Source organism: Gopherus evgoodei, chromosome 15 (assembly GCF_007399415.2).
Source record: "Gopherus evgoodei ecotype Sinaloan lineage chromosome 15, rGopEvg1_v1.p, whole genome shotgun sequence".
NCBI lineage: Eukaryota > Metazoa > Chordata > Testudines > Testudinidae > Gopherus > Gopherus evgoodei.
In genome coordinates, this window is record NC_044336.1 from 10520800 (window position 1) to 10809157 (window position 288358).

The following is a 288358-nucleotide window of genomic DNA, read 5'->3' on the forward strand; positions in this document are numbered from 1 at the left end:
TTTCAGGCTTTTAAATAACCTTTAAAAAAAAATCAAAGAAACAATGCGCAAATCCTGCTTGCTCTCCAGTTTGGGGCACACTTTTAACACCTGCAGCATACTTTAACAACAAAACCATAAAACTGAAAGGACATAGTCTGTGTCACAGATTTTTAAAAAGCTGCTGACTTGTTAATAATAGGATTCCCTTCAAAGCTTCAAAAGGAAATCTGTTTCCTTACAGAAAGTTTGCCCTTTAGTGCACACTTACACTCTATTGCAGAACTGGGCTGCTGGCAATGACTTAAAAAACTATGAATATCCCTGCAATGGGACAACCTTCCACTGATGCACTTGCCTAAATACTTATAAATACCTGCACAACATTCTGTATATCACCAAAGGCCTCCCATCTATTTACCTGTCAATGTATTTCTATAAAGCTGTAAAATATTATCTGTACCACTGTACCTAGTATAATGTATTCCCAAATAATGTAAACAATCTAAAATAAATTTAGGGCCCACCAATACTGATAGTGTTCCTTTCAGATAATTATTTCCCTTATTAATGGGGGGAAAACAGATCAGTTACACACACTTATAACATTTGTTCTGTGGAAAACTATGACATAGTTCTTGGAGGAGGAAAAGCTTCTTCTTTTCCCTATTATTTAGGTAGGAAAAACTATAGGAAAGAGGACGTTTTAGCAGAATGGTACACGTATAGGAAGTGTTAGGAGACATCAAAAAAGTATAGTTTTAATATCAAATAAAGAGACTGATCACTGCTTGCAGAAGATTGTTGAAACAGTAGTGAACAGAAACAAGGAAGCAGAACTTCTAAGACTATCATCAGTGCTCAAACTCTCAAACGATTGGTCTGATAGCATGAGGGTAAAATTCCCCTCAATAAAAGGTATATGGGGAATTCTGGCTTCACTGAGCTCAATGACAAAACTTCTGTTGACCTCAATATGGCCAGGATTTCCCCCCTGGACTGGAAATTAGACTGACAGTCACTGGTGTTATTTCTAATAATCTTTTCCATAACTAAAACGTCCCAATTTCTTTCAGAACAGTTACTCACAGTTGGTGGTTCCTTCTGCTTCCACTTGGCAAAATTTCACATGTTGCAGTGCTTGACAGCCAGGTCAATAGCTTTCCTTTCCTTACCTCACAGTGGCCCTTTAATGGCACTCACCACCCCCTAGAGGGCTGCAAGATGGTTCAGAACTGGCTGCTTTCTCAAACAGTTTGTAACATTTCTTTCCAAAATTACTTTGTCTTCAGACAGTTACAGCAAATAAAGAGTTAGGTCCCTGTATTTTCACAGCACCCATTTTTGCTCCTGCTACATATATTTTTCAGTTTAAGTCACATGGGGCAAAAAGAACTCTGAAAAAGTACTTTGTAAGAGCTCTCTTTGATAGTGATGAAGATAGACTAGGATGCAGCCGTTCTCCAAATCAATCACTCCTGCATAGAATAACCACCTGTCCCGAACTGGGGTTGGGGAGCCGAGGCAGTTCTGAAATGCAAAATTCAAGTCCTAGTCCTGGATTGAATGACTCTGAGACAGCATCTGTCTCGAATTTGTGGTGCTGCTCCATGCCTGCCTGAGACTCAGGAGAAGCACTAGCCGTTTCTCGGTGCGGGGCCTGAGATGGATCTTAGGTCCCCTTGCCACAAGGCCCCATCACCTGCTCATCCTCTCCCCACCAAGACCCTACTCCCTGGCCAGCTGGAAGCTGGAGTCAGGCCATAGTTCCAGGGAGCTCAGGCCATTGTGGGGAGCCCCAGACCATCCACCTGCCCTTGGTGGCGTGCCCCAGGGGGCAGGGACATTTGCCGGGGACTGCTCTTGGGCACCCTGGCCCCCTGATTTTGCCTTGTGAAAAGGTGGTCACCCTACTCCTGCATATTTGCAATTTCCTGCCCCAGTGGGACTGCCTACGTATAACTATAGCTCTCTTCTAAAATGAGGGTTATCAGCCACCTCTAACAGGAAAGAAATAAACCCACTGTCCTCTAGCTAGCTCGGATACCCATAGCAGTGAAGCTATTGCAGCATGGGTTTCAGTGCGGGCTATATAAGCTCACTCAGGACCCTGGGTACTTACTCAGACAGCTGCCCTACATCAAAGTGAATATTGCTGCAACTTCAATGTTATCAGTACCCAAATTAGCTAGATTAAAGCTAGCTCAGGGATGTCTACACATGTTGCAGTCACATCTCTGGTTGTAGTGAGACATACTTTCAGTTTCAATGTCAATAGTCCTGACATTGGTCACAGAACTACAAACATGTGCATGTCTGAAGGAGGAAAAACAATTTGTTAAAGAAACAGATTTCAGTGTGAAGCTTCTGAAGAGTCATTAGAAACAAAAGTGACTTAAAGAAGTCTATGGAAGATACCTCAATATGTCCTTAAATTCTCTTCCCAACCCCTACTGCACTACCTCAAGAACATTTCTGGGATGGGCACTGTTATGTCACAACAAATAACTTAGAATATACCCTTTCAAAACAGTCTCTTATGACTGGGCAGTGCTGCAAAATTCTGCCAGGGAAGAAAGAAACCCAAGATAACCCTGCTGTATTCTCCCAGTGTAATAATGAATCAGAACTTACCAAGACTTTTGAGGAAACCACAGAGTCTCTTGGCTGCATCGTTTACACAGAGATTGAATTTAGCAGCAAAATAAGGCAATGACTGAGTGCATATAGACACTGCCAACACTTTGTGTTTTGAGGTATCACATTTCTGGAAAATAAACAAAGCATGCAGGTGGATTATTACAGCAGCATAAGATCCCTCTCCATCTCATTCCCTCCCCATCCCCAAGAGTCGCTCCTCTAATTTCCTCAGCTTTAAACAAACATACCATGAAAGCCCCAATGAAGCAACTACCATCCTTCTTACAGAGAGTGGAATAGAATTTCCTTCTGGTTCTGTCAATGTTGAGAGTCAATCAGCTGGAGAAGTTGCTGTTGTAGGACTCAAGGAATTCCATCCCTCCCAGGACAACCCTATCCTTGGCTTGTTAAGCAGGCAAGGAGAGTTAGAGAATCAACACTTACAGGATTTTGATAACTAAGGGAAGCATAACACTCCCAAAATATGGGAAGAGCTTAGAAACAAACATAGGTGTTTAGATTAAGGTTTACAGGAGCACAGAGATTTGAAATTTTAAATGTGATCCTTCAAACTAAGGATGTGATCCTGAGAGATGCTCAGTGGCCTTAATTTCAACAGGAATTGAGGGCATTCAGCAGGACTGGACCCTAAGGAAACCAACCCAGCAATGCTATATATGCACAATCAAGTGTGTGTGGTTGAAGAAAAAGATTGATGTGGAAAGGTAACATTCTGGTGAGGATGACATCATCTATGTGAAAATGCACACTGTGTGTTTTAGTTAGGACATGTTACCTGTCATGTATGTTCATCACCAATGGTAGTGGAAGACTTATAAAGACACAAGAGATAAAACAGGAATAGAGAAATCCTGCACCAGATGATTTAATAGAAATTAGAACTGGAAGAAAGCAATGATTCTGCTACATTTAAATCTTTGTCTGTCTCACACTTACACAACCACATCATGCTATAGAATCAAACCAGTCCTAAAAACTGGCTAGAATATTCTGGGAGGAATCCTTACACTGATAATACTTAGATACACCTCTACCCCAATATAACGTGACTCGATACAACATGAATTCGGATAATACGCGGTAAAGCAGCACTCCGGGGTGGGGTGGAGGGACGGCGGTGCGCTCCAGCGGATCAAAGCAAGTTCGATATAACACGGTTTCACCTATAACGCGGTAAGATTTTTTGGCTCCCGAGGACAGCGTTATATCGGGGTAGAGATGTATATCAAAATAGGTGGAGAGAACAATATCAATTTCAATTAAAAATAAAATTTTAAAAGTAGCTGCTACCTCCTGGGTGAGAGTACAATAGTCTGGAGTGGTAGATCATTAAGTCAATGTCAATATCAGCAGACTCAAGTATTGTGTGTATTAGGAAGGCTACCAAAGAACCACCCTCAGCAATAACATGTCACTGTCTTTGTGTCTGACAGAAGCTATGATTTTATTTATTCTGCAAATGGAAAAAGAACCCAAGATACAGCAAAAAGATACTCTTCTGAATACACACCTTTCAAATGTGTCTGGTATCATTCATACCTCAACGCACGTACTAGAAGCTAATGGGACAATTCTAATTTTTGCAGTCAGGTTTTTGATAATTTCATACCTTGCGCATACTGTTATCTTATACTTTCACCATGATCATAAAAACCAGAATGCCTCCAACACTCGAGAAGTGTGTATTTAACAACACTATAACTGCACACCCTACAGTTTATTACTGAAGTTATGAGATAATCATCATGCTTTGCCCTACAGCGTCTTACTTATGCCTTACAGAATACATCTCATAAAATTTAGATTACAGCCATGATCTTACTTTCACTGATGAAGTACTTTAACTGCTATACTATTCAAGGGTTTTTAGTTATCATTGAAACTGCTTAGTCACTATCTCACATCCTTCCTCTCACACAAATTCCTGCATGCTTTGTCGTTACTTTACCTTGTTAAGGTTGAGAATGCGAAAGAATTCCTTCTGATTCTGCTGGAAAATCCTGACACCTTCTTCTGATGTCACACAGTTGTCACAAGCTAGGCAGTCACTAAGGAATATTTTAGCACCAGCCAATTTATGAAATTCATTTTTCTGGAAATGAAAGGAGATTGGATAAGCTAACTTTCAGGGCCTTTGCACTGACTTATTTAAGCTCCAACTGTAGTTCTGTTATTTTGTTAAAAACACAAGATATACGCACACGAGGAGGACAAACATTTAAAATTAGAAAATGGTCTGTTCAGTACCTCTTGATTTCTCTGCCCTGTCATTATTAAACTGTATTATTATATGTCAAAGCATTTTGAGATATTGTGTAGTATCGTTAAGAAGACAGTAGTCGCAAAAAAATTCAAACTCAGAATTTTAAAGTTAAGCATCTAACCAATATCCATATTTAGGCACTTGAAGTGTCTTCATTTGCAGAAGCATCGAGCATAGCATCCATCAACTTCACAGACAGTTGCGAGTACTTACCTTCTCAGGCTTCTTCAATGCCTAATATGGACTTACATAATTAACATCTGACATCCAAGCCTGAAAATATTGGTGACAGTTTTTATTAAGGGCACAAAAGAAAGGAAAGGTCATGTCGTGATCACCTGAGTCAGGCAAACTGTCTCAGTGGCCTAAACAAGATGAAGTCTCATGTCCATGGCAAGCAGGATTTGGCCCTAAAGTTGCATTGTCTCTGTGTTACATTATATGAATGACAGTTCTGTAAGGGATCTGGGGGTCATAGTGGACCACAAGCTAAATATGAGTCAACAGTGTAACACTGTTGCAAAAAAGGCAAACATAATTCTGGGATGTATTAGCAGGAGTATTGTAAGCAAGACACGAGAAATAATTCTTCCGCTCTACTCCACACTGATTAGGCCTCAACTGGAGAATTGTGTCCAGTTCTGGACACCACATTTCAGGAAAGATGTGGACAAATTGGAGAAAATCCAGAGAAGAGCAACAAAAATGATTAAAGGTCTAGAAAACATGACCTATGAGGGAAGAGTGAAAAAATTGGGTTTATTTAGTTTGGAGAAGAGAAGATTGAGAGGGGACATGATAACAGTTTTCAAGTATATAAAAGGTTAGTACAAGGAGGAGAGATAAAAATTATTCTTCTTAACCTCTGAGGATAGGACAAGAAGCAATGGGCTTAAACTGCAGCAAGGGCGGTTTAGGTTGGACAGTAGGGAAAACTTTCTGTCAGAGTGGTTAAGCACTGGAATAAATTGCCTAGGGAGGTTGTGGGAGCTCCCTTGTTGGGAATTTTTAAGAGCAGGTTGGACAAACACTTGTCAGGCATGGTCTAGATAATACTTGGTCCTGCTCTGAGTGCAGGAGACTGGACTAGATGATCTCTCAAGGTCCCTTCCAGTTCTATGATTCTGTGATTTATGGATGGAACATTGTTTGTTTGTTTGTTAGTTTGAGAGAGGAGGAATTTCTGCAAAGGAGAGAGAGAGAGACTTCCAGACCCCTTGCAAACTCTCAAACGAAAAGTGTTATTCAGTGTAATTTAGCAAAGCAAGTATGAGACCTATATCATCATTACCTCTTTTACCTATGGTTAGAACATACTTTGTGTGGTTTGAAGTGCCAAGCACCCTCCTCCTTCTCTTTCAAAAGAAACTCACACAGTTAAGAAATTTGTAGGATCAATTTTTGCATGGAAACTGTTGTCCTGTCTATTGCATTTGCCTTGAGTTGATCCTACAAACTCTGACTTGTGAGTAACTTTTACTCAAGTATTCCATTCTCTTCATTTGGACCACTCATGGGAGTAACGATTTCATGGGTTGGACCTGATCAGGTCAGATGCAGCCTAAACTTCTACAGATTTCACTCAGAGATAATGGCGTTCAGCCCCTTGAATGATCAGGCCCTTAAAATGCAAGATGCTTTTTTCGGAGGGGAAGGGAGATACCAACACTTAAAATGACACAGTAAGTATTAGCTGCATGTCATTCTGTAATTATGAACCACGTTTATTTGAAGGAGTAAAAATGCAAAAAAAGCTTGATTGAGATACAATAAAAACAGGCACAAGCCCCCTCACCCCCCTCTTTTTTTCTTTTTTAAGATTTGAGGAAGCATTTTCAGCCTTTTTGACTCTTTCTACAAAGCCACTGAAATAAATTATCTTGTGGGTGCTCTGCACTGAGTGCTATATTTTCAATTTCATCCTTCTTAAGATATCATCAATATAATTAACTTGCTTTTCATAGCTGTTGAATACTCATGTATCCCATTGACTTTAATTGGAGTTCTAGGTGCTCAGCACTTTTGGAAAAAACAAACTATGTTTGTACCCCTATCTCTAGAGCCCTACGTGGATACAAAATCTGTATCCGCATCTGATCCACAAAAATGATCTGCAGATATCTGTATCCGTGGATATCTGCAGATTTGCAAAACTTTAGATATAAAATTTGGATCGGGTTTGATCTGCGATCGGCAAAAATGGCTATAAACTGGATATCCATGGATTTTCAGGGCTCTCCCTATTCCAGCTCCCTTCTGGAGTATTTTCTGTGAATAGTTCTTACATGTATGCACTGTACTTATAAACCCAAGTCCTACATTTATTTACATATAGCTTATCCCAACATTTATTTGTTCTTTTCCAGGGCACAGAACAGAGAAGGATAAAAGTCAAAGCAACAATATACCTTAGATTAATAAAATCATTTAAAAAAAGGAACATTACCTCCTCGTTTTCGTCATTTGTGCTCAGTGGGTCAACCAATGTATTTGACTTGTCATCATTTTTCTGTTTTTTACTACATTCCTGAATGAGATAATAGAAATGTGTGTTATAAACCAAAAAAACATGGCTCCAAAATTTTTTTTTTACAGGTCTGTGACTTCAGATTGTGTGTTACATTTTTCCAACATGTTATTACAATGAAAACATTGATGCGAAGTTCACCAGCTTGGCTTTTACATCTTTGAGTGTATTTTTAACAATGGGGCCAGGGATAAGGAAAGAGAACAGGGAGTAATGTACTGCACTATATACGGCAACCAGTATAGCAGGGGTGGCCAACCTGTGGCTTCGGAGCCACATGCGGCTCTTCAGAAGTTAATATGCGGCTCCTTGTATAGCACCAACTCCAGGGCTGGTGCTACAGGTGCCAACTTTCCAATGTGCCAGGGGTGCTCACTGCTCAACCCCTGGCTCTGCCACAGGCCCTGCCCCCACTCCACCCTTCCCGCACCCTCCCCTCAGCCTGCCGTGCCTTTGCTCCCCCCCACCAGCCTCCTCCATCCCAGGAATCAGCTGATCAGGAGGTGCGGGGAGGGGAGGTGTGATCCTCCTCAGGGTGGGCAAGAGGAGGTGTTGGAGGCAGGGGGGCTGATGGGGGACTACTGACGTATTACTGTGGCTCTTTGGCAATGTATATTAGTAAATTTTGGCTCCTTCTTAGGCTCAGGTTGGCCAAACCCCTGCACTACAGTATGCCCTAAAATAGTCACATAAAGCCATTTGTAATGTAATCAGAATATAATTAAAATTGCATAAAAAATCATGTCACACCCAAAAAATCAGCTTCAGTAGGTTACATTAAATGTCATTCCCATCACAACTTGCCCAGAGAAATAAATATAATTAAACCTTTCCTGGAAAAAAACTATAGGTTATAAATTATTATAGTAATTGAATCCGTAAGGTCAACTACAAGAGGCAAGTCCATTTGGAAGTATGCACTGTGTAGTGGCTTTCTGTGACCTTGTAATCTATCACCAAATTCTACTACCGCACCACCGTCTCAAAGACAATGTATAAAAAAGTTCAAGTCACTTAACCGTGCACTGGCTGCAACTTAGCTCCGCCCTGCGGTATAAAGTTAAGCCCCTCCAGCTGCCCTGCAGTATAAAGTTAAGCCCTTCCAGCGGCCCAGACTTGCTCTACTTATTCAAAAATGGAAACCCCTTGAAACACAAAGGCTCCTCACATTATGTAACAGATCAAGCAAGTGAGTGACCAGAGGGTGGAGTCAAACTACTTACTGTTTCCCATGCATAAAGTCGTAAGAAAATAGCACTCACCTTTTTGGTGCAGTTTTCACACTTCATCTGTGAAGGTCTTTGTATTACTTTTTGGTATGTATGTCTATTCTATGTTTAAAGGTGATTTTCTTACTACAGAAGAGTGTGGATTCTCTTTATTCTACAGGAAGAAGAAGAACGGAGGAAGCAGACGGAGGAGTTCAATGACTCTGCTTGTCAGCTCTCTGCAATGATAAAGGCACAAAGAGCAAGAAATTAGCCCAGCTCTCCCTTCCAATTCCTGTTGCCTTTTGTTGTTATTAGTATTGCCCTACTGCCCTCTTATGGCACTCCTCCTGATTGGCACTTTCAAAAGCCATCGAGATGCCCTGGAGTGGGAGGGTCTGACTGCACAGCAGCCAATTCGGTTTTCCTGTGGGAGGGAAGGACCTTTAGCTTCTTCAGACTCTATAATGAGACGGTATAAAAATATATATATAATCATCGCACCACACATTAGAGAATTTGCTTACATTGTAATGAGCAACAAACACTGCAGAAGAAAAGCTTTTAGGAAGATCAGTGGGCTGGATGCAGGGCCTGCAACCATCATGATTAATGGCTTTAATGTACCGTACAGAAACATTCCCCTCCCCCACCCCCTTGACATGCTCAGAATACACATCTGTAACCTATGATTCTGATTCATGTTCATTCTGTAGATTCTGGCAGCGAATACATGTTGCTCTGGGGGTCGGTAACTTTGGTCATCCCTGTATTTTGCACAGTTGGCAGCAAGCGTTGACACTACATGCAATTGATGCGACATGAACATGCAAAACAAGGGTGGTAAAAGGGGTCACCCCTGCACAAGCAGAAGAGACTGTATCTTGCTTTAAGACACGAGGAGACTTGGGACACTGCTTCTCGAGGGAAAGCACAGCTCTCTTTTTAATAATGGTGGGAGTGTTACATAGACAGAGCCGGTATAGACTGTCTTGCTCTAACATCAAAAGCAGGGGAACAACAGGTTCACACCGCCACAATGGAGAAAAAACTGCTTAAGATTTGAGTCTCGTGAATGTGGTGGCGCCTCATTCTCTGCTTAAGTGTTTAATAGCCCCCCTTTTAATCACACACTCAAAACTCCCTTCTCTTATCCCAGTGATTACACAAATCGCTCCGTGTGGGGCACCTTAAGCCTTGAATTCTGATCATTTGCAATTAAACGATTCATGATTCTCACTACCATCATCAATTTCTTTTTCGCAAAGTCAGCACAAGGCTAACAATTTCCCACTGTCACAACCGCAGTACATTGCTTGGCACCCAGATGCAGAACAAAGGGGGGGGGGAAGAAATCTAACATTTTTTATGTCTATACAAACACAGAGACGTGCTATCACAAGCTGTAACAAAATAACCACCGTGCAGCTAAAGGAATGAAAGAGAAGACTGAAAAAGGAAGGGAAAAGAATCAGATACTGTACCTTGCTGCTTGCTTCATTTAACCTACAGTAAATTATGTCCTGGCTGGTAGAAATTAAATAGCATGAGGTAAAGTCTGGAGCATGTTGCAGCTATTAAAGAGATCCATGTATATATTAGGGGGGAAAAACTACACAACAAGGGTAGGGAGGCAAGCACAGGCTCCAGAAAAAGAAGCGAAGTGCTCTTCTTTTTCACCTATTATTTAATATAAAGTCTTTCTGTCCTGATTGTGCCCTGAGCGGCTCCTCTGGCAGCCTCCACTCCCTCCCTCCCTCCCACTCAGTTAGAAGTGTTCATTGTAGACCTGAGCGCTGTCACGTAGTCCCAGGCACTTATCTGGAACTGCAAGGGACAGCGCCTCTCTGCTGCAGAGGTGGTAAAAGTAACGCCTCATTCTCACAGCTCGGCTAGGACAGAGTAGAGGCAACAGCAGCAAAGAAGCTTCAAGACTGACATTCACACATTGCTAAAGGGCACTGCTTTGTTTGTACACACTTCCCCACTCCGTACAGGATGTGCTTGTCTAGCACCTCAAAAGCAGAAACTAACCTGAAGTTCCACAGATCTCCTTGAGATTTTGTGTGTTGACATTCCTATATTAATGGAGCTTTTTGTGTTGCCTTTTTTCACCATGACTATTAAAAAGAAACAGTTTGATATAAGCTCTCTTATCTAAATTGTTGACTGACTTGTCCTGATCCCGAAGGCTGTGCCTACTGTGCATATATTGATTTCAATAAACAATAAATGAACACAACTGCACTATTTGCTTGTGTCTTCCTTGAGAGAGAAATAGAAATTGCTTCTATATTTTGTTCACTTGCAATAACAAAAATTGCAGGAAAGCAGCTTTGCCCACACCCTGCAGTGAGAAGGGAAGCTGTTTGTAGGCTGTATTTGGCCCTTTTGGTGTTCCAAGCATAATTTAAAGTGCTGTTATAGATCAGAAAATAGCATACAGTGGAAACATGTAAACTCTGTAATTATGCACAGTATTATGGAGCCTCATATATCCTCTGCATGACAAATGTACTCACGTGCCCCTTAAGGAGACAGTTAACATTAATGGCAAGTCATTGACATACAGAGAGATTGGAACAGATTTTCCTGCTGTTCTTGAGTTTGTTTGTATGTAATCTTCAACAATTACACAAGGGCAAAACTGCATTCTTTTTTCCTTTTATTTTTAAATCATATTACTACAGCTAACTACAATGCAAATGATAATTTCCTGTTTCTATACCCCTGGTTTTTGTGATTTAGTAAGCACAGTACATGTGATTTTACGTTTCACTTCTCTTTTGTGACCTTTTACATTTTAAAGGCTAAAAAGTGACAATGACCTTGAATCTGTTTTCATGCAGATCCCAGCTGGAAGCCTCAGCTATAATGGTATTATTTACCACAAAAGTTTTCCTTCCCAAAACAGCAGAAACACCCAACTCCATGAAAAAGACTTCTACAATTTCAACTGCAGATCCTTATGCATCTGGATCACAGGTTCAGTATTTTCAGACATTAACACAAAGGTCATATTCAATATTGGGATCTCTTCTCCATTTTATCCTTTTTCAAACAAACAAAACAAACAAACGTGCAGCTATGCACATCTGTACAGGAACATAAGAACGGTCATACTGGATCAGACCAATGGTCCATCTAGTCCAGTATCCTGTCAACGCCAGGTACTTCAGAAGGAATGAACAGAACAGGTAATCATCAAGTGATCCATCCCCTGTAGCCCATTCCCAGTTTCTGGCAAACACTTCAGAGTCTGTGCATTGTGTGAAGTAGTACTTCCTTTTGTTTGTTTAAAACCTGTTACTCTTAATTTCATTGGGTGACCCTTGGTTCCCGTAAAAACCTAAGGTACAAATTTAAAGACTAATTTTGGGTCTCTCTGTTTTTGGGTGTCCAACCTGAGATATCTGTGACCTCAGATATTTATGGCCAGAGGTGCTAGTATTTGCATTTCCCATTGCCTTTATTAGGAGTCATAAATTTTTGGCACTTCTGAAAATCAAGCCAGGACATCTCACATTGGGGTTCCTGAAACTGAGGCATCCAAAATCAGTGGCCACTTTTGAAAATGTTAAGTGAATGTTACTGTACTCATAACGCAGGACTGGCACACAGCTCAGTTTGAGGTGTTATTTTCACAGCTGTGACAGTCAGCATTTCCTATATTTCTGCCATCTCTATCCCAGAGGCTGTCACATTCTATTTTACTCTCTTAATGTCATTTTTTCCCCTACGGATATCACACTCAGTCTGCAGCTGTGAACAGTGGTTGAAGTTAGAAGTAAGTCTCTAAACATCTCAAGATGGAATTTTTAGAGCATGTCACTCCTCACGGTATTTTCAGTTTGTGAAAGGGTTTCCTGACCCTTAGATGATAGTCTCCAAAGTTGGCACAATGATTCTTCCACAGTCAAACTAAATTATATATTTTTAAATTAAATATTTATTAACTTTTGCAGAGGAAATATTAAAGAATACCATACTCCCATTTTTTAAATGTTCCTGTTTCACTCATATGTCTTTGGATTCCTATAGTAAAACAGCCACAATCCACATAAAAACTGCAAGCTTCACACAAACACATTCTGATAACATCTTGGACACACGCTACTTTTGACATTTTATAATTACGCAGTTATTTCTCTACTCCAGGAACATATACATAGATTTCCACAAGATCAGCTGATTCAACTGCTAAGAACCATCAGCTATTTTTGCTTTTGACTCTTCACGTGCACCTCGTGAACTGGATGGGGGAGGGGGCACAATCAGGCTGAGAAGAGACTATAGGAGGAGGGTGTAGCGTATGAGGGAGAGAGCGGACTCCAGGAAAGCCAGCAGAGATGTTGGGGACAGGCAGAGTGAATGGACCTTAAAGGCTGAGTCAGGCTTTAGAAGGGGCAGGAGGGTCAGCAGGGATGTGCGAGGCAGGGGTGCCTGATGGAGAAATCCTGTGTCTCTGTGCTAAGGCATTAGCACTTGAAGGGATCCCCTGGCACTGCTACCTCTACTCCCTGGCATGCTTAGACTGCAGAACCGTGGAGAAGCTTCATGCATCAATACCTTGACCCATAAGTTTGGCACTCCTGATCACAACTGCCTCAGCTCTCTGGAGCACCAGTCAGTAGCACCATGAAGGCAAAGGGCATTTGTACTAAGTCATCATCACATCAAGGGGCAAGTGCTCCTTTCAGTGCTGAGACCTTGCTGTGGAAGAAGGAGAAGCAGCAGTACTGAGTGCACCCTTTAAGTGCCAGTGCCTTCATGCAGAGGCACTGGGCTATCCCACACTGCTTGTATAGCTTTGCCCACCCCACCCCATCCACAATCTCCCAACTCCTCCATTTCTAATTTCCTCTCTTGCTCCCCACTTACCCAGTCACCCCAGGGCTCTACCAGCTTCCCATTCACTCATGTCCAACTGGAATCACATGTGAGAAAGCTTGTTAAAAGCAGCTCATACCAAACCAGCCTCTGAGTTGTCAGTAGCAGCTTTCCCCCCAGGCAATACTTTGAAAATTGTAGAAGGGGCAAATGTATGTTTTCACCCCTCACAACTGTCAGTTGTTTCAAGAACTGAAGAAAAGAACCTATCACGGAGTATGATATTGACCCAATGAGAAATCTTCAAGGTGCTCTAGCCCTTGACAGTATATCTGTTATATGAAACTGTAGAACAAACATTGCAGGATGCTCTATGCAGGCAGGAAGTCAGAACACTAAGTTGTGGACATGGAAGAGAATTTTACTCGGTCCAATCCTCAACGATCCCAATCCTGCACTTTTTAATGGGAATTTTGCCTGAGTAAGGAGTGCAGGAACAGGACTTACGCATGTGCATTTTCTTGATTACAAATGAATGGGGATAACGAGTTTTACAGTGTGGCATCAGTTTTATTAGTAGAATTAATTCTAACACAGTCTCATTAAACCTAGAAGAGTAGGCAGAGGGAGACTTTTTTCCTTATTTCATAGTAGGATCATTATTCAGTTCACTTTATAGACAGTCAATTAATTATTTTCTATTTAGGCTATTTCTCTTCCACGAGTGAATATTATTGTACTATGAATATTAATAGATTCCAAGGCCAGAAGAGACTACAGTATTGTGATTATTTAGTCTAACCTCCTGTATAACATGGGCCATAGAACTTTCCCAAAATAATTTGTAGAGCAGGTCTCTTAGAAAAACATCCAATCTTAATTTTAAAATGTCAGTGATGGAGAATCCACCAAACACCTTGGTAAGTTGTTCCAATAGTTAATTATTCTCAATGTCAAAATTTACACCATTTTTCCAGACTGAATTAGTCTAGCTTCAACTTCTAGTCATTGGATCATATTATACCTTTCTCTGTTAGACTGAAGAGTCCATTATCAAATTTTTGTTGCTTACGTAGGTATCGATAGATTATAACCAAGTCACCCTTAACCTTCTCTTTGTTAAATAGATGAAGCTCCTCAAGTTTATCACTATAAAGCATGTTTTCCAATCCTTTAATCATTCTTGTGGCTTTTTACCCTTTGCAATTTATCAACATCCTTCTTGAACCACCAAATCTTTTTCAGTCAGTGCTTCTCAGTATAGAGTTTCCCACCCTAGAAGTCTGGTCTACATTCTTTGTTCCTAGATGTACATACATATACATTTAGCCATATTAAAAAGCATATTCTTTGCTTACACCCAGTTTACCAAACAATCCAGATCACTCTCTATCAGTGACCTATCATCTTAATTTACCACTCCCCAAACTTGCGTGTCACCTGCAAACTTTGTCAGTGATGATTTTGTTTTCTCTTCCAGGTAATTAATAAAAATGTTAAATAGTATAAAACCAAGAACCAGTCCATGCGGGATCCCACTGAACACACACCTGTTTGATGATGATTCTCTGTTTAGAATTATATTTTGAGACCAATCAGCTAATCAGCATTTAATCTGTTTAATGTGTGCCATGTTAATTTTGTATTGTTCCAATTTCTTTAATCAAAATATCATATGATTCCCAGTCAAACACCTTACAGAAGCCTACATATATTATATCAATACTATTACCTTTATTAACCAAACTTATACATTTCATTAAAGTTATCAAGTTAGTTTAACAGGATCTATTTTCTATAAACTCATGCTGATATCAGAGTGACAGGCCTATAATTACCAAGGTCATTCTGTTTACCCATTTTAAAAATTAGCACAATATTAGCATTCTTCCAATATTCTAGAATTTCCCTAATGTTCCAAGACTTATTGAAAATCAACATTAATGGCCTCAGTTAGCTCTTTTAAAACTCTGCTGATTTAAAAAATGTCTAGCTTTAGTAGCTGCTATTTAAGATCTGTTTGCATTAATTTATGATTTTATCCTAAAATTATAAAGGTGTAATATTTTTTTCCTAAACAAAAATTTTACAACAAACAAAAATTTAGGTCAGAGTTTAAGCAAAGACAGGAAGAGTAAAGAGAGATAATGGATTAAGAAATGTCTGAGGAATCAGTGTTTGTCAAAGCACATTTTATTATTAATAGTTATACTGATTTTAAAAATACTAGAGAATTATCAACCCCTAGCATTAAAAAATCATGAGTCATTCCCCTCAAAAGCCATGAGATTGGCTTTAAAATCATGAGATGTACAAAAATAATAATTTGGGGATTCTTATTTGCCTTCTGGTTTTGGAGCTTTACGGTTTGCATTTTTAAGGTTTTCTACATAACCATGAGGACTAGAAACATTCTTATAAAAATATATAAGATGAGATCATCATATAATATCATGACCCCAGGAGCTGGGGGGTTAAGAAAAACATGAAATATTGCAAGACATTTGATAAAAGGACAAGAAGTGACAACACTGATACAATTTAGTACTAGCTTAAAAGTGCAGAACAAAATGTACTGTTTCTATTAAAAATTCACAAGGTATAGCAGCCTAATTTATTTTACTGGACTAACAGAAAGTATGTGTGTGTGAATACAAACCTTTGAACAAAAGAAGTGCTGTTATCTAGCTCCAAATTCATGCACAAGTAGCTGTTCATATATAGACACATATATATTAACAGCAAACATAGAAAAACAGTGTTTTTTTAGTGGTTAGAATAAGTAACTAGGAGTCAGGATTCATGGGTTCTATTCCCAGCTCTGTGACCTCCCGGGGCTTTGTTTTCCTCATCTCTTAAATAGAAATAACAATACCCACCTCCACAGGGTTGTGAAGCTCAGTCAATGCACATAAGGTTCTTTGGGATGGCAGGTGCTATAAGTGTAAGCTATTATGTGGTCACCTTAGTCTCCTTGGTAGCTGTATAATGGATGCACCAGTGCCAGCATGTGGCCAGGTGCTATGCTACAGTGACAGCTGTGGTATGCATACTCTGGCTGAACAGGGCTGCCCAGAGCACAAACAATAAGCCCCAGCTTCCTATGCAAGCTCTGAAATTCTTGCTCTGTTACCTCCTAGGAGTGGAGGATTCACTCATCAGCACGTTTCTTGGTATCTCCAACCACAGCAGGTTTCAGAGTGGTAGCTGTGTTAGTCTGTATCAGCAAAAGCAACGAGGAGTCCTTGTGGCACCTTAGAGATTAACGAATTTATTTGGGCATAAGCTTTCGTGGGCTAGAGCCTACTTCATCAGATGCATGAAGTGAAAAATACAGGAGCAGGTAAATACATGAAAGGATGGGGATTGCTTTACCAAGTGTCAGAGCAGTGTAACAAAATAAACCAATTAACAGCAGGATACTAGGAGAGGAAAAATAGGGCATGGTCCACTGCCTGAACTTCACCAGTTCTGGGTCCTGCAGACTGACCTCCATCAACAAAACCGTCCTTCTCCCTCCAGGAGTCTCCCTGGCTCTACAGTGTTTACCTAAGGCCTTCACTGCAAGATTACCTCAGCCACCATCTTGGAGTTGGCTAGTAGCTGGAAGACCTTCACTTAACAGGCCATCTTGAATGTTGTCGGGAAGGAGTTAATATAAGACGCCATCTTGGATTTGGGCAGCTGTAAGACCTTCATGTAACACGCCATTTTGGATATGGGCGGTAAGGATTTAAAGTTGGTCGCCATCTTGGATTTAGGCACCAAACCCATACACAGAAGTTAGTGGGTATTTTCGCTGGGGGAAAAAAAAAAATTACTTTGCCCGAAGCAAAAATGGCCGCCGAAATTCCGGCGCTATTTGCGTATCGACACTCTAGCGCTGTGTTTTATCTCTGTTGTGATCGCGGAGGGCGCTCGGGTCTAACGACTCTATGGTGTGGCGCCTCCTGGCCGGATTCGGGAAGTAAAGTTCACGGCTAGTCCGAGTTCGCGGTCCGTGTGGGGCTGGGCTGCTGCGGGAAGGAACCGGTCAGTGGCGGTGCTGCTTCCTCTCCCAGCGTGCGGGGGATGGAAGTGAATCGGCCTGTGTGGGGTGCAGGGCTAGGATTTGGGGGGATTGTGCAGTGTGGGGGGCTGGGATTTTGGGGGGGCGGGGGAGCAGGCTGCGTGCTGTTAGGGTGCCAAGATTTCGGGCGGGTTGCTGGGATTTTGGGGGGATGTGGCTACATGGGAGGTGAGGTGGTGGGGAAACTATTGTCTTATTAATGCATCGGGGGGCTCAGTCCAAGCACATCTTTCCTTTTCGTGTTGGGGCAGCTGAGGCTGGGGCGAGGAGCAGGAATTAATCACCAACGGAATGTTGGTAAAACAAGAGGAGCTGCAGTATGCCAGGAAGAATAGGATGGGGAAGGAATAATGTGGCACCCCCCGCTATTTTCTAGTGAATTATAGAGCAAACACAAAACAGTGAATCCCTTGCAGTTCTAGACCAAAATATTTGTCACCTAGTATCCGCAGGGAAAGACGAAGAGCTTGCCTTGGGCTATGTTGAGTTTCAGTTGACAGCTGGACATTTGCTAGGAAATGTTAGAAAGATTGGGCTAAGATTTGATGGGAAGGCGACGGATTCAGAGCAGAGAGGCAAAAAGGGCGGAATGATTCTGTATTAGCAGAAATTAATGCAGGATCCTGACTCAGCTTTGGCTGTTTCACTGTCAGGTTCCTATGCCCCTGCCACTAGGAAGTATTTGAATCATGTCCATGGAATGTTTTCATTTAAATTTAAAAAAATCATTAATATATTTCTGTTTAGGTTTTATAATTGTTTTAAACTAAACGTTGTGTCTAAAGGGCCCCACACTAAAAGTATGCTTCATGCAGTATCCCAGATCAACAGGATGTGTAAGGAAGCAAGATTTGGCCATTTCTGTCTTCTCAGAACCTGGATGTGCATGAGGCTGTCTGGCTCTGTTTGCTTCATAATGTCAATTTAAAGCACTGCTGAGTGTGTTGTAAGGAATGTAGCGGTGGCCAGCACATCCCTCGGCCCACTCTGCTTCCCACGGCCCCCATTGTCCTGGAATGGCAAACTGCAGCCAGTGGGAACTGCGATCGGCTGAACCTGTAGATGCGGCAGGTAAATAAACCGGCCTGCCGTGCCCTGCCAGGGGGCTTACCCTGGCGGGCTGCGTGCCAAAGGTTGCCAATTCCTGATCTAGATTGACATGACTGAAGGTTGTTAACAAATATTGGGGCATAGAAAGGAAGGACAAAGGGTACAGCAATAACTTGCAAATTCTTACACCTTTTCATTGTCCAGCTAGGTTTCATGAGTGTTACTAGGCTATAGGGAATTTCTCCTGAAGATGTACATGTTGCTTGAAAACCGCACAAGTTCCATTCTTCATTTGAAGAGATCACCTGGCATCAGATCTTGGTCTCTCTTTGTTGGTAAGACACTGATGATTCTTCCCCGTATGTGAAGAGATGAATGAGTAACATAGACCTGCTTTTCCCAGGCTTGTATTTTTATGCCAGCCACAAATAGTGTATATAGGACTAAATCCATTTAAATGCATGTTTTAAGGGAAGCGGGTTATAAATGTTGCCTTAGAGAAACCTCATGAAGATGACTTGTACGATTTCTGAGAAGTATCATTTGGGAAGGTGAAATCACTTCAACTTTAGTCTCCACTGACCCTTATGGATAGCATGAAGACACAGCTGACTATCTATAAACCCTTGGGGAAAAATCCTGGGTGCGCTGAAGTCAGCAGCAAAACTCCCATTTACTTAAATGGGCCCAGGATTTCACCTCTGGCATTTAGATAGCATTTCTTGTCTTAAGGGAACTGTGTAGACATAAAGTATGAAGCCTCACAGCACCTCCTGCAAATTAGGTATGGTGTTTCTATCCCTCTTTTACATATGGGGAAACAGAATGAAAGAGTAGGGAAGTTGTTTGCCCAAGACTACTCTGAGAGTTGGTGGTAGAACTCAGGAGATCCTAGTTCCCAATCCTATTTCCCAGTCAACTAGACCATACTGCCTTTTAATACTGTAAACACATTTTATTAAAAGGACAGCCCGGGTCCACGTTATAATTGAAGTAAGGTATTCCAATGCATGAGCTATCATCCAACGATTTTCTTGGGTATATGATAGCACTTGGCAACCCTTATGACACAGTTGTACCCCAATAGTGCATGCACAGGTTTCTGTTGGTCCCACAGAGCACGGTAGGCTGTCTTGCAGCTAAGAATAGCCTTTTTAATATGCATGTCCTCAGTACTCAAAGTAGTGCTGTCTTTGGGTGGAAGCAAGGTTTAGTATTTAGACTTGCTGAGAGTTGGAGTGCCTGATTCTGTTCCTGATTTGGTCACTGTCTTGCTGCCTGACCTTAGGCAAGCCACTTTTTCCTATCTGTGCCTCAGTTTCCCCATTTTTAACATAGGGTATAATTATATGAAAGAGAGAGAATTATATTTTATTTAATAAGAAATGCTTTATTTGCTCTCTACATTGAGTGATGGTAACAATCAAAAGGGACAGCAAAGCTGCAATCAAAGCTAGCTCTTCTTTCAGTGAGAATTAATGGACATAACTTGAGTGTTTGTATTAGATAAAGGAATTTTTAGATATCTTCAGTTGCATGTTTAAATCATACCTGTCCCCTCTCTTTCCAGGAATATCTTCCATAGGTCTGGCTGCTGCTTACTATAGTGAAGGTAATTGTCAGTTACACTATGGAGAGTTTTATTCTTTCCTGTTTTTTAATTTTCTTTCACCTGATGATTTTCTGCCCTGGCTTCCATCTGATCCTCCTTAATATCTTGTACTTTTTTTTAACTAATAAAGTGCCTACTGTAAACTCCAGGAGCTGGTACAAATCTTAAAACTTAGCAGCATCCCATTGCCTTCACCAGACTTTACCCCATGCTCTCCTATTTTTCTCCCTCTTTAGTTATTTCCGCAGCTCCTTTCCAGCCTTGCTTTCCCACATCCCCTGAGTATTTATAACAGTGATACTTATCACTCTGTAGTGCTTTATGTTTCAATGCATTTTACAAAGCTTAGCTAGTAGATTCTTTTAACTCCACTGGGAGGGTAGGTATTGTTAAAATTCTGCCAGCAAACTGAAGAGTGTCCCATGCCTCTGATGAAAGTACTCCTCTCTGGATGCTACTAAGTCACTCCTGCCAGAGAGAACTAATCCTAGGGGCTCATCAAAAAATTGTTCTTTAGATGAAGTATTTTCATCTGTTCTTTTGGGAATGGATCAGATTGCACCAAATGCCCCCCTTCTCTCATCATAAATAAATAAAAAGCTGCAGAGCATCCTGTAAGCATCCCTCTTTGTTTCAAATGATACAATTGGACTAGTGCATTTTATTACCAATATAATCAGTATGTTTTTCCAGGACAAAATACAGTGAAACCTATATGAGGCACCACCTGTAAAAGACAATATCTTTTCTTAAGAGACTGCCCTGGAGTCTCCCCAAACACACTGAACCCAGTTCTGCTCCATCTTTAGTAAAATACCTTTGTTAAGCAATTGATTGTTTGTCCCTGGAGCAGTCACTTAAGACAGATTGAACTGTGTAAACACTTCCAGCATGTGACATTTTATATATGCGTTTGGCAAGATGTGCTGACTGCTTCCATTGATGGTCTGAAGAAAACATGTTTGTTTCAATAAAATAATATCCTCAGTCTCTTACCCTTGTTCTCTGGCTTATCGCAGGCTAAGGAGGAACGTGTTTATAGGAGCCCCTGGTTAAAGTATTTCAGTATCTCAAGTTCTCAGGAAAAAAATCATATCCACAACAGAACTACGCACAATCCTGCCTGCAACAAATATGTTGTTAATTTTGTATAGCACTGATTCCAGTGTTTTAAAAACAACAACGAAGAACTTTCTACAATGGAATAACTTCTGCTTTTTTTGATCCTGGAAAAACACTATTAAAATACCATATATTACTGTTGAAAAAGAAAAATCTGTTATGAAATGCACATTTCTTTCTTATTTTGCTCCCAGAGGGGGTGAGCTTTTTTACTATCTTTTGCTTGCTATTCAAACAGTGTATTTAATACTGTGTATCTTGTATTGATCAGACAGCTTGGGATGGAAACTCTTCTATATAGCTGGGTGTCTCTTTGTGGCTGCACAAAATCTGGAGGAGTGGGAGGTAAGATGCTTGCTGTGAACTCAGAAGACAGGAAGTGGGTTGTGCTGGCTTAAGGTATTTGTTGGCTGTCGATTTCAGCAGCCAGATGATCATTAATATTGTGTAATCCAAGTAAACAAGTTGCACTGTCAGACACCGTTGAGAAATGTAGCTACATTGGTAACTTATAGTAAATGTTAACTGGGAGGGTAATTTTTATACTGATAGTACAGGAAAAATTGTTAAAGATGAATTGGTGTTTAAAGACAAGACTTGGCCAAACATATCTGTTGTATTATTAATGTTTTGTGTAGAATATTTTTACAATTATAAGCTGAAATATTTGCAACATGTGATTTTTCAGCTAAGAGAGCAGGAGTAGCACATGAAGTTACTATTGTAAGCTTTCCACACATGCTGTCCCTACTAGTGACATGGGGAGCCTACCAACTGTAGGACAGATCTACCTCCAGTCCCACTCAACATTTCCCCACTCTCAGGAAAGTGCTATTTGTGATGTTTTTAAATTATGTTGACAACTATCCATCAGAAATTGGACTGAGGTTACCGACACATTTCACAAGCAGTTGAAAGACTGTCATTATACTAACCCATGCTGTACTTAAATAAATGACCCAGATGCAAAAGATGCCCTGTTCTGTTACCAGTCCCTGGAGCCATCTAATCCTGGGGATGTTTTCTTTTTAATGTAAACGTCACCATATCGTGTAAGTCAAAAACTTTGCCCAGTTGGTAGCTGTCACTGTTATTAATGAAAGGTGTAGGTAGATTTTATGTTCACTGTAGCCTGGGAGTTGTGGGACAACCACACACACACACTTAAAGAGCACGTTTCAGTTTCTGCAAGGTGTGACATCTTGTCTTAAGGCCAGGAATAGCTTACAGTTAAAGGAAAATAAAACCATTTAAATCCTGTCCTGGAAAGAGTGTGTGAGTTTCAGACAAGTCTGGGTTTGAGGGGAAACCAAGAACAAAATTTTGACTTCATAATCCAGTAATGGGACAGGAGTGAGTATAAGGGTATGTCTATACTACCTGCAGGATCGGCGGGTAGTGTTCAGTGTATCAGAGATCGATTTATCGTGTCTCGTCTGGATGCGATAAATCGATCCGCTAATCGACGCCCATACTCCACCTCGGCAGGTGGAGTAAGTGGGGTCGACGGGGGAGCCGCGGCAGTTGACTTGCCGCTGTGAAGATGGCCAGGTAAGTCGAACTAAAATATCTTAGTTCGAACCTTCCTGCTAGCCCAGGCCTAAGTAAAACTATTAAGTTCCTATTACTATGATAACAGAAACTAACTGCTACAGGTGTGTTGGGCTATTTATTTTTTGGAGGTTGTAAATGCCACCTTCCTACTTAAAAGAAAAGGATACAATTGAGGCTGTGTTGCAATTTTACAGGAAGCTGTATTTGACAAGGACAAAGGAAAAGTCTTCCTTAAAACATTCAACCTTTACAAAAAAATACTGACCCTCTCAAGAGCAGGCCATGAAAAAGGTAAGAAAGTAGGTGTTTCTGTAGGTACTGAGTGTTACTCCTGGGGGAATTCTGCACTAACACATTAAAAATTCTGTGCACAATATTCTAAAATTCTGCATATTTTATTTGTCAAAATAATATAATGTGAACTTATCCAGGAAGGCTCAGTTTAAATGCTGCATCTGGTTTCCACTGAGCTTCCTGTATCTGATTCAATTGCATAGCTGCAGTGACAATAGTCAAACCCAGGTTAAGTATCTTGCTTGAGGTCACAGTGAGCCTTGGCTAAATTGGAACTAAGACTCAGGATGTTCTTGACTTCCAAACATCTGCTCTCCTTGGTTGACTAAATCAAACTGCTTCCTAATATGTTTAAATAGTTGGGAGCTTTTAGTGGCTTGAAAGCATTTAGAACCTCCTTAAATATTATGATGAAATTTCAAACAGATTTTGGGGGTAGGGGAAGGAAGGAGTGAGTGTTAATGTTCATGAACTTCCCCTTTTTTTGTGTCCTGAACAATAGGCAAATGTTTTCTTGAGAGTAGGCATTTGTACCAGAAACAGAGAGCAAATGCTCATTAACATGGGGACCCAGAAGCCAGGAGATGCTCTGAAAGTGACTGATCTGAATGGTGAATTTTTCAACACCTGCTCAGTCTCAATACATTTAACAGCTGTTAACTACCTGATAGAGAAAACAGTTCAAACTGTCTTTAAGAAAAGAGGGAAAAACAGCAGGAAAGCATAAGTAATAAATGGATGATTACAGGGGGGAAGGAGAGCTCAGTGGTTTGAGCATTGGCCTGCTAAATCCAGGATTGTGAGTTCAGCCCTTGAGGGGGCCACTTAGGGACCTGGGGCAAAAATCTGTCTGGGGATTGGTCCTGCTTTGAGCAGGGGGTTGGACTAGATGACCTCCTGAGGTCCTTTCCAACCCTGATATTCTATGATTTTCAATCTTTGGGCAGCTGTACCAGTTCATTAGAGCAAGCTATACTAGCTAGTGCATTCTGCTTTGCATCCAGATCCGGGTTTGTTTGCCCTCACCACAGTTTGTGGTGGTTGGGAGCTCAGAACTGATGCACAGAGCACACCCAGCTGAGTGAGAGGAGGGCAGCAGTACTGAAGCCCTGCAAAGAGGCTCATATTATTAAAGCAGAGAGAGAGAGCTTAGAGTCCCAGTTATATAAGTCAGAAATGTCAATGTTGGGAATGGCTGTAACTGATGTTCTTCCCCTGCTTTTGCTAACAGTAGCGGCTTCGCTGAATGAGATTAGAGATGTGAACGTGGAAGAGGAGAAAGTGCGTTACTTTGGGAAGGGTTACCTGGTAGTGCTACGATTTGTCACTGGATTTTCCCACCCTCTGACCCAGAGCGCAGTGCTGGGCTGTAGAAGGTATGAGCTATTCTTTTCGATTATGAGTGTGAGTATAAGAGGAGTAGGTGTTAACTATAGGGCCAATGGCCGGATTATAGGAGGCTGTTGGGAGAATTGTCCAAGCTCTGTTGGGAGTCTTATTTAATCTATTTTTAGGATTATTCAAGTTGTGATTGTCAAACCCTTACTGAGGGCTTGTCTACATCAGAAAGTTGCAGCGCTGGTGAGGGAGTTACAGCGCTGCAACTTTGAAGGTGTACACATCTGCAGGGCATCACCAGTGCTGCAACTCCCTGTTTGCAGCGCTGGCCGTACTCCCGTTTTGTCTCGGGTGTAGAGGATCCAGCGCTGGTGATCCAGCGCTGGTAATCCAATGTAAACACTTACCAGCGCTTTTCTTGACCTCCGTGGAAGGAGGAAGCCTCTGGTAATCAAGCTGGTCTCCTTTCCCGGTTTGCTCTCTCGTTCCCGGAACCCCGAGCAAGCAGGTCTCCTTCCCTGCGGTTTGCAGGGTGGCTCCGGGAACGCGAGAGCAAACCGCGGCGAAGCTGGTCTCCTTTCCCGGTTTGCTCTCTCGTTCCCGGAGCCACCCTGCAAACCGCAGGGAAGGAGACCTGCTTGCTCGGGGTTCCGGGAACGAGAGAGCAAACCGCGGCGAAGCTGGTCTCCTTCCCCGGCTTGCTCTCTCGTTCCCGGAACCCCGAGCAAGCAGGTCTCCTTCCCTGCGGTTTGCAGGGTGGCTCCGGGAACGCGAGAGCAAACCGCGGCGAAGCTGGTCTCCTTTCCTGGTTTGCTCTCTCGTTCCCGGAACCCCGAGCAAGCAGGTCTCCTTCCCTGCGGTTTGCAGGGTGGCTCCGGGAACGCGAGAGCAAACTGCTGCGAAGCTGGTCTCCTTCCCCGGTTTGCTCTCGCGTTCCCGGAACCCCCCTTGAAGCCGCCCAACAGCGCTGCAGTGTGGCCACATCTAACACCACTTGCAGCGCTGGTTGCTGTAAGTGTGGCCACTCTGCAGCGCTGGCCCTATACAGCTGTACTAATACAGCTGTAACAACCAGCGCTGCAAAATTTTAGATGTAGACATGACCTGATTTGAGTTACAGGCATTTGAGAATAAGAGCAACTGTGTAATGAGATCTACAATATTAGACATTCTAGGCCTCTAATAGTTGTTTTTATTACTTATAGTTCAATCAAAAGGAAAAAAGGCCCTTTGATTATTGCTGTTATTTATACTGATGACCCATTGTGATGGGCACTGTACAGACACATCATGAAAAGACAGTCCCTGTTTCAAATTGCTCACAATCTTAGTATAATCAAGATACAACAAAAAGACAAGAACACAATTGGCAATGATATTTCTAAGTGTAACAAGCAGCTGTCACAGCCATTGTTGAGTGTTTCGTAGGCCTCACAGCAGCCGTGAATTTTAAGGAGAGAATAGATGGCTTCCATCTTGCTGTTTCTATGACATTATTTTTATAGCTGTTCTTTCCTCTCTCCAGAAGGAAATGTGTAGAGGTCACACTACAGCTTTGCTTGTCAGAAGCATGTGGTGTCTTGAGATAGGTTGAGAGTGATAATGAAGGTTACAAAATGTTTAAGGGCTTTAGATAAACCATTTAAGAGTAATGGACTTAATGGGGGACATTAAAATCTTGCATCCTATCTCAGTAACAATAGCATTACCTGTATCAGATACTTGTGTGTGGCAGGAAGTGTGTTGAAAGCTAAATAGACCATCCAATTTCAAGTGCATTTATACTCCCTAAAAGTGCTGCTCCCTGTGTGTCTTCAAGTTAGAACTGTGTTTTTGCTTAGCTCATTCTTTCTCCTTCTGTTAGCACTGCTGAAATAGTGCAGCTATGAGTGAGGCAGATTATCTTCTGCCTTGTGCATAATAAGTACAATTATTAACTAACTGAGGAATCTTTAGTACTAGTGATAAGAAGCAGAGAGAGTTCTACAGGTTCTTTAGCTTGCAAGGGACTGTAAAGCAGGGGCTGTTAGAAAATATTCTGACTTGTGAATGGAAACCTCCTCTTGTCTGAAAGTCATTGGGAGAATGGCTCTTATGAAGTTCCACTTTAGTCACTTTTCTGATTATAATGACAGCTTGGAAAAGTCACATACAGCTTACGAATCTGGACAGGCCCTATGCGAGTTGCTAATCATAGTCTTATTCCATATATTGACTGGGCCTTCAGATAGATATGTATTCAGCATTGAGTGCTTTTGCTCTGGCTCATCAGCCCCACACCTCCGTTAATTTGGACATTGTTCATTTCTTTCCACAGTGACGTGGAAGCAGTTGCCAAGCTCATTACTGGGTTTCTGGAACTGAACAAAGTAGAGAACCATCAAGATCTGTCGCAGAGCAGTGAAACGGAGGCCAGTGATGCAGACGAACCCGAGGACGAGTATTAACAGTAATAATGAAATTAAAAAAGCTGAGCCCTCTGAATGCTTGGAAGCTGTATTGGCTGCATTGCATCTAAGAAGTCCCCTCACGATTTGGTGTCGTCCCTATGTGTGTGAATTCCTCTACCGCGACAGCTGCAAAAGTCTGAGTTGGAGTGCCTGCTGATGCCAAATTGCTTTAAATTCCTGCACCCCCATACATTGTTCTTCAGCTGGAAGCTTCAGTATGGATTTGTTCATATGTGGCTTGCATAGAATCCAAAGGAAATACTATTTTACTTTGCCTTAAATTTGTAGGTATTGATAATTCTGGCTTTGGAACTTTGTCAGCACCTCATAATTATCTAGGAAAAATGATGTGCTAATGAATTGGTTTGAACTAGTGGATTGCATTCCACAGTTATCAAGGTGATAGTTGCACATTTAAACTTTTGGTTACTGTAAATATCCATTGCAGGTACAGTGTATGTGGACTTAGAAGACTGAATTATTGACTTTATATTATAATGTCAGATTCTGTTACTCTTATTTAAAGGAAAACTCCAATGTGGTACATATATTTAAATCCTGTCATTAAATTCAAAGAGTTAATCATGAAAAAAAATTGGTTTTAAGCATCTAAAAATAGTAAATAATCAAAAAGCCACTATCTTGCCAGTTTTGATGATGCCAAGTACAGTAGGACTGAAAAAGTTACTTACAATTAGAAACCAATAGAAATAAAAAAAAGTTTGAAAGTGGCGGTCCAGAATTTCAGATGTAAAATTGGTCCATTTCATATGTGGCTTAATTCCTCCTAGATTAGCCAAAGGGGAGTGATTCTTTTTAAATAAAATATAATAGCACTTGCCTTGCAATAGCTTTGAAATGTTTCAATTTCCTGTGCTGCTGTTTTAGGGGTGGGAATTGTCTTCTCCAAATAAAACAGTAGTAGACGTGGGAGCCTCGAGTCAGGCTGTTCTACGTATTTATTTTAAAAAAATCTGCTGCTGCAGGGCAAGTCCACCAGGTGTTTTTTTTGTTTTTTCCTTCAAGTGCCAACTGCTAAAATGAATCTTCAGCCTAGCTCTATCAATGTTCCCTATTTGAAAAGTCTTTGGCATATTAGATAAGATCTTTGTAGCATTGGATACTCTGTTAAGAAGGATGGGACAGCTAGGTATGTCAGTGCTTTGTGACCAAACCTTACCTTCAGATATGTTGTGATTGTTGTCCTCTTTTCTAAGATCTGTTTCCCATGTGGTAAAATATATATTTTTTGATACATGGTTCTTGCTTTTTATTTTTTATTTTTAAGAGTAGCTTTTAGACAAGCTACATCTGCCTTGATCAGATGTTAAATCTAGAGCTCCAACTCCATTAATTGTGTCTATACCAAGCTGTCATTAGTGAGAAGGAAACAAAGTTGAATATATTGGGCCAAAGTAACTTCAACATGATAAAATTGCTTGTTTCATAATCTGCCCCTTTTTGTTTAGGAGATGCACAAAAGCATTAAGCCCTGAATATCCCAGCACTCAAACCGGGAGGTGCACTAAACAGGGAGGAGGAGGAATAAGATGAAAAGTGTTAGTTTTAAACCAGATTGACATGATATGTTCAGTATAAAGGATAAGCACTAATAAGTTAAAATCAAATAGTTAACCCAAGGTAAAAAGGGAACGTATTCAAGTGGTATTACTTGGTATAGGAAACATGTCTTTAGCAGTTAGATATTATAGTTACTGGAGTTTAACTTTTTAATTAGGATTACAGTCCACTGCTTGACACATGTTACCTGTTAGTATTTCATAGACTGGTATTAGGGTTGATGGTGGTTTGAGTCAGCAGGAGGAGATCTGAAAGGCACACTAGGAATAAAGCCAGACTAGATGCTGACTTTTTTAGCAGTCAGTGTTACGGCAGCAATCTCTGAGGGAGTTGCATATCTGTGGCTGCATTTCTGTTTTGAGGTTTCTTCCCAATTTTAGGGACTAGAGGCAGGCGGGGTGGGTGGGCTGGTGGGGCAAGCCAAGGAGAGGTTATTTATCTTACAGGAACTTGAGTTCTTTGAGATATTTTGTCCCTATGGGTGATCCACTATAGGATCCATGTGCACCTGAGCATTCTTGACCACAGAATGAAAAGCAGTTTCCACAGGCCCATGCCTGTGCTGAGCAGCACCTTGTGCTCCAAACAAGGGCTTATAAAGGGTGTGGACCCTTCTTAATCGCAAAGCAGAGCCTCCACAACTGAGGGGAAGGAGGGTGGGAGGTCGGGCACCCCTAGGGACAAAACATCTTGAAGAACTCAAGTTACTGTAAGGTAAATAACCTCTCCTTTGAGTACATGTTCCTATGAGTGCTCTGCCATAGGAGATTCCCAAATAGTGCCTCAATGAGGAGGTGGGTGCTGAGGAAGCAAGTCCAAGATGGTTTGAGGGGACTGTGTCACCACAGGTGGTATCATCCCAAGCAGGTAGGATGGCACAATGCTTGGCAGAGGTGTGAATGGAAAACCAAGGCACAGTCCTACAGATTTCTGTAATGGGAATGACTTTCAGTGGAACTAGAAATTTGGATTGAGCTGTGGTGGAGAATGCTGTAACTCTGAGGGGCCTGTATCCCAGCAGGTTCATAACAGGTTAAAATGCAACCTGAAACACACTTCAGCAGTCTTTGAGTGGAAGTAGGTTGTCCTTTCATCCTTTCGGCAAATGATACAAACAATCTGGGAAGAGGCCTGGAAGGTCTTAGTCCCTGTCAAGGTAGAAGGCAAGAGCTCTTCTGACATCTAGTGTGTATAGGCTGCGTTCCTCTCTGGAGGCATGAGGCTTTGGGTAGAATACTGGTAGATTGACCCTTTAATTAATATGGTATTCCGAAAAAACTTTAGGGAGGAATTGAGGATTGGAATGCAGTGTAACCTCTCTATAGAAGGTAGTAAATAATTAGCCTGCCAGGAGAAGACTGAGCTCTCCCATTCATCTAACTGAAGTGATGGCTATCAGGAAAGAGGTTTCGAGGGAGAGGTTGGAGGAGAGAACAGCTAGCCCTCGGTTCAAAGGGTGGTTTCTTCAGGGCTTTGAGAACCAAATTAAGGTCCCATGGTGGGTTAGGGCAGCTGGGTTCCATATGGAGGGAAACAAGTTGTATAAGCCCTTAAGGAACCTGACTGTAGTAGGGTGGGCAAAGACTGAGAACTAAGAATGTCACAAACAGGACTTATCCAGAGCCATAGATTGACTGAAGTTTTGTCATGTGCTGCAGTAGGATGTATACTGGAATACTGCCTCTGAGCAAGAATCAGATGGCCATAAGGGAAAGCTGCCGTGATGGGTTGGACCCCTTGGGAAGTCACCTGATGTGCTAGTATGCCACTGAGGCAGACTGTTCTGCCAGCCTAGGCTCCCTTTTACCTGGTCTTGCTGGGCTAGGCTCCCCAGCTTTTCCAGGCACACAGGCAGGGCCACACCCAGCTGCACAGAGACTCAGATCCGCTCTGAGAAGGCTCAGCTCAAGGGGCTTTCCACAACACCCAGATGTCCACCCTCCCCCCCCTTGGAGTACAAACCCAAAATTATGTGAAATTCACTTCTCCCCTCAATGTGGAGGAGGGTACGTAAAACTTCTGCCTGCCCCCCGCCCCCTGGTTAGAAATTACACACACTGGGTTATATTGTAAACCAGATTGGTACCAAGGTAGACAGCTCCCTGTACTGTCTCTTAGAAGCCTTCTCTGCATGCTGCTGCTTGTGTGGTACTGGTGGGTCGGTGCAGGAATCTGATAGACCCTCAGCTGTACCCGTTAAGGAATGAGAGGTCTCTCTTCCTTGTTTCCCTGATAGGGGAAAGAGGCTTCTTTTTCTCAGCTGTCCTAGCCTCTGAAGGTGCTGCCGCAGCTGCAGTAGCCACTGGAGCAGCCTGGAATGCTGAGGGCAATGTACAGGGAGGTAAGCAGACCCCACTAGCGCTAGTGAGTGCCATTAGAAGGAACTTCAGTCTAACCTCTGTCTCTTTCTAGGACTTGCCTTTAAATCCCACACAGACCTTACACTTTGACAAGACGTGCTGTCTCTGACACAGGTTGAATGCCCATCACTATGGGGAAAAGACCTATAATGGGTCTGAACTCTGGGGTCTGTGGCATAACCTGGAGGGCTAAAGGACCCAAACCAGCAGTTTTAAAGGGAAAAGGCTGGGGGGGGGGAGGGAGTAGCTGCCCCATCCAAACATAACTGTGCTAAAATTAAAGTAAAAAGATAAAATAACTAAACAAGGAGAAAAAAGAAAACCACTAAGAGTAAATCGCTATGTTAAGAAAAGGCAGGAAGAAAGTCCACCTGGAGTTGCAGGCAATTGAGAAGGAACTGAATGGCAGTGGGTCTGTGCCATCTTATATGCCCTCTTGGGAAGCATGAGTGGCTGCTCTGTGCAGGCATGGGCCCACAGACACTGCTTTGCATAATCTGGTCAAGAGCGCATGGGCATGTGGCACGTCCTAGGGTACCGCACCAATAGAGGGACATACTCAAAGAAGAACAAGTGGTTTCAGTGGGAGATTGACTAAGAGTTTGATTCTGCAAAATTTTGAGCATGCTGGCTCCAGTCCAGCAAAGCATGCAGGAACATGTTTATCTTTGACTCCAAGGGACAGATAGGATTAAGATCGAACCTCTGCCTTTCATTCCCAACCCTATGGGTCCAGTGGGGGAGCAGGCATGAGATGGGGAAGTCATGGTCTTACTGCTGCCTTAAAGGGTGAATTAAACCAGTGATTCTCAACCAGGGGTACATGTATCCCTGGAGGTACACAGAGGTCTTCCAGGGGATACATCAATTCATCTAGACATTTAACAACAGGCTACATAAAAAGCACAAGTGAAGTCAGTACAAACTAAAATTTCATACAGGCAAATGACTTGTTTATACTGCTCTGTATATATACATTGACAAATGCAATATTTATATTTTAATTGATTTGTTTTATAATTATATGGTAAAAAGGAGAAAGAAAGCAATTTTTCAGTAATAGTGTGCTGGGACACTTTTTGTATTTTTATGTTTGAGTTTGTAAGCAAGTCATTTAAGAGAGGTGAAACTTTGGGAGTATGCAGAACAAATCAGACTCCTGAAAGGGGTACAGTAGTCTGGAAAGGTTGAGAGCCACTGAATGAAACCAAAATGGCATATGTACATGCTGCTGGTCAGATAACAGAGAATGGAGCAGCTGTCTGCAGGACAGAAAGAAGAGGCCTACCAATGTAAACAGGAAGGGACTGTGTGGCTACAAGTTTTGAGAATTAAGGCAGGCATATGCCAGTGTAGGTGCTAGTGAAGCTCCTTCAGCCAGTAAGGTGACTCCTAGTCCAGGGGTGCTGGAACAATTTTTACAGTGGGGGTGTTAATGGTGGAAACCACATATTTGGTGTTTGTTATTACTACTTCAAGCCAGGGGGTGTGGCAGCACTGTCCCAGACAGCTGGGGTTGGGAAGCTGCATGGACCAATGAAGATAAATGAATTTGAAGTGTTAAAGTCTAATTTGGGCTTTATTTCTAAGGCACATCTGTAAAGGTATGGGGGAACTAGCATTCTGTAGTGGGATGGTAACATTTTAAACAATCAGGCCTTTATTTAAATCCCTTCCACTTCTCACCATGAATAACATTGCTTCTGATTAGAGCACTGGATGGGGACTCAGGAACCCTGATTTCTATTCCCAGCTAGCTACTGGCCTGCTGAGTGACCTTGGGCAACCCACTTCACCTTTCTGTGGTTCAGTTTCCCCACCTGTAAAATGGAGATAATAATACTGACCTCCTTTGTAAAATGCTTTGATATCTACTGATGAAAAGAACTAAGAAAGGGCTTATCTGAACTGAGCCAAATGTCCTGAGGCTAACCCATCTGTGTTTATTCCTCAGAAGTCCAGAGCAAGGCACATCATATACAGTGAACCAAAGGCCCATCTCTTTGAGGCAAGTACATTTAGGGTACGTCCAGACTACCCGCCAGATTGACAGGTAGCAATCGATCTATCGGCCATCGATATCGTGTCTCGTCTAGACGCGATATCGATCCCTGAACACGCTCCCGTCGACTCCGGAACTCCATCAGAGATAGCGGCGGAAGCGGAGTTGACAGGGGAGCCATGGCCGTTGATCCTGTGCCATGAGGACGGGAGGTAAGTCGAAATAAGATATGTCGACTTCAGCTACACTATTCCCGTAGCTGAAGTTGCATATCTTACACTGACCCCCCTCCCCCGCCCCAGTGTAGACCAGGCCTTAGAGTAGTGTAGAAAGTAGCAGTATTTATCCACAGTGGACAGCTTGCACAGGAGATATTGAAATAAACATCAGAATAGCTCACTGGTTAGAGCACTCACCTGAGGTGGCAGAGGGGACTTGAAGCAGGGCTCTCCTGCATCCCAGGTGAGTACCTTAACTACTGGACTAAAAGCTGAAGGAAGGCCTCCCTCTTGCCCAGCTTCTTGCAAAAATAGCTTAGGTGCCTATGTAGAGGGTTCACAGCTGAGAATCCCAAGTAGAGGGATGCATGTCCCTGCAGCCAGCACTTATCTCCAAAAGGGATGGGCTTAGCATACCCCCCTCAGGTTGGCATCTCCCATTGGCTACCTTAGGCAAGGAGCTGCCTAGTGAGATAGCTTTTGTGAATCCCACTCTACACTGCCTCTCCTCATTTATTGTATCTCTCTATATTTCTCAGGGTATGTCTACATCTACAATTTTGTAGCGCTGGTTGTTACAGCTGTATTAGTACAGCTGTATAGGGCCAGCGCTGCAGAGTGGCCACACTTATAGCAACCAGCGCTGCAAGTGGTGTTAGATGTGGCCACACTGCAGCGCTGTTGGGCGGCTTCAAGGGGGGTTCGGGGAACGCGAGAGCAAACCGCGGGAAAGCAGGTCTCCTTCACCGGTTTTGCTCCAGTGTTCCCCGAACCCCCGAGCAAGCAGGTCTCCTTCCCAGCGGTTTGCTCTCGCATTCCCCGAACCCCCCTGCAAACGGCGGGGAAGGAGACCTGCTTGCTCGGGGGTGCGGGGAAGGAGACCTGCTTGCACGGGGGTTCGGGGAACGCGAGAGCAAACCGGGGAAGGAGACCTGCTTCCCCGCGGTTTGCTCTCGCGTTCCCCGAACCCCCGTGCAAGCAGGTCTCCTTCCCAGCGGTTTGCTCTCGCATTCCCCGATCCCCCCTGCAAACGGCGGGGAAGGAGACCTGCTTGCACGGGGGTTCGGGGAATGCGAGAGCAAACCGGGGAAGGAGACCTGCTTCCCCGCGGTTTGCTCTCGCGTTCCCCGAACCCCCGAGCAAGCAGATCTCCTTCCCCGCGGTTTGCTCTCGCGTTCCCTGAACCCCCGAGCAAGCAGATCTCCTTCCCCGCGGTTTGCTCTCGCGTTCCCCGAACCCCCGAGCAAGCAGATCTCCTTCCCCGCGGTTTGCTCTCGTGTTCCCCGAACCCCCCTGCAAACGGCGGGGAAGGAGACCTACTTGCACGGGGGTTCGGGGAACGCGAGAGCAAACCGCGGGGAAGGAGATCTGCTTGCACGGGGGTTCGGGGAACGCGAGAGCAAAACAGGGAAGGAGACCTGCTTCCCCGCGGTTTGCTCTCGCGTTCCCCGAACCCCCTTGCAAACCGCTGGGAAGGAGACCCGCTTGGGGGGGGATTCGGAGAACACCGGAGCAAACCGCGGGGAAGGATACCTGCTTGATTACCAGAGAGGCTTCCTCAGGTATGCTGGGATACCTGCTTATTCCACGGAGGTCAAGAAAAGCGCTGGTAAGTGTCTACACTTGATTACCAGCGCTGGATCACCATCGCTGGATCCTCTACACCCGAGACAAAACGGGAGTACGGCCAGCGCTGCAAACAGGGAGTTGCAGCGCTGGTGATGCCCTGCAGATGTGTATACCTCCTAAGTTGCAGCGCTGTAACCCTCTCACCAGCGCTGCAACTTTGTGATGTAGACAAGCCCTCAGTAGTTTAGATATATGCTAATTTCAAAGTAAACGTTAGAACTTGGCCCCACACTCATTCTTTAAACTCTGTATTTAGATGTTTCAAGAAAGCAATGAACGAAGGAAACATTTTAAAAGGTATTTTGAATGTTTATTGTAAATTCACACTTGGAGTATCTGGTTTTCACTGATTTATTTTGTGCCCAGTAGTTACAATATGCTTGTTAACCAGTTTACAAGAGCCATGAAACATGAACTTGTCTATAAACCATTAAGAGCCGTCACCTCAAGCACCAAAAGCCTGTGGGTGTCTTTCTATTGACTTCAGACTAATTTCTAAGTTTGCAAGTAGATGCAACAAAAGTCAGATTTATAGTTATGATGCTAACAACTGAAGGGTATCTGAAGTGATTTGGGTACTTTTCAGTTATGTTGAGAGGCTTTAAGAAACTTCCTCAAATAACCAGACTGCAGTGTTCAGCATGTTACCAAAACTTCATTTCCCACCTCTCATTTCAAGTCCTGTAAGTCCACTGAAGTCAGCTGACTCCTGCTTTGCTGCCCCGTCATACACCATGCTGTGATGTCACAGCCCTCAAGGAATCTTTCTCCTGTTCTCCTAAAAAGCCAGTTAAGACCTGTATTTTAATAACTTTTTTTTTAAAAGGTCAAGTTGTGACCTTCAGTTCCAGATCTGAACCTGCTCAAAGCTGGATGTAGGCTTTTTGTTTTTTAAAATTCCTTTCTATACTTTAGAATGTCACAAACAGAACGTATCCAGAGCCATGGATTGACTGAAGTTTTGTCATGATGCTGCAGTAGGATGCGTACTGGAACACTGCCTCTGAGCAAGAATCAGATGGCCATAATGGAAGGAGATAAAGACCTACAACAAGGCAGAAGTATGCAGAATCTTGGGGGGCATTCAGCTCATACTGGTGAGCAACTGGAATTTGCCACATTACTTTTTCAGGTCACTTTTACCTAAAAGAGAAAGATTTTCGAAATTCAAGATCTGTCTTGATGCACTTTCTCCTTTCCCTATGCTCTCACTACTAAGGACACAGCCAAGCTTGGCCTCATTCTTGCTTTCATTGTTATAGACAGGAGTAAGTCTGGTCAAGTATGCACATTGCTGTAGCTGATTTCAGAGGCTGAGTTTTGGCATTGGTTGGAGCTAAAGATAGAACCCCACATCTTCATACTTCGTCATTCTAGCTTCAAATTCCTTGCTGTGGATATGGTCCAACTCAACTTCAGTGAAGTTGCATCTACTTTATTCCATGGGTGGTTTAAGCTCTGACTATACAGTTACTCTTGAATTTGTACCAGCCAGAGTCTCAGATAAGACGTTTGGCAGTTTGAGGGCAGCTAGGATTGTGCTTGTATTGCTTTGTCTAGGTCATCCACTACTTCCTGCAGTTTGTGAAAGCTGGGATGGACATTCTCTTCCATCCACTCTTCTAGGGTACACATGTAGAAAACTCTCTCAAGGGCTGCTTGAAGCTCTTGCATCACAGCATTCCACTTGGCTAGAAGACTAAAGAGAAATCAAAGGAAGAAGTGAACAGAGCGTGCTACAGTCCATGTTCTTCACCAGGATTATTAGCCAACTGCACCAACTACATCTGCAATTAAGTCATGACAAAAGAGATGAGATGAGATCACCAGGTGACACTTTGCAGAGAGAAGAAATGGAATTCTAGCATACTGTGCTGGAGCTTTAAGTTTCACTTCTCCTGCAGGGAAGGACGTTATCTTTTACAGGACTGCAATGGATTTAAAGCTGCAGGACTGTACCTTGCATTTTGAGGGCAGTTAACTTCTACATCTCACTCATTCGGTGGTTTTAAAAAATGGTGCAAAGGTGTATAAGTTAATGAGGAACTGTGCCTTTTTTTTTTGTACTTGAAACCTGACCTTGAATTAGTAGAGATTTAAGTCACTAAAGCAGTTTTTGAAACTTAAATTCCCCTTGCCATAGTAACTCTTAAAAAATCAGCATAACATATGAATTGACAAAATAGGCTTTAATTTTGGAAGGATTAGATTTTTATTGGTAAATGTTGATTTCACCATACATACACACACAAACCAACCAAAAAGAATTTCCATTGATGATAGGAATTCTGGTTGAGAATCTTACTTTGTGTGAGCCCCACCTTAATGAGTATAAAATGTGTTGTAATGAATGCTGCCTAAAAGCATGTATTTACAGCTCTGCTAAAACAGCTGGCTTATAAAGCTTTAATTATTTGAATCTCAACGTCTGTCAAATAATTGTTGTCTGACCTCCTCCACCCCCGTGATTTCCCACAACTGTGAAAATTTAAATGGATAAAAATATACAGATATACTAAACAAGACCATGAATTGCATTGGCAGTGGACTGGGAGTCAGAGGATCGGCTTCTATTCCAGATCCTGCCACTGCATAGTCATTTCCTTTCTGAGTAGCTGTCTTCCCAAAACCTATATGCTTCATGTTCGACTGTTTTACAACAACTAGGTTGCTTAATGTTGATTTATTCCAAACAGGGGTGCTCAAGCTTGAAATCACAGAATGATGTTTTAAACACAAGCTTTATTTCCAGTATCTTGCAAAGTGGAGCGTTGAGTTACCTTAGTGCATCCGGCTGAAAATGATGCATCATTATAGGATGCACGATCCTCCTCTTTCTGTGGTAGGGGCTGAACCAGCCTGTGACAAACCTGAAAATACATCTCAGCCTGAATATTCCTTGAAACAGCAGTGACTGATGGGGACAGACGGCTGCAGGCCAGACTGAGGTGATTTAAGAAGTGGTTTAAGTTGGAATCTCCCTCACACTGATGTAGACACAGTTGTAGAATGGATCTAATGCGGTCTAAATTAATGTAAGGTAGTCTAATTTATGCCATTTTACACATCACCTTTGAATTTGTTGAGAGTGATAGTTTGTGTCCTAAGGCACAATATTTTGCCTTTATAACTTAAACATTAATAATTTTCCCACTAGAACTTTCAGAAATTACGTTTTGTCTTCAATGGCAGTAAAACTCTGATTCAGCAAAGAATTTAAGCATGTGCTGTGATAAAAAGGGATGGACTTAAGCAAGTGTTTGGGCAATTTGCTGAATCCAGGTCTATATGTGTTATCCTCTGCTGGTATCACTCTATTTCAGAGCAGAGGGTCATGTAACACCTTAGCCACCCACTAAGCTTCATAACTAAGAACATTATAGCCACCTTAGAGAAGTCAATTTAAGTTTTCTTGCACCATTTATGTACACTATGGGCCAATCACTTATGAGGAGACAGCAAAAATACCAAGTTGATTTTTTTTTTCTTACCTGTTTCTTTCAAGAAATTCATCTACTGAGGGCTTCAGATAGCAGCAGACCTGAGTCACAAGTGTGAAGATGTCACTCCCTGGAAAGGTCCCTGAACTTTCACTGTCCAAAGAGAATGTGTCAGTCTCCAGAATTACATCACAACACAACAGGAAGCATCTGAATCCTGCAAGTGGGGCTTTACCTCATGAAAGTGTCGATTTCCAGACTTGCGAGCCCCAGCTGTTTCTCCACATTTTCTTTAACCTTTTCAGAATAGCCACCTGGGCAAAGGATAGTCAAAGTAAGAGGGGAGCAGAGGAAAAGTGAACCCTCTAATGGTAAAATGGGGACACAAATAGCTATAGTACAAGTAAGGAGGGATTTTAACTCTGCTTCCACTGAAGTCAATGGCAAAACTCCCATTCACTTAAACAGACGCAGGGTTAGGCCAAAACTGAGTACTTATGAAAATCCTCCCTACAGACTTCAGTATAGTGTGTTAATTCTCCATTGAGAAATTACTACTGCCACCCCAGGCCTATCTGCCTAGTTTTCTTTACATTGCATTTCCCTCTTAATATTTTTAGATTGTCTTAGTTTTTTAAAAAAACTTCCAGGAGGCTTTCCCAGTCCCCAAAATAAGAAATGCAAAAGACATAACTGACCCTTGCAGAATTCTACAGGTTAAGGCCTAGTCTACCAGTACAACTATTTAGGTTAAGGGTCTTTTTTTTCTGAAATGGTTATACCGATTCAATTGCTACTGTGGATGCAGTTATACAGGTATAAATACTTTCTACTGGTATAGCTTATGCCCCTTCCCATCTGGGAATAAGCTATACTGCTATAAGCACCTTTATGCTGGTATAGCTGCATCCATTTTAGGGGGGCTGTCCTCCTTTATCCACATTGGTATAGTTTAAGCAGAACAACTTGTGGGTGTAGACAAGACCTTAGACTGAAATGTGGTCTATGTGTAACTAGTTTCATTTCTGTATGAGCAATGAATAAAAAATCAGTTTGACCAGATTTGTTTCAAAAGCAATTCATAGCTTCTAATGCTAAAAGAGATTACACTTGAGAAAGGAAATCAATGTCAATTTATGCGCTACTCAAAAACACAAGGGAATTAGTATAATAAGGTTCTTTATTAAATTAATGGAACCACACAATGGGTGGAAACCACAGCAGCTGCTATTACCATAGTCATGCCTGTGTGCCTATAAAGGGTATGAAATTAGATCAGAAACACACTGTTTATAATCTAACAATGTTCATGATTACGGACATGCCTGTTACATTTAAGAGGTGGTTTGATCTTGCAGAACTTTAGTCACAGTTAACTTTCCTTTGGAATAGGCATTAGCTCTGATAGAGGATATAGGCAGTGTGTACCATTCTGTAGTGCCTGCAGACACACAGCTAGTGATGGGATTCCCACTGGAAGAAGCTCACATAAGACAGAGAAGTGGTCATACCTGAAATAAATAAATGTCCATTCAGTCAATGTTTTGCTGGAAATAGGTGTTATAACTGTGCTAAATGTTAGCATTTCATCCAACAGTCTTGAAGTGTTTTATAAACATTAGTCCATCTCTCAGGATAAAGCACGTCCTAACTCCCCCTCCAAGGTACAAAGGGATAATTGTACCTCTGTTACTGATGAGGAAACTGAGAAACAGATTAAGTAATTTGCCCACGGAAAATCAGGGCCAAAGCCGGAATTAGAACTCGGGATTTCTGGCCTTATCTTAAATCAGGGGTCAGCAACCTTTCAGAAGTGCTGTGCTGAGTCTTCATTTATTCACTCTAATTTAAGGTTTCACGTGCCAGTAATACATTTTAACCTTTTTAGAAGGTCTCTTTCTATAAGTCTATAATATACAACTAAACTATTGTTGTATGTAAAGTAAATAAGGTTTTTAAAATGTTCAAGAAGCTTCATTTAAAATTAAATTAAAATGCAGAGCACCCTGGACTGGTGGCCAGGACCCAGGCAATGTGAGTGCCACTTCAAATCAGCTTGCATGCCACCTTCGGCACGCGTGCCATAGGTTGCCTACCCCTGTCTTAGATTATACCTCTGTCTCATGAAATGCTTTTCTCCTTCTAATACTTACAATTATTTCCTCACGCAGCTTTGTTGTATTTGAAACCATCATTACAATAGTTTATTCTTTTAACTACTCCATCTCTGGACTTGGGTATTAACTAGAGCGGCACTGGAAGGAGAAACTAAGTGTCTGGCCACATTTCATGGGATAGCCCCCATTTTCAAGGGTTTAACGGGACTGGGAGATCAAGCTACATTCATATTTTCATCCCATGAAGGATAAAAATAACTCGTGCTATCTGAGTTTAAAGTGCAAACAATTTTGAGGGCATCCTGTGGTATGGTTTGTTTAAATAATCATTGTCTGCAGGCCAGTTAGTTGGTATGTGTATTAGTCCTATCAATGTTAAATATTAGCATAGGATGAGTAAAGTGGTCTCCATGCACCTGCAGAAAATAATCTGTAATAAATGTGTATTCAGTACGTCCCCTCCACCCCCTCCCGCCCAAAAGAAGAGTGAAATAAAACCCAATTCAAGGTGGCACAAAGCAGCATTTAAAAAGGCTGAAATTCCAATCTTAATTTTGCCTTAAGACTAAACTATTGAATGTGTCTCCAACAAGAGTCATTTCCACTGATTAACCCAGTGTGCTACAAAACATAAGCTCCCTCATTAAGAATGTAGTTGAATTAACTGAGTTTTTTTACTCCCAGGTAGAGCAAATATTAATCGTTGTCGGATTTAGACCTGAAGAGCCTTCAGTTTTCCCCTCCACGCTCCATGGACTTAATGCTCCTGGGCCAGAGCACTGGAAGGAACCTTTTGAGACCCATCAATAACACGCAGTTACTTGGGGAGGGGCTATAAGTGAGCAACAGGAGGCAGTGCAGTATTCCCGAGTTCCCTGCAGCACTCTCTGGTCCCTGTGGATCCTGGGCCCCTTTATGCCTATCTTGATATTGTTTGGTGGGAATTTGTTTGCATACATTCCATGGAACTGCTTAAAGAACAGCCCTTACCTTTGCCAGCCAGTCAGGGCGATGCCTTGGAGCATATCAGCAGGGGTGCTGTTTGCCACTTTCAGCCACTGGAGATTGTTTTTTAGGTGGTGTCCAATCAGGGTTAGAGACTGATTTGCCCCAGTGGCTCCTTTAAAGGCACTGGCAAACCACAGCTTGGGGAAGCCACACTTGCGGTACTTTTCTATGAGAAGCACTGAAATATAAGACCAAAGGGACACGTACAGCACAAGGTGCTCAGTTTTAGCTGCATTACTCCTGTTCAGAGAAACTCTGGATCCTGAACTCTTCTGCAAAAGATACACAGCTCAGGGTTTGAGCTAGAAGGGGCCATAAGCATGTCACACTTTCAGTCATTGAGAGAGACAGTCCATTTGTTCACCAAAGGCTATTCAGGATGCAGGCTCTGAAGCCAAACTCCATTTGCAGGCAAATGTCCCCTACCAGCTTTTAGTGAGAGTCTTGCTGTCTACAAGATCAGGCCCATATTCTCAAGATACTTCATTCAGGATCTGATTCTGAAAACCTCACTCATGTGAGGACTCCTTGCATGGCCAAGTGTTACTCACTTGAGTAAGGACTGCAGAATTGGGCATCTGAAATACCCTGCTGTTATAGCAGAGTCCACACAGGGCCAATTCCTTCTTTCACGCTGGTGTAAATCAGAACTTACTGCCCCCAAAGATTTACACTGGTGCAGATCAGAAGAAAATCAGACCCAATGAATTCAAACACTTGGGAGATTTAAGTTTCATCTCTAGAGTGCTAAGAAAGCTAGGTGTATACCTGACTCTATGGAACACCAAACAACTGTTAGTTACTGTTGCACCTAAGTCCTAGTCTACATCTAAAACACAGATCGATCAAGCTACATTTCTCTGGGCTGTAAAAACATAGACGCAGCCAGGCCAATGGAAGAATTCTTCCATCAACCTAGCTACCACCTTTTGAGGTGGTGGATTTACTACAGCAATGGAAACATTTCTTCCATCACTGTAGAAAGTGTCTATATTACAATGGCATAGCTGCAGGTGTGCCACTATAGCTCTTGCAGTATAGACATACCCTAAGCATTTGAATACAAAACCTTTTAAGGCTTGATCCAACTCCCATGGGAATCAAATACGAGCCTTTTCTCTGACTTCCAGGGAACTTGTATGAGGCCTTTAGGGTGGGATTTTCAGAAGTGCTCACTATTGGCCTAACTGGACTCACTGAAGAACACTCATTAACCTTCAACAGAAGCAGAGTTAAGCCAACGCTAAGGACTTTTTCAAATGACACCCCTTATTGACTATGCTGAATGCCCAGGCCAATAAAAACAAGATGACAGGTAGGTGTGAAAATCCTGATTTTAACGGATGAAAATCCTTCACAACAGGTGTGGAGAGAGAAAAATAAAGTTAGATGGAACAGGTACAATGCCATGATGTCAGAGCAAAGGGGTTTGCTTACAATTTCATTTTGACAGTGTAAAATGGTGAGAGATTCTTGATGACAAATATAAGGTGCTTTTTAAAGAAGTGACATGCCTGAAGTCTATATTCAGTTTAACAGAAGAGGAGGGTAGGATCATCTTTCCATATATTCTGCCAGAAAGAAAGGGGCCATACTCCCCTTGAAAACCTCTCCAGGCGCAATAAATCAGCGTGCACAGATTCTAGCAAGATTCTGCATAGTTGTCTCCATCACTTACAGAGATTGTTATAATTAATATAAGTTAATATTAATGTAAGTTAGTAGGAGAAGGTTTATTTAATACAGCAAAAGCTTCTGGTGTCTGGGGACCATGTGACGTAAGAATTAGAAACTGGCCATTTTTAAGTTAACTGAGCACTTTGCAGCTCCAAGTAGTTCAGAACCAACAGTACAAACCTTTGTCATCCTCATCAAGATCCGCTGCATAGTCCCAAATCATTGGCTCCATCAGCTGAGCTACCCCGGACTCTAGAAGGAGCAGAATTTGTTTTAAGTGATGCAAAACGGTCAGTGAAAGCCACTTGTGTGTTAATGCTGCAGTAATCAGCCCTGCATCAAACCCCACAGGATGGGTTTGTCAGCCTTGGACGCAGATGTTCTCTAGGTACAGAACAGACAAGAACACAGGCAGCTCCAGAGCGCAAGTCCCTCCTGGCCTCTCCCTGCAAACTCTGGTTTAGAGAGGACTCTTCCAAGGTGAGAGGCAGTTCAGGCTCCATTCAATCCTTAGATTCTTTCCTGAGACTGTCAACAAAGAGATCAATTAGTGACCATCCATAGGATGGACACCTGTCTATTGGCCAGACTAAGGCCATATCAATTGAAGTATTGGTACAGCTGCACCGCTGCAGCACGTCTGGTGAAGACGCTCTATGCCGACAGGAGAGCACCAACTCCACAAGTGGCATAAGCTTTGTCGGCAGGAAAAGCTCTCCCATCGACAAATGCTTCTGTTGGTGTAATTTATGTCGCTCAGGGGGGTGGAATATTCACATCCCAGAGTGACGTAAGTTTTGCTGAGATAGGTGGTAGAGTAGACATAGCCTAACAGTCTTTCATCTCTAGCCAGTCTCATTATCAGTTTTCTGGGCTTACCAGTGCATGTGGTTGCAGGAACAAAGGATCCTGCAAAGGGTTGATCCTGTATTCTTTGCACATGTCAAACTTCCTCCAACTTCAGTGCAAATTCTGTATGTACAAAGGTGCAGGTTTGGTCCCAAGTTACTCTGTAATTCACTTGGATTTAAACACTGAAGACTACCTGGCCATGCAGAAGCTGCTGCCAAGCATCAGTAAACATTGCAAAAATTCAGTGTTTAACCCAAACCCCATTTTAAACTGTTCAGAGCAGGTCTTCACGCTAGTGTGGTGACAATGCTGCTGGCTGGCTCTCTATTTATACCAGGGCTGCACCAAGTTTAGCAATAGTTGGAAAAAGGCTAATGTGAACGAGATCACTGAGCAATCCCACAATTCAGTTCTGGACATCGCTGTCATATCCACAGCGATAAACAGCAATGTCAGAGACACCCAGTCATGGCTTCTCTCCGTTAGTCTGCATCATGGGCATGCAGGCACTTCTGTGGAGAGCAACTACTAACTGGTGCACAAAACACTGCCCAGGCATGTGTGGAAGTTGAGGCTAAGGACACCGATTCAAACCTCTGTCTTTACATAAAGCTCCATGAGATTTTTTTAAATGGTCAGAAAGAGAAGACAAAGACCCACACATGGCATCTTGATCTATGTTAGGTACTTATATGGCCCTTGTTACCAGAGTATCTGAGCACCTCACTATTTGTAATGTATTTATCCTCAGGACTGGCCTGTGAGGTAGCGCAGTGCTATTATCCCCATTTTATAGAGGGGAAACTGAGTCATAGGCTATGTGACTTGCCCAAAGTCACTTAGGAAATCTGCAGCAAAGCAAGGAATTGACACCAAGCCTCCTGAGTCCTAGGCTAGGGCTCTAACTACTGGGCAATCCCTCTCCTCTCCTTAGCTCTTTGTGAAATCACTTCTTACCTCTTCCTAATTGTCACAACTGAAGGACGAGTTGCCCAATACAGTCTGATTCAAAAGTGAGTATATAGAGTTTGTTATGCGATAAGGTTATGAGAGGTGTTCTGCCTAGCTCACATACCTGTCAGTGTTTCCTCACTCACTCCCCTGAGCATATCATCCCACACAATGGGCTTCACCTCAGGATAAGAGGAGACCATGCAACTTGCAACAGCTTTCATGTGGGACAGACACAGCTTCTCTATGCTGTTCTCTTCTTTCTGCAGCCATTGCTTTGACTCCTCCCCTTCACCAAGATAGTAGACCTGGGGACACCAACCAAAAGAGACTGCTTTATCATAGAGGCTCTTTTAAAATGTCTCCTCCTTCATCCCTGTCTCTTCTTATTCTCCCTTTGGCTGATCAAAGAGAAGAGAAAAGGGTAGGGAAGGATGGATTCCCCATCTATTCAAAAGGAAGACATGAGCTCAGAGTTTCCCAAGAAATCTCCCTGTCGAAGCCTCCCTGAGCCTGTAGCAGGCAGCAAGCACAGAGCATCCACATGTTGGTAAGATATTGACCTATAATTCTGTTTAAATCCCATCCCACAGCTTGTGAGCACTCCAGTCTCAGTAGCTTTCGTGTGGGTCTCCAACAGCCCAGGGAGGCCTCTACAGGCTTCTGAAGACCTGTGAGCTGTGGTGGCTGAAAGTCTGCACAGAAATGAAGGGGTTAAATATCCTAATGAATTCAACTACTTAAAGAAAACATTTTCAATGACTCTGGAAGTTAGAATAACCACCTCCTGGAAAGAGTGGGCAGAACCCGGAAGTACAACTCCTCCAGGAGCCTGAATAATCCTGTCAGCTTACCTAAGAGCCATCACACCTGTTTTCAAATCACACAGTGACATGCATGTTGGAATATGGCTCTGTACCCTAGGGTAAGAGTTCCTATGGTAAGGGTACTTGGAGCTAGGGTTAGAGTTTTATGGATAAGACTTCTAACTCTAGGGTTAGAGTTCCTCTGGGTGGGGTACTTGCGGCAAGGGTTAAGGTTCCCATGGGTTGGGCTCCCTGCCTTAGGGTGACACTGTACATCTGCCATCCAATTGCCTGTAGAATTACCTGGGTGCTCTCCATCAAACTTATCACAGCTAGAAACAAGGTTAAGGCACTGAAAATCACGTGTAGATATCAATGGGCTTGGAGAGGGGTGAGGGAGAGATTATGATCCTGGAAAACTAAGTCGGCGTTTCCAAGATGGTTAATGAACAAAAGTGCCTCAGCCTAACGCTCTTTATATATCCATTCATGTGACTGTGGATGTTCTCATTATGCAAATCCCTAATCCTAACCAATGTAACTGGCACTACTTCTATGAAGTGGTGTAGTGATTCTTTGGGACTTTAATATGACCTTATCGTACCAAACCACTTTGCAGACAGAAATCACTCAGCATACCAGTGAAGTGCAGCTACCTCTGGGATAGCTCGTGGCAGTTGCGTAACAGCACATATCAGCAGGAAGAGAGGACTATGTCACCCAATAGAAACTGCAGGAGCATTTTTGTCAGCAGAATGTATGTTGCATTATCTATTTGTATTGCAGAAGCAGATAGGAGTCATGGCCCAGGACCCCATAGTGCTAGGTGCTGTAAAAACACAGAAAAAAGACGGTCCCTGCCCCGGAGAGCCTAACTAAGAAGAAGGAATTTGGCCAGGACAATGGGGCTAATATATAGTTGAACATAACCAGTCAGGACCACAGGTTTGAAATCTGATCCCAAGTGAAGCCCTTTAAGGCAAGGTTACTCAAGCCAAGTGCTGAGTTAGAAGCACTTTTCTGGAGCTAGTACTTTACTTTTGATCAACCTATTAAAGAAAATAAACTGCTTCTGTTGCAATCAGAGATATTAAGAATTAAAAATGACTTTTAGATTTAGCTTCTGGTTCCCTTGCCTGAAAAGGGAATTCCACTCAGATATATCCTTAGCATCCATCACTAAATTCACGGGGTCCCTGGTCCACCCAGGCACAAAAAGATTTCTGCATGAACCCTTGCTTTTTCCCTCAGCACTTGAGAGAAACTGTATCATCAGGGAGAATCATACCTCATCAGAGCCTATGTGAAACCATCGTAAGCCATCGTGCAGCGCCACTACCTGATCAATCATTGCACTGACCAGCATCAGGGATTCCTCTTTGTGTGGATTGAGGGCATTTGGAAACATCTCCACCTCCCGGAGGTGAGAAAACTCTTGGTGTTTTAGGACAAACTACAAAAGAGATGAGATGTACGGATGAACCACAAAATGACTGCAAGATCGACACATCTATGGTGCTGTCTCATGTCACTTTGGGGTCCAATGGATGCCACTATTACAATTTTGGAAACTTTGCTGTGCTCAGGAAAATGACAGAGGCAGAGGACATGCCAGAGCCAGGCACAGTAGAGGCAGGACACATTCTGCTGCTCCCACCCTTCCATAGAGCATCTTAGCCCAGACACCGCTGAGCAGTGGCTGCTCCCCCAGATCAGAGGGAGCTGCGCACCCCATCACACTGCTATAACCAACATATGTATACGGGGGTAACATGGATAACTCAGGAGGTTACAACTGCATTGTCTGTGATGCCTAAAACCTACAGCAGGGAGGGAAGTGCTGACTGGGGCGGCAAGGCAGGTGGTGTGGAGGGCTGATTGGGCTGGGGGGTGGAATTCTACAACAGAAAAATTCTGTCAGTTTATCTACTGGGGAGGAAAAAAATCATCTTGTTGTTAAAGCCTGGGAATGGGAGATCTGGGTTCTATTCTTGATGCTGCCACTTATGTCTGCTGTGAAGTCACATCCCCCCTCTGTGCCTCAGTTTTCCACATAAAAACTGGGATAAGAGAACTCCCTGTCTCACTGGAGAGGTTGAAAGGATGAAATCACTAGTGTCATTGGGGTGCTCTGGATTGCTGGATGGAAGGTGCTGTTAAAAGTGCAGAGTAATATTATCCCCCAAATGCTAAACACTAGAAATGTCAATGACCCATGGCCTTCTCCCTGCTTTCCAGAACTCTCTGACCTACACAACATCCCCCAAATCCAGACATGCACTTACTTCCATGTGTCCAAAGGTCTGCACCAGAGGGATCACTTCTAACTCATGCAATTCTGCCAAATTTAAAATCTCTTTAATCTCTGAGGCACTAGGAAAAGAGAGAGAAAGAAAGCGAGAGAGAGTGAGAGTACACACGCTTGGGTTATTTACACCAGGATCCTGGGACAGTGGTTTTAGAGTTAACCAAAGCCAGGACCATGTCAATTTCAGAAGGATGATGCTCTAATATGTATAAGGCACCTTTTATGCAAAGCTCTCCACAGGCTTCACTGACTGTACAGACTGCAATTCACTGTATAGACAGAAATCACAGGTAAAGGCTTCATAGAGTTAACATTGGACAGCAACACTAACACAACTGGAGGGGAAGCATTTACCTTATGCAACTGGAATGCAGGGGTATTTATGGAGCAGAACAGAAACACCTCCGTTGGCATTTGGCCTGGATACAAGGGTTAATATTACCTTTACCTGTGAAAATTATCCTGGGATCCTTAGTGACCATGTGAGGTCAGGATCCTGCTTTTATTTCTAGTCTAAAAGCTGGCATCTTTGGCAGCTGCTTCATAACATGCTGTGCTGTCAGTCCAGTACAAGTACTTGGCACTCAGATATAGCTCTGTATGCTTTTCACAGTGTTGTACAGCCATTACAATAACTAATCTCACAACACCCCAGAAGACAGATAGGTAAGTATCATTATTCCCTTGGGGACACTCAACACAGAGGTTAAGTGATTTTCCCAGGGCCACAGAGGGAGATAATGGTAAAGGTAGGATTGAACCTCAGGAGTTCCTGACTCCCAGCCCCGTGTTCAGGACATTAGACCACACCTCAGCTTAGCACTGTATTGGACAGAACTGTCTCATCTACTGAATCACCTGCACTACTTCTTTGAGTTCTCCCGACAGCAGTCCCAGCCAAATCCTGACTTGGCCCAACAGAGAAGATCCCAAGACTGTGGACCAGATTTAGAGTGAAGGGCTGATTTTACATGCAGAAAAATTTAACAAGGAAAATGCCAAAGCTGTATTCCTGACAGATACAAATGGGAAACAGCAAATACACCTCTACCCCAATATAATGCGATCTGATATAACACGGGTTCGCATATAGCATAGTAACCCCAGGGCTCCGGCAGCGGGGCTCGGGCAGCACTTTAAAGGGCCCGGGGCTCCGTCTGCTGTGGGGAGCCCCGGGCCCTTTAAATCACCCCTGGAGCCCTGACGCTGCTATCCCAGGGTTGCAGCAGCAGGGCTTGGCCTGCGATTTAAAGGGCCCAGGGTTCTGGCTGCTGCAGGGAGCCCCGGGCCCTTTAAATCACCGCTGGGGCTCGGCCGGCGATTTAAAGGGCCTGGGCTCCCCCCAGCTGCCGGAGCCCGGGGCTCTTTAAATTACCACTGAAGTACTGCCGCCACTACCCTAATATAACAGGGTTTCATCTATAACGCGGTACGGATTTTTGGCTCCTGAGGACGGCGTTATATTGGGGTAGAGGTGTACACAGTCACCAGTAGCACATGTTCTGCTCCATTCCCCCTGACCCCAGGACTGAGGGGAGGCTTGCTATTGCATCTTCATCCCATTCATAATGCACTTTCACTTTCCTTATGCCCCCTATTGCAGCTACCATCCTTCCATGCATGGACTGTATGACACTCCCTTTGGAAACTATCAGCAGCAGGTTCACCAATGAGTCTTCTGGACTCTTAAGAATGGCATGTGATACTCCTCTCCCACCCCCAGGAGCTTCTACAGCTGCTCCAGATGGTCAGTCCAAGAGTCAGAGACCAGGACTCAACCTGTAGCCTCCTCCCTAGCAGTATGAAGGCCACTTGACAACCCTTGCAAGATTCATTTGACTGCAATACCTGTAAGCATGCTCTGCTCTGAGTGGCTTCAGCTCTCCCTCATAAGGAAACATGTCCTCATACTCAATGAGAAGGCCATTGGCACCAAGGGTATGAAATAAAGGAAAGATCTGCAAGAGAAAGAAACCACTGCAGAGCTGTGTCTGGCTTGTAATAACAATACCATGTTCACAACGAACAAGCTTAACAAGCTCATGTCTTACAGGTCCCAGCCTGCATAATGCCCAAGGTAACAAAGGCATCAGGATGTGAGGAAGAATCTTAACTTTTCTTTAGCAGTCTCTCTGGCACCAATGTGGAGTATTTCATTCACAGTGAAATCAGGATCCAAGATATCAAGAAGCTCAGAGTTGGATGGCTTAAATGTGAACAGATACAACCACAATCAGATGCTTCACTTAGACAGAGAACTCTGCTTAAGGTTTTCCTTAACTAGAATCTGAATTCCTTATGCAGCTGCAAAGCATTACAGTTACTGTGTGTGGTGGATTGAGTGCTGGTGAAGGAGGCTGGAATGAAAGCTTAATCTGTAACAAGTGGAAATCCTAAACCATTATTTCCTTTTAGGAAAGGACTGAGGTTACTGCAGTTTACAGTAAGCATCCTAAATAATTTCTACTGAGACATTCTGGCCTCCGGATAAACCAATTTTTTTGCTCTCCCCAATCAAAGCCATATGGATCACTACATGCTCTCTTGCATTACACCCCCAGTGTGACCTCCAGCTGAGGACTGGAATCATTTTGGAGATGATTCAACAATCCCACTTGCATGCACTCAACGTGTTACCTCAGCCAGGTAGGAGACCTTTGGTGGAGCACCTTTGAGATCCAAGTGCACTAAGTGCAGCCCAAATGGTGAGGAGACGCTCATTTTGTTTTCTTCCATCTTCTTAGCATGGCAACAGTCTTCAGCAAAAGCAAATATTTTACCTTGAGGAGAGCAGCAAACTTATTACTCGGAGCATTTCCCCCCACAATTAAATATCAGTCTTAAATACAGAAGTCTCATGTAAGCATGATTTAGCCCAATTTTCTTAACTGGGGGAAGAGCTGCGTTTATAAGAAGGTACTGTACTAAAAACACAAGCTAAACCATTGGTGCTGAAACACAGATCGCAGGCCTAGTTCTATTCCCAGCTACATCATATCCACGAGACTGGCACATGAGAGGGCAGAACCGGACAAGGGATTCCTGGCTTGTAATTCCACAATGGAGAGAGTTGTGAATTTTACACATCTGTGGCACCTTTTACCCAAAGATCCAAATGTGATTTACAGGCAGCCACCTAACCTCTCTACCCTTTTGTGAGGAAGCAGAAAAGGGTTATTCTTATCCCTGTGCTACAGATGGAGAAATTTGGAAAAGGTGACACTGAGAGTTAAAAGTCAGAGAAGACGTCTGTGGGAGAGGGCTGATTCCATGCTGTAAGTGAACAGAAGATGCAGCTAAAATACTTGGTGTTCCAGGCTACCCATCTATCTCAAGTGAGAGTCTGGACATTGGTATGAGGTCACAGGGTATTAGATTAACGATATCAAACACTACCTTCTTATGCCACACATGGGCTCCCAGGGCCTGTTCACAGTCACATCTGCTGATTTAGTGACAGAACAGTTTGACAACTCTTTGTTCCTCAGAGAAAGCCCAGTGCTGGGAAAGTGAAAGACTTCCCCCATCTCCTGCAGCACTGACAGATTTGTGATTAGACTCCTAGAATTATCAGGGTTGGAAGGGACCTCAGGAGGTCATCTAGTCCAACCCCCTGCCCAAAGCAGGACCAATCCCCAGACAGATTTTTGCCCCAGATCCCTAAATGGCCCCCTCAAGGATTGAACTCACAATGCTGTGTTTAGCAGGCCAATGCTCAAACCACTTAGCTATCCCTTCCCCCAAAGGGCACACCTGTGTCCCTGACACAGAGAGCAGTGAGCTGAGTGAGGGTAATGAAGCGGGGCCCTGAGGCTGTGCGAGCCCTGCTGAGGGCAATTGAGGAAAAACTTGTCCTACAAAGCCACCATCCCTGGCAATGATGCACTGGCCAGGTGGTGCCTGCTAGAATCTCAGACCCAGTACTGCCAGCTCTGGGGAGCCAGGGAGTGCGTCTGACCTGGCTACAACCTCTAGCCCTCTTGTAAATTTCAGTCCTGCTTATGTGGGGGCAGGGCAATCCCTCTCTGATTGGTAGCCTGTCCCACTCACCCACCTCCTCAAGAAGAGCAGCCAATCAGAGTGTCTGTAGGAAGTCGCAGGCACTGAAACTGTTTCTTATATGAGGAGAGGAGCAGGAAGAGCTGAGCAGATCAGGGCTCTGCTCCTCCATCCCTCCTGTGAGCAGCAGGGATGGAACAACACCTTTGCTCCCCCTGGATGCAGCACCCAACCTTGGAAGGGGAGGGGAAGAACCCTTAGAGCTGAGGGGAGAATGGATTGTGCTGTCTCCCGCCTTGGCCTGGTGGGGTGGTGAAGATCCCAAGAGCTGCAGGAGGAGCAGAGATGGGGCGGGGGGAGACGTGATGGGGAGTGGGGGGAAAGAACTGGTTGCAGGGCAAGGGATGGGCAGATGTAGGTGGTCCCACCCATGGAGCTGGGTATGGGTGTTGCAGCCTCCCTCCACCACACACTGGGGGTGGCCAGGGCAGTCGGAGCCCCTTCCTCACCCCATACACACATTGGCGGTGGCTGGGGCAGTTGCAATTCCTTCCCCACCTCCAGGGCAGCCCAGAGGATTCAGGGGCCTGGGGCAAAGCAATATCGGGGGCCCCTTCCATAAAAAAAGTTGCAATACTATAGAATGCTATATTCTCGTGGGGGCCCCTGCAGGGCCTGGGGCAAATTGCCCCACTTGCCCCCCCTCGGGGGGCCCTGCCCACCTCATACACACTGGGGTGGCCAGGGCAGTTGCAGCTCCTCCACCCGCCCACGCACTAAGGTGGCCATGGCAATTGAAGGCTCCTCCCCCACTGCGGTGGCTGGGGCAGTAGCAGCCCCCCACCACACACACACACACACACTGGGGGTGGTCGGGACAGTTGCAGACTCACCCCCCCCAGTGGGGTTGCCGGAGCGGTTGCAACCCCCAGCACACACACACTGGGGGTGGTCGGGGCAGTTGCAGACTCACCCCCCCCAGTGGGGTTGCCGGAGCGGTTGCAACCCCCAGCACACACACACGGGGGGTGGTCGTGGCAGTTGCAGACCCCGCCCCCCCCACTGGGGTGCCCAGGGCAGTTGCAGCTCCTCCACCCCCCACGCACTAAGGTGGCCATGGCAATTGCAGGCTCCCCGCCACACTGGGGTGGTTGGGGCAGTTGCAGCCCCCCACCACACACATACACACAGTAGGGGTGGCTGGGGCAGTTGCAGCCCCCCACCACACACATACACACACTGGGGGTGGCCGGGGCAGGTGCAGACCCACTGGGGTGGTTGGGGCAGGTGCAGACCCACACACACACTGGGGGTGGCTGGGGCAGTTGCAGACCCACACACACACTGGAGGTGGCCGGGGCAGGTGCAGACCCACACACACACTGGGGGTGGCCGGGGCAGGTGCAGACCCACTGGGGTGGTTGGGGCAGGTGCAGACCCACACACACACTGGGGGTGGATGGGGCAGTTGCAGACCCACACACACACTGGGGGTGGCCGGGACAGGTGCAGACCCACACACACACTGGGGGTGGCGGGGGCAGGTGCAGACCCACACACACACTGGGGGTGGCGGGGGCAGGTGCAGACCCACACACACACTGGGGGTGGCCGGGGCAGGTGCAGACCCACACACACACTGGGGGTGGCCGGGGCAGGTGCAGACCCACACACACACTGGGGGTGGCGGGGGCAGGTGCAGACCCACACACACACTGGGGATGGCCGGGGCAGCCCCACTCCCCTCCGCCAGAGTATGTCTGGCAGGTTTGGATCCAACTCACGATTCGTGGGCGCCCCAAGTCCAGAGCCCGCCCGGCCAGCGGCACCCCCCTCCCCCGGCACCGCGAGGGTTAACGCCCTTCCGGACCCCACTCATACCCAGCAGCAGGAAGACAGTTCCAGGGCTCCGTTCTCTGGCATGGATTGCTCTTGTCTGTCCTGCCACACATTTCCCTGCCGGCCTTCATTCATTTGGCCTTTGTCCTGGCTGCTTTCCAAGTGTCTCTGACATGGATTACTCTGGCCTGCCCCTTCACAGGCTTTTGTTCTGGGATGGCCTCCTTCTAACCATGTCTATGCTCCATTACTCTGATATAGATTGCATTGGCCTGTCTTAATCAATCAGTTTTCATACCTCCTGCTCTGTCATTCTGGTATAGATCGCTTAGGCCTGTTTCGCTCATCGCTCTGACAAGCACCGCTCCTACCCACTTGCCTTTTCCTGCCTGCCCGATCACTCCGGCGTGGATTGCTCTAGCCTGAACTGCTTCCTGTCTCTGGTATGGATTGCTCTGCCCTGTCCTCCAGCCTCAGCAGTGGCTGCGTGAGCGCATCGTTCCGGTCTCCCCGTGCCGGTCGTGAGTGCGGGGCTCCGGGTAGCGACAGCGTCCGCAGCGCGATGGCTCCGCAGAGGCGGGCGGGGCCCAAGGCTGCCGAGAGCAGCGGGGGCAGCGCGGGGACCTGGGCGGACAGGGGGGAGAGGAGGCGCCTCAGCAGGTACCTGCCGGCGAGGGGTCCCGGCTGCTTCCCGGCAGAGGGGGCGGGTCCCGCTGGGCCGGGCCGGGCGCCGTCCCCTCAGCCCGGGGATGCGCCCCTGGTGCCCGTTAGCGCCGCTCGCTGTGTGGCTGGGGCTCCGCGCCCTGCCCCCACCTGCCTCGGGCGGGGTGCGGGAGCCCCATCATGGGGAGGGCCCGGGCAGGAGGGAGCCGCGAGGGACGAAGGTTTCTGGGACTCGCCGCCTGGCTATGCCGCGAGCAGGGCCCAGGCCCCGCGCTGCCCGGCGGCTCTGCAGGGGGCTGCTGTGCGTGGCCGGCTACCGCAGGGCGCGCGGCCCCGGCGGCAGAGATGTGGCATTAGAACAGCCGCTTGTCCCCGTGGGCCCCGCAGGGGGCTGGTGCCATTGCGAAGGGAGCTGCCCATCCTGGGTCGTTGGGGCTCCCATCACCAGAGTGCCCGAGCGGCACGCAGACTGCCAGTGCCTTGCTCCTCAGCACACCCTGGGGAGTTGGGGGGCTGGGGCTGCTGTCCCCATTGTAGGGATGGGGATTTGAGGCACAGAGACCAAGTGACTTTCCACGATTACACAGGTAGAGCGGGGATTTGAAGCTGCCTCTTAGGCTTGCATCCTGCAGACCTGATCACTCTACCTCGTGGGTGAAAGTCCACGAGGCAGATTTTCTTTTAAGAGCCTCATCTGGGGAAAGATTGAGCAGCTCAGATCTAAGCCCTGCTGTATACATAAAGGCTGTACAGGTTTCATAATAGCGATAATACTACCCCCAAGTCTTGGTGATAGCTGAAGTTTATTCCTGTATCCAAAATTCTTAGCAAAACCAAAATTTGATTGTATGAAACTTTACCTTTGTGAAGGGTTTGGATGGTTCCTTGATACTTTACCTAATGTTTGTTACCTGTAGTAAGTTTAGCAAGAGAAGCACTGTTCCCCAAATAACAGGTCAGGAAGGAGCTGCACCCCATCCATTGGTTAGCGGTACCTGTTTTTATTAGGGTTGGCTTTCAGTGTTATGTATAGACAATGATGTTAGGCACATGCTATTCCATTCACACTGTTGCATAGTTAAAAGTGCAAATCAGCAAATGCCAAGAAAGGCCCCAGTCCTGCAAAGACTTATGTTATGATAGAGGGGCCTTGGGTCAGACCTGAGTGGTGCTGTGACCCTGTTCAAGTGCAGGTCTTGCAGTGCCACTCACTCACATTTATAGGGGGTGAGTATAGGGCTTCATAGGCCAGGAGGGTCAGGCTGCTGGTGGTGAAGGGAGAGGATGCCTGAGAGGGGAAGAGAAGGTTCAAATGTGCGGGGATATCAATGCCCCCTACTTTAAATGGCACTCTGCAGTTCCTCCTTGGTTAGTAATAAAAACTCAGTTTCTAGGTAAAATGGGGGTGGGGCAGATGCGAAGGAAGGGAGCTGCTCCATTTTTTTTCCTCCATCTTAAATATGTATGTATGGGGAAAAATACATTAAACGGACTTATGTTCTTCTGGGTTTTTTGTCTTCCTTTCCCTGTTGGGAAGCCAAGTTCTGCCTGTTAAGAGTAAGGTAAATTAGTTGCCATTTTTAGAACTTCATTGTGATTTAGAGTGGAGCCAAATGTTTCTGAAAACGCACTGTAGAATGGTTTGGAATCCTAAACCACTGGAATGCAGAGAGGATTAAAAAACAATCAGAACGGTACAGGGTCTTACAGCTGAGCTCCATTATTCTGGCTCTGCATTTCAGCAGGGCTGCCTGTTGCCCTTGATGGCAAAGCCTGGGGCATGCTTGGGCAGTTTTGCAGGGGAAAGAGAACAAGTAATGCACCTGTTCTTTGGAAGCCAGAAAAAGGAATAAGAAGGAGACTTTTATCTGATTGTGGTGAGTTTCTTCCTTTAGCAAGGCTGAATCATGCAGCCCTTAGGTGTGAGTAACTCCTATCAAAGCAAGTGGGAATTTTGCCTTTGTGAGGACTGCAGAATTGGGCCCTAAACCTGGCTAGTGGGGGCATGCAACACTGCTGCTGGAATAAATGACATTTATATTATATTTGCAGGCCACTTTTAAGTCCTTCCCATCTCTAAAGCTAACATACAACAGACTTCAGGGGAGTGTTAGATCCTAAAGTCTTAAGGATCAGGGATGGCAAAGCTCCATGTGCAACTCTGAGCATCTACAATTTACAAGAGTTCTGCTAACTCCTACTGGTTCCTCTGGAAACAGACCCTGATGGATGGAAATGGGGCAGGGGGCAGCTTTAAACTGATAATTTAAAAAAAACAGGATTGATTTAAGACAAATAGGAAAAATTAATAATCCTTCCAAATCTGGCATGAGCCTAGATACTCACATGCACTTCTGTTAAGCATCTGCAGCCTTATCACTATGGCCCTACCAAATTCACAGTTCATTTTGGTCAATTTAACAGTCATAGGCTTTGAAAAACCATAAATTTCCTAATTTCAGCTATTTAAATCTGAAATGTCACAGAGTTGCAATTGTAGGGGTCCTGACCCAAAAAGGAGTCGGGGGGTGTGTGCGTCACAGGGTTGCTCTGTGTGTTTGGGGTGGGGGTTGCGGTACTGCTACCCATACTTGTGTGCTGCTGCAGGCAGTGGCAGTGCTGCCTTCAGAGCTGGGCAGCTGGAGAGCGGCAGCTGCTGGCTGGGAGCACAGAAGTAAGGATGGCATGGTATGATATTGCCACCCTTACATCTGCGCTGCTGCTGCTGTGGGAGGCACTGCCTTCAGAGCTGGGTGCCTGGCCATCAGCTGCTGCTCTCTGGCTGCCTAGCTCTGAAGGCAGCACAGAAGTGAGAGTGGCAATACTGTGAACACTCTGCAACTCCCTTTTGGGTCAAGACCCTCAATTTGAGAAACACTGTGAAATCTGTATAGTATAGAGTAAAAGCACACAAACGACCAGATTTCACGGTCCATGTTGTGTTTTCCGTTGGTGTGAATTTGGTAGGGCCCTACTTATCACAGCTTGTTGATACAGGGCTGAGAATGTTCATCCAGCTGATGAGCTAGCTCCCAAGGTGATTCCTAATCACTGCAATGCAGAACAGTAAATAAGATTGTTACTTGTTTACACAGTGATTTATCTGTGTTCTGTTCTTAGTGTGAGGAAAAGCAGAGCCTACCAAGAATCGCGGAGGAAGTGGCTGAAAGTCGCATTCCTAGTCTCCTCTGCTGTCCTCGTTAGCCTCTTGAGCTGGAGCTACTTGGTCAGCGAAGATGGGGTCGCCGAGGTTCTAGCTCATTACAGCGAAAGTCTGCAGGACAGATTCATTGAGGTGCCCTGCTCCGAGGACTATGACAGCCATAAAAGATTTGAAGGTATTTGTACAGAAGTGTCATGGGTTAGGACAGCCCTCTCGTGCTACAGCAGGCTTGTCTCATTTCCACTGGAGTCCCTAATACTCACCTCTTCTTTCTATAGCATGTACCTCATCATAACTCACACATTCCTTGACTTCCAAAATGCTCAGGTCTCTTATATCACTCCAGGATATGCTGGTTCCAAAAGCTCTTTGCTGTCTTTCCATGTATCTTCCCCACCTCAAACTGCTTCATTAGGGCAGTGTGAAATTAAACTCCCTGCTAAATCAATCTCATTCCTTTTCATGCTATGCTGACTCCTCTAGTGGGAGTTTGTAAATACAATTCAGGATGTATAGTGGAACTAATTCTGGGTACCATCTGCACTGTGAGCACACAGTAATCACATAGGCGCTAGCTTCTGATACAAGTTGTTTCCAGAATCATGTGTTTAAGTACCGTAGTTAAGAGCCAGTTTCCCCTGCAAGGTTGTGACTGAAAATTAAAACATAGCTTCGCTATTGTCACTCCCAAATGCAGTAGGCATGTGGCTTCTGTCTCTGGTTACACATCCCCTTCCAAGTAATAGGTCCAGCTCCGGAGACTGCTTTCTCTCAACTAGCTACCTATCTTCCCATCCACTTATGATTACTTTGGGTTCCTGGTAATAGAGCATCTAGAGATAGTGAGATTTCCCTCTCCTCTGGGGTATGTGGTATAGCACAATAATTTATGAGTTCTGGGATTCCTTGGGAAATGGGGAAAGTTCATGCTGGAATCTCCCAGAGGGTGGGCTGTCTTCTGCTCAGGTTCTGAGTGGCACTCCTAGGGCTGTGTGAATAAGCTTTTTATCTCCCCTTGGTGTTAAATACCTAGGTGCCAACCTGGGCACTGTTGGTCTGAAACGTAATCACTGTGGTTAGATGATTCCTGTGACTCTCAGACTAAACATGACGCACACTCAGTGGCCATGTAGTTCCCACATCTGTTGCAGTGGAGTTTGGGCATAGTTGGTGTGTTCTGTGACACCTGCAGGTGCTGCTCTTTTGGGATTTATTCCATCTCCCTGGGCTCAAAGAAAACATTATATTGTAGATCCCCGCTGGAGAGCTTGCTGGGTTGAGAAACTTCTTGGGTCTCGATATGTGAAAATACTTGCCTAATTCATAGATCTCATCACCAAAAGGGACCATTGTGATCATTTAGTCTGGCCTCTTGCATAATGCAGGGTAGAGAATTTCATGAAGTCATTTTTGCCTCAAGCCCAATAACTGTGAGTGACCTGGAATTGGACTCAAATTATTTTTATTCATCTGATTATTTTTTGCTGGCCAGCCAGAGGCGCTTCTCAGCCTGGGGGCTTAATCTGCCCTTGAGTTTGTATTTGATTTTGGTATCTAGGTAATCTAGTTGGCTATTACATTTAACCGTGGGGTAGAACCCTACAGAGCATGAGGAAAGAAAAATTGCCAGAGTTCTGCTTCCCCTCACAGCACTGACCAGGCCACTCCCTAGATACTCCTGCACTATGGACTAGTTCTGTACACCTTTAGCTTTGTATTATGATTGAATTATTTAGCCCAGATGATGTCTTTATAGGTGCAGAGCCAATCACATAAAGGAAGAGTAGCTTTGGAGCTACATTAGAGCCATTCTAAAACTGGGTAGAGGAAACCTTTCACTTTGTCTCTGAGCTATTAGATGCTATATCTCTCTTCACTTATGATACTTTATTTTTTTTACCCGTAAGTGGTTACTTTTTAAAAACCTGGCTCTGTGTGCTGTGTTTCAAGAATTCACCGGAGGTATTTGATGCTTTTCCAAAGCTGCTTTATTAACAAGATAATTCAGTTTACATTATCATGTGTATTGAATTTTGTGGTTGGTCAGCTCTTGTCTTTTGCTTGGTCTCCACAAGGGGGTGATGTTGAGATGATTAAAGAAATATATTCCATGCTATAGGGTGAAAAGATCAGAAAGCTGTTGTCGCTCCAAAGGTAGTTTGCAGGTGGCTTAGTGATTCAGACATTTAGCCTGGTGTGCTGCCAAATTGGATTCAGCTCCAGAGCTTTGAGTAGTCTGCTGGAAACTGTACTTTATACCTTAACTGCTTCATTCTCCTTCAGCCTAACATCTGCTCCTTTTGGCCGTTTGCCAGAAGTTAGCTCCTCCCTGCATCACTAAACAGAAGTGTTTACAATGTTCCAATAGCTTTTATCTTTACGCTCCTGTCCCCCAGTCTCAGCAGTCACCATCCTTCCAGCTCAGGAAAACTGGATGAGTTCCCTCTTGCAGCTCATCAGCATCATTTGTCTTAAGAGTTTAAGTGATGCAAGGGATTTCCATCCATGTCCCTCCCTGTCTTCTATAGGTTGAGATTCTTGTTTCCAAGATGCTCCAAGCCCTTGCTATTAAAAAGGACACAGACTTGATCAGGGCTATCTTCTGGGTCCTGAGTTTTTAAAATAATTTATTATTTTTAATAGGGTAATTAGGTAGCAAAATAGAACTACAAGTACGTCCAGAGCCAGCAGTAGCAGCATGCAAAATCTGTTCCCTTTATGCAGCTGAGCACAGAGCTGTGAATTGTCATTGTTTTTGAAGTGCGGATTCAGGGAAGAGTTAAGAAGATGAAGATTATTGCCCTCTGGTGTTGAGTCCAGTTGCAGCCCTCTTGGGATTCTCAGCCTGGCAGCATCCTGTGGAGCCTTGGCATAGTTTCTTGGAGAAGAACCCGAAGGTTCTTTTAATCCAATGTTGTGATGTAGCAGAAGAACCATCAATAACATTCCTGATTTGTTAAAGTGATAATTTTTGATACAGTCTGAACTCTGATCATAGCCTAGCAGCAATTGCAAACACTCACCCTCCACCCAGAAGCCCGGACATGGAGAAAACCACTATTGCTGGCTCTTTATTTACATTAAAACTAGCCTTTTCCACCCTTGTTTTGTTTCATTGTGGAACAAAATCTGACAGGTTCTGTTGTTCATTACTTGTATCAGGGCTTGTCTACATCAGAAAGTTGCAGCGCTGGTGAGGGAGTTACAGCGCTGCAACTTTGAGAGTGTCCACATCTGCAGGGCATCACCAGCGCTGCAACTCCCTGTTTGCAGCGCTGGCCGTACTCCCGTTTTGTCTCGGGTGTAGAGGATCCAGCGCTGGTGATCCAGCGCTGGTAATGCAATGTAGACACTCACCAGCGCTTTTCTTGACCTCCGTGGAAGGAGGAAGCCTCTGGTAATCAAGCTGGTTTCCTTTCCCGGTTTGCTCTCTCGGTCCCGGAGCCAGCCAGCAAACCGCAGGGAAGGAGACCTGCTTGCTCGGGGTTCCGGGACCGAGAGAGCAAACCGGGAACGCCGCGGTTTGCTCTCTCGGTCCCGGAGCCAGCCAGCAAACCGCGGGGAAGGAGACCTGCTTGCTCGGGGTTCCGGGACCGAGAGAGCAAACCGGGAAAGGAAACCAGCTTCGCCGCGGTTTGCTCTCTCGGTCCCGGAACCCCGAGCAAGCAGGTCTCCTTCCCCGCGGTTTGCTGGCTGGCTCCGGGACCGAGAGAGCAAACCGCGGCGTTCCCGGTTTGCTCTCTCGGTCCCGGAACCCCGAGCAAGCAGGTCTCCTTCCCTGCGGTTTGCTGGCTGGCTCCGGGACCGAGAGAGCAAACCGCGGCGTTCCCGGTTTGCTCTCTCGGTCCCGGAACCCCGAGCAAGCAGGTCTCCTTCCCCGCGGTTTGCTGGCTGGCTCCGGGACCGAGAGAGCAAACCGCGGCGAAGCTGGTTTCCTTTCCCGGTTTGCTCTCTCGGTCCCGGAACCCCCCTTGAAGCCGCCCAACAGCGCTGCAGTGTGGCCACATCTAACACCACTTGCAGCGCTGGTTGCTGTAAGTGTGGCCACTCTGCAGCGCTGGCCCTATACAGCTGTACTAATACAGCTGTAACAACCAGCGCTGCAAAATTTTAGATGTAGACATGGCCTCAGGGATTCACTTATTTGCCATTGCTTATTCAAAGCGCTCAGACAAACATCCAATGACCATTAAAAGTATATGGATAGCGACCAGCAAGCCACTAGATGTTTTCTTAGATTTATTTAGAGCTAGCGTTTCTTATGGACTTAGCCAGTTAGGAGTTCCTTTGCATCAGATCCAAAATGCATAATAGTGAATTTGTCTTTGACATGAGTTAACTTTTCCAGAGTTGTAGTCTCCCAAATTGTTTCAAATCAGTTAGTTACAGATAGGGACAGCACTTCCTCTTTCTGGCCATAATGAGTGGAGAACACAAAGATATGATCAGCTATATTTGAGAGAGTAACCTATATAGGTAACTACATCCTGGCTGGTTTTGAACTCCACTGTCCACAAGGGTTGCTTGAAGCATAGTCCAGAAGAGTGGATATTTTCCCTATGGGCTGTATACAGTGCCTCTGCATTGCTCCTTGGCTATTTGAAAGAGAGACAGTAAAGTAAGTGCTGGTCTTGATGGGATTTTGGAGAAAGGGCACAGGGAAAGCTGGAGGTATTTGGAAGTAAACATGGAGAGTCTGGAGTTGCTGTCCATAAATCAGAAGTGCTGGTTTTGAAAAATGAGGCTACTGTGTTTTTTCACTCTGGCTTAAAATGCAAAAGCAGAGTGGTGGCTATAAGTTCACTCCTTAGCTTTTGCTTTAAATTATGTTTTGTTTTATTATTGGGGCCGAAGCTTAAGAAACTGTTACTATTAAATATTTGAGGCTGTATTTCATGAAGTATATACAAATAATGTAATGGTCTATCATTTGCTGTCATCAGTAGCTACAAATGTGCTGAATATCCCTGCCTTTAAATGTTTTAGGCCGACTTTCCAAAGTTCACCTAAAATCCATGTAAAGATTCAAATACAGTTGAACACTCAGATGCTGGCCTAGGTTTCTGTTAATGTGGTTTCTGCATCCAGACTAGTACACCATAGCCTGGAGATTTCAGCACTTGAAGTGGTAATTCCTGCATCCAATGTGACATCAATAAGAGACTTAAAGAAGGCCTCTGGGACTGGATTTTGAGCCATTATAATTGGTTTTGAAGCACTGTGCTTCCAGCCTGCTTCAATTGATATTGTAATTGGTGTCACACAGCTGAAAGTTTATTCCTGACCATTGCATGGTAGTGAACATCCCTCATATGGAAATTCAGAGCATTGTTTGTCAGAGGCTGAGCTCCTGGCTTTCTGTATTTAGGGAATAAGATGTGGTGCGTCATGATCATCAGAATTGTGGTCTGCATTCTAAATCATGCATGCAAACCTCTCTTATGCTGTCTCCTCAAAGTGTGCTTTTCACTCTAAAGTTATGGTGGTGGTCATGGTTCTACTGATAAACCTTCTTTGTGGATTGCTTTCTGTGCTGTAATGGTACTTCTCCCTGTCAGTGATGAAGCAGATCCAGGTAGTAACATCAATGTGACATCATCCAGAGGTTAGAGGAGTGGATACAGAAAGGCAGATGGGAAGTGTGTGACAAGTAGGATCAGAAGATCCAGCAACTGGGCTGCAGGTATTGTTACAAGAATGTCATCCGAGCCATCTTTCCCTCTTGCTATGTTGCTTTGAGATGGGTTGCATCAGTTGAACTTTGTGACTAACGAACTTCTTGCTCCTGGGAGCATTCCCCAGTTACCACAGCCTCTTCATTGTATGGTGCCTAGGCATGTAGCTTTTCAGATAAAAAATAAGGTGTAGGAGGTCTGGCCAGCAGTATGGTGTTGGGTACATTCTTTCTTCCTCCAACATACCGAATAGGTTGTGTGATTGCCGTGTGTCTCTGACTTGTTGAGTATCTTGATACGTTCTTCTTGATCCTTGTCAGAGAAGACATGCAGCTTGCTGTTTTAAAGCTGTGATGCTGATAGTATATCACTGAGTGTCTTTGTATCAACTGGACGCAGTATCCCTACTGACACTTGAAACCCTGTGAAACTACCCCCCCATTTCTAATTTCATTGTGAAGGTGAAACCAGCCTAGGTTTCTATGAAAAATTTCTCTAGGAAAACTAACAGAAGTAAAGGAATTTGGTTAGAATAAAGAACAGAGTCTGGAGTTGGGGAGGGTGAGGTAGAAGCTAAAAATGTCAGTATATTTTTAAATCTGTCTTTAAGTGTTACCATTTAAAGTACATCTTTATCTGAAAGTGGGACCTTTCTAATTGATAAATTGATAATTGATAAAATAATCTTCAAACAAACCAGCTCCACCTTCTGCTTCTGCCTAGACTCGCATCTTGTGTTCATCTCTTACTGTCAGGGCCTAGCTGATTTGACTAACTCCTGAAATATCTTTATATTGCTTATATCTAGGCTTGTAAATCTTTGTTACCTTCAGAATGCCTTTGTCAAAGCTCTTATTCATGTCATCATCTCCTATTCTGTGCTTTTGCTTAATCCTGATTCACCAGCTTCAGTCCTTTTGTTTCTTGAATCTCAGCTCCTCTTACCTACAGATTGTTTTCATTGGTCCTCCAGTAGGAGACTCATTCTCTCCATGATAGGTCAAAGGTCTCCCCGCCTCTCCCTGCCCTCAGGCTGTCTTTGCCATCTGGAAAAGCGTCCCAGCTTTTCTGTGCTCAGTTGTCCTCCAGGCTCTCTTTAAAATCTCATCTCAAGATCCATCTTTTCCCTTTGGCCTGTGGCTTTCAATCCTGTTCTCTAGTGAGACAATCAAGTTCTATTCCCTGAATTTTCAGGCTTAATGCTCAGTCATTCTTCCTGTGGCTTCTGTTTTCTTCACCACTGGTGTATTGGAGTTACAGATACCACTGGGAGAATATATTATACAAGGTATTATTGGTGGTAATTGTTGCAAAAAGATTCAGTGATGGTTGTGTGGTTCAGGCTGTTAAAAATAAAGTGCCTGGTAGTTTACACCAACCAAAATTCAGTCCCTCTTTAGCTGCCTCTTAAAAACACAGCAACATGGAATTCTTGTGTCTTTTGGTGCTGGGCAGGCAAAAATCTTGTCAAAAGGGTTTTGGTTTACAGGTTTGTTACAAATTGAGGCTGCGGGGCATCCACTCAGACCTGGTATGATAAAATCATGAGAGTTGGAAATTCAACAAGTCTCTCAATATTTGGTGTTCTGACAGTCCTCAGCTCCTGGAGTCAAGTGATTGTGTGAAAATTTCAGCATTCATTTAAGAAAAAAGGTGAGTTTGTAGCCTTCCTGATTGCAGGGAAAATCTTAAAAACTTGCCTCAGTGTATTTCTTTTAAAAAACAGACACAAAACCTTGTGATTATTTGGGGCCTGAGTTATGATTTTTAAATACTTGTGATTGGCATTACTACTGAGTGCTCTCTATGGCCTGCTTGGTCCTAGTCGTTCATATTGAACTTTCTCTTCTGATGCAAAACACTGTAATTTCCGCTTAGTGATGGTCCTGGATCCTGTTTTTCTCCCTATTAACCTAGGGGGGGCAATGAGGGAAAACTGATGCAGACAGTTTCTTTGGTGTAGTAGCTAAATACAGTCTTTGCTATGTTCCTGCTGCAGTGCAAGGTTCTTTGCTGGCATTGCATTATATAGTCTAATTCCCCTGATGCTTCCCAAATAATTGATTATTTGCTTCTTGGAGTATGAATCTTTCAGCACACTTTGGTGATTTATTGTTGAATACTCATGGAGCACACCATTAATCATTCTGGTCTCTGATTTGGTTAGATGGTCTTTCCCAGGGATTTGTTACTGGCCCTATCTACTTAATTTTTACCCTTTTTGATTTAGAGGAAAAAAATCTTGTTTTGGACAATGCAGAGAGAGATGATTGACAGGGGTAAGCAGGAAGTACTGAGCCATGAGGATCATGTTTGTTCGGGAAAAACAGATCTGTGATTGATAATTGGAGAGAGCAGACGAAGTGTGTGTGTGTGAGAGAGAGAGAGAGGGGGGAAGAAACTGTGTATACATGTAATCTACTGTTCAGGGCTCTAAGTGCCTCTGACAGATATTTGAAACAAATCATAAAACTATCAGCTTCCTCTTCTACCCAAACAAGAAAATAGTGATAAAAAATTAACAATTGAAGGAAAACAGTAGCTCACCCTACCCACCAATTGCATTCCTCCTTGCTTCTTTCCCTCCCCTAAGCCTTGGAGAAATGGCTGGACTTTGGAACAGGCCCAGAAGGCTGACAGAGTTAGCTATTTCTCACCAAGGTGGGGAGAGGAGTTTTGTAATGCCTTTCGCCTATGCCAATTGCTTCTCATTCCCATTGCCCTGTTCTTACTCTTGTTCACAGTTTGCCTGATGATGCTGGATTGCGTAGATGCGTTCACTGATTTTTTTAGAAGTGCTTTCCTTCCCCCCCGGCACCTTTTTGTCTGAGAAACCTCAGTTCACAAGCAGTAAGCGTACTGGCAGATGTCAGCAAATATGTGGATCTAGGCTTTTCTATTGCTTTATAATTACCCCCCCCTTCCTCTGCAAAAAATAAAAATAAAAAATCTATAAAATGCCAAGTCTCAAGGACTCTGTGGTTTACAGTACATTTTAGTTGTTATTCCTGCCCTGAAGCTTCTCTGGATTGGACATCTGTGATTCCTCAAGGACTACTAGATAAAGAGTGTTTATATTATTGCTGTGTTCTGCAGAAGTGGATTTTAAAGGTTATTTGCCATGTAATTTGAAGCTGTATCCCCATGGTCTCCTCTCTTCTCTGTCTCACCTTGTAGCTATTTGCTCTCACATAGCAGCAAAGGGAAATTACTTGAATAATTGGTTTACACACACACACACTACAAAATTGCAGAGCTGATGGATGTGACAGTCTTCAATGTCCAAGTTATACCCTTTCTGGTGCTTTGTCAGGCAACAGAGATGCCCTTTTGGACAGTTACTCTTATAAATGCAATCAGGTCACCTCAGGCCTGGGAATTATGGGTCTTGCCTCTTCTCCGTAGTTATATTCTTGAGTCTATCTTTCTCTTCCTACCCTTCATTGCTTGCCTGCTGATGTCATGGCACACTTCCATGCAGTTGAGAGGGAAGGGATGATTACTATCATCTCAGGTCATCATTTTCTGTGGCCTGAGAAGCCAGCTCATGAGAGTATTTAGAACTCTTTACCACCAAGATCTTAGCATGGGGCTGATTGCAGAGATGCTTAAGGTCTGTCCTGAAGCTGGATCTCTTAAATGGTGTTGCAAGATTCAGCTGATCTGCACTCCTGTGCTCCTAGTATATTTCACTTCCATAGCCCTGTGCAGCAGTCGTCATTCTTCCAGTAGAGTTGGACTGTTGGGCCTTCCCTTTACTTGCACGGAGCTCTTTTGCTCCCCATGGCAATCCAATCCCTGGCCTTTCTGCTGAGACTGCAAACTACTTAGATTATAAGCTCCTTGGGGCAGGGACCATCTTTTTGTTCTGTGTTTGTACAGTGGGGTCCTGGACCATCCTCATAAGCGTAGGATAATACAAATAATAATTTCTAGGGCGCTAATTGTGGTGGTACACCTCTACCCCATTATAATGCCACCTGATATAACACTATTTCGGATGTAACGCAGTAAAGCAGCGCTCCGGAGGGGCAGGGCTGTGCGCTCCGGCAGATCAAATCAAGTTCGATATAACGTGTTTTCACCTATAACGTGTTAAGATTTTTTTGGCTCCCAAGGGCAGCGTTATATTGAGGTAGAGGTGTTTGTAGTGATTTGGGATGGTCATCCACTAGAAAATGCACAGAAATGACAAACCCATCGCACATAGGTCATTGGATAGTAAATCGTTTCAGACCAAGGCTGGGTTTGAACTGTTGACATGAGCTGAAAAGCTTTTATGTAGAACTGCCAGACCTTGAACCATCTCGTATTCTTTGCCCCTGCTTGCCCGTGGGCTGAAATGCTGCACGTAGGGCCGGGCCAGCCAATATCTGTCTGCATTCCAAGGACCGATATGCAAGCAGGAATCTTTGCCGCCTTTAATTCTGCCCTTGGGAAGAAGTGAGAGGTCATTATGTTTCCCACTTCCTATTTCATACGTACAGGAATGAAGTACGGTGTTTCTGATATAGTCATACCTGACACATGATACCATTCTAAACAAAGGCTAACTCCTCTGGCACTAAATCTTACTCTCAGGATGCACTGAGTCTGTTTATTTTGATAGAGTATCAAAGGGACATAGGTTAATGTGTAAGCCTTTATTTTTTTATTTTATTTTTAACAAGCTTATTTTTACAGAAACCTAGGAGCAAAATAAATGTTTCCAGGAATTGTTTTCATGTTAATTGTAATAGTTTATTTTTAAGGGCATAGCATTCCTTTGCATTGTGTTTAACCCAAACATCTTGCTCATGTATAAGAACTGGGACTCGAAATGTAAATTTGGATTGGTTTTAGTTTTAACGATCTAAGGCAGGTGGTAGTAATCAGGTCAAGAAATCGGTTTTCAAAATATCATTTTTTAACCTGTCAATTTTCCTTTCAAGGAGAACAAAATTTGGGAAACTGGGAGGTGGGATATTGAGGTTCAGTGTGTGGTTCTTCGTAATGTAGTCTTTGCTTTTTATCGTCCATCTCCAGGATGCACTCCTAGAAAGTGCGGAAGAGGCATAACAGACGCAGTAATCACCAGGGAGGAAGCTGAAAGAATCCGTAGGTAATTTTTCTTTTAGCCTTAAAAATATCACCTTAGTAGCATTGGACTAGAGGCAAGTAGGATTACATTTAAAGTGTTTACACCATGTCATTGGTGCAAAGGTCATTAGCTGAGGACTAAGGCTAACAGTTCAGGGTGTTAAAATCTTTTCCAAAGTCTTTTTCTATTTTGCAACTAGCTGCTCTAGTCATCTGGGACACTGTCTTATTCACTGGAGGTTGGGGAGGAAGACTTATGTCCCAGTGGAAGGAAATATAGTATTGTCCTGGATTGAATTAGGGATTTTCATTTGCTCCATTGTTCCCAGTCAGACCTTCCCCCATTTTTTGTAACCCTATCTCCTTTCTGTGCATAGTACAGCAGTAGCTATGAGCTGCTGTGAGCTAGAGCTAACAAAACGCAATAAGGCAGATGGCTTCCTCTGTGACTCCAATGTGTGGTGCAGTAGTCAAGTTCTAAGAGATGCTTGAACTTAACACAGCTGGGCAGGTGAACAGCCTAATTGAATACCAGTTGTTTTCAGTAACCAAACACTAGGTGCTGCCTGAGTGATGTCTGTATTGTAAACTGTGGGTTGACTGAGAACAGTGTTTCTAAGGCTATGTCTACACTAGCACTTTTATCAGTAAAACTTTTGTTGCTCAGGGATGTGAAAAAAACACCCTCGCATCTGACGTAAGTTTTACCGACAGAAGTGCTGGTGTGGACAGTGCTATATCGGTGGGAGACGCTGTCCTGCTGACATAGCTGTTGCTGCTCGTTGGGGGTGGTTTAACAATACTGGCAAAGAGATCTCTCTCTCGCAAGCATAGAGCGGCTACGTGGGAGACTTTACAGCGGCACAGCTGTAGCAGTACAGCTGTACCACTGTAAGGTCTGTACTGTAGACATAGCCTTAAGTCTCCCAGCCCCCTGCTGATGCATGATTGGTATAGATCCCAGTCCTCACATATTGTAATGGCTTGTTAACCAGCTAACCCAAGGGTCCATCCCTTCCAAATTCTGGTCTCTTTTTTTTGATGCTCCAGTATAATGTAGAGATTTTCTATTATTGCCCTTAGAATCGAAATGTAGGCCTCTTCACATTAGTCCTGTTTGGCAGGACATCTTTGGAAGCCAGGGATTTTTATTTTTTAAAGCATCTTTGGGATTCCCGCAAGAGGACTGAGAATGTCCCACATTGCAGCCACCTTCTTGCAAGCAAATGCTCTATCCTTCTTGGTATCATGGGTTTATTTGTCTGCTTGTGACTTGTAACGGCAAGATCATAAGGATTTCAAGCCAATGACAACTCTCTTCACCAATGCATATTACGTGTGTTGTGTTGGCTAATATTTACCCGATAGCTGTACATTGTAAATTGTATTGTTAAGGACAAAGAGGTATGGCTGTAGTTCTGATTTGAGACTGTTATTTCACCTGCAGAATAGCGGAGAGGGGACTGTCCTTGGGAGGATCTGATGGAGGGGTGAGCAGCGTCCTGTTACCTTTTACATTATTCTGTTGTCAAGGCAAGATTTTCAGGTTTTAAATGCATTTTTGGGAGGGGGTAAGGGAGGAAGTAGGATAGATAATTCCTCTGGCCACCCTGATTTGGCAAGATCTCCTTATGGAGATGTTGATCTTCCTCAGTAGCAGAGATCATGGCATTTGCATTATAACTTACTCATTCCCTGTTGCTCAGTTTGTAAATATAACACCCATGCTGTACTCTGCAGTCTGGTGCATGATATTGTGCTATGGATATGGATGCTATTAACTACAGCACTGGTGCATTGACCTCTGACTCCTGGTTCTTCAAAACTGTGCCTCTAAAATAAACTGTGGAAACCCCTTAGAGATCAGTTTTGGGGTAACATGAAACATATTTGGCCTCAAGAAGACCTTTGAAAAACATTCTGTTTAAAAACAATTCTCTTCCTTTGATGTACATTCCCTTTCATTTCTCTTCCCTCACTCTTTATTCCTCAGCATATTTGTGTGAGGAATAGAATCTTTAGTTCTGAAGAGTTGGCTGCTTATTCCCCACCTGTATTGGTAATCTGTGACATCCCAGTTTGTGGTAGAAGATGACGTGATTGTTAAATCCTGGTATGACTACTTGCATGCTTAAAGTTAAGCACCTGCTTTAGTCTTCTGCTGAATTAGGACTAGAAAGAAAATGAACAAGGAGTTGATAGAAATTTGAGAAATTCTTTTCTCATTTTCTTGCAGATATCCTTGTCAGTAAGGAATGAGGGAAATGAGACACAGAAACAAAAATTGTTTATAAATCAAGGGTTCAAGTCTCTTCCTAGGAGGCCTCAGTATAGCAGCTCTTTAATGAGCACTGCCCCAAAACCCCATGGAGAACAACCGCTCATCTGGGAAGAGTTCTCTGTGCCCCAGGTTTGGAGAAAGTAGATTGTGACTTGCTTCTGCAGAAATGGACGAAGGCTGGTGTTTTTTGGCAATAAACATTGGAAGGGTAGAAGAGAAGTTAGGAGGGGAAGGAGTTAAATGTTAAATTTTAAATAAAGCCTTCATTTACTCAGACTAATAATACCATTTGCTTTTTCCTGCAGTTGATGCTACTTTTTGCTGTTGTAGCCTTCATTTTTACTGACTTTTTTTCAGCTGTTTTGTAATCCCAGTTTACGTTTCCTTTATTTTCTCTCACTAACCAAGTGCCACAACTCTCCAGCTGCAGTCCTTGCACAGGTGAAGTGACATATAAAACCTGTGGAAATGCAGGACATGTTTACCATAGTTGTATTCCTTTATTTTCAGGCAAACTTTAAGTGTAACGCCGACAGACTCTGATTGTCGTCAGGGAGGATTGAACTGGGGACCTCTGGAGTTTAGTGCATGAGCCTCTACCGCAGGAGCAAAAAACTAACTGACTCTTAGTTAAAGCTGTAGAGCAGACTTGTTTAACTCTTTCTCTCTAAGTGATCTCAGTGCCACTAGGTGGGGCAGAACACCACACCCAAGGAGGTGTGTGGGTGCATTACATACGCATTCAGATCATCACGTTGGTCTCAAATCTATGGATTTGTCTTTGTCCATTGCAGTGCAGAAATGTAGTTGCAGCTACAAAATTAATAGTTTGATTAACTACTGAATAAGTGACTTCATTTTGTCTTGTTTTAGTCAAAGCAAGAAAAAGTTTGGTGTAATATTGGTTTTCCTCCTGAATCCACCCGCTTTATGAATAGGTGTGCCGTTGGACGTCTGTTTCTATGTAATATGATTCAGTCATACAGTTCCAATCTACTAATCTGGAACCTAACCTTTGCCACACAAATTTTATTTTTCTCTAATGGCAAAAACCCAGTAGTCCTTACTTTAGCAAAGTTCCCATTGAAATTATTGGGAGTTTTGCTTGAGTAAAGATGGAATGATTTGGTCCAGAGAGACCAGGTTCTTGCTTTAAAGCCAATTTCCCCAAATGTCAGTGTAACCCTGTGGGTGGAGTGCAAAGAACTGTCCAAGGGAATGTGAACAGGCCTCTTGTCCTCTAAAATCTCCGCTTTCATTTTTAAGCCTCCCCCATAAATTTCCAGTTTATGGTTGCGAAGAAAACCTTGAAAACACAAGCTGAGTGTAACCAATGCAGAGATGCCTTCCCAACTTTTCAGAGACCCTGGAAAAAAAACTCTTAGGTGTGAACTGCTCTATTTTAATGGGTTCTAACTCAGATAGCAGCAATGCTAATTTAAAAGGCAACATTCTTAATTATTTCACTGCTTACCAAAGCATGTAACAAAGGATAAGAAACATCTTATTCAGGGTCATGTGTATCCCACAATTTAGCAGTTGCGGAATTCACCCCATTGCTGCAGATTTGTGCTCTAGAATCTCAGCTTTCATTAAAATATGAAATCATTTCTAGATCTTATGGTTGCAGAAAGAACCTCAAATATGAACCAAAACATATGTTATAGCTGTCTCCCTGCCCTCCTGGGAACTGTCTCTTGTTCTGCAGATTTTAATTGGATTTACAGTGCATGTCTCTGATGCTGTTTTGTGAAGCCAGGTAGCAAGGTGTTGGGGGTGGGGGAGAGAGATGGAATCCAGCTTGTTGCCAGGGAATGGGATAGACAGAAATGTGGGCTGATGAGCTAGGCAGCCTAGAAAAGAGTGCAGTAGCTGAGGCCTGGGGAAATAAGATGGCTACAAACTTCCTTATTCCATGATGCACTTGGGAGGGGAAGAGGTTCTGTGCTGGGAGCCAAAGCCTGGGGATTGGAGCTGGGCCATTTGGAGCGTGTAATGAAAAACCTATTGTCCAAATCAAGATAGAAAATAATGATCAACAAATATTTCCCAATGAGTATTTTCAACTTTGATCCATAGCTGGGTGTTTCGGGGGTGGAGGGCATGGAAAGGAAGATGGGTTTTGTGGCAGTAGAATAAATTAATGCAACTGTGGAATTGAATGTAATGTCCAGGGGGGTTTCTCAGTTCCAATCTATTCCAACTTCTCCATCACATCTTGGAACATACACTAACCTTGTTCTGTATTTAAATACAGTATGTACACAAGTTTATGGCAGAGGATGTAAAAGTATCTGGCATCACCTACAGTAACTCATTGATGTCTCATAGAATGTGTCTGAACATTAAATAAAGATGCTAAAACAAGGAAGTCAGGGACTCCTTGTAGGTATGAGCTATCACCCTGAATTTTTCCAGATTATATTTGAACCAGATTGAGATATATTGTGGAGTCAGTAGCTCCTTTGTTTTGTCATCATCCCATGAAATATATTGCTTTCCTTGGTACTAAGTTTAGGTAGAAATAGAAATGGTATTTGGATTGTCTTTCGGAAGAAGGCAGCCTTCATGTCAACTGTAGATCTAGTTTTATATTGTGCCCAGGATCCCACACCTGGAATTATTTCCTAGTTCCTACTTTGTCCCTTTTTGTTAAATTAATTAGATGAAAGGAAGGTTCTGAGGGCTTTGAAAATAATTCACAGAACAGTAGATGATGGGGCATCCCACTGAACCTCTTGCATTTTACATAAATATTCCCACTTATGCTATAGTAACAACACTTAGCATTTATATAGCATGTTACATGTTCAAAGCACTGTACAATCATCCTCACAGCACTACATTTTGAGGCAGTATTTTATTATTGATTCTGCAGGGAACAGAACATTGAGTTCATTATCAATGAATGCCAGCTCTGCTCGTGTAAAGCTAGTCATTCTTTCATTACTGTATCCGCTATCATTGTGTTGTGGATCTGTGTTTTGTGTTGATGTAACTGTTGAATTGGGCACAGTTTTGAATAGCGTTAGGTACATATATTCCCTTTGAATTGGCAAGGGAGCATTAATTGGATTACTGATTTATCTGAGGACAAGGGGCTCTTCTCAGCATAAAGGATAATTGCAGTATGTGGAATCAAATCTTGATTGGCAGCTATGAGAGAAACTGTTTGGCTGTGGACTGCTTCAGACATTGAATGCTGGGGGCGGCTCTTGCTTTTCAGCAGATTGGTAACAGATTGCTTCACTTGAAAAAAGCAAGTGTAAATGTCCCTTATCCAAGTGCTGCTAGCTTCAGTGAATGGTTTGAAAAAAATTTCATTAAGCTGGTGCCCTCATTGTCCTGCCATAGAGTGATTTTATTCCTAACCTCTGGGGTTCTCAGAGTCCTCAGCCCCCATCTTCCATTGGGCTTTGGGTTTGGGTTTTCTGGTCTCCTGACTGCGGGCCTGATCCTAGGACATATGATCCTCACGCTGGTCCCTTAACCCAGAGAGCTCCACTGAAATGCGGTCTTGTTTATTTTCACCACAGACTTATTTTTTTTCCCAGTGGATTGAGATTTTGGGTCATCTGCCTTCATGATGCTTGCTGAAGCTTTACTCCATCCTCTTTCATGTCAGTAGAGGGGAGGCCTTTGGACACAAGTTCTTTAACTTTCACTTTCTCTTACGTATTTTTTCCTCTACTGTTGCCCTGTCTTTTTTTGCTCCATCTCACACAATGCTTGTGCTTGCATTTCCCACACCATTAGTCAAAAAGCTCTCAGCTGTTAGGCCAGGTTATGATATGTTGTGTCTGATGTTGGTGATGTCCAGACAAAAGTGTCTTATCTCATTAGAGCCTTTCATCCTCCCCTCTTTTCCTGATGGTTTAGAGACTGCTTTACATTTTATTTCATCTAGCTGTTCTTTCCGCCTACCAAAAAAACTGCACGCATGTTGGACTGGATTTGAATTAGCCTGCTTCTTAAATTTTCTTAGGGCTTATAAAGTGTGTTGGATGACTCTCTGTCCAGTTGCACATATTTTTCTTTGGATAGTTGTTAACTTTTAAATCTTTCAAATCTTTCATATAAACCCTTTTCCTCCCTTTTAATTTTTTAGATCTCTCTTTAGCCAAACTGATCTCTCCACAGTTTGCAATTGTCCTCCTGATTTGAGTTGCTTCATATTAAGATGTAGACTCTATTCCATCTCTCTTAACTTTCTGTACCCTTTCATTGTTTTTTCACAGCTAGACAAACCGGATATTGCCTACCATGCCTTTTAGTTTAGGAGTTACTGAGGTTCAGGGTATTTTTTTGGCTGGACATGGTATCATGACTAAATATACTAAACTCAAAGGATTGGTGTTCTCTGGCCTGTTAGTTTCTCCTCCCTTTATGTCTGTTGTTATTTTCCCCTCTGTTGACTAATTTTAAGCGTAAGACACTATTTTCTCCTTGACTTTTCCACCCTCACATATTAGGAAATGCCCAGCAAACTTCTGAATTGCTGAAGTCACCAAGTTATGGTGCTAAGCTTTTTCTCTTATCTCCCTCAGTAATGATTCATGGATAAATATTCATAGATTTTAAGGCTGGCAGAGACAATTACGATCATTTTGCCTGACCTCCTGCACAACACAGACCAGAGAACCTCACCCACTTATGTGCTGCTTCTGAACCATGATTAATCTCTCTACAGACTGATTCTCAAATAGCTATACTCATCATTGTTTTATTTTATTGTCATTCTCATTGGCATGATTGCCACTTGCCTTCATTTAGTTTTTAGTTGCTTCTCTACAAAGACAGTGACCTTTGCTTTTCTATGCTTCCCTTACACTGTGTTCCTACTTGTGTTTAATGTTCCAGTTGTGATTCATTCCTTCATGGCTCAGTAATTACTGTTCTCATGACTTCTCTCCAATGTAAATTGAACTCATCCCGTTGATTACTGGTGCTATTGGCATTTGTGTAGAGACACCAGAGAGCAGTCTCTTTTTTCCTCCTCCCATAGTCGCCTCTCTGTTACTCCTTGTTTAGCACAAAACCCACAGGGTCAGCCGTTCAGATCCCCTTTTTGCAGGGAAAACTGTACCTCTTGGTCACAGAAAGAGATAACAAGCGCACACACATTTCTCAGCTCAGGGTTTCTTGCCTGGGTGAATAACAGCTTTCTCGCATGCAGTATCTCCCATCCTGTTCCTGGTTCATGGCCCTGGATATCTGTATAGCCCCTGAGTTGCTGTTAGCTCTTTATTTCCTAGGGATGAGGCAGGTCTTCTGTGCCCTATAACACTTCTTTTCCCCATTTCTTGTCCCTGCAGGTCACAAATTGGTTCTTCCCGTATATTAAGCATCTTACTACCCCTTTGTAAGTAGCTGCTACATCTTTCGGCAATGTGCATCCTCCACTTCACTTGATGTCCTGCCCAGCTATTTCCTGCTGTTGCCTGGAGTATTCCTTCCCCTTGTCGATTTAGAGGGAATTGAATTCTTTCAGTGCTGGCTCACTGTTGTGTCCCTGGCTTGTCTGCTCAAGCAGATTCTACCAGCCCTTTTTCTAGCTCTGAAAGCTGAACTGATCACCTGTGAGGTGCTTCTTAATTCTCTGCCTTGCATGGTGACAGATTTCAGAGTGGTAGCTGTGCTAGTCTGTATCAGCAAAAACAACGAGGAGTCCTTGTGGCACCTTAGAGATTAACAGATTTATTCGGGCATAAGCTTTCGTGGGCTAAAACCCACTTCATCAGATGCTTTTCACTTAATGGATCTGATGAAGTGGGTTTTAGCCCACAAAAGCTTATGCCCAAATAAATTGGTTAGTCTCTAAGATGCCACAAGGACTCCTCATTTTTCCTTAATTCTCTGTCAGCGCTAAAATTGACTCTTCTTGATACCTGTCTGCCTACACCTTTCACAACCCATCTTGGCCTTTCTGCTTACTTGCGTCCCTGGCCAAAGGTCTCACACAACAAAGTGCTGTTAGAACCGTTTGAACCTTATTTCTTTCCTTTGGCAGGAATTAAAGCCCAGCCATAGCAGTTAGGATATGAGTCATCTTATAAAGCTTGCAGAATTGTAGCAGGATTAAAGGAACAAAGCAAGGTTTTCATAACATGAAGATTTGACTCTGTCTAATCAGCAAGAAGCATTCAATCTGTATCCGATGCAAAGGTGCATCGATACCATGGCGAAATATTGATTTAACTATGGTAACCTGTGTTCTCTGGAATCTGACTGGGAACTTCCACATGAGTTAGACTTCATGTGTATTGTACCTGATTAACCTAATCTGCAAAAGGCCTAGGCAGCACAGTGGATGAACACTTCATCTCTTGCACCTCTTCTTTCAAGATTCAAATTGAGGTGGAAGTTGAAATGTGGAATTTGTTTTGAGAACTGAGCACAACTACATACAGTTGGGCCTGGTAGTGTCTGGTTCTGCTGAGAAAGAGTTGGCGATTGTAGAACTGACATTACTTTTCACACACAAGCATAAGAGTGTTGATGTGGAAGAGATACGGAAAATCAGACAGGTTCTGAGCAATACCAATCTCTCCCCCTAAAATCAGGAGTCTGTTTTGTTTTATTTTTCCTCTTGAGCAGCTTGTGTCCATGCAGCTTCCCTTCAGATAACCACTTTTAAATAACCATTTGTCAAAGCAGGGGATGGGGAGGTTTGTGTGTGTGGGGAGAAAACTGAGTTGCTGAGGCAGAGGGCAAGTATTTATTTGTTGACATCTGTTTAGCAGACAGTGTTCAAAGCAAGGGTCAGATGTCCCTTTTGTCACCGCTTTAAAGCGAGCAGTGAGCTTCTTTTGTCATCAGTGTTGCTGAGCACCTGCAAATCCCAGTTCAGTGTTGTCTCCCCAATATGAGGATGATAGACAAAGAAACCACTAACAAGGCTTGGGGATGTGACGATGTCTAAATTTGTGCTTCATTCTTTTAAGAGAAGTCCAGAATCTTCCTAGCAGGAATTCTGTGCAGTGTCACAAGGGAAATTGTTCTATTATAATCACTCTTAAAAGGTGGGTGGAAAGTGTTAGCAATCGTCCTGCCATCTCTGTACAAGCTTTATCAAGGCTTTCATGCTGGTGTGTTGAGCTGAAGTGAGGTGTGACATATCTGGATCAGAGCGCTGAGATTTGTTTGGGTGTAGTTTTGCCATAGTCTTCCTCCAAGCTAACTTCCCAAGTGTAGAAAATGGTACTGAAAGACCAATAAGCGCCTCATGTTCTCAGATGGCTTTATGCGAAAATAGCTGTGATTCAGCTTCTTTTCAGGACTGCAATTGAACAAATAGAAGCTCTGTGTATATGTATAATCGAGCCCTTATATACCTCTGGCATTCAGTCTCCTTTCCCTCTCTAAGGCAGTGCTGAGGACTATTCATTCCCTTCCCTGCTTCTTTTCAGTCTCCTCCATCTGCCTTTCCAGGCTTCATATTGCAGCCATTATCTTCCCAGCTATGGATATCTTTCATTTTTTGGGAACCCATCCACTGCCTTTTCATTAGCAGGACTGATCGTTTTGGATCCCCTGCATTGCTGCAAGCCCATGCTGCTTCAGGAAGCAAGAGGAAAATTGATATTTTGGATGAATGCTTAAGGTAAATTGAAGTTGGGAAGCAAAGGAGTTTTTTAAATTAAACCTACTTATTCAGCTATGTGTCCTGCCATTCCTGGTTATAAAATTTTCTGGTCTTGTCTATAAAAATGCTTACAACCATTACAGAGCTTCTGTAGCAAGTCCACAGTTATGGCTGTACCTTAGATTGTTGCACAAAAGTTGAGGTCTTAAATAAGAGTAGTACACTGAAATTTGAATAAAGCTTATTGCAGGAGCTCTCCTTGGCTGACTTTTGATGTAGGATGACTTGTCTACATTAGTCCTCTAAATGCTTTTATGGGGGCTACAAGGCTGGAGGGATCTGCGCACTCCATGCCGCGTCCATTTTAACAACTTGATAATGTATGCACTTTAAGAGACTGATGAAAACACATGGATGGATGGGGGAAGAGGGATATTTCCTCCTTGTGGGGGCTGAAGCAGAATCCATTGTGATTGCTGTATTTCAACCCCAAGCATTAAAAGATTCCTGGTTGCAGCAGCGCTTTCTGGCTAAGAGGCTGCATGTGGCTACTAGCGATGTCCTTGCCAAGCATGGTCCCAGAGGAATGGTGAGTGAGTGATGCAAAACCTTGCCATGAGGCTGGAGGTGAGCCTGCAGTTGCATTGTTAGCTTAGACTGGTCAGCAGTCTTGTGTATCCATATCCTGTGCTGCCACTAGATAGCTTGGTCATCTATGTATGTCATCTTTGTCCTTCAAATAACATGTAAAGATAAAAATGTGGATTCTTGCCTAATGAAGAAGGGCCATCAGAGCACTAGAACACATCCTGCTGGAAAGATGGAGTTTGCATTGTGTATGGACAGATCACCTAGTGGTATGATCATAGAATATTAGGATTGGAAGGGACCTCAGGAGGTCATCTAGTTCAATTCCCTGCTCAAAGCAGGACCAATCCTCAGACAGATCTTTACCCCAGTTGCCTATATGGTCCCCTCAAGGATTGAACTCACAACCCTGGGTTTAGCAGGCCAATGCCCAAACCACTGAGCTATCCCTCCCCGAAAAACTATTATTGCCTGTGACCTATCCAAACAACTTGAGTGGTCACAGGTCCTGTCAAACAGGTAGCAGAGAGACCATTATGTATCACTTTGAGAAGGGCAGCATTCCATGGTGAGAATATTTAAGAATGTACACCTCGAAGGATGTCATCTCATTTAGCTATCTCTTGCCAGTTGGACCCCTGCCTACACTGAAAATTACATTAGTTGAGTCAGTTTTTAAATCAGGTTCAGCTAAATGTATTCTGATTTAGAAGTAAATCTTGATTTTAAAATTGCCCATGGAGAATCCACAAAGATCCTTGATAAGTTCCAATGGTTAATTATCCTCACTGTTAAAAATTTAAATCTTATTTCTGGTTCGATTTTTGTCTAGCTTTAGCTGCCAGCCATTGGATAGTGTAATATCTTTCTCTGCTAGACCGAAGAGTCCATTATCAAATATTTTATTCCCCATATACATATAGACCGTTCAAGTCATCCTTTAAACTTCTCTTTAAGCTTAAATAGATCAAGCTCTTTGAGCCTAGCATTATAAGGCATCTTTTTTAATCCTTTAATCATTCTCATGGCTCTTTGCTGAACCCTTTGCAATTTATTAACATCCTTCTTGAATTGTGGGCACCAGACTTGGACACACTATTCCAGCACTGTTACACCAGTGTCAAATATAGAGGTAAAATAACCTCTCTACTGCTATTCGAGATTTCCTGGTTTATGAATCCTAGGATTACATTAGCCCTCTTGGCCGCAGCATCACACTGGTAACTTGTGTTCCGCTGATTATCCACCATGACTTGCAAATCTTTTTCAGTCGCTGCTTCCCAGGATAGAGTCCTTCATCAAGTAAGTGTGTCCTACATTCTTCGTTCTTAGACATGTACGTTTATATTTAGCCATATTAAAACAAACATTGTTTTTGCGCCTGTTTTACCAAGCGACCTAGATTACGCTGCATCAGTGACCTGTCCTCTTCAGTATTTACCACTCCCCCAATTTTTATGTCATCTGCAACTGTTATCAGTGATGAATTTGTTTTCTTCCAGGTCCTTGATAAAAATACTAAATAGTGTAGGGCCAAGAACCGATCCCTGCCAGGACCCCACTAGAATCATAGCCATTAAATGGTGATTCATTGTTTATAATTACATTTTCAGACTTATCAGTTAGTCATCTTTAAAGCCTTTTAATGTGTGCCATGTTAATTGTATATCATTCTGTTTTTTAATCAAAATGTCATGTTGTTCCAAGTCAGGTACCTTTCAGAAGTCTGAATAACATCACATTAATATTTATCAACCAAGTTTGTAGTCTCAAACAAAAAAATAGATCCTGTCAAACTAACGTGATACTATTTTCTATAAAACCATGTTGAATGGCATTTATTATGTTACTCTTTAATTCTTTATTAATCGAGTGCCATGTCAGCTGCCCCATTGCCTTGTCTGGGATTGATGTCAGACTTGACAGGCCTGTAATTATCTGGGTCATTCCATTTACCCTTTTAAAATATTGGCACAACATTGGCTTCTTTCAGTCGTCTAGAACTTCCCTGGTGCTCCAGAACTACTTGAAAATCAACATTAATGATCCGTGAGCACCTCAGCTACCTCTTTTAAAACTCTTGGATGCAAGTTACCTGGACCTGCTGATTTAAAAATGTCTAATTTTAGCAGCTGTTTAACATTTTCCTGAGATACTAGTGGAATGGCAACAGTTGATGAGACTGCATCATCTGTTTTGAGTTTCTGATGGCTTGACTCAGACTGAGGAAATAGATTGAATTTTCAGGATTGGGGAGAAAAATTGTAGTTACCTTCTAGGTCAGGGGTATGGCATGCGTGCTGAAGGCGGCACATGAGCTGATTTTTCAGTGGCACTCCCGCTGTCCGGGTCCTGGCCACTGGTCCGGGGGGCTCTGCATTTTAATTTAATTTTAAATGAAGTTTCTTAAATGTTTTCAAAACCTTATTTATTTTACATACAACAATAATTTAGTTATATATTATAGACTTATAGAAAGAGATCTTCTAAAAACGTTAAAATGTATTACTGGCACGCGAAACCTTACATTAGAGTGAATAAATGAAGACTTGGCACACCACTTCTGAAAGGTTGTTGACCCCTGTTCTAGGTCTTTATTTTTAATAACTAAAATGTTAGAAATGCAATAGTTACCACTGGCTCTAGGAGGATTAGCTTTTTGGCTTCACGTCAATAACTGCTGTCTTAAACAGACTTTCTCTGTTTAATTTTACAATATTATCAATGTGAGTAAGGCACAGGATAGGCTCCTGGGAAATAAAATTTGCTGCTGTTTTGCGGGGAGGGAAAAGAAAAGGTTTAACTGAAGAAAAGGTATGGAGAGAATAGATACCAATGCTTCTCTATCTAGGTACTTATGGCCCATATCACTGATGTCTGAGTGCCTCACAAACATTAATGAATTCATATTCTCAATGCCACTGTGAGTACGAGGAAGTATCTCCATTTTTCAAATGAGGGTTTGAGGCACAGAGAGACTGATTTGCCCAAGATCGTGCAAGAAGTCTGTGGCAAGACCAGGTTTGAACTCGAATTTCTAGAGTCCCAATCCAGTGCCACCTTTTTCATTTAGATACCAAAATGATAGGAGCCTTAGAAAGACCTACAAGAGAATAGCTGTTACCGTTGTATATCTGACTGTTGAGGAACAAATAATTCTGTTTTGAAGAATGAGGGAAACAGTATTCAATTAGGGTAGTTTGTTAGAAAGATGATTTAAAATAATGACAAGCTTTTCCATGCTTATCAGTTGGTTTTTTTCCACCCTTTTACTTCTGTCTCCTTTCCCAGGCTTCAATCTTGGATTTGCATTCTGGAGCTCTTTCAGTGGGGAAGCATTTTGTTAATCTGTACAGGTAAAGTGGGACAATGATTTACTCTCTCTCCTTTAGCCTCCTACAGCTTGGGTGTTTTACCTTCTCACAGGCCTTGGCTACACTCACACTTTACAGCGCTGCAACTGGGGTGTGAAAAAACACCCCCCTGAGCGCTGCAAGAAACAGCGCTGTAAAGCGTCAGTGTAATCAGGGCAGCAGCGCTGGGAGCGTGGCTCCCAGGGCTGCACGCTACACTCGTAAGGGATGTGGTTTACGTGCAGCGCTGGGAGAGCTCTCTCCCAGCGCTGCTGCTCTGACTACACTCACACTTCAAAGCGCTGCCGCAGCGCTCCCGCAGCGCTGCCGGGGCAGCGCTTTGAAATTCCAAATGTAGCCATACCCACAGTGCATAAGGACTCATGTATTAGGGATTTGATAGATTTTCAGTAGTTTCTTGGACCCCGTGAAAGCTTGTGTGGCACCAAATCTGATATAATTGTTTTTGAACTGGGCTCTTAGGAAGCTATTAGTAATTTCAGTTATAAGATTTACCTTTGTGTAATACTGGATAACAAATGACTTTTGTGCAGTTCAAAGTCCACAGCTGTATCAATAGTAGAAGAAACACAGGGTTTTGCACCAACCTTTTAAAAGGGGGAAATCCACATTCTTATTTTAAGGGACATTTTCTTTGCCTGGTAAATCCTATCAATATTTATTGAGTTTAGGTTCCTTTCTATTTTAGTAACATTTTTGAACAACACTTTGGGAGCTGTGCATCTCTCTAATCATCACATTCAAACAGTGGGAAGGTTTGGGGGGCTTTTATATCAAGTTTAATTTATTGATTATTTGTGGAAAAGATGAAGCACAGACTGCTAATGTCAAATAATTGGTTCATAATCCTTCTTCTTAGACTCTCTCTTGTTTTTATAGATACTTTGGGGATAAAATTCAAGAGATCTTTACAGAAGAGGATTTCCAGTTATACCGGTAAAGTCATTCAGTAATTGGAGAATGAACCAAAAATATAACTTCATTTTTTAATTTTTGAGTTGCCCCTTTGAGATGCCATATTAACAGAATGTTCTCAATTCCAAAAGATTTCCTACCTCTCCCATGCTAACACTGTCCCAGATAGGCCCATCCAGCTGATCTACTAATGCAACCAGAAAGGAAGGTGCTTTACCTGAATCCAGAGGCTGGAGACACAGCACTAAGGCACACTGATGGAGGTCTAATGCATTTTTGCTCTAGGCCTTGTTTCATGAGTATTTTAGGATATATATTGTAATAAAAATTGAAGGGAGTCCTGTCCTGTTGCATTGTTTGGGACAGCGCTTCAAATAATGGTGACGGAGTAGGTCAAGACACTGAAATAGTTAAGGGGCAAAAGACTCTTCTTGAATGCTCTGGTTGTCTGGCTAGAAAAGTAACACTCTTTTTTTACAGGGTCAGAATATGGAATATTGCTGTAAAGGAACATGCCTTGTGGTGGTGGTATTTAATCTTTTATACAGATTGACTCACTGACATGACGTGCACAGCATGTTTTAATAAGTTTCCTATCTCTGAAGACATGTATAGCCAACGTTTAAGAACAAGCCTTATTACTTCTTTGCTGAATGGGCATAGTAGATAAATTCTGATTTTCATGGAATTTTGTGTAACTGTAGATCTTGACATGAACTGCAGAGCAGACTTGGTTTGAAAATTTTGTATTCCAAGTTTATTTAATTTTGTCTTATAACTCTCAGTATATTTCTGTTGCCCTAATGGAGGAATATGAGCTCCCTCTAGTGGCTAAAGTATTATTGTCAAGTGGAACTGGATTAATTTTTTTTTTCAGGTGAAACTTTTTTGCAGAAAAATGCAGTTTTGGGTCGACTGTAGCACTTTGCAAATTTGTTGTGGATTCACCAAATTGTTACATCGAATAAATGAAAAATTGCCCAAAACGTTTAAACATTTAGTTTTTGAAATTTTTGAAATGAAACATTTTCAGTTTTTGAATTTGCAATGGCTTTGTTTAAAAATTTCATTTAAAAAAAATTCGCCTAAAAATACTTGAAATGGAAACGAAATGTTTTATTTCGGGTTGAACAAAACATTGTGTTTGACTCAAGACAAACTTTAAAAAATATATATATTTCACTGTCTATATGGGAAAAAAATCAATTCTTTGTACAGCTCTGTCATTAAGTTCCTATGGATGCTGATCAAAGTTTTTTTTGCCTTGTGAATGAACTGTCTGTTGGAGTTGGATTGGAGTTATATTACTCTGGTAGTTTTATCTGATTTAACTTGACCACTTTAAATGGCTAATCTTTGTTTAACTTGGCCTTTGTAGATACCATCATCTCATAGATGAGCTATGATGTTTTTATACATGAAAACTATTTTAGATTTTATCTAATCCTATCTATGTATATACCTCCCAACTCCTGTCACCATATTAGTAGAATTTAGAAATAACCATAATTCTCTCTTTTTCCTTCCCAGCTTATAGAAATAACCTGATTAATTTATGAGGTTTCTTTTTATGTATTTCCCTATTTGAAACAAACCGGAATTTAGAAGAATTGTATAAGTACTTCACATTTCTGCTCTTCCCACTTGGGGATTAAAGCAGCAGCTAGTGATTATGGACTCCTTAGTCAGTATAGAGAATGTTTCAACCTCCTAGAGACAAGTCACAAACAAAATTTATTATTAAATGCTTTTGTTCCTCTTTAACCATGACTCCAGTAGCATATATCTTTAATGGATTGTTGTATGCTATCTTGAGGAGCATTTAACTTTATTACTTCCACTTACCTGTCCAGGCCTGTTTAAAAATACACTCTGAAGAGCACTAACTAAATAAAATGCCCATTTGAGTGTCCCTGATGACAACAATAACAAATAAGAGCAGACATTGTGAGCCAGAAAGCTGGTTTCTAAACTGGCTGTGTCAAAATAGCTGCTGCTTCAGAATGAATTATAATTTCTGTGCCCTCATGCTTTATCCTCTAGCTCCTAAGATAGTAATTTTTCTTCTTCGACCCTTTCTGTCTGTATCTTTTATCCAGAATGGAGACCTTGGAATATGCATCCTTGGTTTAAAAGCTGCTCCCCGTCCGTGGCATTAGAAGAAAATTACACCATCAGGGCTTGTGTGTTTGAAAAACTTATCAGAGTGTAGATGTGCAAAGAATTGAGTGAAAGCCAAAGAGTATTTATTACCTTGCCCATTGTCATGCTGTCGGGAGTGGCTCACGACGGAGAGTGCCAACCTCAGGGCAGACTGTCAAAAGCAGGACAGACACCCCCAACTGGTGGTATGTTCTATAATTGGTTTTCACCAACTCATAACAAATGTGAACTTCTAGATCATTGTAACAGTCTTACCATGAAGTGAGAGACCGTGCCCTTGGGCTCTCTAGTTTATTTTGCCACCCAGGCAAGCTGGACTTAGTGATAAATGGTCACATATACCAGAAATCAGAGAATATTCAGGTGCCTTCCAGTCCCAAGAGACCAGCCACTTATCCCAGATCAATTTGTACCTTATATCTTACACCAAAGACTATGCTTGTAGCCAATTCTGTAATAAATTAACTAAAGTTTTTTTTAATTAGGAGATAGAAATGAGTTATTTTACAGATTCAAGGAAGCAAGCATACATGCACACATGACTTTCAATCTGTGATTCAGAATGTGACAGAGATGTGGTAATCTGAGAGCACTGAAAGTCTTTTTAGAGCATAACCCAGGTCGACCCTGGGTAATCTCTGCTTTTCATTTCTTAGCTCCAGCCCTTGTGAGAGTCCAAACAACAAAGAGATGAAAAATCTTCATGTCAACTATTTTTATTTCCCTCTTCCAGCATTCAATTCAATGGGAAGAGGCCTTATGCACATACTTTTCCATGATGCCAGTGCTGTAGGCTCCAAACTTATGAAGGGGGTTAATTTGAAGTCTTTTTTTTTTTCTTAGACTCTAGCCTTGCTATTGGTTTTTCCCATCTTTTCTGACAAAGTATTATGCCCCATTGTTCCTCTAATTTAGTACAGAGTAGATTTCACTACTCCCTTTCCTGTAACTGTGCCACAATGCTTTTCTTCCGTAAAATTGTCCTGTTCTTCCCTAAATTTAGCATATGTATTTCCGCATCATCCATGACTCATTATGTGAAAATACACAGGGTTGCTGTCAACAGAAATTATGGGGAGCTTTCTACTTTTCTTTCTACTATTGACTTGGGCTCACGTTCGTCAGATGTCATCTGTGCTAGCAGAGCTATTTCCCTTGTGTCCGATCAAAGTGGGAATACATCCTGAGCAATTGCAATGATGAAGTAGGGGCAAGATACAATGATTTTCATTTTGGAAAATTCAGGGATTTGTTTGCATGGACAAGAGTTTTTTAAATAGAGCTGCAATATAGTATGGTTGTAGATAGAAAAGGCTCTCTAGGGTCTTAAAGGATTTTATAGATAAAATGAATAGAAACAAGGGGAACAGGAGCAAAAGATTTTAGTATGGGTTTGATACATGTTGCAAACTCTGAAGGCCAGGTTTGAGGCCTGGGAAGTTGTTTGTAATGGGAAGATTGTAGGCTAAGTAGAATGATTTTAAAACCAGTGCACAAAGTAGATTGATTAAAGGGATGTGCTAGCTTCTGGATAAACTACTTTAATTTCCTTTGTTTGCATAATATATATCCAGAGAATTGGCATTTGTATGACTCTAGAGAACATCTGCACCTGTAAAAGGGGATATCTCAGATTCGTGGCACTTGGGTAGACAATTAATTCCAGCACACACAAAGTTAATTTACTATCACAAAGTGAGAGAGTGAATAGAAGATTGTTTTCATGGGAAGAAGATCAGAATGTTGCTGTCTTGTAACTGCATATTTACCAATCTGCTGTGGATAGATGATGGAGGCTTCCTGAATGTAGTGTATATGTAGGGTAGGAGGGGAGACCTGGTGCTGTTTAAAGCACTCAGCAAAACATGCTGCTTGCTCTGCATAAATGTCCTGTCCTAGGATATCATAGATAAATTCTTTTGTTCACCAGTTTTACATACAAAGTGAGATCTTCATCGTATTTACTTGTTTTTAATATAGTAATGCAGGGCATTCAAATCATATAAAATAAACATGCAGCCTGTTGCCTTTTTCTTTTCTGGGAGCACAAAGTAGGCTTCTTATGTTTCCCAATATGTAGCATAACTTATTCTGGATTGCAGCAGCTTGACAAACTTAGAAATCCTGACCTATTAATTAAATGTTATGAGGATTCACATCTTTGCAGATTTTTGGACTGGTCCCATGTTTATGGGAAGTACATATTAAACACAAACTAAGTTTAAAATTAACTTTTGTGGTCTGACTTAACTCTGAATTTCCTGTTTGTAGGTTTAAGGATACTTTTGTCCTCATCTAGCACATATCATAAATTGCAAAGTACATTCTCAGATCCCCGCAAAGTACACATGGGCAGAAGGAGACATAGGGACTTGCTCTTTGAAATATGTTTCCAGACTCTCTCTACCTTATCAGCTCTCCATCTCATTTTACTTACCACAAGGAAACATATTTTATTCACCTTGGCCTACCTTTTAATTTTCTCCTGGTGCTCCTCTGTAACTAGGTTACTTGTTGCTTTGTATTATATAATTGTTTCTCTGGATGTATGTACTGTATATATAGTTTCTTTTATTCAGTAGCTCTCGGTAGTCTAAAATATATTGGACTACATTATTGAGAAAGAAACTATATCAGATGAAGATTGTTATTGCAATTTTATCGCTCTGGCAACACACACTGTTTAAAAACAACACTAGGGAGTGCAGAGTTACAGAGTTGGCCTGTATCAGAGGGGTAGCCGTGTTAGTCTGGATCTGTAAAAGCAGCAAAGAATCCTGTGGCACCTTATAGACTAACATGTTTTGGAGCATGAGCTTTCGTGGGTGAATATCCACTTCCTCAGTTGGCCTGTCACTCTGCGTGTCGCCATACAATATCCAGGTATTGGGGTGCTCGAACAGTTTTTATTATTGGCTTACTGATGATGGAGATCATGTATTTGGTGTATGTTATTACTACTTCAAGCCAGGGGGTGCGGCAGCAACCCTAGTTCCAGCACCATTGCCAGGTATTTTAGGATTCTTGAAACAGTGCATAATCCACAGTTGTATGTAATCTGTGTGCTGCTGCATAGGCATAACCAAAGGCCCTCTCTCTGAAGAGCTTCTACTGAAGTCCAGGTGAGTGAGGCTTAGTCCCTACTATGTGACCTACAATTCAGCCTTAGCTCTGAACTTTGGGGATAGTGCTTTAAAATTTTTTCATGGTGTGTGTATGAATGTGTGTATTCAGAAGTTTCTTCATTCTCTAATATTTCCTTTCCATTTAGGGCCCATCCCTACCACTCTTTCTAGGGGGATCATCCTGTATCAGTTAGAAGGATTCTCACATGAGCAAGGACTGCTGGATGGGGCCCTGTGTTCGCACTGAACTGTTTGAGAAGTACTTGTTCATTGTCATGTTTGCTTGTGGTTTCAAAGGCGTGATCCAAAGCTCACCAAAGTCAATGGAAAGATCCTTGTTAACTTCAGTGGGTGTTGGATCAGACCCAAAAAAATAACTTGTACTTTCCACTGTCCATACAACTTAATCTGAGAGGGAGGTTAGAACAGACTGGGAGATTCTGTCCTGTTCCCACTATGAGACTTATTTACTACACCTCTACCCCGTTATAACGCCACCCGATATAACACGAATTTGGATATAGCGCGGTAAAGCAGCGCTTTGGCAGGGTGGGGCTGAGCACTCCGGTGGATCAAATCAAGTTCGATGTAATGTGGTTTCACCTATAACGCTCCCGAGGACAGCGTTATATCGAAGTAGAGGTGTATTTTGTTCATGACTTTGCGCCCCCCCATATTTTTCAACTTTTATTATAATAAATGTAACCCTTCTGCTCATTCTGCTATGCCTGTAACTTAAATGATGAGTGTCCTTTACCTGTAATGCTGGTCTTGTGTATGTGTGTGGTGGTGGGGAAATGAGGTGGTGCTTTAGATCCGTTCTCTGATGCACCACTATATCTCTTTGAAGTCAGATGTGTGAAGCAATAATATAAACAAAATAAATGGCAATTTAAGTAGCGACATGTGGTTCATCTTGTGGCAAAGCATGAGTGGGACTTTCCTTTAGGTAGAAATACATTGATTTCCTGTACTAGGAGCTTTAATAGGCTTATTTATTAACTGATAGTTCTATGTAACTCGGTGTTAATAAGCAACAGAACAACTGTGAAATCAGTTAATATAATTCTGGTAATTTAGTTCATTTACTTTGTTAAATTTCATTTTTCTAACCGTATCATGGGAAATCAGCTGCTAGATGCTGTTTATAACCCTCTGCAGATTAAAAAAAAAAAGTTTTTTTTTTCTGACCACATTTTACTTTTCTTCATATAAAGCTTTTTATTATAACACTCCTTCTGAGATCTGTTTAGCAGATTTATATCCCTTAAGCATTTTAAACTAAGTTGTCCAGATTTGAGGATAATTGCTAGACAATTATTAAAACAGAGATCATCTTCTGTTGGACCAGTTTTTTGTCTTTCTCGGAGAAATCTAAGCCCATGTATCCTTGGACCTGATGTCCACTCAACGGGACAGTTAGTGTTTCATGCACATTTAATAAATCTGTATAAAGATTGTCTTCACATATTCAATGAAAATAGTCACTGCAGATGTTCCTGATTTTTTTTAAAAAGAATGAGTTGATTGCTTTATTTTTTTTTTCAGAATAACACAAGCTACTATAGCCAGATGATGGCTCACAAAGACATGAAACTAGTGATGCAAATTCTGCATTAACTTGAACTCCAGAATTTGGCCCTATTTGTTATCTTTGGGAGGGAAGGGGAAGAAGACTTGTTCAAGATGAGCTAAAAATTTGGGATGGTTTTGATAAACAGGAAGCAGATTTCGGTTTCTTGAAGGATGTGCTATTTTTTACTCAGCAGCAAATTAAACTTAGGAAAAGGAAATAAACTTTTATAGTAACCTTTGACAGACCTGAGCCAGTTACTTTTTCTTGCCGTTCTTGTATATGAAGAAGATCTGAGCAGAACTTTATTTCCCCCTTCCCATTTTACAAATCATGCAGTCTTGTCTTGTCCTAAGTTGTCATATTGGGGAGTGAAGCTTTAAAGCAGCTTATAAGGACTAGAGAATGTGCTTCAATAGTAAGGTTTTAAAAAGGAAAAGGCATCAGACTACGAGGGAAATCAGTGTTGCTTTTAAAGTTCTCTGAGGGCATAAATGTTATATACTTTATAAATATTTGGCATTTAGAACAAGATGCCTGGGGACACTAAGAGGAAGGATGGTTCAGTGGTTAGGGCACTGGGTGAGGATGTTGGAGATGTGGGTTCAGTTCTCTGCTCTGCAATGGACTTCTTGTATGACCTTGGGCAAGTCACTTAGCCTCATTGTGCCTCAGTTTCCTATCTGTACAGTGAGGCTAATAATGCTTCCTTGGCTCACAGAGTAGTTGTGAGGATAAATATCTTTAAAAGAGTGTGAAACTCTTTGAGATCTATAGATGAAAAGTACTCTTTGTGAAATAGGCATTATTCTTCATTATCATAGAATATCAGGGTTGGAAGAGACCTCAGGAGATCATCTAGTCCAACCCCCTGCTCAAAGCTGGATCAATCCCTAGACAGATTTTTGCCCCAGATCCCTAAATGGCCCCCCTCAAGGATTGAGCTCACAACCTTGCAGGCCAGTGCTCAAACCACTGAGCTATTATGATAATAAATATTTGAGATTTAAATCAGCGTAAAGAAGGATGGCCTGAAAATGAAGTGATGACGTGTTCTTGGCCTTTAGGGACAAGCACTTCAGCATAGATATATTGTAGCTGTCAGCTGGGTTGGGCCCACCAGCATCAAACCCAGGGGATAGACTGTTTTTTCTTTGCCTTTGTGGCTGCTACCCCTCCCCTTGTTAATCATTCTAGTGATGATTTCTACAAAGCATTAGTGCCCTCAATTCATGGTGAAGCAAAATGCACGTTGACGGTGTTCAATGCCTTGTAGGATTGGGCTCCCACTGAATCTCTGCTTGGTCATGAGAACAGAGGGACAACATGGCCTGTTGGGCCTCAGTTCAACAAAGTACTTACACATCCCTATTCAGCTTATTCATGCTTCATGGTGAGCATGTGCTTAAATGCATTACTGAATTGGGACCATAAAGTGTGATGTGTGAGCAATATGCAGTGGTGTTAGAAACATTCCTTCAGGACAGGAAGATGGTTTCAAAGACCCAATACTGTATATCTCTTTGATTCTCCATTTCTCTGACCTCAGTCTTGTCAGCTCTCATGGTACTTAATGTTTTTCTTGAAGCCCTAGCTCCTGTAGTCATGTGAGATTACATGAGAATCTCATCTTTCATTAAAAAAAAAATATCTGACCCTTATGGTTGTGGAGAGAATCTGGAAAGTGTGACTCCTAAAGGCTCCAAAATCAGATAGCAAATTAAAAGTACCCCAAATGTATTATTTTGTAAAATCTCACGATTTGGCAGGATAAGAGGGCTGATTCGAGAGTTTTGAATGCATGGAGTTGGCAGTCCTGTGATAAGCAGTTGCTCCACAAACCTGACTGAAAGCTGGTAGATCTGACTTTCAGCCTTGCTACTCTTGTGACGATCTCTATTTAAAACCTCTAGAAAAGTATTTGTGAGCATTTCTTGAAATCTCTCTGAAGTCTAGTACTTCATACTGGAGAAACTTTTAATAATGGGTATAAGCTAAAAAAATGATGATGCAGTTCCACTGGGAAACTTTACAAATGTGTTTACTTCAAATGAAACCCTTTTCAATGTACCTTTTTTTTTTTTTTTAATCTGCACTTGAAAAGCAAGAATAGGGAGAATAATTGAAGAGTTTAAAATTTTTTTTAAAACTGAAAGAAAACAAAACAATGTTAAGATTAAAACTTGGTCTTCCCATCTGAACACTTAGTTTCCTTTGTTATGCTTGTCTGTCTCTCTCAAGATGCAAGTTTTTGAAGATACATATTTCTTACCTGGTTGCCTGCAGCAGATTAAAGAGATATCTGTCAAATATTTTCTGTTTTAGTTTTGTATTATTTATTAAGCCTATAGGTGTATGTGGCATTTTACAAAAAGATTGGGGCCACAGAATTTGCCCCAAGGAACTTAAAATCTAGAGCCTTGTTTCTGTCTGTGTGTGTCTCTCTTCCTCTCTTGCAATTTTATTAACTTTTTGGTTTTATTGGGTTGACTTGGGAGTATGGTTCATTGCTGGAAAGATGAGAAAGAAATGGGTTGGGAGGAGGGATGTGGAGAAGGAAAAAGCAGCTGCATGATATAACTAGCTTATCTATATTTTTTCATTCTTCAATTTGTTATGCCCTCTTAGAAACCTGTAAGCAAAATGCCAAACTTTATATATAAAAAGAAAGAAAAGAAAAATATTGCTTTTTAGCTTCCGAGAATAAAAAGAAAGCGATTAGAGATGGTGGATTCTTATAGCTATGATCCAGGTTTAAGATGAAGGGAGGAAAAAAATCCAAACTTCCTGAAATATATTTACAGAAGTAAATCTGATGAAATTTAGGCTAGGAAGAGCAGGGACAGTGGACAATCAATAAACCATAGTGAAAGAAGCAGCAGACTGATGATGTCACTCTGGTTTAGATAGGAACCTGTGCCACGGTGCTGTTTCATACCCTGTGTCTAAGGTGCTGTGTTGTGTTCTTCTTTGCAGTGATGTAAGGCGGAGAATTCAGCAAACAATAGCTCAGGCGTTTGGTATCAGCTCCTCTTCCATGTATCTGACCAAGCCAACCTTCTTCTCAAGAATAAACAGCACAGAGGCCAAGACAACGCATGATGAGTACTGGCACCCGCACATTGACAAGGTAAGTGGCAAGTTCAGAGAGGCAGAATGTGTTTCCTTTGGGATTAAATCACTTTGGAGACTCAGTACCCAAGTGTACCAGACCATAACAACAATTGCAGTTGGGAGATGTTTATAGGCTGGTGATTTAAAAGTTGGTTCAGTTAAAGGAACATGGATGAAGAATACGCCAGCTTGCCTTTGTCATGCTGGGAGGGCAGGACAGGATCACTCCTTTTTTTCAAAAGTGTAGTTTTCCTTTGAAATCTTTGGTATTTTCTGCTAGAATTTTTCAATCATGAGATACTCTGTAAATACAGTAAAAGCTTTGTTATCCAGCATGTTGCAGAAATGGGGGGTGCTGGTTAACTAAGAGTTATCTTACAAATGGAATACCAATTTTCAAAGAATTAGAATACTATAAAATGAATAAAGTATAAAATAGTATACAGGTACTCACCAATCCAGTAGTAGTATTGCACTGCAGAGTGGTTCATTTCTTGAAGCACTTAGGTGTATACAGGTAAAGCTTCTATACAGTAACTTTTCTATACAGTACGTTCTTATGACACTACATATCACTATGGGCGCACATGGCGTACACCCAGATCACTAAAAATACACTTAACACTAAAACTACTGAACATAATTTAATTGTTCTTTGGTGATTCAGAAGGCACTTCAGGATCTTTCAGTGCCTCAGGCTCATCATTGTCAACATCAGTTATCACTGTAGATGTCGAAGGTGTAGGAGATTTGGCTGAATCTGTAATGACCCTATAACGCACCCCGGAAGCTGCTTTTTGAATAAATCCCTGATATCAGCTTGCTTACTTGTATTCTGTCTCTCTTGCATAAAAGTAGAGTGCAGAATGTGCAGTTGCATAGTGTCCTGTGCAATATACTAGTCCCGGTTATTAGATATGAAGATTTGTATTGGGAGATATCAGAAGTGCCAGTTAATAGAGCTTACTGGCTGACAAAGTGCGGGATAACACAGCTTTTACTGTATCAACACCAGTTGAAAGGAGAGATGTCTGTCCTCTCTGTGTGTGTGTGTGTACATGTATATGCACATTTTAAAATAACATAAACACAAAGGCAGTGTTTTGTCTAAAGAAATACCTTGCCATATAATACTGATTCTAATGTGAGCTTTGTTCTTCCAAGCCTAGCAGATCAAAAGGTTTGGGGTCTTGGTGTCAGATAAAAGATGATGCAACTCTTAATTGTGACACATACTTAATAGCATCTTCCATGATGTTCCCATATCCCAATCCTGTGCCAATAAATATGAGTGTATATTCAGGATACCCTTGTGGTGGGACACTTCACTCATACTTAGCAGTAATCTCATAATATGTGATATGTCTGTTAGAGTTTAATATCCTTTGCTCTTGGCTAATTATGGTGGGTAGACTGAGGTTGCTTTAGTTAGTAGATCTCTGTGTATATTACACTTTTTCCTTCTCTTTTGGTGATTTATAACTTTGTGATATGCAGGTGAATAAAAACATTCTGTAATGTACAATGCTTGTCAGTCTAAAATTTTGTAGGAGAAAAGCATATATGTATAAATACATATGGTACTCCTGCCTCCCTTTGTATTTCTGATCATGTTTATTACTATTCAGGCATCAAGAGAAAACAGTCATATCTTCTTTGAGCAAAATACAGTCAGGAATTCCGACGACTGAGCAGTCCTATCAAACATGTTTCTGGTTTGCACATCATGAAAAAGAAAAATGTCTGATTGTTTTGTTCTGAAGAGGGGCTACCCCATCTAAGATACTCAATAACACTCCTGAATGTTAAACAAAACAGAAAAGTTTGTCATCTGCTCATTGCTGAGATCTGTTTTTTAAAATTAGGGGTGGATTTTGACAAGTGCTTTAATAAATTGACTGATTAATCACTTACCCACCTCCCAAGTAGTGTTTTAATTATAACCTTGTAGCACTCATGCACATAAACTGGAAAAGAAAAAAGTTATTTGAGCCAAAAATAGCTTTATTTTGAGGGTGTGAGAGGAGCAGAGAGATGGTATTTCATCTATCCATGGTCTGTCTTGGAAAGCCCAATATGAGGGTGTTGAGTGGCAGAGAGAATTCTTTCAGCTTCTGACATCCCTCCAGGTAAGAGTTTTGATGCAAGTAGTTTTTTCTGTGTCAGTTAGTGTACTTGTGCTATGGGATATGTTGTATGATGGTAAATGTTGGTGCTGTGCAGGAAGCAGAATTTTCGTTCCACCGAATCATTTTCATTTCTGAAAAATTTTCATTCTGGATCCTAATGAAAAGTCAGATGTGTAACATTTTCTGTGAGATGGACATTTTAAAAACAATTTGTTTCAGAAGAACTGAAAAGGGATTTTTTTGAAAATTTCTGGTCCAGCCTCTCCAGCTAAATGTCAGCTTGCCAAGCAAACTGCTGGAGAGTCCCAGTTCTGGGAGAGCTCACTAGATGGGCTGCTGAAGACCCTGGAGCCCAGGGACTCCTGACACCCTGGCAGCTTGTGAAAGAGCCCTGGGCAGTCTGGGCTGGCAGGAAACCAGGCACGGTTGGTTAGCTGGCCTAGCTGCCTGGTCTCTTTTGAAAGTTTAATGGAATCAACGCATTCCTGTGGAACATTTCAGTTTTGTCAAAGTAGCATTTTCCTGATGGAAAACTCTTTTTCAGAAAACTTTCAGACATCTCTCGTAATCACTGTTTCAGATTCTAGGATGGAAAATGATTTTGGCACCCCTTGTGCAGACTGGCTGAGCAAAAGCTTCTCCTTGTCCTCAGCTGTTGATTTGACACCCCAAGAAGTTGGTTGAAGGCCAGCCCTGGTTTCAGAGGTGTGATGAACACTCAGTGTCTTAAAGCACTTATCAATATGCACAGATAATTTAAATACTTAGGCATCAGAGCAGTGGCACTGGAACAGTTTTTGGAGTTAGGGTGATGAGCTGCACCTCTTACCCCTGTTTGCATGGTGGGGGATGCGGACACGGGTAAGGCAGTGAAGGCTGAGGCTACAGCTAGGAGTGGGTGCAGAGCCTGGGGTTTGGGACTGGCAGCCGGCACCCTGGTCCAAGTGGCCAGGACCGTGGGGCTGGCGGCCGGGCAGGACCCTGGGGCTGGCGGCCGGGACCCTGGGGCCAGCAGCGGAGCCCCCGGGCACAGGTCCTGTGGCTGAGCGGGACCCGGGGCTGGGGGCTGAGTGGGACCTGGGGCCGACAGCGGAGCCCCCAGGCAGCAGCAGGGCTGGTGGGAGGGGCCCAGGACAGCAGGGGTGTGGGGCTGGTGGCCAGGATGCTGGGTGCAAAACACTGTAGCAACCCCTGCACTCCTACTTCCCATGCCTATGTATCAGTGATGTGCAAGGTTTATTTTATTGCATGTTCTATGGAGGAGACGTGACTTTTTCATGATCTGATTTTGGTATTATGGAAGGTTTATTGAGTGATTTTGTGAACATAGCAGTGGTCTTTTATCTCTGAGATCATAGCTTATGACCTTTTGTGAAGTTCTCAGTGGATTGAACTGAGTGAGTCTTGGTTTTGAGTTTAGTTACATACATTGCATCCAAGGGGATCTATGTAAATAAGCAGAACTCAAAGTACTGGTGAGAGAGCCAGATAGCTAAATAAATTGGGAGTTCAGCAGAGATTTAAAAACTGGAATTGCTCCAGAATCATGGCCCACCCATGCCAAGAAGAACCAGATCTAAGATATACAGCCATCCAAAAGCTTATCAGTGCCTCACTGTCACTAGGTAAAAGTTATGAGTAGGCTGGCTTCTAAGGGCATGACTTAAACATCCTTGATTAGAAGTCACACAAAGGAATATTTCTTACCAGGAAAAATATTTGATATTAAAAGGACCAAGTTGCATGGAATAATAATTAATAAATACTTAGCTCTTATGTTTTGTCCATGTTTCTGACAGCATCAGTCAAAGCTGTGGTAGTCACCTTTAATTTGCTGAACTTCTACTATTTCCCCATGTTTATTCCCCCCACTGTTCCTCACAGCTTCTTGTCATCTGCTGCAAATGGACCATTTTGATCACCACTACAAAAAGTTTTTCTCTCTCCTGCTGGTAATAGCTCACCTTAACTGATCACTCTCGTTAGAGTGTGTATGGTAACACCCATTGTTTTATATTCTCTGTGTATATATATATATATATATATATATATATACCGCAAGTCCTCCTGTTCTTTCTATGAACTGATGCTCTCTCACAAAGTGCTCATTCTGCTGTGCTGAACTTCAGAAGATGTTGTGACAGGCTGGCAATGCTTGAGGCAGCCTCAGTTTAAATTAGGACAGTAATGCAAGATCAAGTGTAGAGCCATTGATAAAGCAATGATAACCCACACCAGCTTTTTGAAGATTGTTGGTGAAAGGGGTACTGTAAATACAGAGTAACATAGATGGGGAGGATTTATGCAGTGCAGGTTACCCAAACTGATCCTAATAAGTACTGTATCTAGAAAGAAAATAGTGCTGAAGTGGCTTCTGGCAGTTCCATCACATGCTCCAGTCTGTTACAGGGGACACCATCATAGCAAAGATTCCAGTTCCATGAAATGCAATGACGTCATATGTTTTCACTCTGACTCTCCTTGTTAGTCTATTCTCCAAAGAACTGTTGCATCTTCACCATTCCACAGCAGCTTTAGGTTACTACAAATCTGTAATAAACAGAAGAAAAAAGTGTCTGTGTAATGCCAGAAAGAAGGAGAATTACTCAAGAATGGTAACTAGTTTTGAAGATTGCACTATGCGTTTTGTCAGTTTTTGAAGATGTAACTGGAGGTGGTTTGAATGAGAAAATACATCCCGTATTTATGCTGCTGTTCTGCACAGTGAAACTTTGTCAACAAAGAATTTGACAAGCTGTGTAATAAGTGAACATGTAATAGGAATACACTACCCCAGGGCAATGTTTTATTTGGAGATACTATGTCTATTTAACAATGACTTTTGCTTAAAACTAATGAAGGTAATTTGAGCTGCTACAGTCTATTAATGTCTCGGCCAATTCACCAATTTTTGGAGACTATTTTTTAGGCTGTTTTTCAGAACAAGAGTTCAGCTAGAGTTCAGATCTTCTGCAGCTCATCTTTCTCTCTGCCTCCAGGATTATGGCCCTGTTTACAATCTAAATGACCTAAAAAAGCCTCTGCATTTTTTCTGAATCTGAATTATGTCAAGTGAAACTGATCATGTTCACACTTTTTCTTAACTAAGGTGTGCCGGAGAAATACTGTTGAGTTTTCCCCACCTTGTAAAATAAACGCATTCTTTTTATGGTCATCTTCTCTTAAGCAGTTTTTCTTCAGTCCACCCAAGGGCTGGAGAACCCCAGCAACTTCCAATTCAAGTGTTGCATTAGAAGGCAAACCTCTATCATGACTACTATGACTGACTAATACTTTTAAAATACAAATATAATTCCACAGCCAATGAACTTGCAAAATATCTATTGGAAGGGTTTCATAGAACTTGGTAGGAGTGCTCGGAATGGGAGAATAGTAATATGAACAATTGCTTTGTTCAAATGATTATGGGTGAAGTTTACATTTCCTATGGGAGCTGGTGACTTTCCATTTGTTTCCTGGCTGTATGCTCGTCACCAGCAAGAACACATTACCTGGGTGTATCTCACTTAAATAATCACCATGTCATTGGGGGGGTGGTGCCCTCAGCCACTGCTGTGTCTCCGTCCCTCCTGTTCTCTCCTTGTGTCACATAATAGTCTGGTCTTTGTGGACTGTAATACTTTGCTCTAATTTTGGTTGTTGGGTTTAATGTGTGGGTTCTAGGTGGTGTTGGCGGCCTGTAATGTCCAGGCTAGATCAGAGGTGAGCAAATTTTTGGGGTGCAGGAGGGGCTGCACAGTGCGGGAAGGGACTCAGGGCAGTGGTGCAGGGAGGGGTGCAGAGTGTGGAAGGGGGCTCAGGTGCGAGGTGCAGCAAGGGGCTCAGGGCAGGGGGTTGGGGTGTAGGAGGGGGTGGGGGCTCAGGGCAGGGGGTTGAGGTGCAAGCAGGAAGTTGGGGTGCAGGGTAAAGGAGGGATTTGGGGTGTGGAATCCGGCCCAGCACCGCTTACCTGGAGTGGCTCTGGGGTGGCAGCGGCATGCACTGGGGTCAGGGCAGGCTCCCTTTCTGCCTGCCCCTCCCCCAGCTCCACCCTTTGCCGCTCAGGAAAGCGGCCGGCACCATGTCCCTGCGGCCCTTGGGGGAGGAGGAGCAGAGGGATCCATGTGCTGCCCTTGCTTGTGGGTACCTCCTCTGAAGCTCCCATTGGCTGTGGTTCCCTGTTCCTGGCCAATGGGAGCTGTGGGAGAGGTACCCACACGCAAAGGCAGCACGCAGAGTCCTCTGCCCCCCCTCCCTCCAGGGGCTGCAGGGATGTGGTGCCGGCTGCTTCTGGGAGCAGCGCGGGGCCCATGGCGCCACAGAGTTGGCAATCCTGCGGATCAGATCCAAAGCTCTGAGGGGCTGGATCTGGCCCATGGGCTGTAGTTTGCCCACCCCTGGGCTAGATGGTCAGACTAGATGATTTGGTGGTCCCTTCTGGCCTTGCACTCTATGATTGTGTCACGGACATCATCCTAGGAGCCAGAGTGGGCTGAATAAGTTTGAGGAGTATACAATTCCAAGAGTATTTTAATCAAAGTGACAACAGGCTGGGAGAGAATATTTAAAAACTAAAGGAAATTAAACTGTGATATCCATAACAAGGAGCCCCCTGCCACCAACACTTGGGAGCAAAGGCTGTGAGGCCTTTGCTTGATAGCACTGTGTGGTACTCAGAGTGTATCTAGAATTGTTCATCCCTGTGCTGAGGCCAGTACCATATCTTCTGAATTCTAAAATAAGGCTTACGTGGTACATCAGTGATGCACAGTCTTTGTGCTGGGATATCACTTTAGTGAGGTTCCTCCCTGGGAAGGAATTCCATGGCTTTGGTAGGCACGATTTGCATTAAGACTCTTCTGTTCCATAGGCTGGGCCAGAAAGGAGTGTGTTGCGTGAATAGCATGTTGGAATACCATCTGTGAATTCTATCATGAAATGATCCAAAATTCAGTGAAAACTAACTTTAAAAATATACACAACAGACAATGCTGGCAATTCTTATCCCTGTCCTCACTAGTAATCGCACAAGAACCCTCTCTGAGTGCTGTCATTACAATCTGGGGAACTTTCAAGATAGAAATGGGGAATGGGGATTTGTGTGTGTGTGGAAGGAAAACAAGATGAGCTCGTTATTTTAACTCATTTGAATGAGCGACACAGTGGAGGAAAGAGCTGTAACTGAAGTAATTATTGTTTGTTCATTTTTTGTCTCTTTTCATACATTAGGGTGTATTTTTGAATTCTGTAGTTACTAACTATAATTGTCATGTGTTTGCATTATTTGAGCACTATATTTGTTCCTTCTCTCCTGCATTCTTTACTATTTTCCACATTTGTTTTGCATCAGCAAAGTAATAATATGGTCATTTAATCTGGGCAGCAGATGTGTCTGAGGCCACACCTAAAATTTGCAAGTTATCCTGTCATATGGAAACTAATTTATTTTCAACAGGAGAATTTTTCTTTTTGAAAGTTGTCAAAGGCTTCTCTGTATTAGTATCCTGACAATGCACATGCAGAGCAGCCAGCGGGTTGCATTTTTACTGTTCCCATCCAGGTGTCCTTGTGCACACCTCATTTATCATCTTGCAGGTGAACTGTGGGCTGTCAAGGGAGCAGATCTGCTATGCAACTGGTTGAATGGCTTTTGTTTTTCTATTATTTAACAGCAACAAAAGTGTAACTTAGTTTTTAAATGCATCATGTAAAATTTATACACTGATTCTTGTCATGGTAAATAATTTGGTAACATGATTGTGATACTAATGAAGATGTGATTGTGTCCATTTGGGATGACTGAGACAATATGTCAGTCACAAAATACCCTGTTCATGATTATTCATTTTATTGAAGCAGTCAAGCTCAGAAAGTCACCCAGAGTCCATAAGATATGAAAATGTGACCTATATTGAAATAAAAGTTGCTTTCTAAAAGATATATTGGTTCTATGCTTAGACCACACTATAGAAATTATGAGGGGAGCTGGTAGCAACCACTATATTTAGGTTGTCAAACATTTCAATTATAAAAGATAGTTGCAATTGTTTCTTTGGACTTGTCTCCACTTCCTGGGGGATTGACGTGCGGTGATCGATCCACCAGGGGTCGTTTTAGCGGGTCTAGGGAAGACCCACTAAATCGGCTGCCGATTGCTCTCCCATCGACACCCCTACACACCCACGCACACTATACTGGGAACTGCTGGAGCAGCAGTGTGGGTGAGTATATAGGGGACTTGGAGGGGTTCTCCTCACCCACTCAGGGCCCAGTACATAGCTCTAGTGGATCACGCCCTCTTCATGTATTGCTCTCAGAAGACTGGGCCAGAGCTCTCCCAGGGTGGGAAGAAATGGGATAGGGGGAGAGAGACAAACTGGACTCCATATAACCACTCTATAGATTCGGCGTATGACACCAGTAGCCAAGCCCTTCCATTCTAGGGCAGCACATGGAGCAGGAGCTCTCTGAACTCCTGAGTATGGGGAGGAGACAGACAGACACCTTCCAGATGCAGCATCTAGACCCAACCGTCTATCTTCCTTCTGGGACAACAGCCTTGTCCTGCCATCAGCCTGCACCTTAAATGGTAGCTGTCTGTACTGCAGTCCTGAAGGTTCAGGGTTCAAACACTGCTGCTGATGCATGATGTAGGGATTGTTTCAGTTGCACACAAAGAATTGTGGCAACATTTTCAAAAACACGTAAGCCCCATGCTCAGAATTGACTTAGGTATATAGAAACCTAATACCAATTGAACTTTCAATTAGATTTAGACTCTGAAGTGTTTAAGTCACTTTTGAAAAGGTTTAGTTGCTTTGGAAAATTTTTACCATTGATTTAAAAAATAGCCCCAAAACCTAGAAAATTCCATGCAAAAAACCTATATGTTAAATGAATGTTTAGATTGCAAAGTTAAGCACTTTAAGGCTGGGACATGTGAATTTTACGATTGTCCGTGAAGTTCTGTCACCTTGTGTGTATGCATCTCAGTACAGCCTTTTATTACGTAATCACATTTATTTTTTTCCCAAAGAACCCTACCTCTCTTATTTCACAGGACTGATGCAAAAGGGACAGAAACTAGTTATCTGAATCTGAAATGCCATCAAAAGTCACTTAAGTCACAAACAAGGCTCCGCCATCCCTGTCTATCCTGGGCCACTCTTTGCATGCCCTTACTGATGTTAAGTCTCATAAGTTTTCTATCTCTGAGTAATGTTTGATGGAGGGATTCTTTTGCTGAGCGCCTTTTACATGATCCTCCAGCTGCTCAATGACACCCCTAGCATGGCAGATGCTCTGGCTTCTTTCTTAACATGTGACCCAGATGTTTTCATTACCTTTTCCAGATAACTCTGGAGGTGAGGAGCTGAACGCTGATGTATTTCACCGTTTGTTAAAACAGATATTAAATTGAATGAATTTATATTTTCCTCAGGCATTTGTTTATAGAATCATAGAATAGTAGGACTGGAAGGGACCTCGAGAGGTCAGTAATTCAGTCCCCTGTACTCTTGGCACTTAGTCATCTATCTGTACTTTTGATGGATTTCCAGCTTTCAAGTCCAATTGTTTACATGGAAACAGCATGTGAGATGAAGTTTTGTAGTTTGGTCTTTAATGTATAGATTTTTGATGACCAAATCTTGTTTACACTGGTGAATGCAGCTCCTGCCTTGCTATTTCATGACATTATTTCCTTCTGGAAACCCCCCATTTGATTGCAGGTTGCTGCCAACATATGTGGATTGACTCACCTCTTGTATTCCTTTGCTTTCTAATGTAAGACTTGAATAGGGAGTTGCTGGGGATCTCACAGATTTGTTATTTCATAACTAATTATTAAGAGCCTTTTTTGCATAGCTGGACAGTCTTTTGGTCTTTGCTTGCATGTTGGTTGAGCTGTCACCAAGAGTTATGTTGTCAGCAAAATCTAAACCTTCTTAAGTTGTGCAATGCCTATGTTGTATGTCTACGCTTTTTCTCATAAGAGCTTGTCTACATTACACTGACATAGCTATGCTGACATAACTCTGTACTGTGGACACAGCCTATGCTAACAGGTGTTTTTCCATCGGTGTGGGAACCTCATCTCCCTGAGCAATGGTACCTATGCAAAAGAAGCATTCTTCCATCAGCACAGCTACATCTCCACTGGAGGTTGGGTTGGCATAGTTAGTCAAGGGTTTGGTTTTTTCACTCTCCTGACTGATGCAGTTTTGTCAACCTAACTTTTGAGTGTAGACCAAGTCATAATGAAGTCAATGGCAATGCCAAACAGTAGAGGTGAAAAAATGCATCCTTGTTTGATGCCAGTGTCTGTTAAACCATTCGCTCAAGTCTGTGTTACTTTAATTGTACAAGCTGCACCTTGATATAAAGCCTTGATGATGTTAGCTAGGTTTTGTTGGCATACCATAACACTTCAAGGTATGTCAGAATAAATTGGGCTGGAGACTGTCAAATGTTTTTTTTCAAATCTGTGAAGTTTCTGAGAAGTGGGTTTTGTTACTCCATATCTTACCTGACTATTCTTAGGGTGAAAATCTGGTCAATTTGTGATCTACTGGATCAAAATCCAGCCTGCTTTTCAGGTAGCTCAACTGTTTCCTTTATTCTGTGTAAGATGATACTGCAGAAGGCTTTGCCTATTGCTGAAAGAAGTGTAACACCTTACCGGTTGTTAGAGTTGTTTTGATTATCTTTCTTTGGTATTTTGACAATTAATGCCATTTTTCCATTGTCTTGAAGGCTGTTCCTGGTCCCATGTGTTATTGAAAAGTTTGGTGATTTTACTGATGATCTCATCAGCACAAACATCCAGAATTTCCCTGTTCTTCGCCTGTAGCTTTTCGAGGTTTTCACTTTTTTAGTGCATCTTTTACAATATGAAATATTGTGCTATCTATTTCTGGGTGTTTAATTTCTTTGTCAGAGTCAACAATTTATTTTGGCTTTGGTCATTTTAACATCTCTTGAAAGTGTTCTGCCCATCGCTCATTTTTTTTTCTTTTTTTTTTTTTTTCTTCTGTTGGTAAAGTCTTTCCTTAGTTACCCTTAACAGGCCCTCTGGGCTGGTGTAAACTTGCCAGTTAGAACGCTGTTGAATTGATGAAGTGTCTTACAATCACCTCTTTCAGCAGCTGCCTCAGCTTCTTTGGCAATGTTATCCATATATTTCCTCTTTTCTCTTCTCATGCTGCTTTTCACTGCTGTGTCTTTTGGGTTAAACAGGTTTTTTTTGCTGCCGCTTTTTCTGGAGGTGTTTTTGAAGAGTGAATGTTTGCTTTGGCTTGTCCCTTTCTTTTACACGGTTCTACATAGCCTCACTTATCCAGACCTTAGGTTTGCATGTCTGGAAACCAACTACAGTTATTGCAGCATCTGTGACACCGTCATGCAGAAAGGATCATGCCATGTCAATGTTGACTTCTTGTAGTGAATCTCAGTCCTACAGAATCTATAATCTGTTCTTCAGTTCAGTTTGAAATTGCTGCTGTAATGTCTTCTCTGTTTCCTTTTTGCTAACGTTCTTGCCTCTTTTTGGGGTTTTATTTTTCTTAAATTTAATCTTCATTCTTGCTACACATAAATTTTGGTCACTTCCAACATTGTCTTCTCTGTATGCTCTGATGCCTTGGAGAGTTGCTCAAAATTTTCTTCCATTACATAGACAATCTGTCTGGTTCCTGGTGACTCCATCTGCAACATTCCAAGTTACTTGTGTGTATCTATGTGGAAATACAGTAACTCTTCACTTAACTTTGTCCCGGTTAACTCTGTTCCGTTGTTAGATTGCTGATCAATTAGAGAACATGCTCATTTAAAGTTGCACAAAGCTCCCTTATAATGTTGTTTGGCAGCCGCCTGCTCTGCCCACAGCTTGCAGAAAGAGCAGCCTGTTGGAGCTAGCTGATGGGGGCTTGGAACCAGGGTGTCCAGGCAGCCCCCTCATCAGCTCCCCTAAGTTCCTGTGTGGGAGCTGCCCAGCAGGCTATCAATTGCCAGGCAGTTCAGCTGTCCCTCCCCCCACTGCTTTGTGCTGCTCCTGCTCTCTGCCTTGGATCTGCTCCCAGGAGTCTCCTGCTTGCTGTTTGGGGGTGAGTCGGGGGGAGGGATGCTAATGTCAGGGTGTTCCCCCGCTCCGTGTGCTTCTGCCTCCCCTGCTCTTGTACCTCATCTCCACAGAGTGGGGTTGGGGGACATGACAGGGCTCAGTACGAAGGGAACTTGCTGGCAATCGCTACTGTCTCAGTGTGCTGATCTGCTTAAAAAGGCAGTGTACTTAGAGTGGAGTCAGCGTACTTAAAGGGGCAGTGCATCTCACTCACACTCACTCTCACACAGAATGTGTGTGTGTGTCTCTCTGCCATGCTGTGTCTCCTCTCTCCATTCGTGCTGCCTTGTAGAGTTTGAGGCTACATTAACAATAATGTGTTAACCCTTGAGGGCTCAGCGAAGTGCTAGTTCATCATTTGTCAGTAAGGCATTCCCTGGGAAATATCCCACCCTCTAACTCCATCACCTCAACCAAGCTTCACAATCATCATTGCTGTGTACAGTATTAAATTGTTTGTTTAAAACATATATTATGTGTGTGTGTATTTATGTGTGTGTGTATAGTCTTTTGTCTGGTAAAAAAAATTTCCCTGGAACCTAACCCCTATATATAAATTAATTCTTATGGGGAAATTAGATTCACTTAATATTGTTTCGCTTAAAGTAGCATTTTTCAGGAACATAATTACAATGTTAAGCGAGGAGTTACTGTAGTGTTCCACCCATTATGAGCCCTGACACCAGCCACAGTCCTAGAAGTCATTTGCTGTTCTGATTTTGGGAACCATGGTATACTTGCCCATTGCTTTCACCACTCTGTTGTTGTCATTCCCAATCTTGTAATCAGTCTCCCATTAAGCAGGTGTTAAGCTTGGGAATATTGTCAATCAGTTTGTAGGCAACTGCAGAAGTGATCTTATTATAGCTGTCTGTTGGTGTGTAACATTATATAAATACCAGTTTCATGTATTATGTTTTGAAACCTAGCTCGAAGCAATCAATGATTAATTGGCTCCCAATCTGTCATCGATTTTTATGATTTGGAAGTATTAATCAGTGCTGTTCCCACTGAGTGGTAATCATTTTACCTCCCTGAATATATTAATATTTAATTTTTTAGCTATTTTTTTTATCAGCTCCTGGCCATTGACATTTCTTCTTCCAAGGTTTTTGAGATTTGTCAACAAGATGAAATTCAATAAATGCAGGTTTAAAAGTACTTTTCTTAGGAAAGAAAAATCAAAAGCCCAACTATAAAATGGGGAATAACTGGCTAAGGAGTAGTACTGCTGAAAAGGATTGGGGGTTACAGTGGATCACAAATCAAACATGAGCCAACGATGTAGCCAGTTATGAAAAAGGCTAATGTTCTGGGTGCATTAACAGGAGTGCCATATGTAAGGGGCACGGAGGGGAAGAGTTGGGGTGGGGATTTCGGGGAAGGAGTTGGAATGGGGGCGGGGAAGGGGTGGGAAGAGGTGGGGCAGGGATGAGGCTCCGTGGAAGGGGTGGAGTAAGGACGAGGCCGAGGGCGGCAGAGGCGAGGTGTTAGTAATGCGGCCCTCGGGCCAATGTACTCGTCCTCGTGTGGCCGTCATGGTCCTTTGAGTTTGAGACCCCTGGTCGGAGTTGATTGTATTTCTACTGGTCTGTGGCAGGACGCAGATTCATGTTTTGTTGGGCTTTTTTTTGTTTTTGTTATGTTTTTTGTTTCAGATAACCTTCACCAAACACCCATACTCAATGTCCTTCAAAGACTGTTTCTTGCTTCCACATTGGTGGCTCATCTATGTTACTCTGTTGGTCTCAGGATAAGGCTTAGTCTACACTAGAGAATTAAGTCAACGTAAACTGCCTTATGTTGACCTCATTGTGTTGGTGTCTACACTAGAATGCTGCTTCGTCCAAGTAAGTGGCCTGCTACACCAACATCATAACTTCATCTTCATGAGAGGCATAGCCCTTATGTTGGTGTAGTTAGGGTGATGCTGTGTCCCTGTACACACTGCCTTACTTACATTGGCTGTTGGCTTTCATTCTTGTCAGTTTCACGGCTGCCTCTGGCTCAGAGCAGCAGGGCGGGGTTCACAGGTGGAGCCAGGAAAGTGACAAGAATGTCAGTTTCACTGCTGGTAGGCTCTGTGCTATGAATTTGAGCCCCTGCTGGGCTCACAGCTTGGGCTGTCACCCTGAGGTGGGTGTGGGGCTCCAGCTGTGAGCCCTGCGCAGTTGTTAGTGCCCCACAATGCCTCACTTAAGTCAGTGCAAGCATTCTTAGCGAGGACATGCATCACTGGCAGAAGCAGTGTAATGTGGACACCAATAGCTGATAGAACAGGACTTGACAACTCAGTGTCAAGATCCAGGATCTGGGGGAACATAGTCATAGCAAAGTTACTGTTGTAGCATTTGGATCCCCTCTCCCATTTAAGGTGTCTAATATATAATTCCTTCCTGTCCCCATCTTTTATGATGTCCCAATTCTCCAAACCTTTATGCACATGAGTTGTCCCATTAAGTACAATAGATATGGGGCCACTTGTGAGCCTAAGGTTACTTGGGGGTGTGTTTGGGATCGTGGCCTTAGAGAGGAGCAGTAGTTCACATATATTCCTTAATTATCAGGATCTGTTTAAACAGAATGAAATTAATTAATTATGGTTATTTTGCCAATGCATCAGTTAAAATTCACAGCTGTGCAGGTGTATTCCAAGGAAAAGGTTAATAAACCGGAACATATATTTCAGGGATGGCTAGATGTGATAGGCAATTTTTGCAGGTTGGAAGATATGCCATTGATTTATTTTCTTCAGTCAAATCTGCTTGAGGTGTGTTTTTAAATCTCTTCTATCTCCTGTGCGGAGCACAGGATTGGAAAATTTCACTGTGCATTTACAGTCTATAATTGGAAAAGCGGGGGGAAATGTATAGGCTGTAGAACTAGATATCAAGAGTTTCTATATAGTGAAGAGCACTAGCATTTCCTAGTGTCATTCCAAAAAAGGGCTTTTTTGAGTGCTAGAAAATTAAGTAAAGATCAATGAAAGCTTAGCATGCCAGTCACCCTGTCAGTTTCCATGGGATACTTAGGAGTGCTTTAAGATTTCTGATGCATTCCCCTTGCAGAGGAACAAATTATCCTATTTAATTACTTACTAGGTGCAGATTGTTTTAACAAGATTTCAGAAATAGGCCTTTTTTGAGAGAGGTGAACCGTATTGTCAACCCCAAATTTTCAAAAATCATGAGATTATATAAAAATAATAGATTTTTATTGGCCTTCTGCTTTTTGAGCCTCTAGGATTCAGTGGGATTACATTTTGAAGCTTTCTTCACAGCCACGAGGGCTAGAAACTTACTTTTTCTTTAAGAAATGAAGGCTGAAAGCATCACATATTCACTTGATTCCAGGAGCTGGGACTTTAAGGAAAACAGTAGTTATGAGGAAACAAAATCATGAGCATTGATAACACTGGGGGTAACCCATCCTATTGCACCAATGAATATGACAGAATAACTTCCAAAATATTCCCAAAATTTTGGATCACCAAAGATCATCTCAACTTGATAGTTTGAAGAAAATTTGGAGGCGGAGATTCATTGTTTCATGTCACACCCCTGTTTATTGACGTGCAAATTATTCTCTTTCCCCATTAACTATCTGTCAATAAGGACATTTGGAGGGCGCAGCTGGTGCAAATATAAAAATATGGGCATGCTCCTATATCTCACCCATACATTCCTATAGGCTATTGCTTGTTTTTTTTCCCCATGTATTTTAATGTTTAAACTGCATTTAAGTGAAATTAACACCCTCCAGCCACCCACACTTCTATAGTGAATTTTAAACAGTTCAGCATCCTGTCCTGTTAATTAAAATAATGCAGAAACACTGTAGGCACACTGTGATGCTGCTCTCTTGTAGCATGTACTAATAAGGAATCATAGCTCCCTCTTGCATTTGGAAAGATCTTTGGGCATTTGGCAGGGGATACAAAAATCTGCCTGAGGAATCTTATGTAAAGTTATAGGATATCAGCTATTCGTATTTTGTAAGGGCAGTTAAAACTGCAGTAGGTCAGAGCACTCTAGGGATTGAACTTTCAGTGTGCAACAGCAGCATTCACATGGACAACTAGTGCATGGCACACTAGTGTCAGGTAGATTTACACACCAGCCTGCTGCATAATAAATGACTGTGTAGACATGCCATAAGACTAATCCTCTTCCCTGATAACTACATTATTTATCTTTTTCGTGCTCCTGAAGCTACAGTGATCACTACTTAAAAAGTCAGCATTTGCCAACAGTTACCATACAGTGGTATTTTTTGAGACCACAGTTCGACCTTTTCCTAGAATAGGAAATAAACTGTGATACTTCGGTCTAAAAAAAGTAAAAAAGAGTGTCTTGGGTCTTTCACATATCGTCCTGCAAAAAAACCTAAAATAGATTCCATTTTTTGAAAATAGAGGTAGTTCATTGAACCTCTCATTATTGAGCACGGGCTGCATTCAGACTGAGGGCATGTTACTATCCCTTCCTTATGAATCTTACATTCGCTAATAGATAACCCAGACATACTCTTCACTGGAACCAGATGACCAGAACGTGGGTTTAGTAAGCTGTAAAAATGTGTGATTCTTGTAGATGTGCAGAAGCTTTGGGGAAATGGCTAGCCCACCTATGAGTGGCAGCTCTTGGGCCTATTCGTGTAAAGTACTGAGCACCCTCAGCTCCTGCTAAAGTTGCTGCCTACCTTTGTGCATTCTCAAATCAAGTGCCTATTGTAGCATAAAAAGTGACAGTGCAAATCTTTCCAAAAGGGAATTGAAAATGTGTGTTACAGTGTGGTGCTTCCCATTAAATACCTGGATTTCGTCCTGTGCATCTGCTAGGTTTTAAGTGACAGCACTGTATGGAACACAATGTGCTGGCTTAGATAAAATATTTGATGCAAAGGAGGCCTCACTTACACATATTTCATGGTCCTCCAGATCTCCACTGTTTCAGTTCCAAATTGAAATAAATATAAAACCAGAATCAAATGTATATATGTATACTACTGCTTTTAATGTCTTTCCTATTATACAGACAAAACTGAGGAAGACTTTAGCAGAATATTAACATTCATAAGGCCTCTTGGAGGACTGTAGATATAAAATAGAGCAGAAAAATAACTGTCCCATGGCAGAGGTATCCATTGACAGAAGTAATCTAAATATTTGTAAACAATTTGTGCCCCAGATCTCTCTGATCTCAGTGTATTACTGGTTTGCAATGCTTATTTTGAGATTTGATTATACTATTCCTCATGGCCAATTACTGCGATATTTGGATTTCTCTTGAATCTTCAACTTCCGGAGTCATGAGAATCTCAGTGTTTATTAAAAAAAAAAAAGGGTAACATTTTAGTTTCTGGTTGCAGAGAAAATGTCAGGAACACAGGTGCCTCTGAGCTGGGTTGCAGGGCAAAAAAGTTAACTCAGCTGGGCCCAATAAACCCTCACTAAGTGACTGTACTCCCTGAATGGTCAGAAGAACCAACAGATCACCATTTAAACCATGTAGCAATAGCAGCACACTGGCTGCTCAATGCACTCCACGGCTGCAGCTGGGCAAGATCTGCTTTTTGCCTGGCCCTTGCTCCACCCATTGCCTGCTCCACTCCAGCCTTAGTCCCTGCCTACCTCTAATCTCCTGATTCCTAAATCCTGGCTCTGATCATTGGCTTGACTCCTGACCACCTCTGGTTCTGCTTCAACCACTAAGTCGCACTGTTTGCACCTTGGTATAGAAAAAATGGAAAGCGTAAACAGGGTGTAACTTAAAGGTTCAAAAGGCAAATAAAAAGAATCTAAAATTTATTATTTATTAAAAAGTATCATGATTTTAAGCCAATCTCATATTTTTTTGGGTGGGATGTCTGTTTCATGACATTTGCATACTTAGGGTTTTTAATACTGCTATATAAACTCGTTTGTATGATGCATACAATGGAACTCTACTTATTACACAAATCATTTAAAAACACTTTTTGTATTATTACCCACTCTTGCAAACCAATATTGAGACAGATTTAAAGTTTGCAATTCCTTATATGTGTGTGAGCTCACAAGGGAATGCGTGAGTGTAAAATTACTGTTCCAAGCCTTCGAAATATCTCAAATCTAATGGCTCACCAATACCACAAGCATCCAAATTCAAGTGGTTTTATGTTAAGTGGTATATCTACAGGTGGGAGAAACAGGAAAAAAGATGATTTCATCTCTCCATAACATTCCTTAAGTTACATTTACCTCAGCAGGAGTGAAATATCCAGTCTTAAATCCTTGGGAATGCTCTGCTGAAGTCTCCCCTAGTCAGTTGGTCTATGCACATGGTGGCAACTTCCTGATTGTTTTCAGTGTTTCTGTTATAAAGTTTCTGAAGACCTTTTGCTCTGATAACATCTCCTTTTTATTAGCGTGGAGCTTGAACACAGAGGTGTTTGAAATAAGGATCCAAACATTGCAACTTGAAAGAATTTATCTATGTATGTAGTACTATTATTTATTTATTTAAGCACCATATATGAACATAAAAAGGATACTTCAGTATTTTTATAGGGTCAAGGAGGGACATGGATCAGTCATGCTTCCCATCAATGCCCGGCTGGGGACGCTGATGATCCAACCTGCAGACCGAATTTGATGATGAATCCTGGTTGTGTGCCACTTGAGGCATGTTGCACATATGCTAAGAAGACAGGGCCAGAAGTGAAGTCAGGGGGAAAAGTGTGCTAGAAAAGAGAGTTAGTTGGAGATTGAGAAGAGAGGTTGTTGTTGAATGTAGACGCTGTGACATTACACCCCATATTTGTCATACAAATATTGTTATGATATGAATATAGCATAACTAAGATATGTTTTATGCAAGATGGGTCATGTGAGGTATCATTGAAAAGGTTATAATCTACTGAATGTGTTTATCCAATTTGTATGCATGTATCATTTCTGTATCTGAGGTTAGGAATGTTGACTTTGTAACAATTACAACTGTGTGTGTATTTGGGGGAACGCTCACCAGATAGTAGGCAATCAGCCTGAATGAGCCATTTAAGAAGGACAAAGAACTTTGAAGATACTAATCTCCCACCATCTTGAGGTGCTTGCTGGGATGTTGCTTTGACACTGATGGGTCATCTGATGATGTCACCTGGTACGGAGTACCACCTTGGACACTGCTGATATTTTTCCATAAGGGTTCCTGCCTTATGTAAATTCTTTTTAAGGCTGGGGAGTAAGCAATCAAGACTCTTCTCCATTGCCTCCCCATTCAAGAAGGAAGATTGCTAAAAACACCTGAAGGGAAAGGCAGGGGCTGAGTCCAGGCTCAGACAGGGATCCAGTCTCTAAAAAGAAATAACTGGAACTCTAAACTACAGAAACTCTGCAACCTGCCTAAACCAACATTTAGGGTGAACAGTTTACATTTTGTAACCGGTTTCTTAAGTGTATTAAGCTTAGCTTGAGTGTTTTGTTTTATTTGCTCAGTAATCTGCTTTGTTCTGTTTGCTGTCCCTTCTAATCACTTCAGATTTACCTTTTGTAGTTAATAAAGTTATTTCTTGTTTATTTCAAAGCCCAGTTTGTGCAATCCATATAATGGTGGCAAAGAGCTGTGCATATCTTTCTACACATTGAGGGAGAGGGCGAATTTCTATGAGCTTGCGCTGTGCAGATCTTTCTATACAGCGCAAGACAATCTTATTCTGGGGTTTACACTCCAGGTGGTGTGTGCACCAGAGTGCTGGCCATTCCCCTAGCTGATTTCAGTCTGTGTCTGCAGCTGGGTATGGCCTTGCCTGGGTGTGTGCTGGAAAGGGGTTTGAGAGCCTGACACACCAACCCAGTGCAAGGAAAACCCAGGCTGATAGGACCGGCGGGCTTTGGGACCCCAGCACATCCGCTGGCACCCCAGAAGGGGAGGTCCAACCTGTCACAGACCGTATTAGAAATCAAATCAAATGATAGGTACATGATAGAAACTGACAGTTATTAGTGGTTGATGATGAAATGTTGCTATTTTGGGTCTGTAAATAAACAGCTTCATCTGCAAGCACCAGTTCTTTACCTCTAATTCTTGGTGAATAGTTGGGGGAGGAGAGTGTTTAAAACCATAGATTTGTTAGACTTTTTTAAAGTGTTGGAACATCTCTGAAAATAATTCTTATCCACGTGTCAAGCTTTCAAGAATTGATTGTGAAACATAATCAGTACCCCACCTTTCTTTCCCTGCTGTTTATGGTGTGCCATCCCTCTCTGCTACTGATAATGCAATGTGCCGAACTTTAAACAAAAATGCCCCACATCTCCACCTGCTGTCTGGGAAAGCACTTTATTTCCTATGGTTTTGTACAGAGTGTTCCAGAGAGTTCAGTGCGGCTCTGAATGGGCTCCAGGGACTGCCTGAACAGATCTGAATGCCAATAGGGGCACAGTTTTCATCTCTGTAAGAAGGCAGTTTTTCTGCATCATAGCTGGTTTGCATTTGAATGGGGTTCTTATTTTGGGCTCAGAACCAGTTTACTGATCTATCAGTTTCCTTATATGCCATGCACCATGTGATTGGAAAATGGATAGGGTACAAATTCAGGCCTATTTACATTAGTCTCTGTATCTTGAAGCACAACACAAATAAAAAGTATATCCTTGCTAATGATAACAGGGAAACCTATTTCGCATTACTGAAATGATCAAACTGGTGAGTAAGCAAATAAAACTTAAAAAAAAAAATCAAGGAGGATCCATTACAAAATATCTTAATTTTGACAGTTGTAATTTAGCTTAACATATAACACTTCATAATGTGCTAATCATATTGTCATTGAAAAAATAAAGCAGTTTTAGTAACATGAGTCCTAAATTAGCATCTGCTATTAAATCTGTCATTTTGGTATGCAAATTATAAAGGGTGTACAGATTAACATAGTGCACTTTGGCTCATGCTGAATGACTGTGCAAACTAATTAGCAGAAATGTCTAAATGATTTTTGCTTTGCCAGATCCATATGTTTTAAGTTAGATTATTCATAAAGAACTTTTGAAAATTGATCAGTCTGTACTTGTCGGTATGACTTTTATTAGTTGGTTTCAATTAGAATAGAGTTTTTTTTATGTAATTTATTAAACCTTTTGATATTTAATGTAAGTGGGATAATAAATGCATTTGATATTCATGGGATGTTGTGTTATTCCAGAGAGGCTGTTATAATTTAGTGTCATTCAGTGACCACTTATAAAGTGTCACCACTTCTTAATACTGATCTACCTTTGAGTGCTAGCAATCATGAAGAACAGTAATAGAAAAAGCTATTTGCTGCTAAAGGTTAGATAGACATGCTGACTTAAAAAAAATAAAAAAACTCAGGTTAGTATCACTTGTTAGTATCACTGGTGCAAATGCACTATTGCTGAAAAATTGGTTTTGCAAAGGACTAGCCAGGGTCTTGCTGAAAACATAGACAAATAAGGTTTTGCAATTTCTTTTTCAAGTTTATAAATTAGGAGGAGGAACTGGATATACTAACTTTGTTTGCAGTCAGAGGAATGTCCCCTTTTCAGTGTCTGAAAAAGTATAGGTAGCCACATTAGCCTTTTTTTTTTTTTTTTTTGTAGGTCATAGAGTCAGAGTTGGTGGGGTGGGTTGAGAGAGAATGGAGGACATCACTGAGGGAGAGAGGAGCACTGCACAGTTGATTGTATAGCATAATGAAAGCCCCTAAAGCCTCAGACTTGCAAGCACGGAAGAGGGAGAGAAAGTCGCACTGAATGCTGTGAAATGAGAGAGGCAGCCTTCCCATTCCTGAAGCAACCTGTGATCTTATCTCCAGTGCAAGCAAACATGTCCTTTTAGCTGAAGGTGTCTCTGCAGTATTGGCTGCAAGGAAGACAGAATTATGAAGTGGGGATTTATTACTAGCCTGAAAAAGTAGATGAACCTTCAGGGTGTTGGGACTAAAATGTCATTAATAACATCACTTTCTTTAATGCCCTTCCACATTTCTTTGCATTTGTAATATGGTTTAGACAAAGAGGATAAAGGGAAAGGCTGAAATTTAAATTTTCCCTTACTCCAGATTTAGATTTTAATACAGCTTGTTTTTTCTGATGTAACTTTTCTTTTAAATCCTTAGGCTCAAAATAGCAAAATGAAGTAAATGTAAAGAAGAGCCTCATCCTCCATCTGGTATCTTAATTTTCTCCAAATCTCATTTTATTCTCTCTGTCATAGTCATTCCTCATGTATGCAACTGCTACTCGGTCAAAATTTTGGCTTTATCGGACACTGGTGCACATATACTTAAAAAAAAAATTGAACTGGAAATGTCAAGACAGTTTATGGGTTTGCAAGGCATTTATTAATCTGAACAGTTCTGTTTTGTTCCTCTTGAACCCAGGTATCAAGCAAAATTAGTAATGTAAAAAAAAAGAAATTGTTAAGGACAAAGTCTGAAGGGCATTATGACATTTAAAAGGAATAGCGTGTGATGAACGTAAAACATGTGGTCCTCAGTGCTTTGTAGAAAAACATTTTATTTCCAAAGCCATCTGTGAACTTTTTTAACAAAACAAAAAAGTAAAAAAGAGAATCTGTTCCTCTAACACATGTCAGTCTACTTGGAAGATCTGAATCATCAGCACATCTGAGTCCTTATATGCTAGCAGATGAAAGGGAGGAAGGGTGAGGGAGTGAAAGGTGAGTTGCCCAGATAATCCTCTTATCTGTGATCAGATAAGAGGGGAAACTAATCAGTCAGAGTTTGCGAGAATCCTTTTCATCCCCCTCCCTGCAGAGTTTTCACCTTGATACAGTCTCTCTATCTCTGTGTTCCTATACTTTTTTAACATCAGGCCAAAATGTCAGGTCAGGAGCTGGTATCCATTTTGCTAGGAGAAAAAATAGCTAGAGGAGTTAGGCTGACAGAGGTCGATAGTCTTTCTAAAGCTACTGGGAAATGAACAGTTTGTTCCCAGCTTTAGAGAGCTTTTTAGTGAATGTCTAAAATAAGATGTGAAAAACTGGAAAAGTCCCTCAGACCTATTGGATCTGGAGTTTGCATTCTGGAGAGGCCAGACTGGAATCAGGTAATTTAATGTGCTCTCTTTCTTCCTAGGTAACCTACGGCTCCTTTGACTATACATCTCTGCTCTATCTGTCTGACTACACTGAAGATTTTGGTGGTGGACGATTTGTGTTCATGGATGTCGGTGCTAACAGGACTGTAGAACCCCGAGCAGGTAGGGTTCTCAGTTTGCCTTCACTATATAACTCTCCGTAGACCAATTCCTGTTCTCAGTTAAACCAGTGCTACCCCAGTTGAAATTCCACAGTATGACAGGATAGAATTAAGCCTAATGTATTTCAAGTGGGTAGTCAGTAACGTGACCTGGGACAGTGGATAGGCCACATTAATGATTAATGGATTGAAGGCAGTAAAATGCATCCTGTTTCTGACAAAAGTTTAGTTACTTAGGAAGAAATGGTGAAATAGACTAGAAATGGCCAAGGTTTGAGTTAATCTGAGACTGGCCAGGCACATGGAATAACTGCCTGAAAAGCCACAGCCTTCCTTAAATAGGATTCACAAGATTGTCTGTCTTTCTAAAGCCTTCTCCTTTATGGCTAAGAAGTACTTTTCCCTAAGGTTGATTTCCAGTCTTCCACTCCCTAAGCCAGCTGGGGCTGGAACTGCTGTGGAGGCAACTGTTCCTGGGAAGAGGGAGCTGTGTGAATGTTCAGCTCTTGCTGATCTCTGTCCAGTTAAGCAGGGGCTTGCCTGGGCTCTGAGGGTACCTGTATCCTGGCTTTGGCCACAAGAATGAGGAGAGTTGTCGTGTTGTGTCTTGAGGGTCGAGAGAAGATAGGTTAAACTTGGAAATGTCAGCTGGTGAAAAATGCTGCCACCTGTATTTTGAGAAGTATTTGCTCCAGGAACCTTGGCTGTCAGTTCATTTCTGGGTGTAATTCAAAAGTGTCAGTTTTAACAAATAAAGCTTTAAATGTGTTGGATTCTGGTTAGTGTGGAGAGCAGCTCTCTCTTAACCAAATACTGGAGGTGTTGAGATCAGCTGAGGTGCTCTAGCTAATATTCCCTTGATTTAATTGCAAGAGGTCCTCAACTTGGAAGCTACTTCTGTTCACCCCAAGCCTTTTAACTTCCAGGTCACGCTCTAAGACCCATTTGTTCTCCCAGGCTTTTACTGGAGAAATCGGAGGAGCAGAAGGATGTGGGGGTAGTGGAAAGAGTCTTTTTTTTTTTTTTTTTTTAGGAGGACCAGTTTTTTGCACATTTCTCGTAATAGTTTTTATATTGAATGTATGTGGCCTAGGCACTGAATGAACACATTAGTACAAACTGAATAAAGCAGGGAAAAAATGGGCTGTGAGCTATATAAAGAATATGCAAGTCTGTTATGGGAAAGGAGGTGGATTTTTTCCTGTAATCTGTTATTCTATTCAGATTTGCAACAACTCAAAGGATATCTTTGACACATTCTTCAAATGTTTTTAAAACTGGCACGTAAAAGAAATGAATATATCACATAAACTGTAAGTGCTTTGGGGTGAGGACTGTCTTTTTGTTCTGCATTCATACAGCACCTAGCACAGCAGGGCTCTGGTACATGCATGGGGCTTCTAGGTGTTACCTCAATACAAATAACCAAGAATAGTGATAACTGCAATTAGGCCATTACCGTGTCTTGAGTTTCACTTAATTTTGTTTTGTGGGGATATATGGGCCTCTTTGGTGTTACTCCAATGAACTCCTAATCATTGCCAAATTAAGCATTTCGGCAAATGAATAATTTTCAGAAGTAACTACTGATTATGGACACTTCAGCTGTAGGGTGTCTAACTTGAGGCACTTTAAAGGAGCTTGATGTTCAGAAAGTGCTGAGCGCCCACCATCTGAAAATCAGGTCCTTTGAAGTGCCTCAAACAGGGCATCTGAAAATTCAAGCACCCAAAATCATCATTAACTACTTGAGAATTTAGGCCCTGATGCCTAATTTGCAGATAAGTGCGCATTCAGTGGGGTGACACCAACCATCTGGTTAGTAGGCACAGAAAAGAAAAGCTCTAAAGAATATTCTGAGCTCACAACATGCAGTCTAAGTGCATGGCCTTTTCTGATTCAGGTGAGTCTGATGCTTTGCTTCTCTCCTGAGAGAGAAATCCAATAGAAAGGCCATGAAACTGGAAGAGGGACTGTTGAAAATAATAATGTAATTTCTAGAGACGTCCCAAAGAGTAGTCAGCACTGTCACTACAGCCAGTTGCCATTGGAAGTTGGTTGTTGGGCATTAGGTGGGTTAGCTAGATTGTGTTGGATGTAAAGTCATTTGTCATAGGGTCTGTCTTTTCTGTGTTAAGTACAGCGATATTAACATTTATGGTGCTACATAAATTATCATTACCAATAAGTGATTTGGAGACTCCCGAGTGAAAAGGAGAAGGGGCTGGGAAATTTGAAGTGAAGCACAATGTAAAAGCACAATGTAAAATGCCGTCTTGCTGTGGAGTGTTAAGATTCCTCTAAGGACCCAGAGCTGTGCAGGGAAGACCTCTCTCCCAAACTCCAGCTGGTCTAATACTCAGATAGTGCCTTTCTCTCTCTCTTTTCTCCAACCCCTCCCCATTGTGTGGCCTTAGGTAAATCTGCAGAGAGGAGCCATCCAGAGGCTTCAGACTGTAGGATCAGAAGCAGCCAAAGCAGAGACCTTTTGGTCCTCTGAACATTCAGAGAACTTTGTACCATTTTGACTGGTCATTCTCTGCCCTGTGTTGATTGGCTGTTTGCTCCAATCCTCCCTTTTCCTTAGAAGTCTCTTCACTTTAGCTTCACTCACGCTACACCTGTCTTTCTTATCAGCTTGTCTCTGCCCTGTCCTCCTCACCCTTTCCTCTTTCATTGTCCCGTCTCCCTTCCCTTTTCTTTCCATGTAGCTTATCTCCTTCTAACTACTTCCCCCCAACTTGTGCAAGTAACATGATGTTTGCTGCCACATCACAGGGTGCCCTTGCCCGCACGCTGTGTCTGTCTTGTATATTTAGATTGTAAAATCTTTGAGACAGGGACCAGCTATTACCGGTGTTTGTACAGTGCCTAGCACAGTGGAGCTGGCTCTTAGGCACTACTGTAATTAATAGTGTTGGTAAAATGTAACTTATATGAGAGGGTCCTTTTGATTAACCAAGAAGAAATAACTCTAGAGGACTTTTCTATCATGGAAGCAAGCTGTGTTATAATTTTCACTTTCAGAATGCTTCTCTGCTCTTCACATTGTTCTCTGACCCCTGCTATTTTTTCTCCCTAAATAACTGTTTTATGAAATTTCTGTCCATAAGTTTTGCTTAATTCTCATTTTTCTCAGAAACTGTTTTCCAGTGGTCCCTGACTCCTTGCCAGCTAACTTAGCTGTGTCATAGCTCGAATATCATTCTGAGTGTAGAAAACATTTATCTTTCTTATTGTTGCAGTTTTAGTATGCAGCACAGGAAAACCGATACCATGTGCTGAAATAAGTGCCTAAGTTTCTTCTCAGACAATAATTTGTCTGAGTGTCAAAGATTACAGTACAAAATTGATGAAATAGAATAAAAAACTACTCATTTGAAGGGAGATAGTAAATTAACAATAAACCATTGTAGGATTTCTGCTGGATAGAAATGCTGCAAGGACACTCTTCACTATTGCCCCTTGAATGTTTTTCATAGGACTGAAAGTGAGGTATAATTCCTGGGTGAGTGAATGCACTAGTTTCTCAGTGACATGGCAAACTACAGTTGGAGACTAATTTTTAAACCATTGTCTATCATCTCCCAAAATGTTACTTGTATACAAGTATATGCAAATATATAGAAGTTTCCTTTTCTCACAAATTAAATAGGATGGATGGGAGAGAGAGCGCAATATGGACCATCTTAAAGATATTAGCATCACTAAAATGCTGACTAGTTTAACTCTTAAAAAACATCTCTCATGTTATTTAATATTACCTTTATGCCCCATACTCATACTTTATATAGCTGATCACCTAATTAAAGGAGTTAAAATAACTTCTTAATATAGAGGCCATTGAGCTGAATGTATTATATATGCAAAACAAGTCATTATATTATTTCACCAATTCACATGTACAGACTTTTGGCAAATTGCCAGCAGACTCTGCTGTATGGAAGGAACCCATTTTTCCTAGCTAGCTTGGATGCAATCAAAATAATGTGTGCGTGTACTCATGTCTTTCTGTTTAATTTGAGACCCTGCTGTAAGTATCTTACCAGTGAGAGAGCTCCCCGATAGAGTGACATTGCATTTGGGGCTGAAATGAAGAGCATTAGAACTCTTTAAAGGTAATGACTATTGCTCCCAAATGGTATGCTTTTCCTCCTTCTCATCTCCAAAACCAACGCTTTGGAGTTTTTCTCAAATATTCTGTCTGTTTGCTCCATCTTCTCCCCCTCCAACACCAGCCCAGTCAACTTTAGTCTTCTTGAATGCAGTTCCCATTTCACAGCAGTTCAACCAGTTCTCCTTTCATTAAAGAGTTTTTGTTGCATAGGACCTGTCTGTTCCAGGCAGCAATGTGCACTACAGGGATGTGAATTCTAAAGCACCCCCACCTCTTGTGCACTGACTTGGCCTATGTAGAGTCAGTCTGTTTGGCTTCCTTTTCTACTCTTGCTGGAAGCTGCCAGCTTTTGCTTTCTGGGATTTGTTTATAAGTCAAAATTCTCATCAGTGGCTAGTTACGTTTAAAAGAAGATATTGACTGGCACCTACAAGGTTGACTGCAGTTGTGACTGGAAACTCTTAGGGTTCTGTCTGGATTATATTGTTCATAATGCGCTTTAAAAATAAACGTTTTTCACCAAATTAAAGTAATGTTAATAATAATAAATAAAATCAGTTTCAATACATCTTTGCATTTCTCAGTAGATTACTCTTTCATGGGAAAGAAAAAGCAGAACCCTCTTTCAAGCAGTAATGATCAAAATGCTATAAAATCAGCATATCCCAGATGCATTCTTTTTTGCCTGTTGTTAATACCAATTACAGCTACAACTATTAAATACTTGAGTTATTTTTGATGCCAGCAAAAGTTAGTGGGGTTTGTATAAACTGGTAATCTTTTTCTTAAAATAAGGTAGCCAAAATTGGAGTGAGGTGCAGAATTCCAATAAGAACATCAGTAGAAGCTGCATAGTTCTTGAAAGAAATTCCTATGTTGAAAAATATGAAACAAGAAGACTTTGATCATCCTTTCCCCAACGTTGAAACTGTACCTCTGTTGTTATAACACTTAATCTAAACTATCATAGACTTGAGATGAGGATAGTTTTACTCAAGAGAAGGACCTAAATGCAGCAGCAATTAAAATCTGATTCTCCAAAGCAGTATTCCTCCGTAGTTGAGGCTCCATGAACACAGTGACAAGCCCACCTGGCTTCTGTGGCTTTCTGTTGCAGGAAATATCAGAGTAAATTTAGAAACATTAAATAATTAAGACAGTACAGAATTCCTTTTGGTGGGGGATTGATATTAAATTCAGTGTAGTTTACACTGCTACTAAATTTTCAGTGTGCGGACAGCACACAACTGCAGTATAGACATGTCAAAGGAGAAGCTATAGATTTCTTGTGGGGGCTTGAACTCCTGCTCTACTATATCTTGCTCTCCTACCCGCCCTTATGGATAATCACATTAGCTGGATGTATTTGCTAAAATGGTCATCAGTGAAATAGTTAAGTGTTGGCATTGGAAGCATCATTATTTTTCAGAATTAACTGTCCACTAAAAAAGTTTGGGACAATTTGCACTTGCTCTGATTTATCCTCAATTCACATTTGGAAGGTTTTCTTCGCAACAGTAAAGGAAGAGCTTGCATTATGCTGCACAGTTCTCTTTAAGGTTTGCTTCTGTGTCAGATATTATGGTCATAGAATGGTGGAATATAGCAGGGCCACTGCTTTAGTCTGGGATACTTCTGGGAGATCATCAAACTTTGATTAATATGAAAGTAACTGGAATAGATGTGGTGAATTCAAGTTCCTTCTAAGTTCAAGTTCTATATATTTGATACTTTACACGTTTAAAAGAAAAGCTTTATTTTCTTCAAACATTAAGGGGGAAAAAATCAGTGTATCAGAGGTACGGACCTTGAAGATCCTGAAGCAAATGAAAACTAATAGCACAGACAGGCAGTGCAAATTATTGGCAAAAAGGTGTCCTTGTTATTTCTCGGAGTTGCCAGAACTCTCGCCCCTCTCTCTCCTCATGAGTTTGCTTCTGTTAATTCGAGGGGTCTGGGTATTAAAACCAAGAGTACTTTAAAGTATGAAAACTAATTAGCCAAAGGCAATAGCAAAAGCAACTAAGATTAGGTCCAAGCTATGTTGGCCAAATCTAAAAAGCCTGCAATTATTTTTGTGTGTTTTAAAAATGATAAATTTGCAAAGACTGAAGGGATAGAAGGCTAAATCTCAGTTAATTAGCAATGACAGAAAAATAATTTAAAAAAATCAGATGCATTCCATACTTCCAAACAGGGTTCTTTTACTACTCCCTTACTGCATTGCCTGAATGCCTTTTTTCCATGATAGCCTGATCCAGACTTCTTCCTCCTTGTAACTTACCAATTTTATATTCTGCAGAGGGTTCTCAGCATGCCCTGCTCTTAAAAGGTTAGTATCCTACCACATATTGTTTTTTGAGGGGGCGTATATTATATGTCTAGAAAATGCCAGATCCATTAATTCAATCAGCAAGACTTCAGTTCTCTCTTTATCTTGCCACTGTGGAGTCCAGGCAAACGAAAAACTTGCAACTTTTGAGGAATGGGTTTGGGGTGGGAGAGATCTTCTTTATCATGACAAAGTTGGAACAATTTCCATTCTGTGATTCCGTGCTGGGAAATAAGGGAAATGCAAAAATAACTTCAGTGGAGCTGTTATGGTGATTAAACACAAAATTCAGGAAGACCAACCATAATGTGCCTGTCGAACACTGGGACAAACAGTGATTCTGATTTCTTGCAATATTTGATGTTTTTTCTTGAACTCGCAGCTCCTAGAGTCATGTAGATGACATGAGTGTATCAGAGTTTAACTTTTATTTTTTAAAGTAAGTGTCTAGCCTTCGTGGCTGTGAAGAAAAGCTTGAAAACATGAACCCTAAATTCTCAAAAGTCAGAAAACAAATGAAAAATATCCCCAAATGAATATTTTTGAAAAATCTCATGATTTTTGAATCTTGGGTTTGGCAGTACTGCAGACAGGGACAAGGACTGACATTTTGAGACATGATTGTGTTCATGTCCTGTGATCCTGTCATGCTATAGTAATGATAGAAATAGACCCTCCATTCTAAACTTTTGCTTTTATCTGCTTAGAAACAACATTTCCTTTAACCTGAACTGTGCTGTGCTTGTTCTCAACTCACAATTGATTTTGTTTTTTAAATGGGTGGCGGAATGTGAGGAAGAAAACTTTTGCGTTTAGATTGTGGAACAAATATTTCATGCTTTAAAAATATCCAGATGCATTTTTTGTGATTGGATAACTCAGAAACCAGATTCATTTTGGACTGTCAAATTTGACCTGTGCAATGCGGAGCCCTCTTTGGAAAAAGTAGGGTTTTATAAGTCTGAGAACGTTTGAGTTATTTAGAAATCCTGTATAGCTTAAGGGCACAACATTCATTATTCATATTGAAATAACTGATGCTTCAAGGCCTTGATTTGTCAGTCTTTCCTGCTCAGGAAAGCACTTCAGCACATGCATGAGTTTAGGCACGTGCTGAAGTGCTTTTCTGAATTGGGGCCCAAGAATGGCCTTCTGGATCGCTCTGTGATTTTGAATATGTAAGTACACAACTTGAAATAAATGTGGCTGTCTTTATTACAGTGGTTAGACATCATTTGACTGTCCAGTGACATATTCACAGAAGTGTATTATAGTTTTTCAAAGTGAGATCTTAGCTGTGCATTATTGGGTGTATTTTTTGTTAACTTATTAAAAAACCAACTCAAGGAAATGCACTGCTAAAGACTGCAAGAATGGAATGCTACGATGGAAAATATAAACGCACACAAGCCAAGAATTTTCAGATTTGAAGTTCCCATAGCAACAGTAAGGCAGCCACGATAATTATACTTAAAGCATAAATTTAGTAATTCAGAGTATTATATTACATATGTACAGTATGGTGAAGTTAATGATGCCATAGGAACCCATTTTTTAATTTGACATTTAATCTCAAATTTGTAGTTGCTTTGATGTTTCTTTACATTGTATATATGAAGTTGGAAGATGCCTTGTAGTTTGGAATGCAAGGGGATTAATTTTAGTCAGCTTCTTGCGGTAGGCCTAGGTCATCTCAGTCTGGTGGTAGATCACCAACAGTGAAAGCTACGAACCCCATGAGTTACATGGCAGCTATCGAAGTCCGGTATCATAGTAAATGCATGGGGACATTAGCTGCTACAGTAATTCCCAGCTGACCAGCACTGCAATGCATAGACCTGGCATATAGGTGAGATGGCACTGCTCACAAAACAGTAAGTCACTACAAAGATGACTGGTGAGATGATTGCATAAAAATTGTAGAAAAAAGTATGAAGAAGTAACATGTAGCAGGATCATGAAAGAAATCCATTGAAGCAAATTTGTACAGCAACTGTTTTTTTCTTTTTTCCATTGTAGAGCTCTGAGGATTTTCTTTTTCCTTTCTCTTTTTGGTGTTTTTCTTAAGAAGGAGAACATTCTTCTAGACCTTAGTTTCTTACTGTAGTAATCCTTAATGCTGGGATAGTGGTGTCATTAAATGAGCTAGTCTTTTAATTAGACCCATAATGTGATGGATGCCTGGAAGCTCCAGCTGAGAGCTGCAAACTGGCATGCTGCTCTTTTGAACTATGTTGCAAAGTCATTTTTCAGGCCATTAACAGTGATCCTACCAGTGGACCTGCTGAAGGGAGAGTGGAAGAATAAACATTTCTCTTAGAGATTAAATGGTTAATATTTTTATAATCCATTACAATCAGGCATATAAATTAGTTTCCTAGAGTTACACATATTAATTAATGGAGGTACAGTTGTGTCTGCTGATAATGGATGTCCGGTTAAACTTCCTTGATGACTCCTGTGGTGTCTGCCTGGAGACTAGCATTTCATCATTGTCTGAAGAAGAAAATGTATAACAGAAATGAGGAAAGCATCTCGGGGTAATTAAGGTATCACAGATTCTCTTAAATGAAACCAGCTTGATTGGAGGGATGACACCTAGATGAAATTCTATCCTGAGAAGTAGGAGGAAGGATGTCATCATATACACATACATCCCTAGCTTCAGTAAAGTAACTGAGCAGATTCTTTCGGTATTTAAAGTGCTTTCTGATCTTTGACACTCTTGCACTCTTCCTGACATCACCTCTGCTGTCAGTAATTAAGGTTTAATCATAAACCTCATTCTTTTTAATCAGGTTCTTGTTTCAGAGCATTATTCTTAGTAATCACTTATTTCTTTTCAGCATCTGGAGAGTTTACACTGCTGTGATCAGGAGCAGAATGCAAGCTTGATGGTTCATTAAAATAAGAGCTCCCACTAAAGATCTTCTATGTTAGTCATTTTATCTGTTCACATCAAAGACTTAGGGTTTGTTTACACAGGAATTTTGAACTGGTTCAAGCTGAGTTAATCTGCATCATGTGTATGCTAGCATTTGAGAAGTAAGGCATCATAATGCATTAACTCAGCTCTTATTGCAAACTCTGGTGTTCTCTTGCAAAATGAACTAAGTGTGTTAAGAATTGAATTTGTTTTGTTGTTCGTGTGCATGCAACAGTTGCATATCACTTTTGCATGCCTCCAATGGCATGTCCAAGTCAATAAAACTTTATTTTTGATTTGCTATATTACTGTTTGTTGTCCAGTAATAAAAACAGTTTGAAATTCATCCATTTGAACTCAACACTGCGTTGAAGCCAGAACTCTCTTCCATAAAGATGGAACAATTAATGGATTTTTAAAAAGTTACATAGGCAAGGCCCCATTTCTAACACCCGTAGTCTGTACCACACAGCTCACCATGATCCCAAACACCCTTTTCTTTATAAATTCTGCAGCCTGATGTGGGGAGCAAATGATAGGCACATGAAAGATTGCTGCAAGGAGCCAGCTCTAAGTGCATCTTTCCACAGAAACTCAGGGCACCCCCGAAGGCATCTCCAAAAAGAGGGAGAGAGGAAGTGGCCCGCATAAGGGGTTGATGATACACAGCAGCAGGGGTATGGTAAGAAGTATGGCAACGAGGGGTAGATTGGGAGAGAGACAGCAGGGGGGACAGCCCTGGAGTTGGGGCACCAGGATGCAGATGAGAAGAAGGGATCAGGGGAGAGGTTGTAGAGTAGGGTGACTAGACAGCAAATGTGAAAAATTGGGACAGAGGGTGGGGGGTAATAGGAGCCTATATACAAAAAAGACCCAAAAATCATGACTGTCCCTATAAAATCAGGACATCTGGTCACCCTATAGTAGAGTGAAGTGGTCTTGATGAGATGCAGAGAAGGCAGTTTTCATTTCTAGGTGACCCGTTAAACTGTCAGCCTTCCTTTGGGAATTAAAATGTGAAGTATGAACTGCTGATATTTTGAGCAGCCAACTGCAGTGGTAGAAAAAAACAGACAGGGAGGGAGTCTGTTGAATCTAAAAAAACATGTATATGCTTAGTGATAAATGGACAGCTTAATTACTTCTGTACTTAAAAACTATAATTTAAATAAGTTGGAAATGCTTGTGCATTTAAAGTAAAAACGTATGCATGAAAGTAGTAATAATAATTTAGAGAATTACAGGCCAGCTGTGAAAGAGTTCAGCAGGCCAATCACCGATTTTACTCATAAAGATCTAGTAATTTCTGGGTCTAGAAAATGAATTCAGAGCAATAATTTTAACTAATAATTATTCAGTATCTATGGTAATTTTAGTCTTCTCTGGGCATTAATTTCTCCAGCGTGTGACAGATTTTTCAGCTATCTCTGAGGGGGAAAAGAGTAAGAGATGTCCCTGCCACAGTAGCTCTGATGATGAGGCATTAACATTGGGCATCTAGCCAGGAGGAATTGCCTGCTTCTGTTTTTTCAGTTACTAAGCTGCAGTCAGTCCCTTTAGTGTGTGCAACTCTGATGTTAGCAAGACCAAGATTAGGCAACATTTTCCAAAACACCTCAAGCTCAAAGTGACTGATGAATTTAGATTCTATCCTTGCGTCAGTCTTTCTGTGAGAAATCAGATTTGCATAGGTGAGCAGCATAGCATTTTCTTACACTGGTGAAGCAACTTGTTGCTTTGTTTTTATTATGTGAGGCTAATCAGGATTTAGGGTACCATGTACCATGAGAATTAACCTAGTGATGCCAGATGTTTATTAGTTTGTATCCTGTTTCTTTGTTCATGTTTGCCATTATATTATGTTCCAAAAAGCAGAGCCAGCTATGATTCTACAAAAGGAATTCATGTTTCCTATTTCTATAATACGGAGGATGTGTGTTTTAATTGTGTGGCTTTCATATTAATAAAAATGAAGAGTCAGTGGCCCGGGATGTTGCTGGATGCAAAATGCTGCTCAAGTTTCCCTTCTATGCAAACTTAACCAAAGAACCTCAGTTTTGTCCTGTAGCATGCCTGCTAGTCTGAGCCTTTCTTAGGCACACTGCCAATGTACCAAATTGTCACAAAAGCCACCACATAATTTGACCCAAAGACAAATATTCACTATGCACCATCAAACTCCTTTTCATTCATTGTATAAACGAGCATTTGACCCTACGGACCAAATTGTGCTTTGGCCTGATCACTGTGTAACACCACTGACTTCACTAAGTCTTTGCTGTAAGTAAGGATAGTGGTTACCTCCAGCTCTCTGCCAGTGCCCTTGCTGCCTCTTCTCCTGCACCTTAGCCTGCAAATTAGCAGAACACCTACAAGTCTGTTCTAGCATCCAGAGACAGCTGTTAAACTTGGTCCATGCCTGAGCTGAATTCAGATTAGCAGTATAAAGTAAGAAATGAGAGCTGGGAAGTCCATAGGGAGTGCACACCACCAGCTCTGCAGCTGGTTGTAGAATGCTACATTGCTATGAGAAGACACCTCAGAAGCTCTTGCTTTCAAGTCAAAGTGTCAAAGAAATTCCGGAAAAGCAGTTGTACGGAGTCTGACTGGCACATCTGTAGGGTCCAGTACTGCATCTACAGAGTTTGGGCTCTGTGCCATATTGCCTGTACATAGAACCACACATGTTCTATGATTCTGCAGCCCTGCAATTGATCCATTGCCAGAGAATCTCAGCAGTCATTTAAAAAAATAAGTTTCCAGTCCTTATGACTGCGAAAGCAACCTTGAAAATATAAAGAAAGCATAGTCTGGTACAGCAATAGAGGTTGCCTGAGTTTGCAGACAGCCTGAAAATATGGACTTGAGAAGTATGACTTCCACCATTCATCGCAGTCAAGGCCCTTGTGGATACTGGAGTTCCAAGGTACTCTCATAAAACAATCTCTATTTCATGTTATATTTACGTATTTAATAAAAGTTTCCTTGGTTTCAGCAAATATTTTGATCCAATTGTTTCCCTCAGGATACAATGTTTCTTGACATTTTATATGAGAATGAATTTGCAATTAATCTTAAATTGATGACAAGGATAATAACCAAATAATTTGTTCCATTTCTCAGACTTCTCTCTTAGTATTACTCAGCATCTGAGACATAATTTGTCTTCCTTTCCTGAGTAACAGCTTTAGGCTGGTAAATTTGAGACAGTCAAACCTGTCAGTTCACAGGGGGGAAAATGCCTGATTTGGTCTGGAACCCTTAAGAAACAGTTCCTGCTTCCCCTTGCTTTGGAAGAGAAGTTAGTTACTTCATCCTCCTGTGGAGCAGCTTAAGTCTCCCCTGTGTGCCCACTCAGCTACTCTAGCTAGTGAGTAGAGGGGACAGAACAGAGCTCCTACCAACTCCCCTGTTCCTCTCTACCCCCTTTCCCACCCATTTGCTTGCAGGGTGGAGTGTTGAGTGAATAACCCCTGTTATTCCTCACGGCTAGTCACAATCTGAAAAAAGCCAAGCAGGGTAGCAAGTGGGGTATCATTTATTCCCTTTACTTTCCTGTGTGGTTCAGAAAAGGCTGCGACAGCTTAACCTAAAGTCTGCAGTCCATCCTGGTGCTGTCATTGCCGCCAGGAGCTTACAGTTAAAGTGGAGAGTGTTTACAAAATGCAGTGGGAGACCTAGAGGACAGTGCTGGCTCAGATAGGTTTTTACAGGCAAACTATAGAAGCTTGTTATTGCCTGCACTTTAGGGTGTAATGACCTTTAGCTACTGAGTTAAAGGACTCAGGGTATGTCCAGACTACCCGCAATATCGGCGGGTTAAAATCGATTGCTCGGGGATCGATATATCGCGTCTAATCTAGACACGATATATCGATCCCCGAGTGCGCTTATATCGATTCCGGAACTCCATCAACCCCAACGGAGTTCCGGAATCGACACGGAGAGCCGCGAACATCGATCCCGCGCCGTCTGGACGGGTGAGTAATCCGATCTTAGATATTCGACTTCAGCTACGTTATTCACGTAGCTGAAGTTGCGTATCTAAGATCGATTTCCCCCCCCAGTGTGGACCAGCCCTCATGCTGCCCTTCCACATGCTAATATTAGAGACATTACCCAGGCAACGTAGTTCTGTTTCATGATGGAGCATTGCATTGTTTCAATAATATATTTATTATGCTCCCAGAGCCTTTTGTTTTTGTATTTTCTACTATTTATACTATAACTTTGTTGCTTTATTTATTTTTCCAGTCCAAATAAGAGGAAGAGAAGGATGTAAATATGTATATTGCTGATTTATATCTTCAAAGTACTGTACCAATATTTATGAATTAATTCTCTCAGCTGCCCTCTTAGGAGGTGTCAGTAAGTAGTATCCTCATTTTACAGATGGGGAAATATACACAGATTAAGTGCTTTGTTCAGGCTTACGCAGCAGATCAGTGGCATAGCTGGGACTGGCATTCGAATGTTCCCTTTTCTCAGTCCACTAGATTACACTGCCTCTCAAATTGAGGTCAAGGTAGTAATGTTAATACTGAAAATGGTTCTTCATCTGAGGATGAACCAGATAGAAATGAAAATGATTCTTACATGATTTGTATTTGCAGGTGCAATACTTACCTATCCATCAGCGTCTTCTAGCAGTGGTTACCTCTTCTGAATATGGCCAAAGAGATTAAAACTAATTCTCTTTCAGTTTCATCTTCAGCAAGGGGCAACTGTTGCCAGCGCAGTAAAAACTGGGAAAACAAATGTGGTGTTTTGCAAAAGCTTGCAGCGTGTACCACTATTTGTCCATTGTTTCCACTCCCAATGCAGTTTGAGTGATTGTTCTAACATAGCAGCTACTACTGTATGTACTGGAGTCTTGTTCACTTTTGTAGTCTGTTCAGTGTCACTGACTGGAATTCCAGTGGTTTCTTGATCAGAATTAAGATCGAATGGAATTCATAGCACTGAATCTTGTGTCTGATGCTCTGGCTCTTAAACGAGACTCCTGTGAATCAGAGAAAGAATCGGCTCCTTAAGAACAGGAAAGAAAGCGGGGGAAGGAATTTTTTCTAAATGATAAAGCTCTTATCTCCTCTCCCCCGGCCCCCATTATTTTTCTGTTTTACTTAACAACACAAGCTTCCCTCAGCCTGATAGCATTTAAGGAGCTTGGTGCCTGTCATGACAAAGCACAGCTTTTATAGATATTTGGGATTGATCTTGTTGGCAGTTTCTCACCATAGACAAGTGGCTTATGTGGAAAGGATGGGGTTTTATTGTGACAGTTTCCCCCCCCCCACAGTTTCAGTTTTCTGTTTACAGCAGTTTTGTTTCAGGAGAGCAGGTGTCACTGGGGTACACAGAGACAAACAGTGAGAAGCACCCACAAGGCTCCTTCATACTGTCAAGGAGATTGGGGTGTTGACTCTGTCTGCCCTCCACCCCCTGGAACAGAGCTTGTGGTTTATTTTCTGAACCCCAAGGGAGGGGGTTTCAGCCTTATTTTAAATACATTTTTTTGGAAGGAAAAAAATACACTGCTTAGTTGAAGTTTTGTTGTGCCAAGTTTCAGACCTCTGCACATTTGTCAAAGTTGATTCCCAACTCTGACACTTTGAGTGCAGAAGGTGGGGCCCACAAAGACTCTAAATATTAATACTTGCCATTCCAGGCTTGTATTGAACTCCTAAGGTTACAGCTTTTCTCTGACCTTGGAGTGGTAGATGCTGCCACCACCTAAGTGCAGAACTCCTTTGAGAGCCCAGGAAAATGCACTTGGGAATTCCTTCCTGTGGGGTACCCTCAAGCCCTTTCACCCCTCCCCCCTTCCGGGGAAGAGCTGAGAAAGAAAAGGGGGGAAAAAAAGGGAAATCAGCTGTTGCACCAGCTAATTAAACATGTGCAGAAACCTCTTAAGACACACACATCCAATTCTGTTCTTAAAAAAGGTAAATTTTATTAATAAAAAAAAAGAAGAAAATACCTCTGGGAACGTAGGCTTTTGCTAGATTTGAAAAAAAAACAAAAACTACAAGGATTAAGCATCAAGAATAGCTCTCTTGAGGTCCAGCTTAACGGTAACAAGCAAAACAAAAGCAACTGGGGTTAGCACAGGGGAATCCACGAGCTATAAAGAAATAAAAGGGATAAACCTAATTGCATCTTCCTAGACATTTCCTGATCTACTTATATATCTGGGGTTTTAGATGAGTAGTTTCTAGGTATGATACTAACAATTTTTCATACCTGATCCAAGCTTCTCACAGCATAACTGCTCCCTGTTTGCCTCTCCACCAGAACAACAGACAGACAGACCAATGGGGAGTCTTGTTTCAATTTTAAAAAGTTTTAGCCTTCCCATTGGCTCTTTTGGCCAGATGCCCACTCCTTTTGTCTATACATTGCAGTGAGACTTTTTAACCTTTTACAGGTAGAGCAATTAGAGAAGAAAAGAATCCTGTGGTACCTTATAGACGTTTTGGAGCATGAGCTTTCATGGGTGAATACCCACTTCGTCGGATGCAGGTAGCGGAAATTTCCAGGGAGAGGTATTGTCCCTGGAAATTTCCACTAAATGCATCCAGTGAAGTGGGTATTCACCCACGAAAGCTCATGCTCCAAAAAATCTGTTAGTCTAGTCTATAAGGTGCCACAGGATTCTTTGCTGCTTTTACAGATCCAGACTAACACGGCTACCACTCTGATAATTAGAGAAGAGTTACTAAGAGGGATTTTATAGCTACTGCCTAGCTGGGTGTCCATAAAAGGGAGCTCTCCCCCCCCCACTTCATTTATCACAACATTTCTGGGTTTTAGAAACCCATGGGAAGACTGATTATTGCTGACACCATCACAGTCATTGTAGGTCTCTCAGGAAGGACCGCAGATGAGGCTTGTTCCCTGGACCCATGTTCCTTTAGAACATTGATTCTCAACCTGTTGGCTGGATGGTCATTCAGAAGGCTCTTATTGGGTCACAAGACTACACCCCACACACCCTCCTAATCAGTGCTGCATATGGTCCATGGGGAGGAAAGGAGAGAACAAGGGGAGAGGGATCTTTTCATCCCCTCACAGAGTATCCAGAGGGGACGGTTAAGTTCTCCCTGTGTATGTACACTGACTGGTAGTTGGGGAAGTGGGTAGGGTGCCATGCCTTCCAGGAAACATTGGAGTTCAGTGGGAACTGGCACAGAGGATTTTGAAGTGGGAGTTGTGGGTGAAAAACAGGCAGCATTTGGGACAATGGAGGGAAGGTTTAGGGCCCTGGAATCCCTATGAGGAAATTGTTGTTTTAAGTGCATTTAAAATGTGAAAGTGCCTTTTGTTTGTAGCGAGGAACTCTGTCTGTCCAAGTACTAAGAGTGCCATGTTGCCACGCTGATCTCTGCAATTTGAGCACTACAGGGAGGGACAGAGCTGTACAAAGGAGGGGAGAAGTAGAAGATGAAGAGAGTGGCCCTGGTTTTCTATTATACCTTGAGTCTAGAAATTCTTTTGCAGGGTCAGGCCACTGGGTATGAATTGTATATTAAAGAATCCTAAAAGTAAGCAAGTACCGAGTTTTCCAGGTGTTGCAGTGACAGGGAAAATACTAATGACTGAATTGTGGATGTTCTGGATGAAATTTTATTCTTCAGACAGCAGGTTAGCTCTTCTGATAAGAAAAAGGATGATTCATGCTACCTTTGTATTTTTGCTGCTGTCCTGGTGGTCAGTTCAGCTTGCTGGGGAATCCATGGGAAACAGTCTCCTTTTTGCAGATGCAAGACCTCTGCTGGCCATTTTTTTGGGGGGAGGGCGGGGGGTGGGGTCTGGTGGGTACTTTGCAGCATCCTCACACTGCAACTCCTTATTCTGCAACATCAGAACTGACCGTTCTTGTAGGACTATATGCCTGGGTGTCAAATTCTGGATTCAGGGAAGCGTGTATCCCAGGCTGCAGCCTCCCTTGGCCCCAAGCAAAGACCAGTTTCTCCCTGAAAACTCAGAAAAAGTGGTTGAAGGAAAAATGTCTCCTCGTTCTTTAAGGCTCACGGGGATAACATAATTTTCCTTTTTTATTTTAAGATAATACATCTTATTTTATTTTTAAACCTCCTGGTCCTGGATTGTATTGAGGACCCCGTGTTGCCATTTTAACAGCAAGTGCTTATAAATCAAATTGACATTTATGTGCTGAGAAATAACCATCAAGTCTTCTTTAATGAAGCAGAAAAATGTGCTTGAAAAGAAATCTGTTAAGATGGAGGGAGGGGAAACATCCATCAAAGGCAGTTCACAACTCAGAGAATGAAAGAAAAGTACAAAGGAAATAATAACAGAAACTCAGGAGGTCAGTGTAAAGTTGTAAGACAAAAGTCACTCTTGGCAGGGAAATGCTAGGATATATAATAAGCAAGTTTCATATGGATTGAATGGCTATTCTTAGCTCTCCTACCCTTTTCCATGTGTAACACATCACTCGTTTGTGTTTCTGCATGGAAGCTCAAAATAGTCTAGCAGCCCCAGGGTTTTTCACAGTCTGCACGACTTCTAAATAGAGAGGTTATATTGTGAACGTATCCCCTCCTAATCACAGCATCCATGTGGCAACTATAGCAGTTGGCTATGTGAGAAAGTAATGTTAACTATATATATTATCTTCTGTTATATATTTGTAACTTCCTTTAACAAAATCTAGCAGCTGGAAACAGAGCCAAGAGCATGGGACCAGCCAGCTCTCTGTGGATTGTGGTTCACAGCTTGTGAATTGCTGGTGTAACATCTTGGACCAAAAGTTGATTTGTATCTAGGACAAATGACAAACCTGACAATGTACAAAGAGCCTAAGTCTGACTTCACTCCCTTTTTTTTTTTGGAAGCTGTTTTCTAAGCTGTTTTCTTGTAATAGTGAAACTTGTAACAGCTCCTGAATGTTGTGGATTAAAGCTAGAGTATGGCTTAGAGAAGGTTCTTGTTTGAATAAGAAAGTCTAAAGCCTGTACTGCATGTGTGCACGGAGAAGTAAATTGTAGTTCTACCTGAAAATCTCTCTGGTTATGCAACTTTCGCAGCAGTTCTGGGTGAGCTCTCATACTGCAAGCACATGGTGCTGCAAAGAAAATTCAAACTCTAGGTGGGTCTTCCAGCTGTTCCCAAAGAAGCAGGATGTTTTCACACAATACATCATTTTTGCCTTCGGTCGCTGTTCTAAGCAGGACCATAAGTTCTCTGCTTTCATGCATGTCTCATTATGCCCTTGTTCTGTCTAATAGATAAAGTAACTATGAACCGTTTGACTTCTCAAAGTCTCTCTGTTACTGTAGTGCTTCATTTTCATTGATGTCTTTTCCCAGGATTCTCTGGATAATGATGATACAGTTGCTTCCTCAAATGTTTTATCTGCTGGGAGTGGAATTAAGCATTCTCTGGAGACTGCTGTCCCTTTGTGCATTTTTAGCCTGTTAAGAATAAAGAACTACTGCAGTGTGGTGGGGGTGTAGGCCACTGGACGCTACTTCCAAATTCTCCGACTCTGGGTGCATGATGTTAGGGTGACCAGACAGCAAGTGTGAAAAACCAGGACAGAGGGTAGGGGGTAATAGGAGCCTATATAAGAAAAACATCCAAAAATCGGAACTGTCCCTGTAACATCAGGACATCTGGTCACCCTACATGGTGTGCATGTGAAATCCAATAGGGACCATCACTCAAAGAAGAATGAGTTTGAAGTACTAGAAGGCAGTTAGTACAGCTCTACCCCGATATAATGCGACCTGATATAACACGAATTTGGATATAATGCGGTAAAGCAGCACTCCGGGGGGGCAGGGCTGCGCACTCCAGTGGATCAAAGCAAGTTCGATATAATGCGGTTTCACCTATAACATGGTAAGATTTTTTTGGCTCCTGAGGACAGCATTATATCAGAGTAGAGATGTAGTTTTAAAGTGAATTTTTTTCTTAATAAACCTCTAGTGCTAATGAGAGCTGGACACATAAATTCCCATGCATCAAGATGAAAATATTCCCATTAATAGTATAATTTCTGTCCTGACATTCATCACACACAACTTTTAGGGAGTTTGCAAATTGTCTTATGAACTCCTGGAATGGTATGGATTTTAGTCTGTAGTTTTACTACAGTGTAGTATTAGCTAGAAAGCTCCCAGGTTCATTTCTCACTTTAATTCTGTGATTCACAGAAGAATCCTTTAAATGGCGGATAAGACTATATACAGTATCAAACTGTACAGTGGCTGTGATTCAAGCATCAAGCTGAGGTCAAAAACAAATCATGCTAAACCAACTTAATATCCTTCATTGATAGGATTACTGACCTAGTGGGTGTGGGGAATCAGTATACATAATATACCTTGATTTTGGTACGGTTTGGCACAGTTCTTCATGACATTCTCATAAGCAAACTAGGGAAATGTGCTCTAGATGAAATTTCTATAAGGTGGGTGCACAACTCATTTAAAGACAATACTCAAAATGTAGTTATCGATGGTTTGCTGTCCAATAGGGAGGGTGACTCTAGAAGGGTCCCATAGGGGTCAGTATTAGGTCCAGTACTATTCAATATTTTCTTTAATGACTTGCATAAAGAAGGTATGCTTATGACATATTGCAAATGACACCAAGCTGTGAGAGGTTGCAAGCACTTTGGAGGACAAATTTTAAAATTCAAAATGACCTTGACAAATTGGAGAATTGTTCTGAATTCAGCAAAATAAAATTCAGTACAAACAAGTTTCAAGTACTTCACTTAGGAAAGAAAAATCAAATGCACAACTACAAAATGGAGATAATTGGCTAGGTGGCAGTACTGCTGAAAAGGATCTGAGGGTTATAGTGGACCACAGGCTGAATATGAGTCATCTATGTGATGCAACTGTCAAAAAGGCTAATATGATTTTAGGGTGTATTAACAGGAGTGTTCTATGTGAGACACAAGAGGTAATTGTCCTGCTCTTCTTGGCCCAGGTGAGGCCCCAGCTGGACACGCCACAATTTAGGAAGCATATAGACAAATTGGAAAGAGTCCAGAGGAGAGCAACAAACATGATAAAAGGTTTAGCTAACCTGATCTCTGAGGAAATGCTGAAAAAACTGGGCATGTTTAGTCTTGGAAAAGAAGATTAAGGGATGACCTGATAAGTCTTCCAATATGTTAAGGGCTCTTATACAGAGGACCGTGATCAATTATTTTTCATGTCCACTGAAGGTAGGACAAGAAGTAATGGTCCTAATCTGCAGCAAGGGAGATTTAGGTTAGATATTAAAAAAAAAAAAAACTTTCTAACTCTAAGGCTCTGGAACAGGTTTCCAAGGGAGGTTGTGGAATCCCCATCATCAGAGGTATATGAGAACAGATTAGACAAAAATGTGTCAGGGCTGGTCTTGGTTTATGTGGTCCTGCAACAGTGCTGTGGGCTGGACTTGATGACTTCTCATGGTCCCTTCCAGCCCTACATTTCTATGATTACTTTTGTGTTTCACCAGGCCTGGGGCCAGCTTAGCTTTTGGCAAAATTTAGAGCAGCTCCCTGGGCCTTCTAAGAAGAATTAGGGCAACTGGGGATGGATGGAGCATAGATGCTCCAGCTGTGCCCCCTACTGCCAAGAGGAGAAGGAGGGAGGCTGTGCCAGCTGTCCATCACCTAAGGATTCTCAGCTGGTGGAGAACCAACCCTATGGCTCTCTTGTTGCCGGAACAGCACCAAGAGCCAGTTCCCTTGCTTGCACCTTCTGCTACTCTGCTTCTTGGGGATTCCACACGCAGCCTGCAGCTTCCATCCCTGCCCTTCAGCTGCTTCTACACTATGCTTTCTATAACCTGCCCTTCCTTCACACCTTTACTCTCCACTATCCTTTCCATCTCTTTGCTGCCTTCTCCCTCCACACCCAGGTTTCTGTTTCTGCCATTTCCTGTGCTATCTGCAGCCTTTCTGCCCACAAACGTCCCCACTCCCTCTTCCACATCCTAAAAACCCCTTTATGCACCTGATAAATTACACTGTATCTATTTAGTGTTACTGTAAAAGCCATTTGTTCTAGATGTGTCTGAAATTTATTTGCACCAAAATTGCTTCCCACGTGAGGAAAAAGGACAGACTCCATTTCCCCAGTGCAGGAATTGTGAATTCTTCAGCCACTCAGCACCTACAAGTATCTTCTTCCTTCTGTGTTTAATAGGGATTTGATGCACAGTAGCAATAAAAGTCATTTTACATAAAAGCTGGAATTAAACAGCTACAGTTGTAAAAGAAGAAAATTAAAATCACATCCTGGATAGTTCAAAGAATCAACTTTAGTTAACTGGCTTAAAAAATGAATTGAAACATCACTACCTTGATTTGCTCATTATCTTTTTAATAAAAGTTTGAACAAAAATGCTTGAAAGTCAGTTTAAATGAACAATGGCAAAGCTAGTGAGCACAAATGGGTTATTTAGAGAACCAGGTACATGGACGGAGCATAAAGAGAAAACTAGATAAATAAATAAATACACTCAGGGCAAACAAGCTTTGAATTAAGTCCTTGAGAAGATGCCAGCATGTTCATTTTGATGCTCAAAGGATAGTAATACATTGCTATTATGTGTAGTGCCTTTCATTCAGAAGAACAGGACACCAAGGATCATTACAAACTGTGCATGTAAATTAATATGCTATATATAGCTTTACCCACCATTGACATGCAGCCACAGGCAGGGCAGAATGCAGCGTATGATTCTGCGATGCTATTCAGTGGTTTGGAACAGAGGTAACCAAATAAGTGATTTCAGTTTGGTGGCCAAAATTGCAAATCTGGAAACAAATTCTGTTTTTTCAAGCCTAAACTGATTTTTTTGGGGGGAGGGGGGAGTGTTTCTTGCTGAAACAAAAAAAATATTGATGAGATCAAATGAAACATTTCAGAAATGTCAGTTTGAAACAATGTTTAAATTGTTGATTTTGACATTGGGGGGATAGCTCAGTGGTTTGAGCATTGGCCTGCTAAACCCAGGGTTGTGAGTTCAGTCCTTGAGGGGGGCCATTTAGGGATCTGGGGCAAAAATCTGTCTGGGGATTGGCCCTGCTTTGAGCAGGGGGTTGGACTACATGACCTCCTGAGGTCCCTTCCAACCCTGATGTTCTATGGTTTCCAATATTTTTGTCTTCATTTTTTTTTTTGTTAACACTATTCACATTTGACCCAAATTCACAAATAGGTTTGGTTCTCCAAGAAATGCATTTTTCAGCAAAATTGCTATTTGCTGAAATGTTTTTGTTTAGCTCTTAGAACAGGTTCCCTATGTACATTTGAACAGCAACTGAATCCACAGGGGCAAGATTTGCTGTCAGCCTCAACAAAGCAAACAGCAGGGATTAGTTTGCCAACCAAGGCTGCAGGACTTGTCATTTTATTGAGTTCTGACCAATGAATGCCACTTAGAGCATCTAAATGCACTTCCTACATCAGCAGTGACAAAGCTTTTGGACCTTTTTAGTTAGCATTTCTTCTCTCTCCCCCATAATTAGCTGTTTGTGCCCAGTTCTGGAGTACGGATTGCATAATTGGAACAATTTACCTCAGTATGGTGCAAACTGCAGTAGTGAAATAGTAAGGCAGCCAAATGACTCCAGTGGCTTATTGGTGAGCATCTCATAGATAAATATATTGCATGCAGGAGTCAGATTCTCAGTATGGGAGTTCCCCAAGATTAACTTATAACAAATCTCAGACTACTGTGATCAGTGGAAAAATTGCCTGAGTAGGAAAACATGGGATTCGGATAGGACAGCTGTGCAAAGAAAAGTACTATAGTCCAACGTGCCGTTTCAGCCTGAGTTAGGGCTGGTCTACACTACCGTGGTAAATCGATCTAACTTGCGCAACTTCAGTTACATTACGTAACTGAAGTCGATGTAGTTAGATCTACTTACCGCGATGGCTACATCTCCCTTCGACTTCCCTTACGCTCGATTGCAGCAGTGTCGATCTATTGGTAAGTGTAGACATGCCTTTAGTTACTTAACTCCTGTTAAATAAATAAATTCCTATGTTGTTCATTGGCAATTTGGAGCAGTGAAAGATTGTGCAAGTGTTAGTGTTCCCTTCTTCTTGATGCTTCACTTTGAGCATTTTGCCTTAAATGTTATCTGGTTATTTTGATAGCACTCTAAGTCTGTGTAAGCAGGTCATTCGTCTGATTTTAAACTGGATAGTCCTCTTTTTGGGTGGTTTGTCCTCTAACCCTTACTGAGACAAAAACATACATGCCACTTTGAAAAGTGTGCCTCTCTGCCCCTCAGTGTGTGAGGTCATGTGGGCAGACCAGCACACTCTTCAAAATGGTGAGCTCTATGTGGCATGACCTCATACGCATCCTACGTGCGAGGTCACAGCAGTGGGGTTAGCCCATGCCATTCCTGGAAGTACCAGAATGTCTAGTATTCTGGGAATGCATGAACGCCATACTAAGTCTGTGATACTTTAAAAAACATGCTGAAACCCTCTGGAACACTCCTACTGGAAAAGTCATAGGTGGTAAAGCACTTATTTACAGGACTAGAACCATTTGCTCATCATGAAGCAACCACCAAACCCATTCATTTATGGAATTGCTTTCTTTCTAAGGAAAGAGCAATTGGAACTGCATTGTGATATAGAACTTTCTGATCTAGCTGAAAAATGAATGTTCTGACAGTGCACAAAGCGATTGCAAATACCTGAACAATGGCCTGTGCCCTTTCACAGCTGTTTATAAAGTCTACTCTGGCGTTTTCCAAGTTGGGAAATTACCTTGTGAGATGGATTTGTGATGTTTGATAATGAGAAATTTTGGTAATTTACTGGCTTTTTTAAGAGCCCCTGTTGCAAGCCAGTGATAGCATTTGAGAACTTGGATAATCAGCAGTGAGAAAAAGAATCAAGCTAAAAACTTCTGCTTTTCACTGTCTTTTATAGTTATATGACTTTAGTCCTTGTAAAAACACTCAACAGATGAGAGCTAGGTTCTTGCAATTAGGTGCAGCCCATAGTGGGAAATATAGAGCCACTTGCCCTAGTGGAGCAATGAGAGATAAGCTGCCTCAGGGAGGCAGTTACTTACCCCATTTTGTGGAGTGCAACTTACTTATCCCCACCACGTGTGGCAGGTGAAGTCTGCTGGCCTGTGCTTGAGGGATGGAGCCATGACACACACACTCTATTTATTCCCTTAGGGTACCATGTGGAACAATCCCAATTTGCCCTAAAGATGCAGACACTGTAATACTGTCTGGTCCTGATCACCCAAGCACTTTTCCAAAGGAGGTTGCTCATGCTCTTTCTCTTTCCTGCCCATGCACCCTGGTGTAAGGGCCATACTGAATCAGGTTCATAGTGATGTGTGAAACTCTGGATCTATTTTTATGGGGAGAAAAGGGTGATGTCGTCTGCAACCTATACATAGTCCGGAGGCTACCCCACCCATGAGACATGTCAGTGGATGCGACTCTGGGGCAAGTTAGTCCATGCTGTCCCTAAGTTATCTAGAGCGTTTTCAGTTGAGTGGGTAAATAATTTTTCTTTCTTCTTTGGAGGACTTTTTGCTACCGTTGCAGCACTCTCTGCTCCTTTGGTCCATAGAATTAGAGATCAGTGTGAAAAATCAAACCTGAGTCCCGTTCCTGGCAGTTCAGTACACAAATGCTATATCTTTATCAGGGCAAATTAGAAGTGGCTTCATACTTTCCCTGGCCTCTACCCACTCTTTATCAAGCTCTAAGGCTCAGCTGAACCCCGTGTCGTCTTCGTTTTAGCAAAAAAGATTGATGCACCTATTAATCAGCTTAGTAAACTGTCTCAGTGTAGCCCACAGTTGTTAATACCATTTGTCTTCCTGGTGATAAAGTCCTGAGTTTTCAGATAACTAGAGGAGCAGTTAAGCCTAAAGAAATAGCAGATGGGCCAAGACATAGCAACATCACACAGAGAGCCACTAGTCAATGGTGTGGTATAGGCCCTGTCACCAATCTCCTACTTTTGTCTCTTACAGGTCGGGTTTCCTTTTTCACCTCTGGGTCGGAGAACCTTCATCGAGTGGAAAAGGTTCGCTGGGGCACTCGTTATGCCATTACCATCTCCTTCACTTGCAATCCCGACCACGGCATTGAGGATCCAGTCTTAACGTAATCCGTCCTGGGAGAGAATGTGAGGTCGAATGGAATGATAGGAGAAGCCCTGTGAGGGGAGAAAATGGAGATAATTTCCTATGTAAATTCCCAATCAATTAAAATTTCCCTACCCTGTATTTAATATAATGTAACATCATTTTCACACATCTTCCTCCATAAGTGTTGCAAACAGTGCCTTAAGGACCATATTTAATTCAACATTCTGTTAAAAAAAAAGGTGGTTTTTTTTTATTTATCCAATTGAGAAAAGAAGTCCTTTTTTATTTTAGGTTACTTCACTTTGGGGAATGCAGAGAAAACGTATTGAACCAAGTTCTGCTAGGCCCTGTGCCATTGTTAGCGTGTGTAACAGACCAGAATTTGGCCCTTTAAATCTTGTCATTTCCATCTGGTCCCAACACCTAAGATAGAACAAGAAGGACATTATCCACATGTTGGCCAGCCTTTGTTCTTCTTGCAACGGATTCTCTTAGTCATGGGCATTATTTGCAAACACACGTGGTTTTGTCTGCTGGAACTTACTTGAACTGTTCTTTAAATTACTACAGATATTTAAAGCTAAACACAGGGGGCGAGGAATGGGTAAGACATGGTCTTACCTCACTTAATGCAGGTGAGGAGTGTTTAGTATCAAATAAAATTAGGAAACTAAATTGTCTATTTGGTGAGTCAATAACCTAGGGCTTCAAAAGAGTTATCTTAGTAGTGCAACAGGGATGGCTAAAGTGCTAACAGGATGTGTCGTATTGGTCTTGGCTCTGATCAGGAAGAAGCATTTGATGTACTTGGCCCTGGGGTTGTTCTTTTTTTTCAGCTGCATCTCCCTAGTGAATGTGAAGGTAGTTGCACTCAGCTGTTCATGTGAATTGTTTTGTTTGAGCATTTTAAATGTTTAATTCTTTAAAGATAATTAAAGGAAATTTCAAAATGAAAAATAGTTTCAAATTAAAAAAAAATCTAAACATTTTGGAAGTCTAAACAAAACATTTTGATATTTTTCTTCAGATTTTTTTTTAGGCTATTCCACCCAAGACAATTCTGTGACATTAATAAATTCACAAAATGTTTTGAGACCCCAAAGCTCCATTTTTCACTGAAAATGTTTGTCTAAAAGTTTTGTTCAGCTCTATTTTTATTGGCTTTAATTGGCAATAAAGCACTTCAGGCATTTGATATTTGGTTGAAGGGCGCGCTGATTTCATTGTCATGCTTCACAACACTCAACTGCAGTCATGGAATAGCTCCTAACTTTCTGGCTCAAATAACAAATCAAGTTGTTCAGAAGTTTCTGAACAATTTGCTTTCGCCTAGTGTGAAGATTTGCCTTTAACCATGGATGTTCATCTATGGTATGTTTACTGGAATAATGTATTTCAAGGACATCAGAAAACCATGGGTTGTGCCATAAATATAGAACTAGTAGCAAAACAAATGACTAATCTTGTCAATTACTTTGCTTTATTGTGGTAATTAAGGGATTTGCAGATTAGCATTTTGATAATTTAATTGTAGGAGAAACAAGAAGTTTCCTTAGATAGTGAGTTCTGATGCAAGTCTTCTATTGACAGTATAGTGTGAATTTGCTTCACTTCTGTAAAAGTCTGTTGTAATTTGCTTACAGGAAACTGCTGTGTGACTGCCTGCATTTCACATGCTTTTGTCTCCTTTTTTCTTTTTTAATCCACTTATGACGTTAGAAATATTTAAATATTGGAGGATTCAGCTGCAGCTCAGTAATAAAAGGTGGCTCTTCTCATTGGTTCCATTAGTAGAGTTATCAGCTGACATGCCTGCAAGGCAAGTCTGCAATGAGTTTTTTCATTTATCAGCACACCCAGACAGACTCTTTCCATGTGAAAGAGCAAAACTTGTCATAGTAGCTGGATCTAAAGAAATAAAAATATTAATGTTAGTTGGATAGCATGTCTAAAGGCCTGATTGAAAACCAGTTGATGTCCATGGAAAGGCTCCTAGTGACTTCAGGAGCCTTTAAATCAGGCTTTAATTGCACACATATGCAAGAACAGGATGAACAGCGGCAGATTCCTTGGGTTAGTTTTGTTATTAAAGCTATCCTGTCATTTAAACTCAATTCTTCAGGTTTTTTAGTGAGTTACAAAAGAATCTTCACTGCAATTTGCCACTTTAAAGTGTTTATTGGTTATTTCTGTGTCTCACACAGGCTGAATTGTCTTGAAAATAGCACATCTTTCAGAACCATCTTCTAAAAAGCACTTGTTTTAATGCACCAGAGATTAACATATATTTGTTATACAGTTGTGGGGGAGGAATCTTAAGCGGTTCCCTGTTCAGGTTTTTCATACTTCAAAGACTGCCTACAGGACCCTTTGCATCTTCTTCATACTGTGAATTGTGATTGACATTAAAACATATCTAAGAACAAGTTGTGTATGTATTTACATTTACAGTGAGATTTCAACATTAACATTGATGTTCTCAGCAAGATGATCATCAGGTCTGTCAAATACTAGTCTACTTATGTGCTATAGTTTGAAAGAGAATCAATATATTTTAAAAAGAAGAAAGAGGCACAGTAACTCCAACCTCTCTTTTAGAGTCCCAGTACCAATCAAGATTTTTATACTGAAGCTCTTGCATTTTGTTAACTAAAAATAATATTCATAGAGAAGAAATTAGAACTGGAAATGCAGTCTAAGCTAGAAGATTCTGATTACTGCCTCTAGCTACAAAAAATAAAAGAATAACCAGAGAAAGGTTTCAGTTTATAGACCCATAGACTGTAAGGCCAGGAGGGACCATCATGATCATCTAGTCTGACCTCCTGCATATGACAGGCCACAGAACCTCACCTCTCACCCTACTTCTGTAATAGATCCCTAACCTCTGGCTGAGTTACCGACGTCCTCAAATCACGAGTTAAAGATTCCAAAATTTGCTGCTGTTCAAACTAGCAAGCAACTTGTGCCCCGTGCTGCAGAGGAAGGCCAAAAAACTCCAGGGTCTCTGCCAATCTGACCTGGGGAAAAATTCTTTCCTGACCCCAAATAAGGCGATCAGTTAGACCCTGAGCATCTCAGAGAGACCTACCAGCCAAACATCAGGGAAATAATTCATTGTAGTAACACAGAGCCCTGCCCGATCTAGTGTTCCATCTCCAGTCGGTGATATTTGCTACTAGGAGTCGTAGAACTAACTACACATGGAGCTCAGATTTTTCAGGCAGTAGTGGCATTAGTACTTAAACATACTGTCAAGGAAACTAACATACTGTAGCTTACTGTGTCTCCACTTCTTTGTTTATAGTTTTCATTATCTTAGTTTTTTTCCCCAATAACTTTGCCTTTTTCCAGGAGATAAAAATGACTTTTTCATTGGAACTGAAGTTATGGTGCCATATTTGCAGTCACCCACAAACACAGTTATTCTTAAATACCTAATTATGTGATTTTTTTAAAAGTGTGGGTGGGAAGACTTCTCTCAGCATTCCCATTCTTTCTTTCCTCTCGCAGACTCTGGGAATAGCAGTGGATATGGTTGCTGGAAATTAAGATCTAACTGAGGCATTACTAAGGTTTGCCTGGTATTCAAACACTCAGGTGTCAGACATATAATTGTGAGTGCATCCAAATTGCATTTATTTATACTTAGCTGTCAAAACGTCTTTAGAAAGCTCTAGAGCAAATAATAGCCATTACATTTTCTAAACAAAATGACCATTTAATATCTTGTGTATTTACTGCTTTCATCCAGAGAGATGTGATTTGCTCTATGAACCACAGATACATCTGACAACTGTTGCTTATCATAGCCTGATTCCAAGACAGGCTCATCTGTGCTTGCTGAAGCTAATTATCTGAAAATAATGACAACGGGGAGGAAATCCATCTAATTGATTCACATCATGAAGTGGTATGGGAGCTCCAGGTAAGTGCCTATATGCTCCTGCCAAATATCTGTGAACACTTATAAAGTGCCTTATCTTCCATTTCCTAAACTCTCCTGTTGAGCAGACAGCTAATTTCCCTGTCTTTCTACTTGGTGTTAAACCTGTAACAAGATACCCAGAACTGTAAGATTGTTTGTGCGACCAGCTCCCTATTAACTGACAGCTGTTCAGACCTGAAGTGCCTACCCCCATGTGATGTTAGTGCATGGGCACACTCACTTGTGTCCATCACAGCTGGCCACCTTCCATGTGGTCATGCTAGAGGTCTGTCTTTAAGGTTCCAGGACTGACCAAAGGAAGAGGTCAAGATCAGTTTCTTTTCCCTGGCCTATACTTAGGGCCCTACCAAATTCATGGCCCATTTTGGTCAGTTACACAGTCATAGGATTTTAAAAATAATAAATTTAATGATTTCAGTTATTTAAATTTAAAATTTCATGGTGTTATAATTGTAGGGGTCCTGATCCAAAAAGGAGTTGGGAGGGGGTCAGAAGGGGTGTTGCAGTACTGCAACCCTTACTTCTGTGCTGCTGCTGACGGCGGTGCTGCCTTCAGAGCTGGGCAGCTGGAGAGCAGCGGCTGCTGGCTGGGATCCCAGCTCTGAAGGCAGCGCTGCCATCACCAGCAGCAGTGCAGAAGTAAGGATGGCATGGTATGGCATTGCCACCTTTACATCTGTGCTGCAGCCTGCAGAGTTGGCCCCTCAGTCATCAGCCGCCACTCTCTGGCTACCCAGCTCTGAAGGTAGCAGTGCAGAAGTAACGGTGTCATGGTATGGTATTGCCACCTTTACTTCAGTGCTGCAGCTGGTAGGCATTGCCTTCAGAGCTGGGCACCCAGCCAACAGCTGCCGCTCTGTGGCTGCCCAGCTCTGAAGGCAGCACAAAAATAAGGGTGAGCCCCCTAAAATGACCTTCCAACCCCCTTCTGGATCAGGACCCCCAATTTGAGAAACGCTGGTCTCCCCCATGAAATCTGTATAGTATAGGGTGAAAGCACACAAAAGACCAGATTTCATGGGAGGAGACCAGATTTCACGGTCCGTGATGCATTTTTCATGGCCGTGAATTTGGTAGGACCCTACCTATACTCCTAAATGTCTCTTCATTAAATCTTGCTAACTGAATCTCCACTAGTCGTTTGCTTGTTCCTCCAAAAAGTGCCTAAATTATGACACCCCTCAAACATTAGTCCAGCAGCACATATTACAACCTACATCTTACTCATTTGTATACACAATAGGAATATACATTAACTGAAATGTTTTATGATAATTTTATATAACTTTCATACAGAAATAAGTCTCAGTCCCACTGTGGGACCACTTGTACTGAAAATGTTTGCAGGATCAAGTCCTTACATTTACACACGTTCGTAATGAACGTGTAGGAACATTATGACAAGACTTTGACTCTTGCACAGCTGACTGAAACCACATAAGCAGCTTTCTGACACATCGAAGACTTTAACTAGCATCTTGATTCATCACCATAACTCCTATTGACACCATTGGACATTCCGTGGGCAGAGTGAAGGCCATATATATGCCCCTAAGTTTGTAATTTAGGGCCCAATATGGCTTCCATTGACTTCAGTGTGATCAGGATTGATCCTTTTAATATGGAATCCCCAAAACTAACTGCGGTGAGTAGTGAGTGATGGTGCCTACTTGTGAAATTAATTCCCATTTTAAGGTAGTACCATTAATTTACTAAATGTACATGGTCTGTGAAACTGAACTGGAGGGAGGGACAGCTTTTAAAAAAGTTATCTAGTTTATTTTTATAGATTTTATTCTGATCCTGTGTCATTGGGAGGTCTTAGTTGGCTTTGCACCTACCATTAAAAAGAGAGTTCTCGTCTAACTATGCAATTACTGCATTTCCTTCTCTAGTCTCCAGCATCTAAGGACATCAAGCTGTGCTCTTCCTCCACAGGATTCTCTCTCACTCCATCCTTTGTATCAATTATTGAACTGTGCAATCATTGCAATCTCCTTGCGCACCGCTTATTTTCCCAATCATACTCAAAGACGTTTGCGTTTTTAATATCCAGGTGATATTGTCTGAACCCACTCAGCCAGTGTAACCCATTAATCCTCTTTGAAAGGGCTTTATACTAGTTGAGGGAAAGATTACTGAGTGTTGCTCCACTTTTTTATTTTAACAAGGTTTTTCATTCTTCACAATGGTGTGCTTTTTAGCTAGCTTCCTTCAGTTTTCCAGCTACCTCATTATTTTCCTTCCATTATGAGTATTGACCTTCCCTCAACGCACATCCTTTGTTTCAGACCTAAATTTACTTCCTTCTTTCACTGGCCTGTTATTTCCTGTTTTGTCATGGAAATAGTGATAAAAGGGAGATAATTTTTACCTGCCGTTACATTATATTACATCTTTTCACTATAATTTATGGGCATCAAATACTGAGTCGAAACAAATTATGGTCATGTTCACAACTTTCTGGGCTCTCTGGGCATAGCTTCACAGTTAAGTGTTACTAATGCACTTGTGAATGAAATAGGCTTCACACTCTGCATTTCAAGTAGAGGACCCTTTGGTATCAATGTAGTATGAGCCTGTGCCCCAAATCACAGCATGCCTTTGTGACAGAGATATTCTGTTACTAGACCAAAAGGAAAAATAATAGTGTTGGGTGTGATGATGGAAATTATTAAATGCAGGAAGCATCTGATTTGCCTTTTTCTGTTCTCTTGTTGCACATGCAAAGAAGTTGGAGAGGCATGATCTGGCCCTGTCACATGTTCATCTAGGTTTTGTATGTAGTTATGTTTAAAATTATTTTAACCAGTTTAGGTGCTGGGATGCCACGGTGATGACTTTACACCTCTCCCTCTCTCTCTGTCTCCAGACTCTCCAGTGTGGATTCACACCCTCATAGGAGCCTTTCCCAGCATAATCCTTTGACTGCTGGCCCTTTAAATGGGTTGTGGGGTGGGGGGAAACCTGACAGCACACAAACAACAGAAGCCCTAAAATTGCCATTTAGCATCTCATTGCAGCACCTTCTTCCTTACCAGCAGATGAGTAATTTTTTAGCTCTTATTTGTTTCCCAAGACAATCATTCCTCAGAAGGTGGCACATCCTCAGAGTCCACGTTGTGTATTATTGCTGTAGATATGAATCACTGAGTAAGTGTATGAAAAGTTAAACAGCATTCCGCAAAAGATATAGCATTTACAGGCGCTGCAATAAAAGTAGATCACCTTTCAGTTTGTTTAGTGAAGTCCCTCCAGTTCTCAATTCAAAGGAGATGAAACAAAGTTACTGTATTCAGAGTATTTCTAGTCTGTTTCAGTTGCTTTATATATTACAGCCAGATCCATCAAAAATCTAGAACATAACTGGTAACTGTAAATTTCTTGGATTTTCTGCTTACTTTTCAGTGAAGCAATAAGAAGAAAATTTCCTTGGGATGCCTGACTCCCAGAAAAGAATTATAACAGAGAATCTTGTCTGCTGCCTATTAGAGAGAGATGACAGCAAACAATAATGCGAGCAAGAGTAATAAATTACTAGGCAGAAAGCAGTGAAAGGAAACTCACCCAGTCTCAAGGTTCCATATCATTGTTTAACTGTACAAGTCCATTTTTGTCATCAGCTTTACTGTTAGTAAAAGAGAAAACTAATGCAAGTAATCAGAAATAGCTGTATCCCAGGCAGCTAGGTTTTCTTCTTTCAAATCCTTTCACAAAACTTCTTCCACAAGACCCACAACTCACTATCATCGATAATATCTAATCTATCCCACACTCAAATAGGTGTGGTAGGTGAGCACTTTTAATGTGATACAGTGAACGTGCCAAGCTCAATGCTAAGCCACTTGGGGAAAATGCTGGTGTGTCTCTTTTAGTTTTTGTTGTTTTATTTTTAAATTAAACTTCCCTCTGGATCTGCTGCTGCATCTTATATCTCCGTTGTGTTGTCTTAGGTTTTAAGCTCCTAGGGGGGAGGAGAGTCTAAAAAGAGACTACAAGAGTGAAACGCGAGCATGTAATATATACATGCTGACTGCCCCACTAAACCCTTTTAGGTGCTCACAGGATAAACATTTTCTGATTGAGGGTTTGGTTGATATTTTTGGTGTGATAGAAAAAAGTCTATAAGAATAATCTTGTTCTTTAGTATAACATTTTACAGTCTTAGGACACTATAGATAAATAATTTCATGGGTCCTAGTCCTCAGTGTTCTTCATGGAGGTACTTGTCCCAAACGCCTTTATCTACTTGCTCATGCCCCCACAATAACCTGAGCTCTGGCCCTCTCCCCAGTCCTCTTCCCTTCCTAACTGCCCATGTAGCCTGCCTGAATGGCAGAAGAGTCATCTACAGACAGGAAGCCTCAAACTTCCCACTTGCCATGCCTCTGCTGAAGCCATAGGGTAACGTTGGATGGGAATTGCTCCTCAGTCCCTCACTTGCATCAAACTGAAGACCATGCAACCTTCTTATAAGCATGTGCTGCTCAATCTGTGATGAATGCACCCAGAAGTATTACATTTATTAGTGCCAAGAGCTTCACAGTCTAATACCTTCCTTGTAGCTAAATGCTGCTCTTGAACTGGATATTTTTATCTCAAGAACTGGAACTTGGGGCCTCTCAGCTTTGTTTTCTAAATGCATTTTGGCTCCTGCAGATGGTTTGTGATCCAATGAATCCCTGTGTACTGCAGACATTATCACTTTGAAGGCAAGTTAAACATGTTTCGGAGTCTTTGCTGGGATATTTATCTAGGCCTCAAAGTCAGCAATTAAAACTTCTTCCTCTGCTAATCTTTTCTGAATTAGACACTCCTTACCATTAAGCACGCACAGAGAGGATATAATCAAAAAGCGTTTCCCATGTCTGAATCCTGCCGGGAGGTAACTTAATGACACACAGTTCTAAGCTAATTTTTTCCTTGAGTCAGGCCAGCCTTGTGATTTGCAGGGGCCTGAGCAAAGGCAGATGCGACGATGCCAGAGGGGGACTTCGCTCAGACCTCAAGTTGCTTTTTGACTTTGTGCTCTGTTCCCTTTGCCAGAATGGGCAAAAAGGGCTGGGGGTAGTTTCTCCATGTGGACCAACTTCTGAACAGGGTCACTGAGCCTTATTTCCTCCAACCTCACTCTCAGAAATCAGGAAATGGATGGCAGCTGCAGTTGTGGGCAAGTGGGAAGAATCATCTGGCCTTGGACTCACCTGCGTATGGAGTCTTGCCTCCCTCCCAGCTTCATACTTGAAATCAGTAGGCTGCTAACGCTGAAGTCTTGTTGAGCAGACCTATGAAGCAGCTGTCAGTCCAAATTAGCCCAAGTCTGATGTCCTTAAGGGCATACTGCAAAGCACATCTTTCTTTCCCAGGGATTTGAAAGGGGGACAGAATTGGGAGGAATGCTTAAGGTTTGTACTGTCCCTGGGTTGCTAGTTAGGAGTACAGTGCATTGAGCTCTGGAGTATTTTTCAGTTATGTCAGGATCTTAGCGCGCGAGGTAGGTACCCTTTTTGGGTGTATAAATCTAAGCTAACTTTGCTCATGTAGCTTTCTTTGTGGGGTTATGGGTTTCTGAAATACAGTACAAGTTCTAGCAGGCCTGGCTCATGTAACATGAGCTTCACCAAGCTACTGCCATAGAGGCAGCAATGTTATTTTCTATGGAAAAAGAGACGAGTGGGGAGGGACCACAAGATCCCCTAATCTTATCCTACCTCAGCCTATGCCTCTTCCAAACCCATTGGGCTGACACTTGCCAATACAAATGAGAATTGTTCTGAGGTGATGTGCAGGGAAAGCGATGATTTTGAGTGGCAGAAAAAGTTAAATTTTCTAGTGTGAGACGTTAGTATTTAAAACAAAGCAAAACTGAAGTTGGTCTTAAATGAAAAAGGGCGATTAGGTTAACATTTCCAGCGTTAGGTTAGGCACCTTATTTAGGCATCCAAATAAGTGGCAAGTAACTTCCATGGAAATTGTGGGTCCTCAGTATCTCTCCTAAAAAAACGTCAAAACAGTGGCCTGATTTATTTTGGTATCTAACTTGAGGGCCCCCTCAACTTGGTGGCTAACTTAGTCTTTCATCAAGACAAGGGGCGGCCAACCTGAGCCTGAGAAGGAGCCAGAATTTACCAATGTACATTGCCAAAGAGCCACACTATTATGTCAGCAGCCCTGCATCAACTCCCCTCACTCCAACCCGTAGCGCCTCCTGCCCACCAGCAGCCCCACCAATCAGTGCATCCCGCTCCCTCCCCCCACCTCCTGCCTGCTGTGGTCAGCTGTTACGCAGTGTGCAGGAGGCTCTGATGTGTATGTGGCGGAGGGAGAGTGAGGGCATAGCAGGCTTGGGTGAAGGGGTGGAGTAGGGGCAGGGCCTGGGTCAGAGCAGGGTGTTGAGCACTGAGCACATTGGAAAGTTAGCATCTATAGCTCCAGCCACAGAGTTAGTGCCTGTGCAAGAAGCTGCATATTAACTTATGATGAGTCGCAAGTTGGCCACCCCTGATCTAGACTAATCCTTTTAACGTTTTTTTTGGGGGGGGGCGGTCTCATACTTCCAAGATTACTAGAGAGGGAAGCCAGCTAGTGCACTTCTGTCAGATTATGGACCCATCCTGGGCAAGTGCAGAATATGTCATCTCCCCCACCCTCCTTACAGGGGACTTGCTAGATCTTAATCTTTTCATTAGCTAGTTAGTGTAAGCAATGCACTCAATGTTTATACATGGGGCCAGGGCTCTGCCAGTTTGTCTTCCCCCTCCTTGTGAGCAGGCGGTATATTGACACAAGAATTACAAGTACACATTCCATTTAGGAAACAAAGCAATGCTCATGCTTTTAAACTGGCTGGTCACCACATAGAGAACACACAGAGAGGGGAAATTTAGGTTTTAGCAGATGGCTTTGATAGGGGGCTCTAATTTGTTGAACTTGGGAACATGTCTAGCAGGTGAAAGTGTGATTGCCAGGTTCTCCACAGGTCTGCAGTCATGTAGAAAACTGGATCATGTGATAGTGGAGAAATGAGTGAGGATGTTTCTTAGGAAGAAGGAGAGGGTGTTGTGTTGGGCCTTTTGTACAGGAGAGGCAGACAGAAGGGGATGCAGGATTGTTAGGAAGCTGACAAAAAATGTATCTCTTGTGGGGAGGCAGGAGGAAGGTTTCAAGGGAGGTTGGAAGCTGATGGGGTGTCAAAAGAGGAAGAATTAGCTGTTGAAGGAGGCTTGTGGTACTTTGGGGGCCAGGGAAATAGAAGAATATGAATACCACCATCAGTGCCATTTACATAGGACATGTACTACTCCATAGTGCTGTAAGGTCTAAACCTTTCAGTTCCTCTTCATACCCTGTTCAGCTTCACAGATCAGCAGTTAGTGCTGATGTCTGAAATGGTGTCAAGGGCAGGTGAGGAGGAAGGTGAGATTTGCTATTAGCCCAGAGACAGAGCAAGATGCAGGATCCCTTTGCCTGAAAGGTCTGAGTAAGGTGTTTAGTGAATGACTCAGTCAGTTTAGAGGAAGTTCAAATCAATTTGCGGAGCTTTGGCCACTCTTTGCTTATTACAGCGAAGCCCCTCAGGCAAACTCTGGAGCTTCCTGGCCAAGTAGCAGCAAGACAGTAACAAAGCAAGCACAGAAGAGTCAGAGACTTCATGCTGCCTTCGTGCATTGAAAAGCTTTGGCAGGGAGACAACTGGATCTAGACAATTGTAGGAGCAGGGTGCTAACCACCACCTCCAAAATCCAGCATCCAAGGGATTCTGATCAATGCTTAGGTGCCACAGAGGCAGAAGCACTATAAAAACCATCAAGAGAGCCTGAAAAGAGGAAGTCCAAGTTGTTCTCTTTGTATTGATTAAAAAGGAATCCAGGGTAGCATCTAAATTGAAGGGATTAAAAATCCCTCAACTAGCCTTTTATATAAACCAAATAGCAAACTGAGCCTTACAAGGTAGCCTGCAAGGCTGTTTTTCAAAAGACTTCTATGCACCAAAAATAAAAAAGGAAAGTTTAAAAAGCCATGCTTTCAAAAACATTTCCGGTAAGGAGCTGGTCTCATTAACTGCTCTCAGCAGGATTCAGAGAAGGATTGGCTGTTGATTTGAATGGGAATAACACCTAGAGTTACAATAGTAATGATTTAATCAAACCAAGAAAGCCAGGGCTAGATCATCAGCAGGTGTAAATTGGCATAGTTCCATTGAAGTCAGCCAACCCCCACCAGGTGAAAATCTGCATAGAGTACCAGTATCCGAGAGAACATCACTTAGCCTACAAATCTAAATAGAATTATAGCATAAAGTTATTTGACTAGTCTACTGCAGCTATATTTTATATACATGCAAAGTACAGAACCAGTTCCATTTATGTACTCCAGGAAATACGCTTATTACTAGCCCATATGCAGTTTGAAACTTTAGAGTGATGTATTTAATATTCCCCTTTAAGGGATTTCATGTTGTTTCTCTTCCTGAAGTCATGGGATGTCTATCTGAGGTCATAGTTCTCTTGAAGAGATGTTTTGCATAGTTCTTCAAGTGGTTCTATTTTTATTCAAGTAGATTCCTCACAGAACTTCTTCTCAGCAGCCCAGACGCAGATTGGATGAGGCACATTAATTTGGAGCACTTTGGTGAAACATTCAATTAAGAACAGCAGTGGAGTATTTTACTATTTCTCTTTCCAGATTCTTTCCTCTGCCTGTTTCAATGTTACCATCCTCAAGAGGGTTGAATTCTATTTCATTCAGAAATTTTGTAACAATGGGTAACTGTTGAGCTGAGGTGACTCTGCTTTGCTATAGGGATGCTGTCAAGGTTGTCATGTTTTCAAATTAACTTGCTGTGGAAGTTCTTTCATTTCACAGCTTTTATATTAAGATTTTTGTTCTTGAAGAAGTTGGAGTTTAAAGCGAAAAACACCCAAAATATTGTGAATGTACGTAAATGGTGCATGTGGGCTTTCCCTTCACACGCGTGTCCCGATTTCTTTAGACACACGCACTCTCCAGTTTAAAAGATGAACATCAGAAGAAGTCTAAAATAAACAAGCCACCCTCTGTTGGTCAGGGGCATGGCTTAGTGTGGACTGATCCGCCTTTGTATTTCAGACGTCCAAGATCAGAAGATCGGAGTAGTTTGAGATCAGCCCCAGTCTCTTGTCAATTGCAGGATCCATTTTGTCTTTTCTCTAGGAAGTTCAAAACAGTCTTTCACCCTCAAAATACAAAGGTGATCAATCTGCAGATGGAGGGTGAACGACTTTGATGGCATTGGTTCTACTTTTTTTTTTTCTCATAAACGTCTCCAATTGACCTCCACCTCAGAGTGAGAATAGCTGTATTAGTCTGACTAGCGATAAACTGGCTGGCAGCCATTACTAAGAGCTGTAAACAAGCACCTCCTTCCAAAGGGTTTTACTCATAAGGAAGTTTTCAGAGGAGGGCACACTTTGCATCATCTTCCATTGAAGGGGGAGCTGTCTTCACACTCATTCTCCCACCCAGGGGAAAAAACAACGTTTTATCCATGTATTTTCCTTAGTGACAGGAATCTGACTGGGAGCCACAAGGCTTTGCTGGGGGCTTTCAAGATTCATCTCCACTCAGAGCCAATGTGGGTGTGTAGCGGGGCAGTTATCCTGCTCCGGAGAGAAAAGGCTAGGTTGATTGGGGAAGCAGACACTGGCCAGAAGGAGGCGCTCTGTCTGCTGGAGAGCTAATTCCCAAGACGACCAGCAGGAGGCACCACACTGGTGAGTCATTGCTGTGCTATATGTGGTGGAGAATGTGGGCATAAATGGTCCACCCCAATACAAGGGGGAGGGCAAGGACTGGGACTATTGCCCGGCGATCTGGAGAAAGGAGACAATGGAACCCAGGTAAACTGGGGCTTTCTTTGCCGAAGCCCCAGTTGCTACCCCTGGTTGGGGACAGGCATCAGTGCCCTGGCGAAAAGGGGCTGACGACCCACAGAGACTATAGGAGATGAAGTGGGCCCTTCATGAACAGTTGGGCCAGCTGGTGGAGGAGCAGCAAGCCCTGGTAAAGCTCTTCCACGGGGAGTTTCGGAGGAGTCGCCGAGAGCAGGATGGAAAGCCCAGTACCAGGACCCGGAGGCTGGGCAGGGAATATAGAGCATGTGATGCCTGTACAAGGCATGGACATTTTAAAAAGAGATTGTCCCTACTGGGGTGGAGGTAGGGTGCCTCAGCCCAGCAGGGACAGGGACAAGTCCCTAAGTCCGCTGGGTGAGGGAATCCAGGCGGCTGTGGACATGTTGGGCCTGTGGGCAATGAGGGCACCTTTGGAGGGATTGCCCAGGCCCAGGGAACATAACCCAGGGCAGCCCAGGGAGGGCTAGGCCCAGAAAGGAGGGGAAAAGGCCCAAGGTAGTGAGAAGGTGGGGAGCCTGCTGGGCTGCCAGAAACCAGGCCACGTTAAGAGACACTGTCCCCTCAAGGGCAGGGTGGAGGCGGCAGAGATAATGGCTGACCAGCTGTTGGGCCACCAATGGGAGGTGGCAGAAGCAACAACTGAGATGGAAGGGACGCAGCAGGACCCAGACTGTCGCTGAGCCCATTGCAAATAAAGAAACTGAGACCAAGTGGGCCTGGCAAGTTGCCAGGACCCAGGTGGTTGTGGTACAGGACACCAAATGGACCCAGACCCAGAGGTGAAGGATCTGGGAGATATGGACCTGAGGGCGCAGCTTGAGGTTGCAGAGAGGGCCCACTGAAAGGCAGAGGCCCACATGCAAGAGATAGCCAGAGCCTGGGAGGCTTCAGAGATGAAGCGGGCAGGCCTGGAGGGGCAGCCTCGGGGAGCCCAGGCCAAGAGTCCCCGCAACCCCCAGAGGTGGGGATTTTGAGGACGGGTGTATGTAGTGGGGCAGTGTCATAAACAGATAGCTAAGGGTTAATGTCTCTTTCACCTGAAACACCTGACCAGAGAACCAATCAGGAAACTGGATTTTTTCAACTTTGGGTGGAGGGAATTGTGTCTCTGAGTCTTTTGTCTGTCTGCCTGTTTCCTCTGAGCTTTGGAGAAGTAGTTCTATTTTCTAGTCTTCTGTTTCTAAGTGTAAGGACAAAGAGATCAGATAGTAAGTTCTATGGTTTCTTTTCTTTGGTATTTGCATGAATATAAGTGCTGAAGTGCTTTGATTTGTATTCTTTTTGAATAAGGCTGTTTATTCAATATTCTTTTAAGCAATTGACCCTGTGTTGTATCATCTTAATACAGAGAGAACATTTGTATTTTTTCTTTCTTTTTATATAAAGCTTTCTTTTAAGACCTGTTGGAGTTTTTCTTTACTTCAGGAAAATTGAGTCTGTACTCACCAGGGAATTGGTGGGAGGAAGAAATCAGGGGAGGTCTGTGTGTGTTGAATTGGCTAGCCTGATTTTGCATTTCCTCTGGGTGAATAGGAAAGTCCTTTTTGTTCCCAGGACTGGGGAACGGAGAGGGGGAATCACTCTGTGTAGTTTCACAGAGCTTGTGTCTGTGCATCTCTCCAGGAGCACCTGGAGGGGGGAAGGGAAATAGGATTATTTCCCTTTGTTGTGAGACTCAAGGGATTTGGGTCTTGGGGTCCCCAGGGAAGGTTTTTCAGGGGGACCAGAGTGCCCCAAAACACTCTAATTTTTTGGGTGGTGGCAGCAGGTACCAGGTCCAAGCTGGTAACTAAGCTTGGAGGTTTTCATGCTAACCCCCATATTTTGGACGCTAAGGTCCAAATCTGGGAATAAGGTTATAACATGAGTGGCAGCGGCGGGATATAGACAGAATCCAGAAGCCAGTAGGAATATTATATTTTTCTTTTCTCTGCTAAGGGCTTTTTAGCAGAGAGAAACAGTTTGGTTTTAAAAGGGAACCAGAGAGAATTTTTTTTTCTGCTCTCTCTAGCAGTTTGTGGTTTGCATGTTAAGCGAGAAGACTGTTAAGGGTCTTTTGTCATGCAATAGCCCTCCCATTAGGAGGCAAGTAGCAGCACTTATATGCATGCAAATAAAGTGGTTTTTCTGGTTTCCCTTCATTGAACATTAGCTAGAGAGAGAAAGGGGAAAAAAGCACTGTTGCTAGGCAGACTTCAGGAGGCAACAGATCCTGCAGTTCAAAAGAGAAACACCAGAGGGCACCCCAACACAAGAAAACAGAAACCATGTCTACCAGGACAAAAATGGAGGCCGAAGACCAATTAAAAAAAGCTGAACACAGGCGACAGATGGAGATGAAAGAAAAGGAAGAAAGCATCAAACTGGCAGCCTTCCAAAGAGAACAGGCAGCCCAAGAGGCAGCACACAAAAGAAAACTAGAAGAAGAAGAGGTGGCCCACCGCCGAGAAATGGAAAAGCACCAAAAAGAAATGGAAAAGCACCAAAAAGAAATGGAAAAACAACAAAGAGAAATGGAAAAACAACAAAAAGAGAATGAAGAGAAGGAAAAACAGAGAAAACATGAACTGGAGATGGCAAAAGCTGGGCTGCATGTGCCAGCCAACCCTAACAACCCGGCGCCAATTATTGCTCCACAGCACAGGAAATTTCCCACCTACAAGGCAGGTGATGACACCGAGGCCTTCTTGGAAAATTTTGAAAGAGCCTGTCTTGGGTACAGCATCCCCGAAGACCAGTACATGGTGGAATTAAGGCCACAACTCAGTGGACCTTTAGCAGAGGTGGCAGCTGAAATGCCCAAGCCGCAAATGAATGACTATAAACTTTTTCAAACCAAGGCCAGATACAGGATGGGGATAACCCCAGATCATGCCCGTCGGCGCTTCAGAACCCAAAAGTGGAAACCAGAGGTGTCATTTCCCAAACACGCCTACTACATTGCAAAAAACTATGAGGCCTGGTTAACAGGAAACAACATTCAAACCTTGGAAGAAGTGAACCTCCTCATACAAATGGAGCAGTTCTTGGATGGTGTTCCTGAAGACATCACACGGTACATACAAGATAGAAATCCCAAAAATATCGCTGAGGCGGGGGAGATTGGAGCCAAATGGATGGAACTGGCAGAAAGCAAAAAAGCTACTGTCAAGGGGAACGATTACCACAGGGGGCACACAGACCATAAACCCTACAACCGAGGACAGCCAAAGACCCCACATACCACCCAAGTAAAGCCACAGATATCCTACCCTTCAACCTCACCAGTCTCCAGTAACTCACCTCGGCCCAGTGACCCATCAGATGGAAGATGCTTTAAGTGTAATGAACTGGGACATATCAAGGCCAACTGTCCCAAGAACACCATGCGAGTGCAATTCATTACACCTCCATCACACCAAAGATCCCCAGGCCCAGATGCCTCTCAAATACCCTTGGAGCGAAGGGAAAATTTGAGAGTGGGCGGAAAGAAGGTTACTGCGTGGAGAGACACGGGGGCACAAGTGTCAGCTATCCACCAATCCTTCGTTGACCCCAAATTCATCAACCCAAAGGCCAAAGTTACAATTTACCCCTTCATGTCACAAGCTGTAGACTTGCCTACAGCTCAACTGCCTGTCCAGTACAAAGGCTGGTCAGGAATGTGGACTTTTGCAGTCTATGACAATTATCCTATCCCCATGTTACTGGGGGAAGACTTGGCCAACCAGGTGAGGCGGGCCAAGAGAGTGGGAATGGTTACCCGTAGCCAAACCAGGCAAGCTTCCAGACCCATTCCTGTTCCTGAGCCGTCCACAGAGGCCCCGTCTGTGTTACCAGAGACCCAGACAGAGGTAGTGGACCCGGATTCCATGCCTACCACTGAAACAGCCACAGCATCTCCAGTCCCAGGCCTGGAACTGGAACAGCAACCAGCACCAGCAAGTGCAACCACATCTTCAAACTCAACGCCAGAGGGCGCCAGCGAGCCAGAACTGGCAGAAGCACACGACAGCCATACCCAAAAGGCTCAGCCAGAGCCTGAAATACCCTCAGGTGCACCAGCGGAGAGCGGTTCACCAGCAACGGAAACAACCCCATCACCTACATCGCTTCCAGAGGGACCAAGCCCAAGTCCACAGTCTGAGGAAGAACTGGTGACCCCAGCCTCAAGGGAACAGTTCCAGGCTGAGCAGGAAGCAGATGACAGCCTTCAGAAAGCGTGGGCGGCGGCACGGAGCACCCCACCGCCTCTCAGCTCTTCTAATCGATCCCGGTTTGTTATAGACCAAGGACTTTTATACAAGGAAATTCTTTCTGGTGGACACCGGGAAGAATGGCAGCCGCAAAAACAGTTGGTGGTTCCAACTAAGTACCGGGGGAAGCTCTTAAGCTTAGCCCATGATCATCCCAGTGGCCATGCTGGGGTGAACAGAACCAAGGACCGGTTGGGGAAGTCCTTCCACTGGGAGGGGATGGGCAAGGATGTTGCCAAGTATGTCCGGTCTTGTGAGGTATGCCAAAGAGTGGGTAAGCCTCAAGACCAGGTCAAAGCCCCTCTCCAGCCACTCCCCATAATTGAGGTCCCATTTCAGCGAGTAGCTGTGGATATTCTGGGCCCTTTCCCAAAAAAGACGCCCAGAGGAAAACAGTACGTACTGACTTTAGTGGACTTTGCTACCCGATGGCCAGAAGCAGTAGCTCTAGGCAACACCAGGGCTAACACTGTGTGCCTGGCCCTAACAGACATCTTTGCCAGGGTAGGTTGGCCCTCTGACATCCTTACAGATTCAGGGTCTAATTTCCTGGCAGGGACCATGGAAAAACTGTGGGAAACTCATGGGGTGAATCACTTGGTTGCCACCCCGTACCACCATCAAACCAATGGCCTGGTGGAAAGGTTCAATGGAACTTTGGGGGCCATGATACGAAAATTCATCAACGAATTCTCCAATAATTGGGACCTAGTGTTGCAGCAGTTGCTGTTTGCCTACAGGGCTGTACCACATCCCAGTTTAGGGTTTTCACCATTTGAACTTGTGTATGGTCACGAGGTTAAGGGGCCATTACAGTTGGTGAAGCAGCAATGGGAGGGGTTTACGCCTTCTCCAGGAACTAACATTCTGGACTTTGTAAGCAACCTACAAAGCACCCTCCGACACTCTTTAGCCCTTGCTAGAGAGAACCTAAAGGATGCTCAAGAAGAGCAAAAGGCCTGGTATGACAGACATGCCAGAGAACGTTCCTTCAAGGTAGGAGACCAGGTTATGGTCTTGAAGGCGCAACAGGCCCATAAGATGGAAGCATCATGGGAAGGGCCATTCACGGTCCAAGAGCGCCTGGGAGCTGTAAACTACCTCATAGCATTTCCCAATTCCTCACTAAAGCCTAAAGTGTACCATGTTAATTCTCTCAAGCCTTTCTATTCCAGAGACTTACAGGTTTGTCAGTTTACAGTCCAGGGAGATGATGCTGAGTGGCCTGACGGTGTCTACTACGACGGAAAAAAAGACGGTGGCGTGGAAGAGGTGAACCTCTCAACCACCCTGGAACGTCTGCAGCGGCAACAAATCAAGGAGCTGTGCACTAGCTTCGCCCCATTGTTCTCAGCCACCCCAGGACGGACTGAACGGGCATACCACTCCATTGATACAGGTAATGCTCACCCAATCAGAACCCCACCCTACCGGGTGTCTCCTCATGCCCAAGCTGCTATAGGACGGGAGATCCAGAACATGCTACAGATGGGTATAATCCGCTCATCTACCAGTGCCTGGGCATCTCCAGTGGTTCTGGTACCCAAACCAGATGGGGAAATACGCTTTTGCGTGGACTACCGTAAGCTAAATGCTGTAACTCGTCCGGACAACTATCCAATGCCACGCACTGATGAGCTATTGGAGAAGTTGGGACGTGCCCAGTTCATCTCTACAATAGACTTAACCAAGGGGTACTGGCAAGTACCACTAGATGAACCTGCCAAGGAGAGGTCAGCATTCGTCACCCATGCGGGGGTGTATGAATTCAATGTCCTTCCTTTCGGCCTTCGAAATGCACCCGCCACCTTCCAGAGGCTGGTAGATGGTCTACTAGCTGGACTGGGAGAATTTGCAGTTGCCTACCTCGATGATGTGGCCATTTTTTCAGACTCCTGGCCCGAACACCTGCTCCACCTGGGAAAGGTCTTTGAGCGCATCAGGCAGGCAGGACTAACTGTTAAGGCCAAAAAGTGTCAAATAGGCCAAAACAGAGTGACTTACCTGGGGCACCAGGTGGGTCGAGGAACCATAAACCCCCTACAGGCCAAGGTGGATGCTATCCAAAAGTGGCCTGTCCCAAGGTCAAAGAAACAGGTCCAATCCTTCTTAGGCTTGGCCGGATACTACAGGCGATTTGTACCACACTACAGCCAAATCGCTGCCCCATTGACCGACCTGACCAAAAAGACGCAGCCAAATGCCGTTAAGTGGACTGATGAGTGTCAAAAAGCCTTTACCCAGCTTAAGGCAACGCTCATGTCTGACCCTGTACTCAGGGCCCCGGATTTTGACAAGCCATTCCTAGTAACCACAGATGCATCTGAGCGTGGTATAGGAGCAGTGCTCATGCAGGAAGCAACAGATCACAACTTCCATCCTGTCGTGTTCCTCAGCAAGAAACTGTCTGAGAGGGAAAGTCACTGGTCAGTCAGTGAAAAGGAATGCTATGCCATTGTGTACGCCCTGGAAAAGCTACGCCCATATGTTTGGGGACGGCGGTTCCAACTACAAACTGACCATGCTGCACTAAAGTGGCTTCATACTGCCAAGGGGAACAACAAGAAACTTCTTCGTTGGAGTTTAGCTCTCCAGGATTTTGATTTTGAAATTCAGCACATCACAGGAGCTTCTAACAAAGTTGCTGATGCACTCTCCCGTGAGAGTTTCCCAGAATCCAGTAGTTAAAAAGTGTTCTTAAAATGTAAAAGTCTGTTAGTTATATACTTAGTAGTATATGTAAAGGTGCATGTGTTGTATTAATCTGTTTATTTTCAAGTTCTAGAAGGAAATTGCCGCCAGTGAGCTTCCCCACTGTCTGCAATTTGGGGGGCGTGTCATAAACAGATAGCTAAGGGTTAATGTCTCTTTCACCTGAAACACCTGACCAGAGAACCAATCAGGAAACTGGATTTTTTCAACTTTGGGTGGAGGGAATTGTGTCTCTGAGTCTTTTGTCTGTCTGCCTGTTTCCTCTGAGCTTTGGAGAAGTAGTTCTATTTTCTAGTCTTCTGTTTCTAAGTGTAAGGACAAAAAGATCAGATAGTAAGTTCTATGGTTTCTTTTCTTTGGTATTTGCATGAATATAAGTGCTGAAGTGCTTTGATTTGTATTCTTTTTGAATAAGGCTGTTTATTCAATATTCTTTTAAGCAATTGACCCTGTGTTGTATCATCTTAATACAGAGAGAACATTTGTATTTTTTCTTTCTTTTTATATAAAGCTTTCTTTTAAGACCTGTTGGAGTTTTTCTTTACTTCAGGAAAATTGAGTCTGTACTCACCAGGGAATTGGTGGGAGGAAGAAATCAGGGGAGGTCTGTGTGTGTTGAATTGGCTAGCCTGATTTTGCATTTCCTCTGGGTGAATAGGAAAGTCCTTTTTGTTCCCAGGACTGGGGAACGGAGAGGGGGAATCACTCTGTGTAGTTTCACAGAGCTTGTGTCTGTGCATCTCTCCAGGAGCACCTGGAGGGGGGAAGGGAAATAGGATTATTTCCCTTTGTTGTGAGACTCAAGGGATTTGGGTCTTGGGGTCCCCAGGGAAGGTTTTTCAGGGGGACCAGAGTGCCCCAAAACACTCTAATTTTTTGGGTGGTGGCAGCAGGTACCAGGTCCAAGCTGGTAACTAAGCTTGGAGGTTTTCATGCTAACCCCCATATTTTGGACGCTAAGGTCCAAATCTGGGAATAAGGTTATAACAGGCAGTTACCCAGCTCCAGAGAGAAAAGGCTAGGCTGACTGGGGAAGCAGCCACAGCTGGGGCCATGCCCCAATCAAGTCACAGCTGGCCCTATAAAAGGGCTGTGAACCAGGGGCTGAGGCAATCTCTCTCTAGCTGTAGAGAGAGAAGGACCTGGCTGCCTGGGAGAGAAGGGGACCTGACCAGAGTAGTGCTGGAGAGGAGCTCCAGCCTGGCAACTTCCTAGGCTGCAGGCCCTGAGCAAGGCCTACAGAGGTACTGAGGCTACACAGTTATAGCCTGGGGTTAGGCAAAGGCAGCAGGTCCGAAACCCTCCTTGCAAGTGATGGGTGGTTTACAGACTGCAGTCTGTCTCAGTGAGCAGGGGCTAGATGAAGACTGGTAGTAGCCATTGAGACAAGGTGGGGATAAAGGGTTGGGGGTTCCCTTGGGAGGGGAGACTCAGATTGTGGGGTACTACTGGGGCAGAACCCTAAGGTAGAAGTGCACCAGGGTCTGGGCAGGACATAGGGGCCAGCAGCAGGTGAGATACCGGCCAGGAGGAGGCGCTCTGTATGCTAGAGAGCTAATTCCTAAGATGACAAGCAGGAGGTGCTGCACCAGTGAGTCATCGCTTTGCTAGAGGGTGCCTCAGTGAATCTGGTTGGAAGTTCTATGGGGATGACAGAGCTGTCCCTTCACACTACCCCATAAAGTGTCTTGAGGGCCAAATGGAAGTGGTTCCATAGCCTGCCCAAACCTTGCTGTTGAAAAGCTGCACCAGGTGTGGAGTTCCCACTTTGCTCAAGCTCAGAGGCTAGTGGCTCTCTCCTAGTAAACAAGACCCTATTGGGAGTTGCAGGTGAGAATCTGGTCCTCACTTACTTTCAGCCACTGGTATATACACCAGTCCTGGTACTGCAGGCTGCTTCTTGCTAGCTCTCTAGGTTTCACATGTAGGAGCCTCTATGCTGAGCACACCTCATTTTGTGGTTACACGCTCTGACAGTCTCATCTTATAAATTGCTTAGCATCCTCAGCTAATATTGATGTCTGTGGGAGATGGAGCCCGTCATAGGCAAACTTGAGTTTGGAGCAGCTCAAACACCACATTGGCTTAGAGCATTCATAACTGAATGGGAGGGAGGAAGAGGGGTCTTGGATGGTACCATCAAAGTCTTTGTCCTAGAAGATTGAGGTCCATTGCTCTGACAACAGAAGTTATATGGTGGATCATGCAAATGCTGTTCTGAGTCTGAACACACATTCTTACAATGATGCACCTTATCCCCCTCTGACTTTTTTTTTTATTTTTTGCATAATGTATCTATAGAAAGTTGATTTGATGTAGAATGTTGCAAACAAAGTTTCAGGCAGGTAGAGTATATTGGATTTGCAATCTGTAGTAGAGAGAGAGCCTGCTAGTTAGTTAAGTGCTTAAAGCCACTGGCATGTCAGCAGTCTCTTTATTGCCAAGAAATTGTGTGCAGTGTCAGCTGTCCTTTTGGATTTTCTTTGCTTTATACATTGCTGCTTCTGTGGAGTTAGTAATACAGTGCAATTTTTAAGGGGACTTCACCGTCATGAAAGGAAGAAGTTTGAGAAACTTTTTGAAGAATCCAGAAATTAAATCCTTTCAGTTAATAGCATGAGTGAGTTTTCTTAAATGTTTGCAGATACTTCGGTGTGGTGGCATTTAAATCTCAATGTAATATCTTTATTATCAAACTTTAGGACACTGCAAACCCCAAACATTAAAATAGGCATGATTTTTATACCAAATGATAAGTTTAGGGTTCTTTTTATTTTCCTTTTGATTTGAGCCTTTGGGTTTGTGTTTGAGCTTTATTCTGCAGCCAGGAAGGGTAGATTTTTATTTATTTATTTTTTTAAGTCAAGATTCTTGCATTACCTGACAACAGTGTTACAAATCTGGAGTTAACTGCACATCTGCCCCATCCGTGATCTTCTCAGAGGCTCCCCTTTAAGTCCCAGGCCTTCAGCTGTCACCTTGCTATGGGAGGGAACTCATGTCCCTCTCCCTCCAGACCAAGAATTTAGACTGGCAGTCCTCCCTTCCATTCACTGTGACTATCCCAGCAGGTCTGACCTTAGTCCAACATCTGTGATTTGCTGTCTCTTACAGGCAATAACAGGATTACCAGTGCCCAGCCAGCTTCCACAGAGCACAGAACATTTATTTTAGGAAAAAACATAAAACAGTAAACAGCCTATATACATACTAGATGTCACCCACTTTCCATCGGAAGACCCTGCAGGTCCCAATCCTTCAAACCCTGCAGCAGGGTTTTGTCCTCTTGGTTACAATCTTATGTCACTCCCTGTAGCTTGTCTGAATGCTGGAAGAGCCCTGATTACTAGGCAGAATGCCTCATGCTCTATCCCTGCTTTGCCTTTGCCACTGGTAGCATTCCCTGTGTGGTGCCACTCTGACTCCAAGGGGGAACAGAACCGGGGTGTGAGGGGAGCTACCGAGACTAAGCAAGCAGTAGGGGGTAGCTCCAGATTGGCAAGGGGCATCCCAACAGTTCCTACTGCGGCTGGTGCCTGGTGCTCTCTTTCCGCCTCCTCCCCTGGTAGCTGGCATCCTGTGCACTGATGCTCCCCTGCCTCCTAGGTGGTTGGCCCTGTCCTCCACCCCTCTCCAACAGCACATGTGCTCCTGCCCCTCCCCAGGCTAGGTGTCTCCTCCAGGACCCACAGTGGCTGGAAGGCAGGGAGAGGAGAGATGTTGCTACCTGCTCCCTGGTGGCCAGCGCCAACTGCTCCAGAACCTCTCTGGGTCCCACAGCCTGCCCTCACCTCCACCCCCACGCACTTATGTGCAGAGGCAGTAACAGAGCCAAATCCTGCTCTTGCCTTTGTGGGATATTGTGGAGGCAGAAAACATTTTTTTGGGGGGGAATACAATACATTAGGTGCCCCCCAAATATTTCTATTGTGGGGGTTTTAGCCCCTCCTTCCCCCCTGATTCCACTGGCCCCGCTGGACTCCATTCTAGAACCTCTGTGCTCCCAGCCTCTGTTGCATATTGCCTCAGGGAAGCAAGAAGTGTCAAGAGCAAGAGCAGTGGGGAACAGTTGCAACACACTGCAGGCAAGAATCACAGTATGGGCCCTGAACTTAGAAACCGCATCGTCTCCTTTCAGTACAGCCCCAACTAGCAGACCCTCCTAACCTCCTGGAAATCCCCTGATGACATCCTCCTGGTGTGAAACTAGTTCCCTAAGCATTCATTATTTGCAAACTATAGAGAGATGTGTTAGATTAGCTCAGCAATAATAAAAAGAGTGCAAAATCTATTAAGCTTTTCCCTGTGATCTAGCTCACAGGCCTCTGTTAGAGTCTCCTACTTTGCTCATTCTCAGGGCCACCCGAAGGGCGGGGGGGCAAGTGGGGCAGTTTTCCCCAGGCCCTGTGCCCCACGGGGGCCCCCATGAGAATATAGTATTATATAGTATTGCAACTTTTATTTTATGAAAGGGCCCCCCTGAAATTGCTTTGCCCCAGGCCCCCTGAATCCTCTGGGCAGCCCTGTTCATTCTGCCTGGAGTTTATTTTCTCACCATATAATAAATAATTCTGTGAAACAAGGCTTCAGGTGCATATGTGGCTGTGAAGGCATCTCATGGAAGATACTTCAGGAGGAGGATGGGAAATAATTTTAGACTCTGAATCTTACTTTAAAAATTACTTCCCAAGAAGAAAAATTACTAAGTGATGTTAGGTAGCCGAAGGATAATGCAACAGCACCTGATTCTCACTACATACTACATAACAGAAATTTGCACACATCCCTATATCTGTTGCCACTAGCAATGCATATACATAACTGTTGTGCAAGTAAGAGTTAATTGCATCAGAGTCTGAGGGACAAGAATTATAGCTCTCTTCCCATCTCTAGCTTCTGTTAGGCTATCTAGTGTCCATCCTCCTGTAAGGATAGGATTGTTCTACAGAGTATGAGCTAGATCCTCAGCTGGTATAAATCAGTGTTGCTCCATGGAACTCAGTGAAGCTATGCCAGTGGAGGATCTGGCCATATGTATTTTCTACCGGTTTCCTTCATATTTAACAAGGCATCTGGGAAGGGATGCATGAGAAAAAGGGTGACTGTATTTAGGGGTTCTAGGCTTAGTGGAAAGTTGACCAGAGATCACTGGGTTTTGCAAACAGTATAGTATGATAGCTATACTCTGCCATTTACAAATACAAAAATATATGTAAATACCTAGAGGCAGAGCTAGGTACTTTAAATTATATATATATAGCTAAATAACTTATTAAAAGCCTAAGTGTTCTCTACTGCATCCCAGTAGTTCTAGATACAGTACGCTATATACTTCCTTGTAGTACCACGCTAAATGCTAGACACTCTTCTTGATGTTTTTGCCTTTCAGTTATGTCCTTGTATCAGCCCCAAACTACACATCTTTAGCTTCTTCAGGCTTTCCTCATAAGTCATTTTTTCCTCCAGCAAGCAATATTCCATTAATGGATTAATGGATGTCCTAAATGAGGGAAGCCCTCTGGACTCTGGTTGTACTATTGCTGGCCAGGTAACCGGGCTCATGTTTCTTGCCCAATCTAGATGCTTTTCACACTTGCTCCTTAAGGTACCTGGTAATTCTCTGGTGTTAAAGGAAACTCCATCAAAATAGGAGAGATTCAGACTGCTTCATGTAATTACAAAAAAGAAAAATCCCAGGGAAGACTATTAGAGCTAGACTCAGTGATCCACTAAGGCCAGGTAAATAGTGCAGTGTGGACTTAAAGCAGCCAAACCTGTGTAGGGGAACTCTGCAGAGCTACCTCCAACACCAGCTGCCGCCACCCTCCTGGTGTGAGGGGAAGGAAGGGGTGTTGGGGTTGTGAGCAGGTCAGGGGAAAGTGGGAGCAGAGTTCTACTATGCTGACTCCATCCAAGCAGAGCTCAGATATAATGGAGAATCAGGGCCTAAGCATCTTAAAATATGAATAAAAGCCAGTCAAACAGGAAGGGGCCATCTTGAACATTTAAAACTGCAGAATAGATTAAGAATATTATTTCCCAGTTGAAAGCCTTGGAAATCAGGGACTCTGAAAGCTGTGTAGTAAAGTAATCTCTGTTTTGGACAAGTACATTTAGTCATGGTTAAACCAACTCTTAATTAACCAAGTGTTCTCCCCCCTCCCACTGTTTTCCAAATCATTAAGTAACAGACCAATTAAAATGAGTTTAGCATGTAATTACTATCTATTCCAGATACTGCTGTTGCCAGTTGCAGCTTCCTAAACCACAATCTGTTAACATGCTGAAAAATAAAGTCCATCATGCAGGGTGGATTTGTTTGAAATCAAGGCCATTTAAATCACCAAGTGGATTTATTTAAGCAATTACATAGCTTAATATTTTCAGATTCTTATTAATTGTACATTTTTATATGTTAGAAAATGGTGAATGATATATTGCTCATTTGCTAGATAATTAACTATTCATGATTTCTCTTGAGCTTTGATAGGATAGTGAATAGAATTTAATTAAACACACAAAACAACATATAATTTTTTATTAACTAAAACCCTTTATACAATACATGATCTGTTGTGCATATTTATAAAACTCTAATTAAAAAGTTAGAGGGTTTTGTCTGGATTTGTTTTTTATGCAGAAAAGCAATCTTTAACTCAAAACTTTTGACAGAAGCTCATGGATTCAGAACGTTTATTTTTTATTTAAGATGTTTTAAGAGATAAGTTTAGGCCTTAAATTTTATATTAAATTCAGATTTTATTTTAAACAGGATTATTTTTAAAAAGAAAATATAATTTTAAACAACAAAACAAATTCAATTTAAATAAAAAAATTGATTTTTTTTGGATTTTTCAAAAACTCATTAATTTTTATCCACCTGCCCTCATGCCTAAGTCAAATAGCTGAGAATTGAAAAAAAAACCAAAACTACCTCACCACAGATTTTAAGAAGCAAACATAAAGAAAGATATAATCTAGAGAACTAGAATGGGGTAAAACTTCCTCTAAAGATTTAACACCTCTCAAATAAGATCAGTATCCAGAACTCAATGTTTTAAAGCATATTATAAACTTTACAGCAAAAAAGTGAAACTTTCTAATATTGCCTAACAGTGAAGCTGATTTTTTTTGAGCTCTACTTTGCATCACAAGAAATCTTTATATAGCACCTTCCAGGAAGCCTCATTAAGCCTGAAAACAAAACAAAAAAAATACAACCCCTCTCATCAAAAGACCTACTCACTGAAATAGAGATAGGGGAACTCCATAACAGAGCCCTGCATCAAATTTTAGAGCCTCGGTGCCAAACACCCACCTTTGGAGATATATTTACCTGGCCTCTTCAGGCTCTGCAGAATCTAAGCTTTTGTTTTGAAAAAGGGAAAAATTAAAGCAATTATCTATATTAGAAAGTCCCACCAGTGCAACAATAGGGATTCTAGATATCTATATGCATCAAGATATAGTGTGAGTTTAGCTTCAGTCTTTTACCAACATTTTAGCTAAATAAAAATATGTGAAGTTTAAACCAGTTTAAGTGCATCAGTATTAAGGATTTGCGCCAGCGTAACCTGCATGAATTTAAATAGAATTATGCTGGTGCAGCTTGTCTCCTGTAGAACAACCCTGACTCTAGCTCACGTGCCTGCAAAGATACTTGGTTAAATCAATGAAATGTTATCTTCTGGTGTTTGCATGCCATCTGAAACAATAGCTGGGAGAGGTGTAAAATTTCCCTGGTCCCTAAAAATGTCATTGGGGGTTAAGTCTAATGTCTGATAATGACATTAAATATCAAATATCAATAAACGGTTTAATTGCCCATAATTTTAGCAGATGAATGAGGAGTAGGGTGGGACTGGAGTCCATGGAGGAAACTAGGAGCTGCTGTTGAGATGGAAATGCTGAGGGAAGAAAGGAGGATGAGAAACACAGGTTAGAAATAGCAACACCCTGAAGAGAAGCTGATATTCCCACTGAATGATATGGTACATGACAATAAGGAAATGAACAAGTCATAAATAACTAAAAGTTCAATTACTACAAAGGCCATATATAACCCTTCCCCTTTGTGGAGCCCTCCCTTTGACATCTGGGGGTGGGGGGGTTTCAATTTTGCTGGGCACTGAAGAGTGTCTGTGGTCTAGAATTTATACCCCAACCAAAGCCTATAGTGAGATGGGGAAGTCAGTCTTCTAGACAAATAGAGTTTGAACCTCATGCTCTAGAGCTTTTCAAGATAGGGGTCCCAAATAGGACGTGAGAGAAACTAGACATTTCCTATTAAGAGCAGAGTCTTTCCTAATACAATTTCCATGTTTTAATAGTCTTTTTTTTTTTTTTAAAAGACTGTTGTCTTCAACTAGGAGCAAGTAGCAGCTTTGATGCTCTTCTCGAGTCAGAGGTAGTGAGTTGCTGCTGTGTATCTCCACCTGCTCTTTTCATGCCTTTGCCCTGTCAGTAATGCAGTTTTTTTCAAAGAATCTCTGCTGTTTTGTTTCCCCACTAAATTCTTAAGACATACAATACCACTGCTGGGTCTTAACATTCATAGCAGCTCAGATGGTTTATATATTATGCCTTCCTTGTATGCAGTAGTCCGATCATGAAAAGAGTAGGGGGTATGAGGAAAAACTGCTGATCGGCTGCATTCTGAATGGGGCAAAGGATGCTGTCAGTGCAGATGCTCTTTCTTAATGCCCTTACATTTCCTGTTGCATTAAGATTCATTCTGACAGTGGAACATCACACCAAGAAGTAAAAACATCTGGGGCTTGACTCATGCTGGTTAGTTGGACTGGACAGGGGGCTGTATGAAGGAGTATCTCTTTCTGCTAACAACCATCCACCATGCTGGGCTAGGCTGTAGGCAGGGCCGTGCAACCATTTAGGTGACCTAGGCGGTCGCCTAGGGCACTAGGATTTGGGGGGGTGCCATTTTCTTTGGCAGCGACTGCGGTGATCTTCGGCTGCCCTGGTCACCGCTGGCATTTAGGCGGAGGGAGCTGGGGCAGAGGAGCACGGGGAGGGCTGCCTGCAGCAAGTAAGGGGGGGGCGGCACACAGGGGAACTCCCCACCCCAGCTCACCCCTGCCCCACCTCCTCCCACAGCACACTGTGGCTGCTTTGCTTCTCCCACCTTCCAGGCTTGAGGTGCCTAAGCTGATTGGCACCGCAAGCCTGGGAGGCAGGAGAAGTGAAGCAGCGAGGGCGTGCTCTGGGAGAAGGCGGGGCAGGGGTGAGCTGGGGCGGGGGGGTGCCTCAAGGTGGAGGGTGGGGAGCTGCCACAAGGAGGGTGCCTCAGGGCAGGGGGGGGGAAGTTGCCGTGGGGGAGGCGCCTCAGGGCGGAGTGGGGGCGCAAGGTGGAAGTTTCGCCTGGGGCGCGAAACATCCTCGCACTGGCCCTGGCTGTCAGTCCTGCTTAGAACACACATCCAGTGTTCAGCTTTGAATTCCAGATATTTCTGAGGAAAATAAAAGCACCAGTTGTTTTATACCCTTAGACACCCAGTAACAGGGACAGTAGAAAGACACTACCTGGAAATAGAAACAAGTAGAGCTTCTGGATTGGGTCTGGCTGAGTTAGGAAGACCAGATAACAAGTGTAAAAAATGGGGATGGGGTGGGGAGTAATAGGTGCCTATAGAAGATAAAGTCCCCAAAATTGGGACTGTCCCTATAAAATTGGGACATCCGGTCACCCTAGGCTGAGTACATGTTTCAGCAATGGGAGTAACTGTGACTTCTCTTCAAGTTCCTTTCATGATATCATTTCCCGCACCTAATGGCAGTTAGAGCACTATAAGCAAGTACCTTTACAGACATATTAAATCTGTTGAACAGTTAAAGCTTTTGGCTGCAGATCTTAAATGTCTGAGGTGAAATTTTGGCTCCATTAAAGTCAATGGGAATCTTGCTATTGCTTCCTGGTCCCACGGGAGTGCAGTGAGTATGAATCAATAGGAATTTAAAACGGGTACACACACTGGCTAAGCCATAGCCCGACCCTCAGCACAGCCATATTTTCCCTAATATAGTCTTGGTAATTAAAACAAAAACAAAACAAGAGCAGAACTTCCTAGAACTTAGGACAGGCAAAGGACAGAATTCTCAAGAAATCCACTATGGATAATCTATTCAGCCAGTCATTGCTTAGCTATGTGGAAATACCCTAGCACAGTACAATGATTAGTGCAGCTGATGCAGCTTGAAGACACAGTATCTAGCAGAATGTAAGTAAAGAGCAGGGATAACAAGAGCAATCCTGACAGGACGGGGGCTCCAGGCACTAGCATTCCAAGCAGGTGCTTGGGGCAGCAATCTGCAAGGGGTGGCAGTCCGTGTGTTTTTGCCCCAAGCAGCGCGCCGAATTGCCGCTGCGGACGGCGGGGGCAGTCCACGTGCCGTTAGGGCAACAGGCACGTTTCCACGGCGGTGGCAATTTGGCTACAGCTTCTATGTTCAGCTGTCCGCGGCGGCGCAGCTTCTGTCTTCTGTCTGAAGACAGAAGCTGCCGCTGAATTGCCGCCGCTGCAGAAATGCACGACCCGCCCTAACGGCACACGGACTGCCCCCACCATCTGTGGCGGCAATTCGGTGCGCTGCTTGGGGCGGCAAAAACAGTAGAGCCAGCCCTTCCTGACGGTGAGATGGCCATAAGCATTGTGGCTTCCCAGAGACATAAAAAAATCTGCATACCCTGGCAGAGATGCCCTATGCCAACTTCCACCAATAATCACTTAAGACACTATCTTGTCATATTACATGCGCGTGCTCAACGTACAAAGGGACGTCGTATGCAAGAGTCAAAACTTGCAAGTGTCTCCGCTTTCCTGTTCTCTGTGGGGCAGTTTCCAAGGGTGATTTGTGATGGAATGGCCACTTCCAGATCGTGTGTCCAACAGGAGTGAATAGCCACAGGGTTATTGTTGGACCAGCTCCTTCGCTAAAACAAGAGAGTGACAAACACAGCATGAAAGTGCTGGGCAGGATTAAGTGACCTTACTGGCAAGAGAGGGAACAGTGTGCCATGCTAGCTAGAAATAATGAAAGCAGGCATGCGTTACAGATTTGCTGCTGTGGCAGCCCAGCTACCTTCTCCCTCTCCTTGCGAAAAGCACGCAGACCCCGCATCACTACCAAGATTGCCAAAAGCGAGAGAGGTTTTCGGGTTTAAAGGTTGATCTAATTGCATTGGGCTAAATCCTGTTCTAGTCCCAAGTTACAATCAGAGTACTGTGTACTTTCAGGCTGTGGAATTTGCCATAGAATCATGCTCCAAAACCAGGGCCGGTGCAAGGATGTTTTGCGCCCTAGGCGAAACTTCCACCTTGCACCCTCCCTCCCCGAACCCCCACCCTGAGGCTCCCCCACCCGTGGCAACTCCCCTCCTCCGCCCTGAGGCGCCCCCCTGCGGCAGTTTCCCCCCCCCCTGCCCTCAGGTACCTCCCCTAAGCTGATTGGCACCACAAGCCCGGGAGGTAGGAGAAGTGAAGCAGCCGCGAAGTGCTGGGGAGGAGGCAGGGCAGAGGTGAGCTGGGGCGGGGAGTTTCCCTGCATGCCCCCCCCCACACTTACTGGCTGCAGGCGGCACTCCCCGTGCTCCCCTGCCCAGCTCCCTCCGCCTAAATGCTGGCAGCGACCGTGGCAGATGAAGATCCAGCCGCCGCTGTTGCTGCTGAAGAAAATGGCGCCTCCCAAATGCCAGCGCCCTAGGTGACAGCCTAGGTCACCTAAATGGTGGCAAAAGCAGCAAAGAATCCTGTGGCACCTTATAGACTAACAGACGTTTTAGAGCATGAGCTTTCGTGGGTGAATACCCACTTCGTCAGATGCATGTAGTGGAAATTTCCAGGGCCCATGGTTGCACTGGCCCTGTCCAGAACCACAGCTTTCATTTTTTAAAGAAAGTTTCTAGTGCTCATGATTGTGATAACCTTGAAAGCAGTGTGTAAACTGATGCAGTGCTGTCTACCCAAGTCTGCAGACAGCCTAAAGCAATAGCTCAAAGGACTGCAGTGGTCTATCCATCTGAACCAGCAGTTAACGCAGAAACCTGAACATGAAAAGTTAAATGCCAACATTAATCCTCTGGCTTCTCTGAATCATTTGTATCATGTCAGTACAAAAATCCTTCACGTATTGAAAACAGAAGTGAGGACAGCATCAAAATAAATGTAACCTTCCCCCTTACTGCACTGATTCTATTTTCATATTTAATTAAATCTTTTAATGTAACGTAGGGTTCTGCAGAGTTTGCAGAGACAAGGTGGGTGAGGTAATATCTTTTATTGGACCACCCTCTGTTTCAGTCTGCGCTGGTGGAGTGCTACACAATCTGGGGGCTTTGCTGCAGAATTTAAGTGCAACTTGCTATGGTGCATGGGGCCTTTCTGATAAAATGGCATGAACGTCCTGGCTATTTTGTGATGCAGCCTGTGATGCATGCATTGGACTGTTTTCTGGGTCTCTTCAAGGTGACCTGCTGAAGGAGGCATTTGTTGTCATGTCCTAGACCTGCTTTAAATCCAGTGACAACCACCAACAGGCAAGTGGAAACTCAACGAGACACTGGTGTGCAGGGAGGCTAGCTGGGTACCACATAGAGGGGGACTTGGCTATCCTAGGTTTTTTATTTCAGTACAGGTTTGGGTTAGCCTGAGATTGTATCGGTTCTCCCTGACAGACTAGGTAAACTCCTGGAACCAAAGTGTGCGTAGGGAGGCAAGAGAAAAGGAATTGTTTGTTCTTTCCCCAAACCCGATGCATCAAAATGAAAGAGCAACTTAACCCCGAAGAACCCATTCAAAACTGTTCAAGGAGGCACTAAATTCAGCAGCCAGAATGACAGTCTGCACTCAGATCCCCAAGAGTCTTTCAAAGCAAGAGCAGAGCAGGGAGCCTGTGGGATGCAGCAGATGTTCCAGCTGCTGCTTATCCTCCGTTAGGGGTGGGGAGGGTAGTCACACTCTCCAGGAAGACCTGATGGGAATTTCAGGGAATATTCTAGGCTTCAGTGGTTAGAGCCCTATTGATTCTGGGGAAAATCAGAGAACCAAAAAGGAGAAAATGAGGGACACATGCATCTAGGGTGACCAGACAGCAAGTGTGAAAAATTGGGATGGGGTGGGGGGTAATAGGAGCCTATATAAGAAAAAGACCCAAAAATTGGGACATCTGGTCACCCTACATGCATCTCTCTGTCTTGGTACAAAGCTCCCATCATGCTAGACTTGGGAGACAGGTGATCTGAAACAACTGGTGCTGGGAGTCAAGGAAGCAAGACTCGATCTTCCCTCCACACCTCCTGTTGCAGGTTCTTACCCTGGGAGATGTTCCAGAAACTGTACTGATGCTATGGAACTGAGAAATATTTTTAGCAGCAAAATTATGTCAAGCCTGCCAAGTGTAGATGTTCACACTGGCACTTGTCGTGGCAAAACTTTTGTCTTTCAGTTGTTTTTTTTTAACTCCTCTGAAAGATAAAAGTTTTGTTGTTCAGTTGCCAGAGTAGACATAGCCTAAGGCTATCTAAAGTAGAGAGCTTACAGCAGCACCGCTGTACCAGTGCAGTTGTGCCACTGTAAGAGCTCTCATGTAGGCGCTCTGGAGCATTTCTGTTGACATAATTAATCCGCCCCCTCCCTCCCAACGAGCGGTGGTAGCTGTCTCCCGCTGACACAGCGCTGTTCACACGAGCATTTATGCTGGCGTAACATGTTCTCAAGGGAGTGGAATATTTACATCGCTGAGCAACATCAGTTTTGCCCACAGAAGTTGTAGTGTAGACACAGTGTTACGCTAGAGTGAAGCTGCAGAAACTCTTGTGAAGTCACTCAGGATTTGCAACAGAGTAAATTGAGAGCAAACTTCACCCCCAACTCTTAAAGGTTAAATAAATCCACTGCACAAGCTCACAGGGCCTTGACCTGGTCGAGGTGCGGAGGGGGAAGTTTTCAGAGGCACAGGTGTCCCAATTGCCCTCTTCTCTCCTCCCAGGCACTCCTGCAATACAAATAGTTAACACACTTGCCCCTTCTTCACCTCTCTACATTTTTGGATGACATTATGTTCAATCAAACCTGCAAAGTAATTGCTCTAGAGAAAACTTGGTCAGGATATAGTTTGCAGCTGCAGTCCTGATGGTTCTCAGCTGTGAAATTAATAGTTCCAAATTAAAAAAGAGGGTGAACTACAATGAGTTTGCTGGAAGTCACTGTTGGAACATATCCCCAAAGCTGTGACTCAGTGGCGTAAGATGGTCTCAGAGGGTCCTGGTGCAAGAATAGGTTAGAATAGGTAAGAATAAACCCTCTTCCTGATTCTGCAATCCACCCCCTTAGCCTCAGCTCCCTCACAACCCACCACAATCCTCTAGCTCCCTCCATGGCCCCCCTTGCTCTCCTCCAGTTCTTCCTCAACCCCCTTCCAGCCTCCTTCAGTTCAACGCTAGCTCCCCCAACCCTGATTTATCCCCCCTCCAGCCCCTTTTAGCTCACTGCCTGCCCCACACTTCCCACCTTTCCAGGCCCCCACAATCCCTCCCTCAGCTCCCCTCCAACCATCCTCTCGCAGTGCTGATCCAAAGCCCCTGAGCTCCACTCCAACCCCTTTCCCCCACCCTTAACTCCAGTTCAGCTCCCTGACCCCCATCTCCCCAACTCAGATCTTGGAGCACTGTGGGAAGGAGAGCTGGGAGTCAAGTTTCCAGTTCCTCTTCACTGCCACCTCCCCCATGCAAAGTGGCTGATACTTCTACCTTGCACTCCACTGGGGGAGGGGAAGTAAGAGGAGTGCCTCCAGGCTGCTCCCAACCCCCAACAGTGCGATGCTCCCATGCCTTCTCTGCATGTCCTTGCCAGCTGCTCACATCTGAGGCCCAGGGTTGCCCCAGCTGGAGTGGATCCACCTCTCAGCTGCGCCCTTCCTCAGGGGTCAGTGAGCCCCAGAGGCCTGTCTCCTTTGCTGCATGGCATGGCTTGGCTCAACTTCTGCTGGGCTGGTGGTGGCACGAATGGGGTTATCTATAAGTGGCTAGATCCAAGTATCCTACACAGCTAGAAGCCTCTTTCAGCATCAGCACAGACAGCCCGTCACCCCAATTTCTGGATACCTGCATTCAGTCCAATGGAGGTAGTCTGTATCTACCAACTGGCATCTACATCTCCAGGCAGTAGGTATCCAGGTTCCTGGATGTGTGGGCCCTATCCACTGTACTAGTTAGGATTGCAATCCCCTTATCTCCAGACCGAGCACGGCACCCGCCTTGGGTCTCTGGACTCCTAGGTTCTAAATTGAAATAGTACTCTGTTCGAGTCCCTATAATCTTGTGGTCCCTGGCCAGTGAGTGCACCACTTACCCCACTGTAGTTACATCACCTGTGGCTTTCTCCAGTACACACAGTTTAGTTGTAGTATCTTTGCTTGGATGAATCACAGTTGTTTTGAATCAGAAATACAGGTGCTGACTTTGAGATGCCAGTCTGGATGCACGCAGAAAGCCTCATTGCACCCTAGAGCCTGAGCAATGAGCTGTGATCAAACAACTAGCAAAGTGGAGTTTGCTTTGCAACTTTGGGAACATCATGTTAATTATAAGTCACAACAGCTGCCAACAAAAGCTAATATTGGAGGCCAGTTAATAATACCCATGTATAGGACACTGATGGGTGGTTTTATTCTGCTGAAATTAGTTATTTTGTGTGAGATCCACAAAGGTGCTAAGGAGCCTAAATCCCTGATTTAAGTGTGTGAGTCCTAGTTTTCATGCCACTATGATCCACAAAACTCCCCTCAAACCTCATAGGTGCCTAAACACACTTGGTACCTAAGTGTTCAGGGTAAAAGTTCCCTCAGCACCTATGTTTCTGCTTCTGGGCCTGTGTCTTGCTGCCTCCCGCTAGGTGTTCAGATGCCTGTCTCCCACCTAAACCCCAGAGCAGCAGCAGGGGTGGTGGCACTACTGACCTTATAACTTTTAGCCCAGTGATTAGAGCACTCACTAGGGATGTGAGAGGGTTCATTTTCCCCCTTCTCTGCCAGAGGGGAACAAAGATTTGAACAGTGGTCTTCCACCTATCCAGTGAGTGCTCTAACCACTAAGCACTGGGATATTCTGACATGGGAGTCCTATGGTCTCTCCTGTTTGTTCCAGTGTAGGTAAAAATGAAAGAGTGATTGGAGTAAAGGGAATAGATCTTGGCTTTCCCAGCTGGGTGCCCTCTCCACCGGACTAGGGAGTCATTCTCACTGTCCCTCATGCCCTATGGCTTTGAACTAATAGAGAAGACGGTGGCCCAGAAAGCTGGTTTGTGAGATGGTTAATTTCTATTAAAATTCCTTTCTGGGTCCCAGTGAGGGACAGAGAAATAGGACCCAATTGCAGGGAGTGCTCTGCAGGGGGTTCCTCCTTTCTTCCTTCCAATTATCCTTATCTAGAAAACAAAACAAAACAGGGACTGACATATTTTCACCTTGGGGTACCACACTGGTGATGTTTTCCTTGGCAGCGGGAAAGGCTGCAGCATTGGCTAGTAGCTGTAAGGCTCCATATTGAGTCAGGTGAAGGGGGATGATTGGGCAAAACCTATTAGCAGTGGGTTTAAGGGACTATACAGATGCTCTCACACAGGTGCCAATTTCAGGTGGAGATTCAGTTTAGCTGGGAAGCCTGCTCCAGGAGATGCTCCTTCCAATTCTATGGTTTAGCACAGCCCAGAAGCTCCCTCCAGCTGGGGATTTTGACATACATAACTCAGAAAACTTCTGGAGCCCAGAGTTTAGTTCAGCTCAGAGCAAGCTCCTGGCATGAGCTTTGGGAGTTTATTTCAGGCCTGAGAGCCCATTCCAGTTTCAGAAGCTTCCTTTGGGTTTAGAGTTCAGTCTGACTAGAACCTAGAGCGCTTAGGTACTTATATTACCCCCACTTCCATAGTGTCAGAGCCCCTCGCCATCCATATTGGATTTATCCTCACACACCCCCTGTGAGGCTGAACGTGCCATTTTACAGGCAGGGAACTGAGGCCCGGGGAGCCTACACTCACAAAGGTACTTAGGTGTGATGCTAGTTTTCTGTGCGCCTAGAAAATCACAGTGTGAGTCACCAAGCCTCTGTTAGGTGCCTAGGCTCCTGTACAATGAACGAGGAGAAACAGGCACCTTCGATTGTGGTTCACAAAAGTCTCTGAGCACACCGAGTGGATCGGGGCCCACATGTGACTTTTGCAGCCAAGCATCTATCTTCCCCCAGATTGTGAATCACAAGCAGAGATAGGCGCCTCCTTGCAGCCCAGATTTAGGCACAAAATGCCATAAAAGGGCCAGGGCTTAGCATACGCATCTCCTGTTGGCGTTCCGCATTGGTTAGTTTAGATGGCTCCCCACATAGCATGCTGTTTTTTGTGGATCCTATTCTAGAGTACCTCCCTGTCCCCATTCATTCTATAAGAGCTTAGGCACCTAAACTCAGGCTTTGTGGGTCACAGTGTTGTTCCTGTGACTTTCTGGGTGCTGCAACACTGAGCAACCCAACACCCACGTCTCTTTTGTGGAGCTGGGCCTCAGTGACTCACCCAAGGTCAAACAAGCCCTAACCAGGGGGCCATTCATCCTCACTGTTAGCTTTCAGTTAGAACCCTTCTTGCCTTTAAAGGAGGATGTATAAAGGGGACTTTATGAAGATGCCACTAGAATTTTGTAAATTAAACCAGCATTGGTGTACCCAGTCCCCTCCATCCCAAACAAACGCCCAAATCAGCCACCAGTGTTATGTGGCAAATTAAAATGTTTTAGCTCCCTCTGCTGCAGCAGCTATGCCAAACACTAGTTAGTCCCATGCAGGATGACCAGACATCTCGTCCTGATATTAGGGGCTTTGTCTTATATAGGCAGCTATTCCCTCCCACTGCCCTCCAAAAAAAGTGTCCCGATTTTTCATACTTGCTATCTGGTCACCCTACTCCCAGAGCCCTGCTCCTTTCTCTGGAGGTTGCCAGTGAGGCCGGTGCACGTAATCACAAGACTGGAGCCAGTTTGGATTCTGCCCAGTTAGAAACATGAGGGAGACAAATCAGGCTTTGAAAATAAGATCTCTCTCCTTAATGGCTTTCTTCTCCATGTGACACCATGAACAGAATATTACAAAAGAAAGCAATATTATTATGACCTTATTAACTACAGCCAGGCACCTTTTAGAACTGGTGAGGGCAAACTACAGCCTGGAGGCCGCATCTGGCCCTTCAGACATTTTAATCCGGCCCTCAAGCTTGCCCTGCTCTGCACATGCCATGGCTTCACGTGGCTCCCGGAAGCAGAGGCGTGTCCCCCCCCTCCATCTCCTATGTGTAGGGGCAGCCGGGGGCGCCACATGCTGCCCCTCCCCAAGTGCCACCCCCTCAACTCCCAATGGCTGGCAACTGCAGCCAATGGGAGCTGCAGGGGCAGTCCCTGTGGATGGGGCAGTGTGCAGAGCTGCCTGGCCACTGCTTCTGGGAGCTGCTTGAGGTAAGTGCCACTCGGAGCCTGCATCCCTGACCCTCTCCAGCTCTCCAACCCCCTGCCCCAGCCCTGATCCCCCTCCAAACTCCTCGGTCCCAGCCTGGAGCACTCTTCTGAACCCCCACCCCTCATCCCTACCCCACAACCCGCACACCCAGCTGGAGCCTGCACCCCTTCCTGCACCCCAACCTTCTGCCCCAGCCCTGATCCCCCTCCTGCCCTCCAAACCCCTCGGCCTCACCCTCCTGCATCCCAGAGCCCGAGCAGCCAGCCAGAGTCCTCATCCCCCAACCTGCACCCCAACCCCTTGCTCCAGCTGGAGACCCCTCCCGCACCCTGAACTCCTCATTTCTGGCCTCACCCCAGGGCCCACACCCCAACCACCAATTTCGTGAGCATTCATGGCCCACCATACAATTTACATGCCCATATGTGGCCCTCAGGCCAAAAAGTTTGCCCCCCCTATTTTAGAAGCTGAAGTGGGCAGTGAATTTTTGCCTTGGCTCATCCATAGGAAATACGCAAATTGGCCACTAGGGGACAGCACTGCTCCCCAGAAATACAATAGAAGGCACATTTAGCTGGATGTCAGTAGAGCAGCAGGGCAGTTAGGAAATAACTGTCCTAGGGTGGTATTCTCTAGCCCCTGCCATTCCAAACCCACGTGGACCTCTCATGAAATTATGAGCTATTTCCTCCATCCTCTTTCTTTGAAGGAAACGTTTGTAAAATAGCCTAACTTGGCTGCATATTTATATAACACTGACAGTGGGGAGGGTTTTTTGTTGTATTGTTTTGGGTGAGGAAAAGATACACATTCCAAAGAAACTGACGGCTTCCTAGGATTCTTGGGAGCTGGGACATCATGGATGGGATACTGTGGGTTGTGCAAAAAGAACAGAAGTACTTGTGGCATCTTAGAGACTAACGGATTTATTTGAGTATAAGCTTTTGTGGGCTACAGCCCACTTCATCGGATGCATGCAGTGGAAAATACAGTAGGAAGATATATATGTATACACAGAGAACATGAAACAATGAATACACGCTCTAAGGAGAGTGATCAGTTAAGGTGAGCTATTATCAGCAGGAGAGAAAAAGAACTGTTTGTAGTGGTAATGAAAATGGCCTGTTTCCAGCATTGACAAGGAGATTTAAGGAACTCTGTGTCTGTGTGTGTGTGTGCGCGCGCGCGCGCGCCCACGCACAGGCGCATGTGGGGGGATAAACATGGGGAAATAGTTTTACTTTGTGTAATGGCCCATCCACTCCCAGTCTTTATTCAAGCCTAATTTGATGGTGTCCAATTCACAAATTAATTCCAATTCAGCAGTCTCTCATTGGAGTCTGTTTCTGAAATTTTTTCGTTGTAATATTGCGACTTTTAGGTCTGTAATCGAGTGGCCAGGGAGATTGAAGTGTTCTCCGATTGGTTTTTGAACGTTGTAATTCTTGACGTCTGATTTGTGTCCATTTATTCTTTTACGTGGGTTGTGTGCATTATGTGTTTTTGAACGGCTTATCACATCATTGCTTATTATCTATTTACTTACTAGGCATAGCAGAGAGGGCTGCTTTGCCCAAGGGATGGCTTTAGGATTGACAAGAATCTAAATGACCAGATGCAGGAATATCCCGCTGCTAGAGGGCTGGGATGGGAAGTGGCTTTTATGCCTTCTCTTCTGGTCTTGCTGGTGGTGAGGAAATTGAGAATAAATTCCTGGTTCTGAATGGAAAGGAAGATCCAAGAATTGTTCATCTTGCTAGTGCCTCAGGCTGGCCCTGCCTCCCCCTTGCTATTAATTTAAGGGCTCACTATCTAGAAAGGCTACAACGTGTTCTTAGAATCACTCCTGTTATTGTTCCTCTTTTTATGTTCAATGACATATTAATGAAAACTGATGTTAAAACATGACTTAGGAAAACCTAAATCATTTGATCCAAATATTAATCTCTGAATCAAACATCCTGCAAACTCCCTGCCACATGTGCCAGCTTTGAAGTACCACCGAAGTCATTAAAAATGGACAGCAGGCCCTTCAATTATTTATTGGGAGCTTATTTTAAAAGGTGGAAGACCCGGCAACAAACGGAAGTGTCAGCAGCAACTCAGCAAGGTTCAAAGGAGCTCATCTGCTCCTGGGAAAACAGAAATATTTTCACCAGTCCCATAGAAGAGCACTGTTCTTTTTTCCGACCAAAGATAGAAAAGCTATAGTGTCTGCAACAAAGAAACTAGCTGAGATGAACGAAGGGGAAAACTTTTGGAGGGAACTGCGTTGACTAGTGGTCCTTTTCATGGTTATTATTTTACTATAAACACATAATGAGTCTGGAAAAGTTTTCTCATGATGAAATTATTGATTTTGTTGAAAAATAGGCACAGTGTTTTGCAGTCGCAAACTCTGGCCAAACAACAACAAAATGCTGTACTACCTAAAACTGCTACTTCCCACTTCCCTGGAAACCTAGCTGAGACCTGGGACCTGTAAGTTTAGATCAGACAAACCAAAGACCTGTCTCAGTGGAGTTTGACCTGCATCAGGGAACCATTTTTAAAAATACAGGGCTAAAAGTAGTTTCTGGTTTTGCCTGGTCAGACTAAAAAAGAGCAATCTATGTACAATTGTTTTCAGATGTTAGAAAAACGTTCTCTAGACAAGGAGTTACATTTTCCTCTCAGTTACAAGCTAATTGACATCAAGGGAGTTACTTCTGATGTACAACTGGTTGCTTACTTTTGTGATTTTATCATGAGTCTTATGATATCTGGAGTTTTTCTTAAATCCCCAGCTCCTGGATTCATGTTATTGTGTGAAAATCTCAGCTTTCTTTTTTCTTCTTCTTTTTTTTTTAAATTAGGTTTCTTGCCCTTGTGGTTGAGAAAAAAGCTTGAAAGCATGAAGCCAGTGCACCCTACAAGCACAGAAACCTGGAAGGCCACAATAAGGACCTAAAATCTCATAACTTACTCCTATCTCATGATCTCTGGGACCTGACTCATGATTTTTCCAGGCTTGAGGTTGGCAATAGTACAACTTAGTCTAAAAAAACTTTGCTAATACTGTTATAAAAGAGTTTTGTCTGGTCCATATTCACTAAATTTACCATGTTTAACAGGAACTATTCCAACCCTGTGTGGATTAATGGGGTCCTACCATGAGTCCAACTCTGGCATGAATTGACGCCAAAATTGCAGACAACTTGCTGCACCACCCACACCCTCAATGTATCCTTTGGGTCCTACCTGTTCACTATTTAGCTATCCCTAGTGGCTAGGGAGATTTGTTTGTCCACTTGGGTGTCCTATTGACAATCTGCCCAGGTCTGCTATAGTTAAAGGCAGCACTAAAAACCCATAGGCCTCTGGGCCTTAAGGACTATTTCAGCCTCAATTAAGGCTTTGCTACTCGGGGAAGAGTTGGTTAGACTCATTCCAAAAGCCCTATGTGCTAGCACCTTAATTAATCGAGGGGAGGGAGTGTTAAAAGGAAGATGTATGAAGTCTTAAACCATTTTTGGAAAGGGTACTAATTCCTAGATTCCAAAAGTAACAGACACCTCAGTTAAAACAGCAGGAATGGCTAGGATCAGTTTGATACAGCCCCAAGGAGCTGGTGTGAAATCTCCCCTCTATTTCTATTTTTGAACAGGATTAGAGCTCCCAGGCTTTGGTAGTTCTGCTACTCCAAGGAAACAGTGAGAGAGGGGGTTTGTTACATACATATTCACCTGTTGAGTAGAATTCTGTTCACTGGGAATAAGAGAAATTCCTGGGAAGTCGCGTTTGCACAGGACTACAAGTCAAGCTGTGGTGGTAGAAGACAGTTAGAAGGTACATTTAATGGCATAAGACTTGCCTGCAATGCTGCTAGCACGTTGCCGTTGAATGGCACAATGATACTCACTGCTGGAGTCTGGTCCCTGGCCACTTCTACATGTTACACTGGGCTCTCTTCCACCTGTCCACGTAGTCTGCATTGTCTGCCTCTCTGTCAGTGCCCTGAACTTGCACCTCCAGAAGCAGCCTCTCCTGTGGCTCAGTGTGAAGAAGACATTATTGCTTTTGCAGGACAGGCTTTTGCAGCCACATGCTTTGGTGAATGTGAGTGATTATAGTGGGATCTTATGTGGCGGAGCCCCCCAGGGATGTGTCAGAGCCTACCAGCTAACTGCAGGTGGATGGTGATGGTTTAGGGGTGGGACTAGACTGAAGCAAACACTGTAGCACCAGCAGTGCAGTGTCAGAACTTATATCTTCCCTTCTAAGACAATTCCTTCAGCCTTTAATTGCTGCTTTTCTCTGAAATGCCTTTGATTTGTCCAGTGTTCTGAAAATATGATATTCAGGGAGTACTATAACTGCACTATCATCATGTTATACAAACTGGGTCTAACTCTTTCTGGGGCTGTGGCATCATGTGATACAATTACCCTTTCTTCTTTACCTAGGCTAAAGCATAGGCACTCATACCTTGGTACTAATGAACCTAAATAGACTAGAACATCAGAAGACTATGCTCAGATAGTAAGACTAGCATTCCAAATGAGAAATATCTGACTAGGCAGCAGTGCTGCAGAAAAGGATCTAGGGCTTATAGCAGATCACAAATTGGATGAGTCAATAGGGTAATGCTATTGTGAAAAAGACAAATGTCATTCTAGGCCATATTAACAGGAGTGTTGTATCTCAGACATGGAAGGAAGTTGTAACACTCTTCTTGGCACTGATGAGGCCTCAGCTGGAGTACTGTGCCCAGTTTTGGGCACCGCACTTTAAAAAAGATATGAACAAATTGGAGTGAGTCCAAAGGAGAGCAACAAAAATGATAAGAGGTTTAGAAAACCTGGCCTATAAGGAAAGGTTGAAAGTACTGGGCATGTTTAATCTAGAGAAGAGAAGGCTGAAGTGTTATGATAATAGTCTTCAAATATATCAATGGCTGTTATAAAGAGAATGGTGATCATTTGTTCTCCATGCCCACTGGGAGTAGGACAAGAAGTAATGAGTGTAATCTGCAGGAAGGGAGATTTCAGTTACATATTATGAAAAACTAACTGTAAAGTTAGTTAAGCACCGGAACAGCTTACCTCGGATGGTTGTTTAATCCCTGTCACTGGAGATATTTAAGACTAGGTTGTTAGAGACACATCTGTCAGAGATGGTCAAGGTATTCTTAATTCTGCTTCGGGGTGGGGAAAGGTCTCTAGATGACCTCCTGAAGTGCCTTCAGTCGTACATTTCTATAATGTACTTTATTCATCCACAAAGACTGATTTAACGTTTTCCTAACTCTGTAATTCTATTCTCCATTGATTAAACAACATATTCGCATGGGATCATCTTGTTACATAAGTGGCCTTTCAGGGCCTGTTCCTGCGAGGTGCTGAGCAATGGAAGTCACAAATACTCAATACTTCACAAGAACAGGCTCCAGTCAGTGTGGAGTTTTTTCACTGTGTGGTCATGAGGAAACATCCCCTTTGTTCAGATATGAGCAAGCTGCAAGGACAACGTCTGCAATCTATATGGTCTGGTTCTCCTCTCACCTTCATATTGTTCTGTTCCTTGAGAGCAGCATTCCACCCACTACCAGCATGAGAAAGAGACACTCAGATCTTCCCACACCTCCTTTCAGAATGAAACTTAGCCTTGTTTCTTTTTAATGGGTGTTGTTTGTTGTGAAGACAGGCCCAGAAATATGAAACAAAGGAAAGGAAACAATTTTTTACAAATGATGAATCAAACTGTGGGTTAGTTCCAAAAAAGGCAAGTACTTAAAACGTAAAAGTATCTGGCACATTGTGTGTCCTAATAATGCGCTATGTCATGGTACCTAGAAATCTCGGGGATAAGCACCTTAGATCAATGTAAATATACCTAAAGCTCACGCTTCAGGGTTTCAGTAGGCCAGTGTCTAGGATAAGTAAGGGATTCCCCCACTCCCTGGCCCCATGTATTCTGAGACGTTTTTTTAAATCTCCTTTCTCTGAAGCATGAGGGATGACCACGGCTGGAGATGGTGGAGGGGGGCAGAGGGAGGTTGGGCACAGCGGCGGCTCCAGGCACCAGCACTCCAAGCGCGTGTTTGGGGCAGCAAGCCATGGGAGGCACCCTGCCAGTCCCTGCGAGGGCGGCAGTTAGGGAGCCTTTGGCGGCTTGCCTGTGGGAGGTCCACTGGTCCCGCTTATTCGGCGGCGGGTACACTGAATCTGCGGGACTGGGGACCTCCCGCAGGCAAGCCGCCGAATCTGCGGAACTGGGGACCTCCTGCAGGCAAGCCGCCGAATCTGCGGGACCGGAGACCTCCCGCAGGCAAGCTGCCGAAGGCTGCATGACTGCCGTGCTTGGGGCGGCAAAAAAGCTAGCGCTGCCCCTGGTTGGGCCAGGGCACTGCGGTGGTGCTAAGCGTTCTTTCTCTCCCACTCAGGTGCTTTGCTGGCTGCTTGTTGCTCACATGCTCAGAGTATAACTGATCCCCATATATGGGGTTGGGAAGGAATTTTCCTCCAGGTCAGATTGGCAGTGACTTCTTGGGTTTTTTTTTCCATTTGTCTGGGGTTTTTTTGGTTTTTTTTTTTTTGTCTTCTTCTGCAGTGTATGGGTCACATATCAAGATTATCTGAGTACATCTCAATGATTTCCCTGGCGTGGCAGAGGCCTTAGATACGGGTGGACCTTCTATTCTCTGGGTAGTGATGGTGGCCTGTGATGTACACGAGGTCAGACTAGAGAGGTCCCTTCTGGCCTTAAACACTATGATTCTATGACACTTTAGCTAGCCAGCTAGTCTGCACGGTACGGTAACAGTACAGGCTGAAGCAATGCGTTCATGTCTTAGAGGAAGTGGTAGTGTTAGATGGAGTACAAGTACCACCTGATGGGAGTTTCAAAGAGAAACTGCTGAGCTTCAGTTCATCTGCAAATTTGACACCATCAGCTCAGGATTAAACAAAGACTGTGAATGGCTTGCCAATTACAGAACCAGTTTCTCCTCCCTCGGTTTTCATACTTCAACTGCTAGAACAGGGCCTCATCCTCCCTGATTGAACTAACTTCGTTATCTCTAGCTTGCTTGCATGTATATACCTGCCCCTGGAAATTTCCACCACATGCATCTGCTGAAGTGGGTATTCACCCACGAAAGCTGACGCTCCAAAACGTCTGTTAGTCTATAAGGTGCCACAGGATTCTTTGCTGCTTTTACTGATGGGAGTTAACATTTTTTTTATTATTAAATGCAAAGCAAACGTTGCATCTCTAATAATGAGTGCATGACTTATAGTGCAGTAGCCATGTGTCCTTGGTATTCATCTCCAGTATGTACCTGGCGTTCTCCTTTTGTCTACCAAAAAGTACTGGACAAGTCTAACGTCTAAAACCCAGAATGTGTCAGTGCTGAATTCTCTGGTCGCAATCCGTGGCTGCGCTGAGCCACCCTGTGCCTCTGGTCCAATATAAAGCTGTCCTAAACCTGGCTTCAATGGATTCAGCAAGGATCACCCTAGTAGAAAGAGTTCAATAGCAGAGGGTTGATGTAGTGGCTCTTCTGCCATGCCTCTCTGTGGCTGGCCTGGGGTGGCTGGGGGACAGGGAAGATGGCTATGGCTTCCATGCGCCCTAATGATTGCCAGCTGCTGTAACAGTCCCTGGGTCCACTGGCAGCTGGTATAATTTACAGCAGCCCCCATAGCGCTGTAAATTATCCCGGGGAGTGACCCAAGATATGGGGAGAGGAAACATGGCTTAATGCTATCTTTGTCCCCACTCCTCCACTCCATGTTACACTGGGAGCAGGCCTGCTGAGAGAAATATGAGGCCCTGGTATATCATGTTCTCTAGGGTCTCAACCCTTCTCATTTCATCCCAGTTAGAGATTTTGGGGGTGACCTGTGCTTAGGGTCCTGGTGCAATTGTCCTCCCTTTCCCAGCCTCTCATCAGCCCTGACTGTGGCAGCCAAGGATCAGAGTCTTTGGCTCTCATAATTACAGACCGTTGTGCTGAGTGAAGAAGTGATCAGTCGACTGAAGGGAAAACCACTGATGAACCATTTCTTCTTAATAATCTTGTCTGAATTGAGGTTTTAGCCTTTAAAAAAAAAAGGCTTCAAGCATATTTTTGAAATCAGTGTGCAGGAGGTTTGCTATTAGATGTTAAGTAGAAGAACAATAATGAGTAGTTTATACTGAGCCAAAGTGACTTCAGTGGAGTTACACCAGTAAGTAATTTGGCCTATTATTGTGCATTTCTGACTGAATTATCCCTCTTTTTCCTAGAAAATGCAGTAGAAAGGCTCAAGGCTGCAGAGCAATTTCTGGTTGTTGAATCACCCAATCAGGAAACAATACCAGCATGATATTTAATTTATTAAGTTCCTCATCTTGCTCTTAAAAGAGACCGGTGAGACTGCACGGAGATTCTGGCATGAGCATTGTTCTAATGCATGTCCCCCACAACTGTGTCACCGTCAATGTTTTATCATGAGTCTCGCAATATTCTTTTGTTTTTAAGCCCCAGCTCCTGGAGTTAGGTATTTAGAGAAACCCAGCTTTCTTTTTTCTTTTTAAAGTTTCTAGCCCTCATGATTACAGAGAAGAGTTTGAAAATCTGATCTTTAAGGAAGAAAAAAACAGCAGCAACAACCAGGAGGCCAATAAAAGAACTCCATGTTTTCTTATTCAATTTCACCTGGCCCATGAGTTTGTCATGCCTGGGGTTGGCCCTACTGCCACAATGAATGTACCCATACAGCCCTTTCACACTTTTGAGAAGAGTTTGATCAAAGTGCAGAACACTCTATAAAAGGGGAGTTCAAGGCTAAGATGAAATAGGAAAGGGTCTTTAAAACTTTCCTGAGACACATTCCGAGCAGTAACAGAACTATGTACAGGACAAGGGAGATTTCAGACTGCCAGGTTTCTAGTCCTGGAGCTTGGGCACCAGTACCCAGAACCAAAGTAAACCAAACGTGGAGCAGGAGCTAGACAAAGCTTGGAAGGAGTTTGCCCAAGATGTAAAGGAAATACCCAGAGAGCCAATTCCTAGTGATACCTTGGCTTTGTGGGTCCCTTAAGCCTTACCTTGAACAGATATTTCTCTGGTTCCCAGGTGTCTGGAGCCCCTCACCCTCCTCACTTGTCCTTCAGCGTGGCCATGCCCAGGGACTCCGAGCCGTAGTCATACTGGTTGCTGGAGGACGTGGCCCTTCCCCAGGAGCACTGCAGGTTGGAGCTCCGCTTGCGGAAGGAGGAGGTGAAGCGGTAGAAGCTGCGGTGCCTGTTGCGCAGGTACTCCCGGTAGTTCTTGGTGAGCAGGGTGTAGAGGAAGGGGTTGATGCAGCTGTTGCTGTAGGTCAGGCAGGTCACCAGGTAGTTAATGCACTTTTGGGTCTGCGAAGTCAGCTGCAGGGAGCTGTGGTAGAGGCGCACCAGCTGCCAGACCCAGAAGGGCAGGAAGCAAGCCCAGAAGACCAGCACAATACTGAAGACCATGATCAGCACCTTCTGCCTGGGGGACCTCTTGCCCTCCTTGTGGGGCGGGTTCCTCTGGGACTCCAGGTAGGTCCTGGCCAGGCGCGTGTACAGGTAGCCAATGATCACCCCCGGGGCCATGATGCTGGTGCTGAACAGCACGGTCAGGTAGGTCCTGTAGGCGTCGGCGCTCCACGTCGGGGCGCACAGCCGCTTCACCTTGCCCCCGGCCTGGCCCGCCTCGGTCAGCCTGACCATGAGCATCATGGGCAGGGTGAGCAGCAGGGAGACGGACCACACGGCCCCGGCCGCGGCTTTGCGGTAGCCCCGGGAGCGCTTGAGGCTGTCCAGGGGCCGGGTGACGGCCAGGTAGCGCTCGGCGCACATGAGGGTGAGGGTGAAGATGCTGGCGTGCATGGTGAGCAGGTCCAGGCTGAGCAGGACGCGGCAGCCCAGGTCCCCGAAGTACCAGTCCTGCGCCAGGTAGGTGCAGACGATGAAGGGGATGGTGGAGAGGTAGAGCAGGTCGGCCAGCGCCAGGCTGATGATGGAGCCGTACATGGGGGCGGCGCAGCGCGCGGAGTGGCACATCACCGCCAGGGTGTACACGTTCCCCGCCACCCCGGCCACGCACATGCAGGACAGCACCGTGCCGAAGGCGGAGGTGATGAGCAGCTCGCTGCCGCCGCCGCCCGAGCCCGCCGCCCGGCCGGACGCGTTGCCTGCCCCGCCGGCGGTGAGGTTGGGCTCCATAGGGGCTCAGGGCAGGCGGCCTCCGGCTGCAGGGCGCATCGCGCGGGCTGCTGCGCCCTGCCTGGCGCGCTCCCCGGCGCAGCTGCTCAGCCGGGACAGGGGCCGCCCCCGAGCCCCTTCCAGCGCCCAGCGGCGCCCTTCCCCCGGTGCCCTCTGCAGCCCGGGGGCGAGTCGGCGAGGGGCAGGGCTCTGGCTCCGGCCCCCAGCTGCCGCCGGGGCTCCGCGCCTTGGGCACGGGCGGGCGGCGAGTGGCTCCGGGTTGCGAACGCTGCTGGGAGCAGCCGCGGCGGGGGAGCAGGGGGATGTGGCTATCGGACGCTCGGCTCGTGATGGGGGTGAGCTGGGTGCGTGTGTCTGGGCGTGCCCGGGTCACTCCGGCCGTGGGCTGGCCCCGGGCTCCGCTAGAGCCGGGCAGCTGCTGCTTCATTCACACCCATCCCAGGACCCACGGGGAGCGCCCCTCCCCAGCCGCAGCCCCGGGGCCGAGTGAAGGCGAAACTGGGGACCCACAGACGCGCCCCACCCATCCCGGCTCATCCCGGCGCCGAAATGGCCGGGCTGGGGGGAGGCAGGAATGGTGCTGAGGGGCAGCGGGACAGACCTCAGTGGTTTGGATGCCTGCAATGGGCAGAGCCCGGGGCACAGATCGCCGGCTGCATCCTCTTCTGGGCACGGGAATGAGGCCACCAGTAGCCGAGTGACAAATCCTGGGCAATAATTATTAGAGTGTTTTACAAACCCGGCTCCTGTTCCTGCCCCTCTGTGGTGGGCAAAGAAGCGGCTGGAATGGCCAGGTGGATATGACCCCTCCTGGTGTGAAGCCATCTGAGGTCCTTAGGGCTGCCCCCCGGGGAGAGGGGAGAGGGAACTGGGAACTGAACATTAGAGCAGCCCCTCTGGAGGGGGCAAGGGGTAACAGCATGGCAAGCGGTTTAGAAAACCTGATCTGTGTGTGCAGTAGTCTTGAGGGGAGACCTAAAAACAGTCTTCAAATCAGCAACAAAGAGAGTTAGCTAGATTGAGATGTTAAGGAACTCTTCTTAGTTATAGGGACAGTTAAGCAGTGGAGCAGCTCACCTGGCTGGTTGGCTCGATGGAGGGTGTTAAGAACAGGCTGGAAAAACACCTGTCAGGGATGGTCTAGGTTTCCTTGCCCCTATGTGGGAGGCTGTACTAGAATAGATGACACCTGGAAGTACCTTCCAGCCCTGTGATTCTATAAATTACGCTGGAGCTGGACCAGGTTGAGAATGAGATAGGCATAACCACCTCCTTGGCTGCTGCCCTGCCCTGCCCTTCCCCCCTACACTAAGTTGATCTTGGCACAAGAGAGAATCAGAGTCTTATGTATTTAGTTTCACAAAGATGCCCAGCAGGAAAGAAAAGATCATTAATCCGCTTGTGAAGGCACATAGGGGTGTTGCTGTACCCTCTGATTTGAAGTGGTTTCCATCAGATACAGCAGGGGTGGGCAAACTTTTTGGCCTGAGGGCCACATTGCGGTATGGAAATTGTATGGCGGGCCATGAATGCTCACAAAATTGGGGGTAGAGGTGTAGGAGGAGGTGAAGGCTCCAGCTGGGGGTGCAGGCTCTGGGGTGGGGCTGGGGATGAGGGGCTCGGGGCAGGGCCGGCTCCAGGCCTCAGTGCGCCAAGCATGTGCTTGGAGCAGCATGCCACGGGGGGCGCTCTGCCGGTTGCCAGGAGGGCGGCAGGCAGCTCTGGTGGACCTCCCGCAGGCGTCTCTGCGGAGGGTCCGCTGGTCCCGTGGCTCTGGTGGAGCATCTGCAGGCACACCTGTGGGAGGTCCACTGGAGCCGCGGGACCAGCGGACCCTCCGCAGGGATGCCTGCGGGAGGTCCACCGGAGCCGCGGGACTGGCGAGCGGCAGAGCACCTCCTGCGGTGTGCCGCCGTGCTTGGGGCGGCGAAATGGCTAGAGCCGGCCCTGGCTTGGGGTGAAGGTGGGTGCTCCAAGCTGGGACCAAAGAGTTCAGAGGGAGGGAGGGAGGGGGATCAGGGATGGGGCAGGCTGTTGGGGCATGGGAGAGGGGCGAGGGCTCTGGCTGGGTGTGTGGAATCTGGGGTGGGGCTGGGATGAGGGGTTTGTGGTACAAGAGGGGGCTCTGGGCTGGGATTGAGGGGTTCAGTGGGCAGGAGTGGGATCAAGGCTGGGAGAGGGGATTGGGGCACAGGGAGGGGATCAGGGGTGCAGGCTCTAGGCAGCACTTACCTCAAGCAGCTCCTGGAAGCATGTCCCCCCTCTGGTTCCTACATGGAAGCACAGCCAGGCGGCTCTGCACGTGTTACCCTGTCCGCAGGCGCCACCCCTGCAGCTCCCATTGGCTGGGAGCCACACCTGGCCGTACCTCTGCATACTATGTAGGATCTGGAAGGGGATCATGCTGGCTGCTTCCTGGAAGCTGCGTGGAGCAGGGCAAGCCCCCGACCCCGCTCCCTGGCTGGAGCGCTGGAGCGGGGCAAGCCCCTGACCCCACTCTCCGGCAGGAGCTGAGGGCCAGATTAAAAGGTCATTCTCCTCTCTCTGGCAATGCAGACAGGTTGGTTTGGGCACCCAGTAAATCACTGTCAAAGGGTAGGGCTGGGCAGTTGTGCAAGTGAGAGAGGGACACTCTGTCTCTCTTGCTCGCTACTGCAACACACTCGGTGTGGAGGGGCAGGGCTTTGGGGTGTTTCTGAGGAGGTAGGCATGGGGCAGGCTCTGTCCCCTTGGGCAAAGCAGAATGTAGCAGCCTGCCTGCTTAGTGAATTGTTCCCATTGTTCTTAGTGAATTCCCCCAGGAATATAAAACAGGTGTAAACATTTTAAGGCTCCTTTACATTGCCAGAGTGGTGTAAAGGAGCCTTATTGTAAAGGCCATAATGGGTATTATAAATGCTTATGGTGCTTTAGGGATTAGAACTGGTCTAAATTTTTGGACTGAAAACATTTCATCAAAATGTGCTCCACAAACTGTTCGCTACTGACCTTTCTGGAGATGGTCAGTAGCCAATATAAATTGTGAGTTTGAGTCCCCAGCCCTCACTTGCTCTTCAGTTGCCTATGATGTAACACTGAGCATATGGCTGCATAGATTTGTTGACTAATAACTATAAGTAAAGGGTCAATGCTAGCTATACTACTATTAGACAAAGGGGGTTTGGGGATTTCCTCCAATGCGCCCCACTCCCATTCTGCATCCATTGTACTGTAGTTTACATAAATTACCAAAATAATGGAAACCAGTGTGATTATATTGTATTATTTTGACAAATGAAATATACAGAATTTTAAAATATTGTGTGTAGAATTTTTATTTTTTTGGTGCAGAATTTGTCCAGGAGTAATGACTTGCCCAAGATCATACTGTGAGTCAGTGGGCATAGCCTGACCTAGCTCTATGCATTCATCATCCTGGCACAACTGAACTGCTAAAGCCACATGACTATGATTGGTCAACAACATCCTGAGCTAGAAAGAGTAGCAGTGGAAGTAGAGAAGTTAGCTGTAAAGAGATCACATGAAACAACAAAGACAATGGTGTCATCTAAGTCCCTATAAGTCTGGGACATTCCCACCCCACAGGGTCCTAGACCTCAGGCTCGAGCCCGAGTTGGGAAGTCTACACAGCAATGAAACAACTGTTTTTTGTGCTGTGTAGACATATCCTAAGAGGTTTTCTGCCTTTGAATTGAACTGCTAAAGGGGATTGCTGTGTGTTAGCTATACTATACATATGATGAACGAGGCAGTAGTCTGCCAAATTTACGGCATCATCGGCATGATACCTGATATTATCAGGATGATCAGAAAAAGAAAACTTGAGTTTGCAGGACTCATGTCTTGGATGAGCAGAGTATTGCCAACGTATGGGTTGCAGGTTCTGATGTTAGGGGCTGGGGTCAGGGGGGCGGGGGGAAGCCCGTGGTGATATGAAGTGGCTGGCTGGATGGCTGGCAGTCTGATGTGCTTCTCAAGGCTGTGTAAAGAATGCAAAGCATGGAGGAAGATTGCTGGCCAGTGACTCTTGTGTGTTGTGTTTATTGTTCATTGTAACTTGACTCGACAGTGGTTTGCACTATGAGATTGTGTACACAGCGGTGTCATGCAGCCTATGGGAGTGTGAATGGCAGCGTGCGCTAACATGTTGAGTTCTATCTGCTCCATGATGACATATTAACATAGTCCAGTTTGAAACGGAATTACATCAGCATGAACTAGATACCTTTAGTTTGCACCAGCAGGGTCTACACACAGGGCAGTCGGAGCACAACTCATGAGCTCATTCTGCAATTCATACTCTTGTAATCTGCACTGCGTCACTGTGTAGACAAGCCCTATGAGAGAATGTATGTGTGCATGTAATCTGGGTATAGCTGCCCTCACCCATGGTGGTGCAAAGAAGTTTCATGAGGGTAATCCCTGGAGCACTCCCCAGAGAGCAACCCAGTGGGACATTGCTCCATATTATACCGGTGTGTGGGTGCATAGAAGTGAAATCTTAATAATATTTAGCACTCGCTTTTAAAGGACTTTGCAAAGGTGAGTAAGAAGTAAACAGAGGCACCGAGGGGCAAAATGATTGGTGGTGCCTATAGAGATACGTGGGTTGGTAGTAATTAACATCTTGGTCCAGGTTGTGGAGCAGTGGAAACCCACAGAAGCTGAGTAGCTTAAACCTTTGATCCCTCTATTGCTCAAAGAAATAAATTATTAAGACACGGACTTCAATATGTAAGACTTCTACGTGTGAGATTGACTATGACACCAGCAAAGGCATATACTGCTTAAACCCCCCCGCCCAAAAAAAAAAGAGTGACAGCAAGATAGGGTGACCAGACAGCAAGCGAGAAAAATAGGGATGGGGTGGGGGGGAAATAGGAGCCCATATAAGAAAAAGACCCGAAAATCGGGACTATCCCTATAAAATCGGGACATCTGGTCACCCTACAGCAAGATTTAGACCAAGATATGGATCTTTCATGGGCTTTTCCTTGCTCTTTTTTATTGCCATTTTCCTCTTCTTTCCAGCGTTTCCTTCTTTGGCAAGTGCCAACTCAATGCTTTACCTTAAGTCTGCCAAATGAATTGAAGCAGATCACCCTGTGAACAGCAACAGAGAGAAACAGAGACAGAGGTAACACTTATGTTTCTCAGCAATTAAGTATGTATCATTCTGGGCATATTCAGAGACAGACCTTGACAGCGGTGGCCAGGCTTCAAGAGCAGGGACCGTACTGAGGAGGCTGAAGGAGCATACCGATTTTGTTTTAATTGTCTGGCATTTAAATCTTGTTTGTTCGCTATTTCCTTTCAATATCAAGGGAGTATTCTAGCTCAATTGAAATCTGAGCTTTAATGTGACAGCTGATTCATCTTGCTACCCTCAATTACTTAAAGGAACAAATGAGGTTTATAAGAAAAATGTATAAAACGATTTTGAAAATAGAGATGGGCAAGGGTGTAGTTTTGGGCTGTAAAACCAGTGGTGATCTGGATTCCGGCCCTGGTTTAAAGACTGGTGTGGCTTTGGGTCATCCGTGTTTAAAGGGGAGATTTTCCAAAGGCAAAAATGGGAATTAGGCCCCCAATTGCTACTGACTAGGAACTGGATGCCTAGCTGACCTTTGTGCTTTTGAAAACCTCCCTGTATCTCCAGCCCTTGTTTGTTGATGTTGTTTGACCACAACTGAAAATGTTTTAGTGAAAGCCCCCGGCTCAGTTTTGTAGCTTACTACAAAGTGGCAATACTCCCATTGAGTTCAATATTACCAGGATTTGGCCTGTGAAAATAATCAATGGAATTCTCATCTATAATTTACTACACAGTCTGACAAGAAGCCACAGCATCAGACTGTGCTGCTGTAACCACAAATATGTGTCTGTGTCTTCACAGCTAAACAAACTTTTAAACTACCTTGAATAAAGAGGCTGGGATAAATGTGATTTGAATCCTGCTGGGGGAGAGCGAGATTCTTCAGTACAGTTTGGCTGCACAGGGATTGGCTTTAACTGGTTCAGCTTTGGTATCAAAAGAGTTTAGAGCCGGGTACTGAGACTGAAATTCTTTCCACCATAAAGTCTGAATCCACCCCATGCATCCACCCTGTGCAAGGCTACATGCCATCCTGGCAGCTCAGCTGAGCAGCTGGGAATTCAATAGACTGTGTATAAGGCCAAACGCTGATTACACTGAAGTTAATAAGAGTTTTGCCACAGACCCCAGGGAGATCAGGATTTGGCATAACTAGGTTCGTCTTGAATAGTAGGTTGCATAAAACCTTTGTGATCCTTTTTGTTTTGAATCTGTTGTCTTTGCTTTGGCCCTATTCTTCATTTTAACAGCCAGCACAAGGCCAAAATAGGAGAGAATAGCTATTCATTCCTCTGCCACGTTATCTGCTTTTTTGGGTGATCAGAGATGATGGTAAAGACCAGCATCATGACACGCTTTCCCTCTCTTGCCCCCACAGTCTCCTTTCTTTTCACATGCTAGGGAGATCAGAGACTAGCGCAGGATGTGTTACTGACCCAGCAGCAACATTTAGTTATAAAAAGAGAACTTGAAAATGTGGTTAATAAGCTTCTGCTTTCTAGATATATTTTTGTTTCAGTAGAAGAATATTTAATTGAACAACACTGAACACTAATGAATCCCCAAGACGCTTGTTCTGGGAAACATGTGGGAGACCTTACACAGATCACAGGGGATTCCTGTTAAGCTTTTATAAAGAGCAGTTTGCTCTCTGCAGTCATTCCGCAGCAGAGGAATACCTGGTCCCTGGAAAAACATGCCTGTCTTCTATCGCAGGTTCAACTCCTGTACACCAGTGGAAGTTGATGGTACACAGCACTTCACAGGAGTGGGCCCACCATGTCTGAGAGATACTCGACTAATCAGTGTAGGGAGAGGGACTGTGAGGGAGAGAGAAATGAAGAAGGTTTGTACTTGTTGCTTTAAACAAGGCACAAATTAAGGGACATGTTTTTAACAGTCAGAGTCATTAACTTTTGGAACAAGCTACCAAGGCAAGTGGCAGATGTTCTGTCTCTTGAAATCTATACATGAGGACTGTGGATGCCTTTCTGGGAGATCTGTTTGACTAAAGGATAAGTTATTGGGCTCAATGAAATTCTGTACGCTGTGTTATATGGGAGTCAGACCTAATGGTCTCTTCTGGACTTTAAATTTAAGAAATCCCACACATTTTATTTGTAATTTCTTAAAATAATAAAATACAGAATATTAGTAATAGCTATTCATTTATGAGTTTATTTACTGACCTTCCCCTACTGAGGTACTTATTTACTGACCTTCCCCTACTTGGGTCACGCACAAAAATACAGTGCAGTTAAAACCATCTTAAACTATAACTTGACCTTCCATTTTATCGATCGTCTGTTTTGAGAGGTAATGTTTTTTTCAGGTACTTAGAGCCTACTTATTAGAACTTCCCAACTAACTAATCTATTCATTAGGAAAAGAGTAGCCGTGGTGTACATGATGGGAAAGGAATGAACAGTCATGTCCCAGGTCATTTTTGTAACACCATTGATTATTCAGCTAATAGCTGCTACTTCATTATCTACGGGCGGAAGGCGAGTGTATGTAATTTGGGAAGCTGAAGGCCATAGCATTTGTAAATTGGAAACAGGCTTTGATTCCTCCATTCAGGTTTGATAGGCTTCACAGCTAGAAAAGAGGAATCACTCCTGGGTTGTGACTTGAATACCATGGCCATTTTTTAAGTAGGATCCTGTTGGTTTTGATTCATATTTAGGATGAATTACATGCCTAGGATAAGGGGCTGTGTCATTTGCCATCCCCCCCTCCCCACACACACTTTAAACTTCAGTGTTTTAAGCCCTGCAGCACACTCTCCAGCCTTCTGAATGAGGAGGATTGGATGGGATTTCTTTCAGATCCAGAAAAGTTATTCCCTTATCTGCTCAGCTGAACATGCTGCTGTAGCTGCAGGCTTCCTGTCTCAGCAGGGGCAGTGACATATCTTAACTCAAGGTTTATCAAGCCTGAATCTTCCACCTGGCAGTACATAGCTCCCAGCAGGCACCACAGGCTAAAGACCTTGTAATTCTGCTTTGCTGAAGAGATCATCTTGCAGGATTTTCATGCCTAGGTTTCAGACAGGTGGGACTCTACAAGCTCTAAAGGAGCAGTGGGTGGAAGGACGAATCCCCTCCCCCGTTCATGTTCTTGTGTCATCTCAGAGCTTAAAGGCTGATCTTTGGACCCATCTGTCAGTTTCTGATTTAACAGGAAGTGAACGTACTGCACTGACAAATTAGCCAATCACCACACAAAATACCTGGGAAATTAAAAGTGCTCAGTTTGTGCTGAGCTCTCAGCACAACGGCAGGACAAGGATCGAAGGCATTCGAGACATCTTCAGAGATGTCCAGAGACTGAGCTGGTGAGGTCCCTGAGCACACACTGCCAGCTGAGGCTCCCCAGATCCATCTCTCAGCCCTGAGCCTGTAGGCTCAAGACTCAAAATAATCAACCTTGTAAGTGCTTTGTAGCTTTAGAGTAGAAATAGATGAGAATAAGGTCAGATTCTCAGCTGGTGCAAACTGGTGTAGCTATGTTGAAGTCCAAAGAGCTACACTGGACTACATCAGCTGTGTATCTGGCCTATTGGGTATTCTCCCATGTGAAGAGCACGTCATTCCTTAGAGCTGAGCACAGTGCTTACAGCTGTATATAGTCTGACTCAGACCACATGGGGCAAGAAGTACTATGGCTTAGTTGTAGGTGTTTGTAGGATCTTGTCTTGTATTGGAGCGTCTGAAAACAGATCTCACCCACTGCCATTGACGGAGAGCATAGCTTTCATGCCCTTTGGGCAGAGGTTAGAGTGACGTGAAGAATTTCAAAGAATAGAGCCAGCCTGTGAAAGGACTGATGTTCTTAGAGTTAAGGCACTGGACTGGGACTCAGGAGATCTAGGTTTGATTGTACTTCTGCCATGGGCTCCCTATCGGACCTTGGGCGAGTCACTTGATCTCTCTACCTCAGTTCCCAGTGCGTAAAATGGAGATGAAAATATTTCCTTTATCTGACTTGTCTATTTAGATTGTGCAAGGGGACTCAGACTTACTCTCTGCCTAGCAGGAGTGGGACCTAATTTCATTCAGGGCCTTAGGCACAACTGTGATACTACTAATAGTAATAACCTCAAGCCATTTCCTGCAGAGGCTCAACACCCCTCCCCCATGCCATTACAGCGAGATTTGGGAAAAACCCTTCTAGATTCAGGACTGTACATTGAAAGGCATCAACCAACCTCCTTTGCCACCCAAGCTGGTGCAAGGGAGGCAAATACTGGCTGTTGGAGAGGTTTTCTGTTACCCAGTACGTCAGTGTATAGAGAGCAATCTGTGCCAAACCGTTAACAGGCCTCTGCTCCAAACTGTGTGAATTGCAGCGCCAGGCAAAGAAGCAGGAACCTGAACTCCCTGACGTTCTGAAAGCAGAATACCCTGAGTCGACATTGCGGCTTTTGCTGCTCGAGTGAACAAAACCATCTAGGAAACAGTCGCCAGAATCTGCACCCATACATTTCTCCCCCACTGAGGAACAAACTCACTCCCGAGTGTGAACTCTTCTCTGACCTAATACATTTGGAAGCTGGGTCAGTACTTTTACTGCCCTTTGTAACCTAACCCTGCATTATTAAAGGCCTTCAGGTACAGGCAAGACAACTACCCCTGCTGGTATCCACCTTCCCTTGCTGGAGGGACATCCCTGTTAGAGTAGAACAGGGATGTCTCGTTCACAGTCTTTGCTCCGTCTCTGTAGGAGCAGTTAATACTTACTTGTTGCAAAGTCAAGGTAAATACATTAAATATATTTGAGGAGAGAAAGGGATTTCCTCTTGTTAAATAAATGGTTCCTGGTCAAGCCTCACTCTGAAGACCCGATTCAAAGCCCACTGAAATCTGTGGGAATCTTTCCTTTGACTTCAGTGAGTTTCAGATCAAACCCTTGCTTCAGAAACAATGAACTCATTGGGTCAACTCTAGAAATCAGGAAGCAGTAAAAATAGCTCTTGGGTAGCGTGTTGTATCTTGAAATCTCAGTGTAAAACACCATCAAACCTCACAACACTCCTGTGAGGTAGAGGGCGTGTATAAATCCAACCTTCTCACCTGCTGCTATGGTATTTATATCCCTTTCATCATCTGCTTCTTTCTCTTTTACACTTCTCTCCCCGTCTCAAGCGGCATCATGGAGACACACAGTGAGGGGAAAAGAAGAAAGAGAACATGAAACAGCCCTCTCCAGTAAGAGAGGATTCCAAAAGCTGCCAAAATCCTCCAAAAAGCCAGACTTTCATCCTGTTTCTTGCCTCTTCTGCTTGGGAGTTTCCAGTCTCTGGAGATCCCCGGAACAGTCTGTGATATTTCTGTTCTGATGTTTCTGCATTGTAATTATTCAGTGTCACGGGTTTGAATTTGTCACTCTCAGAGGTTTCTGCCAATGGGAATTTCTGCCCAGGAAAAGCTGCAGCTAAGAGGTCTTGGCACGTGAATAAACATCAGCAATTAAAATAAATTCATCATAATCATCAACTTTTGGGCCGCTCGCTTATGCAGCTGCAGCTCACCTGGAGTCAGTAGAGTTAGGATCATTAATATCAACCATGAATTTGACTTAATGTCTAGAGTTGAGTCAAACTTGTTTAGAAAAGTCCAGGCACCAGGCTAAACAGGACAAAATGGGTTATTTACTCAGTGTGTGCCCCTTACATTTATATTTTTGCACCTGTGTGACCAATGGGTCGATAGAATTGATGCACTGTTAGATGCTTCTTTTGAGCCTACATGGGGTTGTTACCAGAGTTCCCTAGATAAAGGGATCCGTATAGGAGGCTGCACACAATGCATAGAGCTGCCACATTGTGCCACCATCTACTAACTGCTCCATAATGCAGAATGGAAGCAGATGTCTTTCCACATGCCTCCTTGCCAGCCCATGACATGGGGTTCTAGGGAAGAACTGGTTCTGGCAAGGATGAATTGAAGCAAAGTGAAAGATGTGGTGATGAAGAAGTTGGGTTTCTTTTTTAAATACAAGGATTTAAAATAAAGGATTAGAGAAATTTAATATGAAAACCAATGTCAGGAGACCGGATGGTTTGAGAGATAGGCCTTATAATACACAGCCTTTCCCCTTTAGGTTATATATGACCAGAGTCTTAACCAAGCCACACTTCAGCCTTGCAGGTGCCAGGATGAGACAAGTTTAGATGATTTTCATGTTAAAATACTGATGCTTTTATTATTGCAAACAGCTTGGAGCACAAGCCCCGAGAGTTTGTCTATAAAATGGAGTATTTGATTTTTTTCCCACCATTAGTATCGTGGTGTTTTCATGTCCTGGCAGCGAGTGCAGAGTCTCTGAGGTACATGATATGCAAGAAAGAGAACGTCAAAATCTTCCATGCTGTATAATCAGATCATGTTGCAATGTGAAGGTCTGGCATATTGCTCCATAAAGCTTTGGGGGCATAAAACTTCATTCCTCGCGTCTCAGGATAAATTCATGCCTTTCCTGCAACTTGTTTGGAATAGTTATTTGTATTTCTTCTTGTGACGTCTACTGCTTTGCTTTCCTTTGATTTAAAGTGTATTTAGGGCCTGTCAAATGAGCCTGTTTTATAGCTCTGGAGAGCTAAGTCCTCTGTTCTTCTGCAGAAGTACTGGTGCAAGCTTTCCCCACCAGTGTCCCTGTCCAGCCTGATGCCCGGGGCTTGTTTCTAAGGGACAGCAGAGTAGTTCACTTACTATGAGTCATTCAGACCTTAGCCTTCCTTTCCTAGTCTCAGTAAGGGCCCTCCTATAGTTTGTCTCCCATAGTACTTACTTACTGTCCTAGTAAGGGGGAATGGTGGATTGTTCCCTCCACTTCAAGAAATTAACTATACAATAGTAAAACAAATCCTGCCTAACAGAATACTACAACCCTCCTCTTGCTCCGTCCACTCCTTCCCAATGCCTGGGGAAAGGAGCATGGCAGGTACTTAAGCATGTCACTTGATTGTGAGAGATTCTTTGGCGGAAAAACCCTTCCAGTAGGAAACAGAGATGTTATGCAGACTATCAGTTGGTAACAGTTTTCAATCCCCATTGATATGGGTGCAATTTGAACAGCTGGCTTAGAAATGACAGCCACCATGGGCTTTTATTTTGTTGAAAATATTTATTTATGGGCCCAGCATCCTTCACCATAACACGTGAGCGCCTCACAAAAGGGAAGGAATTGAGCCTTCCAACACCCGTGGAGAGTAGGTACATGTTATCCCGTTACACTCAGCCGATGATTGGTGACTTCACCTCCTTGTGTCTCCATCCATGAAACACAATGAGATAGTGCTTACCTCCTTCCCTACCTGGAGTGCTGTGCAATAAGACCTAGGTTCACAAAGGTGCCACTAAATACCTTTGTGAATCTGAGCCTAGGTGTTTGGTGTTAAGTCAGTTACTCTTCTGTAACAGAGCAGGATTTGGTTTTTATCTTACAGCAAATAACACACAAAGAGTCGATGTTTCTGAGGACTAAGAAGGGATGAGGAGAGGACAGTTGGTCTTGTGGTTCAGACATGGGAGTCAGATGGTCTGATTTCTAATAGGTTGGCCACATGCTTCCTCTGTGACCTTGGGCAAATCACTTCATTTCGGTGTTCCTCAGTTTCCATTTGTAAAATCGAGACCATACCTACCTGAAAGGGGTGCTATAAGGCTTAAAGTTTGTCTTGGATGAAAGGAACTATATAAGAAGTCAAACCCCATCAGCTAAATAAGAGTTGTCTAGCTGCCCTTTCTGTTTAGATATGAATTGGATCACATCCCCAAACTGCTTCTCTGTGGGACGTTAATTAGCATTCTTGGAACCATGTAATGCTTAGGGATTTAATCAGTAGTAATCTTTCAGGACAGCCCTGTTAGCTAGAGCACAAAATATCTGATGGGCTTTTATTCAACAGATACATTCAAGAGGTGCTTTTGTTTGTCACAGTAGCAAGGAATGAGAAATATTCTCTCTCTCTCTCTCTCTCTCTCTCTCTCTCTCTCTCCTGTATATATAAGAAAAATTGTATCTAAATGTCATCAAGGCAAATCTCAAAGGGATGTAGCCTCCTCACAGATAGAGTGCCATGCCGATCAATCTTTAGCTATGTTTTTAAGATGGTCTAGCAGGATGTTCAATCTATGACTATCATTGTCTTATCTTACAGCGCCACTGAAGCTTTGGCACCCATGTTATCACTGGATATAAGAAATATGCTTTGTAGTTCTTTGGTCGTCTATCCTGATAACATGTCAATATCTAGAAAGCTGCTGAAACTGAACCATTGCTAAGGGATCGATGGGTAGGTTCAGTTAGTTACAAATATCCTAATTGCTGATCTTGTCCTGCCACTTAACATGGAGCAGCCCAGTTCCCTTAGCTCTAGGCTGGCCCACTGGTCTTGAGTGGAATATCAGTTGAATGATGACCGAAGGGCTCTGAGATCTGTTCCGTCTGGAGGTTGTATGATTTCATTTACTTTGTCCTGACTCTCATTTAACAACTAAACCACACTCCCACCCCCCAGTGGCTTCTGGGAGGTGTAGTTCCATTGGATGACCACATCCAACAGGGAAGATTATATGAAAACAGTTGCATCTCCAGGCCAAGTCATGAAACACTGACTAATGTTGTTGGCACGTATCCCAGCATTTTGTTTGTTGATTGAAGGAAGGTGTTACGTCCGTGTGATCCTGAGGTGCCACAGTGCAGTTATTCTGCCAAGATTCAGACACCGCTGAAGTCTCAATTAAATATCAATTGAGCATCAAACATTTGTTTCACATACAGTTACTGTAAGAGAGACGTAGCTCAGGGAGAGCCACAGCAATGCGTGTCATCAGCTGTCAGGTTTAAAGCTGGATAGAGTCAATAATAGTTTGCTCACTAGTTCTATAATGCAAATAAGCGACACTTTACATGGCTTCTAAATACACTTAACATGCAATCTGTCACCGAGGACATCTCTGATATTCAACCATTCTGTTTAGCCATTACTCTGAGTCTAGTATTCCCCTCTACTATAATGCATGTAGCTTATTGTGCTGCGTGTGACACATTTGGGACATTTGGAATCTCCAGAGGCTATTGCATCATGTTATATTTGACTTTATGAGCTAGGGATTGTATACTGGCCCTATGGGGGGAGTTACAGGAGTTTTCTACAGGAACTAAAATCATTGGGGGGTAATTCATGCAGATCCCTTGAATAACCCTCCGTGCCCCTCAGTGCCAACTGGCAAAGGGCCCACTATACTGTAACCTACATCAGGCTTGACAACCTCTTTGCCTGAACACACTTGTGTTGGGCATGCTCTGTATCTAAAAGATGTCAGGTATGGTATCATATGTTAACTGGTGGCACATTGGTCCTGAAAATCATTATGTGATGTCTGTACAGACTGTATACAAAAGGTGATAGAGGTGTGCTGGTTATATGGTCTTAAAATATGTTTGGGAGGCCGAGCCCTAGACAAAGGAATATGTATTTGCCTGACTGGCTGGCTAGGTTACAGATAGAGAACAATGAAAGTATATTTACATATAAGGTGAACAAAGCCATTGAGCTAAACTAGTGGGAGAGAAAACCATTTAAAAATCATGTTGAGGGGGACAGAATCTGCACCCCAGGAATCCTTTCTGGGTCTTGAGGCAGATACAACAAACTTTGAGTGATAGAAGGGGAGCAAAAAGGACATTTTAGTTGTCCATCACAGAGGGGATGGATAGGGCACAGCACCCTTTGAGCCTATGAAATCTGGATCCTCTTGACCTGAAAGGCAAGAGATGCTGGTAACTTGATGTAAGTAAGAAAACTGCTCAGGCAAAGATTGTAGGTTGCTAAAATTAAATTTTAGTCACTGGAAAGTGTCTTTTGTTTGTGACCATAGCTCTCTTTTATTCTTGTTTACTGTCACCTAAATCTATGTTCTTCATTAATAAACTTCTTGTTTTATTACAAACCATCTCAAGACTGTGTGATTGATTGGCGATCCCTCAATTCAAGGATGATCTCTACCATGGATTTACATATGGGTCCTGGAACTGCAAATCTGCGCGCAGTAGGTACAGACATTTTGTGGCCGGCCAGTGGCTTGCTCGGAGAAAATTATTTCTGTTCATTGATACCTACAGGAAATTCTATAAGCTGACTGACAAACTTATTCATAATTGCAAAACTGACACCGTGAATGTGCCTGTCCTCTGTAGATTTTTCTTTCCAGAAAAAGGTGTAGCCTCCACCTTCTCTCAGTTGATCTTTATCTGGGCACCTTGTCTCACTCAGGGCAGCGACGTCAATGTTATACCTTGCAAGTTCCCTGGCGATGATAGCAATTCTTCTTTCCGGCCATACATTATCTTTGTTATCCATCAGGGTGCGAACATTCCATGTAGCAAAAGTCACTGTCTTTTTATAGCTTCGACCACAGGCAGAGTGATCCCACTGGATGCGATAATCTAGCCTGGAGTGTATGAGACAGCCTCGGTTTAGCGCATCTTTTCTAGCCCTCTTCCCATGTGGGGTGAGCAGAGGGGATCCTAAAGAGGGCTACTTTGTTGTGATAGTAGCTGCCAAATTGCACTCCTGACTCAGTTCAGATGCCAGACGACCATCTAACTATTGCCCCCTATGTGCAGATTCATGGCTAGGGACTGCCAGATTCACTAATCCTGTCCCCATCACCACAGGGCTTGGAAGGTTGGAAAGGTGTTATTTCCCATGGTAGAAGCCTGCGCATGATTTCTTTTAACATGAGGAAACTGGTGCGCCTACAGTGACCACATGATCATGACAAGTTGGAGGTCTGAGGCCCAGTGCCAGGGAAAGTCCGAGACAACTGGAGGGCTGTGTATTAACAGTGGATGGAGCAAAGTGTATTAACAGTCTTTTTGGAGACAGCAAATAATAGCTTCTGTGAATGCCCAGTGAGAGGGACTGGTCACTGCAGGGAGTCATAGCCGAGGAACTTGGAAACTGGGGTTGTTACCTGCAAGGCAAGATTTGCGCTGGCAGAGACCTGAAGAGTTTGCTGGCAAAACAGACAAGCTGGTGTGTCAGGGTGCTGACACAGAGCTTAGTAGCAGCAAAGCTCCCTCCAGCTGAGGCAGAGCGGTAACCTAGTGGCTCACAGTTCTGAGCAAGATGTCATGCTTTGGCAGGAAAACAAATCTGGAGAAGTCTCATACCCCTGGGGGCAGTCCTTCCTAACCTCTGTGATGATCAGTTTATGGTCTGATGCACATGATTCAATTAACAAAGGAACCATGGGACAGATTTTCAAAGCAATTTAGGTGCCTAGTGGAAATTTCAAACACACTTAAGCAGGTTAGGTGCCTTACTCCCTTTGGGTCACTGGCACCTCATTAACCACTTTTGAAATTTCCACTAGGCACATATCTGCACCTTTCAGTGCCTAAATACCTTTGCAAATGTGGAACTGAACATGCAAAGTGCTAATTTCCTCTGGCAATGGGGCTGAGTTGTCTCAGCACTGTTTAGAAAACTCCCAGCAGTTCATCAGATTCAATCCTCTTGCATGAATAACTACTTACCTTATTGAAGTGTCACTGTGGCTGTGTTGGTCTCAGGATATTAGAGAGACAAGGTGGGTTAGGGGATATCTTTTATTGGACCAACTTTTGCTGGGGGGAGAGACAAGCTCTGAGGACCTGAGGAAGAGCTCTGTGTAAGGGAAAAGCTTCTCTCTCTCACCAACAGAAGTTGGTCCAATAAAAGATATTACCCCAACCTTCTTATCTCTCTATTTATATTATTATGGATCAGCGAATTACCTGCTACTGAGGATATTTTTACAACTTCAGCTAGGGTATATACAACAGCTACAGTCATGCATGCTATTTAAATACCAACTGATCATTTTAAAAAAATGAGGCATGAATCTATATTACTAGCACTGGAGGAGTAAATACTATTTGCTTATTAAGTACAGATCAGCTGTGTGTTACTGTGCAGCTTTACTCCTATGGAACTTATCCAAACGCATAGTGAAGCATATTTAGAAAGGATTTAAAGCGTTGCCTGTTGGTATTACACAGCTAGTGAGTTTACTGAGTGACAGTCATTACATGGTGTCTCCCCAACTCTGCACTATCACACATTAATGCTTCTAGCTGTTAGCGTTGAGTGTGGCTGGGTTTCAGCCATTCTAAATGAATCTACCCATTTACGTTTTACCCTTTACCCTGCGAGGTAGCTGGTTTACACATGCTTAATCCTCCAGATATAGCACCTGATACCTCACCTCTTTTGTTTGCATAATGTGAGGTTTTATACCTGTGGCAAGGCAGTTTACATTCTTTCTCTGCAGGCTTCAGAAATACTGTGAAAGGAAATCAAAGCTCACATGGAGGCAAGAGCTCTTGATGTTTCACATTTTAGAACCATTCAAAATTTCTATTGCCAGGAAGGGAAACAGGCTTTTGTACAGTCTGTCTTTTGTATAAGTCTTTTCTGTAACTTAAGAGCTATGTAGAGGCCAGAAAAGGGCTCTGAGGAGGACTAAGCCAAGTTAAACTTTCAGGACATGCTGGCAGCTCCCTCATGTAACCATAATGGCAAAGACTCTGGTGCAGTGATTCCCAAACTGGGGTTTGTGAAATGTTACAGGGGGTTCTCGAGGGAAAAAAATTCCCTAATGGCGGACAGAACTGTCCCGAGGGATCCCGGGCAGCACGGGCCCAGCAGCCTGGAGCCCCTGGACTTCCAAGAGCTAAGCAGATCAAAGCAAACATATCTATCACGCTGAGGAGATTTAAACTTCAAGACTCCTTATAAGAAATGGAAAGGAGGTGGATATTTTTTGCTGTTTTTAAAATTAAATAGGCAGTTAGTATTGTTTGGAAAATTATTATGAAGAACAAGTTTAAGCTTTGTTGTAATGTGTGTTGTTTGCCTGGACTACTCAAGACCTGAATGCTTGTGTAGGAGGAACTCTTTTGAGTGAAATCTTGGAAGAGCGTTGCCGTTTTCAAAATGTAATAAAAATACTGTAATGATAGATAATTAATAATAAATAGTCTGTAATAAGCATGTCATAAAAACAAATTTTATATTTCCAAGATCACTGCTTTTATAATTTATACTCAGGTACAGGAGAAAATCCCTGGAAATATTCATTTTTAGGAGGGGGTTCGCGAGACTTGACATGCCAGTGAAAGGGGTTCACAGGCTGTTAATGTTTGGGAACCACTGCTCTAGTGTCTGATCAAAAAAGTCAAGCACTCAACAGTTAGAAAATGCCAGAGTTAAGGTTGCTTATGCAACCTTAATTCATTTCCCTTTTGTCAATGTACAGTCCTTATTGCAATTCAGCCCATACACCTTCCTCCACTGTACTCATTAGAACTTTCCTAACTCACGTACCATCTATCATGGAACTGAATTGTATTAAGAATACATCTATTTCTGCCTCGTGAGTTTCTCACACTTTTAAAGCACCTATAACCAATCCAGGTGCTAGTTACACTACAGAAGCACCCCTACTTGCAATAGAATATACCACTATACAGCCAAAATGTTATATTTCCCACTCTTCTTTCACTGAGATGACAACTCGGTGCTCTATAATTTACTGCTAAACTTATTTTGCACTGAATAAATAATAGGCAGAGGTCCAATTCTGCTCTTACAATGATCTGCAAATGGTGTAATTCCATCACCTTGATTTACACTGGTGCAGGCAAAAGGAGAATTAAATCTTATATCTGCAAACGCTACCCCAGAAAGTATAGAAGGATCATGTCGAGCAAACAGCAAGGAAAGCAAGCTGGTTTAATGCAAGATGGGGCTAAAAGGAGATGCTGAATGATGTGCCTCTCAGAGCAAGGCACTGTTAGGTTGTAAGAAGCAACATCCTACTAAGGATAAGACACCTTTGGGGCATTCTTCTTCTGTTTAGGGAATCAGATTCTGACTTCCAGGATCTTTAGCTCAAAGTCGGGAGGCAGTGGCACCTTAAATGGATTTCAGCTCATTGGTTTTGTGAATGAAGGCAATTGGCCTGAATCATCTTCAGTGGGAAGTAATGAAGCTAAACTCAAGCAGTTCTCTGGCAGATTTGTGAAGGTGCTTGTTGGAACTCAAGCTGTGATGCAATTTAATTTGGAGCTCTCTCAGGAGTTCATCAACAGGATAAGAGTTTGCCAGTAATTATTCTCATTTATCAAGACAAGACATCAGTTTACTACACATTGCTCAGTTCCCCCTTTCACATCATTGGAGATCATCTATATTATTCTAAACAGGAACTGAAGGGGTAAATATTTGGTTTGGTTTTAAACTGCTAGTTCCTTTGATCATCTTGTTTACCATAAGAGAATAAGGCACTGAAGTTTCCTTTTTTATTATCAATATTAAGACTTATTGTCATGTGGTAGCTGGGAAAACAACATCTATTAAAATTACAATTTTGACAGCCCTGAACGGAAAACAGTCTGTACTGTTTCGAGAGTGGGCACAAATGCAGTATAATTGCAATACATTTGTCTAATTAATATGAATACAAAAATAACAGGGATGTGAACTAATTTCAGTTCATAGGCAATAATCATAATTGAGGATAGCAGGATATTGTGGATTCTTAGCAGTCAGTATGGAGGATATTAGATTGGCTGGTTAAATATTAGTAGATTTGGAAAGCTTAATATGTGGTGACCAGATAGCAAATATGGTGCATTTTTATTATGTTTCACGCTGGTAGGTTTCTCCATGACACCGGAATGTCCTCCCATATTCTAGTGAACCAGCACTCTGGAGTGCACACACAATGGATTTTGCCAGCTCACAGTAAATGTTAATCGCTGTGAACTTTCTCAGGAACTATCTCCCAGTGAATGTCTCAGGAGACTGGCAATGGAGCCTGCAGCCATAGGCATGTTACATATGCCATTGGTTGGGTCAGATTAAGGCATAGGCAGCCTAGGCACATGCCTAGGGTCCAAGTCATAAGGGGTGCCCAGCCTGAGCTCCCGCTGGTCTGGTTTAGCTACTATTGCAGCTGCAAGAAGGAGCAGTGCTGGCTGCCCCAGTGCCCACTCAGGTTTGGCCTCATGGCCCTTCCATCACAAAAGGGATAGTGGGAAGAAAATTGAGTGGCATTGCTACCTGGTGCATGGGGGTCACAGCAGAGCTCAGGTTTTGCCCCACAGCATCCCCTTCATGGATGGGCCATGGGGACGAGCCTGTGGGATATTAGAATAGCTCATAGTTAGAGCACTTAGCGCACTCCCCTCTCATCAGCATCTCCCATTGGCTATCTTAAGTGATTCACCACCTAGTATGCTGGGTTTTGTGCCATTCTAAGGCACCTATCTCTCCCCATTCATTGTAGAGGGAGCCCAGGTGCCTAATGGAGGCTTTCTGGATCACAGTGTGTTCCTGTGATTGTCTACGTGCCATGATGCTCATCACAGCACTGCACAGGTCCCTTTGTAGATCTGGGCTGAGATCCTCAGTGGTGTGTAGGTGCTTGTCTCCCATTGAAATCAATACGGAAATGCTGTTGAAGATTTGAGCCTTATAGCCTGAATGAAATGAGTTGATGGATCTCAGTCCAGCTCCCAGGGAACAGCTGTCCGTGATACAAAATCACCATATTCCAGACTAATTGACCCAGTCACTGGTGGTCTAAACAGAGGCATAGGGCTGATTTGATCAGAGAGAACTGTGGTTCTGGCAAATCAGCAGGGCAGCATGTGGCAGGCCCTGATTGGATAAATGGAAAATTTCAGAGGCCAATACAGGCTTCTCTCACCAAGGCTGAATTCACTTAAGTCCACAAGAGAGTGCTTTTTCACTCAGAGAATCATCATGTGGAATGGAAATTGCTCAGCAACAACATGAGCTGTACAAAGACTAATGAATCTGAGGCAATTTGGATCAGTGTAGACATCACTAATATTACTGGCCATGCTTTTCTGCTACCCGGGTAACCTCCATGTCTGCTTTCTTCACTTCATCTTTTTGTCTGCACAAAATTGTTCTACAACCTTTCCCTGTTTAGGGGTCAGAGTTGAAGACTGTTTAGTTTTAAGCTAAAGGAGTCAGCACACTGGTACCTTTTAGGGTTTGTTTCAAAGCATTTGTGTTTTTTGGATTTTGTGTTTTATCTTTGTTGTGTGAGCAACCTCACTGCTGTGTAGTGTTAAAAGACATGTCTAGTAAAAAAATGAATCCATACTTAGTGATTCTGTCCATCTTAAAGATCTGGGCTTAAGAAACCTTCCTACCTCCCTGCAGACCATCAGATCAAAAATAGGATGATAAACAGAACAAGGGGAAAAGAAGGAGGTTGTGGCAATACCTATTTCTTAGCCCTTTTTCTCTGAGCAGCACAAGGCACTTTATGAAGGTGGGCAAGTATTGTTGCCCCTCTGCTGAGCACAGAATATTTCAGGGATTTGCTGGTCAGTTTCCGGTTGAGAGACAAATCGGTGATACTGAGTAAGTGTTAAGAAAATGCCCAATATACACCAGGCCTGGAACAGAGGGGCCAACAGCACTGAGGCAACCTCCTGTTTCAGGAATCTCAGCCAAAACACCAGGGCCTCATTCTCAGGAAGCAACTCTGCCCCAAGAATTGACTCTAGTTAGAAAGCAACCTCTCCTGCTGCTTGCTACAACTTTCCCCCAAAAGAAACTGGATCGCAAAGCTAATGACAATATAACATTTTTTCCAAAGACTGAGCAGTACTTAGATGTTAAGAAAAAACCAGTGCAACTATCTGTAACAGCACCAGCTGGTGACTCCTGCCAGGACAGTTATGCCTGTTGTGCATCTGGGGAGGAAACTGAGGCACAGAGAAGATAAGTGACTTATCCATTTTCATAATAGACCAAAGGCAGAATTGGGAATAAAGTCCAGGTCTGCTGATTACCAGTGCTATACGCTAACCACTGTACATGCTGCTACCCTTGAGATAGTTATGCCAGAATAGATAGTGCCTGCATCACTATGACTGTGCCATAGGGCTGCATCAGCAAAGGATGCTATGCCAGCAGTAGAGGGCTGTGTAGCCTGAGCATGGATGTGCTAGAATGGGGAGTATGGGGAACTTCCCCCTATATGTGCAAGTATCAGTGTGGGAGTAGGGAGAGACTGTTCAGAAGGAAGGCTTCACCTAGAACAGAATGTTCCTCTTTAATATGTTCTGCATCCAGAATAGTAGTGATATTTCCTCTAAGTATGGGGCTTTGTCAGGAGCAATCTGGCAGAGGAAAAATATACCATAGTTTGTGCTAAACAGACTAGGTGTGGGTGGCTGGGTTATGCGCTCCCAGTGAGATTCAGTATTCATCAGCTATTACAAAGTGGCATTGCATGATAGAAAGCAAAGAGCAGGAAGCACTTTTCTAAACGGTTCTGCGTTAAACAAAGCCCAGCTTTGGAGATTTGCAGAACTCTGAGACATGAATCAAAGAACGAAGATAATAATGAAGCCATTGTTGGATACCTACGTAGTAGAGGGAAGAAAATGAACCTTGGCAATGTTTGTTTGCTCTTCCCTACTTTCTGTATAATCTGCCTCATCCTTTACAGAACCATGAAAGGAACTTAATGCCCCTCCCCCCTGTATTCACATCCATTAACACTGATGTCATTCAGAATATAAATATGAAGCTTTACGGTTATTCTTTACAGCTTTTCAATGCCATTTGGGATGAATGAGCTTCAGTGAATGGAAGTCAGCTGCGCACTGAAATCGCAGGGTGGTCCTGTTCTGCTGAGGCACTGTGCTTACTGTTTGTAACCATTTCTCCATACCCTTTTGCTCAGTTTACCCATAAAAAATTTTTCTAATTCCCAATCCTGCAAACTCAGCTTGGGATCTAAAAGTCAGGCTGATTTATTGCCTCATCATAATTAACTCTGGCCCATTGGAGATGGACCTGAGTGCAGTTAAGTTTCATTAGAGGTAGACCTTATCTTAGACCTTTATGGGCTTATGGTACAGCATCAGGAAAGCATACATCTTGGGTGCCATAGAGACTGAAGGGCTGGGGGGTTAGAAAAGCTTGTTACCTGTAAACAGAGTGAGTGTGCTCTGGAGTCCTCAAGAGACACACACACAAGCCCCGGGGGCGCCAGATTTGTAGTGTGCTGCTCTTTCGAGTACATCCACAGAATGTTCCTATGACCAGGCTGAGAAATACAGTTCAGTGTGAAGCCCAAGTCTGACTGCACAGGAATCAGGAACTAATTTTAATAAAGAGCTTCCACTTAAAAAAAAAAAATCTAAAGAACGAAACATCACAAAGCCCGTGGAATGCAGTTCTGAATATTTGTTGTGCTGAAACTTGTGATTATTAAGGAGGCTACATGGATTCCATCAAAGTTTCCTTCTTCCTCATGCAGCAGCTTTCTCAGTAGGAATTTGACATCACAATCTGTCACCATGACTATAATGAAATTACCAAGTGAACTGGGGAAACGGCTTTTTGTGAAACAGCCTCATCTGAATCCTTCTCATGCATCAACCGTCATTTAGGGCTGGAACAAGGCTCCCCTCTTTGCACATCCTTTGTTGTTAAGTCCCATAACTTTCCCTTTCTAGCAATCTTTGCAGCGAGTGCTTTTGCATGTTCCCACAGCTGCCCAGTGGCACACCTGCCATGGGAGACACGCTGGCTTCATTCTTAACCCATGTCATGTCCCAGCTGTTTCCACCTGCTTTCTGGCTAACTTTAGAGCTAAGGTGCTGTTGAACTCTGCCCAGTCTCTGGCATTTGTTATAAATTCATTCAATATATAGTGTTTTCCTGAGGCATTTGTGTTTGAAGGCTTTTAGACAACTGTCTAACTGGGTGGGGAGGAATTTCCAGCTTTCAATTCTAGCTGTTAAATGAAAGCAATGTTTGAGTTGAAGCTTCAGGGTTTAACCTTAAAATTGTAGATTTTTGATTACAAATGTTTGTTTATGCCGGTGAATGCAGTCATTGCCTTGCCAATTTTTTGACATGGTTTCCTTCTGGACACCCTCAGTCACTTGCATTGACTCCTCTCTTGGATTTCTGTGCCTTCTAAAGTGATGGCTGAGTTGGGAGTTGTGGGGGTTCTCATGATTATTACCCTGTCTTTTTTACAGTGCTGGACAGGCTTTGGGGTTTTACTTGCATGTTGGTTGAGCTGTCACTTAGAGCGTCTGGTGGCAAACACTAAAAATCAAACACCAATAACTTCAAATCAACAGGGGGCATGAGATCATTCAGTGATGTTAATTAATAATCCCTAGCTCTTATCTTGTGTTTTTCAGCGGTAGCGCTCAAAGTGCTATACGAAGGAGTTCGAGATCATTATTCCCATTGTACTGCTGGGGAAGCTGAGGCACAGGGAAGGAAAATGACCTGTCCACGGTCACTCAGCAGGCCAGTGGCAGAGCTGGAATGGAACCCAGTTCTCCTTAGTCCCAGTCCAATGCCCTGTCCACTAGGTTTTGCTTCAATGAATCATTGTGGCCAATTTACCCTCTGCTGGGCACGTAAGTGTCATTAACTAAACAGTCTCTTTCGCTGATGGGCTTCAAAATGTGTTCCAAACTTACAACTCCCTTGAATGAAGAGGTATTATCCCAATTTTACTTGTGGGGAAACTGAGGCACAGAGAAGGAAAGCAACTTGCCCAAAGTCACACAGTAAGTCAGCAGCAGAATCAGGATTAGAACCCAGGAATTCTCTAGTCTAACACCACTAGACAGCTTTGCACTCATGTAGCACATACCAGGAGGATTGGGCTGCCAAATAGCATTGTAAGCTCTTGGGGGCAGAGACTTTTTGTTCTGTTTGTACAGCTCCTAGCACAATGGGGATCTGGTCCATGACTGGGGCTCCTAGGCATTGCAGTAAGACAAATAAAATATAAGACAGATATTATATAGGTAGCAAAGTCAAGCACTCAAAAGTTAGGAAAAGCAGATTTATTGCCCATGCACCCTTAATTCTGCCCTTTGTGCATCCAATCTAAGCACTGAATGAGGAGGAGTCTGCTGGAAGAATGTCATTTTGTAATTAAAGACTGTGCATATGGTCTGTGAGATAAGGGGGCAAATAGCTATGTACTGTACATGGAAAATGCCAAGCAATTACTTGTGACATTTGTTTATACTTAATGCCATTTTGTTTTTTCGGAAACGAAAACATTTTGGTTTTCCATTGTTGTAATTCTTCTCCCCTTCCCCCTCCAGAAATGTTGATTCAAAAATTTCATTTTGAAAGGGTTTTAAAAAATTTTTCTGAGAAAAATAAAAAGTGGCATTGAAGTCAATATTTTCCTGCAGAAAATGGTGATTTTGATGCAATTGCATTTTATAACAGGAAAATGTGTTGGTCAGAACTCTTCAGCCAGCTCTCCTCCGTGTTTAAAGATTTCTGTGGTTCTCTCTATGCTTTGATTCTTGCAGGGAAATAAACTATCCAGTGTAGATAACTAAGTTATTCATTTAACTAAAGGTAATTAATTGTAATCTTGCTTCCTTCTTAATTGCTGTATAAATGTTTCATGGACAAGCTGCTTGTACTGCTCCCATGAGGTTGTAGAAATCTACCTTAGAAGCATGGCTTTAGTAGCATTTTTGCTGCTGCAGTAAAGGAGCCATGGAAGCTGGCTAGGGAATTGCAGTGTGTTGTGACAGGCTGTCCATGGATAACTAGGCTGCACTTACAAGCTGCTTGTTGCTACATCAACACCTGAGGTACTGGTGTGATCAAAATGGGAGAGTAAAGACCTTTGATTTCCAGTTTCAAGAACTGACCTTCAAGTAACAGGAGGGTTTGCAGAGTGTTGATTGCAAACACAAGAACAGGAAGTCAGCAGCAATAAATGTCCTCTGTGATTTACTGCTTGCAGTAATAATTTAATAACCAGAACCTTATAAGTGGTCCCCCCTTGCTGGAAGTCTCAACCGAGAAGTCAGGGTCCAAACAGTCTGTGGGCTTTGAATGCCCCTCCCTGGTCAGGATTGATGCACACTGGAAGAGCAGCAGGATTAATGACTGTGTGTGTGTTGTGAGGGTTACAAGCCAGCTGCACTGCTGACCACACCTGCAGTCTCATACCTCCATCTTTCTTGGAGGACAATCCCATGATTCTCCCACCTTTACACAGGGTCCTGGCTATAGCAATCTCTGATTCAACCTTGCTTACCCAGCAGACCTGAGTGGGTTCAGCACCTGCAAGTCTCCCCTTTGGGAGCCCATGCTCAATGGTGAATATGGTGCCCAGGCAACTTTTTGAAACCAAAGTATTGATTAATCACAGCAACAGGAGCGAAGCCACCTCCCTGGAAGCTTGGGAAGGTCAAACTCCTTCCAACCCCAGTCAGGGGATTGTGTCAGTCTGTTCCCCACAAACAACTCCCTGACAAATGCCTGCCTCTGCTCAGGGATGCTTTTTACCTCTGTCTGGTGCTTTTGAGCTGTTTATTCCCAGCATTGGCAAAGCAGGTCCTGTAACTTGGCTGTGTCTAGAAGTAGCATCATCCCAGATAATAGCTCAGGCATCCTGTCTTACTGACCCCTGCTGTGTTTACTGGGAGGTTGCTTCTCTGGATCCATTTTATTGCTTTCTAGCTTGTTTCATAATAGTCCTATTAAGCTAAATCAACCCCTGCATACAGAAAACTTTCCAATAACTAAGTGTAGCCATACTGTAATTACTGTAATAACCGGCTCACATACAGTATGATACATTACCGCTGTGTCCTTCACAGCATCTGAATCCGTGCTACCCATCGCCGGGTAACAGGCAAACAGCAGCGCTTAGGATGGGCTGGGTGCTAACACAATGCTTCCAGCCAACCCTGCATTGAGAGGAGCTGTAGCCTGTAGGGAGGCAACTAACAATTGACAGGTGATTTGAGTGGATTTCTAAAAAATAATATGGAATCTTTCCAGTCCCATGGCAACATTCCCCATTTTACAAACAGGGAAACCTAGGTAGGGAAAAGAAGTGACCTGCTACCCATGGCCTCTCTGTCAACACCTGGATTAGAGCCTGGGAATGGATTACTGCATCATTATTAGGCCTACATTTAAGCCAGGCTCCTCTCCCTGACATCTTCCATCTACCCTGTTATGGTGGGCACAGACCCCTAAACATCTAGTTAGAACAGTGGCTCTCAACCTTTCCAGACTAATGTACCCCTTTCAGGAGGCTGATTTGTCCTGCATATTCCCAAATTTCACCTCGCTTGAAAACTACTTGCTTACAAAATCAGACAAAAATACAAGAGTGTCACAGCACACAAGTATTACTGACAAATTCTTTATATTCTCATCTTTACCATGTAATTCTAAAATCAATTGGAATATAAATATTATACCTGCATTACAGGGTATAGTATGCAGAGCAGTATAAACAAGTCATTGTCTGTATGAAGTTTGAGTTTGTACTGACTTGGCTTGTGCTTTTTATGTAGCCTGTTGTAAAACTAGGCAACTATCTAGATGAGTTGATGTACCCTTGGAAGAACTGAGTACCCCCAGGGGCATGTGTACCCCAAGTTGAGAACTGCTGAGTTAGAATGTCCAGTTTAAAACACCACCCAGATTATCTAGATAAAACCGTAAGGTTCCAATGTTGTTCTAGAAGCTTGTGACACTGAAGTTCATGCCAACTCACCACTTCATTTCAGCTAATGGGGATTTTTCAGAAGCTCAAAGCAGAGCTACCCAATCTGCCAGTATCAAGGAGCCAGAGCATGGAACGTGGGAGCTGCTTAAGACACATAGTAGAAGAAAGGAAAGGAAAGAAAACAGAGAATTAACATCTGTGCTGCCCACTCCCTGACATCAAGCAACAGCAACAGGTGAGTGAAAGTTGCTTCTCATTCAGCGTCCTTGAAAAAGTCACTCTGCCTTGCAGGGAAGGCACAACAGAGTGGGAAACACCCTGCAACACAGTAGCACTTTGACAACCAAATTCCCTGATTCAGCTGTGGGCCCTCCTTTTCCTCCTGCAGCAGAGATAAAGTGACTTTCCACCTGTCCCCCCTCCACTCTCCTACAAGTCAATGGGAGCTGGATGAGGCCCTTACAATATCCACCACGTCTGTTAGTGATATGTTCATGGAATTGCCTACTAATTTATACCATTATTGTAAAATTTAACCTATGCCATTGTGAGCTCCTCTCTTAGCAGAAAGATGTCTCCTGGTGATTAGTGCAATGGGACGCTTTTGCCACCCCTTACCACAAGCTAGGGACCTATTCGTTGTTGCCTTGTATCTTGTGCAGTCATTTCCACAATGCAAAGTGAGTATAACACACTAGCATTCACACTCCATTTGCAATGGAGAATTGGAGCCTAGGTATTTCTGTACCATATGGTGCTGACACAAAGGTGGGTATCTATATATTGAAAGTTGTTCCCATGTTTATCCCAGAATTAGCGTTCACCGCAACCTTCTAGCCTTCCTCTTTAATATCCACTAGTTGATGGGATAACTACAGCTATAATCAAGAGAAAAATTCCATTGTCTGAAGATACTCCAAAAATAAATATGAAAAATGACTGTCTTTTTAAAAAATGAGCTAATAGATTGACATTTGGTTTAGTTTAGTTGTTTTTACTAAACTAAGTGCCAAGTATTAGCTCATTTAAAAAAAATGCAAATACTTAAAAATAACTACGACAAATGTCTAATAAGCAACAAACTATTTCTGTTTAAAAAATGAGCTTACATCAAATACCTGGCACTTACTAGACATTAGCTAGTTAAACTTTGTAAGAGTCCCGTGAAGTGGCTCTGTGAGAACTGAGGCAGGCCACTTGACACTCTCAGAACCAGAGGGATGGGCTCAAAGCTGGGGATTATAATGTAAGGGTATGTCTATATTGCAAAAAGCCCTGCAGCAGGGAGTCTCAGAGCCTAGGTCCATGGATTCAGACTTGCAGAGCTTGAGTCACTTGGCCAGGAGCTCGGGCTTTAAGACTCACTGCTGTGGGTTTTATTTTTGCAGTGTAGACGTACCCTACGAATTCCTGGCTCTTAGATCACTAGACTACATTGCTCTGTTCACTAGCCATACTTGTGGAAATAGGTTGGTGCTTGGAAGCCAGAGGCAGTTCCTTGGACCAGGACTACTTCTGTCATTTTTTGGTACTGGTGGAGCAAAGTAAGTGTGTGTGTGTGTGTGTGTGTGTGTGTGTGTGTGTGTGTGTGTGTGTGTGTGTGTGTGTGTGTGTGTGTGTGTGTGTGTGAGAGAGAGAGAGAGAGAGAGAGAGAGAGAGAGAGAGAGAGAGAGAGATGGCCTATTTTGACGTGGCTAGACTACAAAAAATAAATCCATTGATAAATGAAGCTGAATTGGAGAAATTTATTAAAAGGCAAAAATTGCACCATAAGACCACCAAGATTTGGGCAGACAGAAAATAATTAATTTGAGCGAGTTACCATCCTAAAAATAGCAGGAGTGGTGTGGGTGAGGGCCTAGGCCAGCTGCCTGAGGACAATCCCATCTGAGACCCTGGGTATGTACTCAGGTGACTAGCGGGCCATTGTGGCCACACTACTGTTTTCCATGTGCTACCTTGATCAAGACAAGTGTCTATCAAAGCTGGCAATTATATCTCCAGCTCCATTGTAGAAATAGTATTCCCACAAAACAGCACACACTCAAGGTATCTGTGTGTGTGTGTGTGTGTGTGAGAGAGAGAGAGAGAGAGATATTAAAAAAACGAAGTGCAGTCAAGGGAATTGTGTGTGTATGTGTGTGTGTGAGATATTAAAAAAACGAAGTGCAGTCACGGGAATTTTCTGAGGAGGATCCCTCACACCTCTGCTGGGATGGGTGGAATTTGATTTTCAACCCATTTCCAACTTCAACTGGTGGCCTTCCCTATTCAGCTCCTGTCCCATTGAGAATACTCCATAAGGAAATGGCTAAGAAAACAATGTAAAGCACAGAACTGACCAGCTCACTTGTGGTGAAATTAGAATAACTTTTAGAAGTTACTGTAATACCTGACTGCAGTCTCACTATAGTCATGTCATGGATCAAATACTGGCTCCTGTACAAATGCACCCTGCGATTTTACACCTGCCTGAAGTGTGTCCTGAATTCAGGTTACCAGATATCTCATCCTAGAGAAGGGAAGAGCAGAAGAGTTAAACACACACTGAATATACAAGTGAGCAAAGATATTGGGCCAGATTCTGCCCTGGCTTTCATCTCATGCGTCCCCACTTGTTTCACTATGAGTGGAAGTAAGGATTCAGTTCACAGGTACTGGACACTTGGCAGGGCTTGAAAGCACAGAATTTAGACTGTTATAAATTCAAGAACCTTGAACTTGGCCTCTTCTGCCAGAAGCCTAAGCTGAAGGTATTAAGTGTGTGTTACATTCTGTACACAAGTCATAAGGTTTTATAGCCAGGCTTGGAACAATTCCGTGCATCTCTCTGAATTCTGAGACAGAAACAAACATTGATAAGTATCTTTTCTGTTTTTATCAAGTTAAATGTTTGCAGTAGCAGGAAATTAAAACTAGTAACTACTACTCTTATACTAGTTGGTGGTGGGACAGATAAAGTTGAGATTCAGAAATAAAATCAAATTTATGTTTTAAACCAACATTTACTAATCAAAGTCTATGTCTAAGTATATTAAACTGATTGCAGCGAGTTCTACGCTGTACAATGTGGTAGGGTATGCTTGCTAGTACCCCTGGGAAGAAACCTGGCTTGGTAGAGTCTTCCTCTTCCATCTAATCCAGCTGTTCCCCAGATCTGGTCCCCATCACTGTAGTATCTGAGCGATCACAAACTTTTAATGCATTTAAAGATCTTCCTGAACAATCTTGCCCTTCTGTCATTTGAATGCTGCTGTCTTACTGATTGAAATCAGCCGTGGTGACGGGCCTCAGAGAGAGACTTTAAACATCACAGAATGATTATAGAGACAGACCAGCTGCCTATCCCTCATGCCTGGCCCTTTTCCCTTTAGTGAAGAGATTGGGTTTAAAAACATGATCCTTGTTTTTCTCATGTTCATACTTCTGAGAGGGGCATGTACCTGGCACCAGCCAGTCCATCTCCATATGGAAGATACATTCTGAGCGAGGGATGCCTTATTGGCCCTGCTTCTCTGGGATCTTCTCATAATAAGACAATGTGTAAACATTTGGTCACAATAATTCTTACAATCCTATGTGTGGCAGAGCTCAGATTATTCATTTTTAGACAGCTGTGACAAGAAGCTTGCTGGTTAGTGCTGCTTTGTCATGAAAAATGATTTTTTGACATGTAATGCGATGACACGACCACCTGTTTTTAATCTTCCATCTCTGTGTTATTTCTCCTCATTCTTAAGAGAGAAGCCCAGAGGGTTATCTAATCTGTTTTCATGCTATTTTATATTATTCTCCCCCCAAGGGGGGGAAGCGCCCTAGAGGAGAGTCACTGAACTGTCAGCAAATGCATCTGGGGACATGTAAAGATGATCACCTTGATGTTTGTTTACTGACAGAAAGCAGCACTGGAGAGATGACTTGATGTCCAGATTGATTTGGAAGGAACTGCTGCATCTCTTTGCTTCAAAGAAAATGCAGGTCTGAATCCTTGGATTGTAGTAAAGATCCACTGGAGAAACTTGGCATGATGATCTGAGCAGCAATATTTGCTTATTTCTTGTACAGATCACACATACTGCAGGTTCTCAGCTGACTCTCAGGCACTAAGAATGGGGGTACCACTAAGGCTGCAAACATGAAATTGCCCATTGCAGAGTCCATGAAATGCAATGGAGATTTCAGTCTCCTCTGCTGCTGATTCGCGATAAGGGAACATCTGTGTATCTCCTGATGGGCTTGGTCCTGGGGGTATCATTTCATGACAATTCAATGGGCAGTTTTAGCCCAGTAGTTCCTGTCTCCTTTCTGGGGCCCCCATTTCTGCAGACAGGGAGCTGAACCAGAGAGGCTACGTGTCTTGCCCAAAGTCACAGGGGGTCTTGGCAGCACGGGGAATTGGCAGCACAGGGAATTGATCCCTGATTTTTCACCTCCTAGGCCGGTGCTTCCTCTCCCAGCAAGGGAACATGTCACAGTCAATTCAAAATGGCTATCAGAGAGTAATGTTTTAAGCCCCTCGTGTATCTCTGCAACAGTTTTTACTTTGTAACTGAACCATCATTGTGAAGGGCTCCATATAAAGACTGGGTACAGGTCTGAATCCAGCCCAGATCAGGAATGACCAGAAGTTGTTGCCATTTGGTATTTTCTGTGAACTGAGTTGGTCTTGGTCCAGTTCCTAGTAGACAAGGATCCTCATCATTAAAACCTACCGCCACAATGGGCATGAATTGGAACTCCTGTCCCCAGTCTGAGGCCTGGTGTACGCTTAAAAGCTTTATGGCACAAGTATGTCTGATAGGAGGGTGAACAATAAAATCACACCCCTAACCAATGTCGCTGTGCCAGCAAATGCCCCAGTGTAGATAATGTTATATAGCAAAAGCCAGGATGGCTTATTTCATTTGGGAACTGGTAAAGCCTATAACGGCCATAGAACCCCTCCACTAGCAGGGTTGGCTGTAAAGCTATACCAGCATAGCTGTCTTGGCAAGCGTTTCTAGTTGAGATGAGGCCAGGGACTGAATGGGGCCATGAAGACAGAGCTTCCTGGTCAGCGTTTGAGTTGGTTGTCCCTGGATAGGGTTGAGGCTGCTGCTTGTGCTGTAATGCTTCTGTCTCCAGGGCTTGCAATGTAACAGCTTCCCCAAGCACTACGCTCACTGGAAAAATAAATTGCGCAGATACATCTATTTCCCATTTTTAATTTTTCATAAAGCATTCCTCAGTAAAGCAGGAGGCGCTGCCAACACAGGTCAATAATCTGAGAATATCTTCATAGAGCTAAATCTCAGTCTGACTTTGTGGACCCTTTGTAATTGATTTCTTTGGTTGCCAAAAAATATGCCAAAGTGACCTATCAAATTCAATGCCCTCTCCATGCTGATAGCATTTGTCTCTCACAGATACCCTGGAGATGCATTAAATGCCTCATTTTCTTCATAGATTGGATGAGATGTATGAAGAAAAAAGACAGAACTTTTGCTGCAGCCTCATTATCTAATTTGTAATAAGTGAAGTTGTAGGCTAAACAGTCTTGTCCTAGAGAGAAATCTTGTTCAATTTGTTTTCAAATCACATGGAGACTTACACAAAGATTCCGCCGCTTTTGCATGGTACAGTAGCTTTTAATATTCAGACAGGATAAATGAAGGAGTAAAGTTTGACACACAAGACAGTGCCCTCTTGGGTGCCATAAGGCTGTGCATATGAATGGTCTAGATTTTTTTCAGAAATGATTAATAGTTTTGGGTATGTCTGTTTTAAGGTGTTTCAAAACGGAACATCTAGAAAGTAGAGGGTTGAAAAATTTCTGATGGAACAGTTTTCTGTCAGAACATGCTTTTTCAATGAAATCTAAATGTTTTGCAGGAACATAGCAATTAAAATTATTATAGGAAGTTATCAAAGTTTCATTTTAACATTATTTCATTTGAACATTATATTACAATATAAAAGTCAAAATGTTTTGACATGTATTCTAAATGATAATGTAATACAAAAGTTGAAACAAAATAAAAATGAAATATTTCACTAAGGTAAATGGAATAGGTTAGAATTTGTTGCAAAGCAAAATTCCAAGATTTTGATTTTTTTGTGTCTCTGATTCAGGACTAAACAACATTATGAAAGTTCATGAGATGGAAATTCCAGTTTTTTGGCTAGCCCTCCTTAAAAAGGGGCCCAATTTTCCAAAAGTGCCAAACGCTCGCCCTTTGGAAAAATCCAGCACCTTTAAGGTATTTCAAGCTGGGCATCAAAAAAATTCAGGCACCCAGAATCACAAACTACTGTCATGCTGTCTTGCAATGGCTCACATGTGAGAGTGCCAACCTCAGGACACACTGTTAAGAGGCTGGGCACAAAGCTCAAACTGGTGGGGAGTTCTATACTTAAATTTCACCGACCAATTATCAAGTATAAACTCCTCAACCAGTATAAAAGCCTTATCATGGAGTCAGACTGTCTCCTTAGGTATTCCAATTTATCTTGCCACCTAGGAAAGACTGCCTTTGTGATAGATGGTCATTTACACCCACCCAAAAAATCACAACATTCAGGTTACTTTCAGTCCCAAAGGGCCAGTCACTTACCCCAGTTCAATTGCACCCCCAAATCTCTCACCAAACACATCACTTGTAGCCAATCCTATGATAAACTATCTAAAGATTTATTAACTGGAAAGAAGGACATGAGTTATTTACAAGGCTAAATCAGGTAAACATATGCACACACATGAGTTACAGTCTTGAGTTGGTAAGATGGTAAAAGTTGCTATAATATATATGTCTTTGGACTGATCCAGGCTAAGAAGCTGGGGATCCCTTGCTTATGCTTAGAAATCTTGCCCTCAAAGTCCAAACAACACAGAGATACCGTTTCTCCTTGTTAGGAATTTTTATTCCCATTACCCCAGCGTTCAAGCTGATGAGATGAGTTAATGCACACCTCTCCTTTTCATGGGGGTGGGGGAGAAATGGGGAGGAATGCAATTAAAGTCTGTGTTCTTTGATATTTCACAATGGCTCATTTGGTTTTGATGGGCCTTCTTGGTGAGCAGGACCTAACACTTTCTGGAGGAGGCCAGCATTTTATCCTGATTAATGCTGCTTTCATGTTTGATTTAAACAATTACAGAGGATTACAATGCATACACTTTATCTTATAACATGGGGTACAGATATTATATGTGAGATTAATACATACTCCATTCCTACAAGCATTTCAAGAAGCCTAAACACTTTTATAACTCTAATACCTATTTTAACAGCACCAACACACAGCTGAGCCAAGCTGGTTGCAGCTCTGCATTTGTCAGTGTTCAGTTGAGGCTTAGGGACCTTTGCATGTGCTGGCATCTGGTCTGCCAGCATCATAACCACTTTTGAAATTATTTTGTCTCTTTCCAACAACTGCCTGATTTGTCAAAGATTGATGGCTCCTGATTAGAGAGGAGCAGAGCTGTTTTGCCTAATTTCAAGCCCACCATCATGGGGTTGATTATAAATGAGTTTATGTGGCACTTAAACTGCAGGAGAATGGTTTTGGTTTCTCCCCAGTTTTCTTACTGTATTGAGTTTTTGCAGGAAGAGCTTATTGTGAAATTTGTTGTTGGCAGCTAATCACACAGGAGCTATGTTGCTCTTTCCATGCTATGACACTTGGTTTCCCTGACATCTGTAGCTGTCCATTGGTCTTTTATTCTTATTGACAGTAAGATCTAAGAATCTCCACCATGTCTCTCTTCTCTCTCTCCAGCCCAGCTGTCTTGGCATTCTCAGGTCCACTGGATTTGGCAAGTATGAGTTATCACTTTAAGGAACTGTTCTGTCCTGGTGAAATCTAGCCACCATAAATAGGTAAGAAGGGTTTCAGATGGAATTGTAATCAGGGCCACTCTCTCATTCCACCACCTGTGCAGCTGCAGCTACACAGCTATTTTAAGCATGTTAGCTTGATGAGAGCTAGTGTGAATATATCTGAGCTGGCAATTATACCTCCAGTTCTAGTGTAGACAAACCCTTGTGGCATTAATGAATTCTGATGGAAGCTTGCATGGTGCCTGGCCACATTATACCTAACTCAAGCTAGTGCTATCATTCCTTCACTTCTGGTAGGACTAAAATTCACTCCTAAATGGGAAGAAAACTACACCCTCTTTCATGCATAAGGCCCAAAGTTTCAATATTCCTCTGTGCTGCCTACTAAATTTCCTTCCTTTTCATGCTGATTGCAAAGAGTCTAAAAGTCTCCTAGGGAAGCTTAAATATCAAGTCTGGATAATCGCTAAGTCGGTCTGCTTCAGCTCACAACAGAAAGATCAATGGGGTGTGAATACTGCCCAGTGCCTACATACAAAAACACCCCGCAGGTCTTCTGGATGCTCAGCCTTTGAAATGATATTAATTTGTACAGAAACTGGCGACTCCATGCTATCTTCTTGTCTGTCACCCACACTAATGTGCATGACGGATGCTATATAAGAGTTCTCCTATTCATAAAACCAAACAAACTCCCACGTTCTTCTGGTTTCTGAGGTGCTTTTAGTTTAATGTTTGCTCCTATGGTGGTTTAATACCTTCATAATCAACAAAGATGGGGGAAGGGAAAGAGGTTGGAGTCTCTTTGTTGTGCCTTAAATATTGGTGACAGCCCTCCCAATGCCTGTGCACCCCCCTTGCCTACATCTCCCATATGATCAGCTTAGAAGCTGCAATTTGTTTGAGAGAAATGCAAAGTCCATACTTTTTATACAAGATTTAGCAAGCAGTTTAGGAGATCTAGTTTCTGAGAGAGATTGCATGTTCCTGACTTGGTGAGAGTGTCTCAGCTTTTCATATGATTTGTGTCTTGGTATCCTGGAAACTTTTTTGGGGGATGCCTGAAATGACTAAAAGTGGCAGAGTCCTGTGGCACCTTTATAGACTAACAGACATATTGGAGCATGAACTTTCGTGGGTGAATACCCACTTCATTGGATGCATGTAGTGGAAATTTCCAGAGGCAGGTATAAATATTCAAGCAAGAATCAGGCTGGAGATAATGAGGTTAGTTCAATCAGAGAGGATGAGGCCCTCTTCTAGCAGTAGAGATGTGAACACCAAGGGAGGAGAAACTGCTTTTGTAGTTGGCTAGCCATTCACAGTCTTTGTTTAATCCTGAGCTGATGGTGTCAAATTTGCAGATGAACTGAAGCTCAGCAGTTTCTCTTTCAAGTCTGGTCCTGAAGTTTTTTTGCTGCAGGATGGCTACCTTTAAATCTGCTATTGTGTGTCCAGGGAGATTGACATGTTCTCCTATAGGTTTTTGTATATTGCCATTCCTAATATCTGATTTGTGTCCATTTATCCTTTTATGTAGGGACTGTCCAGTTTGGCCGATGTACATAGCAGAGGGGCATTGCTGGCATAGGATGGCGTATATTACATTGGTGGACGTGCAGGTGAATGAACCGGTGATGGTGTGGCTGATTTGGCTAGGTCCTGTGATGATGTTGCTGGTGTAGATATGTGAGCAGAGTTGGCACTGAGGTTTGTTGCATGGATTGGTTCCTGAGTTAGAGTTACTGCACGTAGCAGATTTAAAGATAGCTATCCTGCAGCAAAAAATCTTCAGGACCAGACTTCAAAGAGACACTGCTGAGCTTCAGTTCATCTACAAATTTGACACCAACAGCTCAGGATTAAACAAAGACTGTGAATGGCTAGCCAACTACAAAAACAGCTTCTCCTCCCTTGGTGTTCACACCTCAACTGCGAGAAGAGGGCCCCATCCTCCATGACGGAACTAACCTCATTATTCCTAGCCTCATTCTTGGTTACGTATTTATACCTGCCTCTGGAAATTTCCACTACATGCATCCGATGAAGTGGGTATTCACCCACGAAAGCTCATGCTCCAATACATCTGTTAGTCTATAAGGTGCCACAGGACTCTTTGCCACTTTTACAGATCTAGACTAGCACGGTTACCCCTCTGATACTTAGAATTACTAAGCTTTTCATACCATCAAAATGTTTGTTTCCTCTGTATCTACAAATTCTTTGTTCAACTGTATTGATGCTACTCCAGTGCGAAATGCCTTGTGTTCCCATTTCACTTATATAAGGAATGTGTGTTTTGGACCAGTTGTTTATTATCTGTATCACAGTAGTACTCACAGGTCCCAGTCCTGTTGGGCTAGGCATGGCACAAGCCTAACAAAAAGGCTTCCAGTCAAAGTAGGCAAGAAACAATGAGTGGATATGACCGACTGGGAGGTGGGGGAAGGGCACAAGGAGGCAATTTTGGTCAGTGTGTTCATAGCCAAAGTTTGTCATAACTCGTCAGGTGACGATGTTTCAATATAGTCAATAAGAAACTCCCTGCTCTGGCTTTTTGGGGGTGGATGAGGGAAGAAGTGGGTAATCTAGTTGCCTCTCTGTCCCTTACTTTCCTCCTTTCTATGGTCCCTGGAATCATAGAGGGCAGGGAACAATGGACAGAAGGGAGACTAAGCAGGTGGAGTTTTCTGACCCAGGTGAGCAGAAAAGAGCTGAAATGGGAAACGCTCAAGCGCCCTGATAGCAATTAACTATCCCCTTTCAAAGGATCAGTTTTACAACCCAAAACACACTACCACAAACATCTTTCTTTTCATTCTGAAAGTATGGTCCCCTTAGCCTCTGTTGTCAAGACCTCGCCGTCTTCCTGATTCTGCGACTTCATTGCTTCCTTGTGCCCAACTCACACTGCTCCTGATGGCAATGCCAGCCTTACTTGCTGCTTTCTCCCTGTGCCACCGCTTGGCTCTTCTGTTACAGTCTGGCTCCAAGTCCTTCCCCAATCCAGTAGCCTGGATTAGAAAATAGGCACTTAAATGAGATCAAAGATTTGCTTTAGACCAGGGGTAGGCACCCTATGGCACACCTGCCGAAGGCGGTACGTGAGCTGATTTTCAGTGACACTCACACTGCCCAGGTCCTGGCCACTGGTCTGCTGGGCTCTGCATTTTAATTTAATTTTAAATGAAGCTTCTTAAACATTTTTAAAACCTTATTTACTTTACGTACAATAGTTATATATTATAGACTTATAGAAAGAGACCTTCTAAAAACATTAAAATGTATTACTGGCACGCGAAACCTTACATTAGAGTGAATAAATGAAGACTCGGCACAGCACTTCTGAAAGGTTGCCGACCCCTGCTTTAGACTATGGTAACATTTGAGTGGGTTTGAGATGTGCTACTGGCATTCATAGGGATATGATTTATACCCATTGTCATGCCACAGACAGTGTTTCTCCACACATTCTAATAGTATTGGGCTTTGAGGTGATTATCTCAGGGATGAGCCATGTTCTCAATGGCTCCCATCTTGATCTTATGCCTTGACATTTGGGCAGCAGAGTGGATAGAGCACCACCATACGTCACGAGGCCTTTGTTCCATTCTAGATTTGCTCTTGACTTGCTGTATGATCTTGAGCAAAATCACTTGCTGCTGATGATACCTCTGCTCACCTTTGCAAGGTGCTTCAAGATCTAGGGATGAAAACACTATGTAAGTGCTGAGTATTTTTAACATTATGAGTGGGAGGTTAGGCCTGAATAAAGATTTTGGCCCTAACATTGTGTTGCTAAGTCTACCCCATCTGTTTATTTTATCCATCTAAGGGGTGATGGAGAAGGTCAAAACAATTGATTCAACTCTATTAACAGAAATTAAACAGTAATGATTGTCTGATAATAAATTATTTCTCTTTGGTCAGAGCCACAGCTCACATAGTATCCTGCTGAAAATTAACTAGGTTACTTTATTGCTTTGGTCTCTCTTTTAGCAAATGTAGCCTTCTTCCAAAGGAAGGCACAGGCACTTTGCTATATATCTGCTAGATTTTAAGACATACAGTATTTGTCATTTTCTTTGCAAGTTACCAGACGAGTTTTTGGAGCTCACTGTTGGAGCTCCCTGGGGCAAACAGCACCAACATGGTCTAAAAGTTTTAGATTGGACTAGAATTTGTTTTTATGACAGCTGTCATACCCAAGGCATTTCCTAAAGCTCCCTTTACACTAATGCAGTAGGTATTGGCAGTACAGTGACTATTTAGGCAACTGTTGCTGTCATTCTGCACCAGACAATAGCTCACACAAAGCCTTGGTCATTAGATCTGTCAGGAGTAGAAATGGTTTTCCCCACAGCAGGATTTTCCTTGCCAAACTGCATTGTAAAAATGCAGTGAGGTCTGCTTGCATCTCCCTGGGAATCTACTAAAACAAGGCTGAAAGAACCTCCAGTTTTACATTTCTTCTGAAGAATAGGACCTTTAAGACAGCTGCACCCCTTCCTGGGTAGTGCTGTAGTGCAGCAGCAGGTAACACAAGAGCTCAGCTCCAGTTGTGGTAACGCCAGCCGAGTCCTTGAAGATGAAGGGAGATAGTTATCTTCTAGCTAAGAATGAGAATGTGGCACTCAAATGAACCCTCACAGGAAAATGATAAAATGACAACACCTGTGGGTGAACACTTCACAGAGCAATCACTCTATCTGCCTTAACAGTCAGCACAGCACTTTCAAAAGACAAGCCTGGGAGTTTAAATTCATTATTCTACTAGACACTAAAAATCATAGATTGCACATTATTGTAATATGCTATAAATCCCATGTAGCTGTTCAATCTACTGACCCCCTCTTTGTGTCCTATGACTGCAGAGGTGTTAATGGGCCACTCCACCTTGAATGGTCTCTTACAATGTGGCTACCTGCTTTTGCTAAAAAAATCTTTTCCACTTTACATTTAGCTGTGATGCTGGCAGTACCTTTCCCAGACCTGAAGAAGAGCTCTTGGTGCTTTGAAAGCTTGTCATTCTCACCCACAGAAGTTGGTCCAATAAAAGATATCACTTCACCTTGTCTCTCTAATATTCTGTGACCAGCATGGCTATATTGCCTATATCTTGCTTCATCAGCTATGACAAAGAGAAAACATAGCAGATACTTACCAGCTAGGATAGAGGAACCACACATCTATTTACAAAACACTCACTTTAAGGCTTACAGCTGATGGGCTCTGCCATATTTAAAGGAGCAGTCCCTGAAAGGCATGCTGGGAAAAAGGTTCCTATAAAAGGCCAGCTCTGGAGTGGAGGGGAATTAGAAAGGATCAGGATGTTACTAAAGGTTGAGAATGAGACTTGTAGCTCTTTTTCCTATAGTGTTTATTTGTTCTGAGGAAATGAAAAATTCTATTTGCCCAGCTAGTGTGTGTCTTAGGTCCTTGGTATTGGGGGAGGGGGAAAGTGAAATGGCACTTGCAGAGAAGACAATCAGAAAAAAAGGAGATATCCTAGGCCATTTGAAAAGGAAGTGGGAGCGAAGGACCAAGCTTGGAAACAAATAGGAAAGATCTTTAGGGAGAAGGAGTGACCTCAAAATAAAATGAAATGAAACATAACCTGGCTGTATCTTAGATGTTCTGCTGAGTATGAAAGGGTGGAATCTCCCATTTTGTGCTTGGATGATCAGTTTCACATGGGCTGAATCTACCAAGCTTATTTTCTCTAGATGATGGTGGTTAGTGGCAGTAATATACAACTTCCTGGCTCTTTTTATTCAGTGCTGCATGGTTAGGAGGCTCACAAACAGCCCCTTTTACATTCCACCCTGCTTGAAGGCCTCTGTAGTGAATATGTGTCTGACTGTGGGCACCTGGAGCAGATTTATTAGACAAGACAGGGAATAACCTCTTAACAACTGTGGTATTTGCACTCTACAGCCATGGCCCTGCCAGAGTCTAACTTGTCAGATTTGTGAAGCACCTGCAGTATAAAACTTGCCATCTAAAAAAAACAGATTCTGTTGTAAATAAGACTGACTCAATTGGAGGGGCTGATTAACAGATAATCTGGTTCCCTCAGCCTTTCAAAACTGCCATTAACCTACAGTAACAGCAGGACTGGGCCCAGACTATATTGTTATGACCTGGGTCTGCAGCAATTTGTTTTTTTTTCTTTAAATGCTTAATCAAAGACAGATTTTTAGGTAAGGTTATCAGGCAGCTCTTTGCTCCTCCTTTCATAAATAACGGTGTAAACTGTGTAATAAAAAGGATGTTGATTGCATCATATCCCCCTTCTAAAAAGAGGTGACTGCTTTGAATGGGATTATGGTGTTTGATGTGATCATTATCTGGTCTGCTTTAATGAGTTTGGGGACAGTTAGCTGCTTAGATGCACTTAATTCCCTCTACCCCATCCCCAATGAGATAAGAAAGCTGGAGAGATTTAGATATGACACCAGGTAATCTGATACATTTCTCCCCACCACTACAGAGCTGGCTTCTGCATTCTCCTCTCAATTTGAGAGGCTGATTCTCCATATTAAACACTGACACAGGTTCCCAGGTCTTGTACGCTGTCCTGATAAATAACAAGATGTCCTGCCCTATTGGAGAGACCAGTAGAGTGGCTAATTTTTTTTAAAAAAGGCCTGGATACATGTATGAGCATCAACAGTTGTATCTGTGGTTGGGCAAAAAAAGTCAGGAAAGAGATTTCCCTTCCCTCATGGATGCTGTCTTGTGCCTCACTATTCCATGTGGAAAATAGGGCCTGCATGTGTGTGTTTTTGTGTGTGTGCTGCCCCAGCTCTGTGCAGGGCCTTCACTTCTGCCTCCTGTCTTTGCTGGTCTCCTGCTGCAACCTGAGCTGCTTTCGATGTCCCTTTGAAAGCTTTCAATTCTGCTTCTACTGTGTGTTTCCATGTTATCCTTGGTGTACCTCATTGTCTCTTGCCCTGGGGTTTCCAGTCTAATGCCTGTCTTGTTATGTTATTTGGGTCTTTCCTTCCTGTATGATCTAGCTGTGTCCCTGCCTCATGTACAGTTTAGCATAGTTAGCCAGGTGCATTATGGGCTTCTACCAAGTATGGATGCTCCTGTGCATATTTCTTAACCTGCCAATAACCAAATATTCACATCCCTCAAAATGAGGTTCTGTGGAGAGGTGTGTCCTTGTGCAGTACCTCCCTTGGGTACCAAAACTGGAAATCACTTTAAAAACCGTACAAAATAGATGCCACACACCAGAAATCCCGTATATCGTGCCAAGCATAGCACAATACTGTCAGGAGAGTGGTAGTTCTCTTGGGCAATGCCATTTTCATACCAGAAATCCTAAACTGACAACTTTCCACACTGTTGAAACTTAATTAGTTTTAGTTTAATAATGATGCTTTATATTTCCTGCTTCATGCTTGAGCCCTGTTGCCTTCAAATCCTTACGGAGTGAAATATAATTGAAGGCCGAGAGTTTCTTGATCCTCTTGAGATACAATGATCACATTAGGCTGCAAGGCTTTGCATGAACCAGAACCAGTTCAAGCCTCGGGTGGTAAACCAATTAATCACCAAGAAAATTAACTCAACCTGTTCACGGTCTGGGTAGAAAGGGCATGGGCATATAGGAACTGCAGGTACTTTCTGGCATTGCCAGAAGACTTATGCAAGCTCACACAACAACTGAGATATATTTTGATTTTTAAAAAAGGTCGGGGAGACTGACATATTCAAAATCCCAGAGCTAACACTTATCCAGTATATTAACAAAAAACATTGTCATCTTGTGCTTCCCAGGACCAAACTCTATGCTTAAACTGGTTAAGGAATATTGAAGAAATCTCAGATATGGAACAGGCTGTAGCTCAGTTTAGATACTCTCAAAATTAAACAGACTCTACGTCCCAACTCAGAGTTTCTCATTCATGAAATATCCTGGTTTTCATTTAATCAATTAAAACTTTTTTATAAGTATAAAATGTTTGTTCAAGATGTAGAGCTATAGCAGGCAGAGTTTACTCTGCATTTACTAGGAACAATCAATCCAGTGGAAAGAGGGCCCAGTATTTAAAGGGAGAAGTGAAATGCTTATAAATATTATGAAATCTGGTCTGTTTCCCAAAGTTTAAGTTCAGGGTTTCATGATAAACTCATTCGGATACTAAGTTAGTGGAAAAAAATCCTCCACTTCAAAAATACACGAGTGACATGCATTAAAGAAGTGCTTTTGTATTACAGTTCTATGATCCTAGAAAAATGCCCCCATAAAAGTGCCCCAGACTTGCCCAAAGTTCCTTAGATCAGTGTTGGGTCTTAGCTAATATGTTACTTGTAACACACAAGAAAAAAGACAAACATTGACCTGAAGCTCAAACCACAGGAGAAAGACTGGAATCTTTTCACTTTTATAATAAATAAACAACATCTGCATATTGATCTGAATTAGGGCTGTCAAGCAATTAAAAAAATTAATCGCGATTAATTGTGCTGTTCAACAATAATAGAATATCATTTATTTAGATTTTTTGGATGTTTTCTGCATTTTCAAATATATTGATTTCAGTGACAACACAGAATACAAAGTGTACAGTGCTCACTTTCTATTTATTTTTATTACAAATATTTGCACTGTGAAAAACAAAAGAAATAGTATATTTAAATTCACCTAGTACAAGTACTTTGATGCAATCTCTTTATTATGAAAGTTCAACTTACAAATGTAGAATTCTGTACAAAAAAACTGAATTCAAAAATAAAACAAAGTAAAATTTTAGAGCCTACAAGTTCACTCAGTCCTACTTCAGCCAATCACTCAAATAAGTTTGGTTACAATTTGCAGGAGATAATGCTGCCCGCTTCTTGTTTACGGTGTCACCTGGAAGTGAGAACAGGTGTTCGCATGGCACTTTTGTAGCCGGTGTTGCAAGGTATTTAGGTGCCAGATATGCTAAACATTTGTATGCCCCTGCATGCTTCAATCACCATTCCAGAGGACATGCGTCCATGCTGATGATGGGTTCTGCTCAATAATGATCCAAAGCAGAGCGGACCAATGCATGTTCATTTTCATCATCTGAGTCAGATGCCACCAGCAGAAGCTTGATTTTTCTTTTTTGATGTTTTGGGTTCTGTAATTTCTGCATTGGAGTGTTGCTCTTTTAAAGCTTCTGAAAGTATGATGCACACCTCATCCCTCTCAGATTTTGAACAGCCCTTCAGATTCTTAAACCTTGGGTCAAGTGCTGTAGCTATTTTTAGAAATCTCAAATTGGTACCTTCTTTTCATTTTGTCAAATCTGCTGTGAAAGTGTTCTTAAAACAAACATGTGGTGGGTCATCATCTGAGACTGCTATAATGTGAAATATGACAGAATATGGGTAAAACAGAACAGGAGACTTACAATTCTCCCCCCAAGGAGTTCAGTCACAAATTTAATTAACACATTATTTTTGTAATGAGCATCATCAGCATGGAAGCATGTCCTATGGAATGGTGGTGGAAGCACGAAGGGGCATACCAATGTTTAGCATGTCTGGCACGTAAATACTTTGCAACGCTGGCTACAAAAGTGCCATGAGAATGCCTGTTCGCACTTTCAGGTGACATTGTAAATAAGAAGCAGGCAGCAGTATCTCCTGTAAATGTAAACAGACTTGTTTGTCTTACCGATTGGCTGAACAAGAAGTAGGACTGAGTGGACTTGTAGGCTCTAAAGTTTTACATTGTTTTGTTTTTGAGTGCAGTTATGTAACAAAAAAAATCTACATTTGTAAGTTACATTTTCACGATAAAGAGATTACACTATAGTACTTGTATGAGGTAAATTGAAAAATATTATTTCTTTTACCTTTTTTACAGTGCAAATATTTGTAATAAAATAATATAAAGTGAGCACTGTACACTTTGTACTCTGTTGCAATAGAAATCAATATATTTGAAAATTTAGAAAACCATCAGAAAATATTTAATACATTTCAATTGGTTTTCTATTGTTTAACAGTGTGATTAATCATAATTAATTTTTAAAATTGTGATTAATTTTTTGAGTTAATTGTGTGAGTTAACTGCGATTAATTGACAGTGCAATCTGAATATAAGAATACTGCACCCATGTTGCTTACCTTTGTATAAAAATGCTGTACCTGCTACGTGTGGAGATAGCAACATATACTCATTGCCCAAATACCTGTATATATGCATGTGTGTAATAGAGCTATAGCAAGTACTGTGTACGTTCTCATGCAGAACAGTAAGTACCTCTGTTATCTGTACACAACACTGCTGCAGCTAAGCCCTGCATGTCTTCCTGTGTAATTGATTGCAAATATCCCTAAAAACCACAGTGATAATAAAAGTCAGGCAACTTTTACAGTCTCTGTAATGCATCTCTGTGCCTGCCTGAAAACCTTCTGGTTTCCTTCCTGGAGTCCCTCCCAGAGGCTGAAAATGGAGCATCTTTTCCCATGATTCATTATGGGAGTTCCTCTCTGGTGTGTCCTTTCACACTTACCCCGGCATGGATGACAGGCTCCTTCATTCAGTCACATCAGTAGCTGGCTTAAAAACCTCTAGCCGCTAAGTATGTCACAGCTGGAGAAGAGGCATATCCTGGGAGCAGTAAGTGCTGTAATTGATAATTTGTGGGGCTCTCCAGACAGCACATGATTAAAAAAAATCCCAAGTTATTCTCTTTCCCCTACTAGGTTTTTAAACGTTGGATTTAAAGTCTGCTTCATGAAACTCTCCATGGGCATGTGAAAGAAAATTTGTGTCTATATGAATAAAACATGCAATATTTCGTTACCAAATGGTCTCATGATTCATCAAGTGTCCTAAAACATTAAAAAAACTAATTCAAACTGTCAGCTGGGAACATCTGCTTAAGGAGAAAAGACCCTAGAGGAATTAAAGGGGAAGAGAAAACTCTTCAAAGATGAGACACCAACCAACAAAACTCATAAAACTGAACCTTTGCCTTAAATTCTTTGGGGGCAGTTACAGCCTTTACCTTAATCTTTATAAGCGCCTAGCAATGGGGCCCTGATCCTGACTGATGACTTTGGGTATTACCTCAATACAAACTAGAACTAAGACCATTAACATAACTAACCTCAAAACTTAACCTAATTTTTTGGGGGAGGGGGGCGGGTCAACAGCTAGGGATTAGAGATTAGGCCTAATTTAAACACACTCATATTTTCCCCCAGGATTTTGAACCCAGATCCAAAGTTTTACATCTTGTGTCTCCATCTCCAGGGTACCACTTCTCATCCTGGTTTAACAACTGCCTTTCCTACCAGAGCTGAGTGAACCTCCTGCAATATTTCTGTTGGCCTTTTAGGAAAGGAGAAAATGAATAAAGGCTACTGTGGTAAATAGCTGAACTGAGCCCGAGGAAACAGATGTAGCTTTGGGCCTGGTAATTCTTGTGACCCCTCCAGTTGATCTTGCCTGAAGAAGCTTCGTGTGTGTGGGGTTGCTAAAGTGGGGCAGGCTGATTCATTTTATGTTTGAGCTGCCAGGATGTGAAATGATTTCCGGGAAGGTACTCAGCCCACAAGAGGCTTATCCTCAAGCTACTGCTGCCGATTTACAAAGATGGGGAACCGGCAGACAGCTCAGTGGGCAGAAGCAGGGCTCTATGCTGCAATGTGGGAGACCGGTTTTGTTTCTGGATCTGGCCTGAGGTTGGACCAGGAGAGCTGTGGGGGTCACTCCCAGCCCTAGGCTAGACGGGGAAGAAGCAGCCCTGTCACTCATTTGTGATAGCCTGATGGCTGATTTAAGGGGTGCACAAATGGGTTCCTGAGGTAATTTCTCTCTAGTCCTCCTCAGTCTGAGTATAGCAAGTGTAACGTGGGAGCCCCAGAAATGGTGAGCAAGCACAGGGTCGATGGGGACTGATTGTTTCATGGCTGTAATGTCCTCTGGGTTTCTGTGCCTTGGGGAGAGCCAACAGCTGCAGGAAACCAATCAGAGCGCATTAGGTGTCCACACTGGCGCTGTGGCGCTCCAGTGAGAGAACAACAAGAGTTATTCTTCTCAGGGAGGTGGAGTACCAGGAGTGCTCCAGCCGCGGAGTCAGTGCGCTCTTCGTGTCTTGCCAGTGTGGATGGGGAGTGATGTAGAGTGCTCTTGGCGGCTTTACTGTGCTATAATGTGCAAGTGTAGCCAAGGCCTTAGAGAAGAGGTGGTCAGAGACTGAATAATCATGGCGAGTAAACCCCCAAAAGAGGGATAAGTTAAAATGGATGTACCTGGCCAAACTTGCAGCTGTTGATGGTCATGCAGCACCTGATGTAGGAATACAAAGGTCAGTTTCACACTGGTACCTTTCAGGAGCCCTGAATTCATTTGAAAGCATTTCTGTATTAAATTCATTTGCATGTGAATAACAAAAAATCCTTGCAGGATGTATTGGCAAGATGTTCTGGGAGAGAGCCCTGATATACCACATCTGGGCAGATGATAGTAATCAGAGTCATTTTGGTTTTGAGCTACCAGGATATGAAATGACTAAGTAGAACAGCGGACTGTACCAGCCTTGGGCTCCATGCTGGCACGGATCTACAGAGTGATAAACCAGCACAAGTCAGTGAGCTGGTGGGTGCGCATCCCAGGGTCATGTTCCTGGCACTGCAGCAAATGCTGAACTGCTGTTCTTCCTCAGCTTTTAATGTTATTTAACAAAGCAGTTTTATTAAATATGTGTAAAATGTTGAATAACAACAAACCATCCATTGTTTTGTTCGTTTTTGCACAGCAGTGAAGTGAGAAGCCTGCATAATAAGAAAATGCCATAGGTCTTAAAATCCAATAGTGCCAGACTAGAAAGCAAAAGAACAGTGGCAGGTGTAAATAGCCGATATCCCATAATTTACAAGTTTATGAGACGTTACAACAGTGCCTGGAGCCTGTCAGTGCTGTTGCAGCCATTCTGTTAGGTAAACACCTCTTTTCCTGGCATTAGATCTTGGACATAAAAGTTCCCTTCAGGCTGCTCTTGGACACAACGCGTCAGCCTAGAAGTATGCACCACTTATTTCTTTTACAGATTTGAAAGCAGAGAGATGCTTAGCTAGTTAGGTCACAACATCTGCTTAGGCACTTTTGAAAATCTCTCTAGGCACCTACCTACCTGTTGCTTTAGGCACCAAAATATTTTTGAAAATCCATCCTCAAGGCTTTGTCTACTACTAAAGTCACACTGGTTTAACTTAAAGTGTGATTTGAAACTTGTTTAGTTAAATTGGTGTAACCTTGTGCATGGATCCTCTTAACCTGCCTTGTATTGGTTTAGCTTCCACCTGTGGGTTTGCATCAGTTTCAAGGTTTTAAATGGATTTGGGTTAAACTGGTGCCACTTCTATATGTAGACAAGCTCTAAATGTTATTTGTAATATTGGCAAAGTGAGCACAGACAGACTCTTGTATCCTCAGCTCCCACTGAAGTTGCATTAGTCGAGGGTGCTTGGCGCTTTGCAGAATTGGGCCAATACTCCCCTGTGACATCATAATTTACACAGCATCTGACTGTACAGAGGATTCCCTTCAGGAGGGGAGCAAGCAGCAGGAGAAGAGGATGCTCTGTTTCTGGAATTGTGTGTGTGTCCAAAGAGCTAGGGAAGAGGCTTATGGAAGAATAGAGACTGGAGGTGGTGTTTCCTGAGAGCTCCTTGTCAAAGTCATGCAACCAAGTTAATGGGAGGTGTAGGGCTCATTTCAAGCTGAGGGTGGAAGGATGTGCTCTGAACATTTTGGGTGGTTTACATAAAATTATGGTGGGTTGGCCTTGCTCACAGATACATGCTCACACATGGCTGCAAGCTTTTAAAGTCAGCTACTGCACTTGGCCTAACGGTGATCTCACTAGAGCAACATCCAGGCCTGAAAGTGCTGAGGCTGTGACATTGCTCAGGTTCTTTAAACCACATAGGACACTCAGGTGCAAGCTAGTTCCTGGCTCTCTACCTCAGAACTTCCTCCCCAGACTTACCTCTGCAGCATGTTCATTTTCTGTTCTCTTCTTATACTGGCCTCTTCACTGTAGTATCTGAACGTCTGCTGGTCGTGCATTGAGTGAGATGATTGACCTCTGTCATGTGCATCTTGTTCTTTTGCTTAGCCTTTCCCCAGGGGAAAATTTTGTGTGCAGTGGAGTGTTTCCTTTTGGTAGAGTTTTTAGTTTCATTTACTTGGTTTATGTATTCACTGGTGTGTGCTTATTTCAGAGAAGGCAGAATGAAGAAGGTGCTTTGTACTTGGAGTGGAAGGTGGTGAGGTTTGTGATGGACCTTTGTTCCTGGAGGAGTTCTTTCCACAGTCTCAGACTGGTCTCAATGGAAGATCTGTCTCCTGCACAGACAAACTTATGCCTGGCTAAGCCCTGTGACCCAAGGACCTGCTAATGCCAACTGGCAGAGCACAGGGGGGCATATGGGTTACAGGGATCCCTGGCGTCTGGTATCTACATTCTGGTAGCAGAGTGTCATGTAAGATTTCTACTGAAAGCTTGTGTCACCCAGCTTATTATAACCTTTGTGAAATGAATGTGCAGATAATAGGTAAGGAGATGTGTATATGTACTGGAAACTGTTGCTAAGGCCTGGAAGAGAAAGGCAGGTTAGCCAGAGGTTCAGTCAGGTTCCACTACACAGAAGATGGGAGACACTCATTTCTCTGTTGACCACTGTGTATTGTGTGTCTTACAACAAGAGTCTATTAGTATACTGAGTCAAATGCTAATTAAGAGCTTGTGGGGACTTCAAAAGGCAAATTAACCGGAATAGGTAAATCGTGGGGAGGCACCCTGTTTTCAAGTGAAGTCAAAGGGCTGAGCTGCTACGTCTGGGGTGCAGAAAGATGCTCTGGCATCCTTCTTTGCAGGAGGCAAGCTGCCAGTGGGCTTGGCCTCATGAAAGAGGGCTCTCAGCCGTCCTGGCTGAAAAATGCAGAGCGTGAGAGACTTTGGGGAGAATCAGTACCTTGTAGGCAAGAGGGCATCTCATCAGTTGAGGTTAGGGTCTAAAATGCATGTTATGATTTTGTTTTATATGTATGTAACCCTTTGCTAGCATACGAATCTCTAGTCTTTGTTAACTAAACTCAGACGTGCTGTCTCTATAAACAGTTCTAAGCTCTGTGTTAAGCGGACTGGTGGCTAAGGTGTAATGAATAAGCTGGCAGGGGTGCTGGAATAATTTGTATAGTGAGGGTGCTGAGAGCCATTGAACCAAACTGTATACTCTGGGCATGGTAGAAACCACTTCAAGCCAGGGGATGCGCATGCGGGAGCACCTCCAGCACCCCTTGTTCCAGCTCCTATGTAAGCTGGTGTTACTGTTGCCGGTTATTCCGTGAGTGTCCAGTGGAGCAGGGTCCATGTGCCACAGGGTGACGTTTGGAGAACTCGGGAGATGGAGGGTGCCTGTCTCTAGCCTGCATGAGGGACAGCAGAGCCCACATGGGCTGAAAGTGCTTGTGGGGACTGTTTATGTTGCCTTCAGTTGGGAGAGTCAGGGAGTTGACTTCCAGCGGGTGCAGACAAGGCTCCCACAAGCAAGGGCAGTTGGTAACAAAAGGCCTCACAACTCTACCCCGGGAAACATCTCACCCCCTCCTGTGTCTATCCCAGCACTCTCGCCTTTCTCTTCCCATTGCAACATTATCAGGAGTCAGCAGATGGCGCTAGTTCTGTTAATCTGAATCAGGGCTGGTCAAGTATTTCCTGTTGCAACTTTATTCGGATGGAAAATAGGATTTTTGATTGTACAGAAAGTGTCTGCCTTCACTGAAAAATCTCAAGTCTTTTTTCAGAAACCCGAAACTGGAATTTTTTTCAGCTTTTAGCTGAATTGTTTTCATTTTTGAGCTGTTTTTAGATGAAAATATTTCTGTTTTTGTTTGCCAAAAACAGAAAAATGTCTTTTTTTATGAAAAGTTGATATTTTCAATGGGAAGAAAAGTCAGACTTTCCCATGGGGAAATTAAAAATTGAGAACTGGTCTCTAGAAGACTGAAGTCATCATTAGCCACCCCTGGCTGGCCCTTTTTGGTCAGTAGCCTACTTGGAGACACAGTCCCCACACATGGAGTACTGAAGACTGGACTTGAGGTCAGAAGGGGTCACTGCCTGCTGGCAGTCATGTGGTTGCCCACAGTTAACCTGGCTTCACCTGATGGTAATAAACCTGTGGAGCTCTTAGATGCCTGGAATAAAGGCATGCAGAGTGATCATGTACATTCGGTGCAACAGATTTCCACTGTCTAAGCGAGTTGTTGCTTGTTATTGAAGAAAAAATTCCCACCACCTCTAATCTGAATATATAGGTGTTAGATCTTGGAGAAATGTCTATTGTCTCCTATGGTGGAGTTTGTTTCAGAAGCTGAACATATCAACAGTAAAGTCTGTTGTGTCTGCCTGCATCTCTACATGAATAAGAATAATTTTCTAAGGGGTAGTTGTTGCTTGTAAATTATGCTCACAGAAGTAAAGAAAAAATGACATGGTGTCAAACAATATTCAAAACACTTCTTTCCCCATTGCTCCTCCATTCTCCCCTCAATGAACTCTTATATCACCATTGCTTTAATGCAGTACTAGTGAATAGCGCACTGGACCGGGACTCAGGAGACCTATGTTCTATTGTTGTCTCTGCCACTGGCCTGCTGGGTGACCTTGGCTAAGTCACTTCACCCCTCTGTACCTCAGTTTCCCCATCTGTAATGGGGATAATGTTACTGACCTTTGTAGAACACTTTGATATCTACTGATAAAAAGCTCTATATAAGAGTTAGGAATAATAATAATTATCCAATAGACTCACAAACTCTCAGCATTCCTTCTTGCTACTATGTTCCTGAATTATTTCAAACAATTTTGGAAAGGAGGGCAATAAATTGCTAAATTTCCCAAAAATAAGCATCTTGCTGCATATGTGAAAAATCCACCACTGCTATAATTGAATTGCTTCAGCTGGTTTGTCCTTAATGACAGCACAGAGAGAGTATCTGATTGCAATGCACTGGTGATGCTATCATGCTATGTGTTAGATAAGCAGAATCTGTATTACTGGTGTAATTTTCAGCAGGTACAAAGTAATTCATAAGGTAGGCTGAAAAACTTCACAGCGAGTGGAATGAACAGTGATTCCAAATCCATTTGTACATCACGAAGCACAAACTCATTTAAATAAAATAATAACTGTATTGATTTTTAGATGAAACTTAAGACTGAATTACACATTTACATCAGGACAGACACTGCTGCTCTTTTACACAAATTGCTGGTGCCTTCCCCCACCTGCATATTCTCAGTAGAATATGGAATTGATTTGTAACTATGTTGATGCTGCTGAATGATGAAATGTAAAAAGGTTGTATTAGCCTGGAAATAAGCACTGGGATGGGGTATGCCATGGCAATTTCACAGCTGGTTGGGATGAGGATTAGCAGTTCTATTGAAATAAAATTGAGTTTTTTTCAACTCTCACATATTTGGAAGCAGCCCACAGGGGAACAATGATTGGGTGAGGCCAGAGTGGATACAGGTTGGATGGGTGATCTGGGATATTCTTGTACAGAAAGAAATAGATCTGCTTTTGACTTAATCTTCATTCACTTCAGATAGTCTGCTCTTGGCCTGTGTTTTTAGCTCATTAATATTAAATGGATCATTGCCTGGGGGATATGGGGAGGAGGCCAAGGGGCAGGGAGATCTACAGAGAATAGTTGACATTGCAGTAAGAGCAGTGCAAGCATTGCTGTTCTTTTAGGGCCAACTCCTCCAGTATTACCCAGGCAAACAACTTCAATGGGGGTGTTATCGAAGCATAGAAATATAGGGCTGGAAGGGACCTCAAGAGATCAGCTAGTCCACCCCCCTTAGCTGAGACAGGATTAAAAGCCTAGACCATCCCTGACAACTGTTTGTCCAATCTGTTCTTAAAACCCTCCCATGCTGAGGATGCCACAAGCTCCCTTTAGATAATCTCTTCCAGTGCTTAACTATCCCTACAGTCAGAAATTTTTTCCTAATATCCAGCCTGAATCTCCCTCGCTTCAAATTAAGCTGATTCCTTCTTGTCTTATCCTCAGAGGACATGGAGAATAATTAGTCACTGTCCTCTGCATAATGGCATTTTACATGTATGAAGACTGTTATGAGACTCCTATAAATCTAGGGCTGCAAGTCCAGCCCCCTGTGCGGAGGCAGGAACAAATTAATCAAGATCATCTCTGACAGGTGTTTGTCCAACATGCTCTTAAAAAACAACAATGGCAGGGATTCCACAACTTCCCTTGGAAGCCTGTTCCAGAACCAGCGGCGGCTCTAGGTATTTTGCCATCGCAAGCACAGCAGGCAGGCTGCCTTCGGCGGCTTGCCTGCGGGAGGTCCTCGGTCCCGTGGATTCGGCGGCACGCCTGCGGAGGTCCGCCAAAGCCGCGGGACCAGCGGACTCTCCGCAGGCATGCCACCGAAGGCAACCTGCCTGCTGCCCTCGCGGCGATCAGCAGAGTGCCCCCTGTGACTTGCTGCCCCAGGCACGTGCTTGGCGTGCTGGTGCCCGAAGCTGTCCCTGTCCAGAACTTCCATGGGAGAATGGAGAACCCATGTTGAGCTACATTTCTGTCCCTTCTCAGCTTCTCTAAATGAAACATGCCCAAATAGTTCAACCTTTCCTCATGTTTTCTAAACCTCTTATAATTTCCATTGCTCTCCTTTGGACTCTCTCCCAATTTGTCTTTCTTAAATTTTGGTGCCTCAAACACAGCACTTCAGCTGAGTACAGGGATGAGAGGAGACATGCCTGGGCATCGGAAGAGAACTGTAGCTCAACATGGATTCTCCATTCTCCCTTGGAGGTTCTGGAAAGAACTGGGTCCAGTTCTGATCCATGGGTGCAGATGTAGTTTCTGAGTTCACACATCTCTGGTGACTGTGCAATTTTTTGCCCTTTATCTCTACCAAACTGCTTGTAAAATCACTGCTCCCTGCAGCATAGGTACCCTTCATGCGTGGTGCTAGCACAGGCTAATGGGGTGAGTTTGGGGGATTTCATGTTTAAAATATTGACAGCACTTCACTGCATGGCCTTACCTCTCTGCTGAGTCTATATTGTGTGTAAATGTTACAATTCTTCCCACTTAGGGTGAATGAATGGATTTGTGTCCTTGCTTTTATCTGGAGGGAGAATCCCAGATAGGTCTGAATCCAGCCATGCTGCCTTTGACCATGCTGTGCATAAACAAAGGCTGTCCTGTGCTACACATTAGACAGCACAACCCCTGGTTAGCAGGGTGAGGAGTTGAGCAAAGGCTGGGGGTTTCTGAGATGTTAAACAGACTTTGTGAGCCGCAAACTCACTTTAAACACAATAACCTTTCAGCGGAGAGCAAAGACAACAAAAATCAGCTCGCTTGCCTTTTCAACTTAACCCTGGCACAGTAAATAGTCTTAAAAACCTTCCCACACATACTGATCAAATATTAATAATCCATTCTGCGTTTGAGAATGAGAGGCAGCTGGAAAATGCCCAGGTCTTCGCAATTTAGAGCATTAACCTTTGCAGATGGGAAAATTTAATTTCAATCTCCACTGGTATGTATTGCCCTATTTATTTCATTGTAAATTGTATTAACTGCAGACCGGTTTCTGCAACCAGCTGCAGTAAATCCTTACCATTGTTTAGGTTGAGTCCGTATTGGGTTTAAAATGAAGCTGTTTCATGAAGAAGGTAAATTGTCTCTGCTGTCTGTTAAGCCATGCTTGCTGCTTGCCCACTTAAATGCATACAAGCTGTTTGCCTTAGACAAAAAGCAGCAACTCCCTACTCCCCCCCCAGACAAAAGGGTCTCTGCATCATAGAAGAATAATTACATATTGGACACAGAACCTTTCACCTTCAAAGATCCCAAAGCACTTCAGACGCTTCACACCCACTCTCTTGGCCCAATCCAGTTCCCATTGAAATCAATGGCAAAACGTCCAGTACAGGGAGCAGGGGAAACTGGAGGATCCTGCCTTCTTCCAGCTTGTTTGTATTTCTGTGAGGAATATGCGTGAAGCTGTCTAGAGTAGAGTGAGTGCCAACCTCAGGGCAGACTGTCAAGAAGCATCCTGGGGTTCTTCAATAGGATTCAGAAACACTTTACAGCAGGGTTGAATTTGGGCCACTGAGGGTATGTCTACACAGCAGTTTAAGACTGGGTCTGAGCCTGGGCTCAAGCCAAAGCCCCTTGCATCCACACTGTAAGAGCGCTAACCTAGGGTTCGGACCCAGTGTTCCAGGACCCTGCAGGACTGGAAGGTCCAAGCCTGGGTTAAGCTGGGATCTAGCATCTGAGCCCTATTGGCTGCTTGCCTGTGTAAACACAGCCCCGGCTTGACTGGGGTCCCAGATGTCTTCCGGTGGTATCCCAGTGTTCCTGGCAGCAGAGTAGCAGTGTTGGAGGCAGCCAGCACAGTGGCCCAGAAGTGCCATTACTGCCTGGAGGAGTGTGCTCCCCTTCCTGCCCTCCCATGGTGGTGGCAGCTCTGGTTCCTCTTCGCTACTGTGCAGCACTTGCCTGGAGCAGGAATCAAAGTTGCAAGGCAGGAGGCGGCTCCTGGCTGTTGGGAGGTTGGGCAGCACTTGGTCCCTGCTCTACTCTTGGTCCCTTGCTTCCAGGTTCCCAGGGGCTGCATGTGCAGGGGTGCTCAGGCTGCATCCACTGTCAGAGTGGGTGAGTGGGAACCAGCCCCAAAACTTTCCTACGGTGGCAGCAACAGCTCTGCTCTGCTCTCTGTCCCTTGCTCCTCCAGCCCTCCCAGAGGCTGCATATGCAGGGAGCTGCCTCCACAGTCAGGGATTGTTTGAATTGGTTTCTCCTTGGTCTCCTGTAAACTGATGCCACTGAGGAGTCAGTTAAAGGGACCTATTTGAATCCCACGTGTAACAGGGTGACCACATGTCCCAGTTTGCCTGGAACAATCCCCTTTTTAAGCCCTGTCCTGGACATCCTGACTTTTTTGGCAAAACTGGACATTTGTCCCAGTTGCTCTTGCCAAAAAGATGGGGTGTGCCCTCACCAGGGGTGTGTGGAGAAACATTCAAGGGGGTGAGTTGAGTCATCGAGCGGCGGGGCTTGGGCTGTAAGCCCCAGACCTGGGCAGAGGGGCTCAGGCAAGTCGCAATGTCAGAGGGCTGGGGCCAGTGCCGCATGAGGTCCCGTTTTCATTTTGGAAAATCTGGTCACCTTAATGTATAAGAGAGGCCACACCATAGCCGTACCTGATGGGAATATGGGACCAAAAGAACTAAAGCTGCAGAAGACTTTACCCGGCAAGGAAATAAAATCCTAATCTGTCCTGATTTGAGTCCTATCACACAGACCTGATAAAAAAAATTCATGTCATTCAAGAGAGAATTTGGTAGAGCAAAATGAATTATTTATGCTGTGGAAAGCCCTGTGTCATTCATAAGAAACAATTTTTACCTTCTGGGATGCTAATTTTGCTCAGCCTTTGTTCTAACCAACCTATAAAGCTGTTGGAGACTGTTCCCTAAGGCGTGGACTGCAGCAGGAAAAATGTAAATGGTTTTGCTCGCTGATGCAGCTGCATCAGTAGGACTGCTGATGGGGTCACCTGTAGCATAGGCCAGGTGCAGGTCTGGGGAGGGTTAGCCAGCATGCTGGTGAAGTCTCTGCTACCACTAGAAGCATCAACACGGCTTGCCTGGAGCATGGAGAAAAGTTGCAAGGCGGGAGGTGGCTCCTGGGTGCCAGGATGTTGGGGATCTTCCTTCTCCAGGTCAGGCTGAGCCAGGAGCTCTGCTGCTCCCCCTCCTTGCAGGGCAGCGCTTGCTCTCTGGCTCTAGCCTTCTCAGGGGCTGCGTGTGCAGAGGTGCCCGGGTTGCCTGCACTGTCAGGGTGGTTAGTGAGAGCCAGCCCCAAAACTTCCCCGCAGCCTCCCGGGGCACGGCAGGGGCAAGGCTCAGGGATCCCTGGTGGTGCTGGAGCACCCTGCACCCCGACCCTGGGGATTCCCTTCACCAGTCCACAGCCGGCAGCAGCTAGGGTGTGTGTGTTTTCCTCTGAAACCTGAAACACTTTACATCAGACTTCAAAACAGACAGACAGACATAAATAAACAAACACACAAGCAAACAAAACACCTGCATTTTCAAAATTAAGAGCTGCAAAGTTTCATTTGAATAATTTGACAGCCCTGGTGACTGAGGTCTGAATTATCGTCAGATCGGCTGCACACAGGCATTTTCCTGCCAATGTGACTCAGCCTAGAGGTGGAAAGCCCAATTCTCGGATTAGATGATAGTTCAGTATAAAGTGTTCTCAAACTGCAGTCATTCTACTAAAACAGCCACCAAAGGAACTAATTATGCACTTTATGTACATATGTGTGCTCCTTATGGGCATGTCTCCCATCATTAGCACTGCCACAGTTAGGAAACAGGGAGGGCAGTAGAGTTTTCCCACAGTGCACTATGCTCGCTAGGATAGGGTTACTTTGACTCTGGTTTGTGCACTGCAGTGTGGATGCCGGAACCCTAGATTCAAGTATAGATCAGAAAATTCTGAACCTAGGATTAAAATGCAATGTAGATATTCAAGCCCAGGGTTCCCTGACACGGGCCAACTGACTCAAGTCCCACTAACACCCCCCACCTCCCAGCTTACATTGCTGTGCAGCTATAGCCAGGGAATGTGCTGTGTTCTATAATTTATTTATGTGAAATTACTGCACAACATTCTTGGTATCAGTGGCAGCATTAGGGATGCTGGTGGTTGTGGTAGTATTGTGATTGGCTGAGTTATTCGTATCTGTAGTTTAGTAAATCCAGTCAGTAAAGTAAGCACAATACACTTATGACATCTGGTCATTAGAATGTGAAGTCCTAAGCATTGGTAAAAGTCACCACTTTTAACAGCTGAAATCATATTTTCCTAGTATTTTATGAAACTTAACAACAATTAAGGGGGTTATGAAGAATTTGATCCCAAATATGCTGTTGATGAGTTTAACTCATACTTCTTGTACTGATATTAACCATTACTAATGCATCCAAAAAGAGGAACACGAGGCAATGATATGTTGAATGTCTCAGACCGAATAGGTCAGGGATATTGAAGCAATAATGACTGGCTTTTTTTCTGTTTGTACAGCACCTAGCACAATGTGGCACTGGTCCATGACTAGAGCTCCCAGGTGCTACAGCAATGCAAATCATAATCATGAGAAGGGGTAGCAACATTCCTATTTTCCCAGCACCCAGAGAGTTGTGTGAGACACAAGGACTTGGGAATTGGAACTATTTCTGTTACCAAAAATGAAATGTGTAGTGATGCATGGCAGAGGCAGCAGGGATACTGTCTGGAAATAATCAAAAACTTGAAATGTAACGGCTTGACTGTGAATAGCAGCGATTTCCTGACATTAAACCCAGCCAGTTGTGAGGGGCATCACCAAGGGGTGAAGAGACCTTTTTAAGTCTGCAGTCTGAGATTGAATCCATGCAACAAATCACAACATCTTTGTCTGGCCCAATACAAATGGGATTAATGGTGCTGGAAGCAACCTGTTGCGTGCACAGTGCTGGCTCAAGAGGTTTTGTTGCCCTAGGTGACAGTTTTGCAGCAGAACCAGCCCTTGGACTACAAATCCAGCTCTGGAGGGCCGAGGGATATTTGCCAAATATCGGGGGTAGCCGTGTTAGTCTGTATCCACAAAAACAACGAGGAGTCCGGTGGCACCTTAAAGACTAACAGATGTATTTGGGCATAACCCCAAATGTATTTGGGCGTAACCCCCCCCCCCACTTCTTCTGTTAGTCTTTAAGGTGCCACCATACTCCTCGTTGTTTTTGAGAGATATCTGGTTTTTTTTTTGACACTAATGAGAGATTAAAATATATTAGAAGGGGTTGGCAGTGTCCTTTAGGGCCTTCCTCCTTTTGATGCGTTGCACTAGGACTTAAACACTGGTGTCAAACACAATATGCAAACTGAAGCATGAGGCTACTCAGGGGAATAAGACTAGGGGAAGCTGGGCTGAGTTTTTGTATTAATGTGTGTGCCTTGTGTTACAGCATGCAAATTTAACTTCACTCTTTCTTTCCAGGCCAGAATGAAGCATACTGGCAGGGCAGTGAGGGACTGGGGGACACTTGCACCCCTGCTGTCCATTCAGTTCCAGTTCTGTGGATGGGGAATGTCATGCTGCAGGGAAGAATTTCTGGAAGAATGCACCATGAAACCAATGATATACCTGAGATACATGGGTGATATTTTCATTCTCTGGACAGATGGCCTAAACCCCCTCATAGATTTCCACCACAACTTCAACAACCACCACACAGCCAACAAACTCTCTTTAGAACACTCCCTACACCAGCATCAATTTCCTGGACCCCATGATCAGCTTCAACAGTGGAACCCTACAGACAACTGTGGAATCCTACAGATGACCCAACAGTTGAACCCTATAAGAAACCCACCGATCATTATATGTACCTTCACAAATCCAGTAATCACCCTGGACACCAAGAAATCTGTTGTCTCTAGCCAAACACTCAGATACCACAGAATATGCTCCAAAGAGAAAATCTGGGATACACACCTTAACATACTTCAAACTGCCTTCACCAGAGAAGTAGATTGCATCATGCTTTGGACCATCCAAATACCCTGCTTCAATACAGAAACCCCGCCCCCCATCCAGCAACCCTAGTTGTCACCTACCACTCCACATTGTAACCCATACAGAGTATCATTAAACAGTGGAAATCCACCTTTGATGGGGACCATATCCTGAAAGAAGCTTTCCTGAACCCCCTCTTCTGTCCTTCAAGCAACCTCCCAGTCTCACTAAGTACATAATCAAAAGCAAGCTCACCACAGACCAGGACCATGCCATCTCAAAGAGGCACCAGACCCTGCGAGAACAACAGATGAAAAACCTGCAGACATATCTCCACTGCTATGATACTCAATACCCCCAACAAAACACCTTTGATGGTCCATGGATCCTACGCATGCCTATCACTACATGTGGTGTACCTCATCCAGTGCATCAAATGCCCCAACACTACATGGGTGAAACCAATCACTATGCTCTCAAATGAAGTCACATAGAAAAATGGTAAAAGACAAAAATATCACCCATGGGTGAACACCTTTTTACAAAGCTATCACTCCATATCTGACCTCTCAGTCCTACTCCTCAAAGGAAACCTGCATGACACCTTCAAAAAACAAGACGGGGAGCTTAAATTCATACCTCTGCTAGACACTAAAAATTATGCTTTCAACACAGACACTGGTTTTATGGCTCATTACAACAATTTGTAACCTACTAAGCCTCCTCTGTCCTATGACTGCAGAGGTGTTAGTTGCCTACTTCATTTTAAGTGGTTTCTTGCAATGTGTGTTAACTCCTTATGTTTAACAATCTGTCCCACCTTGTATTTAGCTGTGACACTCTGGTTACCTTTTTCAGACCTGAAGAACAGTTCTGTGAAGCTTGAAAACTTGTCTCTTTCACCAACAGAAGTTGGCCCAATAAATGATATCACCTCACCCACATTGTCACTTTTTAGGGCTGTAATTTGGCACCTTTAACTTTAACTTGCCATTCTGTTCCCATGCATGCAAAGTGAACTGTTAAACTAAAATAATTTTTATTTTAGAGTAAAGAAAACAACAAGAAAGAATGAATGTAAAGGCTCGCTGAGAGAGCACAGTGTATGTGTCTGAGTATATGCTGCAGTAAATCTGAGACCAAAATGGCTGCTCTCTTTGCACAGTGGCAGATTTCTTGGAAAATCAAAGGTACAGTACACAGGAACCAAAGGCATCACAGTTTCAAGTTGCATACATCACTTTTGCTTAGGGCTAATTGCTGCCTGTCAAATCCCTCTAGAAGCAGGGTGACCAGACAGCAAATGTGAAAAATCGGGATGGGGTAGGGGGTAATAGGAGCCTATATAAGAAAAAGACTCCAAAATCGGGACTGTCCCTATAAAATTGGGACATCTGGTCAGCCTATCTAGAAGTGCAGAGCCAAATTCACCCCACTGATTCACTGGAGTAATACTAGGGATGAATTAAGTGTGCAGAAGGCAGCAGAAACAGTTCAGCTCTGTTGTGCAGGGGAAGGAGACTGCAGAGGTACCACATGAGGACAGGAAGAGAAGTTTGCACGGCTCCAGGGGGAATCTGCATCTAGTAGTGTAAGGTGTGTATGTGTGAGAGGATATGAGTAGTAGTGTTGCTTTTGATCTGTATCAGGAAGCCAGGAAGGAGTGTCTGGGAAGGTTCCAGGCAGAAGCTCTGCAGTGCAGCGGGGTGTGGTGGTGAAGGAGATGCAGTAGCATAGAGATAAGGCTGCTTTCTTTATTCTTGGTTAGGAGGAAGAATCACTGAGGGCTCGTCCAGACTAGGGGGGGAAATCGATCTTAGATACGCAACTTCAGCTACGTGAATAACATAGCTGAAGTCGAATATCTAAGATCGAATTACTCACCCGTCCAGACGGCGCGGGATCGATGTTCGCGGCTCTCCGTGTCGATTCCGGAACTCCATTGGGGTTGATGGAGTTCCGGAATCGATATAAGCGCGCTCGGGGATCAATATATCGTGTCTAGATTAGACGCGATATATCGATCCCTGAGCAATCGATTTTAACCCGCCGATATGGCGGGGTAGTCTGGACGTACCCAGAGACTTGAGGCAGTTTCTCCGTAATACATGACTGAGGGATGTTAGGGAGTAGCTAGCAGACCTGTTACTATCAAGCCCTGTAGGGGGGAGTGTGCGTAATTGTGGTGGAAGCAGGAGACCCCATAGGCTGTGGTATAGGCTGGTGGACAGCTCTGTGGACTGAACAGAAGATTTCCACCCCTCTGACTTAGCAGAGAACCTTGTGCTAAATCACTTTACTCTGCCTATGATCCAAGAGGGATGATTTTTCTTATTTCTTTTGCAAGCAACCTTGTTGCTTTAAAAGGCAACAAACTGCTGGAGAGGCTGATCAGCCCCATTCAGCCAACCTTGCTGGATTCAGCTGCCTGGGGCTAGGTTAAGCCTGCACTTGCATGAAGTTGCTCAGTTTAACCTGTGAGTGACCTTCATTATATTTCAACAGCTTCACAGGTTTTAGGAGGTAAATACCGTGTGCTCTAATTCTCCCAGCAGTCTGCATGTGTAGCTTCCATTAACATTGGTGGCAATGATTATTTGCCAGTAGACCTCTTGGTAACTGTATATTTAGTGAAGGTTAATTGAATAAGGTTTGAGAGTGATCATTGCTTGATAGCAGCTGCAGTTTGGCTTGGTAAATAAAGAGAGAAATAATTAGCTGGCACTTAGCCTGTAATTACCTGAATAGAGCCTGCTATTACTATGTAATTAGAGGTTTTGGAGTAGCAACCTGTTAATCTGTATCCACAGAAAGAACAGGAGTACTTGTGGCACCTTAGAGACTAACAAATTTATTTGAGCATAAACTTTTGTGGGCTACAGCCCACTTCGTCGGATGCATGCAGTGGAAAATACAGTAGGAAGATAGGTATCTATCTATATGTATCTATCCACACAGAGAACATGAAACAATGGGTGTTACCATACACACTCCAGCGAGAGTGATCAGTTAAGGTGAGCTATGTAATTCGATGCTCGAATGTTGCCATGGCTAATACCTCCCATGCAACCTGAGGCATTGCTTATTTGCCATCCCTCAGTCCTGAGGTAAACAGCTGAGGTCCTCGTCAGGATTAACGTACGAACTGTGTACACACCGAATGACCGTTTACATGTAGACTGAACACTCTAAGCCAAATTAACCCCTGGGGTTAGCTTATTGCTTTGGCTTTCACTGCTGGACCTTGGGCTCAATCACTGCATTGGAGCTTGGCAAAACTGAGTTTGCTCACATGGGCAGCTGGAGTCCCACTGAGTTTTGATTTAAACGTCTCTTTAGTAAGACGAAATGGTTTCTGTCAGTTGCTCTGATTCACCTTTTATGGAAGGCAGTGGAGTCCCCTGTTCTTAGATGATTCTTTGCATGGTAACACTTTAATTCATTACTGTCACTAACATAGCAACCGTGGAGGGAGCGAGGGAGGGAGGACTGCGGATGCTATTTTGGAGATTGTCTTTTATCTTAAAAAAGATGGAACTAATTATGCAGCATGTTTAGAACTGAAGAAATGCCTAGGGGCTGCACGGCTTGGGCTGAGAGAACTGGTTTTCCAACACCCAGCTGAGAGACCCTATTACTCCCATGGTTTGTGAAATTGCTATATCCATAGGCATTTAGAAAACTCTTCACTCTGGTATATCAGTGCTGATTTATTTGCATTGTGTTTCTGTTTGAGATGATTCCTTCCCCTCCCCTCTCTAATGACACCTTAAATCTTCCTAAGAATTCCAGATGGTCCCAAATAGGTGGCACCATGCAAAAGGAGGTGCTATGTTCAAACACACGTTTCACATATCTTTGGGAGTAGGCCTTACACTATGACTGGCTCCAAAAATACTCCTTTCATTTTTGTCGCATACTTGTAGGCCCTACTCGGATAACAATACATGATGATACCCATCTTGTTTCCATGGGGATTCCATACATCATTGTGCTTTGTACAATGCAAAAAATAAATACAGCAGAGCATTCAGTCAAAGGGCAATCAGTCCAAGGACTCTCTAGCAGTCAGCATTTCAGTTCATTTTGCACAGACCTTGAGTTAAGATAAGTGTTTAAATTTTTCTCAAAACAAAAATCTGTGTAGCAGTTGCATGTTGTTGCCTTCAAAATTAGAGAGGGGTCCCAAAGAAGATTGCTGGATCTGTGCTCCTTTTTGACTTTGCAAAAAGAACAGGAGTATTTGTGGCATCTTAGAGACTAACACATTTATTTGAGTCTAAGCTTTCATGGGCTATAGCCAATGAAGTGGGCTGTAGCCCACGAAAATTTAGGCTTAAATAAATTTGTTAGTCTCTAAGGTGCTACAAGTACTCCTGTTCTTTTTGCGGATACAGACCAACACGGCTGCTACACTGAAACCTGTCTTTTTGACTTTGGGCATGCTCAAATCCAGTTTGAAAGTTCTTGGCTTGGACACATCTCTGTTCAAAACATCAGGCCAATATGTGCCACTTGATGCCATGTTTGGTCTCAGAAAGATGACTCTTCTGTGAGAAATATGTTGGCTAGTCAGCATTGCCAAGGCTACAGAGTCTGCATGGCCCAGATCCTGGTTTTAATGGGAGTTAGGTGCCTAAATACCATTGAGGATCTGGGCCTACATCTTTCTGCATGTGACATTTCATCAGTGATGTGTGTGTGTGTGTGTATTATAGGGAGTGCTGGGAGTGCCACCTATTAATAAGGTTGCCTGACACTTCCCTTTATTAGATCCTGTTTTCATTTTTTTATAACTTTGCCAAACTTTAACTGTTCAGGCTGAAATTTAACATATTAGTTATTTTGAAAAATTTCAGCAAATGTGGTTCAATCATTTCCAAGAGGTAAAGCTATGGAAAAATACCTTGTTTTGCCCAATCTGAGTTCCAGCTGGCATTACCTAACTTTTGAGCACTTGAGTTTGCAAGCCAAATAATGTTCTTTTAAGGTAGATTTTGTATGTAATTATAATATATGATGGCACACGCAGTGGAATGGTAGCAAAAAATAAAGCTGTGCTAATGCTACAAAGTGCAGGAAAACATCTGGTTTACATTTTAAATGCATTCCCTTTGTGAATAAAGATAGAATCATAGGACTGGACACGACCTCGAGAGGTCATCTAATCCAGTCCCCTGCACTCATGGCAGGACAAAATATTATCTAGACCAGGGGTTCTCAACATTTTTCTTTCTGAGGTCCCCCTCAACATGCTATTAAACTCTCCATGGCCCAGCCAGGGTGGGAGGGACTCTTGGGCATAGGCATAGTTTGACTTCTAGTTGGGGGCGGGGGGGTATCTAGGGCTGGCAGGGCTCAGACCAGCTCCGCACAGTAGGGACTAGGGATGGAGTGCCACCTCCACCCCCGACTCATCTCAGCAGGCCACCCACCTGTCTGGGACTGTGTGCCAGTGGCTGATCCCCCGTGAGCAGTCAAAGAGGAGCTGGGAGCTGAGAGCTGAGGATCAGCTGCAACTCTGGATACCAGCAGCAGATGGAGGAATGTCACAGCTGCCCCTCACTGCCTGGTTCCAGCTTCCTACCTAGGATCTGGCCAGATAGTGGGGCCTGAGGGGTGCTAAGGGAGAGGAGGAAGTGGGGGGGTAGAGCTGCCCCCAGGACTGCCACACCCCTGGTAAGGCACTGCAGTTTGGCGGGGCAACACCTTGTACCCCCTCAACTCCGCCCATGGACTCAGGGCTTTTGCCCACATCGGGGCTTCAGCCCCTCCATTCCTGGCTTCAGTGGGTGGGGGAGAGAGGGGAGCTAGGGGACGGCTTCCACCCCGCGGGGTGTGTATGTGTGCTGGGAATGGAACTTCAGCCCCGCAGTGCTCCCATGGGGGGCACTGACGATCAGGGCTTTAGCCTTATGCCACTCCCTGCTTTAGCCCCTTGGGGGGGCACTGGGGATTCAGTGTGTGTGTGGGGGAGGGCAGACCTGGTTGATAACTGCTAATCTAGACCAGGGGTTCTCAAACTTCATTGCGCCACAACCCCCTTCTGACAATAATAATTACTACATGACCCCAGGAGAGAGGATTGAAGCCTGAGCCCACCCAAGCCCTACTGGGGGCCTGTGTCTTGATCCCTCAGGCTTCAGCTTTGGCCCTGAGCCACAGCAAGTCTAATGTCAGCCCTGGCGACCCCATTAAAAAGGGGTCACGACCCATATTGGGGTCCTGACCCACAGTTTGAGAACCGCTGATCTAGACCATTCCTTATAGGTGTTTGTCTAACCTGCACTTAAAAAGCTCCAATGATGGAAATTCCACAACCTCTATGGACAATTTATTCCAGTGCGTAACCACTCGGACAGTTAGGACGTTTTTCCTGATGTCCAACCTAAACTGCCCTTGCTGCAATTTAAGCCCATTGCTTCTAGTCCTATCCTCAAAGGTTAAGAAGAACGATTTTTCTCCCTCTTCCTTATAACAACCTTTTATGTCCTTAAAAACGGTTATCATGTCCCCTCTCAGTCTTCTTTTCTCCAGACTAAACAAACCTATTTTTCAACCTTTTCTAGACCTTTAATCATTTTTGTTGCTCTTCTCTGGACTTTCTCCAGTTTGTCCACATCTTTCCTGAAATGTGGCACTCAGAACTGGACACAATACTTCAGTTTAGGCCGCATCAACATGGAGTAGAGTGGCAGAATTACTTTTTGTGTCTTGCTTACAACACTCCAGTTAATACATCCCAGAATGACATTTGCTTTTTTTTGTTACACCATTGACTCATATTTAGCTTGTGATCTACTGTGACCCCTCAGATCAATTTCTGCAGTACTCCTTCCTAGGCAGTCATTTCCCATTTTGTATGTGTGCAACTGATTGTTCCTTCCCAAGTGGAGTGCTTTGCATATGTCCGTATTGAATTTCATCCTATTTACTTCAGACCATTTCTCCAGTTTGTCCAGATCATTTTGAATTCTAATCCTGTTCTCCAAAGCACTTGCAACCCCTCCCAGCTTGGTATCATCTGCAAACTTTATAAGTGTACTCTCTAGGCCATTATCTAAATCATCAATGATGATATTAAACAGAACCGGACCCAGAACTGATCCCTGGAGGACCCCACTCGATAGGCCCTTCCTGCTTGACTGTAACCACTGATAACTACTCTCTGGGAATGGCTTTTCAACCAGTTATGCATCCACCTTATAGTAGCTCCATCTAGGTTGTATTTCCCTAGTTTGTTTATGAGACAGTCATGCAAGACAGTATCAAAAGCCTTACTAAATCAAGATATAATGGTGGAATGATATAATGGATATATATGGTAGAATCCCTATTTGTTTGCTGTGTGTGAAGATTCCAGACAAATGATTTCAGCATCTGAAGTAAATATGGCCTTAAAAATGACCAACATGTTTTACATTTTAAAATAAACGTACAAAGCAGTTCCCTCTGTGTGCATCTGCCTACAATGGCGTCCAGAGCTGGTGACATTACAAATGCCCAAAACACTGAAAAAAACAGCAGGAGACTGCCACCTGCTGCACGCGGAGTGGTCTGAAAAACAGTCATCAGTTTCCAATTGGGGAGGAGGAGAATAAATAGGGAGAAAAAGAGGATGCCTGATTTTACAATGGGCGTAAGGCCAACGTTCAATTACCTATCATGTTTTAGAAAGAAGGGACTGTTGTCAACCAAACATTAAGTGCATTGGCAGAGTGGTCTGGGGTTGAGATCAGGATTGGAACAGCAGGAACTGCAGCAGTTGAGGATAGAAGACCATTGGCAGAAGGGGTATACAGGAAGTGTGCACGACACCTGCGTGAATTATGCTTGACTTTAGCCATGAATGAGGCCCAGATCCTCAAAGGAGCTCAATGGGAGTTAGGTGCCTAAATACCTTTAAGGATTTGTGCCTGGGTTCTCAAGTTTTGATAGCAATGAGTTCACACACTGGTTTTCTTTTTAAAATGGCAAATGACCCCCTGCCTGTCTCTTCCACCACCCACCAAAAATCTAATACACCTCTACCCCGATATAAGGCCACTCGATATAACACGAATTTGGATATAATGTGGTAAAGCAGTGCTCCGGGAGGGGGCGAGGCTGCATGCTCTGGCAGATCAAATCAAGTTCGCTATAATGCGGTTTCACCTATAACGCGGTAAGATTTTTTAGCTCCCGAGGACAGCATTATATCGAGGTAGAGGGGTACATCGTTTATAGATGGAATGTAAGCATCAACTCAGTAAAAAAAAGTGGGTTTGCAAACAAAAGTCTGGAATAGTTTTTGAATTCAACACATCACTCCTTGTGGAGGTGTAGATACTTCAAATCCCTTGATTAAGTGCCATTCAATAACAGAATGAAAATATTCATTGCTTATTTGTCCATGCACCACAATGTGTTCTTCTTATCCTCCTCCATTATCCAGCAGGCTCTGATTTATCAAAACCAAGGTGCAGATAAAAATTCTGCTGTTACATGAGAGCAATGACAAAAGGCCTCAGACAGAATTTGCAGCAGTATCTTATGCAGTTGTTTTGCATCCACCACTGGGGAAAATAACAGAGCAAATGTTTTAACTTATGCAAATAAAAGTTTTAGTTTGTGGTTTGAATTTGCATATTAACTGTGTGACCTCTTTTGACTACAGACTCTGTGGTTGTATCTGTTTATTAAATGCCATTAAAATTTACTTTGAGAGCTCTTTGTCTCTTTTGGGTTGCTGTTTTTTAAGCCTCGATAGGGAGTGATGGAAAATAGTTCTCAGATTGCTGTTCAAATTGGAAGAAAAAGGTGATAGTTTTCTCCAACTTCTTTATCAATCCTTTCTTTCCCTTCACAGTTCAAGTGCTGCCTTAGATCCCCTGAAATATGTAAAAGAGATTTGCTATATTCAGGAGAAGTTTGAAGTCATTACTTTCATCCCTTGTGTGCTGTTTTTTTTCAGTTTTATGGTGGCACTTCAGGGTATTTGGACTGGATTAGAAAATAACCGTGGAACTGGCATCTGAGCAGAAGCCTAAGTGCTATCAAATTAGCAATGGGGGAGCAGGTGGCAATTTTCTCTGGAAATGGCTTTGCTAAATAGCAATAGAAATTGATGAGCTGTTTGCGGTGGTTTTGTTTGTATTTAAAGTCACTTTTCTACTGCAGGGAAAGCTGTAATTCTCTCTCTGTTGTTGTTGTTGTGGTTTTTATTGTTGAGCATTCCATGTCCTCTGAGAACACAGACAAATTTTTGCTCCACAGTCTGCATTATTCCCCTGCCATTTGATTCAGCCTTAGGGTACGTCTACACTACAGGATTATTCCGATTTTACATAAACCGGTTTTGTAAAACAGATTGTATAAAGTCGAATGCACGTGGCCACACAAATCACAATAATTTGGTGGTGTGTGTCCATGTACCCAGGCTAGTGTCGATTTCTGGAGTGTTGCATGTGGGTAGCTATCCCGTAGCTATCCCATAGTTCCTGCAGTCACCCCCACCCATTGGAATTCTGGATTGAGATCCCAGTGCATGATGGTGCAGAAACAGTGTCGCGGGTGATTCTGGGTAAATGTCATCACTCATTCCTTCCTCCATGAAAGCAACGGTAGACAATAATTTTGCAGCCTTTTTCCCTGGATTGTACTGGCAGATGCCATAGCATGGCAACCATGGAGCCCGTTTTGCCTTTTGTCACTGTCACCGTATGTGTACTGGATGCCGCTGACAGAGGCGGTACTGCAGCGCTACACAGCAGCATTCATTTGCCTTTGCAAGATAGCAGAGACGGTTACCAGTCTTTCTGTACCGTCTGCTATGCCATTGTAAATTGGCGATGAGATGACGGTTATCAGTCATTCTGTACCATCTGCTGCTGTCATGGGTGCTCCTGCCTGACCTTCGCTGAGGTCAGCCGGGGGTGCAAAGACCAAAATGGGAATGACCCCCCAGGTCATTCCCTCCTTTATATTGTATCTAAAAATAGAGTCAGTCCTGCCTAGAATATGGGACAAGTGTACTAAAGAACCAATGTGTTAGAGAACCAGAGAGCACAGCCGCTCCCTGTCAGATCCCACAGAAATGATGAGCTGCATGCCATTCACAGGGGGTGCCCCTGCAACAACCCCACACATTGATTCCCTTCTCCCCCAACCTTTCTGGTCTACCATGGCAGTGTGCCCCCACTTGTGTGATGAAGTAATAAAGAATGCAGGAATAAGAAACACTGACTTTTTAGTGAGATAAAATGAGGGGGAGGCAGCTGCTATGATAGTCCAGGCAGGACATTAAAGGGTGGTGAGGGAGAGGAGCCCAGCATCCCGCTGCTATGATAGTCCAGGCAGTACAGAATCTTTTCTTTAGACATGAAAGGGGGGAGGCTGATGGAACTCAGCCCCCACTTGCTATGATGAGGACAGTTACCAGCCGTTCTGTACCATCTACTGGGAATGACCGGGAGTCATTCCTATTTTTACCCAGCCGCCCCAGGCCGACCTCACCTGAGGCCATCCAGGAGCACTCACGGGCTGATGATGATGATGGATAGCAGTCATATTGTACCGTCTGCCACCAGGGAGGGGAGGGGAGAGGATGCAGCTATTCATTGCCGCAGCACTGCGTCTACCAGCAGCATGCAGTCGACATAGGGTGACATATAAAAAATTCAATAAACAATTTTTTCCCCTTTTCTTTCACGGGGGGGAGGGGTGGGGGGTAAATTGACAACATATACCCTGAAACACCCCGGACAATGTGTTTGACCCTACAGGCATTGGGAGCTCAGCCAAGAATGCAAATGTTTTTCGGAAACCGCGGGGACTGTGAGATAGCTGGAGTTCTCAGTACCCCCTCCCTCCCTCCATGAGCGTCCATTTGATTCTTTGGCTTTCTGTTATGCTTGTCACACAGCACTGTGCTGTGGCCTCTGTCTATCATAGCCTGGAGATTTTTTCAAATGCTTTGTCATTTCATCTTCTGTAACGGAGCTGTGATAGAACAGATTTGTCTCCCCATACAGCAACCAGATCCAGTATCTCCCGTACGGTCCATGCTGGAGCTCTTTTTGGATTTGGGACTGCATGGCCACCCATGCTGATCAGAGCTCCACACTGGGCAAACAGGAAATGAAATTCAAAAGTTAGCGGGGCTTTTCCTGTTTACCTGGCCAGTGCATCCAAGTTCGGATTGCTGTCCAGAGCAGTCACAATGGTGCACTGTGCGATACCTCCCGAAGGCCAATATTGTTGCTTTGCAGCCACACTAACCCTAATCCGATATGGTAATACCGATTTCAGTGCTACTCCTCTCGTCGGGGAGGAGTACAGAAACCGGTTTAAAGAGCCCTTTATATCGATATAAAGGGCCTTGTTGTGTGGACGGGTGCAGCGTTAAATCAGTTTAACGCTGCTAAAATTGGTTTAAATGCGCAGTGTAGACCAGGCCTCAGTTTCTCTCGAGTCTCTGCTGTACAGCTTTAAACTACTCAGGCTGTGCTGAGATAACGTCTGCTGCAGACTGTGGTTACCAGCAAACCCAGCATTTCACAGGTGTGGCCATTAATTTGCTGGGGTTGGGGGAGCACCAAATAGAAGTCGAGTGGAATGAACATTGGGGTGAGGAAGGAAAGCAATCGATGTTGGAAAAATTCAGGAGCAACATATTCCTCCTTTCCCCTGTGTGCATAGGGAACAAGAGTCTTAATTGCAATGCCTGCTCCATGAAAATGGAAAAAAATAGTTTTCATCAAAGTTTTTCCTTGAACTTTTTCAGGTTCTTGTTGAAAAAACAAATGCTTGAAAATTGCAATATTGCAACCAAGCCTCACAAATGTTTTCAGTTTGGGAACATTCATTTTTTCCCCTTGAGAACCTGAAACATTTAATTGAAAATGAATATTTCCACAAACATTTCCATTTTGACACTTTCCATCTACCACCTCTACCATGGAGTCTTCTGAGACCAGTTTTCACAGGCATTTCTCTGTTCTAGGGGCCCTGGAATTGTATTTTTTTTTCATCAGGTTTCTTTGTGACACTGGCAGACCAGGTGCCAGCTCATGCCAAGGCCCCTATGCCTCACTGAACAATGACAAATGCGCAGCTGGGAACCAGTCTGGTCCACTTGTGTGTTAGCATGGTTAAAATACATGTTAAGTTGATTAGAATGTTTAATGAATTTAAAGAATGTGTTTAATGTTTAGACTTGATGAAATGTTTGTAGAATGCTACGTGTATTGATCTCCCTAGTATAAAGTCACAGTGAGTGTTTGCATTGTAAGCCTCCGTAATTGTGTAACTCACCAAACATTCATTAGTTTAAAGAGCTGGCCTTGCTGATCAGAAGTCCAACTGAAACCAAATAAGCCTTTGTGAAACATTAGAGGACAAAGAAAGAGGATTTTCATAGAATCATAGGACTGGAATGGACCTCGAGGGGTCATCTAGTCCAGTCCGCTGCACTCATGACAGGACTAAGGGTATGACTACACTATGAAATTAGGTCGAATTTATAGAAGTTGGTTCTTTAGAAATAGTTTTTATACAGTCAATTGTGTGTGTCCCCACACAAAATGCTCGAAGTGCATTAAGTCAGCGAACTGCGTCCACAGTACCAAGGCTAGCATTGACTTCCTGAGCGTTGCACTGTGGGTAGCTGTGAGTAGCTATCCCACAGTTCTCGCAGTCTCCGTCGCCCATTCGGATTCTGGGTGGAGATCCCAAAGCCTAATGGGGCCAAAACAGTGTCGTGGGTGGTTCTAGGTACATGTCATCAGGCCCCCTCCCCCTCCCTGAAAACAACGGCAGACAATCGTTTCGCTCCTTTTTTCCTGGGTTACCTGAGCAGAAGCCATACTACGGCAAGCATGGAGCCTTCTCAGCTCACTGTCACCGTATGTCTCCTGGGTGCTGGTAGATGTGGGATTGCATTGTTACACAGCAGCAGTTCATTGCCTTTTGGCTGCAGAAGGTGCATTACGATTGGTAGCTGTCCTCATCATATTCCTAGGTGTGGGAGTGACTCAGCCAGGTCATTCCCATCTTCTGCCGATGGCTAGCAATCGTAATGCAGCATCTTCTGCCGAGCACCCGGGAGCTGACGATGGCTAGTAGTAGAAGTGCATCATCTGCTGCCACGCTAAAGATGTAAAAAATAGATGGAGTGGATCAAAACAAGAAATAAACCCGATTTGTTTTGTATTCATTTGCTTCCTCCCTCCCTCCCTCTGTCAGAGCAATGGCAGACAATTGTTTCGCCCAAAACCAGGTGAGGCGGTGATGGCAGCACGGTAACGAGAGGGACATGGTCATAGACTTCTCACAAAGTATGGGTCAGGGGGCAATGTGCCCCGGCAATGTGCACATCATGCTGATGAGCTCTGCAAAAACGCTGGCCAAACAGGAAATGAAATTCAAAAGTTCGTGGGCCTCCCGGAGGCCAAAACAGTGTCGCAGGTGATTCTGGGTACATGTCATCAGGCCCCCACTCTGCCTCAGACCTTCCGTTTGCCTCTCTGGTTTTGTGGTAGGCTTGCCGTAGCTCCTTAATTTTCACACGGCACTGCTGTGCATCCCTGTTATGGCCTCTGTCCTTCATGCTCTTTGAGACTTTTTCTAATGTTTTGGCATTTTGTTTACTGCAACAGAGTTCAGCTAGCACGGATTCGTCTCCTCATATGGCAAGCAGATCCTATACCTTCTGTTCGGTCCATGCTGGAGCTCTTTTGCAATCTTGGGACTCCATCATGGTCACCTTTGCTGATGAGATCTGCATTCATCTGCACCTTGCCACGCTGGCTAAACAGGAAATGAGATTCAAAAGTTCGCGGGCCTTTTCCTGTCTACCTGGCCAGTGCATCTGAATTGAGAGTGCTGTCTAGAGTGGTCACAATGGAGCACTCTGGGATAGCTCCCGGAGGCCAATACCATCAATTGCGTCCACACTACCCCAAATTCGACCCAGCAAGGCCGATTTCAGCGCTAATCCGCTCGTTGGAGGTGAAGTAAAGAAATCGATTTACAGAGCCATTTAAGTCGAAAAAAAGGGCTTCATCATGTGGACGGATCCAGGGTTAAATCGAGGTAACGCTGGTAAATTCGACCTAAAATCATAGTGTAGACCAGGCCTAAGTATTATCTAGACCATCCTTGCCAGGTGTTTGTCTAACCTGCTCTTAAAAATCTCCAATGATGGAGCTTCCACAATCTCCCCAGGCAATTTATTCCTGTCCTTAACCACCCTGACAGTCAGGAAGTTTTTCCTAATGTCCAACCTAAACCTCCCTTGCTGCAATTTAAGCCCATTGCTTCTTGTCCTATCCTCAGCGGTTAAGAAGAACACTTTTTCTCCCTCCTCCTTGTACTTGAAAACTGTTATCATGTCCCCTCTCAGTCTTGTCTTCCCCCAACTAAACAAAACCAATTTTTTCAATCTTCCCTCATAGGTCATGTTTTCTAGACCTTTAATAATTTTTGTTGCTCTTTGCTGGACTTTCTCCAATTTGGTCACATCTTTCCTGAAGCGTGGAACCCAGAACCAGACACAATACTTCAGTTGAGGCCTAATCAGCGCGGAGCAGAGCGGAAGAATTACTTCTCGTGTCTTGCTTATAATACTCCTGCTAATACATCCCAGAATGCTGTCTGCTTTTTTTGCACTGTTGACTCATGTTGACTTTTGTTGCTTGTCTCCCCCACCTCCATCCATGAAGAGGAGTCAGGCACCGACACTTGTTCATCAGTTTGAACTCTGAGGGGAGGGAATAAAAATGCCTGACCAGAAGGAACCATATCACTGTGCTGCTCAGAATTTGGAAAGGGCAATACTTCTAAGCATAGGCAAGGGATCCCTGAGCTGTGTAGCTTGAGTTAGCCCTAATGGGCATATAGAGTTTGCATATTACAGTAGCTTCTGTTACCTTTTTGGAACCTAAGACTATAACTCATGTGTGTGTGTGTTTACCAACTTTGTAAATAACTCTCATTTCTTTTTCTTAGTTAGTAAATCTTTACCTATAGGATTGGCTACAAGCATTGTCTTTGGTTTGAGCTCTGAGGTACAACTGAGCTAGAATAAGCGACTGTTCCTTTGGGACTGGAAGTAACCTGAATATTGCTGTGATTTTGGATGTAAGGGACCATCTATCACAAAGGCAGGCTTGCATGGATGGCAAGACAGACTGGGACTGGGCCAAAGGGACTGTCCGTGACTCCATGTTAAGAATGTTATAGTGCTTGAGGAGTTCACACTTGATACTGGGTTGGTGAAATCTAAGTATAGAACACACAACCAGTTTGGGGTTTGTGCCCTGTTTCTTAACAGTCTGCCTTGAGGTTGGCACTCACAGTCAAGAGTTACTCTAGACAGCCTGACACCATTATCGGAGATCCATTTTTAAAAGGTTTCCCTGGATTTGGTATTCCCTGCTTTGGCTTGGTGAAGTTACCTGATGTGTACTGTGCAGCCATTTGGACACATACTTATTTACAAATAGGCTGGGAAAGCTTAGACTTTTATCGGTCAATGTAGTTAAATATCAATTTCAATGTACACACAGAAACTAATGGGAAAAATACTTCCATCCATAATTTCCAGCAACATTTACAGATGGGCAAAGTAAGGAACATGCTGCTTGAGAACTTCTTAGAGTTTGATTTAAGAATATTTACTTTGTACGTTTTGACATGCAGATGTTGACAATTTGTGTTTTAATGGCTATAAAGCTTTAAGATTTTTGACTCTCAGCATCAAATAATAATTATTGTCTGTACCCTCTGTTGTCTGAAATGCCCGTAGTTTCCTGAAACTATGAACATTTAAATCAATAAATACTGAAAAAAGAGCTTAAAACCCATAATTTTGCACAATTGTGAAAATTTAAATTGATAAAAATAGAAAAAAGGTTCAAAAATCTGTCAGAATGATTAAAAAAATATAAATGAAATTCTCTTTTTAGAGAGCACATCCCTAAGGAAGGGATTTTGCTCTTATCAGTTCAGCAGTGCTCAGGGATAAGAAACATGGCTGATTCCTTCCTTCAGATTTTTTGGCACCACAAATTGCAGCTGATTAAATTCCAGTGCACCGTGAAGAGCCTGACAGCAGGTGGGGAGTGGCTGGTTATTAACCTTGGAGGCAGATGTCCATTCTTCCCTCTAGAATTCCAACGTGAATAAGAGAGAGACGGCTCGGAACATTTTTCAGCTTCCGGAGAGCATGAGTTGCTTGAACACTGCTTTGCTTATTGCTGTTTCCTGACTGATGGTTAACATGGAATTTTTTTAATAGATTTTGTTTTAAAGGGAGGCTTGTGAAATGTCACAATCCATCAGATACGAGACAGCTTGTGCTGCTCACCTATGACAGAGCAATACTTGAGGGCTGATCCTCTGCTCGCTGACAGTTGTGTGAATCAAGAGGAATGCCATCCGAGTCAATGGAGTAAAATGTGCAGAAGGGAGAGGAGAATAAAGCCCTGTGCCTACTGAGGAATTTGATGCTTATTTTTTTATTTTAGAGGACAGACTCAAAGCCATGAATAGTCAATGAGGCAAGTATTTACTGTGAGTGTTGTTTTTTTAAAGGCATGGCCAATGCTTGTCATGTGGTATTAAGTGGAAACACTGCCAGTAGGACATAGAGGTTGAGCCAGTCAGCAGTTAGGCTTTCAGCCGTCAGTAAGTTATAAATCTTTCCCTTTAAGCAAACCGCCCTATCCGACCAGGTTGCACCACTAGGGGACAGTCCTGAGTAGGAGCAAGGTGGGGCTGCACTATGTCAGGAGTTGTTCAGTTGCTGTGTCACATATTAAGAAAAACAACAGGAATTTCCCTTCCATAACAGGCTGAGTTTGCTGGTGGGCAGGGCCGGTGTAAGGATGTTTCGTGCCCTAGGCAAAACTTCCACCTAGGGCCCTCTCCACTCCCCAAGCCCTGCGGCAGCTCCTCACCCCCACCTGCCCTGAGGTGCCTCCCCCGTGGCAGCTCTCTCCCCCCGCCCGGGGAGCCGTGCGGCAGCTCCCTGCCCCAGCTCACCTCTGCTCTGCCTTCTCCCCAAGTACGCAGTTGCTGCTCCACTTCTCCTGCCTCCCAGGCTTGTGGCGCCAATCAGCTTTTTGGCACTGCAAGCCTGGGAGGGAGAGAAGCAGAGTGGGGTGGTGTGCTCAGGGGAGGAGGCGGAGCAGAGGTGAGCTGGGGCAGGGAGTTTCCCTGTGTGCCACCCCCCCTCACTTGCTGCAGGCGGCCCTCCCAGCGCCCCCCTGCCCCAACTCCCTCTGTCTAAATGCCAATGATGACCGGGGTGGCCGAAGATCCAGCTGCTGTGGTCTCCAACGAAGAAAATGTCACCCCACAAATGCCAGTGCCCTGGGCGACCGCCTAGGTTGCCTAATAAGTTGCACAAGCCCTGCTGGTGGGAACCTCCTCCCCCGCCTTTACAGAGGGCTTAGCTCAATAGTAGAAGCTGTCCCTCCTCCTGCCTTTTGACTTGGTTGTTCCCCAGTAAAGGAGTGCAGATATTCAATGTCCCGAGCTAGCTGATTATTGCTTTAGCAAGCCAAGGGTCCAAAAACCTACTCGCTCCATAGGCGCCAAATCGCACTGTTCAGCTGCTTCCTCCAACGTGGATTAGAATCTGTCCAATCCCTCCCGAGTAGTGTGGTGGGGTTTCACAGAAGTGCTCATTACTTGGGAATTGGAATTAAATACTCCATTTTCATTTTTTTTAACCGAAAGCCTGTTTTTTGTTTTGTTTGTTTGAATGCGTTAATAAAAAACCATGGCGTCATTGCCTGACCTTTGCCAAAGCACCGATGGACCATTTTTAGGCTGGACCGGCTTCAAAGAAAACAAAACAAAATGCATTGGGGTTTCCCAGCTTCAACCTTGCTCGCATTTAGGCATCATGATGTTGTTTGAAAGCAAGACTGTTGGGATAATGAGGTTCTTTCAGTCCCCATTGAAGTCAATGGCACAGGCTCAAGCACGTATTAGGATATCTTGTATAAAAAAAGATCACTTCATGTGAAGGGTGACTGAAGGCTGAATTTTTCATCGCCAAGATGCATTTTCGGAGCTGCTGCACTCTAGCAGTTTTAGAAGGCTAACTCTCACTTAATGCAGGATCACTGACTCCCAAGACCTTTAAAGGTTTGATAAAAGTCTCCCATTCGTTTGGTGGTATTGCTCTTAAAATCCAAACCCGTGCTATGCATCAGTTACCTCTAGCCTCAGAGAGTGTTGCTTTTCCTGCAATACGAGTACTTAATTATTGTGTCTAATTCAAAAGTTCTGTTCCACAGCTACTCTGCCTTTCAGCTGCTGCATAACAGCTTGAGATGGCTACATCGCACAGTTGACTGGCCTTAAGACAGGGCTGGAGTATTTTCCATCTCTGGTTTTTGACTGGAATTAATGTTTTTTGTGCACCGGCATGGCATTTCACTGCAATCGGCCTCATGAACTAAAATATATTACAGTGCTTTGGACCTGGCTGTTTTCTCTTTGTCGTTTCTTTTTAAAATGGGGTTGGTGTGAACTTGGTGTGCGTGGAGGTAAAGGGGGGGGGCAATAACACGGAGTACAACTTGGCAATGCAAACAGGAGCTCTTCCAGCTTCCTCCCCAGCCACTCTGCAAACAACACTTCACTGCTAGCCTGCACAAGGGCTGCTGCTAGTCCAGCCGCTGAATAGTTTGCAGACTCATTTGCTTGGACTGTGCCTAAAGTTATTAGTGCTTTGTGGTACCTGATGGGTCACCTACATCCCGTAGGATTCTCTGCTCTAGAACTGGAGGACTGAGCCTTTTTCTTTCCCTCTTCCCTGCTTATAGCATTCTCAAGATGGTCATGCTAATGCATCCTGCTTGAGGCTTTGCATGCTTTGTAGGAGCTTTCATCAGACTTGCAATGAACCTTTGTGTGAACAGGAAATAAATCATTTTCATGCACGTTCATAAAACCCCAGTGGGTCATTAGGACTGTCAAAGAGTCTGTTTGTCTGAGGTACTTCTCTGGTCCCTAACATTGTAGTACCTAAGTGCATCTGTGATGAAGTGTATAAACCCCACACTGGGCCTGATGGGGTTAAGGAGCAGTTATGAGCCCAGGTGGCTTCTCCCTGCTGCACCAGCATAGCCTCTTCCAGCGGGAGGAGCTGCTGACAAGAGCACCAGACAGGGCTAGGACTGCCTGAGAGAGGGGGCAGCAAGAGTCCTGGCTGCAGGGGAAAAGGTCTGAGAGTGGCAGCTCCCCCAGACCCTAGGAAAGGAATTAGCCTTTCCCTAGGACTAGGGAACCCTTCACCCAAACTTTGGCTGGCTTTTGGCTATGGCCTAGACTAGGAAGGTAAGTAGTAGGAAGGCAGCCTACCTCCTGGGTCCTAATTACAAGACTGGTGGAAGTCCCCTCAGCCTCCTGCAACCCAAAGGCTATCTATACTAGCCATAGGCAGCTGCATAGGGCCACAGCTGCCTAGGTTTGGCAGATTGCTGGGTAAAGCAGCACTGTAGAGCGATCTCTGGGGGCAGGAATTGCAGAGTGCTGTAATGTGCAGTGCTCTAATGGCCCCATGTAGGTGCTGTTGGTGTGAACTAAGGTTCTTAGTGCGCACAGATGTAGTCCTGTACAACACTGCACACTAGGTATCTCTTAGTTTGCACCAGCACGGTTGCTATGGGGTAGTTAGAGCATCACATGTCAGTGTGCGCTGCGGTTCACACCCCTGTAGACTGGTCTGCGGTGCCACTTCTCCCAGAAATCTGCCACTCCTAGGCACCTGCCTGCCACCCTACCTTGAAGCTACCCAGTGTGTTTACAGCTAGAGCAGTCCCTGGTTGAGACTATGGGTCCCCAGTACAGGGGCAGGGGAGCTAGCGCACAAAGTAGCCAGCATGGCCCTGTGCCTCTCTCCTCCCCCTGCGACCTCTTCACTCCTGGCCACAAAGCCCAAGGTCTGTTCTGTGCCCACATGCTGGGGCTATAAATTACCATCTGGCTGAGCAGTGGGTAGGGAGAGGGGAGGCAGATGGGGGAGCCTGTTGCTGGGCTCAGTTGCCACAGGCTGCTGGAAACACTGCTGCAGAACAAGCTGAAATTTAAGGCTGAGGGTCACCAGAGCCTCTGAGTGTGCGTAGCCCCCACCCATGTGCTGAGCGCCAGGCTGAGCCGGTGCTGGGATGGGTACAGTGGGCATTCCAGGGTGAGTATATAGTAGCCTCACTCACAGGACAGGAAAAACTTCCATGAGCCCAGCAGCCTGGCTGGATGGAAAAAGCAAGGGCTACCCCTGGAAAAGGAGTAGGGGCAATGCAGGTCCCTGGGGGAGGGCGGAGAGGAGCTGCCCTGCATTCTAACAGGACAGCCCATCATGCAGTGCGGGATGTACGTACTAACTGGGGTCCCTGCCAACAGGAGGCATTTCCCCCTGCTTCTTCTCCCCCTTCCCTGTGGGCTCTCAACTTCCCACCAGTCCCCGGCATGGAGAGGAGCTGCCATGGGTGCTCCTGAGTTCTAGCCACGTAAGTACTTGCTGCTGTATGGCCCACAGAGAACACTGGAGACAAGGACAAATTTGATTGGCTGTGCCAGTGTGCCAAATGCTGGAGCACCACAAGGACCTGATTTCAGGTGCTGGCACACATAGAGGTTAAGTGATTTGACTATGGTCACCCAGGAAGCCTATGGTAGAGCAGAGAACTGAACATGGGTGTCTCCTGTCCTCAGTTAGCCCCTAACCACTGGGCATTCTTCCTCTTCTTTTGTAGAATCACTTTGCCCTAGTTTGGTTTCTGGCAACGTGAGAGATCATTTCATTCTCTGGGTGATACCAGGGTGAGTGTAATTAGCTGAGTTGAAACAGGAGAAGACTGTGGACAGGGCCTGCCCCGCGAAGGGTCCCTGACACTTGCACGCACTGCTCTCTCGCGCTGTGGTGTGCCATAGCCTGGATTTGGTCACCTTCAGCACATGCCACATGCTTTTCTGTTTTCTGAAGGGTGTGTATTGATCAAGAGTCTGGAGTGGATGGGAGAGTAGTTTACTCTGGAGGGTGGAGTTCTTTGTACATTGTTTCTTAGCTCTGTTAAATGTTACATCTGTCAGCATTAGTGCAGCAGTGCAGAGCACTGGATGGGTGCATTGACATACCCAAAACAAATCAATGACACAATCAAAGGGAAGACGTGGTTCATGAACTGTCGGCTGTCGTGTCAAGTCTGCAGATTGCTTTTCTTTCTCATTGTAATGCTCCCAGTGGTGACGCAACAGTGTGAGTACCAAGCTAAACTAGGGCACAAGCCCTAATAAGTTCTGAGTTCTACACTTAGATTTCACCAACTGAATGCACCAAGTGCAACTCCTGAGACACGTTAACAACCTTAACATGGAGTCACCGACTGTCCCCTTGGGCACTCCTGTCTGTCTTGCCACCCTGGTGAGCATATTTCTGTGATCAGTGGCCCCTTACACCAAGAATCTCAGCAATATTCAGGTTACTCCTGAGCCGAAAGGACCAGTTACTTACCCTGGCTCAGCTGCGCTTTAGGTCTCACACCAGAGACCATGTTTGCAACGTAAGCTATATGAAGCTGTATTAAATAGGAAAAGGAATTTGGAGAGCTATTTGCAAGGTTAAAGAAATCCAGCATAGACACATGATTGAGTTACAGTCTGAGGTATCAAAAGGAAATATCCACTTTTATCAGCAGCAAGTTCTGTTTGTCCTTTAGGGCTAAATCAGGCTAAGCAGTTGGGGATCTGTTGCTTATGCCTAGAACCACCTTGCTGCCACAGAGTTCAAGTACCATAGAGATCCCTACTTCCTTTTACCCCACTCCTGTCATGTGCTCTGAGCTGCAAACTCAGCTGATGGGATAAGTCCACTCACATGACTCATCTTCACGGGGAGGAGAGAAGAACAGCAATAAAATACTTTAGTTCTTTTGTTGATGATTCCTCAATCGAGATGTAGGGTGTTTCCAGTTGTAGGATCTGCTCATAGCCTGTCTGGTATTGATGGGTCTCCTCTTGTGGGAGGGGCATAACAATTTCTGTGGAAGGGCAGCTTTTCACACTAATTAATGTCCCTTTCCTGGATGGCCATTCATACGGTCACAGAGACTCACAATAGAACCGCTCAAATATTACATTACAGTATGGACCACGGATATTACAAGTGAGATTAATGCAGGCAACCATAGGTGCTGACTTCCTCCAGTCCCAGAGGGTGCTCCACACCCTGCTCCTCCCCAGGCCCCGTCCTCACCTGCCCCTTCCCCCAGTCCCCCACCCCTGTCCTGCCTTTTCCTGCTCACATTCCACCCCTTCTTCCAAGTTCCTACCCCACCCTGCTTCTTCTCCGCCTCTTCCTGCCCAGTTCAGCCTCCTTCCCTGAGCGTGCCCTGTCCCCGTTCCCCCCCATTCCTCCCGGAGCCTCCTGCATGCTATGAAACAGCTGCTCGTGGCAGGTGAGAGGCGCTGGGAGGAAAGGGGAGGACTTGATCAGTGAGGCTGCTGGTGGGTGGGAGGTACTGGGGAGGGTGTAAGCTGGCTGCCAGTCGATGCTAAGCACCCACTAATTTTTTTCTGTGGTGCTCAACCCTGGAGTACCCCAGAGTTGGTGCTTATGCAGGCATCAACTCACAAGCATTTAACAGAGTCTAAACTCTAAATACTTTCTTATAATTCTAATACCTAGTCTATCAATATTAACCCACAGGCAAGCCAGACGGATTCCTGCTGAGTATCTGGAAGTGTTCAGTTGAGACATAGGTACTTGGACATGCTCTGGCAACTGGCCTGTCAGCATCACTCCTTTTTAAGACACATGAAACAATGGAGGCGGAAACATTATTTTGTATCTAGTACATATTTAATACCGGAAACTAAATATAAACAAATGTATTTGTTGGCTCTTGCCAGTGCTTGTTTTGTTGTGATGTCATGTTGTCTGCTGCTCCCATGTTGAGGGATTTGTTTTTTATAGCATGAAAGCATCTTTAATTCAAAGGCAGATCTTAAGTACTTTTCAATTTGACTTAGCAAGGGTCCTCTATTGTTGGTGAAATGTAATTAGCAGCCCTAAGTAGGTGATAAATTGAATTGTATGTGTGGCAGGAAGCTGTCTGTTATGTTAGAGCTCAGGGTGGCTTTCACTGTGGTTTATAGATGGTGTAAGTGAGAAAAGGGATCAATTTTTATGACTCTGCCAAGGTGCTGGTTAGGTATTGAAGCTGAAATAGAACAAATTAAGTTTGCCAGTTAATAAGTGTTGTAGCTAAAACAGAATGGAATCTAACAGGGTAACCCCTTTTGATGGAATCCAGGGAGTGTTAGTGTTCTAATTTTAATGCTGGATTCTTTTCGGGTCAACTTTTCACTTCAACAGGATTTCTCAAATCAGAACACTTGGTTATTTTTAATCACTCGTTTATTAATTCACTCAGCACCACATTAGTATACCATCAGTAGTTCACCATGCAAGCATAAACATAACCAATGTTCTAGGTGTGCACGGCACACACCGTACAGTCTTAGAACCATAGAATCATAGAACTGGAAGGGATCTCGAGAGGTCATTGTACACGAGTGCAGCCAGGGCTCGACCCTCTCCGGGGGGATGAGGGGAGCCATACCGGCTCACTACACACTGGTGGGTCCGGGAAAATAGCCTGGCAGTCCTCATGGCAATTGCCTGCCCTGTAGAGCAAGGGGCTCAGGTCTTTCGGCAGGGCTGAGCCGTAATAACTGCTATGAACCTGGCCCTAGGTTGGGGTGGGGCAGCAAACACTGACTCAGGAAGCTCAGGCCCTTGGGCAGGGCTGAGCAACAATAACCAGCTTCGGCCTCCTCAGGCCAGGGAGAGGGGGAGTCTGCCACCCCGGAATAGGGTGGCAGGGGGGTCGCAGGCCTTCCTGCTCCACTGCGTCCCAGCCTGGGGCCCTAGCAGCGTCTAACAATCCGCTGCTCAGTCAGTGGGGATCCTGGCCGCAACACACTGACATAGGCTCCGGTAAGGCTGCAGCCAGACGGGTCGGCTGCCCTCGGGCTACTTCTGTACTCCCCCTCGGGACCTACTTGGGTCCTAACGTCGGCCTCTGCAGGGTCCAAGAGCATGGACTGCGTGGTAGGTCCGGCAGTTCCTCCGGGTAGCAAGTGCGGGGAAGCTCCGGCAGCTCCTCTGGGTAGCGGGCGCGGGGGAGCTCCGGCGGGTCCTCCAGGTAGCGGGCGTGGGGGAGCTCCAGCCAGTCTGGGCAGCTGCCCTGGGTCGCAGGAGTTTCCCAGTCTCGAACTCCCTGAGGGACGTCTACTCTCTCTGGCTGCTGGGGCCTGACTGAGCTCTGAGGGCCGGCCTTTATAGTTCCGGGTCAGCGCCTGACCCTTTGAGGGGCGGGCTCAGAGTTCCTTAGCCCCACCCACTCTGGCCTCCGGCTCGGCTCTTCCTCCTCTGGGCTGGAGGTGAGCCACATCGCCTCACTACACCCCCTCCTCAAGTCTGGCTCCCGCTCGTCGGGGCCAGGTGCGTCCATCCTCCTCAGGCGGGACATGAAGTCCGCGTTTGCATGTTCCTTACCCGCTCTATGCTGGATGGTAAATGCATACGGCTGTAAGGCCAGAAACCAGCGCAGTAGTCGGTCATTATTGTTTTTCATTTTCATCAACCATCAGAGGGGGGCATGGTCCGTGACCAGCGTGAATGGAGCCCCAAGGAGGTAGAAGCGGAGGGTATCACAGGCCCACTTTATGGCCAGTGCTTCTTTCTCCACCATGGCGCAGTTCTTCTCCCAGGGAAATAACTTTCAGATGAGTTATAGAACCAGATGGTCCCTTTCATCAACCTCCTGGGACAGGACAGCCCCCAACCCTACCTCTGAGGCGTCCATCTGGAGGATGAACCTCCAGTTGAATCAGGGCTATATAGGACTGGCTCCTGACAGAGACATATCTGGAGCTTCCGGAAGGCCTCTTCACATTCCGGGGACCACCACACCTGCCGGGGGCTGTTCTTTGTCAATAGCCCTGTTATGGGCGCTGCGATGGAGGCAAATTGAGGTATGAACCGCCAATAATACCCGACAAGGCCCAGGAACTGTCGGACATGGCGTTTCATAGTTGGTGTCAGGCAGGCCGCCAGTGCTTGCACTTTCCCAACAAGGGGTTTCATTCGTTGTCCCCCAATAGTATAGCCAAGATACGTGGTCTCCTGCCATGCGATGTGGCATTATTTGGGGCTGGCCGTCAGTTCCACCTGTTGCAGGGACATCAGGACCACGGCTACCCAATGCAGGTGGTCTTCCCAGCGGCGGCTATAGACTACGACATCGTCCAATTACACGGCCACGTAGTCCCAGTGGGGCCGTAGTAGGTGGTCCATTAGCCGCTGGAAGGTCTCCAGGGCCCCATGGAGGCCAAAAGGCATTCGCGTGAACTGGCAGAGCCCCGGAGTGGCGAAAGCCGCTTTTCCTTCGAGGTATCATCTAACGGGATCTGCCAGTATCCTTTACTGAGGTCGAGGGTGGTAATGAACTGGGCTTCCCCTAGGTGGCCCAGCAGCTTGTCCACGTGGGGTATCGGGTAGGTGTCAAACCTGGAGATGGCATTCACCCTCCGGAAGTCTATACAAAACCGGCGGGTGCCATCGGTCTTGGGTACCAAGACCACTGGGCTGCGCCACTCACTCTGGGACAGCTCAATGAGTCCTAAGGCCAGCATGGCCTGTACCTCTTCCTCGACCTCTTGGCACATCCGATATGGCAGTGTCCTGGTCGTTTCCCGGATAATCTTCCCTGGCTCAATCTGGATCGAATGATAGGCCAGAGTCGTGTATCCGGGTAGAGCTGTGAAGATTCCCCGGAAAGCCTGAAGGAGACAGTTGGTCTGCTTGCGTTGCTCTTCTGTAAGGGTGTTGCCGAGCAGGGGTGCAGCGAGATCCTCTGTCTGGGGCACGTGGGGACCCAGTTCTGGCTCGGGCGGGTAAGGATTGATTAGCAGGCCCTCTCGGTTGCACAAGAGCTTCAACAAATTCACATAGTATCGCTGGGTCTTTTTGCGTTTGTCCGGTTGGTGAATCTCATACGTGACTGGCCCAACCTTCCGAGCTACCTCGTAGGGTCCCTGCCAGTGGGCCAGTAACTTCAATTCGCTCGAGGGTAGGAGGAGCAGGACCCGATCCTCAGGTTCAAAGTCACGCACTTGCGCCTCCTGGTTGTAGGTCCGCCCCTGTTGGTCCTGTGCAGTCTTTAAGTTTCCACGCGCCAGGGCCCCAGCCTGAGCAAAATACTCCGCAGCTGGAGGACCTACTTCAGGAGTCCCTGGGTTGGGGAGGGGGACTGTTCCCAGGTCTCCCGCATTAAGTCCAACAGGCCCCGTGGACGGTGCCCATATAATAGTTCAAAAGGGGAAAACTTGGTTGATGACTGAGGGGCCTACCGGACGGCTAGCAGCAGGGGCAGAAGCAACTGGTCCCATCGGCGTAGCTCCTCCTGGGGGAACTTCCACAGCATCTCCTTGAGGGTCTGATTGAATAGTTCCACCAGCCCTTCTGTCTGCTGGTGGTACATGGAGGTGCGTAGCTGTTTAACCCCCAGGAGCTCACAGATCTGCTGTAGCAACCGGGAGGTAAAATTGGTGCCTTGATCTGTCAGGATCTCCTGGGGCAACTCCACTCAAGCAAAGACCTTCACCAGTTCCCCCACGATGGTCCGGGCAGTGGTACTCCGCAATAGAATGGCCTCTGGAAAATGGGTGGCATACTCCATGATGACCAGGACATACTGGAAACTGGAAGCACTTTTTGGGAGCGGGCCTATCAGGTCCATAGCCACCCGTTCAAATGGCGTCTCTATTATAGGGGACCAGGGGCGCCTTGGGCACTTGTGGTGGGGCAGCTAACTGGCACTCTGGGCAGGAGTTACAATAGTTCTTCACCTCCTGGTAAATACCTGGCCAAAAAACTGCGTCAAGATCCGAGTGAGGGTCTTCTCATGGCCCAGATGCCCTGCCGCTGGGATGTTGTGGGCCAGCTTCATTACGGCCCTCCAGTGACACCGAGGTACCAGTAGCTGCGTTTGGGGTTCCTGTGTGCGGGCATCATAGTCAATCCAGTAGAGACGGTCTCGGCGCAGTTCAAAGTGGGGCCACTGGGTTGCACGCTGGGGGTCGATGATGGTCCCATCGACCGCCGCGAGCTGTTCATAGGCCCAGCTAAGGGTAGGATCAGCCCTCTGGTCCTGGCAAAAATCAGTATGGAGGGGTTCGACTGCAGGCTCCAGCAGAGGATTATCAGTTTCCTCATTCTCCGCTTCGGTCCCCGGGGTCCCATCCACTTCTTCCGGTAGGCCTCCTGGCGCTCTCCCTCCAGCGCCGGGGTCAACTGGAGGACCTCCTTGAAGGCTGGCCAGTCCTGCCCCAGGATCACCGGGTATGCCAGTCAAGGGGCTAAGCCGACCATGAGTCGTCGGGTGACACCAGCTACCGTCAGCGGGACACAGGCACTAGGGTAGGGCCGGACCTCCCCGTGGATGCATTGCAGGTGTATCGTTCCCAGGTGGGGGTCTGCCGGTGGTCCCAGGGCCTGGTGGATTAACGTCTGGCTGCAGCCAGAGTCAATCAAGGCCTGGGTGGCCTGGTCCCTGACAGCTACCGGGACCGTGATCTTGGGGCCCTGTGTTAGCCGAGCCCGGGTGCTCCCTGCACAGACCTGCCCGAAGCTGCAGTCCATTTCTGTGCAGTCCAGCTGTAGGTGTCCAGTCTGCCCACAACGGAAACAGGGTCCGAGTTCAGGGCGGCCACCCCTGGAGGGGGCTCCCCTTGGACTTCGGAGGGGGCTCCCCTTGGACTTCGGAGGGGGCTCCAATTGGCTCTCAAGGGCCCTGGCCCAAAGGGTACTGTTCCAGACCGAGGGGTCGGATCCAGACGCCGGAACTGAGGCCCTGGGTGGGCGTCCTGCCCGCGGCCAGGATTTCACGACCCGGTCAGGGCGTCCCCCTTTTTGTCAGAGTTAGGGCGTTCGGGTCCGGGATTTGGAGGCTGGAGGGCGGGCCCCACGGATGTTTCAGCCGCGAGAAAGTCGTCCATTAGCGAGATGGCTGCGGCCAATGTTGCCGGCTGGTGGCGGAGCACCCAGGCCTGTCCTCGGGCTGGTAGGGTGTGCACAAACTGTTCCAGGATGACTTGTTCAGTGACCTTCTCTGCCGTCCTCGTTTCTGGCTGTAGCCATCACCGACACGCCTCCTTCAGGGCTTGGGCCACCAGCCGAGGTTGGGCGCCTGAGGGATACGTCTGGCTCCTGAACCGCTGCCGAAAAGTCTTGGGGCTGACATCCAGGGCATCCAAGACCGTGGCTTTTACTCGGCCATAATTGCTGGCTTCTTCCGTCGGCAGCCCCCAGTATGCTGTCTGGGCAGTCCTGGTCAGGTACGGGGCCAGAAGGGTGGCCCATTGGTCCCGGGGCCACCCAGCGACGAGGGCCACCTGTTTGAATGTTACCAGGAATGCCTCGGGGTCCATCTTTGTTAGTCGCACTGGGGCGGCAGAGCGTGGTGCCCCAGCACCATCCCCTGCAGGCGGTTCTACGGGGTGCGGGAATGCGGTCACCAGTTGCTCCAGCTGGGCTCCGAGCTGCTGAATAAGCTGCTGCTACTGCTTGAGCTGGGTGGCATGCTGCTGCAGCTGCTGTTGGAGCTGGGCAGCTGCCTGCTGCTGCTACTGCTGTAGCTGGGCGGTCTGCTGCTGGTCCTGGTTCTCCGCCAGCAGCTGAAACAAGCGCTCCATCTCCATGATTCTCTAGGGTGGATCTCCCCTCCGGCCCCTTCTCATGGGGTCCAGGGTTCAGACGTCCCCACTTCTGGTACCATGTGTACATGAGTGCAGCCAGGGCTCGACCTTCTCCGGGGGGATGAGGGGAGCCACACTGGCTCACTACACATCGGTGGGTCTGGGAAAATAGCCCGGCAGTCCTCAGGGCAATCGCCTGCCCTGTGGGGCAAGGGGCTCAGGTCCTTCGGCAGGGCTGAGCTGTAATAACCACTATGAGCCTAGCCCTAGGTCGGGGGGGGGGCAGCAAACACTGAATCAGGAAGCTCAGGCCCTTAGGCAGGGCTGAGCAACAATAACAGTTAAGGCCCGGCCCTAGGTCAGGGCAGGGCAGCAAACACAGACTCAGCTCAGGCTTTTAGGTAGGGCTGAGCAACAATAACCAGCTTCGGCCTCCTCAGGCCAGGGAGAGGGGGAGTCTGCCACCGCAGAATGGGGTGGCAGGGGTGATGCAGACCTTCCTGCTCCACTGCGTCCCAGCCCGGGGCCCTAGTAGTGGCTAATGATCCACTGCTCAGTCAGTGGGGATCCTGGCCGCAACACACTGACATAGGCTCCGGTAAGGCTGCAGCCAGATGGGTCGGCTGCCCCCGGGCTACTTCTGTACTCCCCCTAGGGACCTACTTGGGTCCTAATGTCGGCCTCTGCAGGATCCAAGAGCATGGGCTCGTCGCGGCCGGGGCTGGGTGGTAGGTCCAGCAGCTCCTCCAGGTAGCAGGCGTGGGAGCGCTCCAGCAGGTCCTCCAGGTAGCGGGCGTGGGGGAGCTCCGGCAGGTCCTCCAGGTAGCAGGCGTGGGAGCGCTCCGGCAGGTCCTCTGGGTAGCGGACGTGGGGGAGCTCCGGCAGTTCCTCCAGGTAGCAGGTGTGGGAGCGCTCCGGCAGGTCCTCTGGGTAGCGGGCGCGGGGGAGCTCAGGCCAGTCTGGGTGGCTGCCCTGGGTCGCAGGCGAATCCCAGTCTCGGGCTCCCTGAGGGACGTCTGCTCTCTCTGGCTGTCGGGGCCTGACTGAGCTCTGAGGGCCGGCCTTTATAGTTCCGGGTCGGCACCTGACCCTTTGAGGGGCAGGCTCAGAGCTCCTTAGCCCCGCCCACTCTGGCCTCTGGCTTGGCTCTTCCTCCTCTGGGCTGGAGGGGAGCCACACCGCTTCATTACAGTTATCTAGTCCAGTCCCCTGCACTCAAGACAGGACTAAGTATTATCTAGACCATTCCTGACCTGCTTTTAAAAATCCCCAATGATGGAGATTCCACCACCTCCCTAGGCAATTTATTCCAGTGCTTAACCACCCTGACAGTTAGGAATTTTTTCCTAATGCCCATCCTAAACCTCCCTTGCTGCAATTTAAGCCCATTGCTTCTTGTCCTATCTTCAAATGTTAAGAAGAACAATTTTGCTTCCTCATCCTTGTAACAACCTTTTACATACACCTCTACCCTGCTATAATGCTGTCCTTGGGATCCAAAAAAATCTTATTGCATTATAGATGAAACCGCATTACATCGAACTTGCTTTGTGAAGGGTTAAAATCCATGCGCATTTTATATAACAACCAATGCCTTGCCTTAAGACACACAGAAAACAGTCTTTATTGCTATATACTTTCACTGTTTCTTTGATTTAACCTCTAGGAATGTATCTGTTGGACAATCAAAGGAGTTGCTCCATTCCGATGGACTCCAAATCAGAATTCAACATATATATTTTATACTAATAACATTTTGTCAAAGAATTAATTAAATGTTAACTTGCTAACTTAAAACCGTGGGCAGAGACATTATGTAACCTTTTAACCATTGACTAACATGCTATCTTGTCTTGCTGCAAAACCTATCCCGCGGTGTGGAACTGCCTACTCTGTCATTTTCCCCTGCCCATGGAAAATCTATATATTCTATTGTAATCAATTGATTGGCAGTGTCTCTGAGCCTAATAAGCAAGGTGATACTCCACCAGCGCTGTGTGTAATAAATCTGGAAAGGAAAAGTCAATTTCTGCTTCCAGGCTCAGAAGTGGAAATCCTCCTACGTGCCTGGTACTGTATTTAAAGCTGCTGAAGTCCCCTAGCAGAGCCTCCTTTCCCTTACTTTTCATTTTAAATTCTAGTGGAATTCATGTACCTCCCTTGCTAGGCTTCAGATGGAGAGAGGCACTGTCCATTTAGTCCACCCAATTCCTTCTTTGGGGGCTGCAAGGTGAGGTCATGCCAGTATCCCTAATGCAGTCTGGGGAAGTCTTCTGAAGGGGATATCTGGGGCAAAGCCTTCTACTCCTTGGGCACAGTTGTTCCCCATTCACAGTGCCACCCCTTTCGACTCACAGCATGGCTCAGCTACCTCCCTCCCTACCCCTCCCTTTCCTGTTGATAGCTGCCAAGGGATTGCTGGCAAATGTAGTTCTTTCCCTGCTCCAGGGCTGGCTCTATAGGCAGGGAGCTAGGCAAGGAATTACAACTCCCAGGGTCCCATGGGTTCTCAGTTCCCATGCTGGATCCCCAGCTGCTCCGTGGCTCCACTTCTGCAGGGTTGTGAGAGGAAAGGAAATGAGTTTAAAAAAAAAATGGCCAAAATGTCACCCCTTGGAAACGTGTCACCCCAAGCACCTGCTTGTTTTGCTGGTGCCTAGAGTTGGCCCTGTACTTCAGACCATTTCTCCATGTCTCCATTTTGAATTTTAATCCTATCCTCCAAAGCACTTGCAACCCCTCCCAGCTTGCCATCAGCTGCAAACTTTATAAGTGTACTCTCTATGCCATTAACTAAATCACTGATGAAGATACTGAACAGAACCGAACCCAGAACTAATCCCTGCGGGACCCTACTTGTTATATCCTTCCGGCATGACTGTGAAACGGTGATAACTACTCTCATGGAATGGTTTTCCAACCAGTTTTGCACCCACCTTATAATAACTCCATTTAGGTTGCATTTCCGTAGTTTGTTTATGAGACGGTCATGTGAGACAGTATCAAAATCTTTGCTGAAGTCAATATATACCATGTCTATCACTTCTCCTCATCCACAAAGTGTATTACCCTGTCAAAGAAAGCTATCAGGTTGGTTTGACATGATTTGTTTTTGACAAATCCATGCTAACTGTTACTTATTACCTTTTTATCTTCTAGATGTCTGCAAACTGATTGCTTAATTATTTGCTCCATTATCTTTCCGGGTACAGAAGTTTAGCTGACTGGTCTGTAATGCGGGTCTGCGTTGGCTCTGCATGGAACAATGATTTTTGAGCTCTCTGACTAACTGGCATCCTAATCGGAACATAAAACAAGATTCTTCACAAATGGATGTAGAAATGGGACGAGTATTTTAAATGGAACCCTGAAAGCACACTCCAGTGAGGATGTCACAATCCATTGCTCAGCAGGCTGAGGGCACTCCAAACTGAGATCAGAAAAGGGATGCTATAGTGTTTGGGAATGGCTTTAAATCACCTGGCCCTTACAGCCTGCAATCTACTTCCTTTGTCAGTAATGAAAGCATGCCCTTTTATTGTGTAAGTACCTTGAACTCAGTGAGTGCTGACAGGCTGCGGAGTTCCTTTTGATAAATAAAATAGAAACTCTTGAATTTGCTGAATCTTTTTTGTGCATATCTCTTGTTTCCACAGAAGGTGCTCTATTGTATCAATTATTCTTATCAAGGGTAAATTCACAAGCCACAAATACCGGAGAGTAATTATTTCCCAGAGCCCGAGGACTGGTCTGGGAGCCCTCAAATCCTTAGTTCTAATCCTTCCTTTGCCACTGACCTGTTGAGTGGTTTTGTGCAGGTCCAATACCTGGTCTGGGCCAGATGCTGATTTTGGTTACACCAGTATAAAACTGGAGTAAGTCTATTGAAATCAACAGAGTGACACTTGCTTCCACCAGGGCAGACCCTGGCAAGAGATACGTAATTTCCAACATGCTACAATAAGTTGTCCATGCTCAGAATGGCTCAATAACCTTCTGAAAGCACAAGAATGTCTCTAGTCAGTCTATGTGCAGCATAAAACAAAACCAGTGAAGTCAGGAATCTACAGAGCAGTAAGAGATGTTTGGAGGAATGAGTGACTGTAGCTGCTCTGACTAGAGAAGAGTGCAATGTTAAAAGTGGCTGCAAAGCTTCATAATCATTTGAAGGCCGAGTCTTTGTCCAAATGAGTTTTAAGCAGACCATGGGTCATGCAACCAATGGGTCTGCAGACATCCCATTCTCCTTAGTCTGTCCTTGAGGAAGTCAGGGGACTGACGGCACGAAGGAGAGCAGCCAAGGTTTAAGGGGAGCATGCATGAGAAGGGAAAAGGAGCTCTTGGAAAAGGTGTCTCACTTTTGAGATTTAAGGGGCATAGGGCCTGGTTTAAGAGGGGGTGTGTGACCTCTAGGGGCACATCTACATAGCAACTAGACACCTGTGATTGGACCATGCCAGCTGACTTGGCCTTGCAGGGCTCAGGCTGTGGAGCTGACTTGGCCTTGCAGGGCTTCATTTCTGTGTAGACATCTGGGCTCAAGAACCCTGCAAGGTGGGAGGGTCCCAGACTCAGGCTCTAGTCCAAGCCCTAGGTCTACACAGCAATGAAACAGCCCTGCAAACCCGAGTCAGCTGGTACAGGCCAGCAGTGGGTTTTTCTTTGCTGTGTAGACATACTGCAGCAAACCGAGGGGGTTTTCTGTGGGTTTTCATTCCTGTGCACTCTCTCTGTTAGATGAACTGCAATCATAATAGCTTTGAAACCAAACCAAAGACAGCAACACTAGGTTCCAAAGACACATGCTGTTGTTAATGCTTTGAAACCCAATGTCCCACTTCCTCCCCCATATGTTTTCGTTCTCAGAACTAATGTCAGATTGACAGCATTAGAGATTAAGATGATGGGAACTTTGCATGGCTACAGAACAGGGACTGTGCAGGCAGTTAGTACAGGATTCTCTACCTTGCCATTGCTGATATGACTTAATCCTGAGTTGAAGATAGCAAAACTCTAAGAATGAGAGGGTCAGTTTCCACCTTTATTTAGTCTCTGACTTCTTTGCTTGGACTTCCAGCAGAGGTACCAATTAATTCTTCCTGTAATGGCTGTTTTTGAGATAGTGGCAGCTGTCCACTAGATATAGGACTGGTAACACCACTGATTTCAGTTTTCACTCATTTTTGATTATGCTCCCTTTCCAGGGATGTCTGGTGAAAACTATTGGTAGCATATTGTCTTGGAGTTACCAGAAGTGGAAGAGGAAAGCCAGTGACTTGCTGCTGTCTTCCTTGTGTTTCTCCTGAACAAGCATCCTGTTCCAGTGCAGAGTTCATGGGTTGTCATAAACAGAATAGCACCTGGTCTCCAGCTCCTAGCTGAGAAAAGATGATTATTGAAACATACAGCAGTAATTCTATGGGGAAGAACTAGAGAGGTTTTGGCAATCTATCAGAGAGAAAGAGATTGTTTTAGTTTTGGACATATAGTAAAGGGTGAAAACGTAATCAGCGAGAGTACGGGCCAGATCCTCAGCTGGTGTCAATCAGCTTTGAAGGTGGTGGAGTTACATTGTTTTACTCCAGCTGAGGAGCTAGCTCTTTCTTTCTTTCTTTTCTAGAATCCACTCCCCTTCCAGGCTCTAGGTGTTAATCTGTACAAATGTACATCATTAGCTAACAATACTGGACATGCAAACTGGATTTGATTTGCACAAGATACCAGATTTGGAGACTACTGAACAGTCATTGGATAGTGAGTGTGAAAAATGTATGGAGCCCAGATAGTTTAAACCAGCTTAGCACTTCTTGAAAGTAGCTTAAACTTTCAGGAGTTCAGATGCTTTAAGAGCAAAAGTGGTTTTAGTTCTGTAAAGTGGATTAAGGATTTAAAAAGCTGTTAAGAAGATAAGTAATTTCAGAGTCTTTAACTCCTTAAAGCTGCCTTGCAAAATTCTACACCTGGGACAAATAATTTATTTTTAAGGTCAAATGTCAGATACGGCTATTTCCTGGATAAACTTCACTGAATTAAGTTTTAGTATTTTAGGAGTTAATTGTATTCAAAATGCAAATGTGTGTGTGATTGTGGGATTGTATGTAATGTTGCTAGGGAGGAGACCAGACTAATGCAAACCCCAGATACTGTTATAAGCTTCAAGGACTATTTCAACCAATGGGAACTTTTAAAGTTAACTGAGTTTCCATGCATCTGAGGAAGTGGGTATTCACCCACGAAAGCTCATGCTCCAAAACGTCTGTTAGTCTATAAGGTGCCACAGGATTCTTTGCTGCTTTTACAGATCCAGACTAACACGGCTACCCTCTGATACTTGAGTTTCCTAGGAAATACCTGGTGGGAGGGAACACAAATGCCTCACTGCTAGACCCAACCTTTTGAAGCTATGCCTCAAGGAGAATCACATTGTCTGACTGGTTACCGATTCATGGTCACATGGTCAATCAAAATTGCACATTCATGGGGGTGCTTGTTCTGAGCTAGGGCAGTTATGAACTTGTAACCACAGAAAAACCTTTGGTGTGGTCTGAAGGACTGTTCACCTGCCAGAAATCTTGTTGGAGTTGAAGTGATCTCTGGTAAACTTATTAGCATGCATGGACGTTCTTTTATTGTTTTCAGTATGTTTTCTCTGTAATGCTTTTACCTTAAGAATAAATGTGCTTGCTTTGCAAGGCATGTGTGGTAATGTAACTGTGGGCCTTATGGTGTTTATAGACTCTGAGGAAGGAAGGCAAAGCTGGCCTGCTGAGGCAGCCTGACTTGCTGGGGATATTAGCATAGGAAGGAAACTGTGCAGCCTGGAAATACATCTTTCTCCTTTCTGACTGGGGTATGTCGCTGCCCAAGAGAGGTGATGGCTGGAGAGCTGGAAGCCTGAGGGGAGATGCCCTTGCTGTACCACAGAAGGGGAATACAGGTGCAGTTGCCCTGAAATGTGACAACCATCATTATGGTAAAGAGTTGGCAAGTAGATTGTGTGTCTGGGCTGTTAGATTTTCATGACAGTTTGCAAGACTGTCATAGAGGCACTGAAGAGCAGAAATGGGACATAAGCCACAAAATTTGGGTCTGGCTCTGGATTTTGAAATTCCACCATCCCATTTTTGGCCATGTCCAATTCAGCGTAGAAAAACTGTACAAAATTTGGGTGCACATCTAGATTTTAAACATTTGAAAGCAAACGGTATGACCTGGTTTTTTACCCACATTTGCACTGACCAAAATTTTACTAGGGTGAGTATCCAATGATTTAAATATAGTGGAATCATCACAAAACCCTATATTGTTAAATGAGAACCAGAAGCTCAATAGCTGAACTAATGCTAACGATGCATAAACAAACCATCTGGATTAATTCTGTCTACGGGAATACAATAAACCACCCACACACTTTTAAATGAACAGAACCATTTCTAATGCAGTGAAAGGTGGTAAAGTTCAGGTCTTTCAGACTTAAGGGAATTTCAAAAGGAGTCTTGCCTAAATAAAGACGGTGGATTTATCTTCCTTCTGCATTATTGCTTGCTATTTATTTTCAGCCTCAGGAGCTGTGTTTTGTATTACAGGCAGGGCAGGGAGTACTGCCTATTATTAAGGTTGCCTGACATTTCCCATTATAAGATCCCATTTTCAGTTGCTTAGAACTTTGCCAAATATATAACATGCTGTCAAATGCTAATTACTCTGAACAATCAGTTTCTAGGTGTCTCAAACGGGGCATTTAAAATTAGTGGATACTTTTGATCTTAATATGTTTGTGCTTCTATTTCCCATCTGTAAAATGTGTATAATAGTACTATCTCACCTCACACGGGTTTTGTGAAGATAAATTAATTGATGTTTGTGAAGTACTTGGATACTGTTGCAATGTGTGCCATATAGAAATGCTCATGAGGAAATTAATAATTCTGTCTT

General features: G+C 43.9%; 5 protein-coding genes across 18 annotated transcripts in view; 2 read left to right on the forward strand and 3 right to left on the reverse strand.

Annotated features, from left to right (window-relative positions):
* NARF (nuclear prelamin A recognition factor) overlaps positions 1-10408 on the reverse strand; it is a 29048-nt gene extending 18640 nt beyond the window's left edge. The window contains exons 1-5 of one of the 2 annotated variants that reach the window (XM_030534419.1): positions 10123-10408; positions 8693-8877; positions 7350-7430; positions 4589-4732; positions 2614-2746 (exon numbers count right to left, since the gene is read on the reverse strand). In XM_030534419.1, coding sequence (XP_030390279.1) covers positions 2614-2746; positions 4589-4732; positions 7350-7430; positions 8693-8719 — 385 coding nt within the window. In that variant the 5' untranslated portion in view covers positions 8720-8877; positions 10123-10408. Of the gene's footprint in view, positions 1-2613; positions 2747-4588; positions 4733-7349; positions 7431-8692; positions 9076-10122 lie in introns of those variants that run through there. The other variant, XM_030534418.1, reaches the window with a different exon arrangement.
* Positions 10409-17239: 6831 nt separating this feature from the next.
* LOC115635523 (cytochrome b-245 chaperone 1) lies at positions 17240-28217 on the forward strand. Of its 2 annotated transcripts, none has more exons than XM_030534421.1 (7): positions 17240-17500; positions 18796-18922; positions 20158-20199; positions 21593-21666; positions 23070-23166; positions 24401-24545; positions 26825-28217. In XM_030534421.1, the coding sequence occupies exons 2-7, from the start codon at positions 18838-18840 to the stop codon at positions 26952-26954; spliced, it is 573 nt and encodes a 190-aa protein (XP_030390281.1). In that variant the 5' UTR covers positions 17240-17500; positions 18796-18837; the 3' UTR covers positions 26955-28217. The 2 variants fall into 2 exon arrangements, with proteins under 2 accessions (XP_030390281.1, XP_030390280.1); XM_030534420.1 differs by having other exon boundaries at positions 17241-17500; positions 18792-18922.
* A 7431-nt stretch (positions 28218-35648) lies between these two features.
* On the reverse strand, positions 35649-54175 carry HEXD (hexosaminidase D). 6 transcript variants are annotated; one of them, XM_030534037.1, is made up of 13 exons: positions 53787-54174; positions 50544-50686; positions 49755-49864; positions 47884-47971; positions 46887-47051; positions 44917-45100; positions 43170-43241; positions 41295-41490; positions 39616-39698; positions 38423-38501; positions 38239-38340; positions 37528-37617; positions 35649-36446 (listed from the first exon to the last, which is right to left on the reverse strand). In XM_030534037.1, exons 2-13 carry the CDS (start codon positions 50640-50642, stop codon positions 36278-36280), a joined length of 1437 nt encoding a protein of 478 aa, XP_030389897.1. In that variant the 5' UTR covers positions 50643-50686; positions 53787-54174; the 3' UTR covers positions 35649-36277. The 6 variants fall into 6 exon arrangements, with proteins under 6 accessions (XP_030389897.1, XP_030389898.1, XP_030389899.1 ...); XM_030534038.1 differs by lacking the exon at positions 53787-54174 and adding an exon at positions 53690-53766; XM_030534039.1 differs by lacking the exon at positions 53787-54174 and adding an exon at positions 49958-50112 and having other exon boundaries at positions 50544-50630.
* A 14-nt stretch (positions 54176-54189) lies between these two features.
* OGFOD3 (2-oxoglutarate and iron dependent oxygenase domain containing 3) lies at positions 54190-145855 on the forward strand. 7 transcript variants are annotated; one of them, XR_003996585.1, is made up of 10 exons: positions 54190-54404; positions 57528-57745; positions 68271-68346; positions 69772-69814; positions 82070-82134; positions 83032-83088; positions 92905-93058; positions 116392-116515; positions 141898-142115; positions 145769-145855. XR_003996585.1 is itself a non-coding variant. In XM_030534043.1 (9 exons), the coding sequence occupies exons 1-9, from the start codon at positions 54190-54192 to the stop codon at positions 142032-142034; spliced, it is 1089 nt and encodes a 362-aa protein (XP_030389903.1). In that variant the 3' UTR covers positions 142035-142987. The 7 variants fall into 7 exon arrangements, 6 of the variants coding, with proteins under 6 accessions (XP_030389903.1, XP_030389905.1, XP_030389904.1 ...); XM_030534043.1 differs by lacking the exon at positions 145769-145855 and having other exon boundaries at positions 141898-142987; XM_030534045.1 differs by lacking the exons at positions 141898-142115; positions 145769-145855 and adding an exon at positions 125810-126123.
* Positions 145856-190158: 44303 nt separating this feature from the next.
* On the reverse strand, positions 190159-191526 carry LOC115635733 (urotensin-2 receptor-like). Its single transcript, XM_030534878.1, has one exon. The coding sequence runs from the start codon at positions 191524-191526 to the stop codon at positions 190435-190437; it is 1092 nt and encodes a 363-aa protein (XP_030390738.1). The 3' UTR covers positions 190159-190434.
* Positions 191527-288358: the final 96832 nt, after the last annotated feature.

Bases quoted from the DNA above. Each gene is read 5' to 3' on its own strand.
- LOC115635523 (XM_030534421.1), top strand. From the start codon at position 18,838: ATGTACATGTTGCTTGAAAACCGCACAAGTTCCATTCTTCATTTGAAG. The intron at 18,923-20,157 runs GTAAGACACTGA...CTCTCTTTCCAG, and splicing joins ATCTTGGTCTCTCTTTGTTG to GAATATCTTCCATAGGTCTG. The intron at 23,167-24,400 runs GTAAGAAAGTAG...TTTTGCTAACAG, and splicing joins AAGAGCAGGCCATGAAAAAG to TAGCGGCTTCGCTGAATGAG.
- HEXD (XM_030534037.1), bottom strand. From the start codon at position 50,642: ATGGAAGAAAACAAAATGAGCGTCTCCTCACCATTTGGGCTGCACTTA. The intron at 41,491-43,169 runs GTTTGTACTGTT...CTTATATTTCAG, and splicing joins TCTTGATGAGGATGACAAAG to TGCTTCTCATAGAAAAGTAC. The intron at 38,341-38,422 runs GTAAAGCCCCAC...CTCTTTGGACAG, and splicing joins GAAATCGACACTTTCATGAG to TGAAAGTTCAGGGACCTTTC.
- OGFOD3 (XM_030534043.1), top strand. From the start codon at position 54,190: ATGGATTGCTCTGCCCTGTCCTCCAGCCTCAGCAGTGGCTGCGTGAGC. The intron at 82,135-83,031 runs GTAAAGTGGGAC...TTGTTTTTATAG, and splicing joins CATTTTGTTAATCTGTACAG to ATACTTTGGGGATAAAATTC. The intron at 93,059-116,391 runs GTAAGTGGCAAG...CTTTCTTCCTAG, and splicing joins GGCACCCGCACATTGACAAG to GTAACCTACGGCTCCTTTGA.
- LOC115635733 (XM_030534878.1), bottom strand. From the start codon at position 191,526: ATGGAGCCCAACCTCACCGCCGGCGGGGCAGGCAACGCGTCCGGCCGG.